Source organism: Podarcis filfolensis (assembly GCF_964270895.1).
Source record: "Podarcis filfolensis genome assembly, chromosome: 15".
Lineage (NCBI taxonomy): Eukaryota > Metazoa > Chordata > Lepidosauria > Squamata > Lacertidae > Podarcis > Podarcis filfolensis.
Window position 1 is genome coordinate 1,057,501 of NC_139618.1, and position 275,391 is coordinate 1,332,891.

The 275,391-nt window shown below is 51.3% G+C and overlaps 13 protein-coding genes and 1 long non-coding RNA gene across 31 annotated transcripts in view; 9 read left to right on the forward strand and 5 right to left on the reverse strand.

Moving 5' to 3' along the window:
• RILP (Rab interacting lysosomal protein) overlaps nucleotides 1-5,823 on the forward strand; it is a 12,398-nt gene extending 6,575 nt beyond the window's left edge. For both annotated transcript variants that reach the window (XM_083587873.1, XM_083587874.1), the window contains exons 6-8: nucleotides 919-1,041; nucleotides 2,052-2,141; nucleotides 3,417-5,823. In XM_083587873.1, the coding sequence (XP_083443999.1) occupies nucleotides 919-1,041; nucleotides 2,052-2,141; nucleotides 3,417-3,591 (388 nt within the window). In that variant the 3' untranslated portion in view covers nucleotides 3,592-5,823. The remainder of the gene's footprint in view (nucleotides 1-918; nucleotides 1,042-2,051; nucleotides 2,142-3,416) is intronic.
• A 132-nt stretch (nucleotides 5,824-5,955) lies between these two features.
• Nucleotides 5,956-20,748, forward strand: SCARF1 (scavenger receptor class F member 1). Its single transcript, XM_083587588.1, has 11 exons — nucleotides 5,956-7,795; nucleotides 10,126-10,187; nucleotides 10,287-10,388; nucleotides 11,870-12,395; nucleotides 12,997-13,218; nucleotides 13,566-13,694; nucleotides 13,799-13,902; nucleotides 15,108-15,222; nucleotides 16,085-16,209; nucleotides 16,878-17,018; nucleotides 17,752-20,748. The coding sequence occupies exons 1-11, from the start codon at nucleotides 7,494-7,496 to the stop codon at nucleotides 18,684-18,686; spliced, it is 2,763 nt and encodes a 920-aa protein (XP_083443714.1). The 5' UTR covers nucleotides 5,956-7,493; the 3' UTR covers nucleotides 18,687-20,748.
• Nucleotides 20,749-22,305: 1,557 nt separating this feature from the next.
• SLC43A2 (solute carrier family 43 member 2) lies at nucleotides 22,306-49,308 on the forward strand. 2 transcript variants are annotated; one of them, XM_083587700.1, is made up of 14 exons: nucleotides 22,306-22,630; nucleotides 26,230-26,462; nucleotides 30,981-31,230; nucleotides 32,460-32,515; nucleotides 33,503-33,579; nucleotides 36,496-36,588; nucleotides 37,684-37,817; nucleotides 38,362-38,564; nucleotides 39,346-39,492; nucleotides 41,373-41,517; nucleotides 42,523-42,652; nucleotides 43,161-43,234; nucleotides 45,236-45,359; nucleotides 47,988-49,308. In XM_083587700.1, exons 2-14 carry the CDS (start codon nucleotides 26,303-26,305, stop codon nucleotides 48,147-48,149), a joined length of 1,755 nt encoding a protein of 584 aa, XP_083443826.1. In that variant the 5' UTR covers nucleotides 22,306-22,630; nucleotides 26,230-26,302; the 3' UTR covers nucleotides 48,150-49,308. The 2 variants fall into 2 exon arrangements, with proteins under 2 accessions (XP_083443826.1, XP_083443827.1); XM_083587701.1 differs by having other exon boundaries at nucleotides 22,596-23,174.
• Nucleotides 49,309-56,517: 7,209 nt separating this feature from the next.
• PITPNA (phosphatidylinositol transfer protein alpha) lies at nucleotides 56,518-76,358 on the forward strand. Its single transcript, XM_083588095.1, has 11 exons — nucleotides 56,518-56,767; nucleotides 61,136-61,166; nucleotides 64,994-65,139; nucleotides 66,205-66,300; nucleotides 69,995-70,088; nucleotides 71,010-71,093; nucleotides 71,876-71,953; nucleotides 72,274-72,384; nucleotides 73,023-73,145; nucleotides 73,403-73,472; nucleotides 73,944-76,358. The coding sequence occupies exons 1-10, from the start codon at nucleotides 56,748-56,750 to the stop codon at nucleotides 73,448-73,450; spliced, it is 831 nt and encodes a 276-aa protein (XP_083444221.1). The 5' UTR covers nucleotides 56,518-56,747; the 3' UTR covers nucleotides 73,451-73,472; nucleotides 73,944-76,358.
• A 1,667-nt stretch (nucleotides 76,359-78,025) lies between these two features.
• On the forward strand, nucleotides 78,026-91,565 carry INPP5K (inositol polyphosphate-5-phosphatase K). 4 transcript variants are annotated; one of them, XM_083587745.1, is made up of 13 exons: nucleotides 78,026-78,156; nucleotides 79,941-80,048; nucleotides 80,531-80,639; nucleotides 81,561-81,677; nucleotides 82,343-82,518; nucleotides 83,520-83,631; nucleotides 84,108-84,217; nucleotides 84,411-84,437; nucleotides 85,587-85,776; nucleotides 86,681-86,818; nucleotides 87,829-87,912; nucleotides 88,005-88,109; nucleotides 88,372-91,565. In XM_083587745.1, the coding sequence occupies exons 1-13, from the start codon at nucleotides 78,125-78,127 to the stop codon at nucleotides 88,471-88,473; spliced, it is 1,410 nt and encodes a 469-aa protein (XP_083443871.1). In that variant the 5' UTR covers nucleotides 78,026-78,124; the 3' UTR covers nucleotides 88,474-91,565. The 4 variants fall into 4 exon arrangements, with proteins under 4 accessions (XP_083443871.1, XP_083443872.1, XP_083443869.1 ...); XM_083587743.1 differs by lacking the exon at nucleotides 78,026-78,156 and adding an exon at nucleotides 78,859-79,775; XM_083587746.1 differs by lacking the exon at nucleotides 84,411-84,437.
• Nucleotides 91,566-97,659: 6,094 nt separating this feature from the next.
• Nucleotides 97,660-104,357, reverse strand: LOC310750208. Of its 2 annotated transcripts, none has more exons than XR_014541969.1 (3): nucleotides 103,795-104,357; nucleotides 102,929-103,047; nucleotides 97,660-97,967 (listed from the first exon to the last, which is right to left on the reverse strand). It is a non-coding gene; the product is annotated as an uncharacterized lncRNA (long non-coding RNA). The 2 variants fall into 2 exon arrangements; XR_014541970.1 differs by having other exon boundaries at nucleotides 104,257-104,354.
• On the forward strand, nucleotides 98,045-137,712 carry MYO1C (myosin IC). 4 transcript variants are annotated; one of them, XM_083587470.1, is made up of 32 exons: nucleotides 98,045-98,287; nucleotides 122,296-122,454; nucleotides 122,904-123,019; nucleotides 124,287-124,485; nucleotides 124,867-124,947; nucleotides 125,515-125,694; nucleotides 125,871-125,969; nucleotides 126,110-126,223; nucleotides 126,836-126,907; nucleotides 127,090-127,209; nucleotides 127,434-127,519; nucleotides 127,791-127,896; nucleotides 128,268-128,348; nucleotides 129,084-129,175; nucleotides 129,398-129,492; nucleotides 129,651-129,697; nucleotides 129,821-129,901; nucleotides 130,009-130,114; nucleotides 130,455-130,572; nucleotides 130,840-130,953; nucleotides 131,039-131,115; nucleotides 131,241-131,309; nucleotides 132,162-132,246; nucleotides 132,401-132,560; nucleotides 133,520-133,603; nucleotides 133,729-133,822; nucleotides 133,914-133,969; nucleotides 134,168-134,303; nucleotides 134,697-134,767; nucleotides 134,950-135,047; nucleotides 135,648-135,747; nucleotides 136,077-137,712. In XM_083587470.1, exons 1-32 carry the CDS (start codon nucleotides 98,171-98,173, stop codon nucleotides 136,101-136,103), a joined length of 3,240 nt encoding a protein of 1,079 aa, XP_083443596.1. In that variant the 5' UTR covers nucleotides 98,045-98,170; the 3' UTR covers nucleotides 136,104-137,712. The 4 variants fall into 4 exon arrangements, with proteins under 4 accessions (XP_083443596.1, XP_083443598.1, XP_083443597.1 ...); XM_083587472.1 differs by lacking the exon at nucleotides 98,045-98,287 and adding an exon at nucleotides 104,381-104,651; XM_083587471.1 differs by lacking the exon at nucleotides 98,045-98,287 and adding an exon at nucleotides 118,042-118,390.
• Nucleotides 137,713-139,846: 2,134 nt separating this feature from the next.
• On the reverse strand, nucleotides 139,847-155,028 carry YWHAE (tyrosine 3-monooxygenase/tryptophan 5-monooxygenase activation protein epsilon). 2 transcript variants are annotated; one of them, XM_083588018.1, is made up of 7 exons: nucleotides 154,759-154,996; nucleotides 151,610-151,809; nucleotides 148,245-148,351; nucleotides 147,416-147,622; nucleotides 146,706-146,842; nucleotides 142,366-142,411; nucleotides 139,847-141,346 (listed from the first exon to the last, which is right to left on the reverse strand). In XM_083588018.1, exons 1-6 carry the CDS (start codon nucleotides 154,820-154,822, stop codon nucleotides 142,404-142,406), a joined length of 723 nt encoding a protein of 240 aa, XP_083444144.1. In that variant the 5' UTR covers nucleotides 154,823-154,996; the 3' UTR covers nucleotides 139,847-141,346; nucleotides 142,366-142,403. The 2 variants fall into 2 exon arrangements, with proteins under 2 accessions (XP_083444144.1, XP_083444143.1); XM_083588017.1 differs by lacking the exon at nucleotides 142,366-142,411 and having other exon boundaries at nucleotides 154,759-155,028.
• A 1,377-nt stretch (nucleotides 155,029-156,405) lies between these two features.
• Nucleotides 156,406-163,278, reverse strand: CRK (CRK proto-oncogene, adaptor protein). 2 transcript variants are annotated; one of them, XM_083587990.1, is made up of 3 exons: nucleotides 162,948-163,278; nucleotides 161,389-161,927; nucleotides 156,406-159,580 (listed from the first exon to the last, which is right to left on the reverse strand). In XM_083587990.1, the coding sequence occupies exons 1-3, from the start codon at nucleotides 163,141-163,143 to the stop codon at nucleotides 159,443-159,445; spliced, it is 873 nt and encodes a 290-aa protein (XP_083444116.1). In that variant the 5' UTR covers nucleotides 163,144-163,278; the 3' UTR covers nucleotides 156,406-159,442. The 2 variants fall into 2 exon arrangements, with proteins under 2 accessions (XP_083444116.1, XP_083444117.1); XM_083587991.1 differs by having other exon boundaries at nucleotides 161,559-161,927; nucleotides 162,948-163,240.
• Nucleotides 163,279-165,964: 2,686 nt separating this feature from the next.
• Nucleotides 165,965-171,725, forward strand: RPL23A (ribosomal protein L23a). The gene is made up of 5 exons (XM_083588074.1): nucleotides 165,965-166,110; nucleotides 168,171-168,351; nucleotides 169,375-169,551; nucleotides 170,400-170,469; nucleotides 171,569-171,725. The coding sequence occupies exons 1-5, from the start codon at nucleotides 166,086-166,088 to the stop codon at nucleotides 171,581-171,583; spliced, it is 468 nt and encodes a 155-aa protein (XP_083444200.1). The 5' UTR covers nucleotides 165,965-166,085; the 3' UTR covers nucleotides 171,584-171,725.
• A 9,822-nt stretch (nucleotides 171,726-181,547) lies between these two features.
• Nucleotides 181,548-190,365, reverse strand: TLCD1 (TLC domain containing 1). The gene is made up of 4 exons (XM_083588097.1): nucleotides 190,137-190,365; nucleotides 187,769-187,851; nucleotides 184,266-184,348; nucleotides 181,548-182,360 (listed from the first exon to the last, which is right to left on the reverse strand). The coding sequence occupies exons 1-4, from the start codon at nucleotides 190,325-190,327 to the stop codon at nucleotides 181,980-181,982; spliced, it is 738 nt and encodes a 245-aa protein (XP_083444223.1). The 5' UTR covers nucleotides 190,328-190,365; the 3' UTR covers nucleotides 181,548-181,979.
• A 13,155-nt stretch (nucleotides 190,366-203,520) lies between these two features.
• NEK8 (NIMA related kinase 8) lies at nucleotides 203,521-228,354 on the forward strand. The gene is made up of 15 exons (XM_083587603.1): nucleotides 203,521-203,632; nucleotides 206,296-206,501; nucleotides 209,951-210,183; nucleotides 212,088-212,219; nucleotides 213,440-213,648; nucleotides 215,145-215,224; nucleotides 215,731-215,912; nucleotides 216,840-216,990; nucleotides 217,710-217,786; nucleotides 222,135-222,252; nucleotides 222,812-222,962; nucleotides 223,326-223,489; nucleotides 223,733-223,891; nucleotides 224,009-224,167; nucleotides 228,168-228,354. Exons 1-15 carry the CDS (start codon nucleotides 203,586-203,588, stop codon nucleotides 228,194-228,196), a joined length of 2,097 nt encoding a protein of 698 aa, XP_083443729.1. The 5' UTR covers nucleotides 203,521-203,585; the 3' UTR covers nucleotides 228,197-228,354.
• Nucleotides 228,355-233,384: 5,030 nt separating this feature from the next.
• TRAF4 (TNF receptor associated factor 4) lies at nucleotides 233,385-260,046 on the forward strand. Of its 2 annotated transcripts, none has more exons than XM_083587841.1 (7): nucleotides 233,385-235,063; nucleotides 251,595-251,646; nucleotides 252,946-253,050; nucleotides 254,080-254,241; nucleotides 255,281-255,442; nucleotides 256,231-256,386; nucleotides 258,213-260,046. In XM_083587841.1, the coding sequence occupies exons 1-7, from the start codon at nucleotides 234,924-234,926 to the stop codon at nucleotides 258,843-258,845; spliced, it is 1,410 nt and encodes a 469-aa protein (XP_083443967.1). In that variant the 5' UTR covers nucleotides 233,385-234,923; the 3' UTR covers nucleotides 258,846-260,046. The 2 variants fall into 2 exon arrangements, with proteins under 2 accessions (XP_083443967.1, XP_083443966.1); XM_083587840.1 differs by lacking the exon at nucleotides 233,385-235,063 and adding an exon at nucleotides 238,300-238,587.
• An 8,508-nt stretch (nucleotides 260,047-268,554) lies between these two features.
• FAM222B (family with sequence similarity 222 member B) overlaps nucleotides 268,555-275,391 on the reverse strand; it is a 29,468-nt gene continuing 22,631 nt past the window's right edge. For 4 of the 6 annotated variants that reach the window (XM_083587747.1, XM_083587751.1, XM_083587752.1 and 1 more), the window contains exon 3: nucleotides 273,369-275,391. This exon is cut by the window's right edge. The gene's annotated coding sequence lies outside the window, so the exon portion shown is untranslated. Of the gene's footprint in view, nucleotides 269,291-273,368 lie in introns of those variants that run through there. The other 2 variants (XM_083587749.1, XM_083587750.1) reach the window with 2 other exon arrangements.

Consider the following 275,391-nt stretch of genomic DNA (forward strand, 5'->3'; position numbering starts at 1 on the left):
CTCCTGAGTTAAGTGGCTTCAAAGATGTAAGGATGGCCACTGACTTGGGTGCCTTTAAAAGAGGAGGAGCAGGAGAGGGCTATCGAAGGCTTCTAAACACCAGGGCTCTGTTCTCCCTCCAGGGGCAGAGGCAGTAAATGTCTCTGGGGTGCCAGTGGCTGGGAACCCAAAGTGGGGAGAGTGTTGTTGCCCTTGGGTCCTGCTGGCTGCTGGGCTGCCCATGGGGGCATCTGGCTGGCCATTGTGAGGAGAGGAGGCTGGGCTAGATGGACTCTCTTTGGCCTGATCCAGCTGCCGGGCTCTTCTTGACTCCCACCAACCCTGACTGCTGGCTGTGGGAGCTCAGGATCATCTGGAACAGCTGTTCTCAACCTGCGGGTCCCCAGATCTTGTTGGACTACAACTCCCATCATCCCCGAGCTCTGGCCTTGCTAGCTAGGGGTGATGGGAGTTGTAGTTCAACAACATCTGGGGACCCACAGGTTGAGAAAGGCTGATCTGGAAGGTCACAGGTGTTCAGAACGTTGTTAGATGCCGTAGAAATGACTCAAAGCGACTTACAAATTCGACAGGAATGTTAAATCAATACAATCAATAATGTCAGTCATTGCAGATAGTAGCCATGGATGGCCTGAGACTCTGTGAACTTGTCTAATCCCCTTTTAAAGTCATCTAGGTTGGTGGCCATCGCTGCCTCCTGCAGAAGGGAGTTCCACAGTTTAACAATGAGCCATGCAAAGCAGTCCTTCCTTTTCCCTGTGCCGAATCCTCCCTCTTCCGACATCTGTGCTCCCGAGCCTTGGAGATTCCTGGGTGTGAGGGAGGCGCAGGCCCTTCTGTCTCCCTTTGGTGGGAAGAGTCCATTTCCTTCCTTCCAAGGCTCTCCTGAGATTCTCCTGCCTCTCTTCACTCCCGCAGGGAGTTGCTGAATGATGAGCGGATTCCCAGCCTCCTCCTGGACGCCGTGAAATCCACCATCAAGAAGCAGCGCAGGAAGATCCGGGCCAAGATGCTGGGCACAGCAGAGGAGCCCCTGAGCAGGTGAGTCTCCTGCTGCCTCCGCCTGAGGAATACCTGCAGGGCCGGTGTCTGTCTGGCCCACCTGGGACTCTGGCAGGAAGAGCCAGTGGCTGAGGATGCTCCTGGCACTGGGTCGCTGTGGATGCACTGGGACAGGCCTGGCTGGGACTGACTCTCAGGGACTGAGAATGTCTTGCTGAGCAGGGCAGTCTATCCTACACTTCCTCACAGATGGCTCACCTGTGGTCCTCCAGTTTCTGTTGAACTCCAACTCCCAGCAGCTCAGTGGTCAGGGATGATGGGAGTTGTAGTCCAGCATCAACCAGAGCAACACAAGCTCCCAGCCTCTGTGGTAATAATAATAATAATAATAATAATAATAATAATAATAATAATAATAATAATTTATTTATATGCCACCCTCCCCAGCCAAGACCGGGCTCAGGGAGGCTAACACCAAATACAAAAACAATTGATTGAAATACAGCTTAAAAAACAAGATTAAAATACAACATAAAAACATTAAAATGCAGCCTCATTTCAGTGGAAACTCAATCAAAAACTTTTTTGGGGATAAAAACGTCAGGTCTTCACCAAGGCTAACTATCCAGACTGGTCCTACATGGGCCAGAAAAAAGCCAGGGAAGTCCCCAAATAGGAGTTCCAACACAGAAGGAGAAAGGAAAAAATAAAGAGGGGAAGGGAATCAAATTGGTACACATTATTATTGTCGTCAATTAAATTTATATCCCACCCTTATTTCAAAAACAACCCCATTGCCCTGGCTGAAAGCAGGAGGCGCCTGGGTCGTGCTGCGCACGCTGGAGGTCCTTCTGCTGGTTTCACTGAAATGCAGAGTTGGGAGGGGACCCAAGGGGTCATCTAGCCCAACCCCCTGCAGTGCAGGAATCGGTTGTGCTTGGGCGACAGAGCGCTTCTTCAACCTGCTTTGGCTGTGCAAACCTCCAGTTCCAGTTTGTGCTCGGACCCCGCTGGCAAAAGACCTGACGGCCTGACCTTTCTCTTCCCAGCGACGAAGAGGAGGAGGGCGTGTGGCTGGCATCCCCCACGGGCTCGGACTGCGTGGACAGCCGCCTCCCTGAGTCCAAGATCCGGAGCTTGTAAGTGGAGCCCCCTTGGCAGAGGGGTGGCTGCTCTGGCTGGAGTGAGAGGTAGGGGCACCCGACTCTGGAAGAGCAGCCGGGCAGCAGGACAGCTTGCACACAGAGAGCAAACCGGCCCCAGCCAGTCCAAGCCTGCAGAGACTTCAGGAGAAGGACGAGGAGGAGAGCCGCTGGGCGGCAGATGGCGATCTTAAATTCAGAATTAAACAGGTTTAAGTTGAAGGCAGCCTTCAGTTTAATCAGCCTGAGTGGAGCAGGATCACAGCGGCTGGAGAAGAGGCAGGAGCCTGCAAAGGATGGTTTTGCATTTACAGACCTTTCAAGCCTGGTGCCTTCCAGATGTTTTGGACCCCAGCTGTGGGGCTATGCTGCCTGGTAGATGCAGCCCAAAACATCTGGAGGGAATCTGGTTAGGGAAAGCTGTTCTGAGTTCTCAGGGATGGCTTAATCATGCTACAACCTTAGCAGTTTTATACCTGCTTTTTTTAAAAAAAACAAAGATTATTTTTATATCCCACATTTATCCTCCTATATATGCTCCCGGGAGCACAATGAGGAGTGCATGGTTCTCCGCTCCCCTTTGATTCCCACAGTAACCCTGGAGGGTGAGGCTCTCAGTGGCTGCTGGTCGTAATGCACAAGCAGTCAGTGCCTCTGAATACTGGTGGCTGGGAATTGCAAGCGGGGAGAGTAGCTGTTGCCTTCAGGTCCTGCTTCCGAGCAGAGGAGGCCGGACTAGATGGGTGCCCTCTGGCCTCACCTGGCTGTTGTGGGGCTCCTGGGATGGTTCTTAGGGCGAGAGAGATGCCCTCCTTCCCATATGACCTCAGCTAATAATAATAATAATAATAAATTTTATTTATATCCCGCCCTCCCCAGCCGAAGCCGGGCTCAGGTCGGCTAACAACAATAAAACAGTACAAAAGTACAGGGGAATGGGCTGGACACCCGGCATTTCTGCCTCCAAACCCTCACCCAAGCAATCAGTCTATTATTTATATCATGTTCCTTTTTCTGCATGAGAACTTGGAGTGGTTTCACAGCATCAAAATAAAAATTAACATCTACAACAAAGCACACAAAAAAGAAACACAAAATTTCAGCCAGCAATCACAAACTCTAATAATCCAGTAAATGGTAGCAGTGAAATCAATCGGAGATGCAAAAACTCCACTCAAAAGCGAATGTTCTGGTTCTTCTGTGGGGCATTTCTCGACCTCTGCCAAACTCCACTTTTCTCTTTCTCATTCTTCTCTCTCTCTCTGCCTGCAGTTTTGGCCTCTGGTACCGCGGGAGGAGCAAAAGCAGCTCGCCAGAAGACTGCCCTGGAGCCTGGGAGATAGTTGACCCTCAAGATGTGGGTCCTGAGGAGGAGGAGGAGGAGCAGGGAGGGAGGGAGGCCTCCTGCAGCTTCAGCCCCCCAAGTGGACCCTCGCCCTTCCCTTGAGCCAGACGCTGCTGGCTGAACCCACAACAGCGCCCTGTCCGGGCTGACCCCACAAAGACGGCAGGCTCACAGAGGTCGCTGCCTGGCCTGCGGGAACAGCTCCAGCCTTGGAGAGGGAGGGAGAGAGGCAGCCTTGCAGAAGGCTCCTCTCGTGGGACTCTGCAGAGTCCTGCTTGAACCCAGGCCTGCAGCACAGCCGCTCGGAGGTGTCTCTGGCAGTCGTCTGCTGGTGCTGAGGGGAGAGGCGCAGAGGTTTTTATTCCTGCATAGCGTGCTCTGCTTGGCAGGGGAAGCAAGCTCTTTTTGAGATGTGTGTGCACTGATATAGCTGACTTGCAGAGCTGGGGGGATGTGAACCTGCTTTTCCCGTCAGCTTTGCTGGGGGGCTGATTTCGCCTGGGCTCCTTCAAGGACTTTTCAGTGGGTCTTCCCTGTTGCCCCCCCCCACTGCCACTGATGTATGAACGGCAGGCGGAAGCGCTGCTTTGAACACACTTGAACCTGGAATCTCATGTAGGAAAGTGCCCTTAGAACAATGCCTCAAAATCTCCCTGACTCCGTGAAGCACAGTTTGAAACCTAAAGCACTTCCCTCCGTATAATTTGCACACGTTTGGGGAATGTGATTTGTTTTTGTGAGAGATGTGTTTATATTGCACAAGAAGATCCCCAAGGTAGTTAACAAACATTGCAATTAAAATGTCAACCTTTGAAAGCGAATAAAGCAGGAGCCAGTAAAAGACTGAGACGTGCAGCGGGGGGAGTGGGGCCACGTCGTCCCGTTAAAGGTCAGGAGAATCCCATGGTGTCGTTCCAGCACTGAGAAACTATTAAATTTGTGCCAGCCCCAAGAGGGGGGAGATTTATTATTGGCCAACTGGGGTGCCGCCTGCACCCCCAGAAAAAGGGCCCGCTCTCCATTTGCCACCCAAAGCCTGCCCTCTGACCCAAATCTGAATGAAGGGGGACGGAGGTACAAAGGGTGATAAACTGAAGATGGGCCGGAAGTCCATGCAGATATTTTTACAAGGGGTGACCTGGGTTCTCAATTAGTCAAGAAACTGGTCTATGCATTAGGAATGCGCCCTCCCTCCAGGTGCAGTGATTGGGGGGGGGCCCTCAGAGGTTTGGGGTGGTGGTGGCTGCCAGGGGTAGCGACCCCTGAGCTGTGGGGCTCCCTCCCACCAGAGGTGCGCTTGGCACCTTCACTGGATGGGGCTGCAGGTGCATCTCTTCACCCTTGGATTCTTTGGACATTTTGGAAATGTATATTTTTAGGACCCACCTTATTTCTGTGATGGAAAGTTGTTTTAAACTGTATTTATATATATATATATATATATATATATATATATATATATATATATATATAGTGTTTTAATTGTTGCAGCCTGCCTTGGGACCTTAGGATGATGGGCGGGTTAATTAATTAATTAATTTTATCATATAGGAAGCTGCCTTAGACCACATCAGATCATTGGTCCATCTAGCTCAGTCCATTGGTGAAATGCAGAAGATGAGTGAAGGGCTGATGGGGGTATTACAGAAAGTGTGTGTGGTTTTTTTAGGGGGGTCCTCACACTGTCACCAGGATTCCCTCCAGATTTAGGGCCCCTCCAAATGACTTCTTTATAGAGTGTCCTTTCTGATTTCCTTGCCCGACACTTATATGGAGAACGCATTCTGCCTACTCTTTATTTAACCATTAGAATCATTTCATTGTATTGTTGGAAGGGACCCAAATGGTCCCCAATTCCAGCTCCCTGCAGTGCAGGAATTGCAGCTAAATTCTGATTAATTAATTCTGATTTGTTTGTGGGGCAGTGATTCGACAGTGAGCATCCCTCCTGATCTGCCTGGCGGGTATCGCCTGTTAATCATTTGTTCATCCCACATCATGATTCTCTATTGATTTCCTAATTGCAAGAAGTCAATTTAAACAACAGCAAAAATGTCAGCTGCAGCAGAGTGCTTTCATACCTGGTAATTGTGTAAGCCTGCCTTTGTGCTTTGATCTGCCTCACAAAATACTGACCGTCTGGAGGGAAACCCTCATTGCAAGGGAGTGTGTGCATGGCTGCAATGCCTTCTCTCGAGCAATCTAATGTTACCTATCAATGGTGGAACGACACACCTTACCAAAGCAGGGTAAGGTTGCCGAGTGATTATGAAACCAGCTGTGAAATGCATGTGTTTTTGGCTTTGTGCATACAATAAAACCAATTTAGTTTGACAGCTGCTGCTAGTTGAATCAGTGAGCGTGGAGCAGAACATAGCAGCGTTCATGGATTGCTATAGCTGGCCGTTTCCCCTAAGAAAGGCTGGGATTTGAGAGCAGCTTCAACCATTCATAGAATAAGCACAGCACACCATTCTCCGGGAGCCCACCTCTGACTCCCTTCAGAAGGATTCAGGACTTCCAAAGAGAACTAAACTTCCCCGAGACTAGAGGACTTCCCCGAGGTCTAGAGACATCCTTTATCTTAAAACAAGATTAAAGTCAATTTTCTAAGCTGAATTCTACAGTGGGGCTCCAAACCCCGCAGGTAGTTTGCGCAGTACAGCACACAGAATCCGGAGTCTTGGAGCCTGCTGCCATTCTTGCACACTTAACCCTGCCATCGTAAGTCCCTGCGGGTCCTTTTAGATTCATTGCTGGTGCTTGAGGCTCAGGTAGCCTTGGTGCTGAGGAATGCCCTCCATCGGCTTCGACTGGTGGCCCAGCTGTGCCCCTATCTGGACAGGGACAGACTAGCTTCTGTGCTCTGTGCTCTGGTATCCTCTAGGTTAGAATGCTGCACCTCATTATACATGCGGCTGCCTCTGAAAATGGCTTGGAAACTTTGGCTGGTGCAGAATTCGACGGCTAGGTTGCAAGAGGGATTGAGCATACAGTGCCAAACCTGGCCTGACTGCATTGGCTGCCAACCAGTTTCCAGGCCCAATTCAAAGCACTGCTTTTGACCTATAAAGCCTTAAACAATTCAGGACCACAGTACCTCAAGGTCCGCCTCTCCCCATAAGAAGCAATCCAGACGCTGCTATCACCATCTGAGGCCCTTCATGGGCCACCTGTGCGAGAGGTCGGGGGGGGGGGGCTCCCCACTTGTGGGATGCTCTCCCCAGGGAGATTCACCTGCTGCCTTCATTACAGATCTTCAGGTGCCCAGTGAAAACATTCCTCTTCTTCCCAGGCCTTTGACTAATTAAACAACCTATGAAACTGTGTGTTGGGGGGCATTTTTGAGTTTTTCTATTGTAAACTGCCCTGTGATCTTCGGATGAAAAGTGGTATAGAAATTTAATAAACAAATGCATGAAATAAAAGAAACCCAAACACCCACAACTCACAGATTTTCCTGGAAAGAGGTGTTGATGATGGGTGGGCTGGTTTTAGCTCTGCAATGCAGAAAAGCCTGGGACACAGACTCCGGCCGGACAGGAGTCCTCAAGCAGCAAAGGTGGTGGCGGCAGGGGGACTGTCTCTGCGTAAAGCATCCATCGGAGCAGGAAAAAGGTGTTTCCTGTTAATCTGCTGACATGAAGCTCTGCTAAAGGCGAGGGAGCGAACAGGAAAGACCCTACAAGGCCCTTGACTCCCCTCTTCACTGTGGGACTTTGGGTTGTGCCAGTTCATTAGCTGCCTCCATGGGGCTCCCTCCCTCCTGGAGCCTGTCCTGAGGGCTGGGAGGAAGGCTGGGACCTTCTGAAGGCCTTTATCAAAGAGGCACCATTCTGGAGTCACCACTGAAAAATCGCAGCCACCACGGAGAAGGTTTCTGGACCACCAGACACACTGGGGGAAGGAGATGACTCCCTTCCCTCGACCCCAAGAGGCGCCCTCCGCAACCACAGCTTCCCCCGCTCTTCCTCTCGCATTGGGCTAAAGATAGCCAGGGGCACATGTGTGTCCGTCCCTCTGTTGGTCTTGCCCTCTGCGCCCCTCCACCCACCTCCCAGTTTGCTTCCTCAGGAAAACCCAAGGAGGAAATGGGCGGGAGAAGCAGCGTAGGAAAGAGGCGGCCCAGGAGTGGTGGCCACAGCAGCCGACCGGGCAGAGTGTCAGTCGAGTGGGACTCCCTAAGGAGGGTGATGGAGTGCTGGGCCCTGCCACTATTCCTCTGCCTCCAGGCGCTGGGCTTGGGGGACGGGAGCAGCAGCCCTGACCTGGACCCCAGTGGGAGAAACGTCTGCAGGTCCAGCAGGTAGGAGACCCCCCCACCCGTGGTGGAGGGTCCCTCGCTTCCAGGCTGGGAAAGTCAGGCGAGTCCCAGTCCATCTTTCTTAGCATGGCTTTCTCTGTGTGGCTGTGGCTCTCCCAGGATGCAGGCAGAGAAGGACCTTCCCCCCCCCATCACTGCCCACCTGGGATCCTTTTGAACTGGAGGTGCCATGGGGGGGGGGGCTGAACCTGGGACTGACCTTCTGCATGCAAAGCAAGCGTTCTATCCTTGCCTCCATAGTATAGGGAGTTGCCATCTACCAAGTTGGACCTTTGCTCCATCTAGCCTAATACTGGCAGCTCTGACTGGCAGCAGCTCCTCAGGGTCTCGGGCTACTCGCTGGCTTTTCCCCATCACTGGCCCCCTGGTCCCCTTTTGAAAGCAGGATGCCTTAAGACAGGGGTAGTCAACCTTTTTATACCTACCGCCCACTAATGCATCTTTCTTGATGGTAAAATTTCCTTACTGCCCACCAGTGCTCGATGGAAGGAGGATTCAGCTGGTGCCGTAGAACCCCCTACTGCCCACCTAGAATCCTGAAACGCCCACTAGTGGGCAGTAGGGACCAGGCTGACAACCCCTGCCTTAGGGGTTCAGACCTGCATCCTTCTGCTCTGCCGCTGAGCTACAACCCTTCCCTTGTATATGAGATTCTGTTCCTCGTGGTTCTTTGTAAAGGGGCTGGTTTTAAAAAGGAACACAGGATGCGGCCTTGGGCTGACCCAGCTTGCTATTGCCTACACTGACTGGCAGCTGCTCTCTGGTGCTTCGGACAGGGTCTCCCATCCTTTCTTGGTGAGGCTTCCAGGGACTGAGCCTGGGGCGTTCTGCACGCGGAACAGATGCTCTGTGTCACTGAGCTGTGGGGTGGGGGCAGAGTGTGTGGGCCCCATGTCGTGCCCTCTGCTTGAGGCGCATTTTCCACTTCTGAATATCTCCCCCACCCCCACTATTGTGTTTTCAGTTTCCTGCCATTCATACTGAAGTCTATTTAAGTTCAGGACTGCTCTGCTCAAAGCGCGAGGAGGAAGAAACAAAACCACTTCTCCATGGGCACATTCATTCAGGGGCCGTGAGCCTGTGCGCCCCCCCCTTCCCCAAATGATGATGAGGCTTCTGCTCCCATCCTCATCCCTGACCATTGGCCCTGCTGGGACTGAGCTGGAAGTCAACAACAGCCGCCCCCTGCATTTAGGGTCACCCACAGAGCCAGCTGTTGAATAGTGGGGAGACATATCAGACGACACAGCGATGCTTCCAAAGCAGCTCTTTATTTGTAAGCTGGAACAGAACTGAACTGAGGAGCTCAGTCCGCCTGCTTATATAGAGTTCCACTAGAATGCAACAGTAACCATATTCTGTAACTATCCAATCACTGAACGTCACTTTCGATCCTTCATTTGCATAACTATCTACAGTATCCCCCTGCTGGCCCAGGGTGAGAACTTCAGTACATAACACCAGCAAGGGACCTCTTGCAAAGTTTCCCCTGCCAATCGATAACTAAACTCAAAGCGGAGGGAGTGGAGCCCCCTTGGGTGACATGCTCTGTAATAAAGAATCATGGAACTGTAGAGACGGGAGGGACAGCCAAGGGTCATCTAGTCCCACCCGCTGCAATACGGGCTCAAGGTGGGCTCCATTTCCTTACTGGGCTCAGTAGGCCAAAGTGACCAGTCTGGAAACAGAGAAAGCTGAAAAGTGAACTTCAAAGACACCCCCTCTAAAAAAAAGGTGTGTGTGGGGGGGAGAGGCAGGCCTGTTCTTACTGGCTGTGGGAGTTAATAATAATAGTAGTAGTAATAATAATAATAATAATAATAATAATAATAATAATAATAATAATAAAATTTGTACCCTGCCCATCTGCCTGGATTGCCCAAGCCACTATGAAAACATAATAAAACATCACACATTAAAAAGCTTCCCTAAGCAGGGCTGCCTTCGAATGGTTACAAAAGTCTCCTTGACATCTGAAGGGAGGGTGTCCCACAGGGTGGGTGCCACCACCGAGAAGCCCTCGGAGCTGAATCTCAGTGTCCAGTCTGAACGAGGGGGGTGGAGACGCTCCTCCGCGTAATAGATGGCGCCATCAAACTGCGACTCTTTCTGGGTACTTTTGCCAGAAGAGGGTGGTGCTGCTGGGGGGGGGGACAGAGAGTGGAGCCCCCTTCATTGCAGGGGGTTGGACTAGATGCCCCTTTGGGCACCTCCCAACTCTACAATTCTATGATGCTATGACTCTCCAAACTTGCAGCCCAGCAGGGTGCCTTTTGTTTGCCGTTTGTCTGTTTTTCTGTCCCCCCCACCAGCCACCCGCCAGTCTTCACCTGCTGCCCAGGATGGAAACAGGAGGGCCAGGAGTGCCCAGCTGGTGAGCATGTCCACCTTTCCCTTCCTCTTTCGGTTCTCATTGCCCGAGAACGAGGGCTTGTCTGAACGCCTCCTTCTGTCTCCTTCCTGCCGCGGCCAGCACTCTGCACGGGAGCAGACGCCTGCCGGGAGGGGGAAGTCTGTGTCCGCCCGGGGGTTTGCCGCTGCCGGCCTGGATTCTTTGGGGCCAACTGCATTGCACGTGAGTACTGACTTCAAGGTGAGGTGGGGGGGGGCACAGGCGGACAGAGTGGGAGGGGGCTGGGAGATTCTTAAGGGACAGACGGACCACCTGGTCCACGAGGGCAAATGGGGCTCTGCCCCAACCACCTCAGCCAACCCCCACCTGCCTGCCTTCTGAATGGCAACCAACCCAGGGGTGGGCTCTGCCTCTCATTGGCTCTCTGGCGCCACCTACTGCTAGGCTCCCTGCCTTCTGCCCACTGGGGCTCCCACACAGTGGACAAGTGCAGGCAGGCAGTACTACACTATAATAATATTTTTTATTTTTACCCCGCCATCCCCAGCCAAGGCCAGGCTCAGGGCGGCTAACAAGCAATAATAAAAACAAGCTGAATGAATACAACTTAAAAACAAGATTAAAATACAACATTAAAATACTGAAACATTAAAATATTAAAATGCAGCCTCATTACAGGAGGAGAAAAGGAAAAAGAAAGAGGGGGAGGGAATCAAATTGGCTCCAAGCCAAAGGCCAGGCAGAACAACTCTGTCTTACAGGCCCTGTGGAAAGAAATCAGATCCCACAGGGCCCTGGTCTCATGAGACAGAGCGTTCCACCAGGCCAGAGCCAGTGTTGAAAAGGCCCTGGCTTTGGTTGAAGCTAATCTGACTTCCTTAGGGCCCGGGACCTCTAAGGTGTTGCTATTTATGGACCTTGAGGCTCTCCGTGGGGCATACCGGGAGAGGCGGCCCCGTAGGTACGAGGGTCCTAGGCCATGAAGGGCTTTAAAGGTCAAAACCAGCACCTTAAATCTGACCCTGTACTCCACCGGGAGCCAGTGCAACTGGAAAAGAACTGGGTGAATATGCTCCCATGGCAGAAACCCCATGAGGAGCTTCGCTACAGAATTCTGCACCTGCTGGAGTTTCTGGGACAGCTTCAAGGGCAGCCCCGCATAGAGCGGATTACAGTAGCCAAGCCTGGAGGTGACCGTCGCATGGATCACTGTGGCCAGGTTGGGGCGGGAAAGATAAGGGACCAACTGCTTGATGAGGCGAAGGTGGAAAAATGTTGCCTTGGCTGTTGCTGTAACCTGCGCCTCCATGGAAAGGGAGGCATCAAGGATTACACCCAAACTCTTAACAGAAGGCAATGGCACTAATTGGGCCCCCGCAAGAGAAGGGAGTTGGTCCCTCATCCCCATGCCATCCCGACCCAGCCAGAGGACCTCTGTCTTCGAAGGATTTAGTTTCAATCGGCTCCCACGAAACCATCCAGCCACAGCTAGACAAAACAATGGCAGCTTCCAAGTTCCCATGTCAACCCTTGTTTCAGAAGCATGAGGACTAGAACCCTCTTTTATTTTTATGGGGAGAGACACAGCTCTCTGGCAGAGGGAAGAGTCCTGGCCTGAAACCCTGGAGAGCTGCTGCTGCTGCCAGTCCGTGCAGGGAACGCTGAGCGAGGCAGCTTTTTCACCACCTGCCCTTCCCTTCCAGGCTGCCCCGACCAGTACTGGGGTCCGGACTGCAAAGAGAGCTGCGCTTGCCACCCCAACGGGAAGTGCGACCCGGCCAATGGAGAGTGCCGCTGCCACCCAGGGTGGTGGGGCCCCCTCTGCCAGTCTGTGTGCCCGTGTGGCCCCAGAGGCCGCTGCGACCCCCTCACCGGGGTCTGCCATTGCGAGCCAGGCTGGTGGGCACCTGACTGCAGGCGCCAGTGCCCTTGCAACCTCTCCGGCTCCCGCTGCGACCCCGTGACGGGCCGCTGCCTCTGCCACCGGGGCTGGTGGGGCAGGAGGTGCTCCTCGCTCTGCAGCTGCCACGGCTCCCCCTGTGCCCAGGAGACCGGCCGGTGCGAATGCCGCGCGGGGCAGTGGGGGGCAGCCTGCCAGGCCAGCTGCCAGTGCCTGCACGGGACCTGTGCCCCCCAGGACGGGCGCTGCACCTGCCACGCCGGCTACCAGGGCGACAGCTGCAAGGACCCCTGCCCTGCTGGGAAATACGGGTTGCAGTGCATGCAAAGGTAAGCTGGCGGAAAGCTGCCATGATATATTTCTGGGAGACGGCGGTATATAAATACTTCTATGAATACGTGCAAGCTGGGGGTTTCTGGCTAGGGCTGAGACTGGGCCCACACGACACTAGCCATGGCGGGGGGGGGGGGCAGGGTCCAGTATACCTGAAGGAGCGTCTCCACCCCCATCATTCTGCCCAGACACTGAGGTCCAGCGCCGAGGGCCTTCTGGCGGTTCCCTCACTGCGAGAAGCCAAGTTACAGAGAACCAGGCAGAGGGCCTTCTCGGTGGTGGCACCCGCCCTGTGGAACGCCCTCCCACCAGATGTCAAAGAGAACAACAACTACCAGACTTTTAGAAGACATCTGAAGGCAGCCCTGTTTAGGGAAGCTTTTAATGTTTAACAGACCACTGAATTTTAATACTTTGTTGGAAGCCACCCAGGGTGGCTGGGGAGACCCAGCCAGATGGGTGGGGTATAAATAATGAATTTATTATTATTATTATTATTATTATTATTATTATTATTATTATTATTATTATTATATTGGGGAAGCCCTTCTCCTGGGCACCCACTTCCTCTCTTCCGCATCCTGCCTCCCCCCACAGCTGCGGCCACTGCCAGGACCTCAAGGCCTGCTTTCCCGTGGATGGATTGTGCCCAGCTTGTGACCCGGGCTGGAACGGGACCCACTGCAAGCAGCCATGCCCACCGGGGCACCATGGGAAGAACTGTGCCCTGCTTTGCCCTCCCGGCTGCCGGCGAGGAGAGAGCTGCCACCCAGAGACAGGGGAATGCCGGAGCTGCAAAGCAGGCCTCACAGGTGCCAGGTGGGAGCATGCGGGGGCCGGTCGGGTGTGGGAAGTGGCCCTGACCTGCCTGGAGTGTGGGTAGGGCAGCTGGGGAAGGAGAGGGGCTCCATGGGGCTGGTGTAGGCCCTGCTCAACGACATGGGGGGAGGGCAAGCCAGAGCGGTGGAAGCTGCTCAGAGGGGCGCCCCCCCTTCTTCACAGGCTCTGGTGCCACCTACTGCTCGGCTCCCTGCCTCCCGCCCTACGGGCATCAGCCGCCACTAGTTTGTGGGTGGGTGCCTTAGATGCCCTTGGAAACGGAACCCGGGACCTTCTGCACACCACGTCAGCTGTCCTGCTGCCCTTGCCTGCCTCCTCCCCTGCAGGTGTGAGCTTTCCTGCCCGGAGGGCTTATTTGGAGATGGATGCCGGTTTGCCTGCCCAGACTGCTTCAACGGGAGCTGCGACCCGGCCTCTGGGGCCTGCGTGTGCCAGGCTGGGTTCTGGGGCACCAGGTAAAGTGGGGGGGGGGCTTGTGGAGGAAGAGATGTGGGCTTCCCAGCCCACGAGGCGGCTGCTGCAGCTCGGACACTTCCTGCTCCTCTCTCTCCCTTTGCAGCTGCAACTGGACCTGCCCTGAAGGGTCTCACGGCCCCAACTGCTCGGAGCCCTGCCAGTGTGGGGGGCGCCTGTGCCACCCTGTCACCGGGGACTGCCAGTGGAGTAAGTCACTAAGGGCACAAAGGGAGCACAGAAGCAGCAGCAGCTGAGTCAGGCCATCAAAGACCAGTATCCTGCTTTCTTGGTCCCCAAATACCCTAAAGAACCCAGGAATCTAAGTGGACGAACTCTGGACCTGGAGGCCCCATAAGAACATAAGCACCCTCTTCTCACAATGGCCACCCTGATGCCTCAAGCCTGGAAATGGTTTAAATTTGCAGAAAAGGGAACGTCCTTCCTTACTAAACCACCCCCCTTCTAGGACTGTATAACCAAAGCAACCTTTAGACCAATGCAGGGATTACGGCCTCAGTACCAAGTCACCCCGCTTGATAATCCAGCTTGAGGAAGAGTTCTGGTGGGGGTTCAACAGCCCGCTCACTGATTGGTGATGTTTTAGTTGCTCTTAATAATAAAGGGACTTCTGGATTTTTCCAGTGGCAATTTGACGCTTTGCCTTGCATGCAAATGTCACGTCTCTCTGCCACTGAACATGGGGAGAGCCAGGATCTCGGTGGGCCAGGCCAAAAGGGGCCGATCAGACACCCCCAAGGCAGGACGGAGTGTGGCAGAGACACTCTCCCCACCTGCAGTTACAAGCAACTGGCCTCTGATAGGGGAGATAGAACATAGAATCACAGAACCGTAGTTGGAAGGGAGCCTGAGAATCGCCTTGTCCGACCCCCTGCAATGCAGGATCCAACCTGTAACCTTGGTGTTTTCAGCACCACACTCTTAACAACTGAGCTATACAGGACCACGCTTAGCTTATTTATTTTGCATGCAGAGGATTGGCAAATGGTGCACCAGGATATGGCCCCTGATGTCCTTGCTTTGAGAAAAGCAGGACTGCAGCTGCACCCACTGAGCAAGGCAGCCAGAAGTGGGGGTGGGGGTGGCTTTGAGTCTTGGGCTAGGACCTGTGAGAGGCCAGGGTTCAAATCCCCACCCAGCCATCATGACGCTCACTGAGGTGGCCTTGATCTAGTTGCCACCCCTCTCAGCCAACCTCACAGGGTTGTTGTGAAAATAAAAGGGGAAGGGTGGAGGAGAACCACGTGTGGCACTTTGAGCTCCCTGCAGGAAAGGTGGAGTGTTTTATAGATGCCACCCCTGCTTTCCAGCACAGCCAGGCCTTGCTTCTGTGATCATCTAGGAGGTGGGGGCTTCTTCCCTTGCTTTCTCTGACTTCTCTGTCTCCCCAAAAGGACAGAACCAGGCAGCCCTCTTAGCAGGAATCCTGACCCCTTTAATTCTCCTCGTCCTCCTCTGTATGTGTTGCTGCTGCTGCTGCTGCTCTGAGTCCACCCCGATGGACGCCAGGTACTGATACAAGGCCGTGGGGAGAACCCTGACACTCTGTTTAGCAACAGCCATGTGCCAGCCGCTGTATACCACCTCTGCCTGGGGCACTGAGACTGTTTGGCAACGGAAATTGCCGGGGTGGTGGTGGGTGGAGCCGGGGGGGGGGCATTCTTGAGAAACAGTTAAGCCAGCTTTGTACTTAGAATAATGTGGACTAGAAGCATGCTTTGTTTTCAAAGGCAGGCCTAGAGCACTTATGCAAAGGGTCCCCGTGGCACATCTGGCTTAGAAGGTCCAGGTGGCCGGCGAAAAGACCCTTCTCTGCCAGGGATTCTGGAGAGCTGCCAGTCAGAGCAGGCAATATTCGTCTTCTAGGAGTACAAGGCAGCTGCTTGTGCTTTAAGACAAGGCCCACAGTTCAGTGGGGCAGAGTTCCTGCTGTGCATGCAGAAGGTTCAGTTCCAATGGCCCCTCCAAGCAGGGCTGAAAGATGCCCTTGTATGATCCCTGGAGAGCCGCTGTTCTCATTAGAGATCCAGAGGAGATCTGTCATATTGATTTCTGACGTGCTGGTGGTATTCCACGAATCATAAACTGTTGGAGGAGCATCTGGTCCTGTGAGCCAGAGCCCACAAACAGGCTGACCACTTCAGAGACTGAGAACTGGGTCAGAAACCACATCTGGAGCTGGAAAAGGAGCTGCTGAGTGTCTTTTCTCCAGCTGTGCTCCCTGTCCCACAGCACCAGGAGAGGGGGCCCCACCTGTGCACAGGAAATGGGTGTGTGTGTATGTGTGGAAGGCCTTTGTCCCTGCTTGTCAGTTGCACAGTGCCCAACACCCTCCTTGTGTGAAACTGGCATCTCTTTGCTCCCTCCCCAGGTCGGCAGCTGCGGAGGGAGATCCCATCTCCCGCGTGAAGCACCATGTTCTGGGGACGTTGGCCAACCTCAGCCCTGCCTTGCCCTGCTTCTCCTTGGGGGGCTACAAGCTCCCACGCGTGACAGGTGAGATGTGGCTGGGGGCTGCTGCTGACTTGTGACCGGCTTTGTCCGGCTTCTTGGCCTCCTGGTGCCCCTTGGAAGTAAGAAAGGGTCACACGGCTCAGGGACAGTCCTAAGAGCTGGGGCAGGTGCCCCCCCCCAAAGATCTGTGGGGCAAGAAAGCCTGGGAAGGAGAATGGATGGGTGCTGAGCGAAGGCCTGTGGTTTAGAGATCCAGGATGTGGGAACCTTCCTGTTTGTGCCTTGCTCTAAACTCTCGTTAACTTATTATTTATTTCATAAAATTTATACCCCGCTTGATTCTAAGAAGAGAAAACCCTCAAAGCAGTTTACTAAAAGGATAAAACAACAAAATTATCAGTGCACAAAGCTGACAACTTGAATTCAAATCTTTCTAAAAAGTTGTAGTAACGACAGACTAAAAACAGGTTAAAACTGGCTCCAGCATTTCTAAGCATCTGGACAGGCTTTGCCTAAACAAAAATGCTTTTAGCAGGTGCCAGAAACATCAAGAGGCAGGGAGTTCCAGAGTGCGGGTGCTGCCATACTAAAGGACCAAGTTGGGTGGTAGCTGTTAGTGATGCCAGTTCTGCAGATGAAAACTCTTGCACTCCCCTTCCCCTTCTTGGGGTTCCTTTCTCTCTCCCTCTCTCCCCCCTCACTTGGGGCAGTCTCCCACCATGACGCCGAGATCCCCTTCAACCCCAGCTTCATTGAGCCCCCGTCAGCCGCCTGGCCTTCGGACAGCTCCTTCTCCTCCTCCTTCGACACAGACGACAACCAGGAGGACCCAGCCTCCCCTGCCCAGGAAGGTAGGGCTGTGGGTCTTGCTCCCTTCTTCCCATTGGCCTCCCTAGAAGGCTGGTGAGGTGGGGGGGCGGGCACAGTGTGGCACAGTTCAGATGCCAAGACCTCGGCTACTGAGTCACACGCTCAGCCACAGTGAAATGGTCTCCAGCAGTGGGTTGGCCCAGATGGGGACATTTGGATTTTTGAGGGAGGGGGCCACCCCTCTAAATCGCCTCCCTGACCCCCAGGTCAGGCCCCCCCCCCACGCAGAAAGCAAAGGCAGACACACAAATGTAAACATTGATCTTACAAGGCATCTGAATATTGGCCTGCAAGATGGAGCTGTTCCCCCAGGCCTTTGGCCAAGGCACAGCCTGACCCCCTCCTTCGGTAATCCTCACAGAACTCTAGCCCAATGGTTGCCATTAATTTGATTTGAACTGATTTTATAATGAAATGATTTTAGAATGTTGTATTATTTTACTGTTGTTAGCCACTCTGAGCCCAGCTTCGGCTGGGGAGGGCGGGATATAAATAAAATTTTATTATTATTTATTATTATTAAGAGCTGAGCCCTTCTCCCCCTCCTCTGCCTGAGCCCCACACCCAGGGCTTTTTTCCAGCTGGAACTCACCGGAACTCAGTCCCCGCACCTCTCAAGTGGGGGGCATTCTAAGAGAACAAGGGAGACACTCACGGTGATTTCCAGCACCTCTTTTTCTAGAAAAATAAACTGCGCACACCCCTTTCTTTCAGCGGCCGGTGCTGAGCACCAGCCAGGATTCCCCCCGGAGGAGCCAGCCTTGAACTCGGAGCCCTTCACCATCCCCCGCACCTCCAGCATTGCCAAGGCCAAGCGCCCCTCCGTCTCCTTCGCAGAAGGCACCCGCTTCATCTCTCAGAGCCCCAGAGGCTCCACGGAGGCCCTGAACCCCACCTGGAAGGCCAAGGCCCCCTGGGGCTCAGCCCGAGCCACCTCCTTGCAGCAGCCCACAGCGGACCCTGCTGGGCAGGAGGGCCTCCCTGCGACGGGCGATTCGCCAGGGGGATGCTACGAGAACGTGGAGGCCGGTGGTCGGGAGGAAGGGAGCCACAGACCCGGCTCCTCCTCCTCCACGCAGAGGAGCAGCTCCGGGGGCCACAGGAAGCGGGGGAACAGCTCCCGGCACGTGGCCCAAAGAGTGGAAGCCCTGGAGGCTGCTTCCAAAGCACAGACCAAGGGCCCCAGCGTCACCACCATCTACGTGACCGTGGGCAAGGCGGGGGGCGAGGGGCCGGTGCAAGCTGTCCTGCAGCGGCTGGGGAGCCTGCAGAGGGCCAGGCAGCTGCCCAGGGAGGAGGCGCAGCAGCGGCCAAGGAGAAGGAGCCTGGAGGGCCTCCTCCAGAAGCCGCCGCGGAGGAGAGGGCTGCTGGACTCTGAGGGGGACGCCGGGAGGCTGCTGCCCCAAGGTGGGACCGGCCAGGAGGCTGCCGCCATGCTCTGTGCTGAAGCCAGCACCCCGGAGGAGGAGGCTGAGGCCCAGGGCTTTCCCAGGGGCCCAGGAGCTCCTGCTGGTGGAGAGAGTGGCGGCAGCAGTGAGTCACCCAGCAGCCACAGCCAGGCTGGAGGAGGTAGAGGAGGCCCCTTGCTGGAGAAGGAGGAGCAGGAGCCAAAGTATGAGAATGTCTCTGGGTGGTCTAGCTCTCCGTAGGCACCTAGAACCTACCCCACCCCCAAGAACCTTCACGGAAGCCACTTGGAGGAGAGCCAGCCATGTAAAAGGCCATGTCCATTGGTGGGGCCGGGAAAGGGGCCCGTGGCTCCACCGGACGCTCCTTTCCTGCATCCGGCAGAAATCTGCCATGTGGCAACTTGAACAAGGGGCCAGGAGAGTCCAAGGAGCCGATTCTCAAGTACCGGCTTTCGAATGAACTTCTGCATATCTACTTGTCTGTTTTAATTTGCAGGCCTTGTGTGGCTTTGTTGTATTGGGTTGCCACGAGGTTTTATAATATTGAACTTTCTTTCTTGGTAAGCAGCCTTGCAGTCAATTTGGTGAAAGGCCGATTTAAAATAACACAGATAAAAGGAGTGGCACGTGCATGCACATCCCTTTGCGCCAATCCCTGGTTTTTATCCTGAGTTCCTCACAGGCTAACAACTGCTAGAAACTCCCCTGGGACCTTGCTCTCCACTATCACACACCTAAAGTGGCTGGGAAGCCCCTCTGGCTCACCTGCAGTATCTTCAGTCACTCAGGATATGCTTACCTTTGCGAAGAACTGCTGCACAGACATCCTTTATCCTCCTGAACTCTGAATTCTCCCAGAACTGACCTCTATGAAGCTGAGCCAAGTTTCTTCATGTCCTTAATACACGGAGAATACCGGATCTCTCCTGATCTCCCTGGTGGGGAATGTTTACGCTTCCCTGACGGAAAATATTCTGAGTGTCATGACACCAGTTTTGGTGTGGATGCTCCGCAGGCCTGGATGGGACCACCGTAAGGAAGATGAGCAGGGGATGTACCTAGAATCAAAACCAGATTATTACTATTATTGATTAGTATTATATTATTTCCACTTAAAGAGATTTATTGGCTGCTCTGCAGCTGGAACCCTGGCAGCAGCATACAAGAAGTCAAAAGCAAATGTAAAAACAGGATAGTATAATACGCAGCCCAACAGTAAAACTGGGCAGTGATAAATTTCAGTCATAAAAATGTAAAACTAACAAGTTTTAAAAGACTGAGGTGAACAAACAGACATTTTTTTAGCTGGTTCCAAGAGCAAAAGCAAAGTGGGGGGGGGCAAGACTAAGAAGACCCTTTCTTAAGTCACCGCCTGCCTTAAACCTGGGGGGTGGGGAGTGGGGTCTCAAAAAGAGCCTCAGGCACAATAATATCAATTTAAGTATCCTGGCCAACTATGCCGATGGTGCTTTGAAATGCAAAAGCGGCACTTTGAGTTGCACTCATGACTGGTCCAAGAGTCAGCACAATTGTGTAAAAGAGATGCCGTCATGCCCAGTCCCAGTTACAAAACACTGCTGCATTTTGCTCTAATTGTAAAGCACTCTCCCAAAATATTTACAGAGCAATGATAGCTGTGGCCACAAGGGGGTGCTGCTGCCACTGGCAACAGACCAGCCTCACCTGGCACAGGGTGCTTCAGATTAGGCACCCAATAGCATCCTCCACCCCCACAAAGTCTGCTAATCTGGGGGAGTGTGACACCACCCAGATCACGCTGGACACCGCCTCCCATCCCAGAGGAACCACCTGCCCACAGCACCACTGCCTTGGCTTCTGTGCCTTCTTTGGAGATCCCTCGTAGCCAAATAAGATTGACTTCCATGAACACGGTCTTAACAGTGAGTCAATAAGTGACTGTGGAGGCCAATTCTGGATCCACACGAACTTCCACAGTGGGGACAGTGGTTTCCGGGCGGGAGATGATCATGGTGTGGATTTGACAAGTGTGCCTTCCTCTTAGCACGTATCTCCCTGGCGTCCTGAGTTTGAGTCTTCAAATCTCGTGACACCTTTGGTAGAGGCTGTTCTCCAATTGGAGCGTTTGCAGGCCAATGTTTCCCAATCGTTGGTGTTTATACTATTTTTTAAGATTTGCCTCCAGAGAGTCTTTAAACCTCTTTTGTTGTCCACCGGTATTTCGCTTTCCATTCTTAAGTTGGGAATAGAGTAGTTGCTTTGGAAGACGATAATCAGGCATCCGAACAACATGACCAGTCCAACAAAGTTGATGTTGAAGAATCATTGCTTTGACATGGGTGATCTTTGCTTCTTCCATCTGTCATTCCAGATGACATTAGATCATCTGTCTTCCCAGGTGATGTGTAAATTTTTTTGCAGACACTGTTGATGGAATCTTTTGAGGAGTTGGAAAGTAGTCCATGTTTCACAAGCGTACAGTAAAGATGGTAGTACTAACTTGTCAGGACGGAGGTGAGCATCATGCGTGAGCCTTGAAGGCAAGACCTCGTGCCTGGAGCCAGCCTGCAGAGATGCTTCACCCCAGAAACTCCTCGCAGTGCCCTGAGACTAAGAGTGGAGGACAGTTTGCCAATTAGGTTGGTTCACCTGTCACTGCAAAGGATGTTTCAGAGTGTCAAGCAAGGCCTTCGCCCCCAACTCTTCCCATTTGTGCAAAGGGAAAAATTAAACCAATAATTTATATGCCACCCATCTGACTGGGTTGTCCCAGCCACTCTGAAAGACTTCCTCCCACTTTTTCTCCTGGCTGCTGAACAGCCTGCCCATCTCTGCTAAAACTACCAGGAGTTCTGCGGCAGGCAGGACCCCTTGGCTGTGGGCTGAGCTGCTCTTTCTGCCTCGTGAGCCCCAATGGCCACCCAGCAGCTTGGAGGACAGCCCCTTCAGGCTCATGCCAGCCAGAGCTTGGCATGGAGGTGGGCAGGGAGGACACCAAACCCAGAGGCCCACCCCCACTCCTTGCATAAGCACAAACTATGGTTGGGGGGCAAGGAGGGACCGCACCTTTGCAGCCTTTCCAGGGGACACCCAAAGAGCATCGTTTCTTGGCCTCCAGGCACAGGAATTCTTTGCTTTCCATTCCCGCAAGAAAGGCTGACTGATCCTGGGAGCAAAGCAACCCAGTCACACGACGCTGGACGTCAGGCAGGGCTGGCTCAGAAGTTGGGGAGGGGGTCTTCTCTGTGGCAGCCCCCAAGTGGTGGACCCCACCCCATCATACAGCTGAAGACGTCCGTCTTTCCCCTGGCCTCTGCGGTGCGTTTTCAGCCCCCTGCATTCATAGAAGTGTAGAGCTGGAAGGGACCCCAAGGGTCATCCAGTCCAGCCCCCTGCGACTCCTGTTGTGGGAATCTGATTTCACTCTTTGATGAGGGTGGGTAATAAATGCAATGACATTGCTAATAATAATAACCACGAGGAAAACAATCCGGCCCTGGGTGGCTTGGTGCTGCCTGGGGGTGGGGGGTGGGGAGCCGTGGCAGCTGCCCCCAACTGCTCCCCCGGACAGGGCGGCCAAGAGGGAGACGGTGCCCGGGAGCCCCGCCGCCCTTTCCTTCGGACCGAGGGAGGGACGGAGGGAGCCGCCTCCGGGGCGCCCGCGGGCGGCGCGACGAACCTCGAGTCCTGGCCCGCCGCGGCTGCGCTGCTTCGCCGTTTCTTCCTCCTCCGCGAAGTGCGCGGCTCTCGCGGCATCATCCTCCCCGAGGCCCCGAGAGGCACCTGCTGCAGGCGGGAGAGGACCCCGCGCCCCCGACCCGCCGCCCCTGCGCTCCCTCGCCGGCAGCGCGCAGAAGCCGGGCGCGCGCGGCAGCCAGGTGAGTCTCGAGCGGGCGGAGGGCGGAGGCATCGCGACGAGGCCCGCTTCCCCGGCCCTCCGGGGCCTGGGCGGCGCGCGCGGGAGAGCCGCTCTGCGCATGGCCAGAGGCACCCTTGTCCCGCGGGGCTGCCCGCGGCGAGTAGCGGAGCGAGCTCCCCGTCGCCGGGCGGGCGCGGCCTGATTGGTCCCCGGCCTGTTTCTAGCTGCGCCGCCGCCAATCAGCGCCCCGCCTTGTTTTGCTCCTCCGGCCGCATAAAAGGCGCGGAGCCGCTGCCGGCCCGGCCCAGGAAAGCAGCGGCGGAGCAGCAGGAGCCGCGACCGGTAGGTGAGGGAGCCGCGGGAGGCCGGCTGCGCCCGGGGACGCGGAGGGGCGCTGCCCGGCTGGCCCTCCCCGAGCCGGGCGCCCCGTCGCACTCCTCCGGGGGATCCCGCGCCAGTCCGTCCTCCTCGGGACCCCGGAGCCCCCTCGCCGCGCTCTCCCCATCTCGCTTAGGGATGAGGTGGGACCCCCGTCCCGGACTCGACTTCCAGGCTGGGGAGCCGGTGGGGCGCTGGGGGGTGGCCCTGCCCTAAGCAGCGTCTCTTGGGGGTGTCCTGGTGGAATGGGGGTGCCCCCTTGTTTGCTAAAGGGGAGGAGAGAAGCCTTGCCGAGCGAGCATCTCTTTGGGCGGCGGGGGGGGTCCTTTCTGGGCGCCCCCCAAGCAGGACGCGAAGGCAGCAGCCTTCCCCTAATCAGGCATGTGATCTTCAGAGGTACACTGCCTTAGCACATGGAGGCTTTACTTCCTTATCCTGGCTGATTGCGCTCGATACATCTAGTTTCTGTCGAATTCATCTTATCTTGGCAGCTATTGCCGCATCTTGTGATGGTGAGTTCCAGAGTTTTTGGATGCTGTGTGCGAAGAAGTCCCTTCTCTTGGATTGTCCTAATCTCCTGCTCTTCTGCCTTCATTGTGTGGCCCCTGCGGGAGGGGAAACTTTTATCTCTCCACACCAGGAATAATCTTGCACACCTCTGTGATCTCTCTTCTTATCTTTTCTCTAAACTAAAAAGACCCAAAAGCAGCATTGCCTCATAGGGGAGTCTGTCCATTCCCTGGATCAGTTTGGCGGCACGCTTATGAACCTTTTCCAACTCTGCAATTTATTTTCTTTTTCTTTCTTTCTTTTCTTTCTAGCTTCCAGATCTGTGCGGCTGCACCACAGATTTATGCAAAGGCATCATGAGTCAAGGGCAGTTCTCTCTGGCTTGCCTAATAATTTCCCGTTTTCAACTGCAGCTGCATTCTGAGGGCTCTTTTTCTCTGCTTCTAAATAGTTGTCTCCGGGTGCAATTTGGATTGGGGCCATTTTGCTGTGTGGGGGGTGGGGTTTAACCCCTAGTTGTGCAATTGCGTAATTTTAGACTCCTAACTTCATGGTCTTATGGGAGCCCCCCACAATTTAGGAAGCAACATGCATCACTTACCTCAGAATTAGGATGGGGGCTCTATTCTGCTGACTGGGCTTTGGGTTCCCAGTGCCCCACTGATTAACCCTTCCCACACTTTAAACCACCCACCTCCTTTGCTCCGCAAGCTTCTGTTAGCTGTGGAGAGGTGCTCTGAATATTCCTTAAATGACCACAGCCAGTTCATACCCCATCAGAAGATAGATAGATAAACTTTATTCGCATTAGCCAACGGCCACAGCAACATAAAACAAGCAATATATACAATTAAAAAGACAACAATGGGTAAAATGACCAAGATTATCGTTCAGATAGTGGCCCATCAGAATTTCACCCCCCACCCAATAAACATGCACCACAGAAAACCACACTTGTATTTGAAAGTCCATTTTGGAGAGATCCTTCTGGAAATCTTTGGAGATTCCTCTTTCGTTTTTAACCACCCTAGATAATTTGGTACCATCAGCAGACTTGGCCACCTCCCTGTTCACCCCAAGTCCTGGTCGCATGTTCAAAAGCACAACTCCCCATATTGGGTGGAAGAAGATCTCTGCCTGCCTCCAGGGGCTCATTTTCCATTGTTTTTACCCCTGTATTCAGAAGTTGGTTTAGCACTGCTTTCAAAACTATTTGTACCTGTTTCTGTGATGTGTTTGTAAACTGTCTTGAAATGCATGTAAAAGTCAACTGACTTTTTAATTATAATTAAATAAGAATGATCCTTGGAGGGACCCCCCCTCCCTGGGCTTTCTTCCCCCTTCCATTGCGAGAACTCCCCATTTATTATTCCCTCCAGTTGTTTATCTGGAAGAGAAACCTTCCTCTTAATCCTATCACTGCTGAGTTTACTTTGTGGAGATGTTTTGGGAAGTCCAGGGGTATCATGTTTGCTGGATGACCCTTATCGATCTGCTTGTTGACACTTTGAGAACACCCAGCGCCTGGCCTCTCTTTTGCAGGAGCTGCCAGGTGAGGCTTGCTTCTCCTACGCTTCAGCAATGCTCTCCGGGCCTGCAGTTCCTGGTTCTTTTAAAGTTTCCTTGGCTCCCTTCCACTTTTCCAATACGCTGCATATCTTTGCTAAAAGTTCACCCGTCCCGGGCGAACGCCCTTTGACCCCACGGTCTGGCTTCTTAATTCATAACTTGCCACTGGAATTTTCTGTCCCTTCTGCCTTGCCTTGGCTGTTGCCTCTTCCTCTGAGCCAAGAGAAGGGGAAATGGCAACAGGTACAGGGTGAGGAGTCACTTACACGGATCATGGCCTTGGACTGAGCCACCCACAGATCGCCTGACATGGAGCCCCATGGAGATCCTTGGTCCTCAGTCCTGGGTGGGGTGGGGCACCTGTGTCTGCCACCAAGTGCCCCCTCCTCTCCACCAAAAGGCTTCGGGGATGGAGAGCTTAATTGAGCTGGGGAGCTGCTCCCAGTGGCCCCCCAGGGAGCTTCAAGGGGCTGCTTCTTGCAGCATTTCTGGCTGGTTTTACAAGAGGGGTGAGTCCAGTAAGAGAGAGAGTGAATTGTTATTATATTTATTTTGGCTATGTATACCCTGCTTTTAAAATGCTTCCAAATTATGAGGGGGTGGGTGGGGAATTCACAACAGCACAACAAAACACAGATTGAAAATAAATCCAGTTAAACAAATATTAAAGAAGCAGAAAACGGTGTTTAATTAAAGCAGTAATAGAAGTGATGTTTGGATCCTCGTCCGGAGCTTGATGTATGGGTACCCCCAACAAAATTGAAAAATTTGGCTGTATAATTTGGAATTAATGTGATTTGAAATAATGTGATATGATTGGCCTGTTAATAAAAATTATGTTTTTAAAAAAGAAGAAGCAGAAAACGGCACCAGAGGAGACAGAGTGGAAGGAAGGATAGGAAACCACCTGTCTGATATGCCTGGGAGATGAGAAGGGGGGGGAGATTACCTTGAAGCCCCCCCCCCCAATCCACTTCCCCAGTCAGTCCTCCCCCCACCCCAGGAGTTAGCATCAGAGAAATGGCTTAGTCAAGTGGGGGTTGATCAGGACTTTTCAGGGTCTTGCTTCCCTTCTCTGCCACTGGGGCTGGAGGATAACTCAATTTATTTTGCGCCCCACAAAAGTTGCTTCCTTTTGCTGAATCTGGATTCTGCTTAATTTTCAAAGCCCAATTAAAACTTGACAGAGCTTTGCATTCCCTGACCTAGAATTTAACGCTGTGTCCCCCCCCCCCCCGTGATGTTTTGTAATGTGGTGCTTCTCCCTCATCCTCTGTCCCCCCCTCAATGTAAGCGGCTACTCGTACTCTTCATGGTGGCCGGGCAGGCGTGTGTGTTGAGGGTCTTGTGTCTCCTTGGTCTTCCTCCTCTCACCACTTAGAGTGTGATTGGGACCTGCCTCTTCCAGGAGGTGGCTGCTCCTGTGGCTCCAGACCACTTGGGAGCTTTCCCAGGGCCAAAGCACTTATCACTTTCTGTTTCTTGCAGTTTGGAGGAGCCCACGTGAAGAAGGCCCCGCTTGCCTCCCACCGTCCTCGCCTTCGCCCTCCTCCCCGTCGTCATGGCTCCCACTCTGGCTACGGCCCACCGGCGGCGCTGGTGGATGGCCTGCACGGCCGTGGTGGAAAACCTCTTCTTCTCTGCCGTCCTCCTGGGCTGGGGCTCCCTCCTCATCATGCTCAAGTCCGAGGGCTTCTACTCCTACTTGTGCCCCCCGCCAGGTAAGGGGAGAAATGGCTTCCCCGCTCTCCTGGGAGTGCGCATGTGCTGCTGGGGGAGGCGCTTATGCCACCAGGTTGGGATTCTGGCCAGAGCTGACCTTGCTTCCTCCCTCTGCATTTGCCAGGCAGGCCTTGGGAACAAACTTCCATTCCTGGCCAGCTGGAGCTGCTTCTGAACCAGCTCAACTGGACACGGCATTTGCAGGCCAGGCTGGAAGCTGGCCTGGGAAAGGGGCGTGTCTTGCGTGTCCAAGTGCCGTGCTCTGTGCTGGATGTGGCAGGGGGCGCGGGGTGGAGCATGAGCCACAGGCTGACCAGTGGGAGAAGAAGACCCTCTCTCTAAACTAAGTTTGGAAGGATTTCCTTACATCCCAGGTAGGCAGGAGCGGGTGGTTTAGAGTAGTAGGAGGAGTGCCTTTGAGCATCCCCACATGCCACATATTTCCCCACTTCCTGAAGGGATTTACAGTATCTGGAGCAGGCAAAGCCTGTGGCTCTCCAGAGGCTGCTGAACTGCAACTCTCATCAGCCCCAGCAAACGTGGCCAATGGCCAGGAGAGCTGCAACTCACCAGCGTTTCCCACAGCCCACCTCTCAAGCCTGGGCTTCTCGTAGGCTGTGATGCCCCCTTGCCCACTGGGCCAGTCACTGCCAGGAAATTGCCCCCCCCGTACACCCCCACCCCCAGGACTGAGTGGCCCCCAGTGTCGCACAGCAGGATCTCCTATCTCTCTTCTCTCTCTCCTTTCACAGGCGGGCTGCCTTTCCTAGCTTCCCAGGCTCCTCTCTAGGCGCTTCCCTTGCAACATCTAATGATTAGCTTGTAAATGGATCTAGATGATTGCCAAAGATTAACAGCTGCGAGCAGAGTGGGGGGGGGGGGAATGAAGCAAACACTGGAGCAATTAGGTGGACTCTGTTGCTGCTCCCCTCCTGCTAAGGCTGGAGCAGACCTTACTGGCCAGGAGAGATTTATTTAAAACAGCATCTTCTCCTTCCCCCTCCCCACCTTGGCTGCTTACATATTTGCCGACGGCCTTAAAGCTTATCAGAAGACTTCTGCTAATCTGCAGAAAAAATGCCTTGTGTTGCAATTGGAAAAAGGTGCTGCCATTTATTGCTCAGTAATGACCGAGGAGACATTTCCGGTTTAGGGTGGTGGAGTTCAGTAGTTTTGGACTCTGGAATTAGTGGTCTTGTGCCCCTCCCTGTCTAGGGAACGTCAGGCCTAAGACAACCTTGCTGTGCCTACTCCCCACCCCACCCTTTCTGCTCATGCTACTGACTGGGCTCAGGCCCTGGCCTCTCTCCTGCCCCTGATGGTGCCACGACTCCTGCAGGTGGCCTCTGGTGATGAATCTGGCCGGCCAGCCCTGGGCTAGTGGGGCAATCCTGCTGCCTTTTGGATCAGGAGTTGAGTTGGTGGGCAGGCAAACAGACTGGCCTTTGCTATCTCAGGGCTGTCCTTGGTCCCCGTCCTTGGGAGCAACAGTTGTAAGAGGAGGCAGCACCCAAAGAAGTCTGTTGGAAGCTGGCAGCCTCCTGGGGCTCTTGCGGGTGCCCAGCATTGTGTGTGTGTGTGTGTGTGTCCTCTTTGTTGCTCTGTCTGGCTTGGTCAGGACTGCCCTTTGGACGCCAAGTCAATCTTTCACTGGGTCTGAAGAGATGCCCCATTCAGGGCCAGGCAGAGGTTTGGTGGAGAGCAAGAGGCCCAGGGCGGTCCCTCAAGGGATGACTCTTCTCCGGGCTGGTTTCCTGCCCTCTGTGGCTGCTTCTGCTTCGGCTCCTGGAGGCAGGAAACAGGCTCCCTTTGCCAGAAAAGAGAAACTGAGATTGCTGAGTCAAGGCAGCCAAGGCACAGGGCAGGAGGGGTGGAGTCCAGAGAGCAAGGGTCAAGGTGTGGGGTCACAGCCAAAGGGAGCCCCATTCCTCGGCTGGGACTCTGGTGTGGGGCTGTGCTGCAAGGCACATGGCTCCTTGTGAGATCTTCAGCCTCCTCTGTGCCAGGAGGGACTCTGGACCCACCAGAATGGGTGCTGGCTTCTCACCCTCACCCCCAGAGGGGAGCTTCTACCTAGAGAGAAGGGACCCTTCCCGCCCCCAACCTGGCTCACCCGCTCCTTCTACTCTGCCCCAGTCTTAATCGGTTGCCCCACTAACCCGTTGCCCTAGTAACCTGTTGAGCCAGCATCTTCTCCCTGCTGACTCTGCTTCCCTTATCTGCTTTTATCTGGGTGTCTAGGGCTGCTGCTGCTGCTGTTTCTGCCTGAGTTTTCCTTCCAGAGTGGAGCTGAAGGCTGGGCGGGGGAGGAGAGAAGGGTCTTGCTCTGTGCAAATCCCGTGTCTGCTCTCGCTCCGCCCTTCCCTCCCTGGGCAGGCGGCTGAGATCACCCTGTTCTCCTTCAGTTTCCTGGGTTAATGAACGTCAAAGAGGCTGCCTGGAGGCTGCAGCCTGGCCTGCCTGGATTGCGGCTGGGGGACATTCTGTTTGTGGGAGGAAAACGGCACAAGCTGCCTCCGACCTCTCAGCAGGCTGTTTGTTGATCCAGCCAGCTCAGGTTTATTGCCTTCCCCGGCTTCCAGAGTCTCAGCACTAAGCCCTCTGCATCACCTGCTACCTGAGATCCTCTTAGCTGCAGGATGATGGAGACTGAACATCCTGGTGCCTTCAGAATGCAGAGTGGGGAGCTGTTCATGGGGGGCACTCTGCTGTGTCCTCCCCCCCCCAACCAGTGTATTTTTCATTGAAGTCACCCGCTGGAACTTGGCTCTTAACTTCTCCACCTGTTGTTGTCATTATGTAAAAGAAGTCTGTGGTGGTTTGTACTTGCGTGTAGCCTGAGTCACACCCACCCAGGACTCCCGGGAGAGCTTGGGCAGCCGTGGGGCAGAGGGAACCCCTCTCTGGTGGACAGGGAGCCAGTTAAGCCACAATGGCTGTGCACTCCCTCCCCTCTTGGAAGCAGTAAATGCACCCCACTAATGCCTGTTGCTGGGAACCATGAGTGCAGCTGTTTGGGGCACCGGGCTGGGCGCTGTGGGCCTCCTGGGGCCTGATCCAACTGCTGCTCAGGGCTCTCCTTCTGCTTCTATGCAGACTGTATGAAATAAGTGGGTTGCAGGGAAAGAGGACTGAGGAGTAGACACCCCCAAGGAGATTCCTGGTTGGGCCTGGGGCTAACAAATGAGGGATAACAAGCCAGGGCTGAGCACGAAGGTGGCACCACCAGTGAAAGACCACCAAAGGGCCCAGACTGGATTGGGTGGGATTAAGAATGGCAGCCAAGCTCCTGCACAAGTGGGGCCTGCAGCGAAATGTTGCTGCGTAGGGAGTGTTCCTGTTCAGACCCCCACCTTGGCTCCAGAGAGCTGTCCCCACCACCCCAGCTTGGCCCGCAGGTCCTTGGGCTGATCATCCTCCGTGCCCTCGATGCCCTCATGCCAGGTAGGAGTGCCTGTCACCTGAGCCGGGGCTTCTCAAGGGCATGGCAAAGTGTCCCCTGCCAGAATCTGTGTTTCCACTACAAACAGTCCCCTGTTTGTGGTGAGGCAGCTGCTCCTGCAAAGCCAGTCCTGCGCTCAGCTGGTGTGACTGAGCTGCAGCCAAGGGAGCTCAGGTCACAGGCAGCCTCCAACTGGCAGCCCCCCTCCCTTGCCAGTGGCTGCTGTGGTTTTCTCTGAACCCCCTCTCCCCCCCCAGTTTGGCAGAGTCTGACCTTCCCCCTCCACCTGTTTCCTGCCTCTCCCTCTCGGTCAAGAGGACCCCCCCCCCAGGCCCTGCGTGCTTGAGCTGCTCTGCGGGTGCCCAGGTGAGGGAGCGTGTCTGCGAGTTTAGTTAATATTTGCACAGAGCCATTGGCAATAGAGGCCTCCCTCGCTGGGGTGGGGGAAAGGGGTGGGTGGGCATTAGCCAGCTGTTGGGTTTGAAATGCTTCTGAGCAAGGGGTGTGTGGGTGTTGTGCTTCTCTGAGCTCACAGCTGCAGCAGCAGCAGCACTTCCCAGACTGGGTGATTGAACAGAGTCTGTCCATATTGCTCAGTATTTCCCACACTGGCCGGCAGCAGCTCCCCACAGCTACAGGCAGAGAAGGGTCTCTTGCCTGGGGAAGGGCAATGGCTCAGGGGCAGCAGACAATCCTGGGTTCAATCCCTGCTGAATCCCCAGGTAGGGCTGGGAAGGATTCCCTGCCTGAAACCCTGGAGAGCTGCTGCCAGTCAGTGTAGGCAGCACTGAGCTAGGCTGACTTTGTATGAGGCCTCTAGCTCCCTGTGTTCCTATGCCATGCAGATGTTCTACCCCTGAGCTCTGGCCCCTCTATATATGCCTGGAGAGCCTTTGCTGCCAGTCCGTGCAGAGTATATTGAGCCAGGTGGATCGCTGGATGGCTTTCTGCTCCTAATGGCCGCTGGAGGTTTTCTGCTACAGCCACCCTGTTAATCCCAAAGGGCCCTGAGAGGCTGACCTTCCTTTTGCGACGCCTGCTGCTGCCTGGGCTGACCTCCCTCATCTCCCTCCAGAGAACTCCACCAGCTCGGCGCACACCAGTCCCGCCAACTCCTCCCTGGCGATGGGCAACCGGACGGTGGCAGCAGCCTTGGCGGCCCCAGAGCCTGAGGTGCGCATGAACGGCTGGCTGATCTGCAAGGAGCAGGATGAGATGCTGAACCTCGCCTTCACCGTGGGCTCCTTCCTGCTCAGCGCCATCACCCTGCCCCTGGGCATCGTCATGGACAAGTATGGCCCCCGCAAGCTGCGGCTGCTGGGAAGGTGAGGCTGGGGGCTATTGGGTTCCTGAGCAGGGGTCTTGCGAGGGTTTCCCCCCGCGCATCAGACCAGGCCTGCTGGCTCCAAGCTGGAGGTTTCCTGAATCGAAGCAGAACTGGTCCTTAGCGCATGGTGGGTGTTTGTGGGTATTTGTGGGTGTTTGTGATTTGAGTGTTTGTTTGTGTTTGTGTGTGTTTGTGATTTGAGTGTTTGTTTGTGTTTGTGTGTGTTTGTGTGTGTTTTCCCTTGCCTGAGCCTTTGCTTTGCCCCCAACTGCAGGAGGCAGTGACAGCCAGCAACTGGGATGGCTTTAGAAGAGGATAAGGGGAATGTGGGCAGGAATGTCTGCTAGCCAGTGGCCAGTGTGGCTGTGTACTGCCTTTCGCTGGGTGAGGCTGTCTGCCTCTGAGTACCAGTTGCTAGGAGTCTCTGTTGCGCTCAAGCCCTGTTATGGGGCTTCCCTTGGGGGTGCCTGGATGGTCCCTGTGAGGACAGGATGTGACCAGGCGGGTCCCCTTTGGCCTGTTCCAGCTACTTCTGACATTCTTATGAGTGCCTAAGGATCACTCATATAGAGAACATAAAGAGCAGCCTGCAGGATCAGTGGCCTGGGGTGGGTGTGGGGAGAACCACCATTGCAGCTTGGTCTGCAGAGGTGAGGAAGCAGTCCTGCTCATCTCCAGGCTGTGGGAAGCTCCACCTGCTGATGTCTGCTGGCCAGGCTGCTCTTAAAAGCGCAGGAGCAAACCAATGGTAAAAAGCTGGCCCTTCTCTGCAGCAGAAGAGGGAGAGCGTCCATCTCTCCTGGGGGTGAACCTGCAAACAGGCCAGCCTCCCCCAACCTTGTGTCCTCCAGGTGTTACTGGACTCAGCTGGCACCACCACCACCACTCCCCCCCCCCTTTGTCTTGCGTTGGGCCTGTGGGGCTCCCCATGCTCTGCAAGTTTGGCATTTGCCCTGATCCAGCACGGATGTCTTGGAAAGTAGACCAGAGAGGAAGAGGGGGAATGAGGGGCAAAGAGGGAAGCCTGTATTAGTCTGTCTTCCTGTTTCAGCCTCCATTAATTGGGAGGAAATCAGAAAAAGTGACAAAGGCAGAAAAACCATATCTGCTGGCTTCAGGTGTCCCTGTGCTAAGACAGACATGGCAAGGCAGACATGCCCCCCACCCCATCAATCCTTCTCCTAAGCTCTGCCAGCCTGTGACCAGTTGCCTTTTCCTCCATTGCAGCGCCTGTTTTTCTGTTTCCTGCGTCATGATCGCCTATGGAGCCAGCAACCCGGACTGTAAGTCGCCTAGTGGTTGTGGGGGGACAGGGGACGGGACCCCTGTCTCTAGGGGAAGGGGAGGTTGTTGTGGGCCAGGGGCTGTCGGGTTGGGTTTGTGCCCAGTCCTGCCCCCAACCTGGACTCCCCCTTCTGTGGCCTTGGCTGTCTTTGGGGGGCCGGGCACTTGAGAAGCCAAGCTGGTTAAAAGCACTGCCTGAATCCAGGGTGAGCAGCCTGCGGTTCTCCTGACGCTTCTGAACGACAGCTCCCATCTTCCCTGGGCATTGGCCATCCTGGGTGAGGCTGATTGGACAGAATTCAGCCATGTTTGAAGGTGAAAAGCCCCCCCCCCCCCCGCTGCCCTGGCCTTAAATGATCAGACATGGCAGCAGCTGAGAGTTGAGGGGTTTTTATTCTCCAGCTATGTGAGAAAGGGCACATCTACCCAGGGGTACGGCACTTCCCGGTCCAGTCCTGGGCATCTCCAGTGAAAGGGGAAGGAGAGGCCCCTGCCTGAAAGCTACTTTGTGGGGAGGGGGCTATAGGTCCGTGGGGAGAGCCCTCCCCAAATTGGGGGGCTTTGCAGCAGACAATGTCCCTGGTTCAAGCCCTGGCAGCCACCTCTGCGGTTACAGAAGGACCAGGTCACTGCAGCTGCTGGCATCAGGAAGACCCCAGAGAAACTGCTGCTGGTCTGGGCAGATGCTCATCTACATGGCCCTGCAGTAAAAGGCATTTAGAACCACAAGGACTACTAGAATCTTCACTTTGGGGGAAGGACCACAGCTCAGTGGCAGGGCAGAAGGTCTCACGCTCAGTCCCTGGAAGAATGTCCCATTGCAAAAGGAATCTCAGCACTCTGTGTGGGATGGAGCTGGGGGGCTGGCAGATCTGGCCCTCTCCCTGTTTCGCAAAGCTGGGGCTGAGCTAGAAGGCCATTGAGGGTTTTGCTGGTGGGCCTACTGCCCCACTGACGACCTCTGCATCCCCTCCTTCCCTCCTCAGCTCTGTCGGTGCTGATCTTCATGTCCCTGGCACTGAATGGCTTTGGGGGGATGTGCATGACCTTTACTTCGCTCACGGTGAGTGCAGAGAGAGTGCGTTGGGAGGACGGGAGGGGCTCCCTGTACCTGGCAGCTGATGCCCCCCACCCCAGAGTCCCTGCCTGGCCTCCCCTTCACCCCTCCAGCCCTTTCAGGGACCTCAAAATGGGAAGAGCGAATGAATCTGCCGGGACTGAGGCCTCATTGAGGAAGTGGAGGCGTCTGGTGCCCAGGGCTGTTTTTTCCGCTTGTCTTGAAGGCTTCACTTCCTTCTCCCGAATCTTGCACATTCTCAGGCTCCCTTCACCCCTCCCACCCGTGGTTTTGTTGCACCAAAGTCTCTTGGAAATGAAGATGTGGTTACAGACCCCCAAGCGGTCCCCTGCCCGAAACTGGGTTGAGAACAGGAACGGGCTGCCGGGGGGAGGTTCTGTGTTCCCAAATCTCCTGGCCCCCCACAGCACCCATTGACTCTGGCTGTGAAAGAGTCTGGAGAGCAGATATTGGGGTATTTTTTGAGGGGGGAGTTGTCAGTTTTTCCAATCCTGAATGGGCTTTGCCTGGACCCAGGCTGTGTGCTCCCTCCAAGCCAGGGCTTCCTCTGAGCGGAAGGGACATGGGGGGGGGGGTCCCTAAACCCAGGAGACCATCTGCTTTCCGGTTCCCAGGATGGCCTCCCAGAGACCCTCTTCTGGCAGCTGGAGGGGCTCAAGCAGGTTTGACCTGGGGTGCTTTCCCTCCAGGCAGCCCTGAGCCCCCCAGCACCTCTCCTCCTGCAGGGGTGGGCCTCAGCCTCCCCCCACCACGGGTGGCGTACAGCACTGCAGTGCAGTCCAGGATGCGGCTGCAGCCGGCTTCCTCTTCCCCTCCCCTCTCTGAACGCAGAACAAATCTGTAAGCTGCTCGCCTCCTCTGCTCTGGGGTTATTTAAGGACCCGGCTGCTGCATTGCATCCAAAGCGCTGCAGCTAGAGAGGCGGGGGGGGGGGAGGGATGGAGCCAGGTGGAAGCTCCCCCCCACATCACTGCCCACCCCCCCTTTCCTGCTAGAGAGATCCTCACAGCAGGAATATCATCAGCCCTGTAAACAGGCAGCTGCAACAGGAGCCCGGGCAGCATTTGGAAAAAGCAGCCAGAGCTCTCTGGGCATGTTGAGGGGGGGGGCTCTTGAGCTGGGGGAGGGTGGAGAACATCATAGTCTCTGCCCCCTTCCCTGGCACCTGCCTGTGTCCCCTTCAAATGGGCGGCAAGTGAAATGTCTCTTCAGCCGGTGGGGGCAGGTGGCAGCCATGGTGCAACACATCTGGAGGCTAGGGAAGGCTGAGTGAGCAGGGAAGATCTGAGTCTCCCACTTCTCCCCCCCCCTCCTGGCCAGTTCCTTTCACAACTTGGTTTCTCTTTTCCATGCAAGGCTAAGATATCTTCTCTCTTGGCCATTGTTTGCCCAGACAGGGCAAGGGCGGGAGCTGTTTTTCTGTTTCCAAAGTGGTGCTTCCTTCTCCTGTTGGCCCCTTGGAGGGATGCTTGTCCCACTGCAGACTCTCAGGGCTGGAGGGAGCGAGTGTGCCTGGTGCCTTTGGTGTGCAGAAGCTGCAGGGTGGCCGAGGGTGGGGCTGAGAGAGGCACAAAATGGGCGCCGGAGTTCATGGAGGAAATAGTCCCTTTTACCGTAACGTTCCGCTGGACTGTGTTTCTGAGTCAAGGCTGGTGTGTGCTTCCAGAGGTCAAGTGCCAGGCTGGCCAGCCATTTCCTCAGAGGCTTAGTGGGGGCAGCTGGCTGGACAACACCCCCCCCCGGCTTCTCGCTGGGCCTCTTGCATGCAGCCTAACCCAGCAGAGCACATTCAGCCACAGCTGGGGAAGGACAAGACCTGAGACGTACGTGCGCATCCAGGTCTTGTTTTGTTGGCAGGCAAGGCAGCCTGGAAGGGTGACTTCGTCAGCACTGCCCCCGGCTGCCTCCACACAGACTTGCCCTGGCCTTTGCAATCTTCTTCCCACGAGGGTGAGCCCAGGGCAAGAGTTGTTGTGACACTTGGGAAACTGCCTTGCGCTGAGTCAGCGCATTTGCACCACTCATTCTGGGCTCTCTCCTCTGACTGACGGCAGCTGCCTTTTTTGAACCCAGAGCCTTCTGCAGGCAAACAAGCCGTGGCATTTTCTCACTTGGATCCTGGAGGGAAAAGGCTTTGAAACAGAAAGCCTGATGTCCCGGAAGAGTCTTTGCCCCACATGTTGCCAGGGTGCTGAGTGGATATTCTGAGCTTGCGTGTCAAGGGACAGCCCTGGCCCCCGAGGATGCCCCAGGGTGGGTTGTGGAGGGCAGCCGAGTGCGTGCAGAGAGCAAGCCTTGCAAAGCCCTTTGTCCGCTGAGCCAGTTGTGGGAGATGGTAGTCAGGCTTGCTGGCTGTAGCTGGTGTGGCTTCTGACAGACCCTGCAGGGCTGGCTGCTTTTGGGGGCACTGTGCTCTCGTTTTGTATTTTCACATTGTGAACCGTCCTGTGATCTCCACATGAAATGCGGGGTACAAATTAAATAAATGAATGAATTTCCTGTTCCCTGGCAAGCCACCTCTTCCAGCTCTGAGGGGGCTGTAAAGGGCTTGTGAGAGGCTTCCTCTTGCTGGTTGGACACCTATCTTGGCTTGCAGGCCTTTGAAATGGTACCAGAAAGCCTGCAAACTGTGGGGGGACCCCAGGGGGTTATGAGGCTCTCAGACGGCTTTTAACTCTTTAAAAGGGGGAAAGCAAATCTGCCTCCAGCACTGGATACCACAAGATACGGAGACCTCCCTCCCAAAGCTACCCTAGGGAGCCTCTTGATGAGCCTGGCAGCAACTGCACCCCCTCCTGCCCCCCTGGTTTCTGCTCCCGAGTAAACAGGCTCCTTTCCTCTCCACACAGCCCACCTGCCCTAACCCTCCCCTTCTTCCTGCCTTCCTTCCTTCCTTTTCAGCTGCCCAACATGTTTGGCGACCTTCGCTCCACCTTCATCGCTCTCATGATTGGCTCTTATGCCTCGTCGGCCGTGACCTTCCCAGGAGTCAAGGTATGTTGGCTGGGAGCTCCAGCTTGTTGCTGCTGGAGGCGGATGGGGTCCTTTTCCAGTGATGCAGGCGAGTGACGCTGCTGGGGGGGGGTCCCTTGCCAAATGCAGGGATGGGCTCTCTGGGGGAGGTATTTAAGCTCCTCCAGCTTCTCTACAGCGACTGTCTGCCCCCCCCTAAAAAAAACACCAAGGCTGCCGTCTGTTGAGAGAGCAATGGGGGAATTCTCAGTATCTGGCCTTGGCATTTCAGTCATTCTGCCAGCTTCCTGCTACTGAGCCCCCAAAACCTCAATGCCACCGTGAAGTGAGATGAGCTTTCCTAGAATTCTGCTGGCCCCACGATGAGAATGTGAAGGTCCCCTTAACCAAGGGGTTGCTTAAAATATGCAAATAAACTGGAGGAGAATAAGCAGAATTCATATTTTTAACCCACTTGTGGCTGACAGAATAGGCAGCCATGCCCAGCTTGTCTTTCCATGGAGGAATCTGCAGGAAAGAGGGCATTATACCAGGGGCCTCTTATTGCAAACTGATGGACAGAAAAAGCAGGACGGAAATAAGACATTTGTGGCAGCGGGTGCAGAATCCAGTTCCAAATCCCCAGACTCCCAAATGCCAGCTGTGGGAAGATGCTTTTTGTTGGCCGGACGAGCTGTGCAATTGGCCTTAATGCCTGACATGGGACAGGAAACCCCCAAGCAGGAGGTCAGGGGAGCAGGCCCAGCACTCTCCCCTTCCGTTCCCGACCTCTGGCATTGGGGAAAGGGCCCCTCGGCTGGTGGGGCCGCTCTGTTTCGCTATCAAACACCTCTTGATAGCCCCCCCCCATACATTTGTCTCATTCCCATTGAGGTTGACTGTGATGACTTACGGAATTCATTGCAAGAAGATGCAGAGTTACATGACAGAAAAATAGATGGAGCATCTTCTGTGCTTCTGCTCTGACACCCGGACTCTTCCATGGCAAATGCCTTCGACCTGAGATGCCCCCCCCAGTCCCCCCAGGAGGGGGTCCTGCTGCTGTCACTACCTCTGGTGACCCCCCCCCAAGGGCCTGGCTGGTGATGGCTGCCTTTCCTCCCTTTGCCCCTCCAGGTGATCTATGACTTTGGCGTCTCCTTCATCCTCATCCTGGTTGTCTGGGCCTGCTGTGCCGGCCTCGTCTTCTTCAACTGCTTCTTCAACTGGCCTCTTGAACCCTTCCCAGGCCCAGAAGACATGGACTACACGTAAGGCCTCTTGTGTGTGTTGGGGGGACCCTTGGCTGCCCTTCTGAGACCCCCCCCCAGGCTTTCCTTGTGTGGTGGCCCTTCCTGGGAATTTTTCACCTCATCCACCACAGTGCATTGAATTGTAGAATTGTTACATTGCAAGGGACCCATCTAGCTCACCCCCTGCAAAACCAGGAGCTTGCCATTTCCACATTACTTCCATGATGCCACCCGAAAAACATGGCAAGTAAAATATGCTGAGGGTATTGTGTTGCACACATGAGCAAGGCCTCTCCAGAGCTTCATGCCAGCCAGGGGTGGGTGGGTGTTTGGGGACGCAGGCAGGGCATTTCCAAACCACCACTCTTTTGGGGTGGGATTCAGCAAATGAGAAGTTGGTGGTCCCGGAGCGGCTGACGCCTCGCCTCCCTGCAGGCAGTCCGGGGCAGATGCTCCCTTGAACCAGGTGCCCGTCAGCAGCCCAGCCTAGATGCTGCAAGTAGGGCAGCAGGTCAGACAGACGTCCCAACCCTCCTCTGCCCTCTTTCTTCCCACTGGACAGGGTGAAGATCAAGTTCAGCTGGCTGGGATTCGACCACAAGATCACCGGGAAGCAGTTCTACAAGCAGGTGACGACGGTGGGCCGACGCCTGAGTGTGGGCGGCTCCATGAAGAACCCAAAGGAGGTGGCTGCCCTGCAGGAGAGCAAGAACCTCTGCCTCTCCACCGTGGACCTGGAAGTCAAGTGCGAGCCAGACAGCGCAGGTGGGGCAACCAGCAAGATGGTCCTATGGTTGTCTCTTCCTGGACCCACACGTGTGTGTGAGAGAGAGAGCTGTTAGGGCTGCCAACCCCCGTCACGTGGAAATGCAACTTTGTCTTACTGCTGTGTGTTTCTGGTGATGCAGAGTCCAGTGTGAGCTGCCCCCTCAGTTCTCCCTCGGAGGAAGGACTGGGGGCGTCCTGGGAAGGGCCATGGTCTACTCTTCCTCCTCTTCCCCCAGGGAGCAAATGGCCCCCTGCTCAGCCCCAGGGCCATTCCCCTCTCTCTTTCCAGAGGGTTGGCAGGAGTTGACCAAACCATGAAAGACACGGGGAGGGTTGTCTGCACCTTTACTGATGGTGGAGCACTTCCTTTGTCTGTGCTGATATTCAGCAAGCCCCACTTGGTCCCCAACAGAGTGTCCAGAAATAAAACAAGCACAATCTTAGTGAAAACTGCGCCAAATTCAAAGCTTATAGCAACATGAAAAGCAGTATCACGAAACGCACAGCACAGGGGGAAATTGCTTCCTCCACTTGTGTGGGCCACACACTTTGGCCAGCCATGTCTGCACAGACTGTTTCCTCCCAGCCCCGGCGAGTGATCTGGGGCTACGCATTTGCAGGATGAATGCGGAGTGTTCTTTGGGATGGCCAGGCGGCCCCGGCTAGCAGGAGCTGCCTCGGTGACCCTGTGCTGGCCAAGTGGCCCGGGGGACAACTGGCGTGTCCCAAGGAGCCACCAGCCCCCTTCCTTATTTCCTCCCTCCTCCCTCCCCCGCAGCCTCCCCGTCCTTCATGCACAGCGTCTTCAGCCCCATTCTGCTGCTCAGCCTGGTCACTATGTGCGTCACGCAGCTGAGGCTCATCTTCTACATGGGCGCCATGAACAACATCCTGGAGTTCCTGGTGGACGGGGATCTGCAGACAGGTGGGTGCAGCTCCCCCCCCCCCCCGCAGCTTGCAAGGGAAGAGCAGCGCTTGCCCTGGCTGCACAGAGTCAGCCGCCGGGCAGCCTCATGCCAACGGAATTGTGCCTTGAAATATTCTCCAAGCCTCTTTCTCAAATAAAAAGCCGCCTGATCTGTCGGTGGCCTCCCAAGAGGTCCTTGGGCCTTTAGAAGCATTGGAAGCCAACAGTTTCTAGGGTCACCTTCTATACGTTTAAAGTACATTTATGCCACATTAACAGTCATGGCTTCCCCCAAAGAGTCATGGGAACTGTAGTTTGCTACTCACAAAACTGTGATTCCCAGCACTGCCAACAAACTACAGATTCTATATAATAATAATATAATTATTATTCATGCTCTGCCCACCTAGGGTTCTTTGGGGACGGCCCCATCATTCAAAGGCACAGCACTCTCAGTTCAGTGTCAGGAATCGCACCCATTCCACTGCGGAGTACGGCGCTCACATGCGCTTGCCATCTTGGCCACCCAGGACGGCTTTGCCACTGGGTGGTTCCTGCACAGGGTGAAATTAGGGCGTTTTGTGGTGGTGGGGAGGGGGAGGCTCAGGAAGCCACGCTGTGAGGTGCTCCTTGCAGACCCCTCTTTGTGCTGGGTCTTCAGGTGTTGCCAGCACCTGCTGCTGCCGGCTGGGTCCAGCTGGCCTGGTTGTGCCTCCAAGCATAGGCTGGCAGACGCCCCTCTCCACGAGGGCAGCCACCAGCTGAATGCCGGGGCTAATTTCAGCCCTGTTTCCGTGACACCCTTGGGTGTCTCGCGGCTCAGGGGTAGCTGAGTTCAGTTCCCCAGAATGCCCCGACAACTCTTTCTGGTTTGTGGGAGAAAAAAATTGGTCAGCTGCGGCTTGTGCTGCTGCTGCTGCTGCTGGCTGGGGGGGGGGGGAGTTTCCTGGCTCTCACTTCCCTTCCTCGCCCTCCCCACAGTGAAGGGAGAAGCCCAGCAGCTGACAGGGTGTCACTGGGGGAGAGGGGGTGTTGTGCTTGTGAGCTTCAGCGCCGCTGACTCAAGGCCCGTATTTATAGCGGCTGGAAGGGAGCCAGCCAGGAAAGGGAGCGATTTCCATGAGCTGGTTGTTTGTCTTTTGCACAACAGGACGAAACCATTTGTGTCTTGCGCACCGAGATCCAGTTTGGGCTTGTTAAATCTGGAATCTGCGAGGCAGATAAATCAAGAGGCGCTTTCATGAAAACAACAGGGAGGCTCAGGGGAAGGGAAGCGCAGCCGAGCGAGCAAGTGGCCAGGCGGGCGGCTGGCGGGGGGGGGGGGCTTGAAGCTGAGCGGCTGCCAGGCCGACCCCCTCCCACCTCTCCTCTCTCCTTGGGGCTTCGCTGCTTGGCAAGCTCTGCTGGGGGGGGGCAGCCTTTCGGCCTTCACTCTGGACTTCCAGACCCCCACTTCCCTCCTGACTCTGCTCTGGTGTCCTCAAACTCCTTTGCCCCCAGCCTGGGGGGCTGTGGCTGCGGCTGCATCTCCTCAGGGAGCTGGGTCTTGCTGTTTACCAGCCCTCCGCCGTGGAGGCGCCCGGGCTCAGGACCTGGGAGTGTTACACAAAGGACAGAAAGGCCCATCTGTGACCCTGCAGAGGCTCCAACTCCCATCATCTCCCTGTCCATGCTGGCTGCTGGAGGAGCACAGCACCTGGACGGCCACAGGTGTCCCCTCCGTTTTAAAGGGATGCATCCCAGCTGCTTGCCTGCCCCAAATGGCACCACACACAATGCCCCTCCTTTGCTTGTTGGCCAGCTGCCCTCCCCTCTCAGTCTCCCTTTTCCAGCCACCCAAACCCCACAGGCCTTCGCCTGGCCCTGCCCTGACGTCCCCCTTCCTCTCTCCCTCCCAGTGGACCTTTACACCACCATCTTCGGAGTCCTGCAGCTCCTCTGCCTGATGACGGCCCCCGTCATCGGATACATCATGGACTGGAAGCTCAAGGAGTGTGATGACGGCGCTGCGGAGGAGGCGGACGAGGGGAGCGCCCCCGGCCAGTGAGTAGCGCAAAGGCAGGCTGCGAGGGCACTCGCTGCCCTGTGGATCCTCCGTCTGGGGAGGGGAACCCCCAGCTCCTTCCTCCCTAGGGGCGTCTAACCAGACGGGAGGAGTCTGAGGTCACTAGGCCAAGGCTGTTAGCACAGTCTGCCCTCGGCTGACCTAGAAAGACCAAGAGATGCCTCCGCCTTCGTTTTTGCCAGGAGCCAGCGGTTGGCTTGTGGCTAGCCAGCTTGCCACCCAACCAGCTGCCCTCCTGGGGAAAAGGGCATCCCAGGCGTGGGGAGCGTCTGAGCTCCTCCAGCAGATACTGGACTCCCAGCAGTCCGGGAGGAAGGGCTCAGCTGCTGCCCACTGCTGGCATGACCCCAGGGCTTGTGTGTGTGTGTAGAACACTGGCCTTTGGGCCCCTCCAAAGGGTCTGAGGTGGGTCTGCAGCAGCACAAGACACCCTGCAAGTATCTGGTAAAACAACTTAGATGCGACTGCCCCAATCGCTCAGGTGAGTCACAGGCCTGAAAAGGCCGAGGACTTGTGGCATGGTGGGTGAAAAGAGGGGCAGGCTCCTGTGGCCCCTCTTTCTTTGCCAAGCAACTGAGACTCCACAGCAGGGACCCCCACCAGGCAGCAGGATTGAGGGACATTGCCCAGACCCTGACTGCTGTGACTGTGACTTAGGAGCACAGGAAACTGCCTTGGACTCCGCCAGACACCCAGTCCATTTACCCCAGTACTGCCTACACTAACTGGCAGCAGTGGCTCTCCAGGGATTCCCCTCCTTGCAGATGCCTGGGACCTTCTGCCTGCAAAGCAGCTGCTCTTCCTCTAATTTGCTGATCTATTCGATCCTTTTTTTGTACCACCTTCTCTCCCAAGGTGTTAGGAATCTCACACCATCTTTTGTTGTGCAGTGAAGGCTGGAGAGCTGGGCCTCCCTCCTCCCTTGCGGATCTCCCACTGGCCCCTGCAAGCCCCTCTGACCCCCTCCGTTCTTCTCCCTGCAGGGGCAGCAAGAAGAAGCGCCGAGACAGGCAGATCCAGAAGGTGGAGAACGCCACCCGTGCTTTTGCTTTTACCAATCTGCTGCTGGTGGGCTTTGGGATCACCTGCCTCATTCCCAACCTGCCTTTACAAGTGAGTAGCTGGCAGGGAGAGCAGTTGTCAAAGGCTCAGCACAGGAGAGGCAAGAACTGGGCCGGGAGGTGCTGTGGGGGCCAGTCCAGGCCTCACCTGTTTGTTTGCTGGCTTAGCGGACCTTGCGTCTCCTGTGAGCAGGATCCCCACTTCCCAGCCTGTTTGAACAAGGTGCCCCTCCAACCCCACCTGCTCCCAATAGGCAGACAACATGTGCTGAGTTGAAAGATGCTTGGTCATAAGACCATCAGAAGGACCTGTTGGATCAGGCCACGTTGTGTGCAAATGTCCTTTCTCTTCTGACAGTCAGCTTTGTGGGACGTCTCTGGGTTTGAGTATGATGATCCTTCTTCAGTGCTTCTGTGGATGGAAGAGGGTCCCTGTGGAGGGGAGGGGGCAGCCCTGCAAGCTCCCCAGAGGGAAGAGGGATGGGAAAGTAGTGTGCTGGGCATTCAGAAGGTGACTTGGTGTGAGAATTCAGGGTTGTGTGTCTTCCCCCCTTTTCCAGATCCTCTCCTTCATCTTGCACACCATCGTGAGAGGGTTCATCCATTCTGCCGTGGGCGGCCTCTACGCAGCCGTGTAAGTCTAGTCCTCAGCCGGCCTCTGGCCATGTGTGTTTGCCCAATCGCCCGCCTGGGCTTTGCTGCCGCCCACTTTGTTTACAGGCACCCAGTTCCCGGCTGGGGATGCTCCTTTTCCCTGGCCACCTTGCCCTACCTTCCAGCCCGTTTCTGGGTCATGTTTTTCCTCCTTCCTGGATTAGCTTCTGAGCAGCTGTGGCTGCTGGCTGTCGGCCTGCTTCTCTGGGTGTTGCTCAAGGGGAGGGTGCTGAACATGACCCACATGCTTTCATCCTCTCCTCTGCACCTGATACCCATTTGATGTCACCCTCTGCTCTGGTTGCAGCATTCCTGGTGGGAGCAAAACAGTTTCCTAATCGCAGGCCCAGCCCAGGGATCCCGCCCTCTGCTTAGGCCACCCAGACGCTTCTCTCTACCACAACAACCCCTTCCTTTGGAGAGCCCCATCTAGGCCAGAGTCCCTGGGGGGGAGCCCAAGGATGCTGTCCTTTCCTCTGAACCGCGTCTTGCCTATCAGGCATGCAACGCTCAACCCATAACCAGATCCGGTTTCAGCTGCTGCAGCTCAGCTAGACCTGACTTGGGTGTTTTTGTCCTTGGGTTTGTTTTTTAATCAAAGAAGTATATGAACGTGATGATCAATGCGGGAATTGTTGGTCCAGCTCCAGTTCTTGGCTTTTCAACATTGCTCAACTGGAGGAGGAGGAGGAGGAGGAGAAGCCCGCTGGCCTGCTTTCCCAGGCTCCTGTTTTCTCCTGGCAACCTCCAGCCTTCAACACTTTCCAATCAATGATGTGATCTGCCTGGCTTGGCTGGGCCACTCCTCAAGGGCTCCTTCGTGCCCAGGCAGGCGGTGGGAAGGGAGCCAAGGCTTGTAGCCCAACCTGGACTCTGTTTGCTCAGAGGTGCCCCACATTCCAGCTCAGGGTGTGTGGAGAGTTGAAATCCAGGGGCCTGTGGTCCAAAGCAGTCGTTTCTGGCCAAGGGCACTCTAGTTTGAGGTGCAAGTGATCTGCCCCAAGGTCTGGACTCAGGGCACAAATGCCATATATATTTTAGCTTCCTCTCCCACCCGCTTTAGGGAAGCTTGGAGCACGTTACCCAGAAGCATCCCTTCGGGACAGCTAAATTTGATCAGTTAAGCTTCTGCATTTAGCCTTTTGTGGGATTTGATGATGTGGAAACCCGACTCTTGAGGATTGTAGGCTTTCCCTGCTTCCAAACACAAACAATCTAGTCCTCCTTTTTCCTTGGGCAAGGGGGAAAATAATCTCTGCCCATGTTCTGCTGAAGACTTTGAAGGTAGAGGAGGGAAACTGCAGAGTTCTCCTCCTGCATCCTGCCCTGTGGCTGCTCCAGCTGTGCTCTGCACAGGGCAGAATTGCCCAGGCTGCTGCTGAGAGGCTGGAATGAAGAACGCCAGGAGCGTGAATTGCCAGGGAGCGGCAGGGCTTTGGGGAGATCCTGCTTCATGGCTGCTTGCTGTGTCTGCCACGTGGGGCCTTTCTGCTCGGAGCCTCCGTGCCCCTAACGCCAGCGGTGAAGAACATAAGCAGAGCCCCGGCGCTGAATCCGGCCACAGGGGCTCATCCAGTCCAGCACCCTGTTTTTTAGCTAGATGCTCCAAAGGGAAGGTCACCCTGGCAGGCCTGAGGGCAGCAGCCCCCTCCCCATGTGTGGCTCCTGGTGACTGGCACCCAGGGGCATTTACTGCCCTCCAGCAGGGGAGGAAGATAAGGCAGGAGGGGGGCTTCTGCCTCCACACCCTGCTTTCAGGGCTTGCTGGAAGCACCTGGCTGGCCGCTGGACTGGAATGCAGATATGGACGGGGCCTCCTCAGCCTGGTCCTTCAGATTCTGATGGGCTGTTAGAAAAGTCTCCAAGGGCCTTTGCTTCCAGAGAGTAATGGGCTGTGGGGCTGGGCTCAGGGAGGAGCCCCACGTGGCCAGGCTGCGAGTGCAGAAATATGACTGCCCCCTTTCTCCCCCCTCCCCTGCAGGTACCCCTCCACGCAATTTGGCAGCTTGACGGGGCTGCAGTCTCTGGTCAGCGCCCTCTTTGCCCTCCTGCAGCAGCCCCTCTTCCTAGCCATGATGGGGCCCTTGGAAGGAGACCCTCTCTGGGTAAGTGGTTGGGTGGCTGGCGCAGCGGAGCTCCCAGCGCTTGGCTTTTGTGCAGAGGAAACAGCAAGGGACAATCAGTCAGCTGCATCTTACTCAGGAGACCCATTTAAATCAATAGACCTGGCCTCTGTAGCACTATCCTTTTTAATGAGTTTAGTCGGAGTAGAGCTGAGTTGGAGACAACCCTTTAATTCCAAAAGCAGCCTTGGGGGGCTTTCCTGAGCAGGCAAAAGGCTGGGATAGCTCTCCCCCCTTCCAGCTGTTTCTCTGCTCAGCACTGATGCCACCACCCAGGTGCTTTTCTCAGCCACAGGCACTCCTCACCCTCTCCTGTGGGGAAAACACGCCAGGGCTGGTGGGGCTGATCTTTAAGTGGGCACAAGCAGTTGGAGGGGAGGCAAAGGAGACCCTCTCTTGGCCATTCCTCTGCACAGACTTGAAGCAAGAAGCTGCCTTTGGTTTGGGAGAAAACCGCACCGGGTGGGTGGGTGGGTGTGGGTGTGGGTGAAGTCTTTTCTGTGGTGGCCCATTCTGGCTGCTTCTGTCTCCCTCTGGTTGGCAGGGCTCTTGTAAAAGCAGGAAACCCGTGGCCACAGTAATTCTTGGCACCCAGGTGCCAACAAGAGAGGAGGCCCCCAAGCAGGCAGGGTTCGGAGGGCAGCGGCAACTCTCCCCTCTTGGGATTCCCCCCAGCCGGCACCCAGCATTTACTGCATCTGGCAGTGCAGGAACGGCAGAGCCTTTGACAGGGGCTGCCTCCTCCTCCTCCTTTGGAGCAGAAGGTTATGGGACCAAGTCTGCCACTTCTGCCACGCAGGCTCCCCCAGGGCGCCCTGGGCTCTTTGCTGCAGCTCCTGCTCTGGAAGGTGTTCCAGGGCCTGTTTGGGAAGGGGACGAGGCTGCTTGGATCCTCTGGCTGGGCTCCCAGAGGCCACGTTGTTTTCTGTTTAGACAGCAGAGCACCTGACACCTGCCTGGGAGCAGCTGAGGGCTGGCTGGCAGCCGCTGGTCTGTTTCCAAATCATGATGGGGGCACATGGGTTGCGGAGCGCAGCAGAGCAGTGCTGCCAGAGGGAGGCTGGCAGGAGCAGAGGACTCCTTCCTGTGGGCGCTGTGTCTTCCCGGGGGAAGAAACAGTTCAGTAACTGCTTGGCATTTCCAGCTTCTGTTTTTTCCTGGGTTTGGGGCTAGCACAGACCCCTTCCCTCCTTCCCTTACAACTGGAGCTGCTGTGGGGAGACCCCAGTGGGTGCTGCTGGCCTGCAGCAGGGGTTTGCAGAGCTCTTGTGGCAACCAGCCAGCCTGGGGAGGAGCCACTTCCACACAATGCCTTAAAAAACCCCATCCCCCCCAAAAAAGTGTTTTCAAGAGAGCAGAGCCCCCACACTCCTAGGCTGCTGCAGGGGCAGTGCTCTGCCCCCGAGAAGATCTTGGCTTGTTGGCCAGCGAATGATACCCAAGCAGATAATCCCAAGTGGGGTGGGGGCAAAATCCTGGCTACATGGGATCTCCTCCAGCTCTTTTCCCCCAGCCCAGATCTGAGCAGGAGGTCAGATCCTGCCCTCCAACCAACACCTGGCCTTGTTGTGTAAACATACCAGGTTGCACAGGTAAACGGCCTCGGTCCAGTATACCTGAAGGAGCGTCTCCACCTCCATCGTTCTGCCTGGACACTGAGGTCCAGCGCCGAGGGCCTTCTGGCGGTTCCCTCACTGCAAGAAGCCAAGTTACAGAGAACCAGGCAGAGGGCCTTCTCGGTAGTGGCGCCCGCCCTGTGGAACGCCCTCCCATCAGATGTCAAAGAGAAAAATAACTACCAAACTTTTAGAAGACATCTGAAGGCAGCCCTGTTTAGGGAAGCTTTTAATGTTTAATAGGTTATTGTATTTTAGTGTTCTGTTGGAAGCCGCTCAGAGTGGCTGGGGAAACCCAGCCAGATGGGCGGGGTATAAATTATAAATAATAATAATAATAATAATAATAATAATAATAATAATAATAATTTATTTTATTAACACCCAGGGAGGGGGCCTCACATCCCTCAGCTGCTTCCCCCCACCCTGGCGGCAGGGAGAGTACGCTTTGCTTGCAGAAGGCTCTCCCCTCCAGTTCAAGATGGGGGAGGCAGGTGCTTCAAGGTGATATTCCTCATCATCCTCACCACTGAGTGTTGGGGAATCCGATCATGGGGGCTACTGCCTTATAGAGTCTAACCAAGCTGGCCCTCTGACTCAGAATTGCCAGCACTGGCTGGCAGCAGGGCTTTGGGGCCATTCCTGTTCCCAGCACTCCCTGGGCTCTCCCACTGAGCCACCGAAGCCCCTGTGCAAACAGATCAGGCTCCAGACAGGCTGAGCTGCAAGAACCAATACTCTGTTGCTGCCCTGCAGCAGCTCCTTTGCTGCCATCGCCACACCCTCCTCCTGCTCCCTGTACAAAGGCCCCTCAAGGATCTCGGGGCAAAGGGGGGTGCTGGGCAGCTGGAACCCCCTACCCTCACCCCCCCACCCCTGCTGCAGGGCCTCTGCTGGCCACCAGGCTCCTCATCTTGGGCTGAGCTTCAGCCTTTCCTCTGCCCTCCTCCTCCTCCTCCTGCTGACACTGCCGGCCTCTTCTGTCCTCCTGCAGGTCAACGTGGGGCTCCTGGGGGCGAGCATGCTGGGCTTCTGCCTCCCGCTCTACCTGATCTTCTTCCGCCGGCGGCTGGAGCGCGAGAAGCAGCAGAAGAGCGAAGATGCCAAGCTCTTCCTCAAGATCAATGGCACACCCAGCCAGGAGGCCTTCGTCTAGGAGGCGGCTTCTCTTTGCCGGACTGGGCTGGGAGCCTCTATGGGCAAAGGCAGCAGCATCTCCTCCCACTCACTGGTGGTGCTGCTTGTGCCCCCCTCGCAGCTCCTGCCTTGTCCTCCTCTGCCCAGCCCCACAGCAGCCTCCAGAGACAGGCAGAAGCAGCGGCTGGGCCAGCATGGGCCTCACCTGAGTCCTCAACGGCCACACACAGCGTCACGCCTCTTCCGCTCCCTCGCTGCTTGTTCACGGGACTCGGGTGCCGCAGGGGCGCTGACTGGTCTGCAAAAGCAGAGCCCCTTCACTGCCCCCAACTGTAGCTTGCGCCAGTGCAGGACACAGGTGCTCTCCTGCCGCCCACCTCTGCCCTCTGCCATTCCTGGAGCCCAGAAGCAAGCCTCTTCCCCCTGCCTCCAGACGCCAGTCCGTCCTCCAGCCTGACGGGGCGGGGAGAGGAGGGGAGCCCAATGGGACTCTGCAGACTGACCTGGGCAACAGCCACGGACCTCTTCGTTCTGCTCCGGACAGGCCTCATGGCTACTTGCTGCAGGGCAAGGGGCTGCCTCTGGGCCACTGAAGGGGCAAGGAAGATTGGGGGGCACATCCAGCTGGCCTGGATCCTAGTGGTGGAGGAGCTGGGGCCCTCCCCCTTGCTGCCCAAAGAAGGGCTGGTCTGATGTGAAGCTGGCACTGAATTTTGCAGGGTTGCTGGGAGCCGGGTGCGTGTGTGTGGAGCTTGCTCTCCTCTCTGCCTGGGGAGGGAGCAGCTCCTGCTTTGCAAAGCAATAAATAGGCTGGCGGGGGGGCCTAGACTGAGCTCCAGGGAGGCAAGCTTGATGAATGTTCCCCCTATCCCTTTCTTGAAAGGGATGCCACAAGCTTGCCCACCCCTCTCCATCCGTGCTATTTGGGGATCTCTCAGGCCAAGGGGGGTCAGGGTGGCGGATGTCTTTGCCCCGAAGGTACTTGGGCTCACCCTGATCCTCTTCTACTGGCAGCCTGGTGGAGCCTCTGCGCCCCCTGGTGGCCGACAATCACTCCACAGGGAGGGCCATTTACTCACACGTAGTGACAATGGCAAGGATGACACAGCCTGTTTTGTGTGTTCTGAACAACCTCCTCCCCTGCTGTCTTGCCTCTTAAAAAAAGAAAGGAAAACCCAGACATGGTTTGAGTGCTGATTTCACAAATCTCTCATCAAAACAGCCTTCCTCCTAGGGCAGGGAAGGGTTGGCTGCTCTGACTGGCAGCTGCTCAGGTGGGGCAGGACAGGGATGTGGGTCTTCCACATCTTGCGCTCCCTGGGATTGAAACTCCCCCACTCCCCTTTATTAGAAGAAAGGGTGGGGGTGATACCCTGCTCCCTCCCTCCCTCCCTCTTTGTTTCTGAAATGCAGACAGGGAAGGGGAGCAGAAGAGGCAAACCTTTAACCAAGAGAAGCTCTGGCGGCAGCAGAGGGAGTCTGCTGTGGTCCATTATTGAGGTGGGGAGTGGGGCTCATCACTGGGGTGTGGGGGGAGTTAAACTGGAGCTAACCGAGGGGAGATTCTGAACCTGAAGAGCAAGTGGCTACCACCAGTGTAAGCCCACAAGCACAAACATGCGGTGAGAGGTTGTATTATTTTAAAAGCAGTGGCTGCAGTTTTCTCTTAGGCTGCTTCTGCCCCAACCTCCTCTTGCAGAAACCTTCCAGGTCACTCCAGGGGCTCTTCTCTCCCCCTCTGGGGAGGGGGGAAGGAAATGGGCAGGAAGCTTAACCTCCCAGGCCAGGATGCTGAGGCAGGGGGAGAAGACCCTCTTACAGGAGCCTCCCCCGCCCCTTGGCGCCTTCTAGAAGTGGTGTCAGCTGCAGAACTGGCCTCTTCCTCCAGCTCTGATGCCCCGAGCCTCACACGCCCCACACTTCTCCCTGCCCCGTCACCCTCAGGGCTGCCACCTGCCAGCTCCTCCCTGCTCTCTTGTCCTGGCAAGCAAATGCTGGCACCCTCTGCTAGGCCTGCCCAGCTGCAGAGACAGAGCCCACCTCTGCCAGCAGTGAGCTTTGGGGAGGGGGAGAGAGAGAGGGAAGGGCTGATTGGAAGAGAGCCCCTTTGAACACACGAGGTGCCAGCAGGCACCCGGACATTTGCAGGGCAAGAAAAAAGTGTGTCACCTGTGCCAGGAAAGCTCAGCCCACTGAAGGCTGAGCATGCTCAATAGCCACAGCATTGCATCTGTCCTTGGGCATAACACTGGGAGGCTCTGGTGGGTCTTCCATCACCTGGGCTGTGCTAAAAGAGCTGTCAAGGGATGAGAGATGCTCCTCTACCCCATTTCTTGGCCCCAGAGCAGCCAATATTCATAAAACACGCTCCCTGTAAAACAGCTAAATGATGTCTAAGGATGCTCAGTTTGACAGATAGTTGGAGGGGGAACAGAATGGAGTATCCTGGAGAAGGGACTGGCCGGCCGGTTCCCTCGCTGTCTCACACCCTGACACTGTGCCACTTTGTTCTGCTTCCCCCTTCCTTTTCTCTTACCTTCTTAGAAAAGGCTGCTAAGAATGGATGGAATTAAGTACCCAAACATTTACAAAGATTAAACATCTAAAACAGGAACATTTCAGCACCACAGCAAATACACACACCCCACTCCCCCCTGGAGGGGCAGGGCCTGGTGGAAGAGATGGGCCGAGCTGAAAGTGCAACACAACCAGGTGGCCTGCTTTGGGCAGAGCAGAGGCCCCACCACCGAGAAGGCCCTACCTCCTTGCCTACGCCAGGGATGTGCCCATTTCCTTGACTCTTCTCCCTGCTGCTTCTTTTTGACAACCCCACAGTTGGGAGAAAAGCAGACTCCTCAGCCTTTGGCTGCCACGCTGCGTAAACTACATTATTTTCATTGCCCGGCCACTGACAGCTGCGTGAGCAAATCCTCCTGGCAATTAAAGAAGCATTTGTCTCTGTTGTCCTTAATTCACAGGACAGAGGCAGGATCACCTCCAGGTGGTGTCAGAGCCCTTGCGCACATGGAGGCTGGAGTGTAGGGAACCGGGTGGTGGCTGTTTACTCCCTCCCAGGCCCCATCTCCTAGCAACAGCCTGCCTGGGATGTTGCAAGAGGGCAGCCGGGCAGGAAGCGGCCCTGATTCAAGCTTGCCGGGAGACGTGGAAAACTTGACTCGGCAAATGCCAGAGCAGCCACCCCACACAGCTGAAACTGGCACAGCCCAGGGACTCCCTCTGAGGGAGGTTTCAGAAAATGACACAGCGAGAGAAATATTTTAATGCCAGGTGTGTGTGCAAACTTCACAGGAAAGCCGCCGGCACCAAAATGTACATGCTTTTATAAGGAGCTCCATCAACCGGAAGCCCAGAATTGGAATCTGCAAGCTGCGCTCATGCGTAATCTCACTGGCATCCTGGCAACATCCTTGGGAGGTAAAGTCAGTATTACTATCCTCCAGATTCATAGGCTCCGATGGCCTCCCAGTAGCCCAGCCAGCAGGGCCAATGGCCAGAGGCAATAGGAGGGGGGTCCATCAACATCTGGAAGGCCAAAGTTTCCCCCATCCCATTTCCTACAGCGCTCAGTCAGATGCTGCTTCTGGGAAGCCCAACATGCATTAACAAATGTCCTCCATGGGGCAAACTTTGATACTAAGGCACCCTGAGCTAGGAGAATATTTGGTCCCTCCCCCTGCTTTAGGAAGATGTGAGGGCTCTGGCAGGGTCCTAGAGACCCCCTACCCTCTTTCCCAAAGCTGGGGAGGCAGGACTCTAGGACCCTGTCAGAGCCCCCAGGCCTCCTTCCCATCTGTTCTCCCTCCACTATTGGAGGCAGGGAGTGCGTCTGGGAATTGCAATTGGGGAGAGTTGCTCAGGTCCTGCTTTTGGAATTCCCTTTGGGAGATCCAGCTGGCCATGTGAGAACAGGAGGCTGGATCTTTTCTTGATACATACATAATTTTATTGTTTGCCACCTTTCCACAGTTCAAGGCAGCTTACAACATGAAAAAAATACATAACTTCAACATAACAAAGGTAGTCATAAATGATAAATAAAACATTAAAAAATACACAACCAAACTGAATGCTTTGCACATAAAGATCTAACATAAATATATATAAAAAGCCCACATCACCATCAGCAATGCCCTGCAACAAAACCCCTTAAACAATACCCCAGTCTTTGAGTCTGTTCAGCATTCTCAGATTTTGTAGCTGGAGTCAGTCCTGGCCCCACCCTCCCAGGCCAGGTGGAAAGAGACTTGCAAGGAAGAGAGCAGGCCTTCTGGGACTCACAGCCAAGCTAGCTCTTGATCTGTGTCCCCTTCATATAGTTAGGATCCTTACTTTCCTTAAGGCCCCTAAAAGACAGTGGTCTACTGGTTAGAGAAGACTGGGGCACGGAACCCACTGGCCACATCCCCTCTGGGGATCCTTCCAGAGGCTGGATGCCAGAAGGACAGCGGTGACTCTTGCCACCTTGGTACTGCAGGGGACCTGCCCTCAAGAGGTTGTGTGTGCGCACCCATGAACCTGCCTCTCCACCCAGGCAAGCCAGAGTCAGGATCCCAGTTCAAGAGCTCACTCGAGGCAGGCACTGAGAGATTGGTCTCAGGAGGGTGCGTGGTCTGAGCAGAGTCCCAAGGGCCAGAGAGAGAGAGGCTGGAGGGCCGCATTGGCTCCCAGGGCTAGAGCATCAGATTAAGACATTGGAGAGCCAGGATCACACCTCTGCTCGCCCATGAAACTGACAGGAGGCTGCTACTTCTCAGCCTAATCTGCCTCACAGGAGGCCTATGCCACCCGCCCCGAGGTCCTTGGAAGAAGGGGGGGTATTAAAAGGTAATAAATGCACATTTGTGACAGGGGACCATGTCCCATTGGGAAGCGGTGTGAAGAAGCACCACTTGCTCTTGGGGCAAATGAAGGATGCTGGCTTCCTCCAGGGAGGTGCCTGCGCTTGGTCCCCAGAGCCAAACATTCGCTGCTGCCGTGGCTCCAGGGAAGGGGCCTGGGCTCTGAGCATAAGGCAGGCTGCAGCTGCTGCTCACTCTGCATTCGGACAGCTTTGCAAGCGAAGCATCTTTCCCCAAAGATGACGTCCTCTTCTTAGTTAAACATGCTCCCTCTGGGGGCAGGCATGGTCAAGGCAGACCCCACTGAAGCCAGTCAACAGGAGCAAGGGAGCAACCCAGGCAGGCAGGCAGGTGAGTGGGGAAGGTTTCTCATCCACAAGGGGTCCGGCCAGCCCTCAGCCCCATTGACTTCAAGGGACCAAGTCCAAAGGCAGAGAAAAGCCCTTAGATAAGGGGCCTTGGACTTTGCCTCTTTCGTTCTGTGGGCGTAAGTTCCTCAGAGGGTTCACAGGAACAGAAAGTAAACTCAGCCGTCATGGGTTAAGAGGGTGGATTCCTCTAAACTGGCTGAAACAAAAGAAAACCAAGAGTAGGAATAAATGCCTCCTCTTTGCACAGAAGGCGGCTGTAAAAAGGGGCATCCCTGAAGGATCTCCTGAGATTTCTTCCAGAATATTAAAATTCAAGGTAACCTCACCTAGCAAATTTCTACAAAAATAACAAACCCATATTGACACAAGAAATAAAATACAAACTAGGTGACACCCAAATGCCCTGGCTAACACACCAACAACTGCACACCGCCTTAAACAAACCAAAAGTAAAACCAGCAGCCAATATGCCCTTGACCACCTTTGAAAACCTCCTCCTAACAGCAAAAGGACACAGCAAGATGACAAAATACTGCTCCAAAACCCCACAAACCCCTGTGACATCATCAAAAGACAGTAATGCTGATGACATAAACATAGGTTACGAAATTAACCCCACCCAATGGACTAGAATGTGGTCTAAACCATAAGGCCATAATGACCATACACATTATAAAGAGCTTACTCTCAGCAGCCAGAAACCTCATAGCCAGATGGACCTGTCAGGAGTATAAACATGGACCAATACAAAATCGTATTGGGAAAAGCCTTACCATAAAAGTTAACCAATAAACTGAAACTGACAGGGGAACAAATAAACGAGGATGCCTTCACCCTGGAATGGCTCCCCTTTATTACATACACATTAATATGGCTAACTTGACCCAACAATCCCTCCCCCCTCACATAAAGAAATCTCACTGCAGCCAACTAAAGACAACCAATCGCACACTGCCCCAGGGCCTTACTACCAAGGGAATATAACAAACAGAAAGAGAACCTGCTCAAGTGATGCTGACACAAAGACCCACACACATACCCTTAGTGAAAGAATATAAGTTTTACCACCCCACCCCTCTCCCCCTCTTCTTCCCCAACCTTATCTTGTATACACTGTTTCACATCAAATGTAACCGATCTGTAGAAAAGACTCTACAACCTGAGACAATGCACATATTTTTGTAAGGTAAGAAAATCATTTTTTAAAAAAATTCAAGGTCATCTTGTGAAATTGATCAGGTAGAGCAGTGGGCAGGAACCTCAGTCCCAGGGGTCAACTGGTGCCCTCCAAGCCTCTCGCTCTCTGGCCCCCTAAACTTCCCTCAGATCACACACCCTCTTCCCAGTCCACAACTCCCTGCCCTGCTTTGAGCCCTCCTTGAGTGCTTTGCCTGACTGGACTCTGCCCATGAACTCTGGTCACGTCTCTTGATGGCACTGGACAGGAGGGGTGCGTATATGTGCAGAAACTGTGTAGCAAGGCAAATGCCCATTTTGCTTCTGGCCCCCGCTCCCCACATGCGGGCAGCCCTTAGACTGTAAAAGGTTCCTGAGCCAGAGATTCAAAACAGACAAAAGGAAGTCCTTCACACAACACGTAACCGAACTCATTGCCACATGAAGTGGAGATGGCCACTAGCTCAGGTTGCTTTAGAAGGGGGAAACCCAAGGAGGAAAAAGCAGCAGCCTTTCGATGGCTGTGTAGGACCTCCACTTTCAAGGGCAGTCTACCTCCAAATGACAGATGCTGGAGGGCAGCAGGGAGGGGGAGCCCATGCTTTTATTCCCTTTCTGGGCTTCCCAGAGGCACCTGCAGGAAGTGGGAGGCTGGGCTTCATGGCCTGATCCTGCAGGGCTCCTCTTTTGCTAGAATTCCCTCCCAGAGCTGTATTGGGCCATGGAGAGGGTGACATCCTGCAAAGACGATGAGAAACTTCTCCCACCAACTATCAGAGGCCGCTGAGGAACAACCAGTGTAACCAGCCCAGCCGGTATAAACCCGGAAACCTAGCAACCCTTGAAATGAGGATGACAGCAGGCGGCTATCCTTCATTCTCAGTGCAGGGTGGAGGCACCAGATTGCCCTGCCATGCAGAAAGGGCTGTCCCAGCTCAGGGTGGGCCGGGATCTCCTCCTGCTCCTTAGCAGCCGAGTCATGCTTGGCAAAGGGGGAGGGCCAGACTCAGCCCTCCAAACCACCTTTCAGCAGCTGAACCTTCCTTCCAGCCAAACCCTTTTCAAAAGGCTGCTTCCCCCACCCCACCTCAAAAAAATATGGAAAAATTCCCACCAACTAACTGATAAATTGAATAGGCAGGTGTGGGGAAGGAGTGCAAGTGTTGGTGGACTACAACTCCCATCGCCCCGATCCCTGACTATGCTGGTACATCCACACATGACTTCCCCCAAAGAAACCTGGGAACTATGTTGTTGTTGTTTAGTCGTTTAGTCATGTCCGCCTCTTCGTGACCCCCTGGACCAGAGCATGCCAGGCCCTCCTGTCTTCCACCTGCCTCCCACAGTTTGGTAGCTTCGAGAACACTGTCCAACCATCTCGTCCTCCGTCATCCCCTTCTCCTGGTGCCCTCCATCTTTCCCAGCATCAGGGTCTTCTCCAGGGAGTCTTCTCTTCTCATGAGGTGGCCAAAGTCTTGGAGTCTCAGCTTCAGCTGGGAACTATAGTTCACCCCATCCCAGAACTACCCTTCTTGGGATTCTTTGGGGGAAGCCGTGGGGCTCTGTGGGGTTGCAGTTCACCAACATGGGGGGGCACTGATGCCCACCCCCCGGTTCAAGAGAAGCTGCGGCACAATGAATATCCTCTCTCAGAGCCCCCTCTCTCAGCCGCTGCTCCGTTTCAAGATGAACCCCACGGGGCTCCTTTGGACCTCCGCCCCATTCCGGATGGAAACCGAGGCACCGGGACAGGGACGTGGAGGGGGGGCGCGTTGCCGAGCGAGCGAAAGAGGCAGCTGGCGCCCTTATCACTGGAAGCAAGGAATGCCTCTGAGCATACGCAGAGCGCCGCCCGCCCTCGAGTTCCGCGAGGAGCCGCCCGACCCGCCTCAACCTTCCCGCGCGCCTCCCGCGCACGCGCCGCTCGCGCGCCCAACCCTCCCGCTCTCCCTCCGCGGCGTGACGCCATCGCGCCGGGGACGCGGCGCAGTGACGCACCGGCTGTTGCCGGGGAACGCTCGTTCCTTCCCTCTCCGTGCGCCGCCCCCTCCCCTCTCGCTCCCGCCCCCCTCCCTTCGGCGCTCCGTCCGGGCCGCGCGCGGAGCCCAGAAAGAGGCGGACGGCGGGCGAGGAGAGACGGAGCGCAGCCCCGCAGGAGGAGGAGGAGGAGCAGGACGGACCGCCAGGAGCCGCCGCCGCCGCCCGCCCGCCATGGTGCTCGTCAAGGAATAGTGAGTGGCCGCCCGGGGGCATGTGGGTTGGGGGGGCGAGGGGGTCTCTCTCAGCGCAGCCCCGGAGGGGGAAGGGCTTGAGGGAGGTCGCAGGGAGTTCCGCAGGCGGAGACCCCCCCCCCCACTGTCCGGAGGGACGGGGGCTGCGCTCCCTCCCAAGCGGTGGGGGGAGGGGGTCTCTCTCTCTCTCTCTCCCCCCCCGTGGGAGGGATGCGGGTCCGAGGAAGAGGAGGATGGACGAGGGCGGTGAAGGTCACCCTCCGCCCGATGCCGGGATGGGGATGAGGATGGCGGAGCCGCGCTTCCCTCCTCCTCCTCCCCGGCGCCCGGCATCCTCTTTCGCAGGAGGACCTTGGAAGAGGAGGAAGAGCGGAAGGCCGCCGCCGGGAGCCCCGAGGGAGAAGCGGGCCGCCCCCCTCCCCCTCCTGCCTGGCCGCCCGGGTGGGCCACCTTCCCTCTCTGGCCAAGCGGCTGCCTTGGCGGACCGGCTCGTCCGGACAGGGCACAGCAAGGTGCGGGCTTGCCGCAAGGTTAACTTGAGATGAGTGCCTCTTTTTTGCACCATGGTGGTGGTTGTTTTTGAGTTGCATATTTTGCAAAGGTCACTTGACCCTGCAAAACCTCCTTGGTATGGCCCTTCCCTGGGCCTCTGGCAACAGGGTCTCCCTCCTGCTGCTGCTGCTGCTGGAAGTCCTGCCTTGCCAGCGAGTGCGGGGGGGGGGGGGGAGGACTTTTGCTGGTGCCTTCCAGGTGCTGGGATTTGCCAAACGCCAGATCAGGGACCCAGAAGATGGGACAAACCATTTGCTCTCCCTGGCAACCGGCTTGCCAACATGGCCATAGCCATCAGATGCTGACAGGGCTTCCGTGGAGGAGAGCTAGATGCCGGCAGCGAAGAGCAGCTGCTCCTTCCTTGACCTGCCTAGAGTTAAACTTCTGTCCTTCTGCAGCACTGTGTATCCGCAGTGTGGGATAGAGTCTGGGATGCCCTGCTGCTCTCCTCCCTGCTCCAGGGTCCTGGTCACGTCTTGGGGGAACGAGGCCCCACAGCACAGTGTTCCCTTTTCTCCCCCTCTCTGAAAGCACATGGAACTTCCTGAAAGAGGTTTCAGACTAGAGCTTGTTTCATATATTGCTCAAAGTTTGCCTCACCTCAGAGGCAGACAGATCCTGCAGCAGAGCTTCTTTTAAGCCTGGACCAATCCTCAGCTGTGGCCCCAAGGAAAGTGAGCCACGGCTAATCAGCCATGTTTGGTTCAAAGTCTACTCAGTTATGAAAGTATGACTCGATCGTGCTCCATTATAGGTTTCTAGTTGAGAGGGCTTTGAAAGAAAGTATTTTCGTTATTAAGGTGGTTTTACCTGTTTGCTGACTCCTTGACATGTCTGGAAAATGACAGCTGGCTATGCAGAGTCTGCTTCTTTTGGACAAGTTTTGGTTTTCCCAAGTTATATTCATTTTGACAGGTTGCTTGATGATGAACTGAAATTCTCTGGTATGAAATTACTAATTGTCTCCTGTCTGTCTCTTTGCAAACACAGACACACATCCTAGCCTCAGGAGTCATGCTCTGCTGGCTCATCTCATGCATTGCTTTATTCTAAATGCTCATAGAATTGGAGAGTTGGAAGGTATCCCAAGGGTCATCTAGTCCAACCCACTTGCAATGCAGGAATCCTAGCTGAATAATCCCTGAAAGATGACCATCCAACCTCTGCTTAGAAACCTCCAAGGAAGGAGTGACCAATACCTTCCAAGGGAATCTGTTCTACTGTTGAATGGCTCTCACTGTCAGAAAGTTCTTCCTGATGTTTAATTTCTTGCAATTTGAATCCATTGGTTCGGAGCCTCTCCTCTGGAGCAGGAAAAAACAAACTTGCTCCATCTTCCATGTGACAACCCTTTAGATGTTTGAAGGGTCATTTCTCAGTTTCCTCTTTTCCAGGCTAAACATACGCAGCTCCTTCAACTTTTACTCATAAGGCTTGGTTTCCAGACCCCAGATGATCTTGGTTGCCATCCTCTGCATACGTTGCAGCTTGCCAATGGTCTTCTTAAATTGTGGTTCAGGACTCCAGGTGTGGTCTGACCAAGGCACAATGTTGTTGTTTAGTCATTTAGTCGTGTCCGACTTTTCGTGACCCCATGGACCAGAGCACGCCAGGCACTCCTGTCTTCCACTGCCTCCCGCAGTTTGGTCAGACTCATGTTTGTAGCTTCAAAAACACTGTCCAACCATCTCGTCCTCTGTCGTCCCCTTCTCCTTGGGCCCTCCAAGGCACAATAGAGCGGTACTATTAATTCCCTTGTCCTGGACACAATACTTCTGTTGCTGCAGCCTAGAATAGCATTAGCTTTTCCCCCTGCTGTATCACACTGTTGACTCATGTTCAGCTTGTGGTCTACTAAGACCCCTAGATCCTTTTCACATGTACTACTGGCTAGCCAGGTGTTCCCAATCTTACATTTATGCAGCTGGTTCTTCCTTCTTAAGTTTATAACCTGGCATTTGTCCCTTTTGAAATTCATTTTACTAGTTTGGGCCCAGATCTCCAATCTGTTAAGGTCATCTTGAATTCCAATTCTGTATTCTGTGGCATTAGCTACCCCCTTCCAGTTTGTTGTCTTCTGCTAACTTGATGAGCATCCCCTCAATTTCTTCATCCAGGTTGTTTATAAATAATGTTGAACAACAGGCCCAGGACATAGCCCTGTGGCACCCCACTTGTCACTTTATTCCAGGATGATGCCGAACCCTTAGTGAGCACCTTAGTGAGCACTCGTTTGGATTCAGACAATCACCTACAACAAAACCACTTAACAGTTACTTCGTCCAATCCACATTTTGCTAGCTTTTCTGCAAGAGTATCATGGGGAACTTTGTCAAAAGTCTTTCGGAAATCAAGATACACTATGTCCACAACATTCACCTTGTTTTTGAGAAACCCATGCTGGGTCTTAGTAATCAAAATATCCTCCCTAAGTGCTGTTTAATTATCTGTTCTGGACTTTTCCTGGTTTTGATGTCAAGCTGACTGGTGGGTAGTTTCCTAGGCCTTCTTTCCCCCTTTTTTTGAAGATGGGGACAACGTTTTTGTCTCCTTGTTCCCGTCTTCTGGTCTGTTATGACCAAGTTTAGGGTTGGGCTCTAAAAATTTTGGTACAGGCTCCTGCTTTTAATAGCCATTTTGGAAATATATTTCTGGCTCTGACCAATGACAGAGAACAAAACAAGGCACTTCTTTCTTTGCTGTTCTCCTTGCCAGGAAGTTACTCATTCCTCACCTTCCACGCAGACCCTTCCAGGTGACTCTCCTCCCCTTTGACTTCCATGTTTCCCTTTAGGGTACCTTTGCCCAAGACTGGTTTGGTGAGGGAGCTCACTCAGTAGGGCATCTTGCCCTTGGCCTGGTTTGTGGACCACTGTGAGCTCTGCTGTCCAACCGGCTAGTACAGAGGGGTCTCTTTGCAGAATTCCATACATTCCTGGACTCCCAACGCCCACCATCCCAGTCTGTTGCCAGGTTGCCTGCTGGGAGCTGGAATCCAGCTGTCCCTGAAGGGCCACAGCAAGTTCCCCTTCCTTAGAGGAAGAGGGCTGGCATCTCTCAGGGTTGCTACTGGGTGTGCACTGCATTGCTGGGGAAGAGAGACTGCCACATTTCGTGCCTGGAGCCCTTCCCCAGTTTGGAGTTGTTCCAGTCCACACTGTCTTGACTTTTCTGGAGTTCATCAGTTGGCCTTGCCAAACATCAAGAGCTTTGCCAAATATTTAAGTTGTCCTAGTATGGAGATTACTGGCATAGTTGTAAAAAACCCTTGTCTCTTTGTTTTAGTAGAGGTAGGCTTTGGTGACAGCTGCTATTGTGATGCCATCATCATAACGCATTAGATAAAAGCAAACATCTTTGCATCTGACGTTAATGTTTAACTAGCCACTGCATGTGTGTGTGTGTGAAACATTATTGTGGTGTTTGGGTTGGGGTTTCTTGAAAGTTCCTTGGTGGGGCTTGGAGAGAGTCCATTTTGCTGTTCTAGTTTTTCTGTTTATGGAAGTGACAGGCACATATATTCTCTTTCTGTCTTTCTCTTTCTCCACACAACATTTGTGAAACGGGAAACTTCATTGCTGTTCTGGGAGGTCCTTGCCTGAGTTGCCCCAGGCTGCAGAAATGAACTCCCCAGCAGTGACAGCATTGGCAATGGGGGTGGCAGGCAATAGTGGGGACAGAGGGGGGTGTGTGTCCTAGCTCCACTGGAACCACTTGGGCTGTAATCCTCCAGTGGGACTGTGAGTTGTTGGCACTGTGCAAATGATCCTGGTTACTGGACCTTTAGTGAACTTCCTTTTGTCTCTTCTCTTGCAGTCGTGTTCTTTTGCCCGTGTCTGTGGAGGAGGTAAGTGCCAACTTCTCTGCTGCTTCTTTTTCAATACCTGCCTTAAATCTAGACTTGGTTCCATTTGTGGCCAGTGAGAAGTGTGTTGTGGCTACTTAAAGATTAGCTCATTTCTGCTTTAGTAGGGGCCACTTTGCTGCAAGCGGGGAGGAGGTGGGTGCTTAGTGCTGTGGAGAGGAACTTGTCACCAGTTCTGCAAGGGGTTGAGTGACATTGGACAAGTTTCTGGGACTCTACTTAATGTGTGAGGGCCTGGCATTTGTCTGCAGGCTTTCTAATGTTCTTCTCACTGTTTAAACACTCATGGTCAGAGCACCCACAAGTCTCAAGTGTGTGGCGGATCTTTCCTCCAACCCAGTTCCCTGCTCCACTCTTGGCATCAGTTATGGATGGAAGAATCTATAAGATTTATCCGGGCTCCTGGGCTCTGTTGCCTGCCTGCCCTCCTTCTTAAGACTATTTGAATTATTAGGAACAAGCTGCTGACTAAAGAATGTTCCTGCATTTGCAGCAAGATTAGTGAGCGTTGTGTGAGGGCCTAACTCCCACTGTGCCATAAACTTCAGCCTGCCTGCCAGGGGCTTTTGAGTGGAGGTGGAGACATAGCTTGTTATTCCCCTTGCTCTCTCTCAGCGCTTTGCGCTCCAGGGAAGTGTCAGGCCCTCACTGGGGGCATTCCTGGGTGTCTGTGGCAAATGTGCACATTGCACAAAAGCATGTGTCATTTCCCCGAACTATTTGTTTTGAAGCACAAGTGTGGAGGGGGCTGCCAGCTTGAGCAGAGAGCTCTGGTTGACTTTCCTTCCAGGTCCATTTTTCTGCTCCCCCAACCCTGGGGATGGCAGTAACAAAGGACAATGGAGGCAGAGCTAGGAGAATGTAGGTCAGCCCAAGTGGCCTGAAGCACACACGTGCGTCTTCTGTATCAGCTTCACCCACGGAAGGAGACCCAGCTGGGGAGCCTTGCTGGAAGTGCTCCTTGCTCCTGGCCAGGTCTTTGGGTGCTGCCCTTCCTCCAGCCTGGATTGGACGGGGCTCATCCTGGTCTCCTGACATGGCACTCCTGGGGCACTGACTCACTCTCTGCTTGGGTTCCCCATGTGGAATATTTGGAGAGTAATGCTGGCCAACCCTGTACGGTTGCTGCAGAGGTAACTGAGACAATATGTGTGAAGTAAATATGTCTGCTTGAAATCCCCACGGCTGCCCGCTAGCCTGCTCTGGCGCCCGGGTGGCTCCTCCTGAGCAAGGGCTGGCCTGGCTGCCTCAGGCTCTGCACCTGCTGGGGTCCGGAGTCCCGTCCGGTGCTGCCTTGTTAGAATTGGGGCAAAGCAGAGTTGGGTTCATGTTTCCCAGAGTTCGGGTTACAGAGTGCCTTGAAGGGAGAAGGAGGCTCCTGACACCTTGCAAGTGCAGCTTGGCCTCTTGCCGCTTCCGAGGCTGCACCCCTTGAGCAGTCTGGCTTCCTGTCTCCCTGGACGGGGCCTGACAGGGAGCCCCCTGGGTCAAGCTCTCTTGGAGACTCCCATTCCTGGCTTGTGGCTTTGGCAAGGTCCGGCTGGTCCCAAAGCACAACTCAGCCAATGCAGGCAGGTGCCGTTTCCATTAAAGAGACCAGAAAGCCAGAGGACCTAGGAAGGCGTTGCAGGCGCGAGTGGGAGCCAAAGCCCTGAGGCTACTGGGACGGGGAAGGGGGTGGGCCTGGGCAGCAGCGGGTTCTCCAGAGCTGTGTAAAGGGACGCCAAGAGAGGGAGCTGCAGAGCAGGATTTCTTCTGAGCTTGGCTGGGTGCCAGCTGTGCTCTCTCTTGAGCCTACAGAACCCCTCAGCATTCCTCCAAAGGAAAGCAATGGCGGCAAAGGGGAGGAAAGCAGGAACCTTCCTCCCAATGAGGCAGCTTAGGCAGATTAAAAATCCAGTGTGTCACAGTCCTACAGTCCAATGGCCAAAGTTCTGTGGGGGGCTTGTAGGTGTCCGTTCTCTGTATTCTGTAGGGGCCTCTGCAAGAGCCCCAGTGGGGGAGGGGGACCTTTGTAGAATATAAACAAGATGGGCCATCTTTAATATCCAGAGGCGATTTAGGATTGGATCTAACCCGCCCCCCAAATATCAGTTGCTTGGTGTTTTTTGGCAGGATGTGTAGGTGTGTTCTCAGCTGTTACTTCTAACATGGTGCCATCATTTGTACCCACTCTCTGTGTGCCCCCCCTTAAACCACCCCCCTTCCTGCTTGTGAGCTGGAGGATCTGCCTTTCCCAGCTGAATACAAAGCTGCTTCCAGGAGAATGAATGGCCCCCAGGGAGCCTGGCTGAGGGGTGGAAAGGAAGAGGGGTGCTTTCACTACAGGATCATGTCTCCCTGAGCATGGCACGGAGTCTGAAGTTTTAGCCCCAGCAGAGCACAGGGCCACTGACCGCCAGGCCTCCCAGAGCGCTGAGCTGTTCCTGCTGGACTGAGCACCTGAGCTGAGCGGCTCCTTCCAGCCACCCCACCACCCTCCTTCCTGGGCACGGGGCCTCTTGCCCTCTTGGACACTTTCTCTGGCGGATTCCCCCGGGGCCTGCTCTTATTTAACACAGCAATTTATCTGGGCCTGCTTCCTTGTTCCAATGGGATTAGGGGATCAGAAATAACAGGGAAGATTAAGGGGTGAAGATGGCAGTCCAGCAGCCTGATCCTCTTAGTGCCTGAACTCTAACTTGTGGAGCGAGAGGATGCAGGAGAGGGAGAGTGACCGGAGAGTGCGTCAGCGCTGGGGACACGCTGCTCTCTGTCCCCAGGGGACCCCGTCTGGGAGACCCCACCCACCCTCTGGGACAAAGCCACTTGGTCTGCCCCAGTACTTGCTCTCTCTCTCTGTGTGTATGTGAATGCCAGCCCTGCACTGGAGGGGCTTCACAACTGTGCTCACAATTATGGGGCAGATGGCCTAAAATGCTTGCACAGTGTGGAGGTTTAGTGTTGGGCTAGGACTGGGTAGAGCCAGGCTCAAATCCCCCTAAGCACCTAGTGCTGCTTCCTCTTAGCGGCCTAATCCTTTCTAGGGTGAAATGGGGGGCGCTGGGCACTTTGGAGGGCTGGATCAACCCCTGTTCCAAGGACTCTGCAGAGCAGGTCCTGCTTCCAGCCGCTGGAAAGACCCAGGGCTCCCTCACAGGCTCTGCAAAGTCCTGGCAGCAAATGCAGCACATAGGCAGAAAAACAGCTTGGGTGCCCAGCACCCGACCCAGGTTCAGTCCCTGGCAGCATTGCCAGGTAAAAAAGAGGCTAACGGTCTGCACAGTGTAAAGCAGTCAGGAACATAGGAAGCTGCCTGACACAGGCTCAATAATAATAATACTAATTAATAATAATGTTATTATTTATACCCCACCCATCTGGCTGGATTTCCCCAGCCACTTTGGGCGGTTTACAGCATATCTAAAAACATAAAACATCAAGCGTTAAAAGCCTTCCAATACAGGGCTGCTCAGATCTTCCTCTGTCCAGTTTTGGGTTGCCTGTAGGGCTGGGTCTATGCTTATAGCACAGCCAGTGGTCAGGGATGATGGGAGTTGTAGTCCAGCAGCATCTGGGGGCCCACGGCTAAAGAGCACTGCCCTACGCAGGATCTCTTCAGCGTCTCCGATCATTTGCCGTATCTTTGCATGGTGCTCCTGTTGCAAGCCACCTTGGATCATTCCTGCCCCACCAGTTGAGACCCAGTGGGGCAGGTGATGCTGAGCTGGCTGGACCAGTGGTCTGCCCCAGTCCAGGGCTGCTTCCTGTGTCCCTGCCTACCGGCTTGCCAAATCTACAGTGATGCTGTGATGTCCCTCCTCCTTCAGTACCAAGTGGGGCAGCTGTACTCCGTGGCAGAAGCCAGCAAGAACGAAACGGGCGGTGGCGAAGGGGTGGAAGTCCTGGTGAACGAGCCCTATGAGCGCGACGGGGAACGTGGGCAGTACACACACAAGATCTACCACTTGCAGAGGTATGTGGCAGAGATGCTGTAGGCAGGGTGGGTGTTGGTCAGCAGAGGCCTTGCTTGGTCTTCCTGGGGAAGGGGTGAACTCCACTGCTTTGCAGTCTCTTTGCCTTTGGGGAGAGGAGGGTAGTTGACCCCAGGCTCTGTCTTAGGAAGGCAGACCCTGTCAGAGGAAGGAGCCCCCTGGCCAGAGTTCTGAGCAGCCCTCCAAGTGAGCTTAAGGCTGGAGGAAGTGCTTGTTGGGTGTGGGGGGGTTGGATCTTGGCCCCTCAAGTGACACACAGATTCATCCCTCCCCCTTGCAGTAAGGAAGCTCTTCTGGGTGTTTGTTCAGCCCTAGTAGTTCTGCTTTTCTGCATGTTGGGCTTGTTGCTGCTTGTGCACAAGAAAAGCAGTGGGTCCCCTTCCTGCTTCAGCTTCTGGGCAGCTGTTCTTGTGGCACTCCTTGCTACAGCTCCTTTTTGGGTGGGGGTATTGCTTTGATCCCAGCTGCTGTGACCTGTTCGAGTGACCCTCAGGAAGCCTGCAGGCCCGTTGGAGACGGCCACAGCCAGGCACTTGTGAGCTGAGGTTCCTCATCGAGCCTTTCTGGCCTGGTGATGAGCAGACTGGGGAGACAGAGAGGAGGAGTCACAGCTGGGTGGGGGGAGGACGTGGGGAGTCCATAGAGAGGAGCTCCCTCTTGACCCCTTTACAAAGCAGCTTGCTGTGCAGTCAGCCCTTTGGCTTTACCTGCAACTGTGGAGAGCAGCAGGTGAGTAATGGAGGTGGGGGTCAGTCTGAGGTCCTGGGCCTGAGCACTGCTGGCTTGGGGGTGGTTTCAAGTCAGTTGCCTTTTTCTGCAGGGCTGGTGGCTCTTCTCAGCTTGGTGTGACCTTCTGGGTGTTGTTTCGGCCTTTGGGTGCAGGGCATTGTGTTTGTGGCATTTGACACATGTTTGCTGGCTGTTGCCGTAGTCAGTCAGAAGACCAGAGGCCCAGAAGCATCCTGGGCTTGTCTGTCTGTGGAGCTGGGCTGTGTGTGCAAGATGCCCTTCAAAGACCACTGTCTTCTGTTGCTTGTTTCCTGCAGCAAAGTCCCTCCCTTTGTGAAGATGCTGGCCCCAGAGGGAGCCTTGAATATCCACGAGAAAGCCTGGAATGCCTACCCTTACTGCCGGACTGGTGAGTAGCCTTGCACTCTGTGGGGTGGAACACCCCCCTCATCTGTTTGGAAAAGTGCAGGCAGGGCCAGGCTTTGGGGACCTTTTGCACAGACGTTCCTAAGCTGCAACTGAGATCACTTTCCCTCCCTGGGATGAGCAGCTGTCTTGTGAGGCCAACCGGAGTTCCAGGGCTTTGGTGCTGGAGGGAAGAATCCGTTCTGCTTCCTTGTATATACCACAACAGGGCTTGTCTGATGGATACCTGGGCTGATCCTGCCCGGTTGATCAGCCAGGCAGGACTCTCCCTGCTCCAAATCAGCCCTCGAGAGGAAGATTCCTGGAGATCAGGCAGGGCTGAGTGAGCCAGTTTGGAGGAGCTTGCGGAGGGTCCTCTTCGTGCCTTGGCAGGTGAGGGCAAGGCTGGACCCTAGGGCAGCTGCTGGCTCCCTGGTGCAGTGGCCAGGAGGAACATCTGCCTTGGCAGCCCTGGGGGAAGAGCTTGGGCCAGCTGTCCTGGCGAGGATCACAGTTTGTCTCTGGCTTATCACATTAGCACTTTGCCTGAGACGTCGGGATTCCTGCCAGGGCATGGCCAGTGTGTCCTGGCATTAATTGGTGCCCCTTTCCTGCCCAGCATTTCACGGCTGCCCGACTGGCTTTCCTCTGGGCGTGGGTGAGGCTGCAAATGTTCTTGCCCCTGAAAGCTTTGCAGGGTCCCTTGGCCTCAGGTGCTTCCCCCAAACCATGGACTAATGAGCTTCTCATGAAGGGAAAACAGCAACCCTTGTTCCTCTCCAGCAGCTGCCAAGCTGTGCCTCTGGCAGGCCAGCACATAGCTCAGCACTTCTGTTTTCCAGGCCTGCCATGTTAGCGTTTTGGGTGGGAGAACGGTGTAGCCACAAGGCTTGGTTGGTGCAGGAGCTGCAGCCGCTGCTCACGCAGGTCACAGGGGGCCTTGCTGCCTTCGCCTGAGTTTTCCAAGGGCAGAGAAGGCACACTGGGTGGGGGCCAAGGCCGTGGCCTCTTCTGGCCATGAGTCCTTGCATTGCTCAGGCCTCCCTGGGGGAAACATCTATTGCTGCTCCTGCCCTGGACCAGAGTCTGTGGAGGCAGCCTAGTTGGGAGGGGGAGCTGCACCTCCACGTGGACTTGCAGCAGTGCTGCATCCAGGGCAGGCCACACTTTGTGGCAGCTGCGCAGGGCTAGGGATGGCTTAGTGGGGATCTTGGGACACTGCAGTTCTTCATTTCCTGGAAGAAACTAGCAAACTGTGCGAGGCCCATCCTTGAGAGTTGGGTGGCGGCGCTCTGGTTCAGAAGCCCTGCCCTGTGAACCTCTGCTCTCTCTTCCTTGCTTTAAGTTGGGAACGACACACCCAGCATGCTCTGGGACTGTGCGCCAAGGGAACTGCCATGGCGGCTTCTTGTCACGGTACATTCCCAGGTGTTCCCTTGTGAAAACTTGTAGGGCCAAGCAACCTGGCCGATACTGAAAAGGCGGCGTTAATTCCTCAGAAGTCGCTGCGCTTTGAGCAGCCGTCTGACGCGGGGCGTTGAAACCCTGGTGTTTGCCCTGTGAGCTTCAGCTCCTCCTCTTCAGAATGGAAAGAGTGGCGGTGGCTGGTGCAGATGCCCGGCCTGTCACCAGATCCACCGCAGCCTGGCTCATGAATAATGGAGCTCTGCTATCAGAAGCATCTGATTACTGGCAGCCGGCGCTGGACTTGGTGTGCTGGTTTTGGTTACCACACGGTGGAATGTGAAGAGCTGGCCTGGCCTGGAAGGCGGCTATTTTCCCCTGTGCAGGATTGGAGCGAGGAGAGAAGGAGAATGTCCTTATGCACAAAGTGGAGAAGGCCTGGCAGGCAGCAGTCACCTGACCAAACTTATTCCATCTTCTCATCCAGCTGGAAGCAAATGGCAGCAGAGCCTTAAGCCTGGTTCACCAGGCGGCTGGGACATTTCCCCTGGGGTGGTGTGCTGTCTCCCTCCAGAGGAAGCCTCTTCCAGCCTCAACAACTACGCCTGTTTTCTAGGCACAGAAACTCTGGGATGGATTGAGCCAGTTCCCAGGGCAGCAAAGTCTCCCACATCCCTCTGCCTGTGGAGAACACTTCTTCCTCCCCATCCTGCAACAGTGGGGGGGCCTGTGGTTCTCCAGATGTTGCTGGACTCCCAATGTCCATCAGCTGCAGCCAACCAGCAGAGGAAAGGAGGAGGAGGGAGCTGGGGATCCCCACCCCAGGGATGGCTTTGTGATGCATGTTTGGTTATTGTAAGGGTTGAGTTGGGGAATGCCTCCACAAGCCGGGGCCACTGTCAGTGCAGACCATGAAGGGCTGTGGTCCACCTTGTTATATGGGAGCTTCCTAGGTGAAACCACAAGGCCCCTCGTGCTCTGAGATGTGACACCCCCACCCCTGTGAACAGCGATAGAGCTGGTGCCCCCTCTGAAAAGTAGAGGCTGGAGCAGGAGCCCCAGGCAGTGCTGTTGATTCAGAGGCAGGCAGGCACAGAATGACCCAGGAGCATATCCAGGGCTGTGAGGAGGGTTTGGGGCAGCAGGAGCGCTTCCTTCTGCATATCCATTTGACCTCCCGCCCAGGCACCACTGGGCTACATGCATGGGGATGGGGGCGGGGGAGTGTGGCACAGTTCCTGCTGCATCTCCAAACTTTTCTCTCTCTCATGAAAGCTGTCTTTCTCTTTCCATGTGCCGATTTCTGGAGCAGTTATTACGGTAAGTGTGGCTTCCTCCCTCCTTCAGAGCGGAGCTGTGTAAGTGATTGGGGAGGCTACTGGGATGTCCCACAGCCAGGTGGGGTTTGCAGAGGGACTGCACCCTCGTGATGTGGAGCCCCTGCTTTGCACACAGAAGGTCCCAGCTGGCAGAAGACCCTTCTCTCTTCAGGGGTGAACTTTGCTTCTTTGAATTCAACAGTTGATGCCCCTCCACAGCCTCTTGCCCCCAGCACTGTTCTCATCCTGGGACAGCTGAGATCCTCCCGGGCCACTTGTACCAATTGGCCCTCCCTGCCCTGTGGCCTTTGCCCCTTCCTTCGCTGCTCAGCAGGGGCCATTGGGCCCCCATCCTGGCCACTGAATCCTGTGCCCAGAGTGCTTTGGTTTATAGACTCGGTGTCTCGGCCGGTCCTGGCAGGCCCTCGATCAGCCCCTCTAGGAAGTGGCTGCCCTGGTGATGGATTCCAGGCAGGGCAAAGAAGTTGTGGATGGGCTGGCTCCCTCCGGCTCTGGCCTGCTAGCCAAAACCCTGGAGAGCCTCTGCCAGCCTTTGTCCTGGGGCACGGGGGCAAGGCTCTGACTGGCAGCTCCAGGCATCCTTTGAGGGTTCTAGTCAACTACACTTTGCCTCCAGCAGGGACTGTTTGTCTCTTAGCTGGAAGAGCACTGCAACATCCTTAAAACTACTCCATTCTCATTTTGTGATAGATAAAACAGTGCAGGTTAAATGTTAGCAGGCACAGAGTTCTGAGATATTTGCCAAATAATGTTAAGAGCAAGTTTTCTCAAAATGTTTCTAAGGGCCTGGAATTCCATGGCTGTGATGTGATCCCAGCCTGTGTGAGAAAGTTGCCTGATCCAACTTAAGAAGCCAGTGGGGAAAGGAGAGCAAGCAGACAGATCCACTGCCCCGGGGGTTGAGTCTGGGAAAGGTGTATGCTCCCGCTTGCTTTTCCTAATTCCCAGCTGGTAACAGAATCTTCTCTCTTTGGCAGAATGAGTACATGAAAGACGACTTCTTGATCAAAATTGAGACCTGGCACAAACCAGACCTTGGCATGCAGGAGAACGTAAGTGCCCTTGGCAGGGACGGCCTCTGTGGCTGGCTCTGCGTCCCGGAAGCGGGTGGCAAAGAGATGGCTCTGCAGAGCTTGCGTTCTGGAGGTGGCCAAGTGCAAAGAAGGTTCGGGCATGTTGCTGGTTTGGAGCAATTCTAAGCTGGAAGCGCTTGCCCCTAAGTGAAGCCTCCCCAGCCACCTCCCCATGCACTGCTCAGGAGCGCCACAAGACGATACGCTGTGTGTGCTGGGGGTCCCCCAGGAGTGTGTGTGTCCATCTTAAAATGCCTCTCCCTGGACCACACAGGCTGTGGGGTGAAGTGTCCCCTCAGCCTGCTCTTGCGGGCAATGGGGGGATTCTTCACTTACTAGCTTGCTTTTGGACAGGAGCTCTTTCCACCTGGGGCAGAGGAGAGGTTGCTTTTGGGACCCTGGAGGACCTGGCTCTTCATGAACCACCCCTCAGCTTCTCTTATGTCTTTTCTTGCTGCTGCTGTGTTTATTTGATTTGTCTTACTTAGAAAACTATTAATTCTGAAGTGATGTGCAATGGAGGTTGTACAAAATCATAATGTAACAGTAAGAATGTATAAAACTAATGAGCAGTATCCAACATTAGTCGTACTTGGAGCACCAAAGCAAATGGGCATAGTGAACTTGGGTCCATTAATTTCAGTGGGTTTACTCTGAGTAGAACTTAGTTGAATATAGCTTACTTTAAATATTCTGCTCTTTCATAAAAACTGTTTTCATGGTGATGAGTTTCTGTGTGTTTAAAGATCTTTGCTGTTATGTTCTTGTCCTGCGTTGGCTGCCCTGAAAGCTCCAATGGCTGAAGGTGGGGGGAAGAAATCAATTTAAAGAAGAGCACTAAAACTTGGAAAGGGGGCACTGAGGCATCACGCAAACACTCCTCCTTTCTGCTGCCTGCAGGTTCACAAACTGGACCCAAATGAATGGAAGAACGTAGAAGCCGTCTATATCGACATTGCAGACCGGAGCCAAGTGCTTTCAAGGGTACGGCAGCCGAGTGCGAGAGCTGGCCTGGGGTGGGTGTTCAGGAGAAGGGCTCCTCTTGGGCTGCAGGCGGGTGGGGGCTTTTGGGGGGCGCGCGCTTTGCTTGGCTGGAGAAAAGCAGCTGCCTCTGTCGGGGGCTGTTTCCAGTCGGCCGAACTGGGCCCTGGGCATAGCCACAAATAGCCACTTCAGAGTTGTCTGGCTGACTGTGACCTTGAGTTTTCCCTCTGAGCTCTGCAGCGGCATAGCTTACAAATGAAAGAATTGGCTTAGCCACAAAAACCACTTAAGACTTCTAATTTCTGTGAGCATTTTGTGTAGGCTTCTAGGAGAGTAAGAGGTTCCTTTTTTCTTTTCTTTTTATTTGCGAGCGCTGAGAAGGGACCATGAATCCCAGCATAAATCGCTCTGTTCCCTTGCTCAGGATTGCAATTGGCAGGGGGGCTGTGCCACGCATTGAGTGGAGAGAAAAGGGGGGTGCTGTCCGTCTTCCATTCCCTGGGGGGCCTTTGGGATTAGGAGCTCAGGCCAAGGTGGAAATGCCCAGCTTGGGCTGGGGCTTCTTCCTCCTGGTCCCCAGTGCAGGGAGCTACAAGGCAGCCTGGGATGTCTTGCCCCTGAGCAGCTGCTGTGGCCCTCGATACTACAGCGGAAGGGGGGGAAATGGAGCTCCCCATAGCTCCTTGCTTTCCAGGAAGCAAAGGAGACTGCTTTGCACCCTTCTTTGGAGGTAGGTGTTACCTTCCTTTGCTGTAACCTGCTCCCTGTTGTATCTGCTTCAGGATTACAAGCCGGAAGAAGACCCATCAAAGTTTAAATCCACCAAAACAGGGCGTGGCCCTTTGGGGCCCAACTGGAGGGTATGTATGGGCATTGGCGTCGTTCTGTGTGCTGTGCCAAATGGCAGTGGTCCTTGGAGAGTAGGGGCTCTGTAGCTGCCAGGTGTCCAGGCTGCTTCATAGCTGATGGAAGGTGGCTCAGGACTGTCTTCCTTGAGACTTAAATGGGGGGCTTTCTGGCTCACAGCTGATAATCTAGACATACTGGACCTGCTATTGTGGGTTGGGTTGCCGGAAGTATAAAGACTGAATGAGCGGAGAGGAGGAAGAGGGGAGGGCTGGCCGTGGGGCTGGTTTGGGCCAAGGGCTCCATTCTGAGGATTCCTCTCTTACGTCTGCAGAAGGAGCTGGGCAAGCAAACCGACTGTCCATACATGTGTGCTTACAAGCTAGTAACGGTCAAGTTCAAGTGGTGGGGGCTGCAGAACAAAGTCGAAAACTTTATACAGAAGGTGAGTGAAAGGTCATCCCAAAAGGCCAACAAGACGTAACTGGGGAAGGCGGGTGAGATGGTGCAGCCCTCAGCCTTCACAAAAGGGCTGGGTGGGGAAACGTTCGTTCCATCGCTTGGGTGTTGGTGTGCTGTGGCTTTGCCAGGCGTGCCACATTATTCTCTTGGAGGTGGAGCAGCCACCCACCAACTGCAGGCAGGCAAATAAGCCCTGCCATGTTGCCCTCCTTGTCGTGAGGCCAGAGCAGTCAGCTCTGTCCTGTTCATATCTGGATTGCTGTTGCTTTGCCTTTGGCAAGTGCACACAGCTTTCCTTTACGGCCAGCAAAGCCTGTGCCTGCCTCAGAATAGTTACAAGCCAAGGGCTGAGATGGCCTTTTGTGCCCAGCAAGATGAACAGGCACTGTAGGGCCCATCTTCCTTCCGCTTTGTGTATCGGAGCTCTGGCATTCTTGCGCTTGCCTGCAAGAGCTCAGAACGGTCCGTCGCTGAATGAGGCCAAGCATATTGGAACTGACTTCTGGCAGGGAGCAACGCGGTGCTGCTCCCTTGAGGGGAGTGGGGAAGCATGACTCAGCTGCACGGCTCAGCATGCCCTGCTTGCACTGGAGCTCTGAGCTCTTCTTCCTTCTCTTGTAGCAAGAGAGGCGGCTTTTCACGAATTTCCACCGGCAGCTGTTCTGCTGGCTTGATAAATGGGTTGACCTGACCATGGAGGACATTCGCAGGATGGAGGATGAGACGAAGAGGCAGCTGGATGAGGCAAGTGGGAAGGGACTTGGTCTGCTGGGCCTCATGTCCCTCAGAGTGATCAAGGACTGGGGGCGGGCAAGTGGCCAGCAGCTCTGCTTTCCTCGCCCGAGTGCCTGAAGTTCTTGCTCCTTTTCTCTGTCGGAAGCTTTGTGCGTGACACGAGGCTCTGCTGAGGTCTCTCACTCCAGGAGATCTGCCCTCTGGTTGTGCTGCTCCCTGGCCTAATTTTGCAAAAGACCTAAAAATCTCCTTTTCTCCTGCTGCAGATGAGACAGAAGGACCCCTTGAAAGGAACGTCGGCTGCAGATGACTAGCGTGGATTCCTCTCTTTGCACGGTATGTCCACATCTTCGGGGCTGCCTTCAAAGGTTAGAAAAGGGGCGATGCCACAAATATGTGGACATGGTGCTTCTGACATGAGCTGTGTTGCCCCTTCTTAAGGATCCTGCATTGGCTCCAAGCATAAATATCAAGAGAAACATCTGTGCCAAGTGCAATAAATTCCTGGTGCAAATGTTCTTTGTGGGCTCGGCTGCAGGAGGCTTTTGGTGTGTGCGTGGGGTGTCTGACATGCAGTAAGTCTGCTGCTGGCTCTCCGGGATTGCACAGTTGACTGTACCCTCACTGTTGAAACCATGCAGTGTCATCCCTGGCAGAAAAGGCACTCTGCGTTCCCCCTCCTTCAAAAATGACTGCCAAGATACTCAGGAGTGTTTAATAAATCCAGCTACCCAGCAGAGTTCCCCCACTTGGAAGATCGCTTTCAAGCCACTGAAGTAACCCAGTTTCTCTCTTTCTTTCCTTAAGTTTGCAAAACAGCCAGCAGGAAGGCCCAGGAACTCCACCCTCTTGACCAACGGACCATCTCTGGATCAAGCCCTCCTCTATCCAGTCAGCAGGCGACTTCCAACCTCCCCTAGCTAACTCTAGTGGCCCTTACTTTCGTGAGCAAATAGACAGTCCTCTGGTCCTGAGCGCTCTGGCCTTGGCACCTGGGCTGGAGGCACTTCCTGGGGGGTGGCTGCACCTGTGACACAGCCGCCTTCCCCAGAAGAGTGTTCAGCCCGATTCCCACGTGGCTCTTTGATTTCCAAGTGACCGTTTTAGCTGAAATAGTCTTGTGATGTGGTGATTTAGATTTCATATGTATGTATGTATCTATATTTTTCCTTTGAAACACTGGGATAAACTGCTGCCTTTGTTTCTTCACCTTTCTATGTCCATTTGTGGAGATGGGAACTCAGTATTAGAGGGTGTCAGGCCAACCTTTTTGCTCCCTGAATATCACGGTGATGGGCAGGGCTCCTGGCCACAAGGAGCAGGGGAAATTGCTACTAGCAGCGCCCTGGTCTTGAAGTGCACCTGCATCATCAGCCTCTGCTCCTTGCCCAGGTTCTGCCTGCTGAGCCCCTTCCAGTGTGGTCCTCAAGGTCCACATTGCCGCTTTTGGGGTGGTGGGAGCAGGTGACAGTTGGCCTGCTAAGAAAACAGTCCTGGGTATCCTCCACCTTCCCCTTTACTACAGTAGACGAGCTGAATGGTCTCTTAACCCGACCACCAAATAAATTGCGCAAGCAGAATCCCGTTGTTTCCTGCTCAGGCGCTGCTTGTGTTGGGCGTTTGTGCTGCTCCTGAGCAATAAGGCCCGTAGCACGGAGCAGTGGCACTGCAGAGGGGATGATCTGTCTCTCTCGGTTGCCAGGAGCTGCAGGGGTCATGGCCAAAAGCTGGCTGAGCTCTTTGCTGCTGAGGAGGGGCTTCTGAAGCCCACTTGCCTGTGGGCTGGCAGCTGCTTAAGACAATCACAGGAGAAAGAGCGGGTTGAACAAACACTGCCGGCTTCACTCAGGAGCTGGTGGGAGCAGAGCTGAGGCCATGCCTTGGTGTGGCAGCCTCTGTAGCCGGGTCTCCCCCCTTTCTCTGCGCCTGAAGCAGTGGCCCTTGCCAGACAGAGAGGGTGGGAGACAAGCAGGGTGACGACGGGCAGCTTTGCCTTGAGAGGAGGCAGTTTATCCCTCTTGTCCTCTTGTTTTGTCCATTTTTTGCCTTATTGATGTCCAAGTGCAATAAGCAAGCTTGATCCGTTCTGGTCGCGCTCTCTTGACAGGTGACTTGAGGGGCTTTGGGGGAAAGGGGCTTTTAGCAAGCTCCCCAGGCGGAGCGGGAGACATGGCTCAGCACTGGGCCTGCCTTGCCTGCCTGAGAAAGAGAAGCCCAGGGGTTGGGGCAAAGTCTGTTGGGACCAGGAATGTGTCGGGTGCTCCCTCCTCCCTCCCCTCCAGGGCAAGGAGGCCCCCTGGTTAATCTTCCTGTACTGTAAAATACTGAGAATTGGGAATTAAAACACTGAACATTTTTTTTCCTTTTTTCTTTTGGTAATGAAGTGTAAGAGGATTCTTATGCTTGAATGTGTTAACTGTTTCTATGGCTGTTCTTATCACTCCTGCTGCTTAAAGATTTGTTTTTTAGCTGAGAGGCTTTGTAGCTGGTGACACCACATCTCTATGGAAACAGATGGTGACATTTTGAAGGGCGGGGGAGAAAATCAAGGGAAGATTGTGGTACGAAGGTGAAAGCTCTCATTAAAACACAAAGCTTTCCTGCTTAGCAGTAAGAGCGAGAAAAATGCAGCAAACTTCCACTCCGTGTGTCCTTTGTTCTGCTGTTTGCGTGTCGCGTTTTTTTAGAGTTCGCCTCCTGCCGAACTGTAGCTGAGGCACATCTTCTGAGCCTTCTCTCTGCCTCCCCTACCCCCGTGACGACTGACCCCTTTGTTCCTTCTTGGGAGGAGGGGGGAGCCCAGCAATGGGAGCAGAGAGGGTGCTGCGGAGGCACTGCGTAACATGTTGCATTTGGCTTCACCACCCAGACCCCACCCCAACCTGTTGGCTTGGAGGAGGAGGGTGGGTATGGTTGCTGAGCTGAGCTGCTTTCTCCCAACACCTGCCTGGGCTTCCATCTTTGGAGCCCAGTGGGGGGAGAGAAGCCCCCCACCCCACCAGCATGCTCTTGCCTTTCTGGGCTCATCCTCTGCTGGCCTCTGCAGGGACTCCCTGATCTGTTTTGGTTGGTTCCTAGTGCAACTCCTTTTTATGGCAAACACTTTGTAGACTTGATTAGATGATCTTATTGTTTCTTTAATGTGAGTTTGTGCCTTTTTTTGTCTCCCAATCTTCCAATACAGGCATATTGGAAACAAATCTAATAAAATCATAGACAGAGCATTGGCCTGCAGTCTGGCTTTTTCTTGGGTGGGTGGGAAGGTGGGAAGGAAGGAAGGAAGGAAGGAAGGAAGGAAGGAAGGAAGGGGTTGTTTTGCCTCTCCCTCACCCCTGATATCTTTTAGGGTGTGTGTCAGCCAGTGTGAATGACTTCTCTTTAACTGGAGGAGGGAAGCAGGCAGGAAAGCTGTGACAGCTGCTGTGCTTACTGAGCAGCTGGACTCCAGTAACCAGGGGGAAATCTCTAAGGACGACACAGCAGTGCTTGCAGCGGTTCTCAACCTGTGGGTCTCCAGATGTTGTTGGCCTACAACTCCCATCATCCCTGAGCTCTGGCCTTGCTAGTTAGGGGTGATGGGAGTTGTAGTTCAACAACATCTGGGGACCCACAGGTTGAGAGAGGCTGATAGGGAGTGGGTGGGCGTCCCTGGTTGTCCTCTTAGAAGGCTATAGTGGAGACCATGATTTCAGTAGAGTTGGTGACAGCCGGGGGTGGGACTTGGGGAGTGAGTGAATGAATCCCCTCCCAGAAGACGCTGGGAAGGCGGCAGGAGCCGAAGGAGCGACGGGAGAAGCGTCTCCCTGCCTGCAGTTTCCCGGAGGCAAGACAGGAGCCCCTAGTGCCTTCCTACCGTAGAAGGGGCACTCTGCACATGTTCTTGGGTCTCCCTTATTCCGCATTTGCACTCGCGCTTGGGTGTCCGGCCTTTTCTAGTGGGACAGCCCTAATTTATATATAAAGCGAGGCTCCCTGCATTCTTGTGAGCTCCTCTGGACTTTGAGCCCTGTCACTTCCGCTCCCGAAAGAGACACATCGAGGCTGTATTCATCGTGCGACCTGAGACGCGGCTATGCAAGCCCCGCTGCTGCGTTCCGTGGGGCTTCCCGGGCCCGAAGCAGACCCGGAAGGCAGCTGCGGGACGTCACGGCCCGCTCTCCGAGGGAGTCCGTCGGGGCCGCGCTCCCCCAGAGATATGAAACAGATAGAGGGGACCATTTTGCTACCGGGATGGGCCACTCCCTGGATCCAATTGAGAAACCATGTTTGAATCTTCCTCAAGTGAGAGCAGCCCGTAGAAAACAGGGGCAGCCCGGACCGCGCAGGAAAAGCGCCCCCCCTCCCCGCAAAAGAAACACACGCACAAAACGCCGCAGACACGTAAACCAAGTGCAGGTTTTTATTTTGCGAGAAATACGTGAATTTTACTGCGCCGGCCATTGCTGCAGCAGAGCGGAGAGTCCTCTGCGCGGAAGAGAGCCGCTTGCAACAGCCTTGCAGGGTAACCCCGCGCGGATATTGCGGGTTGGGGTCAGGCCCCATCATAATAATGTAAATAATAAGTTTTATTTATATTCCGCCCTCCCCAGCCGAAGCCGGCTCAGGGCGGCTAACAACAATAAAATAATACAACATTCTAAAATCATTTCATTATAAAATTAATTTAAATCATGAGCAGCAGCAGGCAGCAGGGTCGCATCTTCCGGCGCAGCGACCCTCAAAACCCCATTGACAGCTGGGCAGCTGCTTGTTTCTACCCGGAAGTGCAAGGCATATGACACTCTATCCTTTTTGGGTAGCTCTGCGTTCGCTCCCCGTTGTTTGCATCACGTGCTCAGAACGACGCGGCCTCTTGGCATTCCAGCCAATCAGGAGGCGCGCCGACCTCGTTCCCTGCCCCGATTGGCCGCAGCGGTCACAAGAGCGGAGCGAGCTCTTTCCTCCGGTCTCGCTCGTCTCGCCCTCCTCTTCTTTCTCGGGCAGCCGCGATGGAGCCGGAGGAAGGACCGCAGCATCTCAGGTGAGGAAGCGGAGGGGGCCTCCTGCTGCGCCTGCACATGCGCGCGGGGGACCCGTATTGGGAAAACCCCCCTTTGGCCCACGTGCCCCCGGCGGAGTCAAGGGAGTCCCTGGGCATGTGCAGAGTGCGCCCGAGCCTTCCTGCCCCAAGTGGCGCCCCCACTCTCGTTGTTGGGGAGGCGAGGGCTGCTCCCTCGAGGCTCTTCCGCCCCCTTGGGGTTTCCTGCGAAGAGGCAGCAACCCCTCCCGAAGGATTTCGGGGCCCCGTGACCGGCCTCCAACCGCGGACAGGCGCTCCTTCTTACAGCAAAGCCCCCGGATGCGGCGCCGCGGCTCCGGAGCGGGAGTTATGCTAATCGCCGCGGGAACCGCGAAAGCCGATTTCGGCTTGCAAAGCACCGGCTGGGATTTGAGTCCTTCGTGGGCCGCTTATTTAGCAGGTGCTGCGCCTGCTGCCAAAGGGGCTCTCCTGCCCGCACTTTCCACATCCTCCGGGGGCGGTGACTCAGGTGCGCCCGCGGAAAGGCAGGCAGGCAGGCGGCCGGGAACACGCCCAGGATCGGGGGCTGCCGGGCTGCCTGCCGGTGGCGCTTCTCCCTCCTCCCGCGGGACAGGGGTCTTGCGCTTAAGTCCCAGCCAGGTCTTCCTAACCGCGGCCCTGCGCGGTACATCCGCGTTCTGTATTTGCGGAGAACCTCCAGTAGATGTTGGGCTCTAGTTCCCAGCAAGCAGCGGAGTCAGTGCTCAGGGGTGATGGGAGCTGTAGTCTGGCAGCATTTGCAAGGCCACCTGTCTCTGGGCTACACCCTGTGCCTTCTGGAGGGCTGACTTGGGTGGGGAAACAGGCCAAATATGTTTTCCCTTCCCCACACTTCTCTGACCACAAGCTAAGCTCCAACAGCCACCTCTGAACCCCCAAACCCCTTCCTAGCCAGAAGCTGTGTTAATAAAAGCCTCCCGAGGGGCTCACTTGTCAGATTTGGTCCCTGGCTTGGCAATCCCTCCATGTGGGGCACGTGCCTCAAAACCAGTGATTATACCTCCATGACACAGTGGCAGAAACATGTGATTGGCCTCAGTTAACAATAGCTTTTCATAAATCTCCAGGCTCCAGTGGCATTAAATCTTGGCGCGTGGCATGGGTGTGGGGGTGCACCTTGAGGGCTTGCAAGGAGAGGAAGAGGAGCTCCCTTCCTGCCTCAGAGTTGCCTTCTGGTGTGGTTGACGGCTTCCTTGCTTAGCTTGTGCCAGAAGCAAGGCTTAATTCTGCCTACATTGACCCTTCTCTGGCTGGGGGGCGCCTTGGGTGGGGAGTGGGGCATGCCCCTCTCCTGCTGGCCCCATGGCATCTTTGCAGCCTGAAGAGCCGCTTCAGGACTTGCTCTCCGTCTCCTTGCTGGACCTGGAGGGCACCCCCTCTGCCTTGCGCAGCCGCTCGGCCAGTGTGAGCAGCACGGGCTCCAGCGGGCGGCTGCAGCTGCGGCAGCGAGTGGCACAGCTCATGGCTTGCGTGGAGGATGTCAGCTCCGATGACGAGATCCACGAGGAAGTCTCACGCACCATCGACGAGGCTTTTCTGATCTGTGGGAAGATGCAGAAGCAGAAGCTTCTAGGGATCAGGTGCCCTTCCCAGGCAGACAGGCTCTCTCCAGCGGGGCTTTGGTGTTTTTAGGGCAGGAGTACAGATAATAAGGCACGAGGAGGGGAGAGATTAATGGGATGACGAGGTAGCCTGTCCCCACCTGTTTGTACTTCAGCTGCACTGCCTTTTGTCTGTCTCTGAAGGTTGCACTTGGTGACTTGGAACGTGGGCACAGCTTCTCCCCCTCCTGATGTCACCTCTTTGCTGCAGCTCAACTTGCAAGACCAGGAAATGGACATGTATGTCATTGGGTAGGTATTTTGGGAACTAGAGCTGGGGCTCTTCTTGGGGATATCATCCTGGTCATGCCATCTGCAGAAGCGAGGAGGCGGCCTTCACGAGCATGGTGCTTCTTGAGATCTTTTGCAGAAGGTCTCTGCAGGTCTCTGGACATAGGGGAATGTGGCACGGGTGAGAGAGCTCATTCAAGAAAAGGGGCAGCCATTCAGGATTGTGTGGACTTTGAGAAAGAATGCTCTTGGTGTGTGATTTCACTGAGTAGTACTGAGTAGTCAGTACTCAGTGTGCTAAGATGGTATCCAGAATTGTGCCACCGTGTAGTGATGCCCCCTCCCTTCCTCTGCTTTCATGTGGATGCAGGCGATGGGTTAAAAGATTAACAAACATTTTATTGGACAGCAGCTGCTTCTGCTCTTAGTGTTTCCCAATAGGTCTGGGTACTTTTTGTCAAAATGAGATGTAAGATTACCTGGGTTAACCCTGGAGTGTTCAGTTTACAGGAGGTGAACTCCAAGATTGTGAATTTCCTATCCGACATGGCCTTTGATGATCCTTGGAGTATTTTCTTCATGAATGTTCTTTCTCCTCTGCGCTATGTCAAGGTAATCATGTTGATTTGTCTATTGGTGGTCTCTGGCTTACATTCTCCTGATGAATATTCTCTCATGTGAGGTGTCTTGTCATTTGGGCGTGGCCCTGCCTCCTTCCTGACCAGCAGACAGTCCTAGATCTGCTGCAAGTGTTCCAGAGTTTGCATTCAGCATAGGAAGGGCACGTTGGGGAGGCATTCTCAGTGACTGCCCACTCCTCCCAGGGACTCGCCAAAGCAGAAACCATTCAAGGCTGGCTTTTGGAATTAAGTGTTCTAGAATTGTCTCCGACGCAAGAAGTAATGTAGTCACAGTGGCTCTGTGCTCCCTCCACTGGTCTGGAGGCAATAAGTGCCTCTGAATACAAGTGTGGAGAGTATTTCTGCTGTTTTCAGGTCCTGCTTATGGGGAGCGGGTTGGCCACTATGGGAAACAGGGCAGTGGGCTAGAGGACCCCTTTGGCCTGATCCAGTTGCTGAAGGACCTTCTTATGTTCTTTTGATTTCAAGAATGTTCTAGTCTGGTTTGATTCCAAAAGGCCTACCAGCCACCTAGAATTGCAGTGGCTGTGCATTAAATTAAATAAGACAAGGCTACAATTTTGATATTTCCTGTGCTTGGTCCTCAGACACTACTCCACGGCCAGAGTTCTGTTGAGCATTGCACTGGCTTTGGTCAGATGCTCCCCAGTGCCTTTATCAGGGCTGGGCAGAAAGAGATTCTTGATACTGCCTGTCTTCCATTTATCTCAAATTCCATCAAGAATGGAGGAAGCAGAAGCTTTCCTTGGCCCTTAGAGAGATGCAGTCGCCTTTCTTTAGCCAATTGAGCAGTGCTTGGACTCGCTTCCCAGGCCTGGGATTACCTGGGGCATCCTAACCTTTTCTGGGGGGTCGCTAGTGTTTGTTTTTAAAAAATCTCTTCTGCTTGCAGGTATCTTCCATACGCATGCAGGGCCTCCTCCTCCTGGTCTTTGCAAAGCAGCCTCACGTCCCCTTCATACGGGACATTCAGAGCCAGTTCACTCGCACGGGTCTCTACGGATATTGGGTAAGCAGCTCACCGTGTTTTCCAGACATTTTAATGGCTTTTTCAAATTGCAACTTAGTCTTGGCTTCTGCATGTTGTCTGCGGTGGCTTCAGTGAGGAATAAAAGAACGTATAGAATTTTACTCCTTTTAGTAAAGTTTTAAAACATTTTGTCTGAAGTTGTAAACTTGTCAAGGGCTACAGAGATTAATCTGTATGATGATACAGGATTGGACCACATCAGAGCAAAAAGTGCTGCCATCCCTGGTGCTAGCAAATTTGCTCCTCAGTTCTGTACCCAAAGAACAGTCTGATTCCTGGCTACCTATTTAACACCCATGGTGGCTTACTTCTCTGTTGTCTTGAGCATTCCAGTCTCTTTCTTGTCTTCAAACAAGTTTGGGATTGACCAGGGCTTTTTTTAGCTGAAACTCACCAGAACTCAGTTCTGACACATCTCAGGTGGGCGCCGTTGCCATTATAAGAGAACAAAGGAGGTATTCCGGATAAGTTCCGACACCTTTTTTTCTAGAAAAATAGCACTGTGTTTGATATTTATGAATGGTAGGTGTTGCTTTTGAAATGTACCTGTAAATGGAAACAAGTCTCAAAACAGCCTCAAGTGCTGCTGTTGTGTGATCTGGGGGACCTGATCCGTTGGTGCCTTGGCTTCTTATGTCTTGTAGGGAAACAAGGGGGGCGTCACCACTCGCATGTCTGTCTATGGACATACCATCTGTTTCCTGAACTGCCACCTGCCAGCCCACATGGAGAATGCAGGACAGCGGTTGGACGACTTTGAGCGTATCCTGGAGATGCAGCAGTTTGAAGGCGAAAAGATTCCCAACGTCCTGGATCACGAGTGAGTGGCGACTGAATCTGGTCGAGGCTACCCTGCTGTCTTGCTTCTAGGAAAAGAGGATCCAGCTTGGCTTGGCCTCTGCTACTTATGTCATTGTCCATTTAGTTTAGGGAGCCCCTCTGATAGCTTTGAACCCAAAGTGAGAGCATCCGGAAGACGGTTATTTCATGAAAGTGGTGGTGGTGATTAATTTGTTGCTGTTTCCACAAAAGCAACTCAAAGTGGTTTACAAAAATGAAAATAATAATAATAATAATAATAATAATAATAATAATAATAATAATAATAATATCTTTATTGTCATTGCCCCCTCTCAGGGACAACGAAATTACTTGACATTAAAACATTAAAAACATTAAAAACATTAAAAACAATCTAAAATACTCATCAATAAAATGTGGATTCAGTTCAACTTATCCTAATAAAAAGCTGAGCAAAATGCCACAAACTTACTTGATGTTCCAAATTCCCAGGTAAATAACAATGTTTTTGCCCAACTCCTAAAAAGAGATAGCGGTTGTGGAATTTTGTAGTTTAGGGTTTATTCAGAGCTCCACAGAAGTCTGTTCAAGGGAACAAAATTCCTGGAAGAAGAGGAGGTCCTCAAGCTTGGAAGTCTTCCCTTTTGCTCTGAAGCACCTGGTTCTGTGAAGGGAGGGAGGTAAGGTGCCTGGACCAGAGAGGGAGGACCATTCTGAGCACTTTTCTGGCAGCTCTTTTGGGAGCCACTGTAAGTAGTGAGCCGGACTCCGCCCCCCCCCCCGCCTCCCGTTGTGTCACTTTCAAGACTAAGTGATGCTTCCTAATGGGAAAAAGCCATGCAGTCCAAAGCGAGCAAGAGGACAGATAACTTTGCACAGTGGTGAAAGATAATGGAGAGCTACAGAGTAAATGTGCTCCTGAGATGATATGTGGGGATGAATCTGCTACGTCTGATGTCTGCCTTGCAGCTTTCTCCTGTTTTTTCTTAAGCAGTTATTTCTCGTTTCTTCCCTGTAAAGCGTTCTCTTCTGGTTTGGTGACTTGAACTTCCGGATTGAAGATTACGGCCTGCATTTCATTCGAGAATCAATCAATAACAGCCGATTCAGCCTTTTGTGGGAAAAGGACCAGGTACTAGCTCCAAGTTCTGTTCTCTTCATTCCTGTGCAGGTGCCACCACCAGGATCTTCTGCTATCTTCTCTCTTCTGGCTTCCCCTGATGGAAGACCCTACAATTTCTCCTGCTGATTCCACCCACCCATGACTCACCCCACCCCCCAAATGTCACTTGGAAACAAATCTGTGAATATTTACATTTTGTTCCCATATTTTTTTGCCTTATTCCTGGTCCATATCTATTTCACAATTGGCTCTAAATTTCCTCCTGGGAAGTTGTGAAACTTGCCTGTCCCTTTCCATATTGATTTCTGTGGAGTAAAATGACCTTCATGTGGATCTCCTTTCCCAAAGAAAGAAAGAAAGAAAGAAAGAAAGAAAGAAGCAAGCCTCGAGGAGGAGGCTGCAGAACTTCTCATATGTAGGATTCTTTAAGCTGGGCCTGGTTGCTGCTTTGCGTTTCTGTTATTCCTTTCTTTTAATTTATGCAGCTTAACATAGCTAAGAAGAAGGAACCCATTCTTCAAGAATTCATGGAGGGGCCCCTGAAGTTCAAACCCACTTACAAGTTTGACCTGTACTCAAATGACTATGACACCAGGTAAATGCTGGTTACCCCCACAACACACACATCTTGGATGTATGACCAGGCTGGTGAAGGTGAATAAGCAGAAGAAAGTGGGAGGCAGTTTGGGGAAGGAGAGAGCTTCATCAGTGTCTTGGCCCAGTCCTCCAAAAGAGCTCCAGTGAATTGGTGTTTGGGATTTTTGCACTAACGTCTGTTTCTGTTTCAGGGGGCAGAAGACGCTCTTTTGGTTTAAGTAAGGAGATTTTGATGCCCTCCTTTCCAAATCTTCAGCATTTTAGACTATTAGACTATTAGCATTTCAAACTGTTGCTGCTCTGTTCTCTCCAGCTGCTGGAGGCTTGATCCTAACCTGCTAATTGGCACGATGGACCTGAAATAAAAAAGAGCCTCTTGCATCTGGGTGCAAGGGAGAGTTTCCCCCACAGTGATCAATGGGGATGAAGGAAGCAGCTGTTCTCCAGCATGATAGCCCTTGTGGATTCAATTTTGTTGGCTCACTAGGTTTGCTTTCTTGCCTGCCTGCTGGGGCTCCACAGAAGTCAGGATAGGAAATGCTTCTGCTGCACTTGCTTCTACAAGGCACAAAAGGGCTCTGCTGGCTGCTATTTAGTCAGGTCAGCAGCTTAAAACAGGATTCGTAGGTTGCTCAGCTGCCCCTTGGGTAGATTAATCCCTTCAAAGAGACCCAGGTGGGGAATGGAGTGAACAAGTCAGATCTTAAGCTACTGATAACTCCGGTGGCAATAGGAGTTTAGTGCTGCCGAGCAAACTGTCTTCTTCCCACATCTTTCTATCGTAGAATTATAGAGTTGGAAGGGATCTGAAGGGCCATCTAGCCCAACCCCTTGCAGTGCAGGAATCCTTTGCCCAAAGTGGGGCTCGAATCCATGACCGTGAGATTAAAAGCCTCACGCTCTGAGTCCTCTGCGAATGACCAGGTAGCCCAGGCTGTATTTGTCTCCTGGGGTTATGACCATTTCACTCTGAAGAGAGAGCAGAGTTTTTGAAAAACTACCCAGGATCAGGGCCAGAAATGCAGGTGGCACAAACTTCAATGTGGGCATACCTCTCCTGAGCACTTGACGTTTTCATGACTTACCACGTGGGCCACTGTAAATGTAGCTGATGGTTACATCAGCTGGTTAACACTTGGTTGCTGCTAGTTCCTGTTGTTTTCTGATACGAAGTTGATTAACCTCCCTCCTCCTTCGTCTGCCTTTCTTTTAGATCTGCTAACGTACAGATGTTGTTTGATTGAGCTGTAAAATGAAGGCGGTGGGGGGCAGTGTATGCATTGGGTTGCTTTGTCCCCATAATGCCTCTGCTGCCGCCATGGATGCTTTGCTTCCTTGGTGTGTCCTCACTGCCTCCCCTTTTGCAGTGGGAAGAAGCGGAAGCCTGCATGGACGGACCGGATCCTCTGGAGGGTGAAGCATCTTTTGCAGTTGGCCTCGGAAGCAGGAGAGATGCCAGAAGAGGAGGCCATTTCTGTGTCCCTGCACAGCTACATCAGCCACATGAGTTACGGCATCAGCGACCACAAACCTGTCACCGGGACCTTTGTGCTTGAGGTAATGCTCTCCTCTCCCTGAGTGCAAAACTGGCTCTAGGAAAAGGGAACCTGGTCACGACTCCGGTCCCTTCCATCAGAGAAATGGCTGGACGATGAAGCCCTGCTACAGAAGACCTGGGAAGGCTTTACAAGCTTTCCAGCTACCCAAGGTGCATTTTCTGATGGACGCTTTGCAGTCTTGCTCTGTGTCTCAAAGACAGATCACGAACCATCTTATGGCTGGTGGAGAGAGAGCCCTTGCACCCTAAGTAGATAAAAAGGATTGACTCTGCCTTTGATTTCCAGGCCCATTTAAACTCTTCTCTCGTGTAGGTGCTTGCAAACTGTAACTGCGTCTGCCTACTGATTTGGGAAGGTCTCCTGTGAAGCTGCTGCACCCCCCACATTTTTTTTGAGGGTCACTCTACAACCTTTTTAGGATAGATTAAGTGGCAGCACGAGACGCGGGTGGCGCTGTGGGTTAAACCACAGAGCCTAGGACTTGCCGATCAGAAGGTCGGTGGTTCGAATCCCCGTGACTGGGTGAGCTCCCGTTGCTCGGTCCCTGCTCCTGCCCACCTAGCGGTTCGAAAGCACGTCAAAGTGCAAGTAGATAAATAGGTAGCGCTCTGGCAGGAAGGTAAATGGCATTTCCGTGCGCTGCTCTGGTTCACCAGAAGCAGCTTAGTCCTGCTGGCCACATGACCCGGAAGCTGTACACCAGCTCTCTCGGCCAATAAAGCGAGATGAGCGCCGCAACCCCAGAGTTTGCCACGACTGGACCTAATGGTCAGGGGTTCCTTTACCTTTAAGTGGCAGCACTTGAGGATTATTAACATTTTCAGAGCTGGGAGCCTGAAGAGCGGCTTTTGACTGCTGCTGAATGGGTGGCCATGGGATACAACTTCTTTCCTTTCTTGCAGATGAAGCCTCTGCCCCCTGTCCCTCTGGTCAGGCTGCATCCTGTGGGCAACTGGGATGCTGAGCAAGATGCCACCGTCCGCTACTCCACAGCTCCTGAATTTCCAAGCAGTGCCTGGGATTGGATTGGTCTCTACAAGGTGACATTGCCACAGATGTGTACTGAGGGGGGCAGGATAGTAGCTCAACAGCAGAGACATGCAGAAGAGTCCTTAGTTGAATTCCTGGCCTCTTGAACTGGGAAAGACCCCTGCCTGAAACCCTGGAGATCTGTTGCAGTGTAGACCAGGCATCCCCAACCTTCGGCCCTCCAGATGTTTTGGACTACAATTCCCATCATCCCTGACCACTGGTCCTGTTAGCTAGGGATCATGGGAGTTGTAGGCCAAAACATCTGGAGGGCCACAGGTTGGAGATGCCTGTTGTAGACAGCACACAGCCAACATACCAATGGCCTGGCTTCCATTTCCTCTGCTCCTTTGAGGGTGAGGTGCGCTGTGGTCATGAGAAAAACTGTGCCATTTTCTCTGTGTGAAGGAGAGGTTCTCCTGGTCCCTCCTGGCAGTGCCAGAGATGTCCTCCTGCCCAGAGTGCCCACAGTTCCAAGAGGATTTTTGGCATCCTGCAGCCAAGGATGACTAAAAGGAGGCAGTGGTGGGTTGTGTGAAGCCGAGGTATCAGGGTGGGAGGGTTCCCTTGGGGGAAAGAACAGGCTGCAGAAGCAAAGGCAAGGCTCAGAGACAAGAGGAGGCAAACCTCCTTGCACCTGAAAATTCTCATTTTGATGGAAGCTGTCAAAAGCCAGGAAACTGATGAGAGACTTGGTCTTTGGTATGGGAATCTTTTGGATTATTTAGGCCAGTTCTTGTGTCTGTGTCTAAGCCTCTATGTGTTGCCATAATTTCCTTAGAGAAAAGGTTACAAACTTTGTGATAAATCATTGTGTGGCCTTGGCTTAATCTTGCTTTTGTTGTCATATTTCCTCATTTCTCAAACCTTGTATCACTCTTAGCAATACTGAAGTGTGAAACAGTTCAGAGTTTGCATCCCATTTCCTTAGCTAACCAGAGCAAATAGCTCTCACATATTAGACAGGTGTTCACTCCCCTGACAACCAAGTTGTGCTCAAGGCAGCTCTCTCCCCTTGCAGGTGACCTTCAAGCATGCAAATGACTACGTGATGTACGCCTGGGTGCAAGACAACGAGATTTCCTCGGAGGAGGATGCAAAGCAGGTGAGGGGGAAGTAGCCTGAGGTTATCACTGCTGGCTGCATCATTCCAGATGTTTTGCTGAATGATGACTGCCTTTGCTTTATCTTTCCCAGGTCTATCTCAGTGCTGAGGAGCTTCCAGCAACGGGAGGAGAGTTTCTCCTGGGTTATTACAGCAACACAATGCAATCCCTGGTTGGCATCAGCCAGCCCTTTCAGGTATGGGGCTGATGGGCTGACTCAGCACAAGCCAGCTTCCTAGGTTCCTAGAACCCCCAGGGAGCTCTTCCCGATGTTCCTGGAATCACTTGGGGAAATGGTTCTCCTCTGTGGATTACCTAGCCTACCTCACAAGGGTGGTTGTGAGGACAAAATAGAGAGGGGAAGAGAACCGTATATGCAGCCCTGAGCTCCTTGGAGGAAAGGTGGGAGAGAACTGTAATAAATAATAAAAAACAAAAAGACTGATCTCTCCTTTCAGATTCAGCCAAGGAGAATGTCAGCAGAGAAGGACCTGGCCTGGGACGGAGTCAGCAGGATGCCGGAGCAGCTTTGTGATGAGAAACCACCGTGTGACTTTTGAACTGTGCCACGTGCCCTTGCAGTGGGGTCTGTGAGGAGGGAACCTCCTTCCTCTGCCTTAGAAACAGGCCTCTCTCTGAAGAAGGCTAGAAACACAGGTGGGCATGTGAGTTTGAGCAGCCCAGAGCATCATTTCCTAGGAAATAAATAGTTCTATTGCTGTCCCAGGAAGCTGGAACAAGGCTGTGCCTACCTTCAGCAACTAAAGAACCTTGGCTAATTGTAGCTTTCCCAAGAGGATCCACTGTCCAGTGGCCTAGCGCAGGGCAGGGGGCACTTATTTCTGAGGCCTGCTGCTGCTTCCTTTTCCTAGGGGTTATTTTAGGACCCAGGCAATACACTGCAATATTACGTAGTCAACGGTTGGTCCTGTTTTTAAAAAACCAGCATTCCAGGATTCAGCTCCCTATTTTTATGAAATGCACTTAGAATTTACTTGGGAGCTGAAATACACTTTATATCATAGATGAAGAGAGTATGCCGTCAGTTGTGACATTTTGGTTGGTTGGAAATGAGCAGTCATGACAGAGCAGTGAAGAGGGAGGGACTTGAGCAGCTCATGGCTTCTGTTATCTTTACTTCCAGCTGCCCCACTTCTTGTGGTAGTTTTAATCTCCAAGAGTTCAGTGCTTGAAATTCTGGAGGTAAATCTACATCCAAACAACCAACCAACCAGCTGACTTTTGCTTGGAATGTGGGAGTTCTTGATGGCCTGTCGTATAAAAAAACCCCAGCCATGCTGGTGATTCCACCTGGGGTTATTTTGAGCTGTACAGCAAGGGAAGCCAATGTGGTGCCGTCCAGATGATGTTGGTCCCCCAGCTCCCATCAGCCACAGCCAGTATGGCCAAAGGTCAGGAAAGAACAGGGGCAGGTGTTATCTCCCCCTTCCCCTTCTGGATCAAGCTCCACAGAAACACAGCCTTGCTGGCACCTTCCTGGGGCCAGTCCTCATCTGGATGCGGATTTCCTGCACCTTTGCACAATTTCTGTGGATCTGGCCTGTCTCCTTCAGTCCATGTTTCTGCAGTTTCTGGCTCCACTCAGCACTAAAGGCCCCTGTCAGGATGGGCTGCTGTGCTGCCCTCTCTGCAGCCCCCAAGCTCACAAAGCAAAGCCGGCTAGTTCTCCTGTGCATGCAAGTGATGTGGAGGCTGCTGTTGGCAACATGTTGTGTGTGGATGTGACTTGGCTGCTGCAGGGATTCCCTTTGCTGCTCATGCCAATCCTTTGTGCTCACGAGGGAGAGAGAGAAATATGGATGCACCTGCCCTCTGGGCACTTGTCAGCTGCTCCTGTGACTCAAAGGTTTTCCATGGAGAAAAGGTACCAAACTGCCAAGAGAATAGGAGAAACCTGGGCTGAAATAATTAGTGGTGGGTGTTATCATGGTGGGCAGCCTTTGAGCTCTGAGATAAGGCAGAGGCACCCACCAAAATCCTTATGTACAAGCACTTTCAATTTGTCTTGTCTGAATTACTCCTGTTGCATCTGGACATTTTTCCCAATGCAGTTTCTGTTTCCGAGAAGGTGGCCATCTTGCTCTCTTCTAGACTCAGACCAAGTGTAAGTATGGGAGGTTTTTGAATGGGGCAGATTTCCCCGTGCCTGTTAGCAGATGAGCTTCAGTCACTGCCTAACGGATTTAAAGTTAAATTGTGGCAGATGGACAGCAGGATTCTTATGTAAATTGGCTCACAAGAAGGGCGCCCTGTCTGGCAAAGGCTGATTCTTCGCCTGAGCCTTGGCATTCTAGCTGGGACAGGAACTTCCTTGGGAGCCAGTGGTGGCAGGTGCTTTTCTGTATGCCACTTTGTTACATGCGTGAAGATATATTGAGAGGTTTTTTATTGTCTTTTCGGTAAACACCCTCGAGATACTGTCTGGGGTCATTGCTGTGATGGACATATGTTTTGTTTTAATCTTTCTGTTTGAGAACTCTGTCACACCTTGGGAAAGGACTCTCTTCAGGAAGGGCCATGGCTCAGAGCACCTGCCTTGCATGCAGAAGGCTGCTGGTTCAATCTGCAGGTAGGGCTGGGAGAGTCTGAAACCCTAGAGAACCCCTGCCAGGCAGTGTAAACAGTACTAAGCTAGATGGACCAGTGGTATAAGGCAGCTTCCTCAGTGGAATTTCATTTTCTCCTCTTTTAAGCATCCTGGCCATCCACTTCCTTTGTTCTTTGCTGAGCGAATTTAGGATAAGCTTCATATTTGTGTCACTGTATCATGACATCATTTTTGTGTGTGAGAGAGATTCACCCCGAAAATTGTTTGGCAGTCAGGTGTGCTCTTTCAACACAGAACAAGATGTGGCAAAGCAGGTCTTCCATCCTTTCACTGTGCCAAAGAGTCTTGTGGCACGGGGGTCACACTTCTCCATACCAAACCGGTTCACAGTTAAATCTGCCATTAAACCTAGTCCTGGTGTTGACACCCAAGTGGTAGGAAACACTTTTCATCAGCTTTGATTGGTTTACCAGTATGCATCTCCTCTTGAGTAATTACTTGGCCACATCTGCAGTTGATAACATCCAAGAACTGTGGGGGGCTGCCTCGGAAGAATGTCCAAGCTACTGAATATGTATCGGCAATACTTACAAGACTACCACTGGGTTGCTGTTGGTTTCTGGGTGCAGTTCAAGGTGCTTCTCCTACTGTTTTTTAAAGCCTGAATCCTTAAAGGGTACCCGAAGGAGCTCTGCTTCCTCCCATATGAACCTGCTGGTTCCTGCAGACCACAGTCTTAAGGTCCAGCTCCTGGCACCGCACTGTCACGGGTCAGGCAGGTGGTGATTTGGGACAGGGTGTTTTCTGTGCTGGTGCCTTGCTTTTGTGATACACTTTCAAGTGCATCAACTTTTTTTTTTTAATCATGTTTTAGGTACCAAGTAACAACTGTATTTCCCCCCAACCCCTCACGTGTTATTTGCTGTATTTTGCTGCTGCTGCTGCTATTTGTCTTCACTGCTTAGTTTGTATTGTGCTTCTATTCTATTTTATTTTAGATGGTAACTTGTCTTGCAGTCCTTGAGGCGAATCACAAATGGTTTAAAGAAGAAATATTAAAATAAATGTTAACTCTGATAGTTACTCTGCCTCCCAGTTGTTGTTGTTGCTGTTGTCTCTGAGCCACAAGGGGGCACTGCAGAGGACGCAGATTCTGCTGAAACGGTTCCAGCTGTTTTTCGGGCGTGGTCTCTCCTCTGGAAGCTCTTCTGAGTGATGGCAGTGCAGACGTCTTCACCATCAGTAGGGTGCGCCTGCCTTTAAATGAGGCATGTGTGTGTCCTGAACCCTGGTGCATGCCGTTGCACAAGGGGGAAGGGGGTTGCTGGGGAGACGTGGAGATTGTTAGCGTGAAAAGAGATGGCCCTGCTCACTGCCATTGGCAGGGGACGCCTATCTGGGAAGGTTCCCCCACGCCCCGCTTCAAACTTGGGATGCAAAGGAAGTGGGAATATGTTTTCACGAAAAGTTTTTTCACAGCTCAAAAGAGTCTTCTGTTTTGGCTCCTATTGGCAAAGGGAGAAGAGATCCTCAAGACCACAAAACAAGACAGGAATTGATCACTTGCTTCAGAAATGCCAGTTCAGAAATGTGCTGGGGAAAACTGCTGACACTTTTGAACTGAGTGGGTGGATCTGTCTTTAGTAAGCTAATCTCTCGGCAGAACAATGCCGCTACCACCGGCTGCAGTGGAAAGTCGTCTAATTAAATCTTCCCAGCTTGTGGCTTTTCCAAGCCTTTGTGGCAGAGGAGTGCAACATGGGGTGGGAGGAGGAAGAGGGCCTGTGCTGCGGATGGAAGCAGATAACCAGGCAGGGAGCGGCTGGCTCCACAGGGCAGGCGCAGGGAGCCTGAGAGGGAAGAGATGACTGAGCCAGAGGCGGAGGGGAGGGAGACTGGAAAGTATTTGAGGAGAGGCTTGAACATGGAAACAACTAGGCAACTTTTAAAAAATCTGCTAGGCATACAAGAAAACTGGGAGGAGTTCTCACATCTCTCCTCCCCCCTCCCAGCACTGTTGTTCACTGGTTAATGAACTGAAACAATCCTGTTCATGGTGTCCTCCAAAAGCAGTGCTACAATGGTAGGAAAGATTTGCTTCGACACAGCCTTCTGTGACCTGGCACCCTCAGGATAGGGTGGCCTGCAGCTCTCAGCACCAGGCATCTGGAGGGCACCAGCTGGCAAGGGTTGCTAACATCCAAGGACATTCTGGAACAGCTGCCAAGGCCCCAAAACCTAACCCAATTCACTGCCCCAGAGATGCTGGAGCAGCAACCCCCATGGCCTGCCCTCTGTCTTGCGGCACCATCAGCCTCCCACCCCTTGAAGTGGTGGCCATTGATCCCCACCTCTTGCGCTGCTGAGGGGGGTGGGCAGGTGGTGGCAGAAGCTGCCTCTTGTTCCTGTCCCATTGCCTTTGGTTTGTCCACCCGACTGCATGGGGGAGCAGCAGGCAGCTCCTCCCTGGCACAATGGGACATGGGCCTAGCAGGTGGCAGCAGCTCCTTATTGCCCCCCCCCCTCCACTCAACACACCCTCCAGATAAAGCTGCTTCCACACTGCTTCGCTTCCTCCTTCCTTGCCTGCAGAAATCTTCCTACAAAGCCCTGCCCTAGAAGCCAGTTATGGCTGCCTGCCAAGAAGACGGTTGGCCCCTGGCCTGATTGATTGACAGACAACTACACATGCCCTGGAGGCAGCAAAGTGGGCCATCAGTGTTGAGAGCCATGAGACAGTATTTCTGCAAGTTCTCTTCCGCTCCCAATCCTCCCGGTTTCAGAGCCAGAGAAAGATTTTGCAGCGAGGGTGAGGGTTCCTCTGCTTTCAGCTTCCTGAACTATCTGTGGGCAGCAGCACAGGTGAAGCTGCCTGGCCTGGCTGCTGCATGTTAGAGGCACGAGAGCAGTCTATGAGGTGTCTTGTGGGGTTTTTAATTCCCAGCATGGGCCTGGAAAGAGGCTAGGGGGTTGGGCAGGGGTGCGTGCGTGTAGAGGGGGCAGGGGGAGTCTTTCCTCTTGGGACAGAGCAGAATGTTCTTTCAAGGATTTCTTCCCAAAGTGATTCTGATTTTCTCTCACCCAAGCTGCAGCTCCTCTGTAAACACCCAGCACCGACATCAATCTGCAACTTTTTTGCGCAACTGCTTAAGGCCTAGGAGTCCTTTTTCTGGCACTGCATCAGACAGCCACAGACTCATAACTGTCTTTTGTTTAAGTCTTAGGTACCAAGCTGTACTAGGGAAGTAACAAGAAGTCACAGACTGATTGTGTCCAAGGGTTTTCTTTTTTCCAGTTGCCATGGGCTTGCTTTCTGGCCTTGGACCAGCCATTTCTCCTCACTCCGATGAGAAGTAGCTGGTGTGGTTTGCTGGGAAGAGTTGGAGCAGGAGCAAGCAGGGAATGGGAGCCTGAGTGTGGGGCACCAACCGCCATTGGGAATGACTTGCAATAGGAGTTTTTGCTAACTTAACTATCAGCTATTTAGTGAAATCCTCAGAACCAAAGACAGCCAAAATCATCATCATGTGGCGGGGGGGGGGGGGAATACACCCATTTTCAGCTAAGAGCAGCAGAAAAACTAGAATCCAAGGGAACTTTTGGGTGACCAGGAAAAGCAATGTGACTTAATTATGTTAGCAGAGTTGGGAGCAACCTTTCTGTTAAAGTGGGTCAAATTTGACGGTGCTGCGTTGGGAGGCTTTCACATGATTGTGGCTGTTCAAACCTTAGTTCGAAATCAGTCCCTGCTCTTTTTACTCCTCTTAGGCAAGGAGGTTGAGTCAACCGTCTTCCAACAATTCAAAATCTGCAGACTCCTTCAAGCTTCTCCTTGTTAGTGGTAGACAGGATGGCGTGCTGGAGACTCTGGCTCTGCAATTAAGTCCTTGCATTCTGATTGGTGGCTTCCGAGAGTGGGTAAAATGCTATGGCAAGGGGACCCCCAGTGTGTGCGTATGTGTGTCCCAAGCAATGGCATGAAAGAATGACAAATACCTGCTGAGGCCAGCATGCTGCAACTGCCAGTGTGGATGAGGAAGGCCAAGCTCTCTCTTGGGCAGGAAGAGCTCCTGCCAGATGACCCTTCCCTGCCTCCCCACCCCACCCCCACCCATTTGTCAGATACTTGGCAGCTGCTGGCTCCATCAGTCTTCCAAAGGCTGTTTCTCAAAGAAAACATTTGTCTGCTTTCAAGTTGCCTAAGTGAAATCACTTGAGGACAATATAGCCAGAGGGGTAGCAAGTGAAACATTGCAGGTTTCTTCAGACAGCTTGCTCCCCCCTCTCCATCCCTTAATGCAGGCAAGAGCCATCAATGGCCACCCCCTCTTGGGGATAAATAGTGAACCTCTGCATTCACATAGCACAGCTTTATGTAAACAGGAAATGTTTCCAAGATATTTCACATGTTTTCTGGACCCTAAAATATCTACTGATAAGAGCCATTGTTTCTTTCCCCACTGCTTCCTGCAAACTAAATTATGATTTCCTTGAGACGGCCCAGCCTTAGAGTCCCAGAACATTGTCTCCTGTCTTACCTGATTATCCTGGAACGTGGACCAAGCAAGGCAATTTCTCTGAAGGGCAGGAGACAAAGTTCACGGAGGCTGGCGGGACTCTTCACCAAGAGGCAGTTACAGCCCTTGCGGGTGAATTTCCAGAGCACTCCCCATCAGGAAGCAGTTGCAGGGTAACACTGCAGCGTGGGAGGAAATCAGTAGTGTATGTCCACCAGATCATTCTTTCGTTCTCTCTTCCTTCAAAACCTGAATGGGGACCGACCAGGCACCCCACCAAGAGGTGGAGGGAGGTTGCAGCATAGTTGTGACACCCTTACATTCTCAACTGCACTGTCAACAATTGAAGCATATTTAGCTATTTCACTGGATGCCTAACTAACTCTGATTTCTGCAAACAAACCTCTGTATGGGTTTCCTACCTAAGTCCACCAAGTTCAAAACCTTTCCCTTTCTTCCTCCTCCTCACTGTCCCATTACATTTGGGATTATGCCACTCCCTTACAGCCAGTGACACACCAGAGCCAAGGTGGCTCCATAAATAAATATAAGATTCATCAGAACTGTGAGACATCTTGGAAAACATGAAGTCTTTGAAAGGACCCTGTTATTTTATACTAGAAGGCAACTTTTCTCTTTCAACACAAGTTTGATACCTGGGCAAGGGTGCCTCTTCCCACCCTGGTTTGGGTAGTGTATGTGACAGCTGAGCTTGATACCAGTCTATTTTTAAGAGAGGTGGGATTTCAATCTCGGATGAAGCATTCAGTTGATTAATCAGACCAATTAACCCTAACTCCACCTTGAACCCTTAGCAGGAGTGATTCTAGCACTAATATAAGCTCAATTTTATCAGCAAAGGCTGCAGATGGGTAGCAAAAGCCAACAGTAACAGCTGAGAGTTTTTCTTTTTCATATACCATATTTACTCTAAAGCACCATTGAATCTAATGCACACCTCAATTTTCAGAACCTTGAAATAAAAAAAAAGGAATTGCTGGTGAATGTAAATGTGCTGTCAAATCTAGTGCACCTTGATTTTTGCAACGTAATTTAGCCAAAAAACGTGAGCATTAGATTCAAGTAAATACGGTACATATGTATTTCTGGGCATGCTCATCACCCCTCAACATTTAAAGTTTCAGCAAATAAATTACTTAAAAGTACATTTTTCCAAACAAAAATAAACTAGTTTTATTTTTGGATTGCTTATCTCGGGGGAATATATTTGGACAGCTGTGTCCCAGCCTCCCTTTCTCCTCAGTGTGCTCTTTGGCTCCTTTCCACCTTCGTTTAGTTCCTGGTCCCCCCCTCCCCCATTTTACATCTATTTCTTAAAACCGGTTCTTATATTTTGTTTCAGCCTGGGTCTTAAGGCACATCCATTAAACCACTTCTGAAGGAAAAGAGAGATTCAAGTCTGCTCCATGTTTTTAGGAATAGGAGAAACTGTTGGCAAGTACTTCCAACCAAGGAATTTGCTTTGGAAATGGGAAACTTATTCTGGAAAAGACATAAAGAGACTCAGAAGCGGTGACACAGCCTGTTCTGGAAGGGGTAGTGTTCCTTCTTTTGAGCCTGGCTGGAGTCAGATGCTGGCAGTAGCTGGGCTTTGGCTGCTGTGTCTGTCCTGGAGAAGGCAAATCTGGCCACTTTCATCACCCATGATGTCTTGGTCATATATTTCAACTACTGTAAACCACTGTATCTTTGACAAGGGCTTTGCAGCTGGTGGAGATTTATAGAATTTCCTCTGTTCCTCTCTGTCTGTTTATAGATATCAATATAATGTCCTCCAGAAGAAATTCCCAAGGTGGTTTACATAAAAACAGGCAGAAATTCAAAATGCTTTTTTTTGGTTAGCATTGAGATGTGGTGGCAGGCAAAATGCAAGCATGTAGAATTTCTGCCTGTCATGGAACGGCTGATGACATAGAAGACCTCTCAGATAAGGAGAGGGCAAATTGTTGTTTGAGCCAGTGTGGTGTAGTGGTTAAGAGCGGTAGTCTTGTAATCTGGGGAACCGGGTTCGCGTCTCCGCTCCTCCACATGCAGCTGCTGGGTGACCTTGGGCTAGTCACACTTCTTTGAAGTCTCTCAGCCCCACTCACCTCACAGAGTGTTTGTTGTGGGGGAGGAAGGGAAAGGAGAATGTTAGCCGCTTTGAGACTCCTTAAAGGGAGTGAAAGGCGGGATATCAAATCCAAACTCTTCTTCTCTTCTTTCTTAATCAGTTCCTGATTTTTTTCTGAGCCCAGTTCAAAGTGCTGGTTATCATCTCTAGTCCCAAGTGTTGTTAAACCTGGTTATCCCGCCTGCCGTTCTGAGATCTGCTGGGTAGGCCCTGCTCCACATCCCTCCTTCCCCTCCAGCAGAAACATGGAGGGGGCCACATTATTATTATTATTATTTATTAAATTTGTATATTGCCCTTCATCCATAGACCTTGAGGCTGTTCACATGCAGGGAGGGTCTTTTTTGGCTGTGGCACCAGTGCAGACTCTGGTCCTCCTTCCTTTGGGCGCAGCCTCTCTTCTCCCTGGCCATTTCACAGACTGGTAAAGACTGTCACGCAGGTGTTCAGATCGGATTACCACTGCCATGTATTTGCCTACTGCCAGTGGTGGCCTTTTTTAATATAGTATATGTGTTTGCAGCTCTTTTTATGATGTTTCCACTGTTTTTTAATTAATAAAACAGCTTGCTGACTTCAGGAGCTTTTGGGTGAAAAGTTGCACATATAATTTACCAAATTAGCACACAAACAAAGCTTTGCCCCTTAGGAAGAGGTCTGACAGAAAGAAAGACACACCTGGCGCCAGCTGGGCAAGGGGGGGCCAGGAGGGCTAGTGTACCCAGAGAGGAAAAGAGCCCTTCCGCTGCAGCTTCTCAGGGCAGAACAGCCAAGGTCACAAAGGTGGTGCCAAAAATTGCAGACGTCCATCCAGGTCTCCAGAGTCCCCTGGGTCTGAGAGAAGAAATATTGGAGTTAAAAGCAATAAGCAAAGACATAAATTAAAGGCTCCTGGAACAGCTGAAAGGACGTGGAAACAAGTGCTTGAACTGCATTGTTGCTTGAGCTCACACCTAGAGCTTGTACAAACACAGGCCTCCAGTTCTTCCGCTGCTGGGCCAAGGAGGCTGTTTATTGTGCTGCTGCTCCTTCAGAGAATGCCAGGACTGTTCGATGTCCGCCGGCTGCAGAGGGATGGTGAAAACCAGAGACCGAACCCTGGGAGGATGGAGCTGCGGACCAAGTTTACCCCCACCGGAGAAATGATTTGCCAGGTTGGTCAGGATCGAGGGGCTAAGCCCGTAAGCATGGCTCTTCTTGTGCTGCCTAAACCTGCTTTCCTTTTCTTGTTTTGGTAACTTGGCACAGAGAAACACAAAGAGGGAGGCACAATTCAGGAAGGGTTCTATCAGTGCAAGGGAACTGCTGCATTTATGGAAAGGGACATTCTAGCACGGCTTGTGAAGAGAATGAGGACAATACCCAGTGGCAACTTCAAGCTTTGAGAAAACTGGCCCTTGCAAGGCCAGAGGAAGGAGGAGACAACGGTGTCCATATTTCAGACCACTGGACTGATGCTATAGCAAGTTAAAAGCAAACACAGTGAAATCTGTCAAGGTGGTCAAGTATCAGGGTGGGGGCATAAAGGAAAAGTCTCCAAGAGCTGTGTAAAATTTAGCTGGGCTTCAGGCAGTCCCTATGTTGGTGAATGATTGGATCTGGAATACCATACGGGTGAAGAGGAGGCATTTGTTGGTTTGGGCTTTACACATCTCTCCCAATATCTGCTCTGTTGCTTTAAATTAAGGTTGCCTGCAGGTTTCTAACTCTTTCTGCCGGTGACATAGGCAGGATTCCAAATTCAAGAGGTCACAAAGGTTGGAGTGGACGTTTCTGGCTTTATTGGGATCTCCAAAAGCTAACAGCCTGCATTGCCAAAGGATGTTGGCTCTTAGCTTTATACAGTCCAGATGAATGATTATTGCTCTGCCTGCAGTTGGTCTTCTCCAGTGTCTATTGTGGTGGACCATGGGCTGGGCTGTAGGGCACTAGTGGCTATACCCAATGTGGGAGCCACAGGGAAGTCTTCCTTGCCCTGTGCTCTCTGGCGACAAGATTTGGCTCTCAAGTTACCCTGGGACTCTTTCCCCACTCTCCAGGATGTTCCTAGTAACAAGGGCTAGGCCCTGTCATAACGGCAGGATTTCTCTCTCTCCCCGCTTTGGCTCTGCTGTGGTTGTTTATCTCTGCCCTCTCAGACAGCTCCTGTGCCCATGTGGTACCAGCCAATGCGCCAATGTGAAATGACAATGGTTGTGGGGAAGAGGACTCAGAGGGCAGGTAACATTCTGGGCTGCCACAGCCTGCTGATGGAGCTTGTGGTGACGGCAGCAGGGTTGGCTTGCCAGTACTGTACAGTGGTACCCTGGGTTACATATGCTTCAGGTTACAGACTCCGCTAACCCAGAAACAGTAGCTCGGGTTAAGTACTTTGTTTCAGGATGAGAACAGAAATCGTGCTCCAGTGGCACAGCAGCAGCAGGAGGCCCCATTAGCTAAAGTGGTGCTTCAGGTTAAGAACAGTTTCAGGTTAAGAACGGACCTCTGGAACGAATTAAGTACTTAACCCGAGATACCACTATAGTCCAATGGCAGCAGTTCCACTCATGAAAAGGCTGGAGGCTGCTGCTGGCAGGACACTTGTGGCAACCTTGGAAGACTTAATCTGGGAGTAGCTGGGAGAATGCCATGTAGATCAGACTCCCCACCCCCACATGCTGGAGCCTGTGCATTCTTTTGAGCTCCTGGTTCCCTCTCCCTGCACCCACTCTCTCTTATAAATCTCTTGCGTTCTCCCCTAGCACCAGGCCATCTTCTATTCTGCCTTCCTCCTCACCCCCCACCCTGACTGCCTTTATGGATTGGTTAAATATGAGATTAACTGGGGTAAATGTCTTCTACATGCTTACTTCCTCAGCCTCATTCTTCCCCATCTATAAAATAGGCACGTTCCCTAGAATGCCTATCTCTCCTTTAGCTGATATGCTGCACTAATACGCTGCGCTGCACTGCTGTTTGTGTTATACATGTGATCTTGTGTGCGATGTGACTTGATGTGGTGGGGTTCAGAGTAATGGGGTCTACATGCACTCTTACTTCTTGCTTCATGTGGGACCTAGGTGACATATCTGTTTTGTGGGTTGGGGGGGCTGGAATTCTCTGCAAGGCTTTGAAGCAGCACAGCTTTTTTGAGTCCATTGTTGTTTAGTCGTTTAGTTGTGTCCGACTCTTTGTGACCCCCTGGACCAGAGCACGCCAGGCACTCCTGTCTTCCACTGCCTCCCGTAGTTGGGTCAAACTCATGCTGGTAGCTTCGAGAACACTGTCCCACCATCTCATCCTGTCGTCCCCTTCTCCTTGTGCCCTTCATCTTTCCCAACATCAGGGTCTTTTCCAGGGAGTCTTCTCTTCTCATGAGGTAGCCAAAGTATTGGAGCCTCAGCTTCACGATCTGTCCTGCCAGTGAGCACTCAGGGCTGATTTCCTTCAGAATGGAGAGGTTTGATCTTTTTGCAGTCCATGGGACTCTCAAGAGTCTCCTCCAGCACCAGAATTCAAAAGCATCCATTCTTTGGCGATCAGCCTTCTTTATGGTCCAGCTCTCACTTCCAAACATCACTACTGGGAAAACCATAGCTTTTACTATACGGACCTTTGTTGGCAAGGTGATGTCTCTACTTTTTTTTTTTTTTTTTAAATATTTATTGGTATTTTCAAAAAACACACAACAAACAAAGACAAACAAAATAAAAACAACACAAAAAAGCATATTCGAAACTAAACAGAAAAATAAAAAAAACACATACAGTTTCTGATACTTATTTTCCTCAACCTTGTTTCTCAGACCTCCTCACACCTCCCCTTCTTGTATTCCAATTTAAATTGTCAATTCAGCAAGTCCTTAATTTATTTCTTCACCTTAACTTAAACATTTATTCTAACATACTGTTATTTTACTTTACTTCTTTTTTCCATTTCCTCCATTTATTTTTAACAGCCTTATTTTCACTTAATTTAAAAAAAGAAAAAAGAAAAAAACCAATTTCACCTTATTAAAATTACACATCAATACTTATACCTCATTAATTTATTCTTAAACCTTTTTCCTAAGGTCGACCAAAGTTTCCCTTCCACGGTTTACCCAATTTCCTTACCACTAACAAAATATAAAACAAACAAAGCAATGCAAATTATCCTTATGTACCCTTTGGATTCCCAACCTCCACCCACCCTTCTCCCGGTTCCAGTCCCCAACCAATATCCATCAGTCTTTATATTATTTATTTAGCCTGGAGATCTCAGGTCCGAGGCCCTTATGTCTCTCTCAGTTCCTTTCTGCCGGTCTCTTTGATAGACCTTGATGTTAAGCCCCAGGTCTCGGAGGGGCTCCGGCCCAACAGAATCAATGTTGCTTCTAGCCAGTCCTCCATACTTAAAAGCAAAAGCAAAGCCTATGGGGTATTCCAACTCTTGTTTCAAATTTCTTTCAAATCCAAATGTCCCCACAGCTCCAGCTTCCACCTTCAACAAATTTATAATCCTCAGGTCTTCAGATCTCCTCAAAAGAGGATCTCTCCATTTTCCAAATTCCCAATCAAACCAGGCTTTCCGCATCCAGTTTTTATTGTCCTTTTTTATCATCATGTCAGGCCTCATATTGTAGCTCTCCTTTGACTCCTGCAAACCTCCATCTCCTCCTTCGTTTTCTTCAAAAAGAACATATTGCTCCATCGTGTCTACGCTTTCGGTTTCATTTATTTGTTCAGTTGAATAGGCTTCCTGTTTCAAATCCTTATCAGACTCCAAGCTGTTGTTTACTGTCCAGTGTAATAGCGATACCTCTGTAGACAAAGCATCGTACTCATCTTGTAAGTTTCCCAAGAGAACCAGTGCTCTGTCCAATTCTGCTTGGAATTTAGACACTCCAGCCATTTTTGTAATGTAGTATCCTTGTTACCCCTCTAGGGGGATTTAATTCCTTGATCTTCCTTTCAGCTCAAAAACCAAAAGTCCAGTTATTTTGTATCAACCTTATTTTCAACAAGTTATCCCGAATAAACCAGCAAAAACAGCAGAAACAATGTTCTCTTTTTCCAGCTGACAACTAGCTGACTAGCAGCTCACTTGACAGCTGTCAAAATCTTCCATGCAACAGGCTTTCTCATCGGACGTTCCCGGGTCTAGGGGGGGGTGTAGTTTCAGCTCCCAAAATTCTTTTTATCCTCCAGAATATCTTCTTATAATGTCCAAACCGTGAGGTCAGGATCTTTTGTTAAAAAAAGCGAGAAACAGATTCTCTCGACCTTAGCTGCCCAGTCCTTTGCTTTAAGTTGTTTACAAAGAGGGGGGGGTGGACTTCCTTTTTAGCCCCTTCCCGCTCGTTCCAAATCCAAGATAAGAAATTTTTTAAAGTTCCAATCTCCGTATTACTCACGGGTTGATGTTTTAGGATCCAATCACTCTTAGAAGAAGTTGGCGCTCTCTGTCAATGGCTTGCGGCTTCACTCCGTAGACGAGGGAGTACTCTCAGCACCACGCCTTACCCTGCCTCCGTTCCGAAGCCTTTAAAAAGGCTCCGTCGCGGATTGGGTGGGCGCAAATGGTGCCCGCCGAGTCTCTGTGTTCACAGGCATCCGCGCCTGTGATTTTAAGGGTCCCCGCTTCGCCGCAGCGGCCAGACCCAGACGCTACGGAGCCGATTCCCTCCGGAGCTCGGAGGGAATCCGCCATTAAACAGTGGCACCAACCCGGAAGTCCGTGATGTCTCTACTTTTTAAGAGTTCATTAGGTGCAACTGTTGGTGACTTTGGGGGGGGAGAGAGAAATCCTTACCAGGTCAGCAACACAGAATTTACCTCTTAGCTGAAGTGCTGCGGATAGCTCTGACATGGACCCACAGACAGTTTTCTACTACTGTATTCTGAATACGGCACTCGAGATTCTTGGGGAATAAGAGCTGTGTAGTTTGAAGAGCCTGCCATTGTGAGCATAAATGCACTTAGAACTTTTAAATATCCTGTCTCCAGATGCTTCAAAATAAGGAACTTGAAATATTTTATTACTAAAAGAACCCTCTGCTGCTCTATTAGCTGCCAACAGCTCACTTGGGAGCATCTGAAAACAGGCAAGACTCAACCCTATCAGAAGCCTGTCAGCTATCCTTATGTTGGAAGCTGTCTTATCCTAAGATGGATTGTTAGTCCTTCCAGTGCAGTACTCTCCTTGCCCTCGCTATCTTCCATCATTGTTAGAAATCTGCAGAGCTTCAGGCAAAGTGAGCAAATAGGTGTTACAAGGTGCTCCCTTACAGACTAAAGCTGCATCTGCCCCAGCACTGGGCACATTAACTGGCAGCAACTCTCCAGACAGGTGTCTCTTACAGTTCTGTTACCCGAGACCTTTCATTGGAGAAGTCCGAGCCTTAACCCACAACCTTTTACAAACTGTGGACTTGCCAACTGCCAGAGCCTGACACATTGTAAACTGGTCAGATTTGCAAGCAGGGCTGGGCTCAAATGAACCACAAGGCAAAGGCAAAGACTGCTGGTGGCAGGGAACTGCAAAAGGCAATTTTTGCAAGGGAGTTCACCCTTCCACTTTGCCCCTGAGTATAGTGTATGTGCTGTGCAACGCGCAGCATATGGCTAAATCCCACCGAAAGTCTCCTTGGGGCTTCTGCATGGCAGAGCCCTCATCTATTTGCTCTCCTTGCAGTGGGCACCTGGGAAGGGCTGCAGCGAATTGCAACGCTCTCCTGCTTTCTTCATGTCAGCAGAGCAGATCCCAAGCTCTCTTCCTCCTCCAAGAGTTGACAAATGTTAGAACGTGTATTTAAAAGTCACCGCCAGCATTAAAGGCCTGGCCTTTCCGCCGCTTGCCGTGCCCCGGAGAGGCAACAAGGACGAGGCTCCTCTGGAAAGAGCTGGCCGGCCCAAAGCGGGGCGAGGCAGGCCGGGGCGCACGCAGGAGGCCTTCGCCCGGATCCCTCTCACTGCGCAGGGAGCCACCTCGGACCCGCGCAGGCCTCGCTCAGCGCTGCGCACTCGGACGGGCAGCAGCGGCGGCTCTGCAGGGCGGGTGTCAGGCGCAAGCGCCGCCGAGAGCCCCTCCAGCTCCCGGGGGGCGAGGCTGGGCCACCATCCCAGGGCCCCTCGAGGGCGACCGAGGCGGGGAAACGCCTCACATTGCGAGGCGGCGGAGGAAGTTCCCTCAGGGGCACGGAGACACCCCGTCCTGAGGTCGCTTCTCGCGCGCGCGCTCCTTTCCCGCGCAAAGGGGCCCGCGGGGGCGGGGGAGCAGAGAGGGTCGCGCAGGCGCGGAGGGGCGTGGCCAGGCCGCTCTCCTGCCCTCCCGCCCCCCTCAGGAGGGCCCGAGCCAGGCCGGCCCGCGAGCCCCGCCGCGCAGGCGCATTCCGCCCTTGCCACGGCTCCGCCCGGCCCGTGACGGGAGCCCCAATTGCCGCCGCCGCCGCCGCCGCCGATCCGACCGAGCGGCTGGAGCGACCGTCGCCGACGGGGCACGAGGAGGGCGCGGCGGAGCGGAGCGGGAGGGCCAGGCGGCAGCAGCTCACTCAGCAAGGTAGGCCAGGAGGGAGGGAGCGGCGAGGCGGAGGACAGACCTCTGAGCATGGGCAGAGCGCCTATCCCGCCGCCCGCTGGACTGGGTCTCCCACGGGGGCGAAGGCAGCCTGGCGGAGCTGCGGGACCTTCTCGCGTGCGGCGACCCCCGGAGGGGCTGAGGGGGCGGGGCTCCTCTCCCGCCCGCAGCCCCGCCTCCTCCGACCCTGAGGAGCTAGGTCTCCACGTGCAGAGGAGTCGTCCCGTGTCCCTTGTGAATGCGGCCCCTCCCCGGTGGGCCCCCCGCGGCGAGGGCTGGGCCGGTGTCCCGGGGGGCGGCGGGTCTCCCTTTCTCCCGAGGAGGCCCCGCTCTGGCGCTGCCGGCAACAACTTCGCTTCACCGCCGGAGTTGGCTGCGCCGGAGCAGGAGGGAGGCGGCTGCCCCGGGGCGGGGCGGATCTGCGAGGGCGCCGCCGCCGCCGCCGCCCGAAAGCGGAAGGGCATCTGGGCTGCCCGCGGCGAAGCGTGGCTCTTGCTCCTCAGCCGAATCCGTCTGCTGCCAGCCAGCCGCTTCCTCGCTCTCCCGGAGGGAAGGCGGGGAAACTGAGGCACAGGGGGATGGTGGCTCTGGAGAAGCAGGTCATGGCACGGCATGCCCACTTGCTGCCATCCGCTCCACCCCCCACCCCCGTCCTGTATGCCAGGCAGCAGCTACACGTGAATACGCCCCACTCAGAGCTCAGGTGTGAAGCCCACCTCCCTCCTGGGTGCAGCAGGGGCCTCTGGCTGTGTTAAAAGACAAGGCAAGGCAACCTGGCAGATTCAGCCTCAACTGGACTTTCTCCTGGGTTGCCACTCAGGCTGCCTTCTGGATCAGGCCCATGGCCCATCCGGTCCAGCACCTTCTCCCAACCAGATGCCTGTGGGAAACAGGCAAGCGGCACTCTGCTCCCATCATATTATACTCCCATGTTTAACTTTCCACTGGGCAAGTCACTTTAATAATATTTCTTTTTTTTTTTTTAAAAAAGCCTCATTATAAGTGATTCCAAAGTAACATGCTTTTCAAAAGCCAAGCCGTGGACCTCCTACTTTTGAAAACTTTGATATCTCTATGGTAGTTTTTGTTATGTGAATGGAGCCAAGGACCCTCTGGGTGGGTTACATGGATCCGCTGGGGTCCACGAACCACCAATTGGGAACCACTCATATATAGTATAAATATGTATAAGCAGTATATAACAGTGTATGGGAACATCACATCCCAGATGCAGGCCAGGAGGATTCCTGTACTGTGTTATGTTTTTGTGTTTCTTTGATTATCTCGGGACTCAACTCCAGGCGAGGTCCCCTAATGGGCAGGTATATCCTGCTGACCAGGCTTGCAGTTATGTTGTTGAGGGAGTGGAGATTCATCTACTCGTGTGTGTGTGTGTGTGTGTGTGTGTGTGTGTGGCTTTCCAAGTGCCTGGTGAGAGAGTTGGGGTCGCTGTTCAGTGCAGTGGGAGTGAGGGTGAGGGTCTGCCAGAAGGGATGAAACCTCCGGTGACCTTGGGAAGGAAAATGAGTTGGACTCTGCCACCTTTGTATGGGTGTCTTGCAACTTATGTCTCTGTCAAGGTTGTTAGCAGGCCGAGCCCTTGGAGTGAATTTGGCATTAATTAAAAGTGACCTGAGGTCAGCAAATCCACAGCTGCAAGGGCAGGCGGGATGCTTACTTAGTGGACGTCCTGGGAGAGGGGAAGGTATTCTTGCTCTGCTCAGGGTTTAGGCGTGTACATTTTCATATTCAGTTTTCCATTCCAGTGCTTGGTGATTGCAGGGAAACCCCGTGGCCTTAGGAGGAGTCACACAGACACACTCTCCCCCCTTCCCCAGGGTTTTGACCCGGCTTACAGAAGTGGCTGCTGGGTCAGGGAAGCTGGACTCTGAGCGGAAAGTCAAGAACTGCCCCAAAGGGGATTTTTTTGTTCTCAGGGTGGGCTACCTAATCTTTCTGGGCTGAGCTGCTGGGCTCTTATTTCCTGTTGCTTATGAGTGTTCTGGAAGCTCTTAGTCACAACCAGCATTGCCAAGAGTGGCTTGATGCAAAGAGGAAAGGAAGCATAGCAGGTGACCTCTGCAGAGGCTGCTTGAAGGTCTCCTGGCTCCCAGTTGCAGCGCAGTGGAACGGAGGGTTGGGGGGTCTCAGCCAAGGAGGTGTGATAAGGGCATGGCAGTCTGTGTCTGCCTGAGAAGCTCTTAGACATGGGTTCTCTCCACCTCGCCCCTGCCCATTTGTACCTTGGATAAGTGGATGAGATCTGAAGAGTCCCCGTCCCCCCCAGAAATTGGGTGCCATGGAGGAGAGCAGTATTGGTTCCCGATCGCAGCTTTTAAATTCACTGCACTTAAAAAAACCCTTATCTTACATTTGTGAGTTGGGCTGGGAAAAAACCCCATATGTCAGGTTGCCAGAACATTTGCAGATTGGATGCTGGTGCCAGCTTGCAGGTCTGAAGCCTCTGCCAGCCTGATGCAGAGCTGGTACCTAAACTACCATGGCTGGGTTCTTGGGATGTGATGGAGGGGAGCAGAGCAATGGAACTCTTTTCTCAGGCCTGTCCGGAAGTGCTGGGAGAAGTGGATTCTGCTTTCTGTGGTGCCTCTGAGGGAGGGGCACCTGGGTGCAGCGCTGCTGCTGCTGAGAGAGGAAGGCCTTGTCCACTTCCGTGGTGCTCATGGATGATCCCAGGAGGACTTTGGAGCTGTGACTCTTTGCTAGTGAGACACAGCGGGAGGGACTGTCTCAGCTGCAGCCTGTTCTGCTGTGGTTCCAGCAGGAAGCCTTTGCTGCTCCAGGAGAGTGGAGTCCTGGCTGGATGTTCTGGGTGGGCTTCCTTCGCCAGCAGTGGCTGATGCTGCTGGTGCGGTGCAGTCAGTTCTGAGCCGTTCTTTGTGCAGGAAAAATGCATTTTGTTGGCCAGACTTGGTGTCCCCGAAATCATGCCTGCCGTGCACATTCTGAGCCTTTGTTTCCCTGGCCAGCTTGGTTTAATAACATAAGAGCAAGCTTACAATGCCTCTAACTCGCTTAGCTGCAGCCTGGCTAATTTCCTGGCTTCTGTCGTTTGAACAGGCAGCGCTGGCTGCCGATGGGGCCAGTTGAGCAGCTTCTGGGTGGAAGCCCTTATCCTGTTGACAGGTAAAGGGCTTCCATGGGGCCTCCCCGCATCCTGGAGCCAGCCCCTCCCCTCGCCTCCCCAGAGGGCCTGGCAGGAGTCCTGCCTGGTGGCTTTTCCAAGGGAGTGGATTATTGGTTTTAGATTGAACTGCCTTTTATATCCTGGGCTGTGTGCTTTGCTCCCACACCACCTGCTGCATCTCAGGTCCTTCTCGGCTTCTTGGTGGCCTTTGGCTGGGCCTGGGCAGAGCTTTCACTCCTGAAAAGCACAGGGCTTCCTTTCTCCTCCCTCCTGCCCCCTCGCCCCGCCAAGAGCCTCCTGCTCCCCTGCCATTTTGAAGGTGGGGGGGGGGATGACCACTTTTGGAGCCCTTTGGATCAATTCTCTTTCCTCTCTTCACTTGTCTGAGTCTCACCCAATGAAGAACCACTGAGAGATCCCTGAGACAATGCCAGAACAAAGTGTTAGCACTTCATACAAGAGGGAGGGTGATGTTCTAATCCTGGAAAGAGGCTGGTGCGTATTCAGATGCGGTTCTGCAGGTCTCTCTGCCCTCCCAGCCTCCCTTCCTCCCCAGGTTAAACAGATGGAGCCTAACATTTATTTGCATCCTTGTCTAGTGCTTGTCACAACAGAGCCAAAATCTCCCACAAGGAGGGGCAGCCCGCTGGCTGGTTGTACACAAAGCTTGGTGAACACTCCCTTCCTTGAACTCAGGTGCTTTTTCATTCATCCTGCTCTTCCTTCAGTAAGCGTGTGTGCGACCAGGCAGAGGCTTATCCTATTCTCACAACAATCCTGTGGAGCAGATTAGACTGAGAGCAGGCGCCTGGTTCATGTTCACCTGGGTGCGTGGGGATTCAATTCAGAGTGCTTCAGCCTTCAGGCCCATCTCTCTCTATGCAGGATGTGCAAGGCAGAGTCCTCTCTCCTACTTTTCTTTCCCACTGATTCCGCCCCCCTCCCTGCAACTGAGCAAGTGGGAAGTAAAATGGGAAAGCAATTCCTTGTAAGCAAGTGGAAGGTGATGCGTGTTGGGGCAAAAAAATAATAATCTAAATTTCACATCTACACTTCCGGCGTCTGAACTGGCAGTGACTGACCAGCAATGAAACCTTGGGACACAGCAAATAGCTCTATGAAGATGTTGACCCAGTGTACAGCAGCAGCAGCCGTGAACAAGGCAAATGCCATGCCTGGGCCATTAGGAAAGAGATTGAAAATGAAACTCCCGCTTTCACAGTAACATTAGGCAGAACATTTGGAATATGGTGTACAGTTCTGGTTGCCCTGCCTTAAAAAGGGTCTTTTCAAGCCTGAAAGGGTTCAGAAGAAGGCAGCCAAACACATTTGGTGGAGAACGGTGGAGTTTATTATGGATAACTTTTATTATGCACACAGTCCTGGAAATGAGGGACCAAAGGTATCTGCCAACTTGTGGATAGTGCAACAAATGATCCCCTGTGTTTTGTTTTTTGCCTTCTGTCACAAAGCAATATGCTCCTGCGGTAAGGGAAGTGCTAGCCTCTCATTGGGGTCTCCAAAGCTGAAGGCCAGGGGGGTGTTTTGTTGTGAAATGCCGTGGGCTCAAACTGTGCTGTGCAGGACTGCAGGTAATAACAATGAACAGTGATTTTAAAAGGAGAGGGGGGCACCAAAATGAACAGGGTGTGTGTGGAGAGACTCCTCTATCAGGGCAGGTTACAACTTTGGGGGGCCTTTTTGGTTTAGGTAAGTGAGTGAGGCAGGACATGATGGGGCGTTTTGCATATTGGCAAAAGAGGTTTTTCTCCCCCCTGGTACAAGGACTTGTGGACATCCAGTGAATTGGGGAAGACAAAAGAAAGTCCTTCACAAGCCACATGGTTAACCTGTGGAACTCACTCCTGCAGGAGGCAGGGGTAGCCACCAATGTGGGGGGCTTTAAAAGAGGCTTGGACAGATGCATGGAGGAGGAGGAGGAGGAGGAGGCTATCAATGTCTACTAGCCAGGAGGGCTGTGTTCTTCCTCCACGGTCAGAGGCAGTGATGCTTCTGAACACCAGTTGCTAGAAATTGCGGGAGGGGAGAGGGTTTTGTGCTTGGATCCTGCTTGCGGGCTTCCCGCAATGGGCATCTGGTTGGCCCCCTATGAGAGCAGTTTGTTGGACTAGGTGGGCTGTTGGCCTGGCCCAGCAGACTCTCCTTCTGTTCTTATCCTCTGGTGCCTTTGAGAAGCAAAACAAGACATTGTTTGCTCCAGGTGATAATCATGAATATGCTGCAAACTGAAGGTGCCTGAATGTGTCTTTCCCCTCACCATGCCCAGGAAGGTTGCTGGGATCCCTGTGTGTGCTCTGTCAAGAGCAAGCCCTCCAGCTGGCTTGAGTGGCTCCTTAGGAAGTCGCCTGTCCCTGGCTGGCCTTGCCCCCCTCTCCCCCCAGCTTGTGGGATGAGAATGCGGCATGTCAGAGAGAGAAGGACCATCTGCCCTCTGGGGTGGGGCTTGGACCCACATCTGTGGGTTGTTTGCTGGGAGTGGCAGCTGAAGGGGGCATGGGAAATTCCTGGGTGGGGTGGGGGTGGGGCTGAAGTCCTCTGGAACAAGAGCACTTGAGACACTTTTATATTTGGCAAGGGAGATTCTTCTGCTGAGAGAGAAAGAAGGTTCTTGAGGGGAAAGGCTGCTAAGAATAGAAATCATTTACATACAGGGCATAAAACATTCCAGGCTTTTCCAAATCCCAGCCTTTTCCCGGCCTGCAACTCAGTGCAGCCCTGGGAATTTGGTCCCACTTACTGCCTTGGAGTTTGAATTGTAGGGATTCAGGGCTTGGGACCTGTGAGGCTGGTGGGTTCCTGTGCTCTTCCCTGGACAAAGGAGGTTTCCAGCTTTCCCCACCCAGGCCCTTCTCCCTGCATGTGGGGATGGCAGGAAGAACCAGCAGCTGCGTCTTGTTCCAGGCACTCAGGGCTCTGGGAGCACGAAAGCCTCCCTCCTGACATTTTGTCCCTGGGTGCTTCCTGCTCTCCTCTCATTGCCAGCATTGTGTTGCGGAGGGCCCTGCGCTCTTTCTTTCCTCCCTTGCTCCTCTCCCCTACTTGGGTCCCGTGCAAGAGAGGAATTTCAGCAAGACTCTCCACACGCTGGCATTGCCACTCCTCCCCACTGTGGAAAGTAGGACTGAAGTCAGCTCTCTCCCTCTTTCCCACCCTCGCCAGATCTCGACACAAACTGCATTCCATTCATTCCATGGGCCTGACTTGTGTGGAGGGGGGGCTTGCCATGACAGGCTGGAAGCAGAGCTGCCATCTCAGTCTGCAGCCCAGGCAGGGCCTGCCCCCCCCCCGCCTTGCCCCATAACGCTTCCTGGAGAAGGCGCTGCAGGATTGCCCCACTCTCCAGCGCCTCTGTAAGGACAGCGGCAAAGGTGCAGGTGGCTGTTGCAATTGTGGGTCCAGCCTCTGGGATCAGAAGTGTCCGTAGCTCCCTGAGCCTTTCATGTGTGTATATATTGTGGGTGTAAAGCATATCTGTAGTGTCGGGGTGCAGGATTAGAAACTCAGGTAGATAAGCTTATCGCCAAATGGCACCTTGAATCTAGGCTATGGTCAGTGTGAGAAACTGGGATAGGGAAGCTAGGAGCCAAATGGTTTCTGAGACCTGGGTTGTGGGTGTTAAAACAGAATGTCTAGTCACCACTGGGGGGGTCAACAACACTGTTAATGCATGTTTAATTTGATGTTGACAATATAAATATTGGTACCATACTTGAGTTTTCAAAACACTCTACTCTATTGTTAAATTCCTCAATCTATTGTCTATTTTTAACGTCTGCTTCAGGGCTTCAAAGCAACTACATTTCAGGAATCCTGGAGTGTCATCCAGGCGCAAAAATGGCACCCAGACTTTTTGAGGTGCTCGCAAATGGAGAATCTTTAGGCGCAAAATGCGCCTGGTGCTCTGCTACCATATTTTTCGCTCCATAGGGCGCACCGGACCATAGGGCGCACCTAGTTTTTAGGGGGGGAATAAGAGGGGGAATTATTTTTCCCCCCCAGCCGCGGCTTCCCCCGACCCCAGCCCCCAGAACAGGCTGCTATCCACAAGCCTTCTGAGCGCAGCAGGAGTACCTGCCGGCTCCAAAGGCTTGCGGGTAGCTGCCTGAAGCCCGGGGAGCTCAGCGCTGCGCTCCCCGGGCTTTAGGCTTTAGGCTGCTCTCTGCAAGCCTTCGGAGCCTGGCGGGAACTCCTGCTGCGCTCAGAAGGCTTGCGGATAGCTGCCTGAAGCCTGGAGAGTGAGAGGGGTCGTGCGCACCGACCCCTCTCGCTCTCCAGGCTTCAGCGAAAGCCTGCATTCGCTCCATAGGACACACACACATTTCCCCTTCATTTTTGGAGGGGGAAAAGTGCGTCCTATAGAGCGAAAAATACGGTAATTTCAAACCCTGGTTACAGTCACCACAATGCACTGTCCAGTTGCCTTTTCCCCCAATGAAGTTTATTATAGCAACAAGACGTCGCCACAGATTGGCAGGCTGGCTGGCATGCAGCAACGTCTTTTGATGCGTGAGCATGCAGGAACAGAAAACTGCTGCCCACCAGCCAGATGGTGGCAATGTCAGCCATGAAACCTGGCAACAAGGCATCTTCACTTGTTTGCAGTTGGACCTGGGCCAGACACGAAATGCGCCTTGCGCCTGGGGAATTTTGAACACTGCCTGAGTGTTAACGCTGGACTCTGTTAGAAACTCAGATATATACGCTAGGCGCCAAACGGCTCTTTAAACCAGGGTTACAGTCACCAAAACTAAATTCCTAGTTGCCATTTGGGCACCAGACGCCTTGAAAGTCATATTTTTCAATATGACTTTTTGGTTCCTGAAATTCATTTTGATTGTGCAGGTAAAATATCACAGATAGAATCTTAACAGGTTGCGTTGCTAGTGTGTGAAAACAGTCCAGATTCAAGGCAGGCACCTCCAGATGGTGAAGACGTTAGGTGTCATCCTGGCGCCCAGGCGTCTTCACTTGGTCACAAGTGGCCGATAGCCAGGGGCAAAATGCGCTCAGCGCCTGGCAAGTTTTGAATGCTGGTTGGACTACAGTTCCCATCATCTTTGGCTGTGATTACATCTTTGTGTAATGTGAGATGGGGGGACACGCAAGCAGAATCGGAAGGGGACCTGGTTTTATTTGGCCAGACAGAGCTGGCAGCAAGGCAACCGAACAGCTCAGCTTGGTTCTTTATCTGGAACTTAAAGTCAAGCAGACACACAATCTGAAAGGAATGATGATGGAAAGAGGCTGGCATGGTTGAGCAGAACGGCAGCCACACCCCAGCTGCTGAGGGCAGGAAGCTGCCTTGGTCAGACCTTTGGTCCCTCTGGCCGGCCGCCTGGTGGCTCTCCAGGCTGCTAGCCGCCCTGCCTGGGACGCCGCTGGGCCTGGACCTTTTGCACGGCAAGCAGACGCTTCCCGCCGAGCTGGGTTGAGTAAGAAAAGCCCCTGCAGGACTTGGTGGTGCTTGTTCTGAGGAGGTTTCAGCATTTCAGAGTTCATGAGACGGCAGGGCAAACCTCGCCTGCCCTTGTCTGGGTAGGGCACTGCCTTGGCACTCTGGTCCCCAGAGACGTGTTTGTTCTGCTCCGTGTGCCTTGGCTGGGATCCTGCAATAAAGAATGAGTCACGAGTGTTTGGCCAGCAGCACCAATAAGGGGAGCCTTCCTAGGAATTTGGAGAGCTCTCACTTCACGGGCAGGTGCTGAGCCGTCACAGGTTGTGGAGAGAGAGACAGAGGGAGGGAGGGGAACTCCTCCAAACTTTAGGGTGTGCAAAGGTGCCGTCTCCGCAGAGAAGCAGCAGGAAGAGCCAGGAGGGCCTGGGTGAGCCATCCATGTTTGCTTACCGGAAGAGGAAAAGGCGAGGAGGGTGGGATCTGGGCTGTTTCACGGTGCGTTTTCCACACCCATCTGCTGGGAGAGGTTGGGGGCGTCCTCCTTGGCTCCCCTGACTGTTCCCCATGGGATGAACATTTCTGTAGCTTATTGTTTATTCACTTTATTACCTGCTCTTTAAAAGAGGATTAGACAGACAGCCTTAAAGGAGGATTAGAGGAATACAAGGGGGTAAAGGCTATGGATGGCTGTGCTCTTCCTCCACAGAGGGAGGCAGCAGTGCTTCGCCTGAGTCCTCCTGGCTAGAAACCTTGGCAGGGGAGGGCTCTTGCTCTCAGGGCCTCTTTCCCATTGGGGCATCCAGCTGGATGGGCCACCGCCCTGGTCCAGCAGGCTCTTGTGTTCTTCTAAGGCCCCAGGGTGGGTTGCAATAATTTAAAACACAAGATTAAAAACAGAGTAAAACAAATTACAATCACAAGAATAGGCCGGGTTCTAAAAATACGCATCTCGAGTGTTAAAGGCCAGGGTGCAGAGGTGCATCTTCAGCACACTGTACGATGAAGGCGCCAGATATCTGCACCTCTGCGGGGAGGGAGCAAGGGAAGCTGGCCACCCACCTCAGTATTATCTGCACTGACTGGTAACCGTGACACCGTCACTAGTGCTTCAGGCAGGACTCCCTCTCCCAGCCCTCCCTGGAGATGCCTCTGGGGGCAGAACCTGGTGCCTTCTGCATGCAGGACAGGTCCTCTCCCCCTGGGCCACGTCCCTCCCTAAGGGGGCTGGCACAGAGAATGCCTTTTTCCAGGCCCCCCCCCAACATCCAAGGGCAGTGGAGTTACCAAGAAGGCCCCCCCCCCCCGATCTTACTCCTCCCCAAGAGGGTCAGGAGGGCTGGAGGTGGCCTCTCAGAGGCCTGAATCACCGCTTCAAACGCCATGCAAACCCCTTGAATGGAGCCTGGAAATGACCTGGCGATCAGGCAATTTGAAGGGTGGCTTATTTTGGCCCCCTGGTCCCACCCAGCCCCCAGTAGAGCCCCTTCTCCCCATGGCTGCTCTTGGGGAAGGAGGTCCTCAGGGGCCACAGGAAGGGGAGTAGGAGCAGCTGCTGCGTTTTGCCACCTCCCTGCCTCCTCCACAGGCTTTCCCGTTCCCTTAATTCCCAGGGGCCTTGTGTGGGAATCGGCAGCAAATCAATAATTGGCCCTGGTCTGTCAGTGGCATCCCCCAGCTGCCTCCCAGCTGCCTGCCTGCCTCTGCTCCTCCAGGAGTCCACAATGGCTCCGGGGAGCCCCTTGGAGCAGCAGGATCTGGACCTCGTTGTCGTTCCTTTCAGCAAGTAGCCAGAGAAGCAGAGAAGCCCGAGCCTTCCTGGGGCGCCCCTCCCTGGGCGTGAGGCTGGGGGTGGCACGACCATGCTGCCCCCCTCTGTGTTGGGGCCTGTGTCTGGAGCTGAACAAACAAGCCATTAAGCGCCTCCTGGGGCTCAGCGTCAGGCATCAACAGGGCAGGCGGCGTGCTCAGCGCCTGGGCTCAGAGCTGGGACGTTGTGCCAACCTGCCAGGAACCACGAGGGACGCCTGATCAGCGCTCTCTGTTCATTGTCAGGGCCCCCCCAGGACGGGTTTGGGCGAGGGCTTTTTCCCTTCCAATTAATTAGTTCTCGCAGACTGGCTCTCAGCAGCAGCAGCAGCAGCTGGGACTGCTCTTTTGTACAGGGTTGCAGGTACTGAGTCCCTGTCAGGAAAAAGGGTGACCTGTTGTTGGGGGGCAACTGGTCCTCCTCCTCTGCCCCACTGGGGCCCCAGGAGGACTCCCCTGGCCCCAGTGCTCTGTGGGAGAGGCGTCCTCTTTCAACTTTTACTGGGAGTGAGGTGTGTGTGTGTGTGTGGTGGAGAGGGAGGGTTGGCTCTGCCATTGGGGACCTTTGGCATGTGGAGCAGGTGTGGAAGAGGCCCAAGGGAAAGACGTCAGGAAGCATCCTGGCTTTGCAGGGGGTCAGAGCAAGGTGCTGAGCCCTAGACAAAAGCATTGCTGAGCGGGAGGAAAAGAGAGCCGCCGCCTCAGTGCCCTTGAATCTGTGCAAAGCGAAGAGGCTGCTGAAAAGTGGCCAGTTCCTCCCTCCTGGACAGATCCTGCCTCTCTCTCTGTGTGTGTTTGTGTTGCAGCAGCAAAGCTGCTCTGCTGCTCTCCTCAGTTCCCCTCCCAAACTGCCAGGCACCCAGTGCAAATCTGCCCTTATACAGTCATTTCCTATTCTTAGAAGCTTTTCCCTGGGATTGTGCTGGGGGAGTCATCCAGAGGAAATCCTGTTTCCTCCGTTAAAAAATGGAGGGCTGCAAGCGGCACTTCTCTCACTTCCTATCTGGTGTCCCCGAGGGGACCCTGGATGGAGGGGGCAGGCCCTGCCCGTCCTCCCCACCTTACGTCCTTTGCAGCAGCCTCCACAGAGCAGCCAGGTAGCAGACTTGCTTTTGGACTTTGGGCAGAGGAGCAGAGCCTTCTCAACGGTGGGGAGGCCCCATCTGCAGGGCATTCTTGCCCCATTGCTGCGGCTCAGGACCAGGGCCTGGATCAGCCCAATGCCTCAAGTGGGGCAGGGGGGGCGCAGGAGGGGACCCCAGAGTCTTTCCGCTCCCCTGAGCCTCTTGAGGGAGGAGGCATTTCCAGCAGCGGAGGATTCCAGCAACCGCAGGCTCTGGACACTGAACTTTCCCAGTGAAAACATATTTTCTCCTTAAAAGGAAAATGACGGTCTGGCTGCTGGGAGGAGGAGAGGCTTTGGCTGAGCAGAATCCAGCTCTTTCTCCTCAGTGCCACATCTGGCAGGACAGGGAGAAGCTCCGCAGGCGACTGGGCTGAGCCGGGGGTCTGCCTGGCTGCTGGGGGTGGCAAGGGGGATCAAGGCACAACAACAAAGCAGGGTCCGGTGCAAGGGGCACCAATCTGACATTTTGTTCCGCGTGGGCTCTGGACCCCACCACCCGCCTGTCCCCGGTCTTCTTCACCCTGAGGGCCTTTTGGCACCAGATGCTGTGCTCCTCTGTTGTATATGGAAGTGGGGCTGACTTTGATCTGGATGCCTACCCACAGGCCTCAGGGAACTGGGCAGCTGAGAGCCAGCAAACCCCTTTGACTGGCCTGTTTGGGGCGCTTCTCCTCCCAAAGCTCCCTGTGGAGAGACGCTCTGCCTCCACTCGCTGCCTGTACCTGGGAGGGAGGCCCAGGGTGACTGAGGGGCTCCTGCTCACCCTCCCGGGGGCTGCCTGGCTGCCTTTGGCCACATGGGAGGCTGTCCCGCCCCACCTAAGGGTGCCATCCCTCCCTTCCCTTGTGGCCTCCATTTCTCAAGCAGCTGTGGGGTTAGGATACAAAGGGCTTATCCTGGCAAAGCAGTGGGGGGACGGACAACCAGTTGACCGATTGATCTCTCAGGTGTGACCGTGGCAGTCCTGCGTTGGGACAGACAGACAGACAGACAAGGATCCCAAGGCCCTTCTGCGCCTTCTGAATCCTGCCCTTTGTGGCCTGCAACATGAGATGCTTGGCTGGTGGCACAGCTGGCAGAGCCTCGCCCCCTCGCCCAGCCCAGGGAGAGACTCCACCTGGCCCCTTCCAGGCCTGCTGGGAAACAGGTGCTTATCAACTGTGAGTAGAGCAAGTCTGGCCAGGTAGGCCGGGATCCAACCGCTGCCAAGGGGAGCCATGCAGCTGTCCGTCCCCGTCCTCCTCCAGGCAAAGAAGAGACTGCTGAAGAAGACCCCTCAGTTGCCTTTGCTGCCCTTGCCCCCCCCCCACTGTTTCCCAGAGGCTTGGCCATGTGGAGATCCAGAGGAGGTTGGGCCGTGTGACGGCGCAGCAGAAGAGCCAGCACAGCCCCCCATCTGGAAGCCCCCATGCAAATTCCTGTTGGCAGGGTGGGCCCCAGATCTCCCCCAGCCTCTCGTACTTTGGGTGTGATGCTCACAGGGTGTTGTTGCCCAGAGGGCCAAGATGTAGGAAAGTATGTGCAGGACATTGTGGACTTTGGGGGAAGAAGGCAGCAAAGGGTCAATCGTTGCCTTTTGGTGGGTTGCCTCACAGAAGTCTTCGAAATGTGCCAGGCACCTTTTGCTCCTGCTGCGGGTCAGTTTGCAACTACGTGGAGATTTCTGGGTGCCCAGAATTCAAGGTGCCATTAGCCCCTAGCTTATATATCTGCGTTTCTCACAGTGGCCTGGTGGCCGCCTGCTCCTCCCTCCTGGGCTACCTTGGCTGGGCATCTCCCCATTGCCGTCCTCCTCTGGGAGCCAAGCTGGGCCCGCCATCCTCCCTCCCTCCCTCCCCCCTCCTTGTGGCTTTTTATGAGGAGTGCTGGGCTCTGGCCCAACTTTCCCAGCCACTTGGATTCCTTTTCTCTCCCTCTTGCCTGCTGAGAGGGAACTATTCATCCAAGGCAGCCGGCAGAGGCTTTTGCTGCAGCTTGTGATTTAGGGTGTGCCCACTCGCCTGCCCGCCTGCCTCTGCTGCCCATTGCTCACCGTGGAGCCAGGAGGGGGGCTCCTGCAGTGGCGGCTACTGCTGCTGGCGATGAGGGAAGGCCTTCTGGAGGGCCCAGGGCGATGCTGCCGGGAGGACAGAGGCGGCAGAGAGTAGAGGCAACCTCCTTTGGATCCCTGCTTTGAGAAGCGAGGCCCGTGACTCTGGCCAGGGGCAGCCATGAAGTTCAGGGCTGTGGTAAGGCTCTTCTGCGGTGGGGAGAGGGCGAGGAGGGGCAGGAAATTCCTCCATGGGTCTCCTGGGGGTTGATCTTGGCCTCCAGCTGATGCCCCTCCCTGTGGCCCTGTCCTGCAGGGGCAGACCCGGACTTGGGAGGAGGTGGGGGGGTGTCAATGTGGCCACAAAGCTCAGGAGGTTTTCTCTGTGGGGCTCCTGAATCTGGTGTGGGGAGGGAGCCTATTTCTTGGCCGGATCAGGACATGGGGAGGGGAGCCCACAAGCAGTGAGGCTCTGGTGTTGTCCTGTCCCCCCCCCCAGTCCTGCAGTGACCCAGGAAAGCTAGGCCTGATGTGCCTCAAGGGCCCCTCCTGGGTGGACTGGCGTGGAGGGGGAGCCTTCATCATCCTCAGGTGACCCCCCTCTCTATCCTGGGCCATGGTGGCTTTTGAAGGAGAGGAGACTCTGCCTCAGGCAATATTCCTCCTTCAGCTTCCCTTAACATAGGAGCCTTGACAGGGCCGGCCGGCCCCTGAGTCTCCCCAGACACAGCCTACCTCGGTGGAAGCTAGCCCTGCCCTTACAAACAGGCCCATTTGTTCAGCTGCAGCCCCTGGGACGCTTCTGAGTTGCCCTGTCTCCTTGCTCTGGGTGTGTTACAAGTCGGGGGGAGTATTGTGAATCCATTAAACAGTTGAAAAAGCCTTCCGAAGGGTGGCACTGGGGCCTCACACCTTCAGGTGCCTTTGGGGGGCTGAGCCCCCCTCCTAAGTCCAACGCCCCCCTCCTAAGTCCCAGCCCGAGGGGCAGGGCAGCAAGACAAGGGAAGTTGGAAGCAGAAGCGCTTGCGAGTCAATGGGGAAGCTGGCCTGGAGAAACCTTGCTTTTGCTGCCTTTCCTCTTTGCTCTCGGCCTGGGCTTGCGCACTAGGAGGAAGTCGACTCATGAGACATGCTCAGTCTTGCAGTCACAAGGGGAGCTTTGCCTAGTGGGCGGCCAGAGCAACAAGCAGGGAGGGAGGGAGCAGGGTGGCCCAGGCACCTTGGAAGGGCTCCCTGGCTGTCCACCTGTCCTCTTGACACCTGGCCTGGGTGCTAGGCTGCCCCAGCCAGGCCAGAGTGATGTGGGGCCTCTTTGCCAGCCAGGGCAGGGACCCCCTGGGACAATGGTGCCATTGCCACGCCCCGTGAGACTCCTGGCAGCTGAGGAGGGGGTGCCTGCATCTGTCTGGGGGAGGGAGGGACCCTGTAGAGATTTCAAAAGGCCAGCGAATGGTTTGACTGGAGCAGTGGTGCTGGCCAGCCTATCCTCTGAAGGGGGTGAGGGTCTTCTGGAGTAGGGGAGAGGCTCAGCCTCCTCCATCTCTGTTGTCAATTCTGCCTCTGGAGGAAATTGCCTCTGGGGTTGGTGGAAAGCAGGACCCCTTTCTATGGGGTGTGGGGTGTTGGGGAGCCAGACACAGGCAAGCTCTCCTCTGCCCGGCATCACTGCTTGTGGTCCAGCAGAGGCAGGGAGGGAAATTCCTGAGGCTGCAGCAGCCTGAACTTCTTCTCTATATGCCCAAGTTCCTTCTACTTTGGAAAGGGAAGCCCAGGGTGTGTGTGTGTCCAAAAGGCCCTCCTTCCTTCCTTCCCCATATCTCTCCACCCCACCCCAACAAAACAATGTGCCTTTGGGTGGCCTTTGGGCCTCACAGCTCTGCCTCCGACGATGGGAATGTTTATAATTCTTGTTTGAATAAATACTGCAGAATTTACACTTGTTTGCTTCAGAAAGATGCCTAACGGTACTATTTTTAAACGTTACGTTTATTTGCTTTTACCCAATCCAAGATGCAAGAAAGGCATGTAAGATCCTGGCACAAAATGTGTGTGTGTGTGAGAGAGAGAGGGGGGGGGGTAAACAGTGAACACGTCTGCATCATGTTTAGCACCAGAATTGCACCAGAATTTGACTGCCTGCATCATCAGGCAGTCAAAAAACTACCCTGCCTGTGTTCCGCTTCCCCTATCTAGCACTTCCCTCCGGTGGACAGAGGCTCAGGACCCTCAGGACCACGGGCAGGTTCAGTCCTGTCTGCAGACAAGCTGCAGGTGGGCCAGCCATGCCAGCCACGTGTCCCGGAGGAAGGGGAGGCTGCCCACTCCCAGGCAGCTCTGGGGCCTTTGCCTCCACCTCCTCATCCCAGGGAAGGCAGCCAGCCAGTGCAGAGCATTGCTGGCTTGTCCCAGACAGGCCCATCAGCTGATCTGGCTGGCCAAGGGGGCTGCCTGCCAGGGATGAGCCTTCAGGATTTGTGTGAGGGTGAGGGTCCCATGAGGGTCCTGCTTCTCCCCTTCTCCCCCTCCTTCCACCCTCCCATGGGGTGGGCATCACTGTGGCTTTGTCTCCCTTGGTTTGTGGTGAGTCCCCCCTCCTCCCACACTGCCCTCTCCTCCAGTGTCCAAAATTCCCCAGGTGTGTTTTGCTACTGACGCAGGTCCAATTGCGATTGTGTGGAGATTTCTGAGCGCCAGGTTGGCAACCACAGTTTAAAAACCTCTGCCTTAATCCATAGTTTCTCCTGTGTGTGTTTCTCCTCCTTGCATGCTGGGATTAGTGAAGTGTTGTAAGAGCAAGTACAATCAAGCAGGGCAGTTGAGATCACAGGATCGTAAAATTGTAGCGCTGGGAGGGATCCTGGGGGTCATCTAGTCCAGCCCCCTGGTGAGCAGACGTTCTGTTGTGACCGTAACCCAGATTCAAGGGGCCATTTGGCACCTAGGTCATATATTACGCTGCCCTCCTCCTCCACAGAGCCACCACTTTGTCCCCCAACTGTACCTGTGGCACCTGGGGAGACCGGGGCGGGGAGGTGTCCTTCACTCAGAGGTCTCTGTGTCCGGCTTGGATGTGACCTCCTGCTGCTGCTTTCCCCTCCTTGGCCAGCCAGTGTTTGGAGGAAAACCTCTGGGCTCCCTTTGCTGCTGGTGCTGAGGGGGCTGGAGCTCTTGACCGATGGGGTGGGGCTGGCTAGTGCCAGGAGCCCCTGCAGGCATGAGGAGGAAAGAGAGAGAGAGAGAGATGCTCAACTGTCTCTGAGGCATCTGCCTTTCTCTCCCCACTCTGCCCCCCAAACTCCAGGTCTCCCCCCCTTGAAAGAGCCCCTCCCAGTAGCCAACCCCCAAAGGCTCCCTGCGGGGCCTGAGCAGGGAGAGTGGCAGGGAGAGGTTAAGAGGGTGCTTGAGGAGCGCAGGTGCGCCTCCTTTCTCCCTCTCGCCTCCTGGGGATTTGCTAGGGGAGGAAATGTTCCTGTTGGCATGGAAAGTTTCCTCCATGGGGGGGGGGGCTCTGCGCAGTGCTGGGGAGAGGCCGGCAGGCTCACTCCGCTCCACTCCCAGCAAGCGAAGGACGTGGGACGCTGTGTTCCCTCTCGCGCCAGCCATGAACGTCGAGGGCTTGTTGGCCCAGATCCAGCAGAAGAGGTCTCTCATCCCCATGGGCCTCCACCTGGCCAACCATCTGGTGAGCGCCCATGGCACGTGCAGGGTGTTGCTGGCCGAGGGCAGGACCTGGAGGCCTGGACGGGATGCCAGTGGAGTGTGTGTGTGTTGGGGAAAGCCGCTCCCTTCTGCCTCGCAGCCTTCCTGGGAAGGATCCTGATTTGCATTGCCGTTTGTGGCTTCTGAGACCTGGACTCATTTACTCTAGGAGATGTTAAAACTTTGGTAGTGAACCAGCTGAGGGGCGTTGGCTGGGCTGGAGTGGGGCGTGTGGACTTCTGTCCCCTCCTTGTTGTGGACATGCCTCTCCCTGAGCCCCACCAGCCTCGCTCTGGCCTCCGTCCTTTGGCCCTTCCTGGACAGCCAGCCCAGGCACGGCGAGGCTTCCCTCCCTGTCCACCTCTGGCCGCTTGGCTCAACCTCCCCTCTTGTTGCTCCTTGCAGCCTGTCGGCAGTGACGGGGTCCGGCTAGCAGCCATGGAGAGCGCCCTGACGGCTCGCGACCGCGTGGGAGTCCAGGACTTTGTCCTGCTGGAGAACTTCACCAGCGAAGCGGCTTTCATCGAGAATCTGCGCAAGCGGTTCAAGGAGAACCTCATCTACGTGAGTGGAGCGGGTGGGGCAGCCCCCTACATCCAGCAGCTTCCTCTTTCCCTGTGGGGCTCTGCCCGACGGGAGCTGTGGACCCGCAGAGCCCCTCTCTTTGGGTGCTGGGCCCCAGCAGGGCGGTCCCACTGCAGGTTCTGGAGCAGAGGGTCCAGGAGGGCAGGCTGGGGTGCAGCTGCTCTCAGCCCCGCAGGCAAACATTGAGGGAGGCAAACCATTCTGCCCCCGCCCCCAGTTTCTCATGACATCCAGTAATAACCCCCTGAGAAAGCCTCCTCTCCTAAGCTGAAAGCAAAGTTGTTTGAGGGATGCAGGAAACATTTCTTAGAGGAAGATCTCGAGGCAAAGAAGAAGAGTGTCACTATGAGGGATCGCCAGGTGTCCCAGAGGCTGCTCTCTCCCCCTCCCTGTGCCTCCTGACCTCCCCTCCCTCCCTTGCTCTGCAGACGTACATTGGCTCTGTCCTGGTCTCCGTCAATCCCTACAAGGACCTGGAGATCTACACCAAGCAGCACATGGAGCGCTACCGGGGCGTCAGCTTCTACGAGGTCTCTCCTCACCTGTGGGTAACGCCAGGGGTCAAGCCAGCCCCCCTCCCCCTCTTGCTTGTCCTGGGCCTCTGGAGCCGCAGGCCGCCAGCCACACCCAAAGGATAGGAAAATCTGTGTGTGTGTGTGCGCGAGAGGGCAGAGGGTGGGATTTTTCCTGCTCCCTCTGCCCAACATTTCTCACGTTGCTAAGAGACCAGGAACCCGCCAGAGTATCTTTGTTTGCATAGCTGGGTGAACACTCCTCATTTAGAGAACGGAGCGCTGATTCTGAGCACAATTTTGGAGGGTTCGTAAGACAAAAGAGCCCTTCGTGCGCGAAACACCCGGCTGCACGGCTTGCAGGGCGTGTGTGTACAAAATCTAGGGAGTGCCTTTGCTTTGGGAGATGGGAGGGAGGAAGAGAGGGAAGGAGGGGATATCCCAGGTCACATTCTGCCCCCCTACCCATGTTCCCTGGGATTTGGCCCAACGGAAATGCTGAGTGGGCGGAGCGCTGTCTTTTAGAGGGACAGGCTGCCTCCCAACTTCCCACTTGTTGGATCTGCAAGGCTCTTGATCGCAAGCTTCAGCCTCCTTGAGATGAGGGAAAGCAAAGAAGGGAGGGAGTGGAAAAGAGTGCTAAAATCGGGATTTAGTCTCTCCCAAACCCTATCAATTTTTTTTAATTTATTTATTAAAATAGTTTGCTCTCCATATACCACCCAGGGCAGTATACAGCAAAAAGGTACAAATTCTCAATTATGACCCAGCAGACAAAATCCTTGAAACGTCGATGAGGATTTCTAGCAGTGGAAAGTGCCTCCCTGAGTGCCCAAACATTTGACCTGTGGGCCCTGGGCAAGGCTCTTTGGGGGCATCCTTCCCCAGCTGGGGCACCAAAGCCAAGCAGCCCCTCGCGGCCGCATCACGGGAATCAGATGCTGCCACAGCCTTTCCCTGGCCAGATGGGATCCGACCCTGTAGTTGTCGATATCAGTCTCAGTCCCTGTTTTAACGTGCTTTTACACTCGTTTTACATTTTGTTTTAATGGCAATGCGTACTGGGTTTACGGTAGACATTTTGGAAATAAAGGAGGAAGGTGCCTGGAGAAAGAGCCTCAGCAGAAGCTCTTTAAGGCACAGGCGGGTGAAGAGAGAAGAACTAGAAGCAAAACTCTGGCACAGATGCCCCCTTGGCAGGCCTCCTTTCCCCACCCCCTGCAGGCCCCGGGAGCGCCGGATGGTGGCGCTGGCCGGGTGGTGACGACTGTGGCCCTTTGCTTCTCTCCTCCTCCTCAGCTACGCCATTGCAGACAATGCCTACCGCTCTCTGCGCACAGAGAGGAAGGACCAGTGCATCCTCATCTCGGGGGAAAGCGGGGCTGGCAAGACGGAAGCCACCAAGAAGGTGCTGCAGTACTACGCCGTCACCTGCCCAGCCAGCGAGCAGGTGGAGACCATCAAGGACCGGCTCCTGCAGTCCAACCCAGTCCTGGAGGTAAGAGCACGAGGCCCAGTTCAGAAGGTGCCGGGGCTGCGACTGCTCCTTCTCCTCTGTGGCTTTTGGGCCTGGAAGAGAGCTGGACACAGCACAGCACAGCCGCTCCTACCTGGTGGACCTGCCCCATCTTTGTGGCCTGGTTTGCTCTGCTGGGTGCCAACAACCAGGGGAGCCCATATGCCAGCCCCTGGCCCAGGATGCCTGTGTGGAGGCAGGAGAGGCCCTGCAGTGGTCAGTACTTGAGTCCAAGTCGAGGCCAGCTGGGGACCAGGCTAGAAAGTCAAGCCAGGCAAGGCCTGCAGTCTGAGGGGCTGTGCCTGAGCCAGAGTCCTTTCCCCACGTCTGGAGATCAGTTGTTGTCCTCTTCTTCCTCTACAGGCGTTTGGAAATGCCAAGACCCTTCGCAACGACAACTCCAGCCGCTTTGGGAAATACATGGATGTCCAGTTCGATTATAAGGTGAGTCCGTAGGAGGGCAAACCGAGTTAGCCTCCTGGTCCGTCCTGCTCTCCCCGCCTCGCCTGGTGACGTCGGGGGCTGAAACTGGACCCTTCTGCATTGCAATGCGCACACTGGGCCACTGAGAAGCCCCATCTTCTGAGCTGAGCTGTGGAGGAGTAGGGGGAGCCCCTCTCTCTGTCCTCATGTGGAGCCAGGTTTCCCCCAGCCCCCAAAGCTTTTCATCATGTCCCCTGTGGAAAATACACGTGAGCTTCTCGGAGCCACGGCCTTCTGAGCATCTCTCTTTGGAGAGGAAAGACCGGCCTGTCCCGGAAGGGGTGGGCTCCGGTTACTGAGATGAGGAGGAGGGCAGAGCTCCAGCAGCAGGGAGCTCCAAGGCGGCTCTGCATGCAGGGCTGACCCCTGGTGGACGGTCTGCAGGCGCTTGGTGGGGAAACCCTGAGAGCTCTGGCAGCAGCCTTCTTGCTTGGCTCCGGGCTCCGTCTGCCCCTCTGCAAAGGGGTCCTGAGCAGCTGGCTCCCTCTCTGCCCTCGCCAGCCACACCTGCTGCCTTCTTTGCCTTAGGGGGCTCCCATTGGGGGCCACATCCTGAACTACCTCCTTGAGAAGTCACGGGTGGTGCACCAGAACCACGGCGAGAGGAACTTCCACATCTTCTACCAGCTGCTGGAAGGGGGCGAGGAGGACCTGCTGCGGAGGCTGGGCCTGGAGAAGAGCCCCCACCAGTACCAGTACCTGGTGAAGGTAAAGCGCTGCACACACCCCCCCCAGCAGAAGCTTTTCTGGGGCCTGCAGTGGGGCTGAGCGGTAGCTGAGGACTGCCTGCCTGCCTGCTGCCTGTCCATTTTGGGGGCAGCCACTGCATCCCCCCTCTTCGCTGCTGAGGGTCTCCTCCCTACGTTCCCCATCTCTCTTGCCAGGGCCAGTGTGCAAAAGTCAGCTCCATCAACGACAAGAGCGACTGGAAGGGCGTGCGCAGGGCCCTGTCCGTCATTAACTTCAGCGACAACGAAGTGGAGGTAAGAGGCCTCTTTTGCTCCTGCGGCTGCTGCTGCTGCTGCCTCCCTGTGTTTGGGAGGGAGGGGGCTGGTCCTGCGTCCCCTTCTGTGGTGTTCTTCTGCTAGTGACCCTCCCTGGCCCTCCCCTCTTCCCTTCCCAGGACCTCCTGAGCATTGTGGCCAGTGTCTTGCACTTGGGCAACGTGCAGTTTGCTGCTGACGAAGAGGGCAGCGCACAAGTGACCACAGAGAACCAGATCAAGTACCTGGCCAGGGTGAGTAGCAGAGCTGGCAGGGAGGGGGCAGTGGGCACGGGGTGTGGAGAGGAGCGAAAGGCTCCCAGGTACCTTCGGAAATGGGCCCGAGCTGCATCTCTTGGAGGCTGTTTTTTAGGGGGGACGTGTGTGTCATAAAGTCTAGAGAAAGGGTTATATTCTAGAAGGGATCAAAGAAAGGAATGAATCTGAAAGATGGCCAAGTAACATTGGGGGAATCAACGTCCAGTGAATACGAAGGCAGGCCACAGTTTTATTCCTGCAGCTCTTGGAGTCAGAAGACGGAATGCTAGAGGAAATGACTTTGGAGTACTTGAAAAGTGTGAATAAGGCCTTCAGTATATTTTGGGGGTGAGGATTAGTCACAGCTGCTGGACTTCCATTCTCCTCTAAAGTGAGGAGAAATAATGACACCCTTTCTCTGATGCTAAGCAGGGGTGGGGCAGGTGGCACCTTCTCTTCTCTCCCGGCTGCACTGCCCCCATAACTCTTCCCCCAGTTTGGGTCTCTGCCTTCCTCCTCCTCTCAGGGCTGAGAAGGACCCTCTGCCGTGGGCAGAGGCTGCTCTGGCTGTGGCTCTTCAGCCGTGGCTCTCCTTTTTCTGCCTTGCAGCTCCTGGGGGTTGAAGGGTCTTTGCTTCGAGAGGCTCTGACCCACAAGAAGATCATCGCCAAGGGGGAAGAGGTAAGAAGGTTGGCCAGCTGACTGCCGCGGGGGGGGGGGGGGAGGCGGCCAGGCCAACCCAGGGGCATTTCCTGGTGATGGTCACTGTGGCCATATCCATGGGAGGTGGTTTGGGTACCTGCTTGCCCTCCCCCCCGAGTCCGCTGGCCGGAGAGAGGCTGACGGCAGCTCCTTCCTTGCAGCTGGTCAGCCCCCTCAACCTGGAGCAGGCGGCTTATGCACGGGACGCCCTCGCCAAGGCCATCTACGGGCGCACCTTCTCCTGGCTCGTGGGCAAGATCAACAAGTCCCTCGCCTACAAGGTCAGCAGGCTGTTCTCCCCATGACGGCCGCTGGGTTCTGGGCGGCACCCTCCGTGGAGGAGGCCTTGCTTCGGAAAAGGGGCCCCCAAGGAGCAGCCTTCCTTCTGCAAGGGTGGCTTTGCTGGGACAGGAGCCAAGTCCCCGTTTTCCCGGCAGGCAGGGCAGGGGGCAAGGGGAGGGTGCCGCTCCCAGAGGGGCTCTCACTCCCCTGTGCCTTTTGGCAGGAGACGGAGCGCCTGGGCTGGAGAAGCAGCGCCTCCGTCCTGGGGCTGCTGGACATCTACGGCTTCGAGGTTTTCCAGCACAACAGGTGGGTTTTCCTGGCTCCTGCCCAGGTGGAGGAAGAGGAGGGGCTGCCTGTCTTCCAAGGGGCAAGGGGCCGCCTGGCACAGGGCTGGCCTCAGGCTGCTCTCCTCCAGGCTTTGTCTCTGACCTTGTGCTGTGCCACTGAAACTCGGCATCCCCGGTTGCTGCAGGCCAGCATGGCCATGAGAAGACACCCATGACTGCGCTTGTAGGGGGAGGGGGGTCAGAGTCTCTGCTGGGGCCAAGAGCTCTTTTCTGCCTTCCCTCCTTTGCAGCTTTGAGCAGTTTTGCATCAATTACTGCAATGAAAAGTTGCAGCAGCTCTTCATCGAGCTCACGCTGAAGTCGGAGCAGGAGGAATACGAGGCTGAGGGAATTGCGGTAAGAGCAGGCAGTGGTGATTGGGGCGGGGGGGGGGGGCTCCTCTGCTCTCCCAGTGAGGGAGGGGCTGCCATTTACACCTGAGGAGGCTGACTTACTTAGTCCAGCTCTGCTGAGCCCTTGCCCTTTGGATTACTGGCCACGTTTCTGTTGAATGAGAGGTGCCTAAGAACGTGCAGCCATCACTTCTCCTTTGAAGGGCAAGGAGTTGAGGCCTTAGTGCCTGACTCTTGGCAATGAGGGGTTTCCCCTTGTGCCCCCTAAGGCCAAAGGGGGAGCCCAGCCGGCTGGTGCCTCCAGCTGCTCCCCCATGCGCCTCTCCTCCTGAGCGGGGCCTATTTCCCTCAGACTCTCTCGCTTCCTTTTTGCAGTGGGAACCTGTCCAGTACTTCAACAACAAGATCATCTGTGACTTAGTGGAAGAGAAATTCAAAGGCATCATTTCAGTCTTGGTAAGTCCTCAAGGACATTTTGAAGAAAAGGGTGTGAGAAGATTGTGGGCAGAGGGCCTTCTCGGTAGTGGCTCCCTCCCTGTGGAACACCCTCCCTTCAGATGTTAAGGAAACAAACAACTATCTGACTTTTAGAAGACATCTGAAGGCAGCTTTGCACAGGGAAGTTTTTAACATTTGATGTTTTAGTATGTTTTTATATATGCTGTGAGCCTCCCAGGTTGGCTGGGGAAACCTAGCCAGATGATTGCGGTATAAATAAAAGTATTATTATTATTATTATTATTATTATTATTATTATTATTATTATTATTATTATTGCTGTTGTTGGTGGGGGGTGGAATAGCATTTCTGTCCCGTCCTTCCCCAAAGGTCCCAGGGCTGCAAAAAGGCAAGATTTTAATCGGTGGAAACAATTTACGGTCAAAGGAATAGGGAAGGTTCTGAAAACATACATTGTCTGTCTGCAGCTTCACAAGAGAGGCACCTCTGTTGGGAGGGAGCCCCACAGCACAGGAAATGCCCTCCTGGGCTCCCACCCCCACTGCTCTGCTCCCTCCTTTGGGCCCATTAGCCAAGTTGGTCAGCGGGCAGCCTCCTGGGGACACCTGCAAGCCCCCGCCCGATCCTCTGGAGGCTTCCATCTGCTCTGAAAGGCTCCAGTGGTGGTCTTGGGGGAGGAGGAGGGTGGTGTTGCCTGCTAGACCCCCAAGTCCTTCCATTTCCTCCCTGCAGGATGAGGAGTGCCTGCGGCCTGGAGACGCCACCGACACGACCTTCCTGGTGAAACTGGAGGAGACAATAAAGAACCACCCCCACTTCCTCACGTGAGTCACCTTGGGGGCAGAGGAGCCTCTCCATCTTCAGCCCAGGACTGGAGGCTCCACTTTGGTCTCGGCACCTTCTTTGAGAACAGAAGCAGCCAATCTGCTCCTGCTACAGGGACCCAATCTCCTCCAGCCCAGCCTTGTCCCCTGGGACCCTGAGCCATTGGTTCTGGCTCCCTCCCTCCCATCTTCTGCCCATTTATGGGGTTTCCCTCTCCACAGACACAAGCTGGCAGACGCCAAGACCCGGAAGTCCTTGGGTCGAGAGGAGTTCCGCCTGCAGCACTACGCCGGGGACGTCACCTACAACGTGGCAGGTAGATGGCGGTTGTCTCCAGGCAGCAGTGCTGGGCAGTGGGGGGCGTCTGTGCCTGTGCCCCCCTTCCCATACAGACGCTGTTTCAGGAGCAAACCCTCTCTTCAGCTCCACCTGGTAGGGTCTTTTATGCTACTGGTTTTGTGCTTCCTTCCCCAGGTTTCCTGGACAAGAACAACGACCTCCTTTTCAGGAACCTCAAAGAGGTGAGTCCCGGCTGGAAGTGGGCCTGTGCCCTGGGCAGGAAGGTGCCTGTCCGTGCAAAGGGCTCCTGGGGCTAAGCCAGGCCCACTTTGCCCCAGTGTGACTCCCTCTCGCTGCCCCCACAGACCATGTGCAACTCGGAGAACCCCATTGTCAACCAGTGCTTTGACCGGGCGGAGCTGACGGACAAGAAGAGGCCAGAGACAGTAAGAGCCCAAAGAGGGTGGGAGGGTGGTGGGTGGTGGCTCTGCTGCAAGGCCAGGTGGCTGTGATCCTTCCCTCTGCTCCATCCCTCTCTTCTCCTCCCTTGCAGGCAGTGACACAGTTCAAGAACAGCCTTGCAAAGCTCATGGAAATCCTGATGTCCAAGGACCCCTCCTACATCCGCTGCATCAAGCCCAACGACGCCAAGCAGGCGGGTGGGTCTGAGCCTCTGTCCCCGCTTCCTTCCCAGAGGGCGGGGAGTGCTGGTGTGTGGGTCCTGGGGGGATTCTGAGCCTTGGCTGGATCCCCCTCTTTCCACGTTTCTCATCCCTGACATTTCTCAAAAACTCCCAACTTACAAGCTCTGGCTGCCGCCTAGGCCTCCTCTGATGCTGCCTGGCTTGCACTGCCCTGTTCTTGAAGGGGGGGGGGACACTGTCTGCTGTGGAAGAATAGATCCATAGGCACCAAGACGGCAAGCCGGGCGCTGGGCAGGGCGTTGGCCCGGGTGCCCTTTTTTACTTGTCACTCTCCTTCCTTCTGATCATTTTCTAGGCCGTTTTGATGAAGTTTTGATCCGGCATCAGGTGAAGTACTTGGGTCTGATGGAGAACCTGAGAGTGCGTCGGGCTGGCTTTGCTTATCGGCGAAAATACGAAGTCTTCCTCCAGAGGTAGGTGTGCGTGCAAACCCTGTGCAGGAACATTACAGCGCAGGAATGGATTTGGAGGGAGCAGGTGGCTCCTGGGGGCGAAATGAAGAGTGGTTGCTCTGCCTGCAATGTTGCGCCAAGGGAGGGGGGTTGTGGCTGCTTGCTGTGCTGTGGCAGCTCCAGCCCCCTCAGAGGAGAAGGGCAGCTCATACAGCTTCTGGGGGCTTTGGGGCTCTGCCTGGCGCTCCCTTGGTCATGTGACCAGTCTACCATCCCTTCCCTGGCCAGGTACAAGTCTCTGTGTCCCGAAACATGGCCCAGCTGGAATGGGAGGCCCCACGATGGCGTGGCTGTGCTTGTGAAACACCTTGGCTACAAGCAGGAGGAGTTCAAGATGGGCAGGTAGGCGGCTGAGTCTTGGGGTGCTGCCCCAGATGGGGGTGGGGGATAAACGTTCTCTCTCTCTTATGGATAATTTCCTTTCCAGGACAAAAATATTTATTCGTTTCCCCAAGACTCTCTTTGCGACAGAAGACAGCCTGGAGATCCGGAAGCAGAGTCTGGGTGAGTGTGCCCATCAGGGAGTCTGGGGGTCAAGGAAGGTGGGCGCTGGGCCTCAGCAACCTTTGAGGCCACCGGCGGGGGGGGCATCTCTGTGCTCAATGTGCCTCTTCCCTCCCTGGCTTCAGCCACAAAGCTCCAGGCCGGCTGGAGAGGCTACTACCGGCGGAAGAAGTTTCGGCAGATGAAGCTGTCAGGTAAGAAGCGGCAGCGGCTCTTGGCTTCTCCTCTAGGGACAGACCCTCCCTTCCCGTCCATCGCAGGAGCAGTCCTGCTCAAGGTGGCACCAGTTCAGCAGCAGGGCTGGCGCTCCAAGCAGCCCCTGAGGCCAGCAGGGGGGTGGGCAGGGCAAGGGCCTCCCTCCCAGGGGCGTTTCTGGGCCCTGTGCTCTGCTTGCTCCAGCAGCCATTTGCAGGTGGGGCAGGCAGTGGGGGCTGCTTCTGCGCCTTTCCTCAGGGCAGCTCTTGCCACAAGAGGCAGGCAGGCAGCTGCCAGGGAGGGACAGGGTGGCACACCCACTGCTTTGCCGCCCGTGCCTGGCCCGTGTTGAGGAGTCCATGCCCTGCCCCATTGGCTTCTGCATCTGGAACGGCCGGGGAGCGGGGATTCATCTCATTCACCTCAGGAAGCCCAGATACCTACCTTGCGGGTCCAGCAAAGGCCGGCCAGCAACATTTCAGGAGGGAAGGTTGGGAATCGCAAAATGCCCAGAGAGAGAGAGAGAGAGAGAGAGAGAGAGAGAGAGAGAGAAAGAGAGTGTGTTGGGTAGCCTCTTGCATCTCTGTCAAGGACCCCCCTGGCCACCTCCTGAGGCAGCCTCTTCTCCCACTGAAGAGCCCTTGCTCTTAGGGAGTTTGTCTGCCCTCCCTTTGACCAGAACCAGCCACACCCTTGCAGGTGGTGCCCTCTGGAGCAGGGGAGAAGGAGTGGCTGGCTCTGTGCCAGGCTCCCAGGCCGCCCTTCTCCAGGCTCCTTCCACCATTCCTGCCCCCTCACCAGCACTGTCCTGTGCCCCTGACCCCCCGTCTCCCCCTCTTTGCTCCCTCCAGCCATCACTATCCAGTCCTGGTGGCGAGGGACACTGGGTCGGCGTAAGGCAGCCAAGAAGAAGCGGGCCGTGGAGACCGTCCGGCGGTGCGTCTGGGCTCCCTCTTCCCTTCCCTGGGCCGGGGGGGGGGCGGGTACACCCTGCCCCTTGCAGGGCTTGTGAGGGGGGGTGGGGGCTGTTGGGGGTGGGGTAAGTGCCACTCTGCTCTCCTAAGAGGCCTTTCCCTGGGTCTCCCTGCAGGTTCATCAAGGGGTTTATTTACCGGAATTATGCTCGCTGCCCCGAGAACGAATACTTCCTTGACTACATCCGCTATTCCTTCCTGATGAACTTGAAGCGGAACCTGCCCCGGAACGTTCTGGACAAGTCCTGGCCGGTGCCTCCGCCCTCCCTGAGAGAGGTAGCTCCAGGGGCAGCGCAGTGGGGTGGGTGAGAGCCCTGCCTCGCCCAAGGAGCTCCTCCTCCTCCTCCTGCTGTCCCGGGCCTGGATCCAAGCAGGGGCCTGCATGTCCCACGTCCTGAAGCTTCGGCCTTTGTCCATCAGCAGTTGTGGGTGACAGCAGAAGAGTGTCTAGGCCACCGTCTCCTGGCTGAATGAGATGCTCTGCTTTTGAATGAACAAACCCGGATCATTGTGATAGTGTTTCCCCCTCCTTGCAGTCCGTAGAGATTTTCAAATATTAAGCAGTTTATAAATGTCGTGTTGTTGTTGTTGTTAATGTTCCAAAGGGAGTCAGCAAAACAGACTCTGCAACCCAGTCTGGGAATTGTGGGACATTTGGCAGGGAGAGAAGAGGGAAGATTCTTGACGCCTTTGACCTGGTGCCAGACACCGCCCCTCCCTCCTCTCTCTCCCTCCCTCAGATGTGATGTACAAGGAGCTGGAGGCCCCACAAGCTGCCCCACAAGTGCCAGGCCCATCTCCTCAAGAGGTGGAGGCCTGCTTTCATTCCCAAAGTGTTATTCAGGCAGGCAAAAGCATGAAGCGTGGAGAAAGCTCCTGCTCTGACCTCAAAATATCTAGCTCAGGAGGAGGAGGAAGAGATGGTTCTCTTGGCAGGGAGTTTTTGTCGAAGGAAACCTTTAAGTTTGAAGTTGTGCCATTGCCACCACCTCCTATTCAGGCCGCAAGGCTGCCCTGAACCCTGTGCAAATGTCCAGAGGGGGCCCTCCCAGCTTGGGGCCAGTTAAATCTGTGAGCTGGTGTCTGCATAGGTCCTGAGAGCTTAAAAGCTGCCCAAATGCTCCTCCTTCCTCGTATGGTGTGCTGAGGAGCAGCCCAGGGGTGTCTTTGCCCTGCTGCTGCCCCTTGTGGTCTCCCTTTCCATCTGGCAGCTGCCTTTGCTCCTTGTCCTTCAGGCATCTCAGCTGCTGAGAGACCTCTGCATGCAGAACATGGTGTGGAGCTACTGCAAGAGAATCAGCCCCGAGTGGAAGCTGCAGGTGGGTAGCGCTGGGGCTCCTTCCCTGCCTGTCCCACCCCAAGGAGAAGGGCTCTCTGTGAGCAGCTTCCCAGTGGCTCCTCCTTTCCCTGGGGAGTGCTGTGACTCCGCCTGTCTCTTCCGCAGCTGGAGCAGAAAGTGGTGGCCAGCGAGATCTTCAAGGGGAAAAAGGACAACTATCCTCAGAGCGTCCCTCGCCTCTTCCTTAACACCCGCCTTGGTGAGCGGGGCTTCTCAAGCTGGCCAGGGGTGGGACCTCCGTCTCCAGCTAGCTTCTTCCAACTGCCCCCCTTCTTTCCTTTTTGCGGCAGGTAGCGAAGAGATTAATGCCAAAATCCTTCAAGTGCTGGGAAATGAGACACTCAAGGTAAGTGAGCCATGGAGGCTCTTTGGCCCCGCCTCAGGGGCTCAGAAGGAAGGGTGCAAGGAGGCCGAGCTGGCCCAGAAGGGCTGGCCGGGATGGAAGTTGCCACTATTCCCCCCCCCCCCCCCGGTAGCCTCTTGTCTGGAGGCTGCTTCAGGCACTGTGGAAATTTGCTGTTGGGATTCTCGCTGCTCCTTTCAGTATGCAGTTCCCGTGACCAAGTACGACCGCAAAGGCTACAAGGCCCGAGCCCGGCAGCTGCTGCTCACCCAGAATGCAATTCTGCTGGTTGAAGAGGCCAAGGTCAAGCAGCGGATTGACTATGGCAACCTGTCAGGTGCGGAGATGGCGACCAACAAGCGCTTGGCTGGCCTGGAGGCTGGGGGGGGGGAGAAGCTGCTTTTGGAGCAAGCGTTGCCTGGTCCCCGTTGTTGGGAGCTGTTGTTTGTGACACATGCATGCGGCCAACTCAGAGAAATTTGTTGTCCTCTGAGATTTTAGATGCACTTTCCAGAACGTGGCTGGCTGCTGGCATTGTGGGGCCTGTTTGTGGGCCTCTCTCCCCTGCCCAAGTCCCTGACGGAGCTTCCTAGCTTGGAGCTCTGTAGGTGGCAAGAGGGGCCTCTTCTGCCTAGAGGGCTGGAGCTGCCAGTGTTGCCACAGAAGAGAAAGGTGGCCGTGCTTGGAGTGAGCCCACTTTGCCAAGCAAAATGGCCCTTTGTCTCAACAGGAATCTCCGTCAGCAGCTTGAGTGACAGCCTCTTCGTTCTCCACGTGGTCCGGGAGGATAACAAGCAGAAGGTAGCTTCTCTGCTCTATTAGCTGTGGATTTGGGAGGGGAGGAAATTTGGGCGAGGGACCAGGCACATGCTGGATTGGGGGTTTGGTGGCGCAGTCCAGTGATGAGCAGCCAGATTCCCAATAGATTTGTACCTTGTGGGAATTCGAAAATCTCTCTGAAAGACATTTGGTTTGTTTTCCAGGGAGACGTGGTGCTACAGAGTGATTTTGTGATTGAGACTCTGACCAAAATTGCAATCTGTGCCAACAAAGTAAACAGTGTGAATATCAACCAGGGCAGGTGAGCTTGCCATACTTTTATTTTAAAATGTGTGCCTGTCTGATGTGGTTCATAGGAGCTACCGCCCTCCTGCTTCTCTTAAGAGCAAAGGCCTCCAGGCCTGCTCCTGCTTTATCAAGGGAAGGGGCAGTCTATAGATCAAGCAGCTTTGCCAGAAGAATGTCCTGTGTATTTTGCGCTGCTGTGGAAAGCCAGGGCCACATCAGGCCACTGGGAAATGCAGACAAAAAACCCCAATATCAAATCCCAGCTCTTCTCCAAGCTCACAAGAGGCCAGTCTCTCAGCCTCAGATTGTTCCTCTGCAGACAGCCATGGCCTGAATTAAAGGGATGTTAAAGGAATGTACGAGAAGCATGTTGAAGATTGGGTCACGGTACTTAAGAGACAGTACTAGTGACAAGCCTTGTTTGTTGGTTTTTTATTTTAATCCTGCCTTTTATTGTCAAATTATACCCATTTCCATCTATTAATCCCACGCCTGGGTATGTGGCGACATGGGTTTGACGTGGCTGAGCTAGGTCCCAAGTTCCGCTTTTGTGCTTTGAGCCAAGATGCCCCAGTAGAGCTGCCCCAACTCTTCTCCTTCCCTTTCTCTACAGCATAAAGTTCACTGTTGGGCAAGGCAAAGAGGGCATCATTGATTTCACATCGGGATCCGAACTGCTGGTCGCCAAAGCCAAGAACGGCCATCTTGCGGTTGTAAGTAGCATTGGGCTGGCCAAGCTGGGAGTGGCTCCCCCCTCCTGCCCACCCCCCAGGAGTCACTCCATGCGGCTCCTAAGCCACTCTCTGTGAGGTGCTATGATGGCAGCTCTCCCTCTCCCCTGTGACCCTGCAGGTGCCATGGGCTTCATGCAGCTGTTCCTGCTGCATCAGGAGCCTCTCATCCCTCTTGGCAAAGCCCTGCCTCAGTTCCTGCTCAGTGCTGACCAGGCTCCTTGCCAGCTCACCTTCAGTTATGAGCAGGAATAGCTGCTTTGGGCTAGCCGTTGCTCTCCTTCCACAGCTGACCTTTGTCTTCTTCTCAGGTGGCTCCTCGTCTGAATTCTCGATGACAAAAGCTGCCCTTCCGCAAGGGACCTCTTCGTCGGACGACATTCTGTAATCCTGGCTGGACACTTTCCCTGCCAACCTTTTTGGGGGTGGGGGCTGCTTTGCAGACCTTCTTTCTAGCTACCAAAGACCTGCAGATCCAAAGAATTCTCCTCTAATTATGTCCTTTGGTTTCCATCGTACCAGGCAGGAACCTTTTGTCACAGCAGTGGTGGCTGCTCTGTCCCCTGGGCATCGAACGGCTGTGTGCCACATCTGTGTGCCAGAACAGCAGCAGCAGCAGCGAGAACCTGTAGAGCTGCCGGCCAACTAAACAAAATGCCAAATTTTATACTAAAAATATTTTATGAAGATGTTTTCTCCTAGATTTTTTGATGCTTTGTATGAAAATGTAAAAGCCATAATACATGTGTGTAATTCTGTTAGTACGCCCTAGCTCATTGTATGGGATGTTTGCACTTTGAAAACTATTTTCTTATTTTTAATTGGAAGAGCTGTGATAGCAATCTATAATTAATGCCCGTCTGCCTTGCCCTGACCTTCTCATTCCCTCAGTTCAGTCTTGTGGCATCTTGCACCAAAAACCTGGGCTGCTTTTGCTGCAAGAGGGGACTAGCATGCTTGCACCTCTATCCATATGTGCTGGGAGGGGCTTCTAGTCCTTCCTGGCTATTTGCCTGGAATAGCCGTCTGCCCCAGGCCTTATTGCAGCCAGCCTGGTGGGGACAGTTGGCAATGATGGCTTCCTTCCCCCACATGCTACCTCTGGGGTTTCTCCCCCTGCAAGTTACTGCCCTCCCCGCTACGAACTTTCATCCCATCTGCCCCCAGCCTTTGCAGGGTATTTTATCATGAAGTGACAAGCATGGAAACAGAACCAGAGCTTTTTAAAATGCCTTTTCAAATAAAGTGCAGTTTTAAGAATGCAAAGGTGCTTAATTTAGGCTCTAGTGTTTGGCTGCTCCAGTGGGAACCCCTGGGTTTTAGAAGCAAAAGTATTGTTTTTTACCACCATTAAGACACTAAACCAACCTTTTGGTTTTGGTAAGCTTTTTGTGAAACAGTTCCATCTGGTGTCCAAATATCGTTTTAAATCTGAATGTTCAAATTAGATGAAAAGCCCTATTCATTGAGTCAGAATTCTTTTCATTTCTTAATTGCCCTGTGGAGGCATGATTTGTCTTTTACAGGACCCACAAAAGTTTGAGCACTTCTTTAATCCCATAAAACAAAAAAAGGAGGAGCTATGATATCTTTTGAAGGTAGTTACAAGTCATCAGTAACAGCAGCTGCAGTGCTTTCAAGGACAATTACTCAAGATAAAAACTTCTTTAGTGTAAAAATGTGAATACGAGTCACTTTTGTGGTTGGACTGGACAAGCTTAAAGGCACTATTTGATTTTGCATTACTGATGGGCAAGATGTAGAACTTGGTGTGCTTGTATCCTTAGCATCCTGCTGCTGCTGCTGACCTTCAGAAGCCCAGTTAGATTTTCTTTTCCGACGGGAATAAATGTTGCACCAGGCCTGGAATGCTGTCCATGCTATAGTGTATATAAGATTTAATGCACTATTGCTATATAAATGCCAAATAAATTTTTACTAAAATCAGATTTTTCTTTGTATTACAAACTAGCTTTAAAGTGCACTGGGACATTGTCCATGAATGACAGGTGGCAGACTGTGGCTTTAGCTATGGAGATCTCTTAGCCTGGGTCAGATGCAAAAGCTGCAGGAGGAGGTGTGCATTTGGCCTAGCCTAGAAATTACAGCTCAGTGGAAGCTACTCAATCACAGCACTGTCAGTTTAAAAGGAGCTGAAATCCAGAGAAGCCACTGGTAGGCAGACTGGGCTCTTAGCCCAAGGGTGGGGGCTGGGATGGATGTGCAGATGCACATCCAGGAGACCATTTTGCTAACCAGCCTCATCTAATAAAGGAAATGACCCTCGCAACCCCTCAGATTGTTCCTCCTTCAGAGTTCGATGGTTTTCTTCGTCATTGCAGTTTGGGGCTGGGCTGCACTTTGTCCACCTAGCCCAAGGCTGCAGCATCCCCCCCCCCCCGCAAAACCACCATTACCTTGGCTTTGTGGGCCAGAAGCCCACCACCCCCGAAACAGACACTATGCCAAATACTCCAGATGGAGAATTACTCTCACCTTACATAAGGCAGCATCCTGTGTGGCTTTCATTGGCCTGGAAAACCCTTTATTTTGTAAAATATATATACCAGTACACAATACAAGTTCAGAGGGTAGTTGAAGGTGGAAGAGGAGGAATTGGGGTGACTTTCACAGATGACCCATTTTGGGATGGACAGTGGTGGCAACTCAAATCTTCCCATTAGTGTGCTCAATTCTTGCTTTCAACTGATAACCAAAAAGTGGCAATGTTCTTTTATGGTTTGAGTTTTTGAAAACTGGTCCCATGAAGCAGAATTACCTGTGAAGAAACTAGAACCTCCCAATTCCAACCTCTTCCTAGGGAATAGTTGATGGGGACCCCAAAGATGCAATAGCAGCCAGCAGCTGGGCACTGCCAGACTCCTACATGTATCAAAAATTCATGTAACAGATTGGTTGCTGCCCAGCACTGAGGCAAGTGGCAGATCGCTAAGTGACGGTGCCTGCAACGGCAGCCAGGGATGGGGTGGATGTTGAGCAGAAAATTTCTTGCCCTTGTCTGCCTCTACTTCACTGCTCCTGGAGCTTGACGTGCCAGCCTCTCCCTCTATAGAGTCCAATATGGTTCCAGCTAGCAGCCACGAAAGATGAAGCAAGCAACCTCAGAATGAGGCCTAATGGCAAACTACTGCAATCCCCCTTGCTGTGCAGTCCTTGGTAGAAACCGTCTGCTGTCACCTGTTCAGTCAGAAAGGGGAGGGCACAAGTATTATGGGTGTGTGACCTGTTTCTCATCAGAGCTGTAGTACAGTTGGTGCTGCAAAGCGGCTTTCCTCATCTTGCACCCACTAAAGTATAAATAGCTAAAAAGTATGAAGAGTCCATGCAAGTGTAAGGAACCGTTTGTGCAACTGCACACCTTTCACACAACACTAGTATGATCTGTTCATTGCGTTTCTGTGGACTGGAGGGGGCTGAAGGCCACTGCCCTAGGAACACATGAGGAGGACCAGGCTCCTGGCTCCGATCGCCAAACAAGGCACCCAAGATGGCCACTCCATGGTCAATACAAAGGGGTCCTGGGACCAGTCATTTGCGCCAGACTGTATTTCAATGGACGGGTGGTTCTTGTGGCAGGCTAGATGCTCACTCTTTTCAGATATCCCCCTAAGAAAGGGATCCATTAACCTCAGTTCTATGTGCAGGTAGGAGCAGTAGCAGCTGTTAGCACAAGGGCAATGCCAGAACCTCACTTGCCCCAAACAAATCCGTTGATGTGGAGACTCGCCATACCACTGGCTCATTTGGCATTTTGAGAAATGGGGGGTGGGAGAAGGGAACAGCTCTAAAAAATGAAAATGGGCGGCTGCTGAAAGGAATGGGCACTTGAATCAAGCAATCCATTTTACCCCTCCAATACCAACTACAATTCTTGGCATCATTCAAGAGGGAAACACTGTTAAAAGCCCCAAGCCCCTACCCACTCACCAAGAAGGGTACTGAAAGGCATCACTAAGCATATTACTGCAAGGGATGGAGACTGATGGGGGCCTGGCAGATGCTGGTTGAGTGCTGAAGCATTTCCCACTTTTGAGAGGGTTCAGTAGAGAGCAGTCTGAGGTGCAGAATCTTGACACAGTATTTTATTTATCCAACAGACTCACTGCTCAGCCAGAGGGGAAAGCCCAGATGAAGCTAAAAGGCAAGGAGACAGTTCAGACCAGAAGGAGGGTACAAGGCATTAGCAGGAGGCGGCTGAAGCAGCCAAGGAACAGTTTTTGGGGCCGGAAGACTTCCCCACAATCCTTTCAGTGTTTTGTCAGCATGTGACCAAAAGGTCTGAGCACAGCTAACAGCGGAGTTGAACTTTGAAAGGAAACAGAGGCGTTAAGAAATGAAAGGGAGCATGGCTTGGTTTTCAAAAAGGTGTTCTAGCTCAACCAGCGTACAAATTTTTGACCCAGTTAGGCAGGCGTCTGCCTTGCTGCTTCCCTGATAAAAACTGTTTCCTCGCAATGCAACAATTAAGCAGATTGAACCACCTCAGATTGATTCCGTGCCCAAGTTTGCGCTCTCCGGGCAGCCGCCAATTGAGACCCACAAATTCTGGTGATGGCCCTCTCCATTTTGCTACAGCCAGCCTCTCTTCCATTAAGTAACACTTTTCCTGCTACTTGTTCGGTCTGCAGCTCTTGCTAAACATTTACCAGGGTAAAGTAGCAGTAGTATTTGGCATCATTTTAATTTAGGGTTGTTTTATTTAAGTTTAATGTTAATTCCATGCTGTGTTTCAGTAAGAACAATACAGATCCTGTATCTGTGGCTCCAGTCAGATATCCAGTAGTACAAATTAGCTTCAAGTTACACATACTGAACAAAAGAGGTTGAGCTAGCGAAAAGGGAGGGGGGAGGGAGAGAAAAATATTGAACACACATGCAGGCTTTCAACGCCACCTTCAATGCTAACCTGCTTGGAGGGAAAGTAAAGAGAAGGCAAGAATGAGCAGCCACGGATTGTTGAACCGTTACCAGCACCGTCTGTTGCAGCAACATCATCTCAGCACAGTTGGATTTATTTTTTTTTGCTTTTTGTTTTTTCTTTTACAGCAAAACCACTACAAGAACTGTCCCAATGAAACCGGTAACTTCAAGCTAAACGCCCAATTCTAAACACTCATATAAAATTGTTTAAACAATTATAAAAAATGAAAAATGCCAACACATGCACTCTACAGTGCAAGCCTCTGCTAGAATTCTAATGGCTTCCAGATGTCACCTCCAACACTGACAGAAGACAACACAGGAATGCAGAAAAAGCCTCTATGCAGCCAGTCCGGTTAGTGTCTTAAAAGAAACTGAAAGCTGGCACCAGTAAAATCCACAGACATTCACTCTTGCCTTTTAAAGAACTTTTCAACTGTGTAAAAAAACCAACAGGGTAGGAACCTAAATTCTGGGGCCCATCACAAACGTCAGATCAGATGGTTCCCAGGGACACTGAGGGGCTTATGGGAGTGGGTGCGGTAGAAGGGGGACAAAGATGGGGGTCTCTTATTGGCCTTGATGTCTCACTGGTTCTCATCTTCCACATCCTGCAGCGCTTCTTTACTCTGTTCTTCACCTGGGAAGGAAAACAACAGAATTAGGCCACGGCTGTAGGACAGCAGATCACCCTGTCGTTGAGGCCTCTGCCTGCCAGGATTCACCTACAGAGCTTGGCCCCTCATAGCAGCGGCAGGACAAGTGGGCAGCCCAGCAAGGGGTGCCTGACAGTCACGAGAGCAGCCCCCCCCCCGCATTGGTGAAAGCTCAAATGCTGGCCATCAAAACAAGCATCCAAAATAACCAAGTAACTTCTACAGCCAAAAGAAACGCCTTCCTCCTTTCTCCCTAGGACCATGGCTCTTTTCAGTGGCTCCTATCTCTACAGCAACACACTGTTAGTCTACCCTGCAAACCTGCTCTGCAGAAGGCAAACACTGTTTTAATGGTTACTTTGCAACTCCAACACAAGCAGCCTTGTGCCAAAGGTTACAGAAAGGGTTGTTTTGACCAAGGCTGTTCACATGCTTGGCGTTAATTTGGAGCCACCTCCTCAGACTGAAGCATGCAATGAACACAGACTTCTCCACTGCCCTCTGCCACTAACCAGTTGGTGCCTGACCTTACACACACAAGCATGGACCCCTACATCCAAAGGAGAACACGCCTAACATGGATCTAGCCCCAGACATGCAGGACTTGGATCAACCAGAAGAACAAGAAGGCCAAAATGCCATCTGTGCCTCTCCCTCCTGGCACTCCTCTTGCAAGAGGTGGAAGGGATGCATCACTGCACGTGCCAGGCCCTTTCATGGGGGCCACTGAACTGATAAGCTCAGGGGAGCCCTGGCAGTGCAGAAGTTAAGCTTTGCCATTTTGAGAGGCACAGAAACGTGTTGAAAACTGCCTGAAGAGCAAGCACTTAAGGGGGCCTGCCCAGGTCTCCAGAAACCCAATGCCAATGGCCCATATTCAGAACCTATGGGAAGCAGGTGAGCTGGTGCACAGCCCTGAAAGAATCAAGATATGCAAGCAGGACCACGAGCATTAGTGCCAAGGAGGAAAACAGTCACTCCCCAAGTAATCATTAAGACTTACAAAGTAGAGTTTTAGAAAATGAACAGGTGGAGTTCCTTTTAAGAATCTACACAACAGAAAGGGGGGAAAACAGGAGTTAGAGAAAGGCAGCAAATGAGCCCAAGTACAATGTTGACGGAAAGCAGGAGATGGGAATGTGGCAAGCCCAATCTGACTGGTTAGGAAAGGGACTGCAAAGATACCAGCGCACACAAAAGTCAGGCACATCTGGGAACTGCCACTGTGCACTGATGCTCCCTTTTCACCCTTCACCCTTTCTCACAACTCAAACCAGTAACTTTTGAGGCAGAATCAGTCATCCTGAAGTGGATTCCTAAGCATGCACTTTTCCCTGGGTGTCATTTTAGCACACAGGCAGTGTCCACTTTAAGCAGGTCTAATTGACACACAATCGCAGACGCACTGGTCCTTTTGGACACAAAAGAAGACTGGAGTGGGGCAGAGCATAGGGGCTGGGAAAGGACACCCCATGGGAAATGCTTGCTGCCTGTATTTCACAATACGGATGACTACTGAATGAAAAACCAATTAACTTCCCCCAAAAGCAGAAAAGGAGGAATGGATTACTCCTTGCTGCTCTTTTGATACTTCCTTGAGCAGCTGAGGTGGGGGCAGGGCCTTCTGGAAGGTGGCAGTCCACAGGATGACCTTTTGAGTACCCAGTGAATACCTTTTCATCCTCCCAGGCATTTTCACTGTAACGGGTGCATCTATTTTAGTGATTTGAGATCTGTGCACCATGCAACACTCCATACTGGTTTTATTTTATTTTTTAAAGTTGCTGTGCCTGCAGTGGTTTTAACTTTTTGCTTTATTATTGTTTAACTATTCTAATTTGGATTTGTTCTGTTTTGTTTATAGTATTTATAGTCCACTCTTCACTAAAAAAAATAAAATTCAATTCCAGGGTGCGTAACAACATAGAAAAATTTATGCAAAAATTACAAAACCATATAAACAATGGTATGTACACAATAAAAAAAGCATAAATTTTATGTGTTGCATAAATACAAAGACAGGACATATAAAAATTGAATTTAAAAAGCCCTTCTCTCCTGCTGCTGCCTCACACTCCTGACCCAGAAAGGTACTGGACCTTTTAATACTGAGTTGACTGAAAATGAGGGTTGACAGCAACACTTAAGATTTCCCTGAGAAGAGAAATACTGGCTTCACCAGCAAAACCATTTCTGCTAGATGAACCCCATCTTGGTGCTGAACGGTGTGCCTGTGGCAAGACTCGGGGAGTGCTGCAACAGTGAAGAGCTGGGTGGAGAACCAGTACAGGGTTTTGGAGAGGGGGTCTGTTGTCTAGCTGGGAGTGGGGCGTCAAAGTCTGACAAAACGAAGCCCAAGGCCACCTGTCCTAAAAACGCTTTTCCTTAATTCTGCCTGGGAAAGGGCCATGTGCTTGCCCTCACCCCTTTTTAACGTACCAACCGTCTAGAAAAAATATCTGTTGGAATCCAAATCTGGACAATTTGCTGCCTACCTGCGAATGTGTGTGAAAGTAAAGGAACCCCTGACCATTAGGTCCAGTCGTGGCCGACTCTGGGGTTGCGGCGCTCATCTCGCTTTACTGGCCGAGGGAGCCGGCGTACAGCTTCCGGGTCATGTGGCCAGCAGGACTAAGCCGCTTCTGGCAAACCAGAGCAGCGCACGGAAATGCCGTTTAACTTCCCGCCGGAGTGGTACCTATTTATCTACTTGCACTTTGATGTGCTTTCGAACTGCTAGGTTGGCAGGAGCAGGGACCGAGCAATGGGAGCTCACCCCGTCGCAGGGATTCGAACCGCCGACCTTCTGATCGGCAAGTCCTAGGCTCTGTGGTTTAACCCACAGCGCCACCTGTGTCCCTCGTGTGTGAAAGTATCTGACACCAAATACTACTACATTTATTGCACTGGCACCTGCAGCATGGAGTGCTCCCTGTTTGTGGTGAAAAACATCTAGTCCATTTGGGGGGGGGGGGAATGTGGCAGAGCACCTGGCCTTGCAAGCAGAAGGCCCCACATTCAATCCTTGGTGTCTTCAAGTAGGGCCGGAAGACTCCTTGCTTGAAACCCTGCTGAGCTTATGCTAGTCAGCGCAGACATTATCAAATTAGGTGGATCAATGGTTTGACGCAGTATGGAGCTTCTTTTGCTCCTCTCCCCCTCATCACCGGCCATGGGGATTCTTTTTTTGGGGGGGGGGGGTATCAGCAACAAATGCTGCTTTGTACTCTTGAAAACTTCAGGACCCCTCGTGAGCATGCTGGGGGCCACATCAGCTCCACCAGGACTAGCGCTCCAACTATTAGTGGCCAGGAGGGTCGGTTTCCTACAGGACCCAAGACAAGGTGCTCAGCTCCATTTCACTTGTTCTGGTTCCATGCGATGCCACCCCCCACCTTGTCTGGATCATGTACCAAGCACAAGTGCATTCCCCGCCTTCCAGCCACTAACATTCTGCACTGTTACCAGTTCTGCATTTACCAATGCCAAGTCAAGCTACCAGAACACTTTTCCATTTCATGAAAGATCTGCCTTGTGAATGGTGAAAATCATGATGATGCTTCTTTTTCAACAAAGAGGAAACTATCTGATCACTTTTATTTCGTTGCAGAGGACCAAACGAATGATGGCCAGGCATTCCTGATTTTAAACAGCAGCTAAGTTCCAGCTGGGAAAGTGACTTTTGTCTTTTTAAAAAGACTGATCGTAATTCTGAAACTAAAGGTCAGCCCCTATAAATAAACACACCCGGTTATGATGCTGGTGGTCTCAACAGAAACATCTCATGCGATCATGACCATCGTTTCCTTTTCCTCACTTCACTTCACACTTTGCAACTAGTCTGGGACTGAACAAGTTTCTTCCAGCATTCACAGCTAAACTGAGGGAATCAAACTGCCTGCTATGTGGAACCAAGGCTTCTCCGTGGGACCCCAGCTGACATGCAAAGTTCATGATGGCAACTGGCTGCTTTCTGCCCTCACGGCCTTTATCTCTGATGTATTTTGTGGCTTGTCCTTGTTTGCTTTTTAATGCTAGGCCTGGATTCAATATTGAAGTGACTGCATTTCTGCTGCCTTAACATTGTTTTGTACCCAATGTATTTTTGCCTAGAGAAATGTTTTTCTGAGGCAATCAGCAATATGCATAATACAGGCACCCCACCCGTTTACACGTGCTAAATGTATGTGCAACAGTGGGGCACGCCGAACCCAGAAGTGACTCAAAAGCATCACGGGCGGGGGGTGTTTGCAGGCTTTTTCAATGGTGCTTCAAATATATGCAATTTCGCTGATGAGTGCAATGCCTCGGAACATATCTTCTGCGTAAGTGGGGGAGTGGGTTGCTTGTAGTGAATTTAAAAATTGTGATTCTCAAACTAAATGCTTGAGGTACATAAGAAACATCCTCCTCCTGCCTGTCACCCAGAGATGACAACTCACTGCAGTAGCAAATGCAGTCACTGAATGAGCCCAAAACAAGGCCACAGAAGGATGAGAACAAGGCTCACAGGAGTGTAGCTGAAAGGAAAAAGCAAATGCAACCCCAGAACAACAGTCTCATGAGCACATTGAAGAGCTGGAAAAGAAAATGAGGAGTGCTGAGGAAAAGCCCTGCTTGGGCTCCTGACAGTTCCTAGTAACTTGGAGAGCGGAGTAGATGTCTGGCACCCTGAACAAGAGCTGCCCTGCTAGAAGGGGAGGCCACAGCAGTCACCCTCCAACAGCAAATTCAAGTGGCTGAGCATCTATCAATGCAGTGGCTTATACATACTACGGAGATCCTTGGGCACACATAAGTATGCAAGTATGCAATTAAAAAACTGTGGAAAAACTAAAAGGAAAAGCTAGTTTTAAAAAATGCTTGCAGCTGAGCCCATGGGAAAGAGAAAAGGGTCAACATAAACTGGAAGCCAGACTGTGTCCATTTATCAATCAATCAATCAATCAATCAATCAATCAATCATTTATGGTTGAAACCTGGAAAAAGACAAGAGACTATCCATGTGTCAGTTGGAAATATGGAGAAGAAGAACTGGAGCATTTCTGGTGTCATGCCAGTAAGAATCCTAGATGGGGAATCAGAACTGCATGTCCTCCAAAATATAAGCATTAAAAGACTCAGCTTTGAGGCTGACAGTCCTAAGGTGCCAGCTGGGAGAGAGAAAAAGTGTCCCCTATCTCTTCCCTACTTCTTAAATGCCGTGCCCCCCACAACGGCCTAACCAACGTGACAGACCTCCTGTTCCAGGCTGGCTGGAACCATGGGGACGCACTGCAACCTTCTGCCCCACTTGCTCTCTCCCATGTTAAGATTAAGGCTGGAGAATCATCAGCTACTCACCGTCACCCTGCATGTCTGAAGTCCATAGTGTCAGGTTATCACGTAACAACTGCATGATAAGTGTAGAATCCTTATAGCTTTCTTCACTCAGCGTATCCAGTTCTGCAATAGCATCATCAAAAGCTGCTTTTGCCAACCTACAAGGAGACAGATGACACAGTGTTTCAAGATGCCAGATCTAACAAATCAAAACAAATTCATGGAGGACAAGGCTAGCAATGGCTCCTAGCCACAATGGTCAGAAGCAGTTCCTGGTAACTGTGCAAGGGGAGAGCTGTTGCACTCAAGTCCTACTTGTGGGTTTCCCTTGGGCCACTGTGAGAACAGGAGGCTAGAATAGGTGGCCTCCCTTTGGCTGCAGGGCTCTTATGCAAAACTGCCACTGAGATGCCACTGCCCACTTCTACAGCACTCTCGGGATTCTCTCCACCTTTTGTCTCTCACCAGGGGAGCAAAGTTTTAACCCACAAAGATGACCAGGGGCGTATGGGCGGGCACACAAGGGCGACCCTTTTGCATGCCTACCTGGTTGCACACTCCAACAGGCCCAGAGACCCAGAAGCAGTGGCAGCTGCAACACCCACCCACCCACCTGCCCTGACATCTTCTGCTTCTCACCCCTGCTCAGAGCTGCTGGAGAGAACCTTGAGAACTCTGCTTAGCAGGCAGCACCTCCCCCAAACCCTCCCATGCGGGGGGCTGCTCCTCACCTGCAGGCGCGGTCAGGAGAATTAAGGATTTCATAGTAGAAAACAGAGAAGTTGAGGGCAAGTCCTAGGCGGATGGGATGTGTTGGAGGAAGTTCTGTCATTGCAATGTCACTAGCAGCTTTGTAAGCCACCAGGCTGTTCTCAGCAGCTTCCTTCCTGTCGTTTCCTGTGGCAAACTCTGCAAGATACCTGTGGTAGTCCCCTTTCCTGGGGGCAGGTGGGAGGAAAGAAGAAAACATCGCTTACTTCAACAGCTTACCAGCTGGCATAGCATTCCATATAGAACATTTAAGCAGAAATTTAAATACGTAAGTTAAATAAATAAATAAATAACCAGCCATGCAAGCTGTTGACTGTAGAGACAGATTTGTTTCTAAGCTCAAATAATACAATTTCCTTTTCTTTACTGATAGTTTTCTGCCTTAAACATAATTCCACCCCCCCCCAAGAAAAAAGCATGAAATGTTTGTTACATTATGGTGAAGTAGCTAGTTTACTGTCTGAATAAAGGCAAGGCGTTCATTCATGTCAAATTTAATAAATATAGGAGTATAATTTTATGTGCTAACTAATGCTTGCTGTGTTGTTCACAATACGTTTTATGTTCTTAACAATATTATACAAGAACTGATGAAAAATATTACAAATGCTTCCATTTCTCTCCGAACTTCTGCTTCCTTCTGGAGGGGGCAGGAGGAGAGCTGTTCATCCCCTCCTGCCCCTGCCTCCCAACATGTTACACCACTTGGGAGGATCCCATCGCCTTTGGGAAGAACCCATTCTACCCACAAGCATCATAGTTAAGGCACCTTCCCCATTTCACACCTACATTTTATAATAGAAAACCTTGGATTCGCCAGTGTTGGCTGCTGGAATGAGGTGTTTGTCCAGTACGTCCAGAATATCACAACAGATTAGTTTCAATTCAGTCTCAACCTTGGGGGAGAGAGGAAAAAAGAATGGCCAGTTCAGAAAACCTGCTGCCAATGAATAAACAAACAGAACGTTTACAGAATTTTTGAATAATCATCGGTCTCACTCCTGTGGAAAAGTGTGCTGCTTTGCCTTCCAATCCCTGCCTCCAGCCCAGGTAAAGTTTCTGACTCAAGGATTTACCTCCCTTCCCTACAAGCCCAAGAGGTATGCAAAGTAGGAGCAGAGAGGCCACGATGCACCCCGTGCCCCACTTAAATGCACCAGGGTGCAGAATGGAGGGTCTGAAGGAAGAGGCCTGCTGGGCTAGCTGTTGTTTTGCAATCCAAGGCAGGGATTGGGTGGGGAGATGCACAAATTTCATCAGGTGTCCCACAGATCTCAACATGGGAGCCTGTAGGGAATTCTTTTTGCCCACTTTTCCCTCAGCTGTTGTTCACAGCGACATCCTTCCACCTCACCCTGATCCCCAAATCTTCGGCTTTCAGAAACAAAACCCCCTTATCTGCATATTCACTGCAGTGCAAATGCATGCCCAACTGATCACTGCAATAGGGTGATCTAAGTTATTCCTAATTTCCCAGTGACCACTGAATGATTTGCTATTTGATCCAGCAACTCACCCTAAACTCTTATTTGAATCCAAGGTTGAGACACTACAGTGGTACCTCGGGTTAAGAACCTAATTTGTTCTGGAGGTCCGTTCTTAACCTGAAACTGTTCTTAACTTGAGGTACCACTTTAGCTAATGGGGCCTCCTGATGCCGCACAATTTCTGTTCTCATCCTGAAGCAAAGTTCTTAACCCAAGGTACTATTTCTGGGTTAGCGGAGTCTGTAACCTGAAGCGTCTATAACCCGAGGTACCAATGTATCTACTGTTATGAACTGAATACAACACACAAAGCCCTTTAAAGATCCAGGGAACTTTTCAGAGCTTGGTTTGTCTAAGATGCAAATTCTTCACTGTGCTCCAGTGCAGACTTATGGATGCCCATTGTTAGACAGCTTCATTTCCACAGCACAGAGGCACCACCATTATTCCCTTCCAATTCCAGTTCAAGCGATTTCCATCATCTTTATGCAAAGGACAGCATGCTCGATTGTAGGTATGGGTGCCAAACAAAGGATCCCCCACCCCAAAGATTGTCCACTTGGAACAAAATGAGACCATTCGGACCTGGTGCTGTGGTGGAATCCACCGGGGGGGGAGGTTTGCTATTGTGCTCATGTCCTGCTTGCAGGCTTTCAATGGTTGGCCAAACTCTATGCTGCAGCAGTCAATGACAAACTGAATATTTGGCATTATGAGGAAAGGGATGGATATAATAAATGCCAAAACAGATGATTTGTCTGTGCTCAAAATGCAGGTACAGGGCTGGTTGTCTGGTTTCAAAAAGGATATCAAAGCACTGGAGAAGTGGGCAGATCTTCACAAGGAGGAAAGGTTCACACTCCAAGGTTGGCTAACCATTTGTGCTCTTTTACACTTGGCTCCCGCAGGGGTTTCCAAGATCAGGAGCCAACTGTTGCAATTCCCACTTTCTCCTGCATGCCCCATAAATACTGCCCCTCTGGAGCCAATGTCAGAAGGAGGGTGCAGAGGAAAAGGGAACCACCCATTCCCTCCAATTGATAGAAGCCTCCATGTGCAAAGAGACACCATGGGATGCAACCTTTAGAGGGCCGAAAAGCTAAGGAGAAATGTAACAAGTGCTGTGAAGGGAGTGGATACTTTTCTCTCCTTCACATAATTCCAGAACCATGATTTGCTCTTTGCTTTGGCTTTTATATTGCCCATGGTTTTCATACAATCGTAGACACAGAGCTGAAAGGGGCCCCGAGCATCATCTAGTCGCAACACCCTGCAATGCAGGAATATGCAGCTGTCCCATATGGAGACTGAACCTGCAAGCTTGGTATTATCAGCACCTTGCTCCAACCAACTGAGCTATCCCTGGAGCTTATTAAAGACTTATTTTATTGTATCAGATGCAACACAATGTCTTTCTTTCTTTCTTTAATGACACACCATGTGACCTTGTTACAGGGCTGCAAATATAAAGAATTAAATTCACAGCCACCCCATAAAACTGGCAGTTGTGTTCAGAAAATGTATGCTTAACTGGAAGAGGATAGTCATGGGTTTGCTTGTTTGTCCGTTATGATTTCAGAAGGTCTTTTTTATTCCTGGTCGAATGAACGCTTGCCTTGGAGCTGCCCTGTGCTCTAAGAATCCCATTTCCTGAATCTACTGGGGCTCCTAGAGAAGAATCCAAGGCCTTTGAGGGCCAGAAGCCCAACAACCAAATCCACTGTCTTCTAAAAGCAGAAAAGGCATTTCACAAGCAGAGATAGCCTTATTGTTACAGGATTCAGTCTAAGCGAGTAGGATGGGCATCAACACTCTCCAAGGTGAAGCGATTCTAGTTTTGGGTTCTAGCCCTTTTCTAAGAAGGTCCTTTCTGCCCACCCCTGTGCCTGAGCATCACTTTTCCATCTTTCCCATCATTGAAAAAGATAAAACAGTGACCAGGAATTTTCTGTTCCCAATGGGCTGTTTCAGGGCTTTTTACCCTCTTTGGTAGTTCTGTAAATCTTAGGGTTTCCTCAAACCAGCCAATATGTCCCTTCTGTGAAAGCTGCGGTTGTTAGCATAAACGCCAGCAACCCTGGTTGATTTGCTACACAGCTGAGGATGAAATGTGTGCCTGTGATGTAACCAGCAGCCCTGAAGACAGCTCCTCATTCCTCTTTCACATTTATACCCAGCACCTTGACTGGAACAGGCAGAGACCAGGAAGAGAGCAGTTGCCTCAAGAAGCAGCTGTCCAGGTCAAGGAAAGGCCCAAGTGCACCTTGAATGGGAATGAAGAGCGCAAGCAAAACACCAGTGCAAGGTACACACAGTTTTGCTGGCAAAGAGCCCAACAGAACAATGCAGCTGGGATGTTGGGGAGGGAGGGGAATCCCCAAGCTCACCCATGCCTCAGTCTACACTGGGGGAAGTCTTGCTTAATCCCAAACACAGCCATCACAGAGAAATCATGAAGCAAGCCTTACCTGGGGGCTACCCTAAACAGCATGGCTGTGCAGCTGGAGAAGTTATGTTCCACAATCCAAAACTCACACACTGATGCTTGCAACGACAACAGAATTCTGTGAGCCCCCCCACCCACTGGACTGTGTTGCATGTAGGGTTGCAAACCCCGCCAGCTGCCCCTCAAGCGTCCCAGGGGTGCCTTCTCTCCTGAGCACTCACCATTTGCCGATACTCCCGGATCATCTTCAATTTGTCTTCTCCACCTTTGTTTTCCTCTTTCTGTTCAATGCTGCTGATTATTCTCCAAGAAGCTCTTCTAGCGCCAATTACATTTTTGTATGCAACAGACAGCAGGTTCCTTTCTTCGACGGTCAGTTCAACATCCATCCCAGCTACTTTCTTCATTGACTCAACCATTTCTAAAGAGAGAATAGGTGTGTCTGTGTGTGCTTGAGCAGAGTTGCTCTCCATGCCCTTCCATTTAAAACCATCACCAAACCAGACACAAGCCTGGCTTTGAATTAATGTCAGTCTGGACAAACCTGAGCAGGGGAGGCAGGAGGCAGGCAGCCGCTTGCACAACCCAGGACAGCCTCACAGACCTACAAGAACTCAAGGGGTGTGACTGTTCTCACCAAAGCACTTTCATTTTGCATCCATTATGCTATTCCGAGGAGCCAGGAAAGGGCACTGATGAGCTGCACCATTGACGTGCTGAGCTACAAACCACCAGGGCTGTGATTTCAGGTCAGCTACTCAGATTAGATGTACATCATACAACTTTTTCAGCCCTCAAGTGTTCTCCTGTTCATGCACATGTAGTATGAAAACAGAAGATGCCTTCACTACAGTGGATTTATACACACTGTAGCAAAGAACAATAATCAGAAATGGAGCACAAATATATCAACCAACTCCAAATTGTATCCATATTAAAAGGGAAGCCCTTTATGTAAAGCTGCTTTGGGGCAACCATCACGTATCACTGGGCACCAGCTGCAGTGAAGATCTACTATATGATAGAAGATGAGGCATTCCAAGCTATGCTGAGCCAGATGTGTGCTGGAGAACAGTAATGAAAATGACCGGATTGTATTCTGATATCTGTTGTCACATGTTTACACTGCATAATTCCTTCTGCTTCCAAAATATAAGTTTCTAAATTTGGAGGGGAAGAGGGCAGAAACAGAAGCATTGGAAAGGTTAAGAAGCAGGGGACAAGAGGTGTTACCTGGCTGCTTTAGCAGAGGAAAGATGAAGAGGCAACAAATGCAGGAACCAAAAGGGGAAAGAGAGACACTAAGAATGCTCAGGAGACATTTACCCAAAAGAATTTAAAGCAATACTGTTATTCAGGCGGGAGTCTTGAAAATATGCTAATATGCATGTATCATGTGTCTAGAGTTGAGTACAGGTTTTAACCTGAAACACATTGGGCAATGAAGTATATTCAGTGCACCTTCATGGTCTCATGCCCATTTATGCTTAGAAGTCACCCAAACATCTGGGGCTGCCAGGCCACTGCCAAGCAGGGAGTGCCTTTGACCTTATACTGCACTCCTGAAGCTCAGTTTTCAAAATCAGGAAAGGCCTCCTGCTCTGGGAGAACCTCTTGCCTCTTGGTGTTAAGGAAGGAGAGCAGCTGTAACCTGGAAGGGGCAGGGGGAGGAAGAAGAGCACCTGTGATGTTCAGCTCCTGTGGTCTGCAGGGAGCCTTTGAAAGGCAGCCTACCATGCTTTAGATGTACCACGTGAGGTGAAATAAGAAGTCAGCTCAGCCTTAACATTTCAAGCAGACAGGTGAAATGGAACCAGGTCATCACAAAAAACACACAGGCATGCCCAAGAGTGGTAGTCACAAGCTGTTCAGCACTCTAAGCCATTGCCACTTTCCTTTGCCCAAGATGCGGCTACCCAGGCAAGGGATAAACTCCAAAGGTGGCCGCTTCCATGGTCTACAAGGAGCTAAAAGGCACTTTATGCGAAGACTGCAAAAAGCCGGCTGGGTCAAGCGTTTACAACTCCCAGAGTGTCCACACGTCACCGCAAATAGCCCAGCTCCTTTTCAATAAATACAGCCTTCCTTGTGTTGTAAGCTCAGCCGTCATGGCCAGGATGGGATGGAAACAGGCCACCTAATAGTAAGTGGCTTTCTGCCTTGGACAGCTCCACCCTCCCCTGCTTTGGAGAGAACCTCCCTGCACTGCGATCAATGTGTGCTATCCACAGGAACAAGGGCACCACCCCACACTCTCTGCCCCGTCAAACCTCCCTGCCCCTCAGCATGGAGAAAAGATACAGGCCAGTGTCACACAAAGCCAGGTAAATGCTTACTCCCTACAGGTAAAGCTTAAGGAGAAACTGAGTGAAGCGGAGAGTGTACTTTTGCTTCCGGGTTTCACAGCAGCAGATGCTTTTAAATACTAGAGCAAATGGACCTAAGCAATCCCCACATCTTCAGTTCCCCAGCAAGGGACAGTGATGGCAGCTAAGCAAGCATGCTATTTCCCAGTAACCCCCCCCCCGATTATCTTCCTGCGAGTCTCAGAATGGTTGTTCCCCCTGCCCAATAACGGGCAGTGGTATTCTATAGTGCTTTCAACGAGAGCCTGGCGAATACCCAAGAATTCTGCCGGTCTTTTCCAAGGGAACACGTTTGGGGGGGCGGGAGAGTGTTCGCTTGAACTAACCAGCTTGGGGCAAATAAAGACCCACCTCGGGAGCCCTTGCCCAGTGCGGGGCGCGAAACTGACAGTGAACACACACACATCCCGCCAGGCGTTCGGGGGCTGCGGGAACCGGGGAAATAGGTGGACGGAAGAGATGGAGCCCATTTGCCCGCCCGGAACAAGGAGCCGCGTCGCCCTCCGGCTGGCTCTCCGCCTCCGTCCGCCACGCCCCTCTGCGCCGCCGAGACCTCCGGGAGCCGCCCAGGCCCAGCGTGGGGCTTTTGTCCTCCCCGGCAGCCCCCCTCCCCGCCCAGGAGACCCTCACGCCGCCTGCCCGCCCGCCCCGCTCCCCCGCCGGCGTCTTCAGCGCCTGTCGCGCGCGGCAGCCATTTTGTGTGCGCCCCCCCACGCCCCGCCGCTTCTCCCTCTGTCGCCGCCGCCGCTTCCCCGCCCGCCCCGTCTTGCCGGCCTGCGCCGCCATTTTGTGCCCGGCGCTCCCCTCCGCCAGCCAGCCAGGCAGCCGCCCGCCCGCCCCTCCCTCCGCTGCCCCTTGGTCGCCGCCGCCGCCGCCCTGTTCTGCCTCCCCGGCTGGCCGGCCTGCTGCCTCCCTCCGTCCGTCCGTCTCTCCCGCCCTCCCTTCCGTCCCTCTCCGCCTCCGCCGGCCAGAGGGTCGGCGTCGTCGTCGCCCCCCGCGCGCACCATCGTAGCGTTCGGCCTGCTCGGCGAGCTTGGCCTGGTAGACGAGGTCCTCCCGGTCGTCCATGTCCGTCGGGCGAGGGCGGCGGGGGCTGCGCGGGGCGGATGGAGACCGATGGTCCGGCGGGGGGGGCTCAACCACGATCAGCTCTCGCTGCTCTCCGGGCAAAGATGGCGGCGGCGCCTCCTCCCGCTACATCCGGGCACTCCGGGCCGCGCGCGCAGGCGCACCGCTCCGCTATGCACGCGCGCTCTCCCTCCCTCCCCCCTCCCGTCCATAGCAACAGCGGCTCCCTAGCAACCGCGAGAGCCGCGGCGTCCGCTTCCGCCCTGGCCTCCAGCGGTTGTCCGGCGGGCGGGGCGGGCGGCCTCTTCGCGCCACGCAGCGGCTGGCCTGTGGCGTAACGGTTAGAGGGTCGGACTAGGACCCGGGAGAGCAGGGTTCGAATCCGTCCCTCAACCCTGAAACTCATTGCGCGACCTGGGGCCACTCACTGCCTCTCAGCCTAGCCTACCTCGCAGGGCTGTTGTGAGCTCCTTTGAAGAAAAATGTGCTATATAAATACAGTAACTAAAATAAAGCCCGCAGGTGTGTCCTGGGGAAGAGCACTCCATTCGGGAGGGGGGCGGCATCTCAGAAGGGGCGCTCTGCATGCATTCTGCATCACTGGTGCACCTCACAACCCAGCCTGCATCCTTTCCAGGCACACGACTGCTGGCCGGACCCTTGTCACCCTGCGCAGCCTCCTCCCCATCCCCGCTGCTCAAATGGCAATGCAATGTCAGGGAGGAGGCTTGCCCCTGCTCTTCTCAAAAGAACTCACACTTTTTCTGTCGGATGCAGGGAGGTATACAAATTTATAAATGTATACTTTGGCAAAGTAGTAAATAATTATTTCTCAAAAGATCTGCTGCCCAGATCTGGGTACACCTTTGTAATAAATTAAGAATTTTTAAATAAAAATAACCAGTTGACTTAATATTGGCAGTCTGGCTTCAAACCTGGTTGGCAGGATAAGTGCGATGCAGAAAGCTTTCCACAAGAATTATTTGATTTCTGTACTACCCTTCATCTGAGGATCACAGGGTGATTTACACAACACAAAGAGCTCAAGAGGGTGGAGAGCCCAATGGCACAAATTTTCAGACTTCCCCGACGTGTATCTTTATAATCCTCATCTGTAAGGCACTCAATGCCAATGCCTGCCAAGAGGCCCATAGAAACTTTGGACTAGCCCAGGGCACAAGTAGGCTAAAAAACAGGTAGAAATAGCTCAGTTAACAGTGAATATTCGGTACCGTGAGCAGCTGGCATGTCCACAGGGAGAACTTGGTTTGAACTAGTTTATTTGTCAGCTATAGTCTCAATAGCCACAGTGCAATCTAAATTTTCAAGCACATCAAAGCGGTGTCAAAACTCTTATATGCCATGTGAGTTATATATAATTAAACTGGCAGGAAAACTGAAACTCATCAACTTTGGGGACACATAATGTCCTTTTAATAGTAATTCAATTTGCATCCTACATCTACGCAGAAATTGTGCAAAGCACGTAAGAAAATATTGAGGTACCTTTTCAATTTTGTTACAATCATCCTAGGTATCTCACATATCCATATGTCTATATTTTTAAAGCAATGAGTCACAAATACGGTTTTTGCAATTTTTATTTACTTCACGTATTATGCACATGTCAATTACATACTACAAAAAGTAACTGTCAAGAAAGTGTGTAGTGTTATATAATACAGTGGCACATTTTTACATGTTTTTGATTCTTGTTCGCTTACTTAGTATCTTTCATCCAAATGGCATGTTATTAAAGATGATTAAAATACTTGCAGTATTAGGAATTCCAACAGATTAACAAGATTAAACCACAGCAAGTTTTAGTATGAAAGGCTGGGTTTGACTTAGATGGAAGACAGGATACACAGCAGCCCATTCAAAGAGAGTTCAGTATACCAGTGCAAAACTGCACCAAAGAGAATGAAAACAGGGCAGCCGATGGCGGTGCTGTAGTTAGAAACCTTTATGAGTTACGCTAGCTGTAGCACAAGTTAACCACCCAACACTGACCAAGTGATGCAGTCTTAAATCTCTGAAGTAACTAGGAAGGAAGGAGCTTCACTGTGGCAAAGAAAAAATAGCCTCCGATCTTGTGCAGGAGTTTAATGTCATCCATGCTTCCCTGCCTTCCAGCCTTACTCAGCACAAACATTGAAGCAAATGGAAGTTTGTTTTTTTTGTTCCGTCTCAATCACTGTTGCATTCTTAAACACAGGGACTTTCCCCACACAACTTAAGAGAAGGGGTGGGAGGTCTTCCAGATGTTGTTGGATGACAACTCCCATCACCTCTGCACTACTGGGTGGGTTTGCTGGGCTTGACTGGAACTGAATGCCAGCAACATCCGGAGGACTGTTGACTTAGGCACAAAAGCTGGTTCTCTTCCTTCTGCCAAGCTGATCAGTTCCAAACTGAAATGGACTGTAATACCTATATTTTTTATTTTAAAATGCAACACATCAAGGTTTAATTAAAAATATTGCATTTCTCTGTAAAATACAGTTCCATGACAAAATTTAATAGTGTGAAAGAGGAACTACTAAAATCAACAAAAGCAAAGAAAGGTCTATGGATTTTAAAACTGTAGCATGTACTAAAGCTGTTTAATAAGGAGTTATGTTATCTTACAGGAAATGCTGTAAAAAGAAAAGGGAGGAACTTGCTGAGGAATTGGTCAACTTTACAGAGACAGTCAGGTAGGTCTCAACTATCAAATTCCAGTTAAGGAGCAGAATTAAATAATAATAATCTGCGTTCCCCATAGAAATCCAAGAAGGTTCATGAAGGCAACTGATTGTGTTCACGGCTTGCCCAAGAATTTGGAAGCATGATCTAGATAAAACATGCAACAAGCACCATCAGAAGGAATATTACCTGCCAACCTGAATTATTGATCAGCAAGAGCATTTTGCTAAAACCTGCCTGATGCCATCACACATCTACAGCCAATTTGCATTACTCTATAGGCACTGCCCTTTCAACGTAAAGCAATCGCACTTAAGCAGAAGTGAAGAACATGAGCACTGCAGTGTTCCAGCCCCAAGGGCCTAACACACGGTGGTGTATTCTGCACATGGTCTCCATACTGGGATCCAGCTACTCCACTGCAATGTGTAACAAGACAACGGCCCACTTATATGGGATCATCCAAAGGACATTTCAGTTCTTTATCCTTTAGGAAGAAAAGCCTTCTTTACAATTGCTGAATCTGGGTGGATGGTTGGATTGTTTAAAAAAGGATTTGGGGGGGAAAGCAGCCTGGGAAATATTAGCACAAAAGTTGGATGGTTAAGTAGTGGAAAAGTGAAGGGGAAAAAATTAATTTTGTGAATTATGAATGTATTAGAATCAATCCCAAAGCATTTAAGTATTTCCATTAGTTTATTAAAAATAAGATCTTCATGGAGCCATCATGTGAATGCTTTACAAATGGAAACAAACAGACCTAAATAGCAGGTTTTTAAAAAAAGGTTTTGGCATTTTGATTTCTGATGGCAATATTCAGTGCTTATTTTCCGGGGGTACGCAGGGGTATGCACACCCCTAAACATTTTGTGAATCTAACAGGAAAAGAAACTTTTTTTAAAAAAATTGTTTCTTCTCCAGCACGGTGAATCGTCCATTCCGTTGCTACCCCCGATGGCGGCCTCATTTCCTGTCACGGTGTTTCCTGAGTCTCAGACGGAATGAGAGTACCCCTAACCCCCCTTTTTTTTTTTAGAAAAAAAGCACCGGCAATACTTATCTTACTATACTGAATGAATAAAAGCACGCAAAGACTTTGAGGCACTTCCATTCCTTCCTGCAGCGCATCAAAGGTTACATCTGGAGTGTAGTGCTCAGATCTGTAACAGATTCAGCAACTTGTATCGTTACCCATATTAGTGAATAAAGTGCAACAAACATAGTTCTCTGCACTTAGAAGAAGGCCAAACAGTCTACCTATTTTTTTTTAGGTTTTAATCTCTACTTCTGGAATTAAATCCGTAACTTGCTATGCCTGTACTGGAGACTGATTTCTGAAACCCCCTTTCTTGGGAACCCTGGGGAATAGCCAAAACGTAGAATAGTTATACAATAGCTAACCCATTCAAATGATGGTAGTTATGCAACAGCTACCCCAGTATCAAAACAGTATGTTTAAACAGTCACCTGCAATGTGCAAATTGTACTTATTATGCAGCAAGCAGTTATGATGCAGGAGTTGCAAGTCAAATCCAAAGAGAGGAAATTTTCTTGGCTTAGCAAGTTGTGAGCTTCCTACTTAACCATTCAGGTTTGCTGCCTACAGACAAAGCAATGGGACTGGTAAAGCCATACACAAGAACCCTCTTGAGGTGGCCAAATCCTACTTCCAGCAGGGAGGAGGGGGAGGGGAGAGGGGAAGTGATGTCTCTGATTTACCTATCCTTATGTGCCACTTTTGGCACAGAAGCCATTGAGTTTCGTACCCTGAAAACACAAGCCTCTTTTAAGTGTCGGGTCCCAGGGATATTTCAACAATATCAGTGTCTTGCAGAAGCGACACTGCTTTTGACATCTAGGAACAGTCTATGGCAGCTGCAGTGGAACGCAGTGTGTTTGTTCCCATCTGTAAGCAGAACCGTTGAGCCATACTCAGCTGAAGTCTTCCTCAGGATTCTGTTGATCGAGCAGCCGGACATGCGTGAACGGGAAGTGTCCTCTCCTGCCATTGCACTCTCCTTCCCACTGGCCACTCATGTTAATCTTGGTGACCTTTACCAGCTCACCGACCTGCAGCCAAGAATGAAAGCACCACTGTTAACAACTCCTTGGACAAGCAGAGTCCACAATTATTTGTTCAAAGTAGTCAGTCACAACACCATACCGAGCCAATAACCCCTTTCCAAAAGCACCAAGGAGAATGGGAAACAGTGAAATTAAGACACACAACCAGCAAAGCATCAGTGGAGACTCTTGGCTTGACTCTTTCAAGACCCCAGAATGGCCTTCCTGGTGCAGCCTGCACAGCTGCTTGCATATTTCCGTTCCACTGTGTCCAGGAGAAAACACAAAGCGGCACCATCTCAGGTGCTGCTCAAAAGCAAGTGAAGTCACTTGGGAAAAAATGAAGCTCATTTAACAGGCAGCCTACAATCACAAAAGGTTTCAGGTTTGAACTGGCCCATTTTATTGCTTTCATAAAATCAAGGACCACTCAGTCAAATGATTAACTACATGCAAAGAGCAGAAGGCAAATCCCGCTTGCTGCAGGAACTGAAGATCCCAGTGGGGCTTGGATTTAGCGCCAAATATATGATCAGGATGAAAACTACCTGGTGAGCCTAAGGAAACAGTGTAGCCTCCCAATAATATTAAGGAAGTGGAAACAGTAACACTCCCATCAGGCAGGCCTCTCTACGATCAGACTCCTCCCTGGAAGCAGGACAAAGCCTTGCAAATCACCTGGGTCACCTGAAAGACGGAGCAAAGCGCCTCTCCCAAAGCAGCTGCCCTACAAAAGTCTGCTTTGCCATTTACTGCTCCAACCTCTTGCTCTTGAACAACTGAAGTTAGGGTTTTATCTACTCACATAAGGGAAATGCTATATACAGTGGTACCTCAAGTTATGAACTTAATTCATTCCGGAATTAACCATTCTGAAACCATTCTTAACCTGAGGTACCACATTAGCTAATGGGGCCTACCACTGCCGCTACACGATTTCTGTTCTCATCCTGAAGTAAAGTTCTTAACCCGAAGTACTACTTCCAGGTTTGCGGAGTCTGTAACCCAAAGTGTTTGTAAGCCAAGGTACCACTGTAGTATGAAAGCATAAACCTCTAAGGAGACAGTAGACCTTATTGAACTGCATAGCAGTGCACTACCTACAACATTTGGCATAGCAATCTATTTGCCAAAGCAATGTGTCTAATCAGGCCTTTTAGAAAACTGCATGGATGTAGAGAATCCCCTTGTCTCTGAACAACACAGAATCCTCATTCTTTTGGATGCACAAGCATACAGAATGAAACAATTCTAAAGTTCAGTATAGGCTGCTCCCAGATTTCAGCATAATTAAACCCTTAAGGGAAAAAAAAGTGGCAATCGCATACACTAGAGACATCAGGCAAGCACACCCTGCCTGCCCAAGGGTCCAACATTAGACACGTGTCACATTTTGTAAAGGACCCCTGGATGGTTAAGTCCAGTCAAATTCGACTATGGGGCATGGCGCTCATCTCTGCTTTCAGGCGTAGGGAGGCGGTGTTTGTCTGCAGACAGCTTTTCCAGGTCATGTGGCCAGCATGACTAAACCAATTCTAGCGCATGGGGCACCGTGACAAGTGCCAGAGACACGGAAACGCCATTTACATTTAGTACTGTAGATGCATAAGGATACAGAACAACATATTGCTGCAAGGTGAGGACTGGCCCCTTAATGGTATGTTTTCCCCGCCCCTTTCATCTATTTTAAACAAAGAATGAATGAAAAATGTGACTACTTTTGATTAACAGCAAAAGGATTCTTAACCTCTTAGGATGCAAGGCTATTTGAAAGAGAAATTGCTTGAACCGATCTCTTTTTGCCCATTATGTACCTCCAAAGCCAAGGCTGTCTTGTCGTAGGCATTAGGGACCCGCTTCTGGATAACCCGGGCAAAAATGGGGCCATTCTGGAGGTTGGGGAGCGGAGTGTTGATGCTGGGCTGGGCATAGGGACCTGGTTCCGGCCCACCCAGTGGCTGTGGGAGCGCACTATCCTGGTTACCTCCAATCGGAGCAGATACTGAAGCAGAGGCAGGTCTATACTTCTCGACGTACGGAACAGGGATCATCCCTCGCTTGCCTTCGCTGTCTTCTGCATTCCACCACTGCTCTTCAGGCTTTTCCCGGATTCTCAGTATGTCTCCTTTTTTAAATGGAAGATCTTCCTCATCATTGCCATTAAAGTCAAAGAGAGCACGCACATACTCAGCCTCTTCCTGCCTCAGCTGCACATCACTGTTATGTTTGGATTTTGAAACAGGTTCTATCAAGGTTGTAGTGTCCAAGTAGTGTATTTTGTAGAACTCCAGTAAAGCTGGCAGGGAGTCAAACTCTTGGTCCCCTATTCGAAACCTAGGAGGATTATTTGACCCTGGGAGTGGGAGGGGAGAAAGAAAACTACAGATTACTTACTCCAGAAACTATGAGCATGGCCAAACAGATAACTCTGCCAGTAACTAGCTTTCTTTAAGTACAATCAACTTTTCAATTTGCAACCATCTTAAATATTTAGTTTATATGCAACCATCTAAAAGCACTCTTTTTTACTAAGGCAGTGTTTAAAAATATCTAATACCTCATTGTAAAAGCAAACAGAAAAACTCTCCAGTGTTATGGAGGGTCACCACACAAATGTGCCTTGTCTTGCATCCTCAAGGCAAGCATCACTCGGGCAATCTTCTCTCCATAATGGAATGCATTATGGAGAGAATGCATGCATAAAGTTGTGCATTCAATTTACAGGGCACCATCTGAGCCCCAACCACCAAAGTAACCAAGCCAAGCGGTTTTACAGCACTGTCAACAAACACTTGATTGCAAGCTCGGCAACTGCTGCTCTTCCAAAAGATTTCAAAGGCGCTTCATGCCTTTAAAGCAAGTGCAGGTGAACCTAGCAAGCAGCAACAAACACAACACTGGAACTTTGAAACAATTATAAAAAGCCAAGCGTAGGAGCAGCGCACATCTTTTCGAGGGCCAATCGCAACAGCAGGAAGTTCCCAGCAGAAAGCAAGGAATCAGAAACATTGCTGGCTGGAGCGAGGCAGGATCCTTTCGCGGACCGTCTGGTCGCTCCTAATTTTGTTTGGGGGGGGATAAGAGAAGAGCGAAGGTGGAGTCAGGAAGACTAAAGTTCCCTCTCTCCCAGTATACAGCTAACCGAGAACTGGGGTCCACCCCGTCTCAGGCCAAACGGAGGCGCGGCCTAGCCCGCCAGGAAACCGAGGAGGCTTCGGTCTGCCTACCCAGCCTCGTGCTGGGGCGGCCCCGCCCAAGGCAGCGCCCGAAAAGGCCTCCCTCCGCGCCCGCTGGAGCTGCAGGCCCCTCGCCCACATAACGGGGCGGAGGCGGCGAGGCCGGCCCCGGGGCCCCCGCTCCTCCCTGGGCGCACCTTGGCTGTTGACGATGTAGTGGGAGACGCGGGAGCTCTCGGAGACGGAGAGGACGAAGTCTCCGGGGATGCTGCTGGAGTCCCGCACCAGGAAGGTGCCGTGGCGCTGCCCCTGCAGGAGCCCCACCGCCTCCACCCGGTTCAGGCGGCCCCAGTACCAGCTCGCCTGGTCCTCCGCGTCGAACTGCCCGGCCATGGGCGCCGCCTCGGGCCACCGCCGCACCAGCAGGAGCAGGAGGGGCCGCAAGCCCGGCCGCCGCCGCCGCTTCCCTCCCCCCGCCCTCCAGCCGCCCAAGATGGCCGCCGCCGCGCCTCACCACCCGGAAGTGACGGTGGGCTCGACCGGAAGCCCTCTGAGCAGGGGGGGGGAGAGAGAGAGAGAGAAAGACGCTCCTGTTGAAGCGTCATAACTCTGCGTCACGGCCGGGGGCTTAGAGCTAGGCAGGGAAAGAAGGGTATCTGACAACCCGGAGAAGGAACTTCCGGAAGCAGAGTTTATTGCTACTTACGTCACTGTCCCGAAAGCTCCTCCCCCGGCGCGCGGGGGCAGCAGATCTTTCAAAGGGGCAACTCTGAGGGCCCGAGGGGGCCGCGGCCCCCCAATAAAACATTTGGGGGGGCCGCCCCCAAGTTGATGGGCATTACTATTCAAATAGTGTGCGTGCACCACGTCCTGTGATTGATTATGCGGGGCAGTGCTTACCAGCCCCCCCCCAATATTTTATTCACGTTGGCATCCATAAGATCTTTATGACGTAGCTGCCAACTATGATAGCGGAAAGTGGTGCCTCCATGGCCAGGAGCAGTCTATCTCTTTCTGCCTGAGACAAGGTTTTTAGTTGCCACTTTGTGAATGGGGTTTTATGGATTGTAAATGTTTTATTGATGATTTGTTAAATTTTAGGTATTATTTATGCTGTATTTCTACAGCATAATGTATTTCTACAGTGATGTATGGAAGTGAGAGCTGGACCATAAAGAAGGCTGATCGCCAAAGAATTGATGCTTTTGAATTCTGGTGCTGGAGGAGACTCTGGAGAGTCCCATGGACTGCAAGAAGACCAAACCTCTCCATTCTGAAGGAAATCAGCCCTGAGTGCTCACTGGAAGGACAGATCCTGAACCTGAGGTTCCAATACTTTGTCCACCTCACGAGAAGAGAAGACTCCCTGGGAAAGACCCTGATGTTGGGAAAGATGGAGGGCACAAGGAGAAGGGGACGACAGGATGAGATGGTGGGACAGTGTTCTCGAAGCTACCAGCATGAGTTTGACCCAACTGCAGGAGGCAGTGGAAGACAGAAGTGCCTGGTGTGCTCTGGTCCAGGGGGTCACGAAGAGTCGGACACGACTAAATGACTCAACAACAACAACATGCTGTATTTCTAATGCTCTATTATGCTTCATCACGCTACTGTTATTTATTGCTTGTAAGCTGCAATGGATAACAGCATAGAAATACAATCAAACCAAGCTTCTAAGGAGGCCTTTTGCCACAGGGTCCTGCTGCTGCGCGTCTTTCCAGGCGCTTCTGTGGGAAGCAGACAGGAGGGCTCAATTGGAGTAGACACCCCCACCCCACATACTAGTCCAGCAGAAGCGAGTCTCTTCTCCTGTTTTGCTGTTTGGAATTTGCTGTGGCTGCAGCAGCTTTAAATACTTAATATTGTTTGCACTGGCTGGCAGCCTGCCCCCCGAGATTGCATGCTGGGGACATTGCCACCTCTACTGGTAGATGCTGCCTGGGACAACATGGGTCTTCTGTATGCCAAGCATTGGCCCTTCCCTAAAAGTTGCTATGGAAAAATTGAGGGGAATAGGGCTGTAAAAGCCAACCCCAAGTTCTATGGGTCAGAAAAATTAGAGTGGAGGCAGGAACCAATGGAAAGCAAGTAATATCTTTATTTTTCTGCTGCAGCAGAGTCCTCACCATCACCTTGCAAGGAGGTGATGCCCCAGGATAAAGGTGTGTAAGTGCTTTTGAAGACTTTAGAAGTTGCCCCTTAGCCCAGAGGCTTTCAACCTTTTTGAGTCCACGGCTCCCTTGTCCAACTACAATCTTTCTGCGTCTCCCCTGAGGGGAAACACGCCAAGGCTCAGAAGCCCAGCTATGTTACCCCTTGTCTGCAAAACTGACAGCCCCTCAGCGTTTTTTAAACAATCTCCTTTTGTGTTCCCTCAGGCTCCTCTGCTTTCCCATCTCCTTGGGAGTCTTCTGGACAGCAGCCACCACTCCACCCCAAAGAGAGGTGTCTCCTCATGCCGCCCCCTCCGGGGGGAAAGGATGCCCCCAGCCTTAGTGGCCTGGTGGAAAAAGAGATGTGAGTGGGCATAAGAGGAGGGAGAAAGGAAGGAAAGAGGGACAGAGGCTAGAGTTGCCTGCGGCATCCCATCATTCAAAGCACTCCAGGGTGCCATGCTGAAAACCCCTGGACTAGGGGTCAGACTAGGGTTGCAGTCTTGCTCTCTGACCTATTTTAGATCACTTTTATTTGGTGATATTGGCATTCCAGAAAACAGGGCAGGTGCTGTTTGTTTTGTACGCCCTTGAAGAGACTGAATAAAAATCGTTATTTATTTTTTTAAAAAAGTATAAAAATATAAAACTCAGCCAGATGGGCGGGGTATAAATAATAAATTATTATTAATTATTATTATTATTATTATTAACATCTATAAATTACAAGTGTCATGGTTAAAGCAATTAAAGTGTTAAAATACTGATTTTTGTTTTATACTTTGGTGTTTTATGCAATGTTGCTCATATTTCTTTCCCCTGATGAATATTACATAGCTCTGTTACTTGAAATAAATGACTAAGCCTTGTCTGCGCCCTTTGATTTCAAAGGCTCCGCCCTTGCCTGCCACTCCAAACGTGGCCGCGGGGAGGCGAGCTAAACCACAACTCCCGTCGCGCACCGCGGCGCTCCATAGCCCCGCGAGGCCTCGTGGTGCGCATGCTCCCTCCTGCGTAGCCGGGCGTGCGGGAGCCCCGCCCCGGAAATCCCTTCCGCCCGGCCGCTCGCGGCTCTCCGCGGGACTTCTCGCGGCGTTTGGACGCCGTAGCCTCGCGAGAGCTGGCGCTATAAGCTGGCGCGGGGCTCACGTGGTTCCCTCTTTTTTCGTCTGCCTTTCCAAGATGGCGCCGAAAGTGAAGAAGGAGGGTGAGCCTCGTGGTGGGGTTCGGGGGGGCGCCCTCTCTGGGGCAGCCGTGGACCTGGGGGGGCTGCAATGCGGGGAGGGAGTTATTTCATCCCCTATAATTGCTCTAGCTCTGTTATTTAACTTTCTCTTCTGGGAGGGCTGCTGGGAAGGGTTTGTCGGGGGGAGCTGCTGGTTTCTCTCCCCCCCCAAGTTGGAAGTGGTTTGGCTGCAAGGCAGCCCTCAAATAGGGGAGGGGGCTAAATTATGGGGAGGGAGGAGGTGGTGAATTGGGGGGGGGTTTCAGAAGGGCTTGTTTCCTGGGGAGGGGGAGGCTGCTGGTTTGCTCATTCTTCTTTCAGCACTGCTCGCCACCAAGGGGGCTTGGATGAAGTGGGGTTGGGGAGACTGACATGGTACTGGCCCTCAAATTTGGGTGTAAGAATGATTAGGAAGATTAGAATATGCAGCAGAAATAGATGGTTTGAGGAAACCATGGAAGCATGGAATGGAAGTCGACCAAAAAAGAAATCATTTATTGAATAGATTGAAATGTTTTCTCTTTCCTTTCTTTACCCCCCTCTTCTTTCTTTTTTTAAAAAAATTATTTTATAGTCTACAAAAGAAAACCATAAAATAAATATAAAACAGGTCCAAAGCAATTGTCGTAGTAACAGTAAAAATACTGTTTATTTTGAAAAAACTATAAACAAGAAGAGATGGTATTGGCCACCAGCTTGGATGGCTTTAAAAGAAAATTTGACAGATTTATCGGGGAGGAGAGGGCTTCCTGGGCCTACTAGCCACACGGTCAGAGGCAGCAAGTGCCTCTGAATAACGATTGCTGGGAATCACAGGGATACAAAGATTTCCCTCCTTCTCTTGTAATAGTGAAACCCAATGAAGCTGAATGTTGGAAGATTCAGGACAGTCCAAATTGGAAGGGGCGTTGAGGGACTTCCAGCCCTGACTGAGGCTGTAGGGTGACATGTGTTTGTGTTTTATACCTGTCTGGCAGCCAGACCCATCTAACAAGTGAAGTAAGAGTTCACCTACTGTTGAGTGGCTTTCATTTCTGGCTTTTAGAAAGCTTGTAGGCTTCCTTCTTTTTCAAAATATGTTTTTATAGCAACAGGTAGCTTTCTCCCCCCATCTCCCAAATCTTTATTAACTCTGAGCAGATTTCTGTACATGTTATTCTGCATGTTCTATATCAGTAGAATCTGGCCTTTTCAGAAATGCTGCCCCCCCTTTACCCAAAGAGACACCCAGGGACCCACTATTTAACTTCATTAAATATTTTTTGTACAGCTGTAGTGTTGCTATTGTAGCCCACTCTTAAATCAGGTTGTGACCCAATAGATCCTGACTTACCAGTGGACTAAGATGGTGTTGAGGCAAACACTATAAATCTACCCTTCCCGTTCTCATAAAAAGAGACCTGTTGAATCAGACTAAACATTCAAATAGCCAGCCCAGCATCCTGTTGTCACAGTGGCCAACCAAATAGCAAGCAGACCATGATCACAACAGTACTGTCTACTTGTGTTCTCCTGTGACTGGTATTCAGAAGAGGTTGCACATAGCTGTCCTGGCTAATAGCCACTCAGAGCTTATGGGGTGAAGAAATACTCTTGCCTGTCCTGAATCCTCTAACACTGGGATAACCCACCTTCTTTCTAAATGAGGGTGGGCAACCACAACAACACGCAGTATTCCAATAGAGTTTGCACCATAGATTTGTATAAGGACAGTTTTATTTTCAGTCCCTGATGATCCCTAATATGGAATTTGCCTTTTGCACAGCATCTCGATGCTGGGGCGACATTTTCATTGTGTTGTCATAACTACAAGACCTCTCTTGACCATGCACTGCTAATTCAGAGCCCATTAGTTTATGCAAAGATTTCCTTCCCCCTGTGGGTCACTAATAGCACACGTTTCTGTTACTTGAATTAATGTGGAGTAAATTGCATAGGCTTTAAAGGCCATGTGCTGACAATCCTGTCGAAGCTGTATGGGATGTGCAGAGGATCTTTCCCCCACCTCCCTGCTCATCCTCAGCCCTGTCTTCTCCTTGCAGCTGTCCCGGCCAAGACCGAGGCAAAATCCAAAGCCCTGAAAGCTAAAAAGGCAGTCCTGAAAGGCGTCCACAGTCACAAGAAGAAGAAGATCCGGACGTCCCCTACCTTCAGAAGGCCGAAAACACTGCGGTTACGGAGGCAGCCCAAGTATCCCAGGAAGAGCGCGCCAAGGAGGAACAAGTAAGTCGGCCCAAGAGATGTTCAGCGTGGCCCACCAAGCTCTGGTAGTCAGGCAAAATACCCATGACTTGTCTACTTGTGTATTAAAAATGGATTTTTTTAATGGCATATAGTATCTTCCTGCAATGAGTTCCACAGTGTCTTCCTTTAAAAATTGCTGATCAGTTTCTGCACTGTCCCTCTCAGCTCCAGTCTATTTTGACAGTTTTGTTTATTTTAAAAAAATTTTTTTTCTGAAGAAAAGTAAAATATTTACACTTAGAAAATATCATATCATATTTGGAGGATAAAACTAGATTCTATTTTTATGGTTACTTAATGATGGTACATGAATGATGATTGCTGCTCCTGTTCTCCTCCCCCCCCCCCCCAAATTGTTGAGGGAGTTTGAGAGTTTCCCCACAGGCATCCAGGTGTTCACAGTGAGAACAGGATGTGGGACAAATGGGCTGTTGGCCTGATCCAGAAGAGCTCTTTTTATGTTCTCATCTCAGTGCTTTACGAATGCTACGCAGGGATGTTGAAAGCTGTTTTATCCAAAGTCAGACCTCTCATCCCTCTAGCTCATCATTGTCTACTCTGACTGGCAGAGGCACTGGCAGGAGGGACTTTCCCAGCCCTACCTGCAGATTCCCCTGGGGATTGAATTTGGGACCTCCAGCGTTTCCCTAGTCTTCTACCAAGTCAGGCTGTTGGCCTAGCTATCTTAAGCACACAGACTGGCAGAGGCCCTCTAGGGTTTCAGGCAGGGAGGATATTCCCCAGCCCCACTGGAGATGCTGAGGGTTGAACCAGAGACCCCCTTTTGCACGCAGAACAGGGGTTCCATTGCTGAGCCCATGGCCTTCCCCTTTGGCCAAGGATCAAAGGTGCAGAGGATGATGATTTAGCGACCAAAGCCTGATTGGTTGTGATTACAGCTTAATAGTGACTGATGCACCTGGATCTGTATTTGAGGACCTCTCACCCTCACCACTTCTGTGAGTAACTGAAAAAGCCCCCTTTTGCTGCCCTCCTTCCCAGGTTGGACCACTATGCCATCATCAAGTTCCCCCTGACCACTGAATCGGCCATGAAGAAGATTGAAGACAACAACACCCTGGTGTTCATCGTGGACGTGAAAGCAAACAAGCACCAAATCAAGCAGGCTGTCAAAAAGCTCTATGACATTGATGTGGCAAAGGTCAACACGCTTATCAGGTGAGCAGAGACCGTGTATGTGTGTGTGAGAGAGAGAGAGATAGAGAGAGAGAGCAGGGAGAGGTGGGTACTCTTGTGCAAATGATGGAAACATTATTGAACTGAAGAAAGTGATGCTTTCAAAGGAACCACTGATGCACAAAAAATGCCTCTCCAGGGATCGACAGAGGTGTAAGAATTCTCAGGGGAGGGTATTTGCTGTCTATAAAGCTTTAGTTCATTTTATAATGTACAGTATGTCAAACAGAGAACAATAATAACAGATTAAAATTAAAAAGATGGAAAACAAAGCTGTAAAACAGGCACATAGAACGAGTACAGTGGCATGTGGGTTAAAACAACAACATTCCAAGTACAGAATATTATCTCATTGTCAAGCATTTCTCCAAGATTTGCCAGGCTTGGGACGAGGTTGTCTTGAAAATGATGGTTCCATTGCACATGTCATAAAAGGAATGCCAAATGATATAAAAAGTGTCCGAACGTTCTAGTCCTTATCGACATCTCAGATTATGCACAATTTTCTCCTGATAGCTATATTCCAGAGTGGGTGGTACCAAGCACCTTAGCATCTTGCAACGGGGAAAGGATTGTTTTTGCCAGTGTGAAGTAACTCAAAGCACACACCTAAATTTTAAATGAGGAGCAGGTGCCGTTAAGAGGAAGAGCATGGATTTTGATTTTTTTAATATAAAAAAAGTTCTAATTGTTCAAGGTAGTAAAAAAAGCTGAAGCAAGAATATCACACACCACACTTAGCCTAGGGAACAAATGTGCACCAGGGCTGGAGAGTAGGAGTGGTGCAGCACCGCAGCTTTTGAGACCTAACACCACCTGTCTGCTTCCAGGCCTGACGGGGAGAAGAAAGCCTATGTCCGCCTTGCTCCAGACTATGACGCGCTAGATGTTGCCAACAAGGTAAGGAGGGAGAGGCCGATAGACCCTTTCCCCGTAGCTGTGGCTAACGGGGCCTCGGAGTAAGGGCAGGCAGGGCCTGGCTGCTGGATCAGGCCAAAGGGGGCCTGGCTAGAGCAGCATCCAGACCCTGTGGAAGCCAGCCAAATTCCCCAGAAGGAAGCCCACAAGCAGAATGTGAGTGCAAGAGCGCTCTCCCCGCTTGAGAGTCCTGGAATTACCAGCCAGGAGAAGAGGAGGTAGAACGGCCATCTTCACATATCGAAAGGGCTGTCGCATGGAAGACAGAGCAAACTAATGGGTTCAAATTGAAAAGGGGAAATTTTGAGTAATAATAATAATAATTTATTTGTATCCCGCCTTCCCCAGCCGAAGCTGGGCTCAGAGTGGCTAACAATAAAAGTGACACAGCATTCTAAAATCAATTCATTCTAAAATCAATTCAAAATCAAATTAATGGCAACCATTGGGCTAGAGTTCTGTGAGGATTACCAAAGGATGGGGTCAGACTGAGCCTTGGCCAAAGGCCTGGTGGAACAGCTCTGTCTTGCAGGCTCTGCGGAAAGATATTGGGGCCACGGCCGAAAAGGCCCTGGCTCTGGTTGAGGCCAGCCTAACCTAGTAAACATCAGGAAGAACTTTCTGAGAGCTGGAACAGACTTCCTCAGAAGGTAGTGAACTCTCCTTCATTGAGGGGTTTAAAATAGGCCGGATGGCCACCCATCAGGGATTCTTTAGCTGTGATTCCTGCATGGTGGGGGGGTTGGACTAGATGAGCCTTGGAGGTCCCTTCCACCTTTACAGTTCTGTGATTCTGGTCGTTACTGCTAGATTTTCTGTTATGGCTGAGAATACGTGCTGGCTGATGGGGTTTCTAGGAAATAGTCCCAGATCTCAAATTCTTGGACAGTTTTTGCACTATGAGGCTGAGTTGTGTAGGAAAGTGTGTAGGCCACTGTGAAGCTCCTTTGCTAGAAGATGGCAGGTTTTTCCCCCAAGGAGGGAGCAGCGCAGTGGGTGGGTGTGAATCCCCAAGGGGCAGAAAAGCTGGGGGAGATCAGACGGCTAATGCAATTCTTCGCTTTTTCTTTTGTGTTTCCAGATTGGTATCATCTAAGTGGCCCGTTGCCAGCATTGTACGAAAAGACCTCCCACCTCTGAATGCATTTTGTACAAAATGTTTCCTATAGACTCCTGAGTCTAATCCCACCAGTGTATGTAAAAGGATTTTGCAATAAATTGCATCTTGGGCTCCATAAGTAACTCCAGACATGCTTTCAAACAAATGCCAAAGTTGGGGGGGGGGTCAGCTTTGTCACCAGGCAAGCCCTTGGAGCGTGGGTCTGCAGGCATCTGAAACCATGCTTATGTGTCGTCTTATTCTTCGGGAGCGGAATGATGGCTCCCTGTCTGCAGAAATCCAAAACGGAAGCTTCTGTTTTCAACTTAAAGCCATTTCTATATCTGTTCAAAATTGGGCACTTTCTCTTTCTGACCACGGGGAGGCAGATGTTGCGAGAGACGGAAGCAGGTTGAAACCGGAGCCGTTTAGTGTTTTCTTTTTATAAGGATGAAGAGACTTTCATTTGGAAAACAAGGAGGGTTGTGGGTCCACACGGGTTTTCAAGCATCAACAACTTTGTTTGCCCCCCAACCCAGTGCTTCAGTGGCAGTTAAGCTAGTGCCAAAATCTGTTTGGCAAAAGACGAGCCTTGAGGTGGTTAGCCCTTTTTCTATCCCAAGGGCTGCATGGGCTCATTGCAGTTCCTCTGGGGCCACATGGCCCACCCACACTCTTCTGCAACCAGGTACGTGCGTATTGATAAAATAAGCCATACAGACACACACACAAGAAAATGGGGAAGGAATAAAGAAAGGGTGCGTCTAGCTATATGTAATTTTACAAAATGTATATGCCGCTTGATAGTAGTAAAGCCTCTAAGCAGATTACAGTTACAGAAAATGATCAATTAAAAACATTTTAAAATGATTTAAGTAAAATATTAAAATGCATGCCAGCATCTACCTGTGTGTGGCTGGTGTTGCCTAAGCAAAAATGTTTTAAGCAGACATGGCATAGAGTTCAGGAAAGGCACCTGCCTGTTATCAAGAGGCAGGGAGTTCTAGAGGGCAGCTGGTGCCACATTTTAGCGCCACTTCCTTACAACTGCAGAGCTGGTATTGGAAAGATCAGAGCGCTTGAGCTCTGGGAGTGATGCGATCTTGCAGGTGACCTGGCCCCAAGTGAATGGTTTTAGACTCTAGCCGTAACACCTTGAACCTGACCTGGTAGCAAACTGGCAACCAGTGCAGATGTTCTTAGAACACAGATGTTCTATTAGCATCTGTGGGGCATTATTCTGCACTAACTGCAGCTTCTGGGTCATCCAATATTGTATAATATTGCCAGAAACAGTTATACCATATAGCCTTTGGTATACCATGTCAGGACTCTTCCATGGGTACCTTTTGGGGTGGGAGAACAGCTTTTACCCTCTGGATGCTGCTGGAGGGCAATTCTTGCTCCCCCTGAATTTTACAGGTCAAAAGTCATAAGAACATAAGGAGGACCCTGCTAGATCACACCAGAGGCTCTTTGGTCCACCAAGCACAATGCCAGCAACTGGTATTCCAGAGCATTGCTGCATCTGGTTGTGGGGACAGACCATAGCCAACACGGCTACTAGCCATAAATAGCTGCCTTCTCCTTGAATGTGTCCAATAATGATAATAATAATAATAATCCTCTCTTAAAGCCACCACTGCCTCGTGCGGAAGGGAGTGCCACAGTTTAGCTGTTCTGAGAAAGGAAGGAGGACTTTCTTTTCTCTATCTTGAATCCTCAACTTCATTGGTTGTTCACGAGTTCCAGTTTTATGAGGAAAAGCTCTTTCTCCATGCTATGCTAAATTCTTTATCCTGTCTCCTCTTCCTCACTGTTTCTCTAAACTAGAGAAAACCCAAACACTGCAGCCTTCCCTCCGTCTGTTTCAGCCACCCTTTTCTGAACCTTTCCCTACTCTCCCGTCACCAGAGCCTTTTTAACTTGAGATGCTATTGAGGGTTGAACCTGGCACCCTCTGCCTGCTGCAATGTGGGGCTCCGTCTCAAAGCTACGGTTTCTCCCATTGTGCCAAACGCATTGTACCCGTGGGAGAGTTGAGAAGACGCTGCTTTAGTCAACAGCTGCCTTGGGGGCTCTTGGGGCGAAATGCAAGACGCCCTTCCCAGCTGCCTTTGCGCCTGGCCTGATTGGAAATCCGAATTGCTTTGTTAGCAATCCAGCCGCAGGAAATCTGATTCAGATAAGCGAGGATGCGATGGATTTTATTAAACTTCTGCACGGTGCAAGCAGAGGACAGGAAGAGGTTTTTCTGAACCTGAGAACCCGCTGGATCAGGCCAATAACCTATCTATTCCCACACCCTCACAAGGGCCAATCAGAGGCTCCCAAAGGAAACCTCCAAAGCCTGGTCTGAGCCTAAGAGCTCTCTTTCCCTCCTGCAGTTGCCAGCCACTGGTATCAAAAAGCTTTGCTGACTCCAACTGGGGAGGCAGGGCACAGCCCACCGGTCTTGAAAGACCTACATTGGCTCCCAGTACGTTTCCCCATTAGCTAAAGTGGTGCTTCAGGTTAAGAACAGACCTCCAGAACGAATTAAGTACTTAACCCGAAGTACCACTGTATATCTGAAGGAGCGTTTCCACCCCCATCATTCTGCCTGAACACTGAGGTCCAGCTCCGAGGGCCTTCTGGCGGTTCCCTCGCTGCAAGAAGCCAAGTTACAGGGAACCAGGCAGAGGGCCTTCTCGGTAGTGGCACCCGCCCTGTGGAACGCCCTTCCATCAGATGTCAAGGAAATAAACAACTATCTGGCATTTAGAAGACATCTGAAGGCAGCCCTGTTTAGGGAAGTTTTTAATGTTTGATGTATTACGGTATTCTAATATTTTGTTGGAAACCACCCACAGTTTGATGTATTGCGGTATTTTAATATTTTGTTGGAAACCACCCAGAGTGGCTGGGGAAGCCCAGCCAGATGGGTGGGGTATAAATAATAAATTATTAGTGGCAGTTCATGGCATTCTCTGTGAATCTGCCTTTTCTTTTAAAGACACTGGGTTGGTCCCCCTCCCTGGGGAAGGGAGTTCCAGAGTTTAACAATGTGCCTCGTGAAGGACTCCCTGGAGCGATGGTGCCACGGAGCACTCTCAGCCTGAAGAGCACTCGGGTGCTCTTAAACTTCCTTTGATTAATTGACAAGAACCTTTGCCTTCCATTTGGCAATAGGTTTGGCTGCCAGGAATTTCCCCATAAGTGGAAGGCATGTTGCAAGTGGGGCTGGATGCTGGGTGCTTTAGCAGAGAGGGCAGTGCCTGTTTGGATCTGAGACGTCGGGTGGGGGAGAGAGTTTGGAGTGGAGTGAAAGAGGAGCTGTTTGAGTGGGGGCCTTGGATGGGCGTGCGCCAAATCACTTCATTTCAAGGAGGTTGTGTGCAAGGAGGTGGATTGGCTGTAGATCCTCACAGCAGCTACAGCTTCATGAAAACGGCCCCAGCATCCTGTTGGGACACCCAGATGCTCCAAAGCGGAACTCGCAAGCAGGGCCTGAACACAAGAACCCTCTCTCCCCCACTATGGTTTCCAGCAGCTGGTATTCAGAATCATTGCTGCCTCCAACCGAGGAGGCTGCGCAGAGAAATGGCTAGCAGCCCTCCAGAGCCCTCTCCTCTTCCATGAATTTGTCCAATCCTCTTTGAAAGCCATGCAAGTTGGCCATCACTGCTTCCAGTGGCAGGGAGTTCCACAGCTGAACTAAGCGCTGGGGAACAGAGCAGCTTAACCGTGGGGGAACCGAGCTGGAAGCTGCCCAGAATGGCTGGGGAAACCCAGGTGGGTGGGGTATAAATAATAAAAATATTATTATTATCAGATGCAGGTTGTGAGCACACTCTTAACGCACTGCAGAGAGAAGGAAAGCCATCACTCTCTGGCAAAAGCTTGCAGCTGGAACACTGCCACCTCCTGGGTTTCTGGGGCCCTCAAGAGTCCCAGGATGGGAACAAGGCGTCACCAAGTGGACTGAGACAAGGACCCTCTCAGCTGAAGTGGTCACATGCCTGAGCAGCTGTTTTGGAGGTTCAATTTCCACAAAGAACAGTAAATACCTGCTGTTCTGTAGGGTTTGCTGTTCAGAGGCAGGTTGCCTCTGATGCTGGAGAGAGAGCATCCAGCCGTCGTGACCAGCAGATTTCTTCTCTGTTAATTTGTCTTAATCTTTCAAAACCATCAAGGCAAGCGAGTTGCAGCGGTGCCTTGTGGCAGCCAGTTCCACAGGTTCACCACACCCTGCCATTCTATTCTCTCTGGTCTGAATCTTTTGTTTTTGTGAGATGACTCAATGTTCTGGTATTGTGGGAGGAGAGTTTACGGCAGAAAGAAAAGGGAAAAAAGTCGTTCACACTGCGCTGCACAGAGTTGAACAGTGGAACTCCCTGCTACAGGAGGCAGGGATGATGGCCACCAACCTGGATGGCTTTAATAGAGGATTGGACAAATTCCTGGGTGAGACTGCTCTTCCTCCATAGTCAGAGGCAGCAAGGCTTTCGAATACCAGGTGCTGGAGACCTCGGATGGGGGAGAGTCGCCTTGTGTTCGAATCCTGTTTGTGGATTTCTCCATTCCATTCTGTTCATTGCACTTACATTCCCCCTTTCATGCAAGAGGCTCTTTACAACACCCTGTGAGGTAGGAGAGACTGAGTGGCGCAAGGTCACTCAAGGGGCTTCCATAGCTGAGCAGCTATTTGAACCCTGGTCACTTTTCACCAGTACACAGCCCTGGCTGGTTGGCCACTGTGAAAACAGGATGCTTGCCAGACTAGATGAGCCACTGGCTTGATCCAGCAAGCGCTTAGGTTCAGAAAACAAGAAAAACCTCTCCCTGCCCTTTGCTTGCACCGTACATGAATGCTATAAAAAGCCATCACAGCCAATTGCTGCTTTTCCTGACGCTCCAGTACGGTCAGTTTCCAAATCAACGGTTTTACGATTCCAGCAGGGGATTTGCTTCCTTCCCTCGGACCATTTAAGTCGCCCTTGACAGCAACCAGAAGCAATTCAATGAAGGCTGTGTGCGCTTTCCGTGGTCACATGAGTCCATGAACCCAGAACAAACTCCTGAAGCTGCGTCTGCATGGCAGCCTTTTCCATGGCAAAACCTCCTTGACGTTCAGGAAAGAAAACTCAACATCCCATTTAGCAGTTCAGGCATGCAGAGCGCACCAGGGCCAGATATTTTTGGCCAGTCTTGGTGGGAAAAGGACTTTGGGGGGGGGGGTGAGACCGCCTGCCAGTGTCCCTTTTGCACAAGTTGGGCTTGCAAAGTTCCCTGATTAATCTACGCTTTCTTCCCATAAAGTCCTCCCCATCCTTGGAGCCAGAAATCTGTCCAAATTCAACACAAATATGGGTTGCCTGGGCTGGGCAGAGATCCTTCCAAAACAAGCCATTCCAGAATTGTAGAGTCGGAAGGATCCTCCAAAGGTCATCCAGTCCAATACAGGGATCACGGCTACAGATCCCCAACCGGTGGCCATGCACCCTCTGCTTAAAAACCTCCAAGGAAGAAGAAACCACCACCTTCTGTGAGAGTCCCACCATCAAACAGCTCTTACCGTCAGAAAGTTATTCCTAATGTTCAAGTCAAAATCTCCTTGTAATTTGAATCGGCCAAACTTTTTAACATTTCATTCTCTTCCTGCAAGTTCCTAGTCCTTATGGTTATGCTGGGAAACGGGCAATGTATTGGGAGATGGATTCGCAGTCCCTTCTCTGCTCCTTGGGTCTCACAACAATCTACCTCGCTTGGTTGTTGTTTCTGAGCTCCTGCTGGGACCCAGATGGGAATAACTTGCCCTACTTTAGTGCAGACAACCAGTAACTTCTTGTGCTAAGATACAACTGGTGTGATAACAGCATTCCACCTCTTTTTATCTGGCCAAAGCCATTAATGCACCCTCTGGCCTTATCCTCCTAGCTTCTATAACTCCTGCTCTCTCTGATCTCATTGCCAGGGCTGGCTGGGGCAGATAAAGTTGCAATCCACAAACATCAGGAAGGTTATATTCTTTCCACGGCGGACGCCGCAAACTTGCTTTGTATTTAACTGGGCTCTCTCCCCTTCTCTATTCATTTAATTTAAAAAATACTTGGATGGAAACATAAACCCCTTCTCACTTGTGATCCCCAGAAACTGCTATTCAGAATAGACTGTGCTGGACACTGGAGGCACGACAAGGCCTTCACCAATGTTGTATCGTCTAATCCTCTTTTAAGGCTGCCCGGTTTCATGGCCATCGGCGCATCTTGCGGCAGAGTTTCAGAAGTTAACTCTTCTTGTTTCAGGCAAATGCATAAGAAGCAAAAATAATTATGCAATGCCAGCAATTGTTGTTGTCAGTTACTCAGGGTTGAGAAATGAGGAAGGAGTCTTAAAAAAAAAAAAAAATTCAAAGGCATACTAAGTTGCACCTAGCTCAACATTGTCTGCACTGACTGGCAGCAGTTCTCCAATGTTTCATATTGGGGGGGGGGTTCTCTCCCAGCCCTACCTGGAGATGCCCCCGGGGTTCAGACCCTGGTTCTTCTGCATGCAAGGCTGATGTTCTGCCACTATGCGGCAGCTCTTCACTTAAAAAATCAATATTCTAGTCCTCATGGTCTGGAATAAGGAAGTGACTTAAATGGGAACATAGGAAGTTGCCTTATTCCAAACCAGACCCATTGGTCTATCCAGCTCCGTATTGTCCGACCTGCACTTGTCATCTGAGGTCCCGCTCCTGGAGAAGTTTGGAGAGTGGCAACACAAGAACGGGCCTTTTTGGTGGTGGCTTCCAAAACTGTGGGGTGCTCTCCCCAGAGAGGATTGCCTGGCGCCATCATTGCATGCCTTCAGGTGCCAGGCAAAACCATTCATTTTTGGCCATTAAATAATCTAAGGCTTGTAAAACGGGGGGAGGGGGAGGCTGTTATTCTGATGATTATTTTTCTATTAGGCTGTCAGTATGCTTTTTATTATGGTTCTATCATTGATGTTTTGTAATGTATTTCTAATGTTGTGTACCGCCCCAAGATCTTTTGATAAAGGGTGGTATAAAATAATAATAATAAATATTATTATTATTATTATTATTATTATTATTATTATTATTACCCCTAAACCCTGCCCATCCGGCTGGGATTCCCCAGCCACTCTGGGTGGCTTCCAACAAAATATTAAAATACAATAACCTATTAAACATCAAAAGCTTCCCTAAACAGGGCTGCCTTCAGATGTCTTCTAAATGCCAGATAGTTGTTTATTTCCTTGACATCTGACATCGTTTGGGCTGAACGATGGGGGTGGAGACGCTCCTTCAGATATACTGGACCGAGGCCATTTAGGGCTTTAAAGTATATAAATTTAATTAATAATAATCAGTGTGGTTTAAAGACACACTGAGGGGCAGTATTTCAATATGAGAAGGAAAGTGAGAGTACCCCTAAACATTTTTGAAAGAAAAAAACACTATTATTATTATTAATAATAATAATGCCTACACTGACTGGTAGCGGCTTTCTGGGGTTTCTGGCAGTGGGTGTCCCTCCCAGCCCCCCATGGAGATTTCAGGGTGGACTAAACCTGGGCAGCTCCACCACTCAGCTGCTGCCAGGTGTGTTTCTCTGAGCTGTGCCCTTGCTAGTTGGCACCATGCCCAGGGAAAAGAGCAGCCATGGATGCAACAACCCCCTCCTGGAGAAAACAGTTTCCAATTCCCACCACAGCTCATTGTGGCTCAGCAGCCGAGATCTCAGGGATATGCCAGTGGGGGGGCAAGAGAGTCCTTTGTTGTTGCTGCCACACACACCCCAGCCTCAAAACCCGCAGTGCCTCTTTCGAGGCAGCACAGAGGCACCCTCCCCATGGCAACCGGCTGGTTTTTCCACTCAACCCGGCCTGGATCCCAAGCCGGGGATTGGATGGGCGTCTCAGGTGAGGCGCCGGCCAGCCAAGCAGATCCCGACTCTCGCTGTGGGACCGTTCGCAAGGCAACGGCAGCACCCTGTCAGCTCTGCTCAGCCCCAAGAGGCCGGCTGGGAGACACATTTTCAGGGCACAGAGAGTTTGCTGTTTGACAAGAGGCTGGCGCTCCCTCCTTCGCGCCACCGCTAATGTCCAAAAGGAGCCTAAGAAGAGCTGGCTGGGTCAGGCCAAAGGGGGCCCATCTTGCCGAACTGACCAGGAGTCTCCGAGACCCGAGAGAAGAGGCGGTGGAAGATTAAAGAATATTTTGAAAAAATATGTTAATATTTAAATCTCATAATAGCTTTGGAAGTGGATATAGGCCGTAGGGTGAGGAGGAGAAGATAGTGTATTTTAAAATAGTAAGTGGTAAAATGTCAAGGTTTTTATGGTAAAAGTGTGATAAAAAAATATGGTTAAAAACTATGATATATGTAAACTGCTAAAGGTGAGGTAAAATGAAAATCAGATAGGGAGGACTTGGGGAAGCTCGCCTAACAATGTTTAGAAAAAATAAGGGTAGGACAAGAATTTGCTTCTATTGCCTGTTTTTCTGTTTGTGTTATAAAATGAATAAAAAAATTGGGGGGGGGGAGGGGGGCCCATCTGGTCCAGCATCCTCTTCACAAAGTGGCCAATGAGATACCTATTAGGGGTAACCTGCAGGCAGGATTCTCTCCTCCTGGGGTTTTCAGCAACTGGCATTCGGAAGCATTCCTGCCTCCAGATAAAATAGCCACCAGGGCTAGGAGCCATTGATAGAATCCTAGAACTGTAGAGTTGGCAAGGGTCCCCCAAAGATCATCCAGTCCAACCCCCTGCAATGCAGGAGTCAAAACCGAAGAATCCCTGTCAGGTGACCATCCAAACACTGCTTAAAAACCTCAATCGAAGGCGCACCCACCACTTTCCAAGTCGTCTGTTGCACCGTCAAACAACTCTTCTCAGAAAGTTCTTCCTGATGTTGAGTTGGAATCTCCTTTTAAGGAGATGGGTTCGAGTCCTGCCCTCCGGAGCAGGAGAAAACAAGCTTGCTGCCTCTTCCATGTGAGATATTTGAAGATGGCTCTCCTATATCCTCTCAGACTCCTACCATCCAGGCTAAACATCCCCAACTCCCTCAACCACTCCTCTTAAGACTCTGTTTCCAGACCCTTGATTATCTTGGTTGCCCTCCTCTGCCCACCTCCCAGTTTGTCAATATCCTTCTTAACCTGGGGTGCCCAGAACTGGACACAGGACTCCAGGTGTCTTCTCAGGTCCCACTGTCAGGACTGCAGAAAAGATGTGAAAATTCCTAAACTGTTTAAAAAAAAACAAAAAACGAACATGAAGACCCCGTTAGACTTAGCTTGATGAGCATCCTGTTTTCCCCAAATGGCCAACCAGATGGCCCAATGGGAACCCTTCAAGCAGGTCAACTGACTGCGGTAGCACTTTACCACTTTTGCTTCAGAGCAGCTTGAAATTCAGGGGTACACTGCTCCTGAAGGTGGACGCTCCATCTAGCCAGCCTGACCGGAAGCATTCAAGAGCCTTCTCCTGCTCAGTGGAGTTGTCTAGACCTCCTCTGAAGCAGCTAAACCAACCCCTACCTGGTGACAGCAATTCTGAAAGTTTGTTATGCTTCGGGTGAAGGAAGTTTCTATTTTTTGTCAGGAAGTTTTATAAACCTCCTCTTCTTACTCACTCTTCTACTAAACTGAAAGAATCCCCAAACACTGAAGACTTGAGGTGGGGAACCTCAAGCCTGGGGCTCAATGTGGCCCTCTTCTCCCTTCCATCAGGCCCTTGAGACTTTCCCCAGGCCACAAACACTCCCCCCCAAGGGGAATTGCCAGGCTGGGAAGTGTCCTTGAAGCTGACAAAGCTTACTTAAAGAACGGGAGAGTTGGAAGGGACCCCATGTCTCCTCAGATCCAACCCCTTTCTTGTCTGGACGGAGGATGGCGAGACACGCGTGGGAGCCTGTGTGGAATTGTTGCCCCCTTGAAAAAACACCTCTGGTGGGGGCGGCTTTTATCGAGAACAGCTTTTAATGCATGAAACTACCCTTTCCCCTTCCATTTTCCAAACCACCAACAGCGAACAAGGCAAAAACTCAACCCCAACCGCCCAATCTTCCCATCTTCTCTTGCTTCCTGCTGAGCTCAGATTGGCTCAGGCCGCTTGGCGCGGCACTGCCTCCCCTCTGAATTCGGAAGGCGTCACCCTCGTCTAGTAAGGCAAGGCCCGGTGGGGTGGGGTGGGGAGCCCCCTAACCCCACCGGGCCCAGAACAAGGAAAGGAAAAGGCTTGGAAAAGAACATCACAGTGAGAACGGCGCGGTCCTCGGCGGATAAGGCACACAGGCAGCGGAGGAGCGCGACGACAACGGCTCTCCCTTTGGCACTGCCCAAACCGTCCTCTCCACCCGCCGAGGAGTCCGGGAGAGACCACAAGAGGCAGCTCAGTCCGTCAGGAACTTCTTCTCGCTGTCGGGGCCCCGGGCGCCCGGGCAGAAGTCGGAGCGCATGAGGCGCGAGAAGTAGATGAGGATCATGCCGTCGAGAAGGACCAGGTTGACCATGAGGAAAGCGCCCTGGCCGCGCATCTCCACGAAGCGGATGAAGTACCAGGTCAGGTAGGCCTGGGGGGCCAGGCGGAAGAGGAAGTAGACCACCACGTTGACGTACTTGTTGACCAGGTAGAGGGTGGGGAAGGGCAGGTGGCCCAGGCGCATCATCATGCGGAGGGTCAGGAAGATGTTGCTCACCTCCACAAAGAGGGTCACCAGGCCGGCGGCCACAAAGCGGTTCAGGAGAATCCCAGAAAACAATCCCATGATGGCCTGAGGAGGAAAGAGGAGGAGAGGGAGGAATCGTGTCTTTAAACATAATAATAGGTGAAGATGAAGTTGACGGGCAAAACAAACTACAGTGGTACTTTGGGTTAAGAACTTAATTCGTTCTGGAGGTCCATACTTAACCTGAAACTGTTCTTAACCTGAAGCACCACTTTAGCTAATGGGGCCTACCGCTGCCACTGTGCAATTTCTGTTCTCATCCTGAAGCAAAGTTCTTAACCCGAGGTACTATTTCTAGGTTAGCGGAGTCTAACCTGAAGCATCTGTAACCTGAGGTAAAATGAAATGGTAAATGGGCCCCTGACCATGAGGTCCAGTCGTGACCGACTCTGGGGTTGCAGCGCTCATCTCGCTTTATTGGCCGAGGGAGCCAGCGTACAGCTTCTGGGTCATGTGGCCAGCATGACTAAGCCGCTTCTGGCAAACCAGAGCAGCGCATGGAAATGCCGTTTACCTTCCCACCGGAGCGGTACCTATTTATCTACTTGCACTTGACGAGCTTTTGAACTGCTAGGTGGGCAGGAGCAGGGACCGAGCAACGGGAGCTCATCCCGTCACAGGGATTCGAACCGCCGACCTTCTGATCGGCAAGTCCTAGGCTCTGTGGTTTAACCCACAGTGTCACCCGCGTCCCTTCGAACCCGAGGTACCACTGTAATGAACTATGCAGGACACACCAGACAATCTGAAACCCTAGAAAGAATAAGGATATTGTTCTTCTTTTATTTCCTTTTTCTCTCTTCTTTTTTTAAAAAAGGGAGAAATGTTCAGGCATAATTAGTAAACTTTGCGTATTGGCTTCTACATTAGTTGACCTCTTAAAGGTCACTTGTAATCATATGCATAAGGTTTTAAAATTGGATAGTTAAGAGTATAAGACTCAGTGGACGTGTATAAATGAGTAGAAAAAATGGAACCAGGAGGGGGAGTCTGCGGGAAGTCAATTAAGAAGTGTGATTTTTTAAATCTGTCCTTTTGTTATCATAAAGTATCAAAACAAAACATAATAATAGGCAGCCCTGCTAGATCAGGCCAGAGCGGGATCATTTGCCCAGCACTCTTGCTGTCCCGGAATCATGAGGACTAGGAACTCGCCACTTAAAAACAAAAGCGAGTTTCTCTGAAAGCTGAATTCTGCAGTGTCAAAGAACATCAGAAGAGCCTGCTGAATCAGACTCAAGGAGCCCCTGGGCCTAGCCCAGCATCCTGTTCTCACAGATGTCTAAGAGTTCCAGTGTTAAGAGAAAAAAGCTTTTCACTATCCACTTTCTTCATGCCAGACATGATTTTATAAATGTCTATTGCGTTGTCTCTTCTTCACCTTTTCTCTAAACTAAAACGTCCCAAACTTTCCCTCTGAAGAGAGCTGTTCCACTCCCTTGATCATTTTGGTCTATCAGAGTAGCAGAGATTAGCAAATCAAGGGATTCCCAGAACTGTAGTGTTGGAAGGGAACCCAGAGGGCATCCCGCTCACCCCCTTGGTCAAGGGAAGATCTGGAACACAGGATGCAGCCACAGCAGATAAGGCCCCGCAAACTCTGGAGTCTGCCAAAACCTCTTGCCTGCTTTGATAGAGGGTGGTGAGCATGTGCAGAAACCCTGTACTTGCGTGACCTCATTCTACCTTTTTAAAAGTTATTTTTCTCATATTTAGTAAAGCAAGCTTAAAAACACTGACAATACCAAGCTCGTTTATATCACAATTTGCAAACGGCACACATTCATGTTTACTAACGAACTCGTGAAACGGGACCTTTTTCCAGCAGGGGAAAATAAAAAAGAAAAACCAGGGAAATTTCCTGCTTCGCATCTCTGTGACTCAGAGCCAGCCGAGGGCGGCCACCGGCCTCTGAGTTGCCTCTCCTGGCCCACGAGGGCCGGTACTTGCCATGGCATGGTGGACCAGGTACTCCCACGAGGCCCGAGACTGGCGGCAGACGATGATGTCCAGAGTGTCATGGATGAAATAACCTGGGGAGGAAGAAGAAGAGTTATAGAGTTGGAAGGGACCTCGTGGGTCATCCACCCCAATCCCCTGCAGGAAGAGGTTCGCTCTCGCCACCCTCTGCACCCCCAAGGATGGGGGAACCTGCGGTGTGGCCTTCCGGGATGCACAGGAACAGACTTGGTCATTTTTGATAATATGGCGCCCTGAGCGAGGCCAAAATTTGGTGCCCCAAAACGAATCATCTCCATTTTGGCCCCTCGGCCTGGCGCCCTGTGTGGAGGAACTGCTCTAAATCTGGTGCCAGGACTCCAATTCCCATCTTACCATCACCTAAAACTATTTAAAGGCCCAAAACTTTTATCCTTTTACCCTGAAAGGTTAGCACCCCAACCCCCTTGAATTTCAGCTCTTTTAAAACTCCTGCACCAAAAATGATCTAAGCCGCTTTGAGATTATTATTTTGTGAAAACGTTGCGAGTAAAAGGACGAAAATGACAACACTGTGACCTTGGGGTATTAAACTGAGGAACACGGGGAGGTACCACTGGCCCATCTAGCTCAGTACTGCCTGCACTGACTGGCAGCAGCTCTCTAGGGTCTCTCCCAGCCCAACGTGGGGGTGCTACTGAACCTTTTGCATGCCAAGCAGAGCCTCTGCCTTTGAGCCTTAAAATACATCAAGACTCCAGTCCTCAGAGTTGGTTTTAAATCAGAACAAAAGAAGTCGCTTTTTTCTAACTCAAGACCATTCATCATCCACCTAGCTCAGTACTGTCCACACTGACCGGCAGCAGCACTCCAAGGTTTCAGACAGGAGTCTTTTGCCTACCTGGAGACACCAGGGATTGAACCTGGGATCGCCTGCACACAAGGCAGAGGCTCTGCCACTGAGCTAGCCTGTATTCAAGGAAGTCACATGAGGGAGCGGCCCAGCCTGCTCACAATCCCCTCTTTCTGGGCCCAGGAAAACCTCGCGTTCACGCAGAAGGCTCCAAATATTGATGGGCACCCAGCAGAATCAGGGCAGCCTCAAACTCCACAATACAGAGCACAGCTCCCAACTCTCAGCTGGGGAAAAATTAGCAACACCAGCCGTGTTTCCGTTACGCTGTTGAGCAAAAAAGGAAGTTGGCAGCAGCGCTGAGTGTCTGGTGGATTTTATTTCCATACAGCTGACCTGCAGAACTACCTTGCTGCAGCACGCGATATCGGGAGGGTTTGCACGCCAAGGGACGGCAGAAAAATATCTGCACAGAGAAATCACGGGGGCACGTGAGGTCGACCCAAAGCAGCGCCAGAAACTCTGCCTGGTTCCCTGTAACTTCACTTTTCGCGGTGAGGGAACCGCCGGAAGGCCATCAGAGCTGGACCTCAGTTTCTGGGGTGGAGACGCTCCTTCAGCTAAATGGGGCTGAGGCCATTTAGGGCTTCAAAGGTCAGCACCAACACTTTGAACGGCGCTCGCAAACGTCCTGGGAGCCTTCTCCTCCGTGACCTAACAAGAGCCTGCTAGATCGGGCCCAAAGGGGCCCATCTAGTCCATCAGGCCGTTCCCACCGTAGCCAAATGCCCCAAAGACCAGATAGACTGCCTGAGGACCTGGAGGTTCCATAAGACCATAGGAAGACCCTGGTTGCTGGATCAGGCCAGAGGTCCTTCTAGACCAGCCTCGTATTCTCACAGCGGCCAACCAAGTGCCCCAATGGGAACCCCACAATCTTGATCGCCAACAGCAGCTCTGCCCTCCTGACATTTCCAGCAACTGGCATTCAGAAGCATCCCTTCCTCTGACCGCCGTGGCAGAGCAGAGCCATGGCGGCTAGTAGCCCAGTCCATGGGACTCTCAAGAGTCTCCTCCAGCACCATAATTCAAAAGCGCCAAAGAATGGATGCTTTTGAATTCTGGTGCTGGAGGAGACTCTTGAGAGTCCCATGGACTGCAAGAAGATCAAACCCCTCCGTTCTGAAGGAAATCAGCCCTGAGTGCTCAATGGAAGGACGGATCCTGAAGCTGAGGCTCCAAGACTTTGGCCGCCTCATGAGAAGAGAAGACTCCCTGGAAAAGACCCTGATGTTGGGAAAGATGGAGGGCACAAGGAGAAGGGGACGACAGAGGACAAGATGGTGGGACAGTGTTCTCGAAGCTACGCACATGAGTTTGACCAAACTGCGGGAGGCAGTGGAAGACAGGAGGGCCTGGCGTGCTCTGGTCCAGGGGGTCACGAAGAGGCGGACACGACTAAACGACTCAACAACAACAACAAAAACAACAGCCTTCGATAGCCCTCTCCTCTACAGACTCCCATCATCCCTGACCGCTAGCTGGGAGCCATATCAGAAACATCTGGAGGTCAGGCGATTGGCAAAAGCCATCCCCGATTCTTGCCCCCCCCCCCCCGGGCAATCAATCCGACTAATGTTTTAACAATGCAGTTTAAAAGCTTCTGAAAGCCCTGCTCATTATTTCAGCTTACAACTGCTCTTAACTTAGGAAGAAAGGCATTAAGTGTAGATGCATCAAAATACGGGAAATGCAAGCCATTATCCTATCTACCCGATCCAAAAACCACACATACAGCAGTTGCTCATCTTCTGTGGGAAAAGGCTGCTAAACCTTCCATCTCTCTGAGCTGCATCTTGGAGAATCAGAGAGTTGAAAAGGGCCTTCAAGGGTTATCCAGTCCATCTCCTTGCAATGCCGGAATAGCATCTATATTATTATTATTATTATTATTATTATTATTATTATTATTATTATTACTACTACTACTATTATTATTATTATTATTACCCCTAAGTCCTTTTCACATGGACTGCTGTCAAGCCAGGTGTCCTCCATCCTATATCTGTGAATGTGATTATTCCCAATTATTACATTTGTCCCCACTGAAATCCAGTATGTTTCCAAGCACATTTCAAAGCATTGTTGCTGACCTTTAAAGCCCCAAATGGCCTCAGCCCAGTAGACCTGAAGGAGCGTCTCCACCCCCATCGTTCAGCCCAGACACTGAGGTCCAGCGCCGAGGGCCTTCTGGCAGTTCCCTCCCTGGGAGAAGTGAGGTTACAGGGAACCAGGCAGAGGGCCTTCTCGGTAGTGGCACCCGCCCTGTGAAACGCCCTCCCAGCAGATGTCAAAGAGAAAAACAACTACCTAACATTTAGAAGACATCTGAAGGGAGCTCTATTTAGGGAAGTTTTTAATATTTAATGCTGTATTGTTTTTAACACTTGATTGGGAGCTGCCCAGAGTGGCTGGGGAAACTCAGCCAGATGGGCGGGGTATAAATAATAAATTATTATTATTATTATTATTATTACTTCCTTTTTTGGCAAAACTACTCTGCGCCGCCTTTTGCCCGTTAGGCTGCCTTACTCCATCAGAGACAAGGCACTGGGTTGCTGCCCGCCTGAGCCCAGCACCGCTAGCATCACCTGCTTCTCACCTGCAGAAACACACAGCAGCAGATGCCCGGATCGAGAGGTTGAGTTGATGAGGTCGGCAAAAGCCCCAGGCATTTTCCACACCCTGGTTCACGGGATAGAAAACAAAACAAGAGATTCACAAGTTAGGACAGGCCATCTACAATGAGGACTTTTAAAAAGGGTAAATTCAGGAGAAACAAGTTCCTCCTGGCCCAAGCCTTACCAGGGTCACACGTTCTTTAAGGGCCAGTCCTGTTCCTTGATCAACCCACAAAATCCATGTCATATTACAAGGAAGAGATCCCTGAGCAAAACTGGTGGATCATGGAACTAAGCCAAACTAAGGGGAAGGGAGTATATGACAGGCACAGACCACCAGAATTACTGGCCAGGGAAAGCTAGGCTCCTTCACAGACCCAAAACGGGATCACTTGCACACAGACACAAATGCAAACTAAAATAAACAAGATTCACATTAGATGTCTCAAATCCAGCACAGATACCATTTAGAATTTCCCTAAATTCAAAATGGGGGCGTTCTTTCCTTCTCCAAAATCCCAAGTGTTTAAAAAGAGAGACAGACAGAAACAGAGAAAACTCCAAAAAATAAATAAATTGGTTTGTTGTTGTTATTAGCTGCTACCAACTAAAGCAAGTCTGCTTTTAGCACAATGTCTGCCACTCTTTAAAGTCTGTTTAAAATGTTTTGTCCCGTTTTATAAAATGATTAAGATTATTTTTTAGCAGTATATAAATATTGCTAAATAAAACAACATAGCATTACGAAGAATAACCATTTATTGCAACATGCGGTGGTGTGGGGAACTTCATGGCCTCTCTCTCGAAGACAACCATTAGGGATTTCCTAATGCACGAAGATCCGAAACCAGGTTCTTGGCGTTCACACACACAAGCGCACAGATGTCCTTTTTCACAACCAAGAGATTCTGGCTGGCATCTTGCCAGCACCTGCTGGAATGAGGAGGGGCTGGAGACCCACAACAGGTGCATAGTGGCAGGGGGCGACCACCTGCGCCAGCCCCCTTGGGCAACCCCAGCCTGCTAAGAGAGGCTGTGCCAAGGCAGGGATTGACACATCCAGGGCCCCGCCTGCGGCCTCCTCTTGGGGAGACGGACCGGTTTTCTCCTTCGGAGAAGGTGAGTTAAGAAACATGGGAAAGAACAGGCAGTGTGGGAGAGCAGGGCATCAGGCAACTTGGCCAGCTGCAGGCTTCCTTGGACGTTGCAAAACCCCGCTGAGGTTCACCAGGTTCCCTCCCCAAATCTGTGTGGGCTTCCTTGCGAGTAGGGCGGCCCACACTCTGTGTACACTCAGGGGCACCCTCTCCTTCCATTGACTTATTTCTGGTCTCTCCAGTTTTCCTGGAACAGGGCTGACCTCGAGGAAATTTGCCAGGAAGCACCTTCTAGGGAACAGGTAGAACCAGGAAAGGGAAGATCCATCATCTCCAAGGACAAAAGCAGCCTTGTTTCAAGGCCCCGGCAGGCAGGCCTTGGCAAGAGCCTGAGAACAGGAGCCGGGTCTTAACCTGAGTGGCGCTGGCGCCAGGCTGCTGCCCTGGGAGAGAGGAGGGCAGGGAACAGAAGCCGCATCTGGTAGCCCCACCCTGGGGAGCAACTTCTTCTTTCAAAAAGAGACAAGGGGGGAAAATGTCCTCTGTTTTGCAACATGCTGTCTAGGCTGCAGGAGGGGTGACACTCTGTACATGCCCAGAAACCACCACCACCACCACCCTCACTCCCAGCCACCACAACGCCAGCCTTGCAAAATACATCCTCCCTGAGAGATGATGTTTATGTAAGGAGCGTTCTCTGTGCATGTGCAAAGGCAACCAGGCTCTGGGAAGTGCAAAGGCAGTGGCGGGGGAGGCACTTTGTGCATGCTCAGAGACCACCCCACCCCCACCTAGAAACCCACCCCAGCTTTCCAAGACGCCTTTTCCCCGGCAGTGGACTGGGGGGGAGGGATGGGAAGGGGGGTCTCTCTGTGCATGCTCAGAGGCAGCCTCGCCCCGGGTGCCGATCCAAGAGGGGAGGGCACTCTGTACATGCCCAGAAACAACAACCACCACCCTCACTCCCAGCCACCACAACGCCAGCCTTGCAAAATACATCATTCCTGAGAGATGATGTTTATGTAAGGAGCATTCTCTGGGCATGTCCACTGGCAAGCAGGCTCCGGGAAGTGCAAAGGCAGCAGCGGCGGCGGCGGGGAAGGCACTTTGTGCATGCTCAGAGACCACCCCCACCCCGGCTTTCCGTGACGCCTTTTCCCCAGCAGTGGACTGGCGGGGGGGGGTGTCTCTCTGTGCATGCTCAGAGGCAGCTTGGCCCCAGGAGGAGAGGGCGGCCCTGTTCCGCACTCACCCGACCACGGCCCAGATCCCGGCCACGACGGAGTGGACGAAGGAGACGAGCAGGTTCCTCCAGCGCCAGGTGCGCGTAGCGTCGAGGCGGACGTGCGCCGGCAGCGGGCTGAGCCGGAGCCCCTGGCGGAGGGCGGCGAAGGCCAGCGTGGAGCCCGCCACCAGCCCCGCCGAGCGCAGCCACGGGCCCATCGCCCGCCCGCCCGCCTGCCTCCCCGCTCCCGGCGCGCCGCCCCGGCCCACGTGCGCGCCCGCCCGCCGGGAGGAGCCCCGCCCAGGGGAGGAGCCCGCCCAGGCCACGCCCAGGGGAGGGGCCGCCGCCGCCAGGCCACGCCCCCGCCCGCTGTGCGATTGTCACCGTCGCCCCATTGTTGTTGGGCGGCGCTGCAGCGCTATCGCGACGGGGGCACTATTAATATTATTATTATTATTATCATCATTATCAATCACCCAGTAATATTAGCAGCTTCGTTCTCAAGCTGCCAAGGAGTAATATTATTATTATTATTATTATTATTATTATTATTATTACTATTATTATTATTATTATTCACCCAGTGATATTAGCAGCTTCGTCTTCAAGCTGCCAAGGAGTAATAATATTATTATTATTATTATTATTATTATTATTATTATTATTAATCACCCAGTGATATTAGCAGCTTCGTCTTCAAGCTGCCAAGGAGTAATAACATCATCATCATCATCATCATCATTATTATTACATCTTGTCTATTTTTTTAAAAAATCATCATAACCAGGGCCGGATTTAGGTTTGATGAGGCCCTAAGCTACTGAAGGGAATGGGGCCCTGTATATGTCCAGCTGTCAACAACAAATTGTTGCTGTTTTTTGTGTTGAATATATGCTATATGGTAATTTATGGATCTAATAGGTATCTAAAGCCATTTGCCACTGTTGCTGTATGTAGGTTTATTTTATTTGTTTTTGTCTTATATTTTGGAAATGTACATCCAGAATTTTTTCCTTTAAGTCTTTTGGGGGCCCCCAAAGCTATAGCTTGTTTAGCTTATACGTAAATCTGGCACTGATCATCACCCCAGTGATAAGAAGAGTATCATCTTCGTCCTCAAGGTGCACATAATAAGGACTTTATTATCATTTTATGGCTTTATTTCTAGTGGCCTCGCCATATGGAATTGCCACTGATTTTTTGCGCGAGCCTGCAATAACACCTCTTTTTTAAAAATAGAAACCAGCCTTGTGGTACTTATGAATGCTAACAGTATTATGGTGACTATTAATTAAATTGTATACTGCGTACAGGCCCTTGTTCTCCCTCCAGCTGAAGACTTTCTTGTTCCAACAGGCTGTTGGCAACTGACTGCTTTTAATGAAAGGGCTGGTACTGTGCTGTTTTATTGTAATGATCTGTATGTTGTAAACATATTATAATGCATACACATTCTGTTACTATTTACATTTTTTTTAAGGATTGCTTCCCCATCCCATTTGTTTGGCTGTCTCTTTTTTACCTTGAGTCCCTTGCCAGGGAGGAAAGCAAGATATAAATATATATTATAGGTCGAAAATGGCTTCTTTTATTACGGCCAGAGCGACAGTCCACGTCACCAGATGCGCAGAGCATTAGCCTGAGTTGTCACTGAGCCACTGATGTGAAGAGTGGGCCCTTTGACACTGGGTGGCAGCAACACACCACAATATTTGATGGGCCGTTTTTTGTTTATCCAGAGACTTTCCTTGCTGGGGAAGAAGGATAAGGCTTTCGCCAGGCACCTGGAATAGTTATTTCACTCGATTTTCCCCGGCCGAATGCCCCTCACTCTCTTCACACGGTGCAGCCTTAAACTCGTGAATCTGCTGCAAAGAGATATTGGCAGTGAACACCAGCCTGAGCAGTTTAAAAGAGGATTAGATGAAATTCATGGGGGATAAGGCTACATAAGAACATAAGGAGAGCATCAGGCCAAGGGCCCCTCTGGTCCAGCATCTTCTCGTAGGGTCTGAGCACACAGGATGGAGGTTTTCCATTCCTGATCTAACGTATTGTCCTTCTCCAGATTTGGTGGCAGAGACCAGTTCCGATCTGTGCTCCCTCTGGTTTACTTTGGGCCTCTTTGCCTACCTTGCGGGTTTGTTGTGAGAATCAAAGAAGGGGAAGACATTGTGTCTGCTGCTTTGGGTTCCTTGGAGCAATGGTGTGTGTGCATGTTTATTTATTTATTTATTTTAAATACTTTTTATTGGCTTTTTCAGTTAAACAAAAAACAAACAAAACCAAGCAAAAACAAACAAATTATAATAAAATCATCTTTACATTCATTTTTGGTATCATCATCTTATTTACATTGCATTATATCACGCCTCGACTTCCTTCCCTCCCAGTTGCAGGTTTCTTGGTTTACCTCTTCTCTTACAGTTTCTTTCCCAATTATGTACGCAGCACAAGGTTTATGTTAATCCTACTGTAGTTCTTAAACTTCTACAATGATATTCAATATATGTTACAAATTTACTCCATTCTTCAATAAACTTTGTACCTTTTTGGTGTCTAATTTTATGTGTCATTTTCGCTAATTCTGCATATTCGAAAAATTTTACTTGCCAATCCATAACAGTAGGGATCTCTGATGATTTCCATTTTTGTGCTATCAAAACCCTAGCAGTGCATGTTTAAATGTGAAACCTGAAGGAGCATCTCCACCCCCATCGTTCAGCCCACTGAGGTCCAGCTCTGAGGGCCTTCTCGGTAGTGGCGCCCACCCTGTGGAAGACCCTCCCATCAGATGTCAAGGAAATAAACAACTATCCGATGTTTAGAAGACATCTGAAGGCAGCCCGGTTTAGGGAAGTTTTTAATGACTGGTGTTTTAATGTATTTTTAATCTTCTGTTGGAAGCCGCCCAGAGTGGCTGGGGAGGCCTGGCTATATGGGCAGGGTATAAGTAATAAATAATAATAATAATAATAATTATTATTATTATTATTATTATTATCATCATTATCTAACCCCTTGGTTTCCTTTTCTGATGAATTATTATATTTATTTTTGTGTATATATGCAGAATCTTCCCCAGCTTTCCTTTGAAAACATGCACTACTCAGCGTGCTTTCCTCCCTCCTATGTTTTGCTTTTTAAAAAAACACCCCTCTATCAAGGTGAGGAGAGGGGAAGCCAAGCTCTTTCTCAGAGACAGCACCAGCCTTGCAGGACACCTGGCTGGCTGGGAATGACCTTGCAGGGAGAATCAGCCACCACATCCACCTTATCTCAGAGGATCTGTCTCAAGACCTTGAAAGCCTCTGTGGGCTTTGCTGGAAAAGGAAATCCATGCACCTCCTTTCCAGAGGTGTGCCTGGAAACAAAACATTTGCCTCTGCAAACAGGGCAGATGGCAGCTTGAATCAAGGCCAAAGATTAGTGAGTTGCATTCAGAGTTTTGTTTTCCCCCTTCTTGCAAACGTTGACTGCTTTGTAGGAAATGCCCCTCGTAAGCACTTCCAGTGTTCTTTACAAATCTGCTGTTTGCCCTGACTTGGTAAATAGGTCTAGACTTGATAAGGCTTTCCAACTCCTTATATATAAGCTGTGGGTTGCTTGCAGGGAGATCAATTAAGCTATCAATAAAAAATTGTCCAATAGCACCTTAAAAAAGGCAAAGGACCCCTGACAGTTAAGTCCAGTCGCGAACGACTCTGGGGTTGCGGCGCTCATCTCGCTTTACTGGCCGAGGGAGCTGATGTTTGTCGCAGACAGTTTTTCCAGGCATGACTAAGCCGCTTCTGGCAAAACCAGAGCAGCGCATGGAAACGCCGTTTACCTTCCCGCCGGAGCGGTACCTATTTATCTACTTGCACTTTGACGTGCTTTCAAACTGCTAGGTTGGCAGGAGCAGGGTCCGAGCAACGGGAGCTCACCCCATGAGGTTTAGACCACAGCGCCACCCACGTCCCTTGGCACCTTAGAGACCAACTAAGTTTGTTTTTTTTTTTTATAATATTTTTATTTTTTCCATATAAAGACAACACAACAAACAAACAAACAAAGACAAAAACAGAACAAAAAACATGTATCATTTCATATCCTAATTTCATATCCTATCTTCCCCGACTTCCTCATGCCTCCCCTTTCTATATTCCAAATTCTTATCGATTGTTCAGCAAATCTTCCCTTATTTTAATTTAAATTTAGACTATACTTCCTTATTCTCCTTGTCTTAACCATTGCTAATAGCAACCATTTACTTTCCAGTCCAACATCATTCTAACTTTCATTAACTTTGTAATATTTCTTTAAATAGTCCTTAAATTTTTTCCATTCTTCTTGCGCTGCTTCTCTTCCCTGGTTTCGGATTCTGCTCGTCATTTCTGCTAAGCCCATGTAGTCTATCACCTTCATCTGCCATTCTTCCAGTGTGGGTAGTTCTTGCGTCTTCCAGTACTTCGCAATGAGTATTCTAGCTGCTGTTGTAGCATACATAAAGAAAGTTATATCCGTCTTTAACACCCCTTGGCCGACAATACCCAAGAGAAAGGCCTCTGGTTTCTTGGGGAAAGTATATTTAAATACCTTTTTAAGTTCATTATAGATCATTTCCCAGAATGCCTTAATCTTCGGGCAAGTCCACCAAAGATGAAAAAAAGTACCTTCAGTTTCTTTACATTTCCAACATTTGTTGTCAGGCACATGGTAAATCTTTGCAAGCTTGACTGGGGTTATGTACCACCTGTATATCATTTTCATAATGTTTTCTCTTAAGGCATTACATGCCGTAAATTTTATCCCGGTGGTCCACAACTTTTCCCAATCAGCAAACAAAATATTATGACCAATGTCCTGAGCCCATTTAATCATGACCGATTTAACCGTTTCATCTTGTGTATTCCATTTCAACAGCAAATTGTACATTTTGGACAAATTCTTAGTACTGGGTTCTAACAGTTCTATCTCCAATTTTGATTTTTCCACCTGGAAGCCAATTTTACTGTCCAGTTTAAACGCTTCATTTATTTGATGGTAGTGGAACCAATCTCTCACCTTCCCTTTTAATTTCTCAAAACTCTGCAATCTCAATTTGTCCCCTTCCTTTTCCAAAATTTCCCAGTATCTTGGCCACTTGGACTCCATATTTAACTTTTTAACTGCCTTAGCTTCCATTGGCGACAGCCACCTTGGAGTTTTATTTTCCAGCAAGTCTTTATATCTGACCCAAACATTTAATAGTGCTTTTCTGACAATATGATTTTTGAAACTTTTATGTGCTTTGACCTTGTCATACCACAAATATGCATGCCACCCAAAAATGTTATTAAAACCTTCCAAATCCAAAATGTCTGTATTTTCAAGAAGTAGCCATTCTTTCAGCCAGCAGAAAGCTGCCGCTTCATAGTAAAGTTTAAAGTCTGGCAGGGCAAACCCTCCTCTTTCCTTTGAATCCGTTAATATCTTAAATTTAATTCTGGGCTTTTTGCCCTGCCAGACAAATTTAGATATGTCTTTTTGCCACCTCTTGAAACAATCCATTTTATCAATTATTTGCAATGCTTGGAACAAAAACAACATTCTTGGCAATACATTCATCTTTATAGCTGCAATACGGCCTAACAAGGAAAGCTTTAAGTTGGACCAAATCTCCAAATCTTTTTTCACTTCTCTCCAAGTTTTTTCATAATTATCTTTAAACAAATTCACATTTTTAGCTGTCATGTTTATACCCAAATATTTCACTTTTTTAACCACAGTTAACCCTGTCTCATTCTGAAACCTTTCCTTTTCTATCTGTGTCAAATTTTTCTCCAAAACCTTTGTCTTAGACTTATTCAATTTAAATCCTGCTATTTGACCAAACTCTTGAATTATTTCCAAAACTCTTTTCGTGCTAGCTTCTGGCTCTTGTAATGTAAGTACTAAGTCATCTGCAAATGCTCTCAGTTTATATTGTTTAGCTCCGACCTGAATCCCTTTAACCAGCTGGTCCCTCCTAATCATATTAAGCAAAACCTCCAGGACCGATATAAAAAGTAATGGGGAGATAGGGCACCCCTGACGTGTCCCTTTTTCAATCTTGAACTCTTCTGTAACCACATTATTTACAATTAGTTTAGCTTTCTGTTCAGAGTATATTGCACCTATACCATTCTCAAACCCTTGGCCTACCCCCATCCCCCGGAGGTTCTTCAACATAAAACTCCAAGAAATGTTGTCAAAGGCTTTCTCGGCATCCACAAATATCAAAACAGCTTTAGTGTTTATGTTCACTTCCAGCTTTTCCAAAATGTCAATTATATTCCTTACATTGTTCGACAAATGCCTTTTTGGGAGAAAGCCCGCTTGGTCCCCGTGAATCTCCTCCATCAAAACTCTTTTCAGTCTCTTTGCTAAAATATTAGCAAAGATTTTGTAATCCACATTCAATAACGAGATGGGTCGGTAGTTTTTAAGTTGGGTCTTTTCAGTCTCTGTCTTTGGTATAAGTGTAATGTAGGCCTCTCTCCACGTATCGGGTGCCCTTTTCCCCTCCATAATCTCATTGCAGACTTCCTTCAGAGGTTGTATCAACCCTTCCTTCAAAACTTTGTAATATTTGGAAGTCAGTCCATCCGGTCCGGGGGATTTGCCCAGCGTCATGCCTTGAATGGCATCTTCTATTTCTTGTGCTGATATCTCCTGGTTCAATATTGTCTTACTTTCTTGCGAAACCTTTTTCAGCCCATTTTCGTCGAGGAACTGTTGTATGTCCATTTCTTTCTGCGGCCCTTGTGTGTAAAGTTGTCTAAAGTAGTTCTGAAAACAATTCCTAATTTCCGCTGGGTTGCTTATGTTTTTTCCTTCCACTTCTATATTTGTTACCGTGTTGAGTTTTTGTCTCTTCTTTATTTGCCAAGCCAGTAACTTGCCACATTTATCAGCAGATTCAAAGGTCTTTTGTCTCATTTGTTTAATTTTCCACTCTAATTCTTGATTCATCAGTTCCATATATTGTGTTTGATGAAATTTGATTTCTCTTAAAATCTCTTGGGATTTTGGCTTTAATCTTAATTGTTTTTCCCCTTCTTTTATCTTTTCCAAAATTCTCTCCTTCTTCTCATTTTGCTTTCTTTTCTTTAAAGTATTTTGCTGAATCAAAAACCCTCTCATCACGGCTTTGCTTGCGTCCCATACTATTCTTTTTTCTACTTTAGACCTTAAGTTGATTTCAAAATAGTCTTTCAAAGTTTTTTGGGCCTTCTTGCAAATCTCCTCATCTCTGAATAAGGTGTCATTCATTCTCCATCTGAAGGAACCAGTTGTTGTTTGCCTCATCACCATCTTTACAGCGTTATGGTCGGAGAAAGTTTTTGGGCAGATTTCTACTTTTTTTATGTTCGGAGCCATACTGCTAGTCACCCAGATTTGGTCAATCCTTGTCCATGTCATTTTGGCTTCAGAAAAGAAGGTTCCCTCTCTTTCTAATGGGTGTTTTGTTCTCCAAATATCAATCAAGTCCATATTGTCAGTCATTTCAAAAAAAGTCTTTGGTAGTCTTCCATCTTTTGTTATTACCTGTCTTTGTGCCTTGTCCATATTTGTTGAAACTACTCCATTCATATCTCCCATCAAAATTAGGTTGTAATCCATATGGTCCATCAAGATTTCATGCAACTTCTTAAAAAATTCAGCTTTCCCTTCGTTTGGTGCATAGATTCCCACTATCAAATACTTCTCTCCTTGGGATTGAATTTCAATTGCCAAATATCTTCCTTGATCATCTTTAAAGATTTGTTTCGGTTGCAATTTTTCTTTTGCGTAGATCACCACTCCTCTCTTTTTTACTCTGTCTGAGGATATAAATTCCTGTCCCAGTCTTTTATTTATTAGTAATTTTCTGTGTGCTCTTGTCACGTGGGTCTCTTGTAGACAAATCAAGTCCAATTGGTCTTTCTTTAAGGCATGAAATATACTTTTTCTCTTCCTGGGAATGTTCAAGCCGTTACAATTCCAGGTTAGAAGTTGCAGAGCCATGATGGGATTATTTACTCCTTCCTCCTACAGCTCCCTGTTTTTGTTCCTCGTCTGTCGGTGGTGCCGTGTTCGTGTCCAGTGATGGATGCCCCTGTCCTGGAAATGTCTCTTTCTGTAGGTCTTCTTCGTGCTCTCCCAAGAACTTGTCTTTATCACTTACAGTCTTTATTCTTCTCTTCTTTCCCTTATATTTAAAAGACAGGCCTTGGGAAAATTCCCACCTGAATGGTATGTGGTTCCTCTTCAGCAGTGTCACCAGGTCCTTATAGTGTCCTCTTGCGTCCAAGATACTCTTAGGGATGTCTTTGAAGATCTCAATAAAAGAATCTTCAATTCGAAGGGTTGTCTGATAGTGCAGGTTCAGTATTTTATCTCGCTCCTCCTTTGATCTTAGAGAAATAAGACAATCTCTGGTTCGATTCTTCTTCTGTCTTGTTCCCAATCTGAATGCACTTTCTATCTTAAAGTCCTCTTTCTCCAACTCCTGCTTCCAAAAATCAGAGAATTCTTTTGTCAAATAATCCACCAAGTTGTCTCCTTCCTTTTCCGGCACAAGTCTAATCCTTAAATTCCTCTCCTTGCGTTGCATATCCTGCATAGAGAGTGCCAGCTCATACTCATCCAATTTCTTGTAAACTGGTGGAAATTTTTCCTCCGCAGCAGTTGCAATTTCCTTGGCTTCCTCAGCTATCTTTCGTGTTGTAGATGAATCTTCCAATAATTTCCCAATTGCTTCTGCATTTGAGTTCACTTTATTCCCAAGGTCAGTTATACTTTTGGTATTTAAGTCAATTTTCCCAGAGATTTCTTCAATTTTTTTATTTGTTTCAGCAACTTGTACTTTAGTTTCAGCAACTTGCAATTTAGTCTCTGCACCTTGCTTTTTTAATTCCTCCAAGGAGTCATTTATCTTCTCCAATACCTTAGCAAATGATTCTTCTGTAGACATTGCTTTCACTTTTGGCTTTGCAGCAACTATAGTTCCAGAGGCTCCTGTTACAGAAGCCCTTCTTTGCATGAAAGGGTCAATTTTATATTGTCTGCCAGATCTCAAGGTTGTTTCTTGTAAATCCCCTTTCTCTTTACCATCTGCCATAACAAAGTCTTTTAGTCAAGGTCATTCCCAGACTTCAGAGCTCACAAACAAAAGTTCTCCGATTTTAAACTCCACTTGTTGCTGAAACAATTTGTAAGTCCTCTAGAGGGCGTAGAGTCAGTTCTATACTTCTCAAAATAATCCCACACTCTTCAGAAAAAAGAATAAAAGTTTCCTAGTCCCTTCCAATTTTTCTTTTCTCTTTCAAGGGAATCCCAATCAATAATGTCCTATAAGTAACTTTACAGTGCCACAAAAACAGTGTTTCAAATTGAAGGTAACCAAAGTCAATTTAAGATACTTTTTAGCCTTCTTATAGCAACAGTCTTTAGCCGGTTCCTTTTCTCCGGCAGTCCGATCCCAGGTTAAAGAGCAGCGATACTTAATCCAATTCTTTTTAAAATGGCAGGGAAATACTTTAAAATCTTCTTCCCCCCCCCCTCCTGCCTTCGGGGGGGGGGAGTTCTTTGCTTTGGTGGTGGATTTCTTAATTCCCGCAAGTTTCCTCTCAAACAGTTACAGCTAGAGTGCCTTTCGCTTTGATCTTGCTACAGAACGGAAAGCAGACTTCCTTTTTAGTGCTTATCCGTCTCGGTGCCCAATTTCTTTATTTTAAAGTCCGGATTATATTTTGGCGTTCAATCCTACTCACGGATAGTTGTTCTTTTAATCCAATTTCACGGGAAGAAGTCAGCGCTCTCCGCTAATGGCGACGCGGCTTCGCTTCGCAGGCTGGGTGAAGACGACTCTCAGCACCGCTCCAAAACCCCTCCGCTGATCCGCAGCCTTTAAAAAGGCTATTTCGCAGCGTCGGGGGGGCGCAAAGGTGCCCGCCGAGTCTCCAGTTCACAGGCAACGCGCCTGTGATTTTTAAGGGTCCCCGCTTCGCCGTAGCTGACAGGACCCGAACCCGCGAAGCAGATCTCTCCCGGAGCTCCGGTTGAGATCCGCCATTAAGCGCCGGCGCTAACCGGAAGTCCCAACTAAGTTTGTTCTGGGTATAAGCTTTCGTGTGCATGCGTCAGACCAACATGGCTACCTACCTGAATCTGCTATCAATTGCTGTTAGCCACTAGAGCTAAACCTTGTGGACCATCTTCAAGGGTCGACACAAAGGGCATAAATAGCTATGGCCATACTGTACTGGCCCAGGAATGACTGTATCTGGGAAGAGAGGTGTTTCTGCCCCCCCGACATCGAGTGATTATGTTCTTAATCCAGGTGCTTTGAAACAATTAGAAAACTCTTGCCTGCGAGTCCTTCAATTGGAGAACAGCCTTTACCAAAAGTGTCATGGGCTTTGAAGACGCTCAAACTCAGGACGCAAGGAATAAATGTGCTAAGAGGAAGGCACACTTGGCAAATCCACACTGTGATCAACTCCCGTCCGGAAACCAATGTCCCCACTGTGGAAGGACATGTGGATCCAGAATTGGCCTCCACAGCCACTTACAGACTCATTGTTAAAACTGTGTTTATGGAAGACAATCTTACTCGGCTACGAGTGATCGCCAAAGAGAAAAGAGAGAGCTTTGAAACATATGCTTGATTAAATTGTTCTGTTGTTTTAGCGCCTGATGAAAAGGTCTGTTAAGCCCCGAAGCTTGCACACTACTAGCGTGCACAAGTGAAGATCACATCCACACTGTACACTTAAAGCATTTTAGCAGTCACGGAGAAAACTGGGAACTCTAGCTGATGAAGGGCATTGAGCGCACGCACGTACAATTCCCGGCACCATGATGGCTCTGTTCTGCTGGGGAGAAAACATTGTGCTTGAATTCCGCTTGCAGGTTTCTCATGTGGGCATTTGGTTGGCCACTGTGAGAACAAGATGCTGGACTAGGTGGCCCCCCCCTTCAGCCTGGTCCAGCAATCTCTTCTTAGGTTCTTAGCACCCTTAACAAACTACAGTTCCCAGGCTTCTCCATGACTGTTAAAGTGGTATAAGAGGGGTTTAGATGGGTGGTGTGGATGGTTCATTCTGTCCCCAATATTCGAACCTGGTCCCTGCAGAGACCCACTTTACAAGGGCCGCTCTTTCTTTGCATCCTTCCCACCAGGAGTCCAACAGCAGGCTTGACTGGCTCCCTTTGTCTAGAGAGGAACCGCCTCGCCAGCTGTTTATACCTCAACAACAGCTCATATTTGCCCCAAAGGGATGGGGCATTTAATTTGCCTGAAAAGGACCTCAGCTGTGTTGTGTTTGGGGGAGGGAGTCCTGTCTCCTGGGGGGGCCCTATCCATTAGGTGCAGAGGTGGGAAAATAGGCATATAATTAGCGATGAGCCTCCTGGATCGCAGAGGGCCTGAGTGGTGCCTTTAAAATGCTTTATATACCATACTAATTGTCATATTTAAACCGGTCTGCAACAGAAATAGCCATAGTTAATCCCCTAGTCCAGATGTGGGGAACCTTTGGCCCTTCAGATGTTGCTGAACTTTAACTCCCAGTATCCCTGGCTATTGGCTATGCTTGCTCTGGGGCTCATGAGAGTTGAGCTTTAGGACCATATTGGGGTGGGCAAAGGTTCCCCCCACTTGCCTTAGTCCTAAAACTGCAAAGTACATGTAACTACAGTAAACAGCATATTCTAGCCTGGCTCTCTCTCCTGTATACTGTTGACTCCCTGGGGTCAGTCTGTAGATTGGAAGCCCCTTGTGGCAGAGACCTGTCCTCTCATTTTTTGTTTTTTTCCCGTAAAGTGCTTTGCTCCAGGAGGGTGCTATCGAAATGATAATTATAATGGTGTCAGAACCACAAAAAAGAAAAAATAGTCAGAAGAACCATTTATTTATTTGTTTATTGAACTTGCCCAGGGAGTATATGGTCAGCCAATGCAGACTTTTTTTTAAGTAAAGATATTTCATTTCATAATGTATATAAAACAGAGAGAACAGTTATAATAACAGATGAGAATTAAAAGATGGCAAACAGAAGTATAAAATGGGCACGTAGAATGAGTCCACCTGGACGTGGGTTCAAATAAAAAAGTCCAAGTAAAGAATGTTAGTGTCATCTGATTAACAACTCTGGTTCCAGACTTTCATGGCTTGAAAATGATGTTTCTCTTGTACATGTAATAAAGGAATGCCAAATCATATTTTAATAGGGTTGCCAAAGTGGAACATCTGGTTGTTTTTTTTGGCAAAGTTTCTGAGCTGCCATACATATGGATTTTCCCTTGTCAAAATTCCAAATTCTGTGAGATTTGAGCATTCTGTGCTGGCGATGGTCTGCCTCCCTCAATAGTCTAGCTGTGGCATTTTGCAACAGCTGGGTCTCCGGACCAAGCCCCACAGAAAGCAATTTTATCTATCAGTCTGTGGGGAAACTGACAGGATCTCCTGTTGCGACTAGATTCCCGTTCCCACAGGCCTCTGGCCAGCAGGAACAGTGGTCAGGGACTGTGGAAGTTGGAGTCCAGCTGCATCTGGAGCGCCCCTTGCCTATGCACCCTAGAGAAAAATCCGAATGCAGCCTTTGCTGGCCTGCTATTTTCCCCATATGTTTGGGGCTGCCTGTAGTCCCAAACATCTGGAGGGCAACAGGAAGGTGAAGAGGCTTCCAAGGCCCAGGAGCAAGAGGGCAGCAGCTAAAGCTTGCACCCTTGGGCTCCAGAGAGACCCTTGGGTGGGTCTTCAAATTCACAGAAGCAAGCCTTTGGTTGTGATGGGGACCCTTGGGCCAGTCACCACCTCTCAGCAATGTGAGCCTACCTCACAGGCTTGTTGTGAGAATGGTCGGCAGGGAACAGGGAACGAGAATGGGAGGAAGGTAACGTTGTTCTCAGCGTTTTGCTAGTGTTTGCTATTGCTGTTGTGATTCTGATAGTTATGTTATTGATTGATTATTGTCATGTTGCTGTTACTGTTTGGCAGCTAGTTTATTGTTTATTTATGCTATGACTATTGAAGTTTAGCAAGGATCCCTTAAGCAGAGAAAGAAAAAGAAAATAGCATTCAGGTTTGTCTTGTTAATAATAACAACAATAATTTTTAAAATCATTAAATTAATAATTAAATGCAATAATCCTTCAGTCAATACTTAAATGCAATAACTATTAAATAAATAATTAAATGTAAGAATTATTAAATCAATGTTCTTGTTTGTTTGTTTGTTTGTGCGGTTTGTGATGGGTTTATTCTCCAAGTTCCCGATGGTGGGGGCCATTTCAGGAGCGAATTTCCCGTTAACTCTTTCGCTGCCGGCGGCCCTTGCCACCCACCTATTCCCCACCAAGCAACGTGGCACGGCGCTGCCCGGCCAGCCTTGTCCCTCGGTGGCCGCCGTAACCTTCATCCCGGAAGCGTCTCCATGGCGACGCGAGACCCTGTGGCCGCGGCCTGGCTGGGAAAGAAGAAGCGCGATGGAGAAATACGAGCGAATCCGGGTGGTCGGGAGGGGGGCGTTCGGGTGAGAACAGGGGCGAGCGGACGGGCGGAAAACACTCTCTCTCTCTTTCTCTCGCACTCGCGGGTGCATGCCGACGCTGTTGCCATGGTGATGGGAGGGCGCACCCCTCCCTCCAGCCAATCAGGGTTTTGGGGGACGCCTCACCCCCAGTTTGAAAGGGGCGTCCCGACGAAGCACCCCTTTCCCCCCTCGCATCTCTCTCTTGCTAAGGTCGCAGCCCTGTCCTAAGAAAGCTTTTTTAAAAAAATGCTATTTTCGAATAATGAACCTATGCAAATGAAAGAAGCTACAAAAATATGCATATGCATATTAATGTGCGTGTATTGCATATGCAAATAAAAGGAGCTCATATAGATGTATATGTATAATACATATGACTGCATTAAAAAAAAAACCAATTTAGGATGAAATAAATCACGTTCCCCCATTGGCCAGGCATTTTCTCAATCTGCCATTCTCTATGCACAATTTAACCCACTCGAAATAAAAGTGGCGCCTATTCCCAAGGAAGCATACAGAGGATGAGAGCCAGGGTGGCATTGTGGCCAAGGAATGCAGGGTGATCTGGGTTCAAATCCTGCACTGAAGGAGCCATGAAGTTCCTTGGGTCACCTTGACACAGTTTAGCTTCCCTATCTTTGGAGGGAAATGACTGGATAGGAAGGTATAGAAAGTATTGAGTAGAACAGTCTCCTCTCTGAGCGTAGTTTGAGCACCACCCTTAATGATGTTTTGGCGCCCGTTAAAGGCGCTCTTACGTTCCCAGACTTAATTGCACTTAATTTCAGGAGGTTCTTTTATATTCTCTCCATTTCACACTGCATGGCTTATCTGCTGCATTTTACATTGTATGTGGTTATTTTAAGCTGGATGTCATTTAAATCACAGTAGGCTGCCTCAGGGCTGAGGTCCATTCATTATTTCAGCAGGTCTACTCTGAACAAAATGCAATTGGAGCCAGCCTATGGCTGAGCTCATGTGGAATCTTGTGACCCTAGGCCTTAAATTCACCTTTTCTTTCATTAATGCCTTCCCTCTACAGTATATGCAATCAGTATAAAGACAGCTAAGAGATAAAAAGAAATAAAAATTATACACAACAATGAAAGCAAAATGCCATAAAACCAGAAGCAGTTTTAAAGCAGGGGCTCTGCAGTCCTCCAGATGTTGTTGGACTACAACTCCCATCATCCCATGTTGGGTGTTGATGGGGGTCACAGCGCCATGACATCTGGAGGGCCACAGATTCCGCATTCCGACTTTTTTTTTAAAAAAAAAGAGTGTCCCATTGCTTCTCTCCTGCATGAGTCACATTCACATGTTACACTCCCCAGATAAAACAGCCGTGACGCAAAATGTCCTAAGGGGTGTTCTAGTCATATGTGCATTACATTCTCATTTGTACGCTTTTCCAGAGTTGGAAAGTAGGCCATGTTTACTGCTTCCATTTCACAGATGGGCAACTGAGCTAACTGATGATGACTCATCCAGGATATTTCAGCCATGGCACAGCTTTGAGGCTTTTCCCCCTGCAATGGTAGAGATGCCTGCTTTTTGTCCTGAAGACCCCAGGTTCAAAAAGGATCTTACTGCTATAGAATCATAGAATTGTAGGGCTGGAAAGGAACCACAAGATCCATCTAGTTCCCTGCTGTGGAGGAATCACAGCTAAAGAATCCCTGGCCAACCAACCTGTTTGAAAACTCTCCAGTGCAGGAGAGTCCATGGTAGTCCATTCCACTGCTGAATGGCTCATACCATCAGAAAGTTCCTCCTAATGTTAAAAAAACTCCGCAGGTGCAGAATGCCATGGCGAGACTCCTTACAGGGTCCTTGCCGTGAGATCACATTCATCCAGGGCTTTACCAGTTGCACTGGCTCCCGGTGGAATACAGGGTCAGGTTTAAGGTGCTGGTTTTGACCTTTAAAGCCCTATGAGGCCTAGGACCCTTGTACCTACGGGACCGCCTCTCCTGGTGTGCCCCGCAGAGGACCTTAAGGTCCATAAATAACAACACTTTGGAAGTCCCGAGCCCCAAGGAGATTAGATTGGTCTCAACCAGGGCCAGGGCCTTTTCAGCTCTGGCCTGGCGGAACGCACTGTCACAAGAGACTAGGGCCCTGCGGGATTTGACATCTTTCCGCAGGGCCTGCAAGACAGAGCTGTTCCACCAGGCCTTTGGCCAAGGCACAGTCTGACCCCCCCCCATTTCTTTATTTTTTTGATGGAACCCCTTATATGGGATTTTGTATATACATTTTCCCTCGGCTCATTTTGCTGGCCCATGTAGGTCCAGCATGGATAGTTTGCCCCAGTGAATATTTGATGTTTTCTCCCCTTATGGCTTTGATCTATAGGCTATCACTAAAACGAGGCTGCATTTTAAGCTACATTTTAAACTGTGCTCTAACTTACATTTTAATCAACTGTTTGTTGGGTTTTTTTGTTTTTTGTTTTGTTCTTAATGTTTTTACTGTATCTATATTCGGTATTATTATTATTATTATTAGTTTCCTGTCCCTGACACCCTGGTGAGCCTCTGCCAGTCAGAGCTGACAGCCCTGGGCTGGGTGACTCCATGGCCAGACTGCGTACCAATATGGCTTCCAATCTTTAGGGGCTGACTTCCTTCTTGGTCTTTTTGTGGTCCCCTTTCCCTCAGGATCGTCCACCTCTGCCTTCGGAAAATGGACCAGAAGCTGGTGATCCTGAAGCAGATCCCCGTGGAGCAGATGACCAAGGACGAGCGGCTGGCCGCCCAGAACGAGTGCCAAGTGCTGAAGCTGCTCCACCACCCCCACGTCATCGAATACTACGAGAACTTCCTGGAGGACAAGGCGCTCATGATCTCCATGGAGTATGCGCCGGGTGAGGATCGTGGGTCCCCAAGGCAGCAAGGCACACTCCTGACACCTAAAGGCTCATACCTCTAAGGAAAGGGGGGTGCAATACAGGCCCTGCAGGCTGGAGGCTGCCCTTCAGCTATCCTAGCACCCTTCAGATGTTTTGGACTCCCATCAGTCCCAGCCTGTACAGCTGTGCTTCTGCCAGCTCCCCCCCCCCCAAATCATTCAGTCTTGAGGGTGCCAGGTTTGGGGCAGCTGTTCAACACCACACATTGGCTCCCAGTACGTTTCCGAGCACAAATCAAAGTGTCGCTTCTGACTTTTAAAGCCCTAAACGGCCTCGGCCCAGTAGACCTGAAGGAGCGTCTCCACCCCCATCGTTCTGCCCGGACACTGAGGTCCAGCTCTGAGGGCCTTCTGGCAGTTCCCTCCCTGCGAGAAGTGAGGTTACAGGGAACCAGGCAGAGGGCCTTCTCGGTGGTGGCGCCCGCCCTGTGGAACGCCCTTCCATCAGATGTCAAAGAAATAAACAACTATCTGACTTTTAGAAGACATCTGAAGGCAGCCCTGTTTAGGGAAGCTTTTAACATTCAATGAATTATTGTATTTTAATCTTTTGATGGGAACAGCCCAGAGTGGCTGGGGAAACGCAGCCAGATGGGTGAGGTATAAATCATAAATAATAATAATAATTATTATTATTATTATTATTATTATTATTATTATTATTATTGGGAACCTCAAGAAACTGCTGGACTTCCATAATCCCCGGACACTGGGTCTGCTGGGAATTGGGAGTCCCACCTAGAAGGCCCCTGGTTCCCTACCCCTGGCCTGTTTTATTTCCTTAGAATCATATACTCGTAGAGTTGGAAGGGACAGTGAGAGTCATGTAGTCCAACCCCCTGCAATACAGGAATCTTTTACCCAGTGTGGGGCTTAAACCCCTGACCCTGAGATTAAGGGTCTCGTGCTCTACTGACTGAGCTGACCTGGTTTGAAAATAGTAACATTTTTTCCGTGCTTGGGTTTAATCTCAGCTTGACCAAACTGGGAAAGACTCATGGAGGGGAGGGCTGCCGATGGGTGCCAGCCATGATGGCTGTGCTGTGCCTCCATAGCTGGAAGCGTGGAAGCAGCAATGTTTCTGAATCCCCGTTGCTGGGAACCACAGGAGGAGAGAGTTGCTCTCAGGCTAGCCCCTATGAGAAGAGGATGCTGGTCTAGATGGGACATTAATAATAATGATGATGATGATAATTTATTATTTATACTCCGCCCATCTGGCTGGGTTTCCCCAGCCACTCTGGGCAGCTTCCAACAAAACACCAAAATACAATAACCTATTAAACATTAAAAGCTTCCCTAAACAGGGCTGCCTTTAGATGTCTTCTAAAAGTTTGGTAGTTATTTTTCTCTTTGACATCTGGTAGGAGGGCGTTCCACAGGGCGGGTGCCACTACTGAGAAGGCCCTCTGCCTGGTTCCCTGTAACTTGGCTTCTCGCAGAGAGGGAACCGCCAGAAGACCCTCGGCGTGGACCTCAGTGTCCGGGTAGAACGATGGGGGTGGAGATGCTCCTTCAGGTATACTGGGCCATTTAGGGCTTTAAAGGTCAGCACCAACACTTTGAATTGTGCTCAGAAACAGACTGGGAGCCAGTGTAGGTCTTTCAAGACTGGTGTTATGTGGTCTCGGCAGCCGCTCATTGGCCTGATCCAGCAGGCTCTCCTTATGAGCTGCTGGCAGCACTGAACTACATGGACACAATCAAAAGGAACTTCCAGCATCTGCCTTCTTTCTCCTGGGAGAGCTAAAGCTCGAGAAAAACCATTGGGGGGAAAAGGCACTGAGCCCTCCCTCTCCAGCCTCCAGGTCAAGGCAGTCTTTGACATGCGGCTTCCTAGCAACACCTGGGCTTATGGCAGTGGGAAGAATGCCAGAGAGGAACACCATTGTTCCCAGGGTCTGGCCCACAGCACATCACCTCCCCCTCCCCACCCTCTTCTTTGCAGGTCACCTTCAGGCAGGTGAAAAGGAGGTTTCAGGTTTCAAAGCCACCAGTGGTGGCAAGGTAGCTGCAAACCTGAGATTTGGCTTTGGGTTTGTGGTTTGGAAACAAAAGAGCACCGGGTTTGTTTGGCATGTGTGTTTTCCGCAAGGGGAGGGGAGCAAGGGTGTACTTCCTGGACTAGGAGGATCTACAGACCACCATATCTTTGAGGCAGAAGGAACAGGTTCAGCTCGCTCTGCCCTTGGAGAAAAAATGGCTTTCTTCCTTGTGGTTCCACCCTTGTCAAGGAGCACAGGGTTTAACCCATTTAGGGACAACTGTAGCTCTGCTCCCATTCAGGGGAGAAAGTGCTGTAGTTTTCCTTGGGAGGTGGCTTTCTGTTGTTTCTGTTATTATTCAATTTATCACTAGCCCTTCAAAATATGGTGCATTGCAGGGAGATGTACTAGAAGAACCTGTGTGTGTCCCTTTCAACTCCACAATTCTATGATAAGAATTTAAAATCTAAAATCACAACAATTTAAAATGCAATATCAAAAGCAGTTTAGACCAGTAGGCCCCAAAGCTTTGGGGACCATGCCTCCTAGGTTCCATAAACGCACCCCCAGTGCCCCCTACCCTAATAAAAACATGATTCACAATAGCAGTTTGCTTGGCCCTTGAAATATACTCGGAGTCGAGTGTGGATTTCATGCTCTTTATTCAGCTCAGAGTAGTGAGGAATGGAAGTTCCCCCGAAATGTCTGCTTTATATACATTATTTACACAATGGGCCCCACGTGATTGGCTAATTCTGGGATTCTCCTGTAGGCCAATCAGGTTGCGGATTCACTTCTACCCAGAGTTGGATTGGGTGGCTCCTGTGGACCAATCAGACTGCTGCATTCTGGATCCTATTGTTCTAGGACAATCAGACTGCTGCATTTTGGATCCTATTCAACTCAGTACATAACAGCCTTGTAAGGAAGTTGATAACACAGTCAAGTTCAAAACCGTAACAATTAATTGCACGTTTATTCAAAATCCAATTAAAACTACAGTGGTACCTCGGGTTACATACGCTTCAGGTTACAGACTCCGCTAACCCAGAAATAGTACTTCGGGTTAAGAACTTTGCTTCAGGATGAGAACAGAAATCGTGCTCTGGCAGCGCGGTGGCAGCAGGAGGCCCCATTAGCTAAAGTGGTGCTTCACGTTAAGAACAGTTTCAGGTTAAGTACGGACCTCTGGAACGAATTAAGTACTTAACCCGAGGTACCACTGTACATATGAACTATTCAGTTTAATTCAACAAAATGGATGAACTTGATTCAATGAAACCAGCTTTTCAAAGAAAGTCTGGTAGTCGTTTTCACTTCCAGTGCCCACCTGCCACCCCCTTGGCTCTTAGCAGCCCCCTCGCTAATCCCACCATGCCCCAGGTATTATGCTGGCCTCTCTCTGCTTGCTCCCTTCCAGGTGGGACGCTGGCTGAGTTCATCCACAAGAGGGGCAACTCCCTCCTGGACGAGGAGACCATCCTCCACTTCTTTGTCCAGATCCTCCTGGCCCTCCACCACGTCCATGCCAAGCAGATCCTCCACCGGGACCTCAAGACTCAGAACATCCTCCTGGACAAGCACCACATGATCGTCAAGATTGGGGACTTTGGCATCTCCAAGATCCTCAGTAGCAAGAGCAAAGCTTACACGGTGAGAACAACTGATAGCAACTCCTGGTGACCATGTCCCTCCCCCTGCGATTGGCCGGTAATTTGAAGCCTCTGGACTGGCCAGGTTTGGCGTCAGTCACAGGGCAACCAATGTGCTACTGCACCATGACAGGGCCTTCTTAGTGGTGGGTCCCTGTTTGTGGAATGCTCTCCCTCATGAGGTCATTTGGTATTATTATTGGATTAATTTCTTTGGTTTCTTACTTGCCCTTCACTGCATGGTCCCGGGGTTTAAAACAAATTGTATTATGAAAAATTCGGGAGGAATTTTAAAGAACAATCATTCTCACAGGCACTGAATGGGTGAAAGAGACTTTCCTAGCAGCATTGAAATTATTAGCTGTGAGGATATTTGATTGTTTATAAATTCTTTTAGATAATTTTTTTATTATTTCTTATGGGGATGTGTGTGTGCGTGTGGATTTGTTTATTTGCTCTTTTGTCATTTGCCCAACTTGGGATCTTTTGGGAACAGACCTTTTAATAAATGAATGAATATAGATTCGCTGAAAGTTAGCTTGAGGCGCCAGGATCTCTATGAGCTGGGAGGCCTGCTGTCATCTCACACTGTGAGGGTCCTGAATGTGGATATGGATCTTGGGGTGGGAGAAACTGATCCTGTCTCTGGATAGAGGGGCTTTTTGTCCCTCCCTCCCCCCCCAAAAAAAGAAAGAAAGAGTGTTGCACAGAACTGGAAAAATACAATTCTCCTTCTGTAACGTATTGGTTAGTAAAGGTAAAGGGACCCCTGACCGTTAGCTCCAGTTGTGACCGATTCTGGGGTTGCGGCACTCATCTTGCTTTATTCGCTGAGGGAGCCGGCATGCAGCTTCCGGGTCATGCAGCTTCCGGGTCCGGCCAGCATGACTAAGCCACTTCTGGTGAACCAGAGCAGCGCACGGAAACGCCGTTTACCTTCCCGCCAGAGTGGTACCTATTTATCTACTTGCACTTTGACATGCTTTCGAACTGCTAGGTTGGCAGGAGCAGGGACCGAGCAACGGGAGCTCACCCCGACGCGGGGATTCGAACCGCCGACCTTCTGATCGGCAAGCCCAAGACTCTGTGGTTTAACCCACAGCGCCACCCGCGTCCCCATAATGTATTGGTTAAGGAAAACTTAATGATAAAGTTTATTTTAAGTGTAAATCTCACACATCAGAAAAAATAATCAAGAGAACAAAACGGATTGAAAAGTGGGCCCTATTCTTACATTTCTGGAATGACACTGTAAATGATTATATCTTTTTAATTTATTCTCAGCACTATCAGATTTTTTGTTAAAGGATTCCCGTCACACACGTCGCATTCTTTTTCCCCTTGTTTCTATTTCATTCATTCATTTTCTTCTTGGGGAACAAGGATATTTGATATATACCGTATTTTCCAGCGTATAAGACGACTGGGCGTGTAAAACGACCCCCCAACTTTTCCAGTTAAAATATAGAGTTTGGGATATACTCGCTGTATAAGACTACCCCTCTTCTAACGCACACCAAATAAAAATTTAAAAAACCAGTCTCCAGTCCAGCTCGGAAATCCGCTCCACTTCCCAGTGGCTGGGGCCTTCTGGGGCCAATTTTCAAGCGTATTTCTGCTTCATCTGGAGAGCTTGGTGTCCTCCGATTTAATTTGCTGTCGTTTTATCCTTTGGTGGGGAGTTGCTGCAGGAGCTGCTGCTGTAGCCGGCGTATAAGACGACCCCCGACTTTTGAGAAGATTTTCCTGGGTTAAAAAGTAGTCTTATACGCCAGAAAATACAGTAACAGATTTGGCATTGTAATATTAGACGGTTAATAGCATTATTCAAGAAAAAAGAGAAAGTAATACCCACCCCTCCACCTTTGCTCTGGCCCTCATTCGCACATCCATGTTGCTTCCTAGGTGGTGGGCACCCCCTGCTACATCTCCCCGGAGCTCTGCGAGGGCAAGCCGTACAACCAGAAGAGTGACATCTGGGCTCTGGGCTGTGTGCTCTACGAGCTGGCCAGCCTGAAGAGGGCTTTTGAGGCCGCGGTAAGGAGACACCTTCGAAATCTGGTTGGAGTGGAGGGCTGGCCAGTCTCTGTGTCCTGAACGCCCTGTCTGCTCAGCCTCGGTCCCATAAACAATTGTGTCGGGGTCTGTGCAGTGGCCCAGCATCCTGTCTCCGAGAGGGGACAGCTTCATGCCTCTAGGAAGCTGGTCCCCTGGCCAGAAGACTGCTTGACGGCCAGGTCAGATAAACCGGCCCTCAGTTTAGTCCTGTGGTTCCCAGGCATTCTGAGGCCACTGCCCCCATGGTTCCCTAAATTATTCCCCAGTGCACCCCACCCTACCCTATAAAAAAGGATTGTTCAGAATACTGGTTTGCGGTATGAGGAAGATATTGCAAGAACATTCAAAACAGTAACAATTAATTGCATGCTTATTCAAAATCCAATTATAATTATTTAGTTTCGGAACTGATGAACTTGATCCGTTGATACCAGATACTGCATGGAAAAATTGGGCTCATTCTTACTGACAAAACCATAAGGATGAAGGAGGTTTATAGCATAAAATTTTTAATATATAAGTTACACACAAACCTTCACCTATCACAGATGTGCTATAACTAGTTTATTAAGAAAATCAATATACCGTATTTTTCGCTCTATAACACGCACCCGACCATAACACGCACGTAGTTTTTAGAGGAGGAAAATCCGTAGGCATGCCACCCGTAGGCATTCCCTCCATAACACGCACAGACATTTCCCCTTACTTTTTAGGAGGAAAAAAGTGAGTGTTGTGGTGCAAAAAATACGGTATGTTACCAATAATTGGCTATCTTGTGACTTGTGGCAAACAGACGTGACCCAAAGAAATAGCTTTGAGAGTGATAAAAGCAGTAAACCTTTGAATACAAAGCAAGGAAGGTGTTTCGCTCTAGGCTCCAGCCTGGTCAGTCGTAAAGAAGTGATCAGCCTGCCTTGAGGACCCCGCCTCCAGTGCCCCCCTTGCCTCTTAGGGTTCCCCCAGGGAATCTCCCTCCCCTGGGAGCAGTATCACCCACTTTGAGAACCACTGGTCTAGTCAACGATTTCACAAACGTCCCCTCACCATCTTCCTTCCTTCCTTTTTCTCAAGCTAAAGAGCGTCTCCTTTATGTGCCCTGCCTTGCTGGGTTGGCGCTGGCCACTCCTTGCCTATTACTGTATGGCCTATTACTCCATGCCTTCTCTCCTAACTGTCCCGCCATCATTCGCACACAGAACCTGCCCGCCTTGGTCCTGAAGATCATGAGTGGGACTTTCGCCCCCATCTCGGACCGCTACAGCCCCGAACTACGCCAGCTGATCCTCAACCTGCTCAACCTGGACCCCTCCAAGCGGCCCCAGCTCAACGAGATCATGGCGGAGGCCATCTGCGCCCGGCCCCTCCTCAACCTCTACACCGACGTCGGCAGTGTCAGGATGAGGAGGCAAGTCCTGGGCCCCTGTGGTGGCGCTGACGCCCCCTCCTCCAGGAACACTCAGCTCATGGGCCCACTTAGCTCAGTAGGGCTTGCACTGGCTGGCAGCAGCGACTCCCTGGGGTCCCAGGCAGGGGATGTTCCTAGTCATAGAATTATAGAATTGTAGCATTGGAAGGGACCACGAGGGTCATCTAGTCCAACCCCCTGCCATGTAGGAATCCTTTTGCCCAAAACCCTGAGACTGAGTCTCATCCTATACCAGCTGAGCTATCCTTACCTGGAGGTGCCACCGAGGATCAAGCCCAGGGCTTTGAAAGAAGGGCCTTTGCTGTAGAGCTGTAAAATAAGATTCTAGTCCTCATGGTTCCAGACGAAGAGCATAAGAGCCTGCTGGATCAGGCCAGTGGTCCATCTGGCCAGCATCCTGTTCTCAAGCAGATGCCCTAATGAGAAGGCCACAAGCAAGAGCCCTCTCCCCTCCTGTGGTTTCCAGCAGCTGGGAGTCAGAAGCATTGATAGCCTTCCGCTGTATGAGTTTTTCCTCTTTTAAGGCATCCAAATTGTTGGCCATACCTGCAGGAGGGAGTTCCATCCTTTAGCCATGCACTGCATGAAGAACCATGGAATCATAATATCGTAGAGTTGGAAGGGAACCCCAGGGTCCTCTAGTCCAACCCCTTGCAATGCAGGAATCTCAGCTAAAGCATCAGTTGCAGTGATCATCCAACCTCTGCTTAAAAACTCCTTCAAGGAAGGAGGGTCTTTCAGAGGGAATCCATTCCACCTCGAACAGCTCTTACTGTTAGAAAGTTCTTCCTGATGTTGAGTTGGAATCTCATTTGTTGTAAGTTGAAGCCATTGGTTCAAGTCCTACCCTCTAGAGCAGGCATAGGCAAACTCCGGCCCTCCAGATGTTTAGGACTACAATTCCCATCATCCCTGACCACTGGTCCTGTTAGCTAGGGATGATGGGAGTTGTAGTCCCAAACATCTGGAGGGCTGGAGTTTGCCTATGCCTGCTCTAGAGCAGGAGAAAAGAAGCTTGCTCCCTCTTCCATTTGACAGCCCTTTAGATATTCGAAGATGGCTCTCAGTGTCTCCTCTTTTCCAGGCTAAACATCCCCAACTCCCTCCACCGTTCCTCTTAAGACTCTGTTTCCAGACCCTTGATCATCCTGGTCGCCCTCCTCTGCACACCTTCCAGCTTGTCAACATCCTTCAACAGAAGTCCCTTCCGTTTTCCTTTTAGAAATAGGAACACAGGAGGCTGCCTTAGTCTAAGTCAGCCCATTGCCCTGTTTAGCTCAGCACTGTCTGCACTCAGTCGCAGATCTCCAAGGTTTTAAGACAGGAATCTTCCCGGGCCTTACCCACAGATGCTGCCACTGGGCCTTAGACCTGGGGCCTTCTGCATGCCAAGCAGATCCTCTGCCTCTGAGCTGCAGCCCTTCCCTGCCACCGCTGTCTGAGAGAAGCTCATCCTCTTTCTCCCCCCCCCCCAGGCCCGAGAAGCCGCTGGCCGCTGTGCCACCAGTGACCCACGGCAGGGTGGGAGCAGGAGCCGTCGGCCCTAGAACCAGAGGTAAGGTGGGAGGCCTTTGGAAGAGGGCTGCACACCCTTTATTTTTGGGGGGGGGCATTGCCTGGGCCCTTCCCCAGTGGCCCAGAGGGCACGACTGGGGTGGGGTGTGTGTGAAGGCTTTAGTTTGGGGCACCACAGCTGACAAGGGCATGTATGGTCAATGCATCCTTCCCATATCGAAAGTTATCTTTTAATTGATTTTAAAATGCTGTGTTAATTTTATTGTTGTTAGCCGCTCTGAGCCTGGGGAGGGCGGGATATAAATAAATTATTATTATTATTATTATTATTATTATTATTATTATTATTATTATTATCTGCTGTTATTTTCTGTCCTGCTGGATCAGGCCAATGGCCCACCCAGTCCAGTATCCTCTTCTCACAATGGCCAACCGGATAACAATGGCCTTCCATACCACCAACCTCCCCTTTCCTGAGTCTGGGGGTTCCCCACTTCCCCCGCCCCCCAGGTCCACTAACTCACAGGGCTTTTCTCTTGGACCCAGGCTCCAGAGCTGGCTCAGCGAGGCCAGGCATCCCCCCCGCCCCATCTTCCGTCTACACCTGGGGGGGCGGGATCACCCTACCTCTGCGCCTGTCCATGCTGAACACCGAAGTGGTGCAGGTCTCCACCGGAAGGACCCAGAAGGCGGGCGTGACCAAATCTGGGCGGCTGATCCTGTGGGAGGTGAGAGGGCGAGGAGGGGTCCCACAGGTTCGTGGGTGGGTGAGGAGCCCCTCGCTATCCGTCTCCCAGCTCTGGGGATTATTGAAAGGAGGAAGGAGGCTGACTGAGAATTTCTAAATATGCCTTACATTAGACCAGCTTGTCCTTCTGCTTGAAACTCCTGGGCCCTGTGTTTCGTTGTACAGTACGATCACATCTTATGCACAGTTAACCTGAGCAATGTCAACCTTGTGTGGTTGAAATCTAGCCAGTTAAAGATAAAGGGACCCCTGACCGTTAGGTCCAGTCACAGACAACTCTGGGGTTGTGGCGCTCATTTCGTTTTACTGGCCGAGGGAGCCGGCATACTGCTTCTGGGTCATGTGGCCAGCGTGACTAAGCCGCTTCTGGCGAACCAGAGCAGTGCATGGAAACGCCGTTTACCTTCCCGCTGGAGCGGTACCTATTTATCTACTTGCACTCTGATGTGCTTTGGAACTGCTAGGTTGGCAGAAGCAGGGACCGACCAACGGGAGCTCATCCCGTCGCGGGGATTTGAACCACCGACCTTCTGATCAGCAAGCCCTAGGCGACCCTCTAGCCCGTGACCCTCTAGCCAGTTAAGGTTGCATAAATAAAATTCATGCTAGGCCCCTGGGGCTCATACATGCCTGGTGGCAATGTCTCCTGGCCTGTATTCTCTTGCTGTTAGCCCCAGATCTTCCCCCCCCCAAGGGCGGGTTGTGGCAGCCAGGACACTTCAGTGCGTTCTGCACATGCTCAAGCATCTCTGCTTGCTTTGGATGCTGCGTCGCTGAGCCCTGACCCTGTTGCCACCAGCCGCCATTCAAACTAGGCCCAGTTTGCTCCGACGGACCCGGGCAGGAATGTAACACACCCTCTTCCTGCTGTTTTCTTTCTCTCTTTCTCTCTCTCTCTCTCCACCAGCCACCCCCACTTGGCACGGCGGGGGGGCCCTCGCTCCCCGGGGCCACTGAGCAGCTGCAGCCCCAGTTTGTCTGCCGCTTCCTGGAGGGCCAGTCCGGGGTGACCATCAAGCTCGTGGCCTGTGGGGACCTTTTCACCACCTGCCTGACAGGTACAACAAAGACAGCTAAGGGGGCTGTCAGGGCACAGGAGAGGACTGCCTCTCCTGGTCTGCCCCGTGGAGGACCTTAAGGTCCACAAATGACAACATTTTGGAGGTCCCAAGTCACAAGGTGGTTAGGTTGGCCTTAACTAGGGCCAGGGCCTTTTCAGTACTGGCCCCGACTTGGTGGAACACTCTGTCACAAGAGACTAGGGCCCTGCGGGACTTGACATCTTTCCGCAGGGCCTGCAAGACAGAGCTGTTCCGCCTGGCCTTTGGTTTGGACTCAGTCTGACCCTTGTGTTTCCCTCACCTTTATGGTTTTGACTTTTAAAATGAGGCTTCATTTTAAATTACATTTTAACCTGTATTTTAAATTGTTCTTTTTCTTTTTTCTTATTATGTTTTTACTGAAATTTTAGTGCTGTTAGTCACCCTGAGCCCGGCTCTGGGCGGGGAGGGCGGGGTAGAAATAAAATTTATGATGATGATGATGATGATGATGATGATGATGATGATGATTTTCCTGCTTGTCAATGGAGGGCAGCAGTTGTGTAAGGGATGGTTGCACAGGGATCTGGCCCCACCATTATTTCTGTTTGGGGATTGCGTGCATACACACTCACTGCCCCCTTGATCATGAGGAAGCGAAGGTGGTTGGTTTTTCCTTCCTTCCTTTGGCACCCTCTGCTCTGGGCTGTGCTGACAGCTCTCCTTTCCCCCTGCAGACCGAGGGATCGTCCTGACCTTTGGCAGCGGCAGCAGTGGGTGCCTGGGGCACGAGACCTTCACAGACGTCACCCAGGTTGGCCAGGGCTCAATTCCTGAGCATCGTTAGGCTGGTGGGCTGGTTTGGCCACCTTCCCCAGATTCCCTGGAGGCCAGAATTCCTCCTTGTGGCTGCTGCTGTACCCTGATCACAAGAACAGGAGCTGGGTCTGGCTGCTGGGTCTGGCCGCAGGGGACCCATCTAGGCTAGCCTCCTGTTCTCATAGCACTCAGCCACATGCCCCCAAAGGGAAGCCCAGAAGCAGGGCATGGCCACAAGGGCAGCCTTCTGCCCTCCGGGGGTTCCAGCAACTGGTGCTCAGAAGCATCTATTGCCACCAACCTTGGAGACATCCAGGGAAACTGAACACTGGAAGGTTGAAGGCAGATAGAAGAAAGTCCTTTACGTGGCGCATAGTTAAACTTTGAAACTCCTGCAGGTGGCAGGGGTGCCCGCCAAGGGTGGAGGAGAGGGCTGTCGATGGCTACTCGACACAATGGCTGTTCTATGTTGTTCTGCCTGGCCTTTGGCTTGGAATCAACTTGATCCCCTTCCCCTCTTTCCTTTTTCCTTTCTCCTTCTGTGATGGAACTCCTATTTGGGGACTTCCCTGGTTTTTTTCTGGCCCACGTAGGACCAGTCTGGATAGTTGGCCTTGGGGAAGACTTGACATTTTCATCCCAAAAAAAGTTTTTGATTTGAGCTTCTACTGAAATGAGGCTGCATTTTTTTTTTTTCAATGCAGAATCATAACAAAAATTACAAACATTGAATCCAAAATAATACTATACAAACAAAAATCCCCGGAACATATAGAAAAAAAATCAGAAAACGAAAGAAAAAAAAAAGCAAAGGAAACAAGACTAAACTAAACAAAAACAAAAAAGCACACATCTACAGAAAAAATACCATATCATTACGTACATAAACACAAATTGACTTCCTTTCTTTGTTCTAAGACCTCAAAAAATTTACTCTTACTGTGTTGTTGTGTCTAATTAGATTACTTCCACCTTGGTCCTTTTTTTTTTTTTACACCTTTTTTCTTTTCCTTTAACCCTGTAAAGCATCATTCATTACATACCAATATACTAACTCCAGAACAATGTTTTTTCATATACTCTTTAGCACAACCCCATTCTTTTAATAATTTCTGGTCCGATTGTCCCCTTATGTAAGCTGTGAGTCTTGCCAGATTTATGTATTCACAAAATTTAATTTGCCAATCTTTCACTGATGGAATTTTTCTGCCTTTCCAGTTTTTAGCTATAAGCATCCTGGCAGCTGTTGTTGCATAAAGGAATACTTTCCTTTGATTTTTGGGGATATCATTTGTAATTAAACCTAAAAGGAATGCCTCCGGTTTTTTTCTGAAAGATATTTTAAACATCTTTTTGAGTTCTTCATAGATTTCATTCCAGAATTGTTTAATAGGTCGGCATTCCCACCACATGTGAAACATTGTTCCTATTTCTTTTTTACATCTCCAACAGGTATTCGATTTTAATTTGTAAATTTTAGCCATTTTTACCGGAGTTAAGTACCATTGGTACACCATTTTCATAAAATTTTCTCTTATTGTATAACATGCTGTGAATTTAATATCATATTTCCATAATTTCTCCCATTGGTCCAGCCGAATTACATATCCTATATCACATGCCCATTTAATCATAACTTCTTTTATTTCTTCATCCTTTAATTCCCATTCTAATAATAAATTATACATTTTGGATATATATTTTTTTTAGTTTTGTAATAATACTTTTTGTAATTTTGATTCTTCTTTTTCAAATCCTATTACTTTATCCTGGTTGAATATTTGTGCAATTTGGTGATATTGTAACCATGTGGTACAGTATTGGGTCACCTCATCGTATGGTCTTAGTTTTAATTGGCCCTGTTCTTCCTTTAGGAGCTGCTGGTATGTTGCCATTCTTCCTATAGTATTTATCTTTTTAACCGATATTACTTCTAGCGGTGAGACCCACCATGGGGTTTTTGGTTCTAACAACCTTCTATGTCTCACCCAGACCTTGTATAATGCATTTCTAATTACGTGGCTTAGAAATTCTTTATGGACTGCCACTTTGTTATAAATTAGATAGGCATGCCAACCATATCTGTTGTTCCATCCCTCCAAATCCAAAATGTCACTGTTATCCAATTTGATCCAATCCTTGATCCAAGTAAAGCATGCTGCATCGTAATATAGTCTCAGGTCTGGGAGTCCAAAACCTCCCCGCTCTTTTATGTCGGTTAATAATTTATGTTTGATCCATGGCTTTTTGCCTTGCCATATAAACTTTGTTAGGTCCGTTTTCCATTTTTTAAAACAATCATCTTTACCTATTATGGGAATCATTTGAAAAAGGAACAGAAGTTTTGGTAAGATATTCATTTTAATAGCCGAAATTCTACCCCAGAGTGTTAATTTCAATCTTGTCCAAGTTTCCATTTCTCTTTTTGTTTCTTCCCAATTTTTTTTTATAATTATCTTCAAACAAATTTATATTTTTCATTGTTATTTGTATACCTAAATATTTCACTTTTTTTACAATTTGTAATCCGAATTTTTCTACCAGTTCCTTTTTCTCTTGATCTCCCATGTTTTTTACCATTAGTTTCGTTTTTTCTTTATTTAAAGCAAAACCTGATACCCTTCCAAAGTTTTCCATTTTTTCTAGAGCCTTTGCTATGCTTTCCTTTGGATTTTCCACCATTAAAACTAAATCATCTGCAAATGCCCTTATTTTGTATATTTTCTCTCCTAGGGATATTCCATTTATTTCTTGATCCAATCTGATTTCTTGATTTAATATTTCCAAAACCAAAATGAATAATAAAGGTGAGAGTGGGCACCCTTGTCTGGTGCCCTTCTGTATTTTAAAATAATCAGTCATGTCATTATTTATTATTATATTTGCTTCTTGTTGTTCGTAAATTGCTTTTAACCCTCTTGTAATTTGGTCGCCCATGTCCATCTGGTCTAATAATATTTTTAGAAATTTCCATGATACTTTGTCAAACGCCTTTTCCGCGTCCACAAAAACAAAGGCTACCTTCTTACTTGGTTTCATGTCTAAATACTCGATCATATCAATCACTGTTCTTATATTGTCACTCATTTTCCTGCCCGGCAAGAACCCTGCCTGCTCTTTATTTATACAATCCTGCAAAACTGTCTTTATTCTTGTTGCCAATATTTGTACATATATCTTGTAATCATTATTTAGTAATGATATTGGTCTATAATTGGTTATAAACTCTTTATTTCGTGCTTGTTTTGGGATTACTACTATGTGCGCCTGTTTCCAGGTGTTGGGAATCTTCCCGTCTTCTAATATTCTATTTAAGAGTGTCTTCATAGGTGATAATAGTGGTTCCTCTAATTTTTTGTAATGTATTGTGGTAAGACCATCTGGGCCTGGGGATTTTCCCAGTTTCATCTTAATTATCGCTTGATGAAGCTCTGTTGTGGTTATTGGGGAGTTTAGCTCTTGAATCTTTTCTTTCTTAATTTTAGGTATATCCTTTCCACATAAATACTCTTTTATTTCAACCTCTGTCTCATTTCCTGCTTTATATAGCTTATTATAATATTTTGTAAAACACTTTTTAATTTCCTCAGGGTTATCTAAAGTTCTCCCCTCTTCCACTATTTTATCAATCAGTTTTTCCTTTTGTCTCTTTTTCAGTTGCCAGGCTAGCATCTTTCCGGGTTTATTTGCAAATTCGAACGACCTTCGTTTCATCCATTTAATATTGTCCTCAATTTCACTATTTAATATTGCTGAAGCCTGGATTTGTAATATTTTTAGTTTTTGGTTTATTAATTCATTTTTTGGTTGTTTTGCTAATAATTTTTCATTTATTCCTATTTCTTTCCTTATTTGTTCTAGTTTTTGCTCTCTGTTTCTTTTCCTTATTGCACTTTGTTGTATGTAAAAGCCTCTTATGAAAGCTTTACTTGCATCCCATATTGTCCTGAAGTCTGTATCCTGTTCTTTATTTAACTCAAAAAATTCTTTCAGTAGTTCTTGCGCTTTTTTCACAATCTTTTTGTCATTTAATAATCTTTCATTAAGTCTCCATCTTTTATTAGTTTTCTTGTGTTCCTTTAATTCTAATGTGACTGGGTTGTGATCTGTAATAATTTTGGCTGCATTTTAATGTTGTACTTTAATCTTGTTTTTAAATTGTATTTCAATCAATTGTTTTTATACTTGGTGTTAGCCACCCTGAGCCCGGTCTTGGCTGGGGAGGGCGGGGTATAAATAAAATATTATTATTATTATTATTATTATTATTATTATTATTATTATTAGAGGGAGGACTTGTGGGGGGAGACTGCTTGAACAGTTGCTGCCTTTCCCCTCCGCAGCCCAAGATTGTGGAGGCCCTGCTGGGCTACGAGATCACGCATGTGGCCTGCGGGGCATCGCACGTCCTGGCTGTTTCCAATGAAGGGGAGATCTTTGCGTGGGGCAGAGGGGACAATGGTGAGTGGCGGTGGTGCACTGGGTTGGTGGGGCTGCCTGTTCTCTTGGCTCCCTTTCATCCTGAGAGATCTGCACTGGCTCCCAGTACGTTTCCCAGCACAATTCAAAGTGTTGGTGCTGACCTTGAAAGCCCTAAAGGGCCTCGGTCCTGTATACCTGAAGGAGCGTCTCCACCCCCATCATTCAGCCCAGACACTGAGATCCAGCCAGCACCGAGGGCCTTCTGGTGGTTCCCTCATTGTGAGAAGTGAGGTTACAGGGAACCAGAGAGAGGGCCTTCTCAGTGGTGGCGCCCGCCCTGTGGAACGCCCTCCCTTCAGATGTGAAGGAAATAAGCAGCTTTCTTCTCTTTAAAAGACATCTGAAGGCAGCCCTGTTTAGGGAAGTTTTTAATATTTGATGCTGTATTGTTTTTAACACTCGATTGGAAGCCGCCCAGAGTGGCTGGGGAAACTCAGCCAAAGGGCGGGGTATAAATAAGAAATTATTATTATTATTATTATTATTATTATTATTATTATCTTCATCATCACCTCCCACCCCTTCCCTCTCTTCCCAGGGCGCTTGGGCCTGGGCACCCAGGAGTCCCACAACTCCCCACAGCAGGTCTCCATCCCACCTGACCATGAGGCGCAGAAGGTTCTCTGCGGCATCGACGCCTCTATGATTCTGACGGGGAGGAACCAGGTCCTGGCCTGTGGGAGCAACAGGTAGGGTGGGAGGTCTGTGTCGTGGTGGGGGGGTCAGTCACAGGAGTATTGGGGAGGGAGGGTAGTGAAACAGAAATGCCATAAAGCAGAAGATCCGATCCTGCTGACCTGGCCAGAGTGGGAAGCCAGGCTAGCAGGAAAAGCCAGATCAGAGGCTTCATATCCAGGGCCTGACACAGCTCACTCCTGTTCCTTCCTGGGCAAGAGCTGAATCTGGACTGGGGCAAGGAAAGTCTGGTTGGATCCTGTGTTTTGCTAGGCCAGAGTCTCCCAAATCCACAGGAGGCAGAGTTTTGCAAACAGAGGGTAGTTCTGCAGCTTGGCCCTCCCTTGACCTCCTCTCCCCTCCCCACTCTCCTCCAGGTATAACAAACTAGGCCTGGACAGGATCTTGCCCCAGGGAGAGCCCCTCGCCACGCACCAGGTAGAGGAAGCCCTTGTCTTCAGCTGCGCCTGCTCAGCCCCCTTGAGCGAAGAGGCCATTGTGTGGGCTGACATTGGAACGGCTCACTCAGCAGTCGTCACGGGTGAGCATCCGGTGAAGACACCTCGCTTGGGGGGTGGCGGCAGCCAGCCGGGACGATGCCAGCATTCTGGTGGGGAGCGTTGGCTGGAGGTTCTTCCAGGGTGCCTCTGAGCATGTGCAGAGTCTTCCATTCGCCCTGGAGTAATTGCAGCCCACCAGGTAAAGTCGGGGTGAAGGCTCAGAAATCACCCAGGAGCAGGAAGGAGTCGCCCTATTCCCTGCCTTTCTCCTTTTCTGTTGCCAGCCACGGGCCAGTGCTACACTGTGGGCAGCAATCAACACGGGCAGCTGGGCCCCATCCCTTGCCGTGCCAGCCGCACCCCCTACCTGGTGGAAGGGCTCCAGGCTGTCCGAGTCACCATGGTGGGCTGTGGCGACGCCTTCACCACCGTTGTGGGAGCAGGTGAGCTGATGGGGTGGAGCGGGGTTTGGGGCTTGGTTTCTGGTGCAGTGGGCCCCGAGGGAGTCTAGCCTGGCCTCCCCGTCACCCTAACCTGCTGCGGACGTCCTCTCTCCCCAGATGGCGAGGTGTACACCTGGGGGAAAAGCGCCAGGGGGCGCCTGGGGCGGAAGGATGAAGAGCCCCGGAGCCCTCGTCCCGTGCAGCTGGGAGAGACACACGCCAGCCTTGTGGCCTCCGTCTCCTGCTGCCACGGAAGCACCCTGCTGGCCGTGAAACGTAAGTGTGTCTGTGGGGGGGAGGGGTGCACAGGTGGAAGAAGGTCTCCTTCTCCATTCGCACGGCATTCACAAGGTGCGACGCTGCTTCCGTTCCGCTGCAGTCTGCCTTCCACCAAAAGCACCAATGTTTGTCCCACTGCGGGAAAGTTCTGTGAGTTCCGTTGCCGTTACTTTGGCCACATCCACAGCACTTTCAGCAGCCGTGGCTTCCCCAAAAGAATCCTGAGAATTGTTGTATGTTAAGGGTGCTGAGAAGTATTAGGAGACCCCATTCCCCTCCCCGAGCTACAATTCCCAGAGTGCTCTAGGAAGAGAGATTGATTGTTAAACCACTCTGGGAATTGTAGCTCTTGGAGGGGAATAAAAGTCCCCAAACAACTCTCCGTTTCAGCCAAGGTCAAGCTTGAAGCTTCTTGAATGTCAGTGAACGTCATAGCAGAGCAGAGATTTGAACCCAGGTCTCCCCAGTCCTGGTCCGACATCCTTAACCACTAGGGCCACATTTGGGCCATACAGCTGAAGCCTTGTGATACCACTTTAGGCAGTCGTGTCTACCCCCAAAGAATTCTGGGAGCTGTAGTCAGTTGAGGGTACTGAGTTGTTAGGATTCCCAGAGTTCCCTGGGAAAGAGGAATTGGTTATTAAAACCACTCTGGGAATCGTAGCTCTGTGAGGGGAACGGGGTGGGTTTCGGGAAGTCTCCTAATGATTCTTCACCGAGAACAGACTACACTTCCCAGCATCCTTTGGGGAAAGCCGCGACTGTCTAAAGCCGCATCGTAGCCCTTCCAGCGCATGGTGTGAATGTGACTGTTCATTTCAACACAAAGCAAACACCTTGCAAACAGGGATAAAAACATAATCAGTTACAGTTCATTTGTATTTGCTGGGTATATTTCCCTTCAGGGCCAGTGAGGAATAAGCGAGCACAAGCTGTCTCTGCTCCCATCCCTGTTTGCGTCTGACTCTTCCAGTGCCCCTCGTGTGGGGCTTCTGGGCGAGGGTGCATTTCGGCCCGGGAGGCGGGTACCCGAGAGGCCCTCACGCTTCCTTGCTGCAGCTTCGCTTGCTGCCAGCTGGAGAGCTGAGTCAGAGGCAGGGGCCACGTCCCTCCCTCCTCTGGTACCTGCCACAGTCCTGCCCACGTGGAGCCGTGTCGGCGGCAGCAGTGAGCCAGCTGGCAGTGGGGCTGCTGAGCGGAGGAGGAAGGAGATTCAGAAGGGGCTCAGCGGAGCGCTCCGGCCCACACCCTCTCTGGCAAGGAAGGCTTTCTAGGAAGATCCTGATGGGCCTCTCGGTGGCTGCCAGCCTTGATGGAGGCTCCACTCTGCCATGCTGCTTCTGAATACCAGTGGCTGGAAACCACAGGAGGGAGAAGCGCTCTTGTGCTCAGATCCTGCTCGCTGGTTTCCCACAGGATTCTGGTTGGCCACTGGGGAAACAGGATGCTGGACTTCCGTTGGACGGCCATCTGTCTTGGATGCTTTCATTGAGATTCCTGCATTGCAGGGGGTTGGACTAGATGAGCCTTGGGGTTCCCTTCCAACTCCACGATTCTATCATTCTGTGGTGCTATGTCTATGTGGTTCCCCATTGGCCTAATCCAGCAGGCTCTTTTGTGCTTATAATTCATGGAGGATAAGGCTTTCAGTGGCTACCAGAAGAGAAGAAGAAAAGTTTGGATTTGATATCCCGCTTTATCACTCCCCTTCAGGAGTCTCAAAGTGGCTAACATTCTCCTTTCCCTTCCTCCCCCACAACAAACACTCTGTGAGGTGAGAGACTTCAGAGAAGTGTGACTAGCCCAAGGTCACCCAGCAGCTGCATGTGGAGGAGCGGGGAAGCAAACCCGGTTCACCAGATTACGAGTCCACTGCTCTTAACCACTACACCACACTACACTACACCACTACCAGCCACTTCTACCGTCGGAGGCAGCGGTGCTTCTAAATCCTTGACGATGGAAACCACAGGAGGGGGAAGTGTGGCTGTTGTGCTCGAATCCTGCTTGCGGGTTTCCCTTGGGGGGCATCTGGCTGGCCACGGGGAGAACAGGAGGCTGGACTAAACGGGCTCCCTTTGGCCAGTGGCGGAGTAGGGGTGGGCGTGCTCAAATGGCGCATGCGCCCTGCAGCCGGGGGTGGAGCAAGACGCTCAGGGGGGCGTAGTGAGCTGCCCATGGCGGGCATTTGGTGTGCCACCTGCCCGCGACTCCCAAGCCTCCCCCAAGCTGTCAGAACGAAGGGGGAAGGGGGGAATGTCGCCAGCAAAGCAGCGCAGCCCCCTGCCTTACCCCTACGGCTTGGGGTAGGCTTGGGAGTCGCGGGTGGGAGGTGTGCCAAATGTCACCCCCCTTGGTGAGGGCACCTGGGGAGATCCGCCCCCACCGCACCCCCCTTCCTACACCCCTGCCTTTGGTCTGATCCTGCAGGTGCCGATGTTCTTACATTGTCTCTCGGCTGCAAAAGGCGATGGCACCTCATATAGCCAAGAAGCCAGCGGTCCATGAATGGAGGGGCATTGAGAAGCCTGGGAAGCCTGTCCAGTAACTCGGACGTTGCTTGCAAGGGGGGCGAAGATGGCTGGGAGTGAAAAGGAAGGCCAGGCGGGGGGAAGGGGAGAGAGAGAGAAAGCAAACCCCCCGTTCCACAAAGAACCCTTTAGCCCCAGTTCCAGGGACAAAGCCTCTCTGTCTTTGATTCCCCCCCAAGGCTCGTGCCAACCACTGTCCTCGTGCCAGGCTAATTTCCGACGCCTCGGATGCGAGTGATGTGCCTCACTTTAGAAAGTTGGAAGAGGACCCGGAAAAGGCAACCGAAAGGATCAAGGGGAGGGAGGGAGAGACTTCCCTGTGAAGGAAGGCTGCAGCGTTACAGACTTTTTAGTTGAGAGAAAAGGCGAGCGAGAGGCAAAACGATAGGAGTTAATAAAATTATTCACAGCATGGAGAAAGTGGATGGGCAAACGGTTTTTTCCCTCTCTCGTAACATGAGCTCTCACTCGTAGGCGTCCAATAAAACTGGAAGATTCAGGGCAGACCAAAGAAAGTCTGCATGGTTAAACTGTGGAACTCCCTGCCACAGGAGTCAGGGACGGCCACTGGTTGGAGCGGCTTTAAAAGAGGATCAGACAAATTCGTGGAGGATTATCGGTGGCTGGGCTGGGCTGGATCTGAGAATCCTCCGGAAAAACAATTTCTCAAAGGACCTGTTGATGGCATTTAACCATTGTACTGCGGAGAGTGTATTAACTTATGGTCTGTGTGTGTGGTTTGGGAGCTGCACAGTCAGGGGAAAAAAATGCTGTCCAGGGTTGTAAAGACAGCGGAGAGAATAATTGGGTGCGCTCTTCCCACCTTGGATCAAATCTACACTTCCAGGTGTCATAAGAAAGCTGCAGAGATAGCGCAGGATAGTGCGCACCCCGGAAATGATCTCTTTCAGCTTCTGCCTTCTGGAAGAAGGTCCAGGCTTATAAAGACTAGGACTAGCCACCTGAGAAACAGTTTCTACCCAAATGTGATTTTGGTTTTAAATGCAATGTAAGGAGTCCCTATGGGAGTATATTGTATTTTAAAATGGGGTATCAGAGTTTTTAGGGGGCTAACCAGGTTGGGATAGCTGGGGTAGCAGGCCTGTTGGGTTTTGAAGGTCTTATGTAGATTTTTTCAATTTCGTTGTTCTGTATGGGGCAATGACAATAAAGAGTATCGTATAATCGTCTCATCACACCTGGAGGCAGCAAGGCTTTCAGATACCAGTTTCTGGAAACCACAGGAGGGGAGAGCGCTTCCCTTGTGCTCCATTCCTGCTCGCGGACTTCCCAGAAGTGGCACCTGGTAGTTCCCTGGGAGAAGAGGATGCTGGGTAGATGGGCCATGGGCCCGATCCAGCAGGCTCTCTTGATGTTCTTATGTTAAAAGGGAGGAGGGAGGACCAAATCTATAACTCTCCCACCCTCAAGAATGACTCTGGGCGTCTGTGTCTCTTGTGTTTCAGCTGCGGCAGAGGAACCCAGTCCTCACTGAGGAGAAACCAGAGGTCCCCGCCGCCCCCTCCTTTTGCAGACACTCCTCTGGCAGGCCTTTCCCCCTCTGGCCCACGTGGCAGCCTGTTTTGGACCTTCAACGCGGAGTGCCTGGCCAAACTCAGCCCGAGAGAACTCAGCCCCTGCCTGCAGGCCCAGGTACCTAGCGGGCACCCTCTTCCTCCCCAGGGCCTTGCCCCAAACAGGGGGATCCAGCTCCATAGGCGTTATTGGGCAGCCACCCCCCAGGAGGGAGCAGTGCATGCTGGGAAGCTGTCCCCTTCTCTGCACGCAGCTGAGCCATCTCTCTCTCTGTGCCTCTTCTCCAGCGTGACTTGGCTGGGGGGCAAGGAAGTGGGCCCTGGGTTTATTTTTACTGCTCTCCCTCTTGAGCTGACTCAGAGGCTGTGCTGCGTGGGATCTTGCATGCCCAGGTGGCTGGGGGGGGGGCGAGCTGAACGCCGCTTGTCACAGCCCCAGGCGCTCTCGGGGAATGAGTCAATGCCAGGCTTCTTCAGAGGCACTGAAAGCCTCTCTCTCTTTTCTCCCCCACCCTCCTTTCCCCCTCGTCTCCTGCTTTCCAAGGCCTGACCCTGATTCATGTTGCTGCCTTTGCTCTGCCCAAGGGGGGGCCTGGAGCCTCCCGTCCTCTGAGGAAAGGTGAAAGGAGCTTGGGAGAACAGGATATGGAAGCGGCGGGTGGGAGAGCCATCCTCAAATAATGGGAGAGTCATAGAATTGCAGGACGCGGGTGGCGCTGTGGGTTAAACCACAGAGCCTAGGACTTGCCAATCAGAAGGTCGGCGGTTCGAATCCCCACGACAGGGCAAGCTCCCGTTGCTCGGTCCCTGCTCCTGCCAACCTAGCAGTTTGAAAGCATGGCAAAGTGCAAGTAGATAAATAGGTACCACTCCAGCGGGAAGGTAAACGGCATTTCCGTGCGCTCCTCTGGTTCGCCAGAAGCAGCTTCGTCATGCTGGCCACATGACCCGGAAGCTGTACGCCGGCTCCCTCGGCCAATAAAGCGAGATGAGCGCCGCAACCCCAGAGTCGGCCACGACTGGACCTAATGGTCAGGGGTCCATTTACCTTTACCATAGAATTGCAGAGGTGCCAGGGACCGCCAAGGGTCATCCATTCCAACCCCCTGCAGTGCAGGAACAGAGCTACCAAATCCCCGACAGGTGGCTGTTTAAAAACCCCCCATGAAGGAGAGTCTGCCACCTTCCAAAGGAGTCTGTGGATGATGGAGGGAATACATTTTTCTGTTGATCTGCCCTGGGCCCCACACAAAGCTCAGCAGGGGGTGCTGGGTGAGACTATTTCGGATACCAGCAGAGGGGCGGGTGCAAAGGGCGAGGTCCGGGAGAGGGCAGAGGCTGACCTTTGCGTCACTCTGCAGCTGTGCGTGTTTTCAGAGGGTTCGCTGGCCTATTTTCTGTTTCCAGTGCCTCGAGCTGACACAGAGCAGTCTTGCCCGTGCTCAGCCGCACACCTGTTTGCTTGAATTTACAAAAGGAAAGGAATGCGTGCCTTTAGCACGCCGACTTTGCATACTTAGATTCCTGGCGAAATGTCTGCAACCCTGGTTGCTCGGCCGGCAGAACAGCCTTTGCCAACCTAGAATTGTAAAGTTGGGTGGGACCCCCAAAGGTCCTCTAGTCCAACCCCCTGCAAGACAGGAATCTCAACTAGATCATACATGGCAGATGGCCATCCAACCTCAAGGCGAGCCCATTTCCAAGGGTGTCCACTCCATGATCGAACAGTTTTCTCCACCTAACGTTTTGTCAGAAACCTGGCACCCTCCCAATGTTTTGGTCTACAAATTCCCACCAACCCCCTGCCAGCCGAGCTCACTTTTCGCACGAGGGGTTATCAATATTTGACTGCAGCCCATGGCCCCAGGGAAGTTTTGAATGTTTGACATTTTATTGTACAGTACTTTTATATTTTGCTGTGTTGTGGAAATTACGGGGGGGGGGCACATCTTTAAAGTTGTTCAATGTTACAAATATTATGTCTGAATGTATCCTTTCAACTTGACAGCTCAGGGAAGTTACCTAGCTTTAAAAATAATATAAAATCAACTCCTTGGTCTACAGCTATTTGCTCCGGTTGGTGGCTGGACTCCTTCTTTTATTCCACAGGGACCCGGGGGCTCTGTCCGAAGAGCTAGGTGACTGAGCAGCCTCACACCCAGATTTTTCCGTAACAGCTCCCACACCGTAGCTATGGCCCTGCTTAAGGCAATGAGGCCAGGTGGCCTCTCTCAGGGGTTCCTTAGCTGTGATAGCTACATCGCAGGGGGCTGGACTGGATCAGACCCAGCCTTGGGTCTCCAGCTCTTTTTTCGGACTACAAGTCCCATCATCCCTAGCCAGCAAGACTAATGGTCAAGGATGATGGGAATTGTAGTCTGAAAACAGCTGGAGACCCAAGGCTGGGAAACACTGGACCAGATGACGCTTGGGATCCCTTCAAACTCTATGATGCTGTGATCAAATCCCTGGAGCAGACAAGGAGGATTTCTATGTTTCTGTTTTTGCGTTTCTCTGGCATTCAGCTCGTCTTGAGGACTCTCCTTAAAAGCAGCGCCTCCGACTCTGGGTTCCTGTTCCAATTGTAATGGATCTTTGCAGACAAATTCCACATCTGTTGTCTTACCTGGCCAGGTGTTGTGTCTCAATCACGGGACGTGTTTGACCATGAACTTGCTTGTGAAGTTTTCTCCTTTTCGTGCCTTTCCTTTCCTGCCGGCCTTGAAACCGCTCAGAACTCACTGAGGCAAAGTGTCTTTGCAGCAGAGTGAATTGTGGGGGCAGAAAGTGGCCTTTGGGAAACGCCCGGCCTCGAGGAGAACGTTGGGATGATTTGGAATTGCAGGGGGTTGGACTGGATGACCTTTGGAGGGTCCCTTGTGCTGTGATTTGCCAGCATTCCATTCCAGCTCTAGCTCGGTCCCTTGAAAAGCCAGCGACATTTTGATTCCCTGTTCAGTCTCCTTGACATGAAAAGGAAGCGGCTTTTCTTCCGCTGGAGCCAGGAAGGGGTCCCAAAAAGGTTCTCTTTGATGTAGCACAGCCATGCTGGGGGGGAGCTGAGATAGCTGAGCAAGCAAAAGGGGAGAGGATGCAAGTTAATTAGCAAGCACAAACTGTCACGGTATTAGCACATTTGGATTGTTTTAGCCATCCATCCCAGGGAAACTTAAACAAGCTTGCAAACCAAAGACAAATGTTTGAAATCAAGAAGCACCCTGAGAAAAGAGTGTTAAAAGAGTGGGATGTTTTGTTTTTTCCCCTATTTTAAGCCCTCATATTAGGACTCAACCTCTCCAGCTTGCAGTTTTCTTACTGATCTTTGCCTTTGTGTACATAGTTCTTGAATATGAAGCTTTTACAGCGAGAAGTATTTTTTAAAAATTCTTCCAATTTGTAACACATGTTGCTGATTATTCTTATCTTTGCATAATTTTAATGGTTTTGTATATGACTTCAAAAAAACAACCAAATTGTGAGTACAATCCCTCAAACTTATTCTGTTGGTTTATTACATGTATATTTCCCCTTTCCTCCAAGGAGCGTGAGGTGGCGTATAATAATAATAATAATAATAATAATTTTTATTTATACCGTGCCCTCCCCAGCCAAGGCCAGGCTCAGGGCGGCTAACAAGCAATAATAAAAACAAGTTGAATGAATACAACTTAAAAACAACATTAAAATACAACATTAAAATACTGAAACATTAAAATATTGAAACACTGAAACATTAAAATATTAAAATATTAAAATGTAGCCTCATCACAGGAGGAGAAAGGAAAAGGAAAAAAGAAAGAGGGGGAGGGAATCAAATTGGCTGCTCCTCTTCCCCAGAAGCAGGGAGCCACTGCTGAAAAGGCCCTGTCCTTTTGCCGCCACCCTCCACACCTCACAGAACCCCAGGGGGCATGCAGGTCGTTCCTGGTGATCAGAGGATGCTGCCTTATGCTGAGTGAGACCACGGGTCCATCTAGCTCAGTATTGTCTACACTGACTGGCAGCAGTTCTCCAGGGTGTCAGAGAGGGAGTCCTTCCCAGTCCTACCCAGAATTGCTGTCAGTGACTGACCCTGGGACCTTCTGCATGCAAGGCAGGTGCACTAACACTAAGCTGGGGCCGCCCACCCAGGCATTGACTGGACCCAAATCGACTTATAATAATAATAATTTATTATTTATACCATGCTCATCTGGCTGGGTTTCTGGCTCCCAACAGAATATTTTTTTTATTATTATTATTATTATTATTATTATTATTATTATTATTATTGCAATAAAACATCAAACATTAAAAACTTCCTTAAACAGGGCTGCCTTCAGATGTATTCTAGAAGTCAGATAGTTGTTTATTTCCTTGACATCTGATGGGAGGGTGTTCCACAGGGCGGGTGCCACCACTGAGAAGGCCCTCTGCCTGGTTCCCTGTAACCTTGCTTCTCACAGGGAGGGAACTGCCAGAAGGCCCTCGGAGCTGAACGATGGGGGTGGAGACGTTCCCTCAGGTATAGTGGGCTGAGGCTCTTTAGGGCTTTAAAGATCAGCACCAACACTTTGAATTGTGCTCGGAAACGTCATGGGAGCCAATGTAGGTCTTTCAAGACCGGTGTTATGTGGTCTCGGCAGCCGCTCCCAGTCACCAGTCTAGCTGCCGCGTTCTGGAAGATAGCAGTGGCTTCTGCAAGTTAGCAATGGCTTCCTCTGTACATGCCCTGAGACTCTTTCCTCCTCTGCACAATTAAACCCTTCAACATCTTCACAGAACTCTAGCCCAATGGTTGCCATTAATTTGATTTGAACTGATTTTATAATGAATTGATTTTAGAATGCTGTATTAATTTACTGTTGTTAGCCGCTCTGAGCCCGGCTTTGGCTGGGGAGGGCGGGATATAAATAATTTTTTTAATTATTTATTATTATTATTATCCCTGGCTGTGGCACTCACATTTGCCTCTGATTGGGAGGTGGCGGGTGGGACAAGGGGCCTCTGGTTGCCTCACCTCCGAAAGGATAGCAAAGAGCTGGGAAGGTTCAGGAAAGGGCAACCCAAATTATCTGGGGGGCGGCGGTGAGGGGAACAAGTCCCCTATGAGGACACATGCGGGACTTTTCAGTTGAGAGAAAAAGCGAGGAAGAGGCGACAGGATAGACGTTTATAAAATGATACCTGGAATGGAGAAAGTGAAGAGATAGAAGTTTTCTCGTAACACTCAAACGCATGGGCATCCCATGTGGCTGAATGGGGAACAGTCAGGACAACAAAGAGAAAGTGCTTCACCCGGTGCATAGACTTTGGAACTCTCTCCCACAGGAGGCAGTGATGGTTGCCAAGTTGGGCGGCTCTGAAAGACGACTGGGCAAACACAGCGGAGCAGAGGCCACTAGCCACAATGGCTCCTCTCTGGCTCTGCAGTCGGAGGCAGGGATGCTTTTGAAGCCACAGGAGGGGAGAGTTGCTCTTGCGCTTGCATCCTCTTTGCTGGTCTCCCATAACAGACATCTGGTTGGCCCCTGTGGGAACAGGATGCTGGACTAAAGGGGACAAGGGCCTGATCCAGCAGGAGGGTTTTCATCTGTTCTGTCTCCACTGTGAGCCTCCCCAAGGCATCGGACGGGGCGCTGTCCCAGGCTGACCTTTGACCTGACCCTGCACAGAGGTTCTTCTGTACCCTCAAATGTGGTCAGCAGAGCCTGGGCGGAGGCCACTGACCAAATTAACCGCCTGTTGTCGGTTAACCCAGCAACCTGCCGAGAGAGAGAAGCCGCAAAGGGATCTGTTTGATCTGCAAGTTGAGGCATATCCTTGGCCGGGGTGGAGGAGCGGCCTCCCCCCTTCCCACATACAGACATTCTTTGTCTCGGCCACCATGGAAACCCAGGCAGGCATTTTGCTTCAGGTGCTCAGTGGCAAGGCAAAGGCACTGCTGGAGGGAAGAAGGACCCAGCCTTGTCCAAAGGGGAAAAGAACCAGAGGTCTCATGGACCGCTGTAGCCCAAAGTGACGCAGTGCATACAGGAGACCACCAGAACCTTAGAAGATCCTGCTGGAGCAGGCCCTGTTCTCACAGTGGCCCCCCAGGTGTCCCCAAAGCAGGATTTGACCACAAGAGCCCTCTCCCCTCCAACCACCAGCATTCAGAAGCATCGCTGCCTCTGATGAGCCGTCGTGGCTAATACCCATTGATACTCCTCCTCTATGAATTTGTCTAACTCTCTTTTAATGCCATCCAAGTTGGTGCCCATTCCTGCCTCCTGCAGCAGTGAGTTCCACCGTTTAACTGTGCTGCGTGAGGAAGGACTTCCTTTTAACTGCCCTGACTTTTCCAACCTTCAGCTTCAGTGGATGGGCACGAGGCGTAGAGAGGGAGAAGCCGTTCTGCTACTGCCCAACTTCCGTGTTGCCCCACCGGGCCTCAGGGCCACCCCAGGAAAGGCCCCGAGCCACAGTGTCCTGTCCAGGCCTGTTTTGGGGGAGGCCCCATTCCCTGAGCAGTGGGGCGGCAGCTGCAAGACCCAGACACTAGTCAAAACTCATGAGGTCTATGCTCAATTTGCATAGCTTTTCCCGCCGCCATCGAACCGTTTTGTGACGTGCTTCTCTTCCCCTTCTTGGGCTGGAGAGAGAGAGATGTGCTTGAGACTGCCCTGACAGGAGAGAAAGAGGCTGAACTGGGTAAACTTGCCGGAGATGGAGGAGCCTGGTGCTTTGAGGGCCGTGTGTCGACACAGATCCCGGATCCCTCTGTGTGACGGACGTGTGGAGCCAGCGGGAGAAGGTCAAGGGACTTTGAGCAAGCAGACGCCTCCAGCACGGCCAGCTGATAAGAGGTACAAAGCTCAGAGCAACTCCTGGAGGGCAGGGCAAGCGGTGGCTTCCAGTCACAATGGCTGCATTGTGGCCCCACTGCCAGAGGCAGTGTACCCCTGGATTAAGGTTGCTGGGAATCGCAGGTGGGAAGAGTTGCTGTCATTGTGCTCAGGTCCTGCTTGGCGGTTTTCCATGTGGGCATCTGGTTGGCCGCTGTGGGAACAGGATCCTGGACTAAGTGTCCACCCCCCTCGGCCTGATCCAGCAACTCAGGCTTTCATTGCGCTATTTAGGCCTTTCTTGAACAATTGAGACTGTTCCACTCAGCACACGTCTTTTGGCCTCTCCAAGCTGCCACGTTGGGCTGCTGACCACCAAAGGCTGCCACGTTGGTCAGTGTGCTCAGTAGCAGAGCACCTGCCCTCAGGTTCTCCAGTTAACAGGCTCTTAGCAGCAAAAGACACACACACCCCTTCTCTGCCTGAGACCCTGGAGAGCAGCTGCCAGTCAGAGAGAGCAGAACTAGGCTAGATGGACAAAGGCTTTGAGTTGGAATATGAAACGTCCATTTTTGCATTGTCTTTGCCAGCAGGATGCTCTAAACAGCGCAGTTGGTACAGCATCTTAATCTCGGGGTTGTGCGTTCGAGCCCCACATTGGGCAAAAGATTTCTGCATTGCAGGGGGTTGGACTAGATGACCCTTGTGGTCCCTCCCAACTATGATTCTGTCATCTGCAAGGCCTCGTTTTTTGCTTTCGAAGCTGGTGTCTGAGCTGCAGAAAAAGTGAGGGGACATCCTGCCTCGCCGCCACCGATGCCTTTGGGCTTGTTTGGGCCCAATGAAACCAGACGTTCCAAATAATAATTTATCCTTAACAAGCCTGTGCAGTGTAGGGTAAGGGTGTTGGACCTGGACCTGGAAAAGACCACAGTTCAAATCCCCTCTCGTGGGCTAGGAAGGGGCCAGTCACTGCCTCTCAGCCTGACCTACACCACAGGGGATTAAACGAGGAAGGATAAGAACCACAGGGACATGGGGTAAACCACAGAGCCTAGGGCTTGCGAATCAGAAGGTTGGCGGTTCGAATCCCCGTGAAGGAGTGAGCTCCCGTTGCTCAGTCCCTGCTCCTGCCCACCTAGCAGTTCGAAAGCACATCAAAGTGCTAGTAGATAAATAGGTACCACTCCAGCGGGAAGGTAAACAGCATTTCTGTGTGCTGCTCTGGTTTGCCAGAAGCGGCTTAGTCATGCTGGCCACATGACCCGGAAACTGTACGCCGGCTCCCTCAGCCAGTAAAGCGAGATGAGCGCCGCAACCCCAGAGTCGGCCACGACTGGACCTAATGGTCAGGGGTCCCTTTACCTTTACCTAAGAACCACATGAACCACCTTGAGCTCCCTGTAGAAAAAGGTGGAATATAAACACAATAAATAAAACAGAAATACACACCTGGACGGTGGTGGCATCAGAAAATAATTTTGCTTTTGGGGGAATTTTGGGCAAGGGGCAGTGACTTAGCCCCTGTGGCATCTGTCCTCTGCTGGGTGTTTTGATAGACTTCCAAGTGAGCCCAGGGCCACAGACTCATCCAAATTCCTAGTTTCTAATCTATACATGTTGTGAAGATGTGCCTTCTAAGTAGATCACAGGGTTCAGCAACCGAGTGTGTATGTGATGCTATATGCATCTGGGGGCTCCAACTTCTTCCTGATATGGGGGTGGGGAGAGGAATCTCCTGCTAGCTAATTAAAGAAAGTAGGTGAGAGTTGGAGAAGCAGGAGAGGAAGGCAGCAGAAATCTGGTGCATCAAAGGGAAACTGCAGCAGATTTGCATCTTCTCTTCCCTGGGGGTTTGTGTGTGTGCGTAGATGTAGTTTTGTGTCACAAACAGGGCAGGGGGCCCACACTGCACAACCCGCCCCCCACATTCCCCTGCACCAGCTGAAATCAAGAGCAGCTGTGTACTGTCTCCATGGCCCTTAACTTGGTGGTCTGCTGTGGTCTGGGGGTGGGGGCGTGGAGAGGAGTTAGACACCCATCCTGCAGCTGTGCAGTCCTCCCACGGCAACCACTGATGAGGAACACACACACATGTGCTTGAGCCACCAAGAGACAGAGAGAGAGAAACTGGGGGCGGCAAGGGAAGCTCTTTACTCAAGCTCAGTGAGAAGCAGCTGTCTTCTCCGCAGGCCCTGGCAAATCGTGGAATTGTTGGAAGGGACCCTGGAGGGGCATCTAGTCCAACCCCCTACAATGCAGTGATCTTTTGTCCAATGTGGGGTTCGAACCCCCAGCCCTGAGATTAAGAGTCTGCTTCTCTACAGATGGGAGTGTAGGGGAGTGGGAGGACGTGAAGGGGGTCCCCAGTTTGTTTTTAGACAGCAAGTCACCTCCTGATGGCAAACCAGGGTGGAACCAGGTGGTATTTGCATCCCCAGGACTGTGCCCTTGGCAGGGTCTGCCTGACCAATGCCATTGGAGGCAGGGACATACCTAGGCATTAGCCAGGCTGGACCCTGCTAAGGGCACAGGGACGCAAAAATCACAAAAAATAAAATAAAATTAAGAGAGCCAGCAATTGCCAAAGGTACCAGGGAGAGGGGTGTTGATACAGCTTTTTGCCAAAGGAGCAAGGAAGCCTAGATTTGCCTCTCTGGGTGGTGGATTAGCAACTGGTAGTATGTGGGCCATTACTGGCCAGTGGAGAGGGATGCTTCTCTGGTTTGGAGGGCTGGTTTTTCTTCTGTTGCTGGCAGATCCTCCCCATTTGCCCCAAGAGCTCTGCAGCTGGATCAGGCCCACGGCCCACCTAGTCCTGACTCCTGCTCTCACGGTGACCCCCCCCCCCAGAGGGACCAGAGTGAACAGCAGCAACTCTCTGCACTTGAGATTCCCAGCGACTGCTAGTCAGAGGCATTTGCTTCTCCTTGCCTTCCAGGTATGGCGCCTGCAGCTGTGGAAAAAGAAAGACCCCAGCGCTCCAAACCTGGGGAACAGAATGCTCTCTCTCAAAAGCGGGGGGGGGGGGAGCAAAGTTGGCAGCCCTCCCAAGCAAAAAAAAAAAAGACAGAGAAAGCGAGGGGAGGCTCAGCCTGCAATAGAAGAAAAAGAACCACCCAAACCAGAGAAGCGGGGAAGCGTCCCTCGACGGCAGAGGAGCGGAGGAAAGGAGCGAAGTTGGCAACCCTCCCGAGGCGGGGAGGGGAGGCGGAGAGAGCGCGGGGAGGGGAAGGAGGCGGAGAGGCGTGGCGTTGCCTTGCCTAGGCGAGCGTAAGTCGGCGCTGCACACAATAGGGAGAGGGGTCGCCCGGCAGGACCTGCGAGGCCGGCGGGCGCAGGAGGCGACAGGGGCGGCGCGGGGCCTGCGGAGGCGCCTCTCCCCGGCAGGCCGGCGGGACCATGCCGGGCTTCGACTACAAGTTCCTGGAGAAGCCGAAGCGGCGGCTGCTGTGCCCGCTGTGCGCCAAGGCCATGCGCGAGCCCGTCCGCGTCTCCACCTGCGGCCACCGCTTCTGCGACACCTGCCTGCAGGAATTCCTCAGGTCAGTCCCCGCGGAAGGAGGAGCCGGGCCGGGCCGGCCAGGGGGCGCGATCCGGACGCAGGAAGACGGAGGCGCACGGCCCCTGCGCGCCTCTCCAAAGCGCGCTTGCTTGGAGTGCCCCGCACGCGCGCCCTGGGCGCACCGCCGCCGCCGCCTCCCCGGCTCGCCTTCTCCTTTGTTCCGCGCCCGCTTCATTCCTAGGGAGAACTGGAGGGCCCCCCCACCCGCCTCCCTCGTTGGGGGCTCCCCCCATTTCCCAGCACTTGGCTCGGCGGCGGCAAATGGGATAGGCCGCTTCTCTGAGCATGTGCAGAGTGCGGCGGCGCGGAGTCTTGCTGGGCTGCCTCCCTCTCCCACCTCACTCTTTTCTATTGTTCTGCCTGCTATTGTCTCACCTTGAAGGGTCCCTCCTGTCCTCCCCACCTCACCCCGGTTGTCAAGGGCCTCGGAAAAAGAGGGGTGCCTTCTTAGCGGATGGTCGGCGATGAGCTGAAATAAAGCCTCTGTCTCCAGCGGCAGTCTACCGCGAACTGTCTGCTGTTGGGAGCCAACGCTGGGGCCTGTTTGTGGATTTATTGCTGACCTCTGTTGGAAGCGGGATGCTGGGCTAGGTTGCGGGTGGGGGTTTTTTTGCGGAGGGGTCTGTTTGATCCAATTAAGTCTCTTCTGCCTGTTGAAGCCAGCAAGGACTGACGTCTCCTTTCGTCCGAGGGAGACAAGCCAAAGAAAGCATTGCTTTGTGTGTTCTGGGCCTTGGGAAACAGGTTTGGGGGCTGCTGTGAGCCCCCCGGGTGTGGCTGAGGTGTGGGGTTATCTGTCCCTTAACTCCATGATTTGAACCTCTGAATCAGAGTCCGGCACCCACCCAGCAGAGCCCGAGAGCCACAGCTGGGTCCTCAATGGAGAAGCCCACCCCCCTTTTGCAGTAGGCTAGCTGGATCTGTCTGCGTATAATTAAGGCGGCTTCCGTCCTCCCTTCCTGTTTAAATTCAGGACCATGAGGACTAGTGTCTTGCATTCTTTTTCAGGGAAAGGGCCGTAACTCAGTGATGAAGAACTTTCTGCTTTGCAGGCAGAAGGACCCAGTTTCAATCCCCGCTGGAATCTCCAGGTCGGGCTGGGAAACCCTCCCTGCCTGAAACCCAGGAGAGCCATTGCTGCCAGCCAGTGCAGACAATACTGAGCTAGATGGATCAGGTGTCTGGATTGGGGAAGGGCTGTATCTCAGTGACGGAGCCCCTGCTTTGCATGCAGAAGGTCCGAGGCACAAAATCCCTAAGTAGGGCTGGGGGGGAAACTTTGCAGAGCCACTGCTGCCAGTCAGTGTCGGCAGACATGGCTGAGCTAGCTGGAATAGCAGTCTGACACAACAGCTTCCCATGTTCCTGTTTAAATAAGCCCTTTTATTTGAAACGATGAGGACTGGCACCTTTATTTCTCAGGAAACTCTGGAGAGCTGTTGCTCCCATTGACCCCCAACATTAGCTACATGGGGTAGCAGGAGCCTGGTGGTGTTCAAAGGGCCACATGCTGTTCTCCCGTCCTCTGGGAAGATGAGAATGCTCTTGGCTGGCAAATATTTATTGATATTTAATCTCAGAAAAAATGCAGGGCAAAGCCCTCCCGAGGCAGCTTCTGAAGTCAACTCAGACAATATAAAAGAATGTTTCAGATCTATTCCAAACAACCCAGTTGCAAAGCTATTTCTGTAAGGAAGACAACAAAGAAATAATAATAATAATAATAATAATAATAATAATAATAATAATAATAATAATAGATACGAGAGCCCCCTTCAGATATCTGAAGGGAGCTGTTCAACAGTGGAACGGATTTAATAGCCACCTGTCAGGGCTCCTTTGGCTGTCATTTCCTGTATTGCAAGAGGGGGTTGGCCTACATGACCTTTGGGGGTCCCTTCCAACTCTACAAATATAAATAATAATAATAATAATCCTGGCCTGCTAACCAGCTAGCTCCCTCCTTCCCTCTAATCCCCCTCCCCGCCACCCCCTAAAGACCACCTAATCCCATTTAGCTCTTGCCCACCCCTGATTTCCCATCGCAATTACAAACATCTGCCTTTCCCCTTCCCTTCCAGTCCAAGGTTCAAGCCTCTCCCGCCGCTCAGGTGCCCTGTGGTCAGGCTGTTCCCTTGACTCTGCAAAGGCGTGACTCTGTATATGTTTGTGTTTCGAAGGTAAAGGCAGTAAGTTTTCCCGGATCTCCCTGGGCGTTGAATAGTTAAGTGTTGGGGATCTGGGAGGGGCTGTAGCGACTGATCTCTTCTGCCCACCCCCCACCCAAAAAAGCTGGGAATTCTCTCTTTCTGCCAACCCCTCTTGTAATAAGATCTCTCTAACTAACAAGCAGGGACTGCTTGTCTGCTTAAGTGAATTTTTCTGGCCTTTGTAGAAAAGCTGCTATTGGGGGTGTGTGTATGTAATGGCAGAGAGGCCTGCGAGGCAGGGGGGGCCCTTGCATGACTGGCGGGGGGGGGGGCGGGAGAGGCGCTTAGCATATTGGCACCAAGGTCGCTTTGCAATTCGCCTCCTTGCAGCTTCCCAACAACCCTGCCAGGTTGGCCTTGGCTGTTTGCATTTTAGAGGCAGGGAAGGGAAGAAGAGAGGCAGTATTTGAGCCTCATCCAGCGCTCCCCCCCCAAAAAAAACGCTTCCTGATCTTCTCAGAATCTGAGCTTTGGTGGAGAAGGGGGGAAGTTGATAAGCCGCCTGCATTCCTGTAATGTTTAACTTTCTTAGATGTCTGGCATTAACCAGGGATTTGAGGGGAGAATGATGTACAGCTGTTGTGGCTGCAGGTGGGGTTCAGATCAAGCACTGCACCTGGGATTGCTAGTTCAGGGGGCCCTGCAGGCTACTGGGCAGGGGCCCTTCCTCGCCGCCCGCTTCACCTGGCTGCCAGGTAGCAGAACAGTAGCCAGAGTTTTTGGGTCTGAGCTGAGATGGAAGCAGCTGGAGATACAAAGACCTGCTTGCTCTGTGCTGGACCCAAAGCTGCGACTAAGCAAGATATTTCGGGGTGTAAATGCTTTGAGCCCCTTTAAATCCTATGCTTAAATTGTACAGGGGTCAGAATGTCTGGTTAGGACCCCGGGGAGACCAGCGTTCGAATCCTCACTCAGCTACGAAGCTCACTGGGTGTGTGACCTTGGAAGCCGGTCACTCGCTCTCAGCCCAGCCTACCTCACAAGGTTGTTGTTGGGAGGATAAAATGGGGAGCAGGAGAACTATGTACACTGGCTTGAGCTCCTTGGGGGGGGGGAGGTGGATCAAAATGCAATAAAACCACATATCTAGAAGACTCCCCCCCCCCTTAGGATACATTTGCACCCAGCAGCTGACGAAGGCAAGCTCAGAAGTGTGTCGTGAGCACAAGACCACATGTCCCGCCCCCAGGAACTGGTATTTGGGGGTGCATTAAAACAGAGGACCCCCCTCACTTTGGGGACACAGACATGCTCAAAGCTTCTTTATTGCTCCAACTTTGCATGGCACGTAGGCAAGCTTTCGGAGTTTCACAGAACTGTTAGTCAGCCGGGGACCGTTCCAGGTGTTCCGGAGAATGAGTGTGTGCGTCTGATCCATGGGCCTACTTATTCACGGAGCGGAAAAGACGCCCGCGAGGCAGATTGACAGCGGCTTTTCCAGTTCAAGAGCCCCGTCCTTGCGTAACCGTTTCCAGAGCGTTGCTGCAAAAACAAAACCCGAGTTCTTGTGCGCACCTTGAAGGCCGGGGAGCCTTTTAAACCCACGGAAAGCCTTTGCTAGAATAAATGCATTAGTCTCCCAGGTGGCACAGGGATTTGGGTCGGCCTGTGCACTCTGCGTGTGTGTTTGGGTCATGGCAGTTTCGTGCGATTTCACAGCTGTCTTTGCAAGCCTCCTCTTACCTAGGGGGACTCGGGTTTTGCACTCCTTTGGTGAGTTCTGCATGTTTCCAACCCTCTCGCCCCGAAGTGTTGAGGCTGAATTGATGCAATACATTTGTTCATTTGTTTTATTTACCGCATTTATATCCCGGGTTTTTCTCCAAGGAGCTCAGGGTGGCATCCATGGCTCCCCCCTCCCCCCAATTTAATCCCCACAACAACATCCCTGCAAGGTATGTTAGGCTGAGAGAGGCAGTGATTGGCCCCCAGTGTCAAACCCAGTGAACTCTGTGGCGATTTGAACCCTGGTCTCCCAGGTCCTACTCCTCATCTAGTCCCTACAGCAACCCAGCGAGGTAGGTCAGGCTGAGAGTCGGTGACCGGCCCCCAAGGTCACCACTTGAGAGCTTCATGGCAGAGTGGGGGGGGGGAATTTGAACCCAGGTCTCTCCCAGGTTTTTGCCCAATGTTCTGACCACTGCACACTAGCTTTCCGTGAATCGGTGTGTGCGATTTCATAGGGACACTTCTTGTCTCTCTGTCTTTCACAGACACATCCTTCTAACTAAACTTTTCTGCTCCTTTGCAGACACCCTGAACCTTTCCTTTTTGGCTGATCTTTTCCTGGGGTTCTGGGTTCAAGCCTTGCAGAGTGAGGGGATTTGGCTAGGCATGTCTTTGCTTGCCTGGCCCTTCATGCACAACTGTGTGTGAGAGAGAGATAATGAGGGAGACATAAAAGGGTTTTGTGTTTTCAAGAATGCAGAAGGCATTTTTTCTCCCCTGACTTCCTTCATTCCACTGTGGCCTCCCCAGAGAGAGAGCAGATCCATAGGGGGCTGATTGGAGGGGGAGAGGCGCACAGGTGTGGGGAGGGGCAGAGTCAAGAACCCAAAGCCAAGGAGCTGGGTTCCACCCTAAGGCTACGACATCCTGTGCCTGGGACCCCAAAGGGTCATCCAGTCCAACCCCCAGAATTGCAGTTGAAATCCAGCCCCCTCTTGTGGGTTGTGCTTGAGCTCGGAGTCAGGACACAAGAGGGCAGGAAAGAAGGGGGAGAGAAGGAGCTGCCTTTAGACCAAGTCAGATCATTGGTCCATCTTGCTCAGCGCCAGCCACACTGACTGGCAGCAGCTTTCCGGGGTTTCACCAGCCCTGCCCGGCGATGTTGTTGGGAGCTGAACCCGGCACCTTCTGTGTGCAAAGCTGAAAGTGCTTTACTTCCCGCACCTTTTAAAAAGAGCGCAGGATTCTAGTCCTCAAGGTCGTGAGTAGGAGGCTGATTTGAACTGGAGCAAAGGAAGCTGTCTCAATGGTACATCGGTCCAGCTAGCTCCTTAACTGCTTACACTGACTGACAGAGGCTCTCCAGGGTTTCAGACAAGGACACCCCCAGCCCTTCTGCATGCCAAGCAGCTGTCCTGACACCCTGAAGACAGGCAATTGAGCCACCTTGCTGTTCCTACTTGGAAAATGGATGTAATCAGGCTCCCTTCCTGGGGTGTTTTACCTGGAAGGAATGGCTAGGAGGTGATTTTTATGCTCAAAGGAAGGGGGCAGGGTCTCTCTCCCTGCAGAGCTCAGCTCCAGGGGTGCAAAGGGTTAAATCTAGAGGGTCTGGAAATTCCCAAGGTGGGGGGTGCTGCAGATTAATCCCCACCACAGCCTGCTGGGCCCATCACACTTGGCTGGGCAGGGAATGCGCTGAGGCAGCAGCCTGGGAAGGGCAGAAAAACCGGTTCCCCCCCTCCCCAACCTTCAGCCATGCAGATGGAGGTCACTCTGCCCCACAGCTGGGCTGCCTGCTCCCTCCAGCTTGCCTTTCAGCAGTTCTCCCCTCCACCTCCATGCTTGCATCGGCTCAGGGAGATGCACTCTGCATACACACAGAGGCTTCCCGGGGCCACTTCACCACACCCCCAGGCTGAGCACGGGCAGCGTCCTTTGCTCCTATTTCAAGAAGCCCTTAATTCGGAACCATGAGGACTAGAACCTTAGCTGTCTCTTTTATTAAAAAAAAGAGGAAAGGGCCATAGCTCTGTGTGCATCCCCACATTTTTGGTGCCCCCTTGCCCCGAGACCCAGCTGGACTTGCAGATTGTGGGGGGCGCACACCCCTAGGTCAGTGCTCTGTTCCTTCAAGGGGCGAAGTGCTTGGGGAAGGGAGAGAGGAAGCCTACAATTCCCATCACCCCTGACCACTGGTCCTGCTAGCTAGGGATCATGGGACTTGTAGGCCAAAAACATCTGGAGGAAGCCTGCTCTAGTGCCTTTAGCTAGTCCCAAGCCAGTCCTTTTATGCTCAGCCAAGGCTTCCAGTCTCCCCCCCCCCCCCCTCCTCTCTAGCAATTCTTCCAAAAGCTTTGCCCCGATTCCTGCATTGCAGGGGGTTGGACTAGATGACCCGTGGGCCCCTCTCAGCCATGATTCTCTTATTCTGCCTGGCTTGCCTCAGAGAGCAAACTTTTGGGGTGACCTGCCGCCTCTCCATGCCCCTGCCTTCATCACACTCAAGCAAATGTGGAATCAAAGAATCGTGGCGTTGCTTAAAATGTATATAGAAAGTGCAGTGTAAGCGATGGAAGTCAATCAGTGAAATTTTATTATTATTTTCATATTGAGATATTTGTAGAATAAACTTGGAAAAAATTCTTCCAACTTTTCTTCTTTTTTTCTCTTTATTTTTTCTTCTTTATTTTGTTCCTTTTTCATATATATATATATATATATATATATATATATATATATATATGTGTGCTTATTTGAAATATATATGTATGTATGTATCCAGCGCCGAGGGCCTTCTGGCGGTTCCCTCATTGCGAGAAGTGAGGTTACAGAGAACCAGGCAGAGGGCCTTCTCGGTGGTGGCACCCGCCCTGTGGAACACCCTCCCACCAGATGTCAAGGAAATAAACAACTATTTGACTTTTAGAAGACGTATGAAGGCAGCCCTGTTTAGGGAAGTTTTTAATATTTGATGCTGTATTGTTTTTAACACTTGATTTGAAGCCGCCCAGAGTGGCTGGGGAGACTCAGCCAGATAGGCAGGGTATAAACAATATTATTATTATTATTATTATTATTATTATTATCATCTGCAATATTTTGCTTATATTTTGTAACAATTATGTTAAATTAAAAAATTAATAAGATTTAGAAGAAGAAGAAAAAAAGAATTGTGGAGTTGCAAGGGACCCTGGGGGTCATCTAGTCCAACCCACCCTGCAGCGCAGGAATCCCAGCTGAATCACATCTCTTGGCTGGGGGAGGAGAGGCAGTCGCCCGGCTACATGTGTGTCTTCCTTCCCAGACAGGTCACACACGCTGCGCCCGCTGGCCGTTGCTGCAAGTTTTTCCTTGCCAAGGATCATAGCTGCTTGGCACAGCGTGTCCCGGCCAGGGGTGGCCCCAAAGGACCTCTGCGCTTTCCCGTTGGCCGCCAGGCCCTGCTTGGCATGGGAGGGAGAGCAGCATCGGTGGCAGCCGATCTGACGGAGTCGAGCCAGAGCAGTAACTGGCACTGAAAATAAAGCTGCCCGTCTCATAATGCCATTGCACAAACCTGTGGTGCAGCCGCATTTGAAGCGCCACTGACCGTTCTGGTCGCCTCGCCTCAAAAAGGAGATTGTTGAGTTGGAAAAGGGGCGAGTGAAATGATTGAGGGGAGGGAGCGGCTCCCCTCTGAAGAAAGGAGGCAGTGTTTGGGACCTTTTAGCTTGGAGGAAAGGCGAGGAAGAGGCAACGCGATGGCAGTTTATCCAATTTTGCATGGCATCGAGGAAAGTGGAAAGAGAGAGAAGTTTTCCTCTTTCATAACCTTAGAAGTCGTGGAGGAAGAGTCAGGAGAGGTCAAAGAAAGGACCTGGTCATGCAGAGCGTAGTTAAACTGTGGAACTCACTGCCACAGGAGGGACTGACGGCCACAAACTGGGGTAGCTTTAAATGTGAACTGTGCCAGTTCCTGGAGAAGAGGGCGATGGACAGCTCTGCTCTGCCTCCACAGTCAGTCTTGCTTCTGAATGGCAGTTCCTGGACACCGCAGGAGGGGACAGTCGCTCTTGTGTGCGAATCCTGTTTCCTGGTTTCCCTTTGGCTATCTGGTTGGCCACTGTGAGAACAGGAGGCTGGCCAAGGTGGGCCATTGGCTCTTCTTAGTGATATAAGGATTAGAGACCCAAGGTGTATATTTTTGATTTTAATAACATTTCGGTGTTTCACTTTATTTGCATGTAACTTGTTTTTGTTTTTAATTATTATTGATACAGCAGGAAAAAAAGAAAAAACACAAATACCAAATTACACACAGGAATGACCATAGACACATAATTTTCTTAACAAACAATAAAACATATATTGGTCTTAACACTAAAGACCCAACCTCCCGTCTATTCCATATTTCGATTTCATATTACTTATTGCCAATACACACTTTTATCATAATTAAATTTTTTCTTAATAGATCTAATTCCTTATATCTACCTTGCAACTATTACTGAAGTTCCTTGAATGCTGCAACAGAATTTAAACCACTATATTTATTTTTCAAATATTCTTTGAAAACCTCCCATTTTGAAACAAATTCCTGTTTTGATTATGTAGCGTTTTAAAATGCATTCGGCTTGAATTTGTCGCCTGCGGTTTGTCCCCCTCATGCCACCTCCATTCCCACATTACCTGACCTTCGAAGGGCAAAGGATGTTTTGCCAAGAGAGGGATGTGTTGAACGGGCTCTCCTTGATTCTCTTGGTGAGACTCAGGAAGAGGAGAGGGGGGAGAAATTTATGACGCTGCTCCCTTCTTACTGAAGGTCTGGTTGCCTAGACGCAACTGTCCGATAAGCTGTACGTTGAGACCAAATGTTTTGGGACCTTGCTAGAAAGTTGACGCCAGTGTGGAGTCGTGTATCTCAGTCCGTAGAGCGTCAGGCTTTTAATCTCAGGTCCCGCATTGGGCAAAAGATTCCTGCATTCCAGGGGGTGGGACTAGATTACCCTTGTGATCCCTTCCTGTGATCTTTGTATCTCATGACCTGTAACCTTTCCTGACGTATGTTTAAGAATGCATAGATGTTTTATGACTCTTTGCCGTGTTTGAACTGCTATATAAGGTTTTGTCCTGAAGTGCCCCAGGGCACACCTCTGTTGGCACGTTGGGCTGAGCTCTGTCCTATTGCAATCCAGTCGTGCCTTGGAAGTCGAACGGAATCTGTTCCGGAAGTCCGTGCGGCTTTTGATTGGCTGCGGGAAGCTCCTGCAGCCAATCGGAAGCAGCGGAAGTGCTGTCGGACATTCAGCTTCCGAAAGAACATTCAGAAACCGGAACAGTCACTTCCGGGTTTCGATCGTTCGGGAGCCAAAACGTTCGAGAACTAGGCTGTTCGAAAACCAAGGTACGGCTGTAGAAAGAAACGTTGGATGCTGGACTTGGAATTAGTTTCCTTGGTTCCATGGTTTATTTAAGTGGTGGCCCCTCACCTGCATAACGAACAAAGGGCTGTCGAAGTGAATTCTTAAGTTCCAGAGGAATCTGTGCCCCAAGGAGCTTACAGTTCGTGGCAGACATAGCTTGAGTGTCATCCCTGCTGCTGATCCATCGTGGCTTCTCTGTGATGGATACATAGGCCCAGTGGAGACCCAGATCCCACGACCCCCCAGGAGCCAAGTTCTCTGCCTGGTCCACAGCCACTGGGCCAGGTGTCCTGCCCGTCATGGGCTCCCTGGCTCAGAGGAGAAGCTGAGGGCAGCGCCGTGCGCAAGTGGCGCAACCTGGTGTGCTTGGTGATGCTGTTTGGAGGGGCTGCAGGCGTCGGAGTCCCTGGGTGCAAATAAGAGAGAGGAACTTTGGGCCGGCTGGCGTTTCGTTGGGCAAGAGCCACAGCGGCTCCACTCTCCCAGTAAAGTCTCACGTCTTGTTCTGGTGTGAAGCAGCTCTTTTGTCTCCTGGCCAAACCACAGACATGGGCTTGGCTCTCTTCCTGCGCTGGCAGCCTCTTCTCGGATCCAGTCCCCAGCAGCTGCCTGGTTTTTCCCACAGCTGCCACCCCTGGTTTCAAGTTTCCTGGAGCCGGCAAAGTTGTTTTTCATCATCTGTCGGGCCGGCTTTGTTTCAGCAGCTCTAAAAGACACAGCCATAAGCAGTCCTAGAATCAGAGCGTTGGAAGAGGACCCCTAAGGTCTTCTAGTCCAACCACCTGCCCTGCAAATCGGAATATTGTGAGAGCCATGCCAGGTCAGAGTTTTGGGTTTGGCGAGTAAAGAGGCAACACGACGGGAAATTTACGAATGGAGGATGCGAAGAGAGAAAAGCTCTTCTCATAACACCGGAACCATGAATGCTGGAAGATCCAGGAGAGGGAAAAGGAAGGAATTAGTCATGTAGCACGGGGTTAAACTGTGGAACTCCCTGCCACAGGAGGCAGAGATGGCCGCCAACCTGTGTGATAGGAATTTTGAGGTCTTAGATATATGTTAAATGTTCATAAGTGTACCAACCAAGCACTTACATAGATCAGCACAGGAAGGCCAACCTGAACCCATTTTGATTCCCAAACTGAGCAAATGTTTTTCTGCAAGGTCAAAGGAAAATGGAAAAGCCTCCCCATTGTCTTTTCCTTCACAAATCCTGTCTTAAGGGCACATTTGGCTCAGGAACTAAGTATTTATCATTGCAAAAGACTGGCCAGGCAATCCAGTCAAGTGACCATTAAACAGGTAACCTGGCAGACAGGAGGTGAACAAAGCACTCCGATTTCTGCTGTCGACCGCCCTTTCTGTGATGTAGGTATGATGTATCTGGGGGGTGGTCTTGGGTTATACCCCTTCTGTGATGTATATATGATGTTTCTGGGGGTGGTCTTGATCTACAGGGTGGCAATTTCAAAAGTCTATATAAGGGCTTGCACACCTGGGTTCTGGTCACCTCAGACTTGCTGCAGTAGCAAAATTTCAAAATGTAGTATTTTTGTTTTGCTTTGTTTTGAATGTGTCTGGTTGACCACCACTTAGTTCAGATGCCAGGAGCACCCCAACAGACTCCCAATTTGTGCCTAGCCAGCAGGCGTAGTGGTTAGCAATGGATTATAGGACTCTGGGAGACCGGGTGTGAATCCCCACTCTGCCCATCTGGAAGCTCGCCAGGGCAACTTCGGGCCTTCTCAGCCTGGTCTCCCTCACAGGGTTGTTGTGAAATGGGGAGAGAGTCCTGTGGGGCAGCCCCCCGAGATCCTTGGTGCGAAGGTGGGATGTAGAGGTGATAACAAATAGGTCAGAGTGACCGTTTTTCAAATACACAGCACGAATTTACCTCTTATACAAATATTGTGGCACAGTATTTGCAAATGTCTGGCTTATTTAAAACTATATAGAACCTTTATTCTCAAGAATAATGGAGCTCACAGGTGCAGAATACTTTTTTGAATATTAATCTTCCTTGTAAAAGGAATCGTTGTACGAGCTGATATTTATTTATCCTTTTGGAGCTTTGCTGTATCCTTGTACTTTTGTCCTTCCAGCCTGTAACGCTTTATGGTTTAATTCTTTCTTTTCTTCTGCTTTGTGTGCACTTTTGTTGCTGTTAACACTTTTTAAAAACCCCACACAGATCAGAGAAAATAAAGGAAATCCCTGTTAGAGAGTTCTTGGGTGGGGGGGGATGTATTAGGAAACATCTCACGAGACAGTTTGGAGCCCGGGTGGCCTAGTGGTTAAGAGTCTTGGACTAGGACCTGGGAGAGACCCGAGTTCGAATCCTCACTCAGAAGCCAGACCTTGGAAGCTAGTCACGGCCTCTCAGCCTGCCTTGGAGGGTTGTTGGGTGGATTAAATGAAGAGCGGGGAGAGCTTTGTAGGCCACCTTGAGCTCCTTGGAGAATAAAGGTGAGCTATAAATGCCCCACTTTGGCCCCTGGGTCTCCATTTCCTCTGCAAAGCTGGGACTGGAGTGTTAACTTTGCAGGGCCCCCGTGGCGTGAAGCTGGGGGGTGACACACGGTGGGAAATGGGCCAGGGCTTGGCCTGACAGATGTGACACTGGGATTAGCAGGATTTGGCCCTCTTCCCATCTCGCTCTTGCTTCCGCCCGGTTGCTCCTGACTATTGAGGTTTGTTTGTTTTAGTTCCCCCCCCCCCCAACCACCACCCTTGCGTGCCACTCCTGGGGCTCTGCTGCCGACGCGGCAGGTGGTTTATGGGGCCGGCTGTGTCCCCCCACCGAGCGAGGATTTCAGACAGATGGAGGGGATTAGAGGAGCCCGGCTGCTTCCTCTCCCTGGCAGAGACCTCCCCAGGTAGAGCGGCAGGGAGCGTTTGCCACAAGAGTGGTTTCGGGAGACTTTCAGAAAGAATTTTCCTTCCGTAAGGTCCATCAAGCTCAGTGATGCCTGCACTGACTGGCAGCAGCAAATCTCCATGGCTTCAGGCAGGGGGACGTTTGCCAGTCCCCGTGTATTATTATATTTCATTTCATTTATAAATGATTGTAAAGGGGGGGGGGGGAGAAGTGGTTTACGAAAAGGATAAACCTGTAAAATTATCACTTAGGGAAAATTTGACAACCGTAGCTGAAGACAACTCGAAAAGTTAAAATAGCCGTAGACTGAAAAGCAAGCGATAATGTTTTGAGCTGGTACAGGGAATGGGCTTGCCTTGTATCAATAGGCAGGGAGTTCCAAAGTGCGGCGGCTGCTGCCCAAAAAGATTTGAGTTCTTGCAAATGTGGAACGGGCATTGTGTGGCACCTGTTAACAGTGCCAGTTTCGCCAATCGAAGCAGGTGCGTGGGCACAGATGGGAAGGGCGGTCTCTACTGGGAGATGCTGCTAGGAATTGAACCTTCTGCATGCAGAACACGTGTCCTAACACTGGCCCTTCCCCCCGATAAAATAAGATCCCATTCCTCATGTTTCCAAGTAAAGTAATAACTTGTGCAAAATGAGGACAAATTGGTGAATGTGTTTTTATTGGCATGACATATGTGGGAGATGGCTGGTTTTGTAGTGGGGAATACAATTAAGGGGGGGAGGAGCTTAATTGGAAGAGCCATTGGCTGAACTGCTGTGATGTCACAGAAGCTCCCGGGATGGTCAGCTTCTCAACCTCTTCCTTTTCCTCCTGCAGCGAGGGGGTCTTCAAGTGTCCAGAGGACCAGCTGCCCCTTGACTACGCCAAGGTGAGTGCCCCCCACCCACCCAAAGAACCCCTTCCTTCTACTAGCTGAAACGTTGGTAGGCACTGAGGGCTACAGGGGAGTCCCTGTTCCTCTCCCCCACTTGCCTCCCTCTCTCCTCGCCTAAAGACACCTAGTTTGTACAGTAAAATCCGTATTTAAAAAGTTAAAAATTAACCGTTGTGGAAAGATACTATTCTTAATTGCCTGGCAGAATAGAAGCGCTTTCGTCAGGCATTTAAATGTTAGAACAGAAGGTGCTTCTTGTCAGTCACTCTTGATAGAGAGAGAGAGAGAGATAGATAGAGAGAGATTGTATGAATAATAATAATAATAATAATAATAATAATAATAATAATAATAATAATTTTTATTTATACCCCGCGCTCCCCAGCCAAGACTGGGCTCAGGGCGGCTAACACCAAATATAAAACAATTGTTTGAAATACAACTTGAAAACAAGATTAAAAGACAACATTAAAATGCAGCCTCATTTCAGCAGAAACTCAAAAACTTTTTGGGGGATAAAAACGTCGAGTCTTCACCAAGGCTAACTAGCCAGACTGGTCCTATGTGGGCCAGAAAAAAGCCAGGGAAGTCCCCAAGTAGGGGTTCCATCACGGAAGGAAAGAGGAAAAAAGAATATATATAAATACTTTTAAACAAATAAATGGATCAATGAAACAAGGCACTCTGCATGTGGTGGGTTCTGCATTCAAAACTCATCTCCTGCTGCCCCTTGAAAGCTGCCCCGCGTTTTGTATTTTGTATTGTATTGTATTATCCATTGAAATACCAAAAACCCACAGAACCCTTTTTATGTACGCAGCCATAGTGGCTAGGATTTTAATAGCAAAAAATTGGAAAGGCGGCTTAATCCCCAATGGCAAGTGAACTTGCAAAAATGACTGGGAGAATAAGAGGAGACTTAAACCAGAAAGTCAACAAAGATTGGATAATATTGAAAGAATACCTTAGAAAGTGGTATGATAATGCAAATCTCTTGACAGATTTGAAGTATAAGGAAACTATAAAAGTAAAATTTCTTTTGATAAGTAACAGAAAAATAATAACAATGAAGTGCGTATAGATTAATAAAGTGTAAAAAGTACAATGAGATGAATCAGAAGTTAATGATATGTTGTTAGTTAGTGTCTGTGTTTGTTTCTGTGGGGTTTTTTTGTCCTGTTTGTGTTACGTGTAAATTGTTTTGTAATAAATAATTGTTTTAATCAAAATAAGGAAAGAATTCTGTCCTGCAGGTGCTTTTTTGCGTCTCATATTTCCCCCTTCCTTTCCCAGATCTACCCAGACCCAGAACTGGAGGCTCAGGTCCTGAGCTTGACCATCCGGTGCATACACAGCGAGGAGGGGTGCCGCTGGAGCGGGACCGTCCGCCACCTGCAGGTGAGGAGACAGGCTGGAAAAACCAGGGATGGGGAGCCCTCAGCCCTCCTGGTACTGGTGTGGTACGGCGCTCGTCTTCCCTTGACCTAATGTGGTCCATCCCTTAAAAAGTAAGGTTAAGGTTGTAGTCCTCGTGGTTTTGAATAAAGCATTGTGGATCAGAGAGCTGGGCTTCAGTCCTTAAAAATAAGGTTAAGACTGTAGTCCCCATGGTTCTGGACCACAGAGCTGGGGCCCATTCCTTAAAAAGGAAGTTAAGATGGGTTTGGGGCTTTTTTAGGTTTTTTTTTATGCTTTCCCAATTTCTACATTTCATTAGTTTTACAATCAGTTTGACATTCCAGCATTTGACTTCCTTCTCCCTCTTTTGGCCGTTCCTTAAATTTATTTCTTAATATCTTCTGCATATCCAAGTTTGTTTAACTTACTCATTTTATTATCTACTGTAGATATATGCTCTTTTAAAACTGCAGGTTAGTACACTAATCCTGCTAATGTTTTTATCTGTTTACAATTTATCTGTAAATATTCAATCAACCATTTCCATTCTTTTACAAAAAGTTTGTTATCTTGATTTCTTCTTCTTCCGGTGAGTTTCGCCACTTCTGCATTATTCCATAAGTTTCTGTATCCATTCTTCCTTTGCTGGGACATCTTTTTAACAATTTTGGGCAAGTGACATTCTTGCTGCTGTAGTAGCAGACATGAATAAATTTCTGTACAATTCAGGTAGTTCTGTCCCTACAAGTCCTAAAACTTTTAGGAAGTTAAGATGATAGTCCTCATGGTTCTGGGTTAAGGGTTTGAAATAGGATCTCTTCGGCAGAGTCAGACCATTGGCCTGTCTAGCTCAATATTGCCTACACTGGCTGGCAGCAGCCCTCCACGAAGGGTATCTTAGCTTAGACCTTCCTGGGAATCAAACCTGGTGGCCCTCGTTTCCCTGACCTGTGTGAAGAGGGCTGGGGAAAGGAAGAAGTTTTCTGGCTGACCTCCCCCCCAAATCCTGCTCCCCCCTGTCTTGCCCAGGTGCACCTTGGGACGTGCAGCTACAACGTGGTGCCCTGCCCCAACCGCTGTGGGGCCAAGCTGAGCCGCCGGGACCTCCCGCCCCACGTGCAGCACGACTGCCCCCAGCGCCACCTCAAGTGTGAGTTCTGCGGGACCGACTTCACGGGGGAAGCCTACGAGGTGAGCAGGCGGGGCCAGAGGGGCGGGGCTTGGGAAACGGGGCGGGGTCTCTTGGCCGTGGGGCAGCCGGGGCATCCGTGGAGCAAAACTTTGGGGTCCGTTTCCGTTGTCAGGATAGACCCTCGTTCAAAAGGCACCCGCCTCAGGCCACTCGCCGGCCCTGCTGAGCTGCTGCCATTGGCTGGGCTGCTGTGATGTCACAGAGCTCCTCGAAATGTCAGCGGCGTCTAAGAGGCAACAGAAAGCTTAGCATTAGAATGGGGAGACGGGTTGTGAGGTTGGTTTTTTTTGCAAGGGGAGAGAGGCCAGTTTGGCTGAGATTTAGCCCAGAGAAAGAAGAGGGGCTCTGTCACTTCCAGAAGTCCATTCGACTTCCAAATTTATTAAATCCATTTTTTTTTTATTTTTTAAAAAAAATCATTAAAATGTCACAGTGCAGTGCTTGGAGCTTGAGGGTCTGTTTGTATGTTTACTTTCTGATTTTCAAGTCGAGCAAATAGTCAGAAAGACAAAACAGGTCTATGTCTGTGCTGCTGTCAATAACTGTCATGCAGTGATTTGCTATTGTGTGCTTTTAATGAATTTTTAAAAATGGATTTAATAAATTTTTATTCGTATGTTTTCACTGCCAGCATGCCAGTAATCTAACATATATTTAAATGTAAATAAATGGGGGTGGGGCCAGAAAACCAGGGAGAGATCCTGAGCTACAGACCTTCGCCTAAAAAAATAATAATAATTGAGATTCCTGGTCCTCATGGGCCTCAGTTAAGGAACACAGGAAACTGCCAAATGCTGCCAGACCTTTGGCCCTCCTAGCGAGGTGTTGTTCACACTAGCTGGCAGCAGCTGTCCTGGGTTTCAGGCCGGGACTCTCCCCAGTGCTGCCTGGAGATGGTTTGAACCTGCCAAGCAGCTGTTCTGCCCTTGAGCTGTGTCCCTTCCCGCAGAGAGGATGCCCAGGCAGGAGGGGTCCTTCTGGTGCCCCCTCCCTCCGTATTAACCCCATGGCCTCCCCCCCTCTTCCCCACCCCACCAGAACCACCAGGGCCTCTGTCCCCAGGAGAGCGTCTACTGTGAAAACAAGTGTGGCGCCCGGATGATGCGACGGCTGCTGTCTCAGCACATGCTCTCTGAGTGCCCCAAGCGCACGCAGCCCTGCGGCTACTGCAGCAAGGAGTTCCTGTACGACACCATCCAGGTGGGACCCGGGAGAAGGCGGGACCTGCGCCAGGGGCGCCGGGGGGCGGGAGGACCGGGGAGCCCTTGGCAAGCTCCAGAACGTAGCAGAATGGCTTCTTTCCCTTTCCCTTTAATTTGCTCTTTTAAATAATAATAATAATAATAATAATTTTATTATTTATACCCTGATTTCCCCAGCCACTCTGGGCAGCTTACAACATTTCTAAAAACATCAAGCAACCTCCCAATACAGGGCTGCTTTCGTTTCCTTATTTACATTAGTTTCCCAAATCTTACTGTATTATGAATTTAGATTTAGATAGGAAGCTGTGTTGGTACGACGCAGAAGAAATAAATTTAAAAAATTGTCCAGCAAACTTAGTCGGTCTTTAAGGTGCTACTGGACAATTTTTATTTTTTAAAATTTATTTCATCTGTATTATGAAAAACTTTAATAAAAAAATCTTACATCAAGCATTAAAAAGCTCCCGATACAGGGCTGTTTTCTTTTTCTTATTTACATTAGTTTTCCAAATCTTACTGTATTATGAAAAACCTTAACAAAAATCTTGCATCAGGATTTAGTAGAACTGTTAATAGAGCCGGGAGGGTCCCCCAAGGGTCATCTACTCCAACCCCCTGCAGTGCAGGCTTTGCAGCTAAAGAAACCTCCCAACCTTAGAAACCTCCCAAGAATTCTAGAATTGCAGAGCTGAAGAGAGAACCCCCCCCCCAAGGGTTGCCTATTCCACCCCCCTTGCAAACTGTCTTGGAGTCTGTCTGAATCCTCTTCGTCCGCTCCCCCAGAACCACGAGTATCAGTGCCCGCGTTACCCCGTGCCTTGCCCGAACCAGTGTGGGGTGCCCAGCATCGCCAGGGAAGACCTCAGTGGGCACTTGAAAGAGAACTGCACCACAGCGCTGGCGCTCTGCCCCTTCAAGGAAGCTGGCTGCAAGCACCGGGTAAGGCCTTCCTCCTCCCTTCGCGCAGCCTTTCCTTTACTGCTGTGCCTGCCCCTTGCCCCAGTCTCGCTCTCTGACAAGGCCGGGCATCCAAAAACCCTCTCTCTCCGCTGCGGCACAAGCCCTTTCAGAGTTACTGCCGTGTTATTTTCATAGTCATCGCCAAGGCCAGCTCTTCCTCACAGGGTTGTTGTGAGTTTAAGGGGGAGAGCTGTGTACACTGCCTTCAGCTCTGAGGGGGGAATGTAATAACAGAGAATGAAAGGGGTGATTAAAAAAAGGGGACAGGTTTTCTGAAATGGCGAGGTCCATTTTTGAAAACTATTTTATCCAGCTTTCTGGGTCCCCAAAAGCAATTTTCCTTATTTTAGCAATGGGTGCCCAGTGTCTATTTTATTTGTGGGCGTGATCAGTTAACTAGAAGGGTTTTTGAGGACTGTGTTAAAGCCAGCAGATCATTGCAGGTTTGGGACACGTCCTCCTTCACCACAGGGCTGTCGTTGACTTGTCGGACCTCGCTGCTGCCTCCGGTTGTGTCTGACAATGGCCGTAGGCTGAGAGGGCTTTTAATAAAGGGGGGGTTAGGCAAATTTCTGGAAGAGGTAGAGGTGATCAAAGGCTGCTTGGTGTGGAGGCTCAGTGGAACCTCCAGGACACAGAGCAGTCTACCTCTGAATGCCAGATTCTGGGGCAAGTGAGGAGAAGGCAACTGCTTGGCCACTGGAGGAAACGAGGAGTCTGGTTGCTGGATAACAACCCTCAGAGTGGTTTACAAAGAGAATAAAACAATAAAATTATCTTTAAAACACCCCAAAGATAAAATCAACAATAAACTAGAAACAAGTTAAAACTTGTCCCAGCTTTCTAAACATCTAGGTAGGCTTGTTTAGACAAAAATGTCTCCAGCAGGAACCAAAAAGAGGACGGCAAAGGCTCCTGCCTGACATCAATAGGCAGGGAGTTCCAAAGTGCAGGTTCTGCCACACTAAAGGACCAAGTTCTTATAAATGCAGAAGGGGTCTCACATGGCAGAGGTGACAATTCTGGTTCTCCCAATCGAAGAGGCCTAGATGGGGTCAGCGGATCTCACAGGCAAATTGGCCCCAAGTTGTTAAGGGCTTTGTATACTAATAGCAAGGCCTTGAACGTGGCCCAAAAGCAAGTGCAGTTCTCTGAGCGCAGGAGTTAAGTGCCAACAAGGCCTCCCTCCTGAGTCAGCAATCGGGCTGCAGCATCCTGCACTGACGGCAGCTTCCAGATCAGTTGCGTGGAAGCCCCGCCTAGAGCGCATTGCAGTAGTCCAGTGTTGAAGTCCCTGCACAAGAAAGGCAAGAGGGGGAAGCTGTGGCCCATAATCTTGGGTGGCTTTGAAAGAGGACTAGGCAGATCCAGGGAGAAGGAGAAGGCTGCTGATGACCACCAACCAGTCAGAGGCAGATCCTGCTTGCAGGTTTCCCATAATAGGCATCTGGCCGGCCACTGTGCGAACGGGAGGCTGCGCTGGCTGGGCAACTGGCCTGAAGCAGTGAGCTGTTCTTACACGCAGGTCGGTCTTGTCTTCGAATCCTGCTTGCGGGCTTCCCTCCAGGGGCATCTGGTTGTGAGAAGAGGAGGCTGGGCTAGGTGGGCCCTTGGCCTGATCCTGCCCGGGCTCCTCTTATTTCCTTTGACCCAAACTACAGAATTCAGCGTTCAGACAAGACGCTTCCTTTCCTCCAGTTTCCTAGTCCTCGTGATTCTGTAAGGATCAGGCGGTCCTCTGCCCTGATCCCAGCAGGCTGGCCTCTCGTTCTTACGATGTCCCGGTCTCTCTCCTCCCCCCGCAGTGCCCCAAGCTCTCCATGAGCCGCCACCTGGACGAGAGCACAAAGATGCACCTGGGCCTGATGTGCGCCCTGGTGGCTCGCCAGCGGCAGGAGCTGGGGGACCTCCGCCGCGAGGTGGAGGAGCTGGCGGTGGGCAGCGAGGGCGTCCTGATCTGGAAGATCGCCGACTACGCCCGCAAGCTGCAGGAGGCCAAGGCCCGCAGCAACTTCGAGTCCTTCAGCCCTCCCTTCTACACCCACCGCTACGGCTACCGGCTGCAGGTCTCGGCCTTCCTCAACGGGAACGGCAGCGGCGAGGGCAGCCACCTCTCGGTCTACATCCGCGTCCTGCCCGGCCAGTACGACAACCTCCTGGAGTGGCCCTTTGCCTACCGGGTCACCTTCTCCCTGCTGGACCAGAGCGACCCCTCGCTCTCCAAGCCGCAACACATCACCGAGACCTTCCTGCCGGACCCCAACTGGAAGAACTTCCAGAAGCCCGGGGCGGGGCGCACGTCCCTGGACGAGAGCCTGCTGGGGTTCGGGTACCCCAAGTTCATTTCCCACGAGGACATCAAGAAGCGCAACTATGTGAGGGACAATGCCGTCTTCATCAAGGCCTCGGTGGAGATCCCCCAGAAAATCATCTCCTGAGCTCCTTCCTCCCCAGGAGGACAGGATTAAATCAGTTCCTGCTTTGCAACGGGTCAGACTGGATGAGCCTTGGTGCGCCCTCGAAACTCTACAAGTCTGTGATTATACAGTTCCCTGGAGGTCTTTTAAGCAGAGATTTTTTGGGTAGGGGGGTTCTCTAGCTGTGATTCCTGCATTGGACTAAATGGACCCTGGAAGTCCCTTCAGACTATGATTCTCCGGAGTGCTGCATCAGAGTTTTGCATCTGAAAATATTGTACTCTTGTCTTGCCCAACTTGCCCTTTGTAGTCCTGACCTCTGGATTGATTCTCAGCCTCCCCCCCCAAATGGTGCTAACTTGCTACAGCTGAAGGAGGAAATCCTGCCTGCCTTGAGATCATCTCTCCCCCCCCCCCAAAGCAGCTGGGCTGCCTCTGTTTTCCTCCCCCCCAAAAATAATAATTCCTCAGCTCTTCTTCCAGAGCATCCTGCCCTGGTCTTTGTCCTTTGGGTCTTGGGTTCAAGAGGCAGGAATAATGCTTGACCCTTTCCCCACGACAAACTCTGGGGTTGGCTTTGAAGGGTGCAGGGGGGGGGGTCCCCCAGTGAGAGAGAGAGCACACTGGGGCTTTTGGCTTTGCAATGGGCCAGTCTTCCACCAGATCCCTCCTTCTCTCCCCCCACCAAAAAAGCCAGCTTTCCTAGCCATAGTCCTGGGAAGAATGTGTCCCTAAATGGGGGCCTGTCTATCTGTCTGTCTTTCTGTCTGTCTCCCTCGGTGGTCTCTCAGGGATGCCCTGCAGTCGCTTTGGACGGACACTTGAGGAGTTCGAGGCCCCTTCTACCTTCCAGGTACGGCCACTGGCCAGCATCTCGAGGCTACTGACCCCAATAATCTTCCCTCCTCGTGCCTGGACCCCTTTGCCGCCCACTCAGTTGCCTGGATCGATCTCCTGTTTAGCGGGGTGAGCAGTAGGGCAGGGAGAGGCCCCCCTGCCCCCCTACTCCATCACAGAGCCATATTTTGTACAAGGAGCCCCAGAGTCTTTGAGTGGATCTGGTCCTCCTTCATCCTCTGTCCTGTTTTTTGGATCAGTTTTCTCCCGCAGGGATGTTAGGGAGGAGCAGCTATGATTTCTGCTCCTGACTTCCTTTCTCTGCCTCTCTCTCATTCTCTCCCTGTGTGTTTTTTTAAAATAAACAATTTCGTGTATTTATTAACCAGGCTCTTCTTCCTTACGTGAGGCTGTTGTTCTGCTTGCTGACTCCGAAAGGTCTGACTTAGACCAGTGGTTCCCAAACTTTTTTTGGCAGCTGGTGTGTGTGTGTGTGTGTGTGTGGAAACTCAGCTTCAGTGCCCCCTACCCTGAAAAAAGCATTGTTCAGAACAGTGGTCTTACTACCCACTGAGGAGGATAATAAGCACCATAAAATTTTAAACGGTCACAATTAATTGCACATTTGCTCAAAATCCAGTTAAAACTATTTAGTTTAATTAAGTCGACAGAACGGGTGAAGTTGATCCGGTAATACCAGCTTTTCAAAGTCTGAGAGGCATTTATACTTCCAGCCGACCCCTTAGCTCTCCCCAAGGTCATCCCACTGCCCCCCGCCCAGGAGGCAAGACACCCCCACCTTGGAAACCACCGCACTAGATGGCCTTTGGCGAGTGGCGCTGTGGGTTAAACCACAGAGCCTAGGACTTTCCGATCAGAAGGTCGGTGGTTCGAATCCCCGCAACGGGGTGAGCTCCCGTTGCTCGGTCCCTGCTCCTGCCAAACTAGCAGTTCGAAAGCACACCAGTGCAAGTAGATAAATAGGTACTGCTCTGGCGGGAAGGTAAACTGCATTTCCGTGCGCTGCTCTGGTTCGCCAAAAGCGGCTTAGTCATGCTGGCCACATGACCCGGAAGCTGTACGCCGGCTCCCTCGGCCAGTAAAGCGAGATGAGCACTGCAACCCCAGAGTCGGCCACAACTGGACCTAATGGTCAGGGGTCCCTTTATCTATGATTTGCAAGTGGGGGGGAGCCCTCGTAGTTGCGCTGTACCCCACCCTTGTGCTGCATTGGGGGAGCAGCCCATTTAGCTCCCAGCAGTAAAGGGAGCTGCCTCCAGGCCTTGCACATGCACAAAACACACTTGGCGTGCAGAAGGTTCAATCCCGGGGGGCTGGGAGAGTCACTGCAGAAAGCTGCTGCCAGTCAGTGTAGACAACACTGGGCTAGATGGACTGGCAGTCTCTGAGAAGGCAGCTTCCTTTGTTCCTAATTCTCCCTCTTCACAGCTTTCTCCAGCTGTGTGTTGAGGAATTGGGGAGAGGGGGCCAGCCATGTTCCCAGCTCCTCCGCGCTGGCCATTGTTGCTCCTGCCTTGGGGCTGGGAGGTTGACATCCTGCTCCTTAAATTACAGAACCTCCTTGGGCTGTGATTTCCTCCTGGTTTTGTCCCAAGGGGCCGCAGGCCGGCAGCGGTGGTGCCAGGCAATAACTGCCTTTGTGGTCTTTGGTCTTCTAATTCTGGAAATGGCAATTTAATTCCAAATATATCACACTGTGTTTTGAGCTGCCGCTGCAATGTGTGGGTTTCTTGGGCCTTGGAAATGCAGCCAGCCACATAGCTAAACTGCAAACCAAGATCTGCCCCTTTTAGGAACCATAGACAACCTGCCTCGACCTTCCTGTCTGCACTATGGGGATAATAATACTGGCCTGCTTAATAACATTAAGAGGATTACGTGTCTGCGGCATGCTTTGCACAGCAACATATTGGTGCAGGATGCGTGCCTGGGCCTCCTCTCCCCAGAGTGGGGGCCCACAAAGGCCGTAGCTCAGAGCAGCTACTGCACAGCATGCTGAAGGTGCCAGGTTCAATCTCTTGTTAAAAGGGATCCAGTACTGGGTCCCTCTCCACTTGACCCTGAAGATCTGTTGCGGAGTAGCCTGGAATCCTGGGTCCTGTGGCTTACCCCTCTCTGAGCTACAATTCCCCACACCTGTAAACTACACTTCCCAGCATTTTTGGGATTAGGAGAATGGGGAATGCACAATGTGCAGAGAGGTGCCTGGATGCTGTTGTGCAGGGTTAGAAATTTCTTGCAGAGAGCAAGGAAGGAAAGAAAAGCTTCCCTGTGCCAGCAGGTAGGCTTTGACCATCTATGACGGCTCGCCTGTGTGCCCCAGCCTTTGCCCTCTCCTTGTGTGCTTAATCTCCTGTTTATAGGCAGGAACGCGGCCGTTTCTTTGGACTCTGGCCTGGCCTGTGGGTTCTGCCCTCCTGGGGTGTATCCAGCCATCGCCTTCAGGTTCCTCTTCCGCATTTGCCAGATGCTTCACCTCTGAGTCACCTGCCAGGCAGATCTGGGTGGAACAGTTTTTGATTTTTGCGTAGTGCAAAGGTGGTATTCCTGCGGTTGATGTACTTATTCCTTTGCATTCCAGTTCCTTGCCATCTTGATCCTTTGCCCCACGAAAGGTTAACATTTTTTTAAAAATATGAGCTCTGGAGACAGGTTTCACGTTCTATTGAAATGGATCAGGTCTCAGGTGCTAAAGAAGACCCTTCTCTGCCCAAGACCCTGGGGAGCAGCTGCCGGTCAGAGCTGGCAGTACTGGGCCAGAAGGACGAAAGGTCTGGATAAACCAGCATCCCAGATTCCTAAAATCAGGTGATCTGTAAAACCAATGCAGGAAGGTTGTTTCAGACAAGCTTTGAAATCCTGCCTTGCAATGGGGTGAGACTAGATGAGCCTTGGGTGTCTCTTCCAAGTTTACAGTTCTATTATTCTATTTTCCGGAGCCAAAGGAGTGACGTGGGAGCCTGTTAGAGCACCAAAGACAGAAGGTGTGTTTGCAGCGTGTTTTGTCTGGGGGAAATTCAAATCTCTCTCAAAGAAAATCCTAGGCAACTGCTGATACAAAGTTTACTGAATGAGGAAACGGAACGAAGCAGCCCCACCCAGTCGCTTAGTGGTGAATCTTCTTTTCCTTGCAGAATTATACCACGGCACAGGTTGCATCTTGTCGCAGGATGCATCCGGAAGAGTCCATTCAAAGGATGTGCAATCTCCTGTCTGTCTCCTGGCACAATCGTAAATCCTCAAGGGTGCGAAATCAACTAGCGGTCAGCTGGTTTCTGGGCCCGATCCAAGATGCTCACATTAGTGTTTAAAGCCCTGAACGACTCAGGCCCCCAGTGCCTCCTTGCCTACAGACCCTCTGAGGGGTTAAGATCTCCCTTGATAGTTCTCTTGCCCTCTGTGACAGACACTAAATGATTACAGCTATTTGAATTTAAATCCCAGCCTTCTTCCCAAGTGGGGATTCAAACCCTGGTCTCAGTCCAGGACTGTAGACCACACTCAGTGCTCGATGGCTCCAGCGGTCTGACTCTGCCTGAAGCATCTTCCTGCATCTCTATAATTTGTCGTGTGGTGTTTATAGGAACGGTCAGAGTGGGACCCACCTTCTTGCCCAAGCAGGCGTTCAAAGACCCACTGTTGCCAATGTGCAGAGTGGTCCTGTCGCAACCCAGAGTGCTGTTCTCCCTGACCCAGGCAATAGGCCAGCGGGCTTAAGAGGCAGATGGGGATCCTGTTCTGGAAAAGAAGGGTGTCTCTGCTTCCTGCCATCCCGACTCTTAGGAACTGGGGCAAAAGGCTCTGCCTTAATCGGTGACCCACATACAGCCCCAGACAACAGGGGCTTAGACAAGGAGATGGCTGGTAAATCAATCCCGGAGGCTCAGGACCCCTCCCTCCCCCGCCCCCCAGTATGGGAAGAAAGGGGGGAATGGTTCTTTGGAGCCTCTGACATGCATTCAAATGGGGGCAGGGAGGCGGGGGATAAAACCTCCGCTCTTGAAAGGCGAACTAGAAAAGGCCTTTCTCCCCCTCCTTTTCCTATAGTGCAAAAGTGATAATTTTCCCCCAGTGATGCGGCTTCTGTAGAAGTAGTCGATACAGCTTTCCCCCTGTAATTGTCAAGAAATTGGTGCATTAATGTACAGAGAATGCGGTTGCTTTCAATTCCACTCTGCACCCACCCCCAATTATATCACACAAAAGTCATTTGCAAACTGTCTGTGCCAGCAAACTCCCCCTTTCTTTTTTTAACTTTAAGGGGGAAAATCCAGATTCACAACCAGGAGCTTGGAAGAGTGTTGGAAGGGGTCAGAAAATGATTTCCTCCTTTCTCCACCCCGAAATTCTCCAGCGTCACCAGCTGGAACTCAGTGTAGTCCTCCTCCTCCTTCATTTCCCAAAATTCACAGCCAGCAGCAGCTGTGCAGGGCTTGAAATCCCAGCACCTAATTAGCCGGATCTGTAATTAAGGTGCACTTTGCTGAGAGCTGGGTGCTAATTCACAGCAGATGGAGGTGAGGACGGGAAGGAAATGACTGCCTGGTGTGAGGGAGGAGGGAGAATTGGATGAGGCCTGTCTTCCCAGCGTAATAACAATTCCAGCATTTTCCAGGGAAGGGGGTGGGATGGAGAAGGGCAAAGATTTGGCATTAGAGATGCCAGCCTCGGCTTGGGAAGCAAATAGCCACCCAAAGCCCCTGCCCAAAGCCCAAGGAGGCCAGCAAGGCGCAAGGGTTTCGTAGAAGAGGGCAAACTTCCCTCACCAAGAGCCCCTCTCTCGCTTTGCCTCTGCCCCCCCTTCCTGTTTTGCAGAGACGCCCTCTTCCCCCAAATCTGTCTGAGCACCCTGGTCCCATGTCTGCCCTGCTAATCTCCCAATTGCATTAGAGGGGTCGTGCCTTTGGGCTGATTACCAGTACTGTAACCTGTCTGTATCACAATACATCTGAGCTGATCCTTCCCCACCCAGATCCAGATTACGTCCAAAGGGCTGGTCCTTTTCAAAATCCTTTTATGGCCTGAATACTTGAGCGATGGAAGGCTCCTGGTGGTCTCATCATCTAACAGGGTGGGTTGAGCAGCAAGTTCGCCTCCCTCCTCCCCAATTTTATTCCCACAACTGCCCTGCAAGGTAGGTTAGGCTGAGAGAGGCAGTGACTGGCCCAAGGTCACCCAGCACAGTGTGGATTTATTTGAACCCTGGTCTCCCAGGTCTTAGTCCATCACTCTGGCCACTGACCCAGAAGGCTTCATTTTGAAAGCCCCAACCCCCTCAGTCTATAACTTCTAAAGTACTTCGCAGAATGGTTGATCCTGCTGTTTCTCAGCTCTCTGAATTTTATAATATAGTGGTACCTTGGGTTACAGACGCTTCAGGTTACAGACTCCGCTAACCCAGAAATAGTACCTTGGGTTAAGAACTTTGCTTCAGGATGAGAACAGAAATTGCGAGCCAGCAGCGCGGCGGCAGCGGGAGGCCCCGTTAGCTAAAGTGGTGCTTCAGGTTAAGAACAGTTTCAGGTTAAGAACAGACCTCTGGAACGACTTAAGTACTTAACCCGAGGTACCACTGTAATAATAATAATAATAATAATAATAATAATAATTAATAATAATAATATTTTTAAAATTACATTTGTAACAAAAAGAACAACAAACATCACATATCCAAAACAGGAGCTGTAAAAAGGCCAAGACTGGAATTTCTGTTGCAGTAACATATGCAGTAAGTGAGCTGGTGTGAAGCCAACAGAACATGCCAAGCCATAGAAGAATGTGGCAAATTAATCAAACTGCAGGGGGAAAAAATAAATAAATCACGATGTTATAAAAAATGAACCAAAGCCAAAAATAGAGTGCAAAATCTTGACTAATGCTTTGAGTTGGATTGATAGACTAGCAATAGATAAACCTTTATTCAGAATATGAATATGACTTTAAAATTGTTGTTGTTGTTTTAATTGAATGCTCTCTTGCTAAGGCAGCTGGTGGTGGGTCTCCTCTGAGCAGAGAGACTTAGCTGTGCCACGCAGAGGCTGCTGCCTGGGGCGATGTGCCCCTTGGTGCCCTAAGGCCCGATTAGCATCATCCAATCATGAGGCTATTTTTAAAGCTGCTAACTAGGCGACATGGGCCAGGCTGTGGGGGGCATCCTTGGGGCAGAGCCTGGGGCTCTTGCTGCTGCAGTCCAGCTTCCAGGGGGGTTTAAAGCCCTTGCGGAAAGCGGCCCAAGGTTGTTGCTAGCCTGGCAAGTCCTTTATCAGTTGTTATCCCATTTCTAGGGACGTGGGTGGCACTGTGAGTTAAACCACAGAGCCTAGGACTTGCCGATCAGAAGGTCGGCAGTTTGAATCCCCTCGACGGAGTGAGCTCCCGTTGCTCGGTCCCTGCTCCTGCCCACCTAGCAGTTCGAAAGCACATCAAAGTGCAAGTAGATAAATAGGTACCGCTCTGGCGGGAAGGTAAACGGTGTTTCCGTGCACTGTTCTGGTTTGCCAGAAGCGGCTTAGTCATGCTGGCCACATGACCCGGAAGCTGTACGCCGGCTCCTTTGGCCAGTAAAGCGAGATGAGTGCCGCAACCCCAGAGTCGTCTGTGACTGGACCTAATGGTCAGGGGTCCCTTTACCTTTACCTATCCCATTTCTACCCCAGCTTTCCTCCAGGCTCAAGGTGGCATCCACAATTCTCTCTCCATTTCACGTAAGAACGCAAGCTCAGCCTCTCTGCATCAGGCCACTGGCCCGTCTAGTCCAGCATCCTGTTCTCACAGTGGCCGTATATTCCTAGGAATCAAGGTAGACTGCCTCTGGACCTGGAGGTTCCATAAAAACATAAGAAGAGCCTGGTTGCTGGATCAGGCCACAGGGGGCCCATCTTGATTTATCGGCTACTGTATTTTAAAATGAGGCTGCATTTTAAATTGCATTCTAACCTGTATTTTAAATTGGGTCCCCCCCCCTCTTTTTCCTTTATTATGTTTTTACTGTGATTTTATTGTGTTAGCTGCCCTGAGCCTGGCTCTGACTGGGGAGGGAGGGGTATAAATAAAAATTATTATTATTATTATTATTATTATTATTATTATTATTAGTCCAGCATCCTGTCCTCACAGGGACTGGCCAGAATTCTCTGCGAAGCCTGCAAGCAGGACCTGAGCACGAGAGCAGGAAATCTCCCCTCTTGCAACCAGTGCTCCCAGGTAGACTGCCTCTGGAACTGGAGGGAGAATGCGGTAGCCCCTGATAGCCTCATCCTGCACAAATGTGTCTAACATCGTCCATAAGAACGCCAGTGTTCTAGGATCGTAGAGCTGACTTTATATACATGAATTTATAGACATGGATGTCTGCCATTTTTTCAACAATGGCACCACTGATTCCCCACCCCCCAATTACTTTGCTTACATGAAGACAGTTGGGGAGGTGTTAGTGTGTTTGGGGGGGTCAGTGTGGCAGAGTGGTTAGAGCATGGGTAGGCAAACTAAGGCCTGTGGCCCGGATATGGCCCAATCGCCTTCTGAATCCGGCCCGTGGATGGTCCGGCGTGTTTTCACCGTTTTTACATGAGTAGAATGTGTGCTTTTATTTAAAATGCATCTCTGGGTTATTTGTGGGGCATAGGAATTCATTCATTCCCCCCCGCCAAAAAAAAAAATACAGTCCGGCTCCCCGCAAAGTCTGAGGGACAGTGGACCGGCCCCCTGCTGAAAAAGTTTGCTGACCCCTGGGTTAGAGCATTGGAGCTGGGAGACCAGGGTTCAATCTCCACTCAGCTATGAAGCTCCCTGCATGTGACTTTGAGTCACAACCACTCCCTCTCACCCGCACCTACCTCATAGGGTTGTTGTGAGGATAAAATGGGGAGGAGAATAACTATATACTCCTCCTTGAGAAACTTGGGAGAAATGTAATAAGTAACAAAAACAAACAAACAAGTGGTAGTACAGAAAGACTGAGGAGTCGCTTCGGTTCTAGAGCTCAAAGCAACTTCCTGAACTTGATAGAAAACATCCCAAAATCTCAACACCGGACACTTGACAGCCCTCGCTCTGGAACAGAGCTATAATGGAGGAAACAATAATCTGAGATTTTGACAGGGTTGAGAACCCCCAGGCACTTTCCATATGATTTGGCGTTCCTTTATGACATAGGGTGGAATCATCATGTTAAAGGCAGCCCTTATCCCAAACCTGGATCTTTATTTGATAAATCAGGTAATATTCTTTACTTGGACTTTGTTATTTAAACTCCCGTGTGTGCAACTGGACTCATTCTGTGTGCCTGTTTCACAGTTTCGCTTCCCACCTTTGAATTTTCAGCTATTCTTTACCAAACAACAGCAGCTTCCTGGGCTCGCAATTCTTTAATTGTAAATAACATGGGCTCTGGTTAGCAGACCTTTGGGATTCTGGTAAAAACAAAACAAAACCCCACAACCACCCTAAGTAGATCCTGCAAGTCTAAAGTCTCCCTTCCTGGGGTTAGGAAACGCCAGACCCAGATAATGTTTGTGTGTGTTTGGAGGAGGGGAAGAGACAGTGCCGATGATCCCATTTGTCCTCACCCCAAGATTATAGGGTTGCAGAGCTGCAGGGGGTTGGAGGTTGCAGCCAAATGGAGCAAAGAATCTAATTTAAGCAATAATGAATGATGACAGCAACCCTCCGGGAGTGGGATGGCAAGGAGGGGTTCCTGGCAGCCACTACTAAATCATCTTTATATGCCTAGCATTGCCCCCAGTCCCCTGCCAAGCTCACCTTAAGCAACCTGCCCTGCTGGGCTCTACCTCCCTCCCAGATGTGCAGGAGGGGAGCTGCCTCGATTGATCCCTAGCTTTGAATCCCACCCTCCAGTGCACACACGATACAATAATTATTGTAATCTTTATTGTCCTTGTCCCATCCAGAACAACGAAATTGAAAAAATCTGCACCAGACATTCAAAAACCAACAAGCCTGCTATCCCAGCCTGGTTAAGCCCCTAACAACTCTGATACCCCATTTTTAAATACAATATACTCCCATACAGACTCCTTACAATGCATTTAATACCAAAATCGCCTTTGGGTAGAAATTGCTTCTCAGGCAGCTAGTCCTAGTCTTTATAACCCTGGACCTTCTTCCAGAAGGCAGAAGCTGAAAGAGATCATTTCCGGGGTGCGCACTATCCTGCGCTATCTCTGCAGCTTTCTTATGGCACCTGGAAGCATAGATTTGTTCCAAGGTGGGAAGAGTGCACCCAGTTATTCTCTCCACCAATGTCCCCATAAGGACACAGGAAGAGCCCGTGCGGGATCAGGCCCATGTCCCTTCTAACCCGGCATCCTCTTCTCACAGGGGCCAACCAGATGCCCCAAAGGGAAGCCCACAAAGGGTTAGGGCAACTCTCTCCTCCTGTGGTTTTCAGCCTCTGGGATTCAGAAGCATCACTGCCACTAACGATGGAGGCAGACCACCCTGGCTAGTGGCCATCAATGGCCCTCTCCCCCTCCATGGATTTGTCCAGCCCATTTTTACAGCCATCCAAGTTGATCGTCACTGCCTCCTCCAGCAGGGAGTTCCATAGTTTAACTTTGTAATGAAGTCCTTTATTCACTGCTGTTTTTCTAGAAGAGGTGCCGGAACTGACCACGAACGCCTCCCTCGTTCTCTTATGCACCCACTGGAGAGCTGCCGGAAGTGAGTTCTGGCTGGAAAAAAAGCTCTGCCTTTATTTGATCCACTCTGAATTTTCCAACATTCAGCTTCAAGTTCTAGTGTTACAAGAGAGGGAGAAAACTCTTCTCTTATCCCCTTTCCCCAGGCTATGTGTGATTTTGTGAACTACTGTTTTGTCTCCTCTCCCTCGCTTTTTCTCTGAACTAAAAAGCCCCAGACTCTGGGACCTTTCTTCGCAAGGGAGCCGTTTTCTGAATCTTTCCCAACTCTGCAATATCCTTTTTGAGGGGAGGTGGCCAGAACCTCCAGGCTCTCTGCGCTGGCTGGGGGCTACAAGTCTTGCTGCTCCTTAATGTTCCTCCAGCCTTCTTCCTTTGCTGAAACCAGAGCCAGCGAAGGTGGGAGCGGCTCTGCTTGGAATCAAGTGAGAGAAAGACAATCAAATCCCTGGCAGCCTTCTCTCCAGGTGTGAATTTGAATGCCAATATTCTTCTCCAAAGAGGCCTTTGAAGTGCAGCCCGGTTTTTGCAGACCTGGAGGGGAGGGCACCAGGTGAGCAACTGTGGAGTCACCTGCCCTGGTTACCAGAAGGCAAGAAGAGCTTGGCTGGTGGATCAGGCCCATCTTGTCCAGCATCCTGTTCTTACAGTGGCCAGCCAAGGAAACCTGCAAGCAGGCTGCCCCCTCCTGAGGTTTCCAGCTGCTGCTGCTGCTGCTGCTCCAAAGTGTTGCAGACTGACTGCGGAGGCAGAGCCAAGCCACTATGGCTAGTACAAGCTGCTGGCCAGGAGATTATCTGTTTTTAGAGGCAACAGGTGGCTAAGGAGACCAGTAAAATGGGCAGGGATGGGGCAAGCTACAGCTGGGGTGGGTTATTGCTCAGTGCAGAAGATCTCAGGTTCAGCATCTTCCAAATACGATCACCTGCCCATGGGTGGAAGAGAAGCACCAGCTAATGGCCCAGCATGCAATACAGCCCGAGTCTCACACTGCAAACCAAGACCTCAGCCAGAGCCTGTATCAAAATCAGTTTTCTATGTCCCCCTCTATTCGGAACAGTGAGGACTAGGATCTGAAGTGGTGGAGGAGGGAGAATAGCTTTGGATTCCTGGGAGAGGCTGCAAAAGGCTTCCCTCTAGATGAGCGGTTTCCAAAGTACTGACCCCTGTGGGATATTGGAATTTTCTGGGAGGCACTAAGAGGCAAGGGGGTGTTGAAGGGATACATGACTACCAGACTTTGAAAAGCTGCTCTCCCGGGATAAAGTTCATCCGTTTTGTTCAAGTCCTTAAACTAAATAGTTTTAAATGGGGTTTGAATGAATGTGCAATTAAGTGCTACTGTTTTGAGATGTATTGTTATTGGGGCAAAGCACTGCTCTGAATAATGCTTTTTACAGGGTAGGGGGAACTGAAGACCAAGGAGGCAGCGGCTCAAAAACTGTCTGGGAACCTAGGACTCTCGTCAACCGAGCTGGTTTTTAGGCTTGTGCCAAGCAAGTCTCCAAGCCAGCAGAGATGGGCAGAATGGGACCACCAGGCCTCTAACCACCCACTGACCTCTCCAGCTATAAGCAAAGAGCCTGGCCAGCTCAGCTCTTGACTAATCCCAGCTTGGAATCGTATTAGGTGGCAAGTGGATCCCTAACCATTTAAAAAACAGCCCGCAATAGCCCTTGTCCCCCTTCCAGCAGCCCCCCTGGGGTGGCACCGACTCACACTGCCATGTTCCTTCAGGGGCCTCCAAAAGCAGTTGTCCGTCTTGCGTAATCTCCTTGTCCCTGGTCATGTGCCTAACTGTAGAGATGGAAAGGGAACCCAAAGGGCCATCTAGTCCAACCCCCTGGCGAGAGTTCTCAAAAGGGGCCTCTGCCCTCCAAAACCCGTACAAGCGCAGGAGCCAGGCCCTTGGGGAAAGCGGAGCAGAGCTGGCAGCTTGCTTACTTCCCAGAAGGCCAAGAGGCTTGAGAGCCGAGTGCGAGACTTGGCTTGCGGTTGAAAGGAGGCCACGTCACAAGGCATTTGGTAGGTGAGCAAGGAATGGAGCGGCACTTGCTTCTCAAGGCTGGAGGCAGCCTCTGGAGAGTGCAGAAGCAGCGCAGTGCAAGGCGAGCCTGCCCTCTAGCGTACGAGCTTGGGAGCTGCAGTGAGCGACAGCCATGCGCTTGAGCATGGTGGCCCACATCCCGCTGTGTGCAAAGCTCACACTCTGATACAGAGGCCATGGAAGCTGAGGATTCCTGCAGCAAGAACCAGGAAGACTACAGCTCCCAGGCGGCAGCCGAGAGGCAGTGCGGTGTGGTGGTCAGACTGTCTGACTAGGGCCAGGGTTCAAATCCCCACTCTGCCGTGAGACGCACTGGGTGTGACCTTGGGCCAGTCACAGCCTCTCAGCCTAACCTACCTCACAGGGCTGTTGTGGGGATTTGAATGAGGAAGGGGAGCAGCAAGCATGCCACCTTGAGCTCCTTGGAGGAAAAAGCCAGGATATAAATGCAATGGATGAATAAAATGAATGGTTGATGTTTTCAGTGGAGAGACAGTCAAAAGGCTCCCCCACATCACTGGCTCCTACCAACACAATGCCGCTCTCAGCTTCCTCCCTCCCAAGAAACACTGTCCGGTCTGTCCTGACACTCAGTGTCCTGGTCTAGCACATGCCACGGCTCAGGCAGAGACAGGGGAAATGCATGGCTCTCCAAATGTTGTGGGCATTTTCTTGAACTCAAGTGGTCGGCGCCCAGCAGCCACCATGGCTGGAAGTTCCTGGGTTCAGTTCCCAGCGGCATCCTGGGAGACATCCCTGCCTGAGACCCCAGAGAGCTGCTGCTGCCAGTCAGTGTAGGTACAGCTGAGCTGCTATTACTGTACTCAGTTAGCTGACCCTTTACCAGCAGGTCCCAGGGTGGGCTACAATAATATAAAATCCAATTATTCCAAACAAATTGCCATTGTGGGAATAGGTGCCAAGATGGACTATCCAGTCCAGCCACCTGTTCTCAAGGTGGCCAGCCAGATGCCTCTGCTGGGAAACCAGCAAGCAGAATTTGACACAAGAGCAACTCTCCCCTCCTGCAGTTTCCAGCAACTGGAATTCAGAAGCATCGCTGCCTCCCAGCTGTGGAGGCAAGAGCACAGCCATTGTGGCTGGCAGTCTTCAATAGCTCTCCTCCGTGAATGTGTCCGATCCTCTTTTCATACTCTGTGCAACACGGGTGTGAGGTGTCAGGATCAGGGCTCTCTCTATGCCACCCTTGGGACTCTTGCCTCACTGGCCTCCCCCGTTCCTTGCATGCTTCTGCCTAGCTGGTCTGTGCTGCTGAATGGTGACCATGTCTCTCACATGCCACAGTGGGGAGAGGTGCCAGCGTTACCATGAGTCATGGAAAACCGCTCCAGCTTTGGAGTGATTGGACCCCAAAAGGCAAAGTCACTTCCATAACTTCCCCCGAGGACAGGTGGGCTCCCTGCTTGCCCTTCTGGGGATGGGGCTTCTCAGGCTGAAAAGGAGTCCCTAACCCCTCATGGGTGGGATGTGGGTGGCGCTGTGGGTTAAACCACTGAGCCTAGGACTTGCCGATCAGAAGGTTGGCGGTTCGAATCCCTGCAACGGGGTGAGCTCCCGTTGCTCAGTCCCTGCCCCTGCCAAGCTAGCAGTTCAAAAGCACGTCAAAGTGCAAGTAGATAAATAGGTACCGCTCTGGCGGGAAGGTAAATGGCGTTTCCATGCGCTGCTCTGGTTCACCAGAAGCGGCTTGGTCATGCTGGTCACATGACCTGGAAGCTGTACGCCGGCTCCCTCGGCCAGTAAAGCGAGAGGAGCGCGGCAACCCCAGAATCGGTCACGACTGGACCTAATGGCCAGGGGTCCCTTTAACTTTAACCCCTCATGGCACAGAGACACTTCCCACCCCAACTTTCCAAGAACACCCACAACAGTGCAGGCCGGCTTTGGGCAAGGTGGACGGACCACACTCAGGCACCCTTCAGAAAGGGTTGTGGGCGACAGAGAAAGCGTGACCAGAGATTTGAGGGTTTTTTTGGCTTCACTTTTTTATTTTTTGTTCCTGCAGACCAAAAAAAATAAAATAAAGAGAGAAAGAGAGAAGAAACTCTAGTTTGGATACCCGTAGCACATGAGCAGCAGCTTATATTAATAACAGTAATTATAATCAGTGAAGTGTTTTTTAAGGAAAATACAGCAGCAGTTTAAGACCATCTACCTTCCTCCTCCCCCCCCATGCAGAAGATCTTCCCTGCTCCTGGGGGGTGAGGGGCACTGTGGACACCCCGTGGGAACCTGCAAGGGTCACTGCTTTTGCTCTGAGGGCTCCCCAAATGCTTCCCCTCACACCCCAACCTGCAGAGAGACGGGGGAATCTCTCCAAGTGGCAGCTGCAGGACTTTTCTGCATTCTGAGCAAAACTGTGGGCCTGTAGCTTGATTCTGGGAAGGAGGGTGGGGGGAGAGAAGAGGGAGGTGCTGTCTTGGCGTTACTGGAACTGCGATGAAATAGGACGGGGGCTCCTACAGTGCTCCAACAGGCCTCTACATCCTTCTCCCCCCTTTCCTAGGGGGCCTACACCTTTCTGAGTAGTGGCCCAAGGAGGATGGACTGTAAGGAAAAGAAGGTGCAAAGGGACAGTAGCGTGTCCCCCCTCCTCTTCAAGGTGAACACGCTGCATGATGCCCACCGCACCAAGCTTGCAAAAACATGGCCGCAGGTCCAGAACGGAGTGGTCAACAGCCAATGTGTCTGAGGAAATGCTCCCGTCCCTTTGCGAAAGGAAGTCTGTTTAAAACTAGTTTCTTTGTAGTGGTGGTGCTGGGGAAAAGAGGAGGGAATCGGGCAGCACCAAAGCAGGCTGCAGGCCCTTCACTTCCAGCCCAAATTCCGCAAGGGGGGGCAGGGGGAACATGTGGGTACTTTGCGGGGAAGGGAGCACCTCAAAGCTGAGCTAGTGTAGGCCCTGGCCATCACCGGAGAAAAAGGGGCCACGGTGGTTAAGTGAGCTGTGCTGGACCCCTGGTTTAGGAGCTCAAAAAACAACAGAAAAACAAAACTATGAAGGTAGACGGAGGTGCCTCTCCACAAAAACGACAGCGACAACAGTGATAATTCAAGAGAGGTGGGAGAGGTCTGGGCACTAGCTCTGCCGTGCGGGGTGGGGGGGCAGTCTGGGGGCTAGCTCTGGCACTGCTCTGGGATCAGAAGGTGGAGGAGTTAAAAGGAGCTGCAGTTTAACAGTCTAAGCTTGGTACCTGGAGAGGTGACAGAGGACAGGGAAGGTTTTCAGTAAAAACATGTCCAGGTATCAGAAGTTTACAGGAACCTTAAAAAACGGAACAAAACGAAAGAGCGCCCAGCAGCGGTTGACTGGCTGAGGAGGGAAGCAGGGAGAGGGCTCTGGCCCTGTTGCTGGGGGGGGGGGGCGGGTTGCAGGAGAACCCTTCGCTGGAAGTAGGATGGGGGCAGAAGTGAGATTGGAGACCACCCATTTTTTCACCAAAATGTGTGGACCCCATCTTCTTCCTCCCTCTCCCCAGCGAATAAAAAAAGAAAGAAAGCAAAAAGGCCGCAGGGGTCAGATTCTAAGAACAATAAATTAGGATTTCTGTGGCGCTAGGATTTGGCGTAACAGATCAGGCATCCTGTTAAGGCAACGCAAGCCGGCGCATAATTTAATCCGCTTTTAAAAAAAAAGTATTTTAGATCACTGAATCTTGTCCTAAGGAGACAGCGCAACAGCACTTTAAAAAAGGAAGGACCTCACGATTCTTCTAACACCCTGATCGAGGGATTTTTAAAATAGCCAAAGTAGTGCTCAGGATCCTGCACTGGGTTGTGGGGAGGGGAGAGGAGAGAGATGGCAGCTAAGCTCAAGAAGGTTACCGAGGTTTCCTACAGCCCAGAACTAGACACCTAAATCAAAAGAGATACACAGATTTAAAAACTGATCCTAATTTCCCCAACTTCTGAAAAATCCTTAAGAACCTCTAAGCCAACTAGGACGTCACTTTTAAACATTTGGAAATTTTGTCGTGGTTTT

Excerpts from the sequence above, each read along its gene's own strand:
- SCARF1 (XM_083587588.1), top strand. The coding sequence starts at position 7,494 with ATGTGTGTCCGTCCCTCTGTTGGTCTTGCCCTCTGCGCCCCTCCACCC. Across the intron at positions 7,796-10,125 it reads AACGTCTGCAGGTCCAGCAG|CCACCCGCCAGTCTTCACCT; the intron begins GTAGGAGACCCC and ends CCCCCCCACCAG. Across the intron at positions 17,019-17,751 it reads AGCCTCCCCTGCCCAGGAAG|CGGCCGGTGCTGAGCACCAG; the intron begins GTAGGGCTGTGG and ends CCTTTCTTTCAG.
- SLC43A2 (XM_083587700.1), top strand. The coding sequence starts at position 26,303 with ATGGCTCCCACTCTGGCTACGGCCCACCGGCGGCGCTGGTGGATGGCC. Across the intron at positions 37,818-38,361 it reads CCAGAAGACATGGACTACAC|GGTGAAGATCAAGTTCAGCT; the intron begins GTAAGGCCTCTT and ends CCCACTGGACAG. Across the intron at positions 42,653-43,160 it reads TTCCCAACCTGCCTTTACAA|ATCCTCTCCTTCATCTTGCA; the intron begins GTGAGTAGCTGG and ends CCCCTTTTCCAG.
- PITPNA (XM_083588095.1), top strand. The coding sequence starts at position 56,748 with ATGGTGCTCGTCAAGGAATA. Across the intron at positions 70,089-71,009 it reads ACCTTGGCATGCAGGAGAAC|GTTCACAAACTGGACCCAAA; the intron begins GTAAGTGCCCTT and ends TGCTGCCTGCAG. Across the intron at positions 71,094-71,875 it reads GGAGCCAAGTGCTTTCAAGG|GATTACAAGCCGGAAGAAGA; the intron begins GTACGGCAGCCG and ends TATCTGCTTCAG.
- INPP5K (XM_083587743.1), top strand. The coding sequence starts at position 79,498 with ATGGCATCTTTGCAGCCTGAAGAGCCGCTTCAGGACTTGCTCTCCGTC. Across the intron at positions 83,632-84,107 it reads TTTTGTGGGAAAAGGACCAG|CTTAACATAGCTAAGAAGAA; the intron begins GTACTAGCTCCA and ends TAATTTATGCAG. Across the intron at positions 85,777-86,680 it reads CCGGGACCTTTGTGCTTGAG|ATGAAGCCTCTGCCCCCTGT; the intron begins GTAATGCTCTCC and ends CCTTTCTTGCAG.
- MYO1C (XM_083587470.1), top strand. The coding sequence starts at position 98,171 with ATGCCAGGACTGTTCGATGTCCGCCGGCTGCAGAGGGATGGTGAAAAC. Across the intron at positions 127,897-128,267 it reads ACGAGGCTGAGGGAATTGCG|TGGGAACCTGTCCAGTACTT; the intron begins GTAAGAGCAGGC and ends TCCTTTTTGCAG. Across the intron at positions 135,748-136,076 it reads AGAACGGCCATCTTGCGGTT|GTGGCTCCTCGTCTGAATTC; the intron begins GTAAGTAGCATT and ends TCTTCTTCTCAG.
- YWHAE (XM_083588017.1), bottom strand. The coding sequence starts at position 154,822 with ATGGACGACCGGGAGGACCTCGTCTACCAGGCCAAGCTCGCCGAGCAG. Across the intron at positions 151,810-154,758 it reads GCAGGCCGAACGCTACGATG|AAATGGTTGAGTCAATGAAG; the intron begins GTGCGCGCGGGG and ends TTCTCTCTTTAG. Across the intron at positions 148,352-151,609 it reads TCCGGGAGTATCGGCAAATG|GTTGAGACTGAATTGAAACT; the intron begins GTGAGTGCTCAG and ends CTCTCCCCCAAG.
- CRK (XM_083587990.1), bottom strand. The coding sequence starts at position 163,143 with ATGGCCGGGCAGTTCGACGCGGAGGACCAGGCGAGCTGGTACTGGGGC. Across the intron at positions 161,928-162,947 it reads CTACATCGTCAACAGCCAAG|GGTCAAATAATCCTCCTAGG; the intron begins GTGCGCCCAGGG and ends TCCCACTCCCAG. Across the intron at positions 159,581-161,388 it reads AGACAGCCTTGGCTTTGGAG|GTCGGTGAGCTGGTAAAGGT; the intron begins GTACATAATGGG and ends TCTTGGCTGCAG.
- RPL23A (XM_083588074.1), top strand. The coding sequence starts at position 166,086 with ATGGCGCCGAAAGTGAAGAAGGAGG. Across the intron at positions 166,111-168,170 it reads GCCGAAAGTGAAGAAGGAGG|CTGTCCCGGCCAAGACCGAG; the intron begins GTGAGCCTCGTG and ends TTCTCCTTGCAG. Across the intron at positions 168,352-169,374 it reads AGCGCGCCAAGGAGGAACAA|GTTGGACCACTATGCCATCA; the intron begins GTAAGTCGGCCC and ends CCTCCTTCCCAG.
- TLCD1 (XM_083588097.1), bottom strand. The coding sequence starts at position 190,327 with ATGGGCCCGTGGCTGCGCTCGGCGGGGCTGGTGGCGGGCTCCACGCTG. Across the intron at positions 187,852-190,136 it reads GGGATCTGGGCCGTGGTCGG|GGTGTGGAAAATGCCTGGGG; the intron begins GTGAGTGCGGAA and ends CCCGTGAACCAG. Across the intron at positions 182,361-184,265 it reads ACCTGGTCCACCATGCCATG|GCCATCATGGGATTGTTTTC; the intron begins GCAAGTACCGGC and ends TTTCCTCCTCAG.
- NEK8 (XM_083587603.1), top strand. The coding sequence starts at position 203,586 with ATGGAGAAATACGAGCGAATCCGGGTGGTCGGGAGGGGGGCGTTCGG. Across the intron at positions 210,184-212,087 it reads GCAAGAGCAAAGCTTACACG|GTGGTGGGCACCCCCTGCTA; the intron begins GTGAGAACAACT and ends GTTGCTTCCTAG. Across the intron at positions 215,913-216,839 it reads GGCGGCTGATCCTGTGGGAG|CCACCCCCACTTGGCACGGC; the intron begins GTGAGAGGGCGA and ends TCTCTCCACCAG.
- TRAF4 (XM_083587840.1), top strand. The coding sequence starts at position 238,445 with ATGCCGGGCTTCGACTACAAGTTCCTGGAGAAGCCGAAGCGGCGGCTG. Across the intron at positions 251,647-252,945 it reads TGCCCCTTGACTACGCCAAG|ATCTACCCAGACCCAGAACT; the intron begins GTGAGTGCCCCC and ends TTCCTTTCCCAG. Across the intron at positions 253,051-254,079 it reads GGACCGTCCGCCACCTGCAG|GTGCACCTTGGGACGTGCAG; the intron begins GTGAGGAGACAG and ends TGTCTTGCCCAG.